Source organism: Balaenoptera physalus, assembly GCF_965194825.1.
Source record: "Balaenoptera physalus genome assembly, chromosome: X".
Classification (NCBI taxonomy): Eukaryota; Metazoa; Chordata; class Mammalia; order Artiodactyla; family Balaenopteridae; genus Balaenoptera; species Balaenoptera physalus.
This window is the reverse complement of record NC_138903.1, coordinates 9,943,689-10,232,046: the sequence shown is the minus strand read 5'-3', so window position 1 is coordinate 10,232,046 and position 288,358 is coordinate 9,943,689. Positions and strand designations below refer to the sequence as shown.

Here is a 288,358-nt window from a genome sequence, read left to right as displayed (position 1 = left end):
TAATTTCTATATAAATGAGTTAATGATCCAAAAGGCACATTAAGGTATACTACATCTTTGATTTTACTCTGTATTTAACTCTGGAATGTAAAGAGATATTCATGATTCCAGCCAATTTATATTGTAGCAATGGATTATTAACAGGCCTTCTCTATTTTAAGAAGTTGGTTGTGAAGTATATTTCAATGAACACTGCCAATAGCAGAATGACCTGAAGAGGTGGGTTCAAGACTGCAGATATTTACGAAATAAATGAAATCATCAGGTAGATGATTCTAGAACTGGCAGGACTTAGTACTACCTCAGCTTGAATGAAAAATATTACATAATAAAACAAAATAAATGGAAATAATCTTTCATGAGTGTCAATAATTTAGATTTATGGGGTCATCTATACAAATTGTAATTTCTAATGGATTGCCAAACATGCGTCTGAGGACTTTTATTTCCAGTTGTGTACATTTTATTATCATTTGAAGGGCTAGAAAACTGGAGTCTTAAAGTGCAAAAATGGGGACATAAACGTTTGGAAAATGGATCGTGTGCAGAGATTCAATAAGCAAACTATCTTTCACAAGAGTTTTTATTACTGTTTAATTATGTAAGTTGTGAAATTTCATTCTTTCTTCAGTCAAAAGAAACATCCCGAGACTGTAAATGGTGAATACGGATATTTTAACTGCCAGGCGCATTGTTGAGGAGGAAGTGTTCAATGGATGCAGCAGCACTTTTCAAATCAAAGTACCATTTCTACGATTACAATACCCATATTTTACAGAGGTGTGAAAATACAGCTTATTTTACAGATAAAGTGACCTGGGCATAGAGAAGTTAGTTCAAACTAGGACTGGAACCCTTTAGAACCTATTAGGCTGCCTGAAGCAGAACTCTGAATTTCCCACTGCCTTATGTCATTAGTTGTAATGCAGCTGGATAGACTCACAGCTGTATTCATACCAATTTCATCCTAATTACATTTCCATGAAATTACACTGCATGGATTTTATTGCAATCAGGAGATGCCCACTGACTCCTTAATGGAAACCTGGGGAAAGACCCAGTTTAGTGGATCTCAACTGGGGTTGGTTATGCTACCTCCCAACAAGGGACACTGGGCAATATATGAAGACATTTTCAGTTCATACAACCTGGGGCTGGGGGTGGGGGTAGGCGGGTGCCACTGGCATCTAGTGATAAGAGGCCAAGGACGCTGCCAAACACCCAACAATGCACAGAACAGTCTCCGACAACAGAGAATTATCTAGCCTCAAATGTCAATAGTGTTACAGTTGAGAAGTCCTGCCCTAGACATTAGCAATGTATTTTGAAGTGATTTCCTAGGATGGAACCCACCATTTGATAACTCATCCAACCCAATTTATGTTGATGCCTATGGGCTGTAAAATCAGATACCTTTACAATTAGTTTCCTGATTGTGGGAATGTACTGCATCTGGAGCTTGGTGCTCTCTATTCAAAGGGTTGCAGGACCTTTAGAACGTGTTTCTGGAACAGGAAGGGAGGGAGGAAATTCTGAGGGGTCCAGCTAAGAAGAAATGGCAAGCCTCTCATTCTTCATAGCCTAAGGTGAATTCCAGTGAGTCACATCCTTGTAGAATCCCATCCTCCTGAGTGTGACTGGGACCTGTGTGACTTGCTCCTGCAGTGTTTTTTGGTTTTTTATAAATAAATTTATTTATTTTATTTATTTTATTTTTGGCTGCTTTGGGTCTTTGTTGCTGCGCGCCGGCTTTCTCTAGTTGTGGTGAGCAGGGGCTACTCTTCGTTGCGGTACGCGGGCTTCTCATTGCGGTGGCTTCTCTTGTTGCGGAGCACGGGCTCTAGGTGCAGAAGCTCAGTAGTTGTGGCGCATGGGCTTAGTTGCTCTGCGGCATGTGGGATCTTCCCGGACCAGGGCTCAAACCTGCGTCCCCTGCATTGGCAGGCGGATTCTTAACCACTGCGCCACCAGGGAAGCCCCCCTGTGACTTGCTTCTAATTAATAGAATATGGAAAAGTTAATGGGATGTTATTCTCATGATTATGCTACATTATATAAGACTGTCTTAGAAGATTGGAGTAAGACATTATCTTGCTGGCCTTGGAGAATTAAGCTGCCATGTTGTGAACTGTCTGTGAAGTGGGTCATGCATCTAGGAACTGTGGGAGGCTTCTAGGATGTGAGGATAGCCTCCAGTGGACAGCCAGTAAGCAGCCAGGAACCTCAGTCCTACAACCTCAAGGAGATAATCTGCCAAAAACCTGAGGGAGCTTGGGAGAGGATCTTGCCCCAGTTGAGCTTCAGATGACACTGCAGCTCTGGCTGAGCCCAGAACTGCAGGCTTGTGAGCCCTGAGCAGAGGACCTAGTTAAGCTGTGCCTGAACATGACCCACAGAAACAGTGAGATGATAATGTGTGTTGTTTTAAGGTGCTCGAATTGTGGTAATATGTTACGCAGCACCAGGATGAACTCACCATGGAAGAGCAATATCTGTGGTGCTGAAGAAAAAGTATGGCGCCTTATGTTACTCTTCTTTATTGATCTGACTTCCTAACAAAGAGAGAGAGAGAGTCTGGAGGTGATGCTTGGGATTAGGATCACTATAAAATGGCATCTAAAGGCCAATTGGTAGCAGTGGATCAAAGGGAGCTACATAGAGAAAATTCCACACTGTTTCACCAAACAAAATTATGGAAAGCCTCCAGATTTCACCTTCACTCATTTTCTCTCCAAAGTGACCAGATCACCCACCCTTAAGTGGGTAGAAACATAAGATGCTTTTCTGTGAGAAACAACCACACAGTGGCCTGGCAGAGGAACCCTTGATGGAGTTTTACCAGGTGGGGAGGGAGATTTCAAGGAGATGAAATTCTCCATTTCTAGATGCAAAACCCCACACCCCATCCTCCCACCCTTAGAGGGACCGAACATAGATTAACAAGCAGCAGCCCCCAGTCCTCCATCGAGGGTTCCAAGAGGAAGATTCAAACAGAGTTCAGGTAAAAGTCGAAGTGAATCAAGGAAGCTCTGTCAGCGACACTTACCAGGGAAACAAGGGGATGGATGCAAGCAGAACTGTCCCAATTCAAAGCGCGCATGCACACACACACACACACACACACACACACAAAACAAAGCAAATGTGGGATCTAAACAAAAGTGCTTGTAATGGAAAGAATAAATTTGGATGGAGAAAGCAAATGATGTGAATAATCAGGGGAAGATTTATTCAGGTAAACAAAAGAACATTTGAAGTGACTCAAACTGATGAAAATGAAAGAAAACATGACTCTGTAAAATCTTAAGAAAAAAATCAATAAAAAACAAAACAGAATGAGAAGAAAAGGGTGCTGGCAGAGCTAAGGAAATAAATTAAGAAGAAAAATGATACACTGTGTGACTAGAAGAGAGCTAGAGGAAGGAGTAGCGATTGGAATGTTTATTGAGATAACATAAATGAGGTGATATGAATCTATCTAAGGCTGGAGCAGTGCGGATGGAGAAGGATGAACACAGATTTAAGGGAGAGAGAAGGGATGCAGAAAAAAGGTCTATTCAGTAAGCAGGGAGCTTACTGAACACAGAGCCATTTTGAAGAATTCGAGCAAGGAGTTTCTATATGCAAGGGCAGTGAGAGTCAAGTGCTAAGTGCTAAGGAAAGGTCATCAATGAGTAGACCAAGTGGGGGAAAACTTTCTCTCCACAAAGGAAGAAAAACCAGAGGACCTTCCATTGTGGTACCTTGAGGGTCCTTGATCTCTATGGGCTGCCAAGGGTAAATCTGAACTTTGCAGATCAAAATGAGAATAGCAGGGGTCTATTTGATCATCTGTAGCTTTCAACTAGGACTCTTAAGCTGCTAAGAGGAGTTCTTTCCCAACCACCCTTCCTTCTGACAAATGGACTTTGATTTGAGGGTAAATTTTAGAGTCTTTTAGATAAGACTTCTGTCTCGAGACAGGAAGCTGTCTTAGGAATCCCGGCAACAGGTCAGGAGGCCTCTCTCTCTCTCAGGAAAGGATTTAAGCCGCAGCTGATGCTTTTCCCCAATATTATCCCATCTAAGGACTACTAACTCGCCAATGGGAAATGGTCCTTGGTGTTACTCTCTCCAGGGTAAAGGAGTCAGTGAGGAGGAACCAAAATGCTTTATTCATGCATTAGATATACTTTAGCCAACCTCCTACAGAACCGGGAAACCTTCTTAATTCTCTACCCCAAGTGTCTATTACTAATATAGTGTGGAGAAGAAAGCAATGAAAAACATTCCTTGTGGTATTTTTTTTAAAAAGGCAAACCACAGTTTCAAAAAGAACTCATAGAATAATTTTCTGAAATATTTATTATGAAGTAGAGGCCAGAATTGTGGGTTAAAGTACTACTAACAACAGGGTAGGGAAAGAAGAGGACTAGCTAAGTGGGAAATGTCTTATTTTGCAATTTCAGATTCAATCTCCCAGTGCTCTTTGCAATCAAGACCCATGGGAAGTTCAGTTCAGTCCAAGCAAATTAATTCAGCAACCACTGTGGTCATTGGTTATTTTGCTGCAAATTTGCTATTTTACATAAAGTCTGAAAAGTGACTTTCTCCTCTGCAATTGTCATTCAGTTCTGGCCAAGAAAGCTAACTTTCCCACAATGCTGGTTGGCTGGCAGCAGGGAAACCCAGGGCACCTGGTGGCATCACTGTCATGCTGTAGCATTTTAGTGCAATTAGATACAGATCTGGAACTCTGACCATCACTAGCTGTGTTTCCTTCGGAAAGTCTCTTAAACTGACTATGCCTCCTTTTCCTTGCCCTTTGAAAACAAAGAGAGTAAAATGAATAAAGGATAAAGTGAAGAGGTACCACTGCACCTGCTTTAAAACATGAAAGGATTAAACAGCATACTTTAAGTGCAGTTTCACACAGCATTGGGCAGATTATAAGTACTTTACTATATTAGTCAAAATTGTTGTTATTTCCTTATAGATTTAATTGCTTATGTTGATAACGTGATTGAGTTTTTTTAAGTACTTTTTTAAATTAATTAATTTATTTATTTTTGGCTGCATTGGGTCTTCGTTGCTGCATGCGGGCTTTCTCTAGTTGCGATGAGCAGAGGCCACTCTTCGTTGCGGTGCGTGGGCTTCTCATTGCGGTGGCTTCTCTTGTTGTGGAGCATGGGCTCTAGGCGCACGGGCTCAGTAGTTCTGGCACGTGGGCTCAGTAGTTGTGGCTCGCGGGCTCTAGAGCGCAGGCTCAGTAGTTGTGGCGCACGGGCTTAGTTGCTCCACGGCATGTGGGATCTTCCCAGACCAGGGCTTGAACCCGTGTCCCCCGCATTGGCAGGCAGATTCTCAACCACTGTGCCACCAGGGAAGTCCCGTGATTGAGTTTTTAAAAGGAAGTGCATCAGAGCTTTCAACAAATCCTCCTAACCTATTTTGGCCAATGGTAGGGTCTATGAGGAAAGAACCACTTTTCATGTGTGTGTATGGTGGGGGTGGGGGGCGGTTTAGAAGAGAGGGAAGGAGAAATTTTAGGAGTAAAGCCCAACAGCAGGCTCCTATCACAGCACCTGTCCCACTGGACTGTCATTATGTGTTGCTTTATCTATCTCCTCTTCTAGACTGTGAGTTCATGAAGGGTGGGTACTCTGTCTTCCTCTCCTAGCTTTCTTAACAATGGCGAGTTAGATGGACTGAATGGGAAGAAAGCATAATTTTGGTGAAGGAGCGTCAAGTCTCCATTTCAAAACCACATCTAATAATAACATTTGTGTTGAACATCTCTTTTATGAAATCCCCGGGTCACTAATATAGGTCTTATCTTTCCAGGCACAGCTACTCTTAATTCAACTCTCAGCACTGCTGGTACTATATTTTCTGTGTAGCTGTAAGGTCTTGCCTATCCTCCCTTGGAAGGCATCATTTACCATCACCAATAGCATCAACATTATCACCACCACGGAACTGATATAGACATTAAATCTAGAGAAGGCTAAAAGCTTCCATTTCCATTTCTCTGACTTGTAACATCCACTGCAAGGAGCAGTTTCCTTCTTCCCTGGGTCCTTATATAGTTTTTACCATGAACATTTGTATCTTGTTCAGATCTTTCAATTCAGGCTGCTGAGCTGACCATGCTTCTCTCCTTTACTTCTATGACTCAGGCTGGAGAGTCTTGGTACACTCATTCCCTGAGGTTGCCTGGTGGCATCCAGAACATCCTTGACCCAAGAGGAGAGAACTGTTTAGATCTGTTTTTGTTTTTTCCCAGACTTCCATTCTTTCTTCTCTCCACTCTGTGGTCCTGAGGTGTATTATTCTTCCTTCCTTGTTGGAAGGAAGAAAGTTACTTCTAGAGTTCTCTGAAAGGTGCCTTTGGTTCCTTCCCGTATTTCACCATCATCATTCCTGTTCTTTTGAGAAACTTCCAGTAGAAGCCTCAGAGTTGTTTCACAGCAGCCCGTGCCCTCTGAAACTTGCATAGCATTGACACCGCAGTTGGTCCAATGTTCCTCCTCTCCAGAATTCCCTATATTTTGATCTTCAGCCACCTCTCACATGCTCAAGGAACACAGGCATATAAAAATAATAATTTCTGGGACTTCCCTGGTGGTCCAGCGATTAAGAGTCTGTGCTTCCACTGCAGGGAGCACAAGTTCGATCCCTGATCGGCAAACTAAGATCCCGCATGCTGTGCGGTGCAGCCATAATAATAATAATAATAATAATAATAATAGTAATCTCTAACCTAAAAGATGAAAGAGCAAAGTGAAGCATCAGCTGGTGCACTGTATGCCCAGGCAAAGCCATGGACTGCCTCCAGGTCATAGCTATTCTCGGTCACTGGGCTCCAGGGGGGATTCGAATCGCAGCCTGCATAGGCATCAGATCCACTCACTCAGTTTCTGACAAGATCTGGCCAACTAAATTGCCTTCTGCCTCCTGCAAGCTTATTATTCTTCAGCTCCTTTATCATTGGTTACAACCCTCTTCCCACATAGGCTGCAAGCTCCTTCTTCCCTTTACAAACACTGCACTTCTCTTTTGAAAAACCATAATTTAAAGCATTTGGGGAAGAATATCTCTGAACACTGTTTCAAGAATTATAGGATAAAAAAGATTATCTTAATTATTTCACTCGACATGGTGTAAGACCCATGCAGAGCAAATATAGTTTCAATCTCTTGTCACTGGAGAAAAGCTAGCAAAACATGTAATACATTTTTGGAACACTTACACATTCTTATTATCTCAAATCTCATTAATAGAATATAAGAACCATATGTAGAATAAATAATATGCTGTATCGAAGGAATAATTTCATTTATCTTGCAATGGTAAGGCATGTCTATAGCAGTTGAACTCACTTGATTTCAGGGAGTTAAGAAAACTCTCTTTTTTTAGTGACAGATGCTTAGAATTTTACATTATTCAATTATCCCTTTAGATTAAGACATTGATCTCTTTGGAAAAATCTCTAAGCAGGTATCAGGGATTTGTATCTAAGTGGGGACCTGGGAGCAGGATTTAATAGGACACACAAGAGAAGGGGCACAGGAAAGTGAGAAGAAGGGGCCATTCTGGGAGACGAGGACTGGAGGGAAGACACAAGCAAAAAATCAGGAGGCTGGACGCACCTAAGATAAGCGTCACCACTCTCTCAATTTTGGAGTGGGAGCTGCGGTAGTTGTAGTGGTCTTTTAAATAGATGACAATGATTTTAGAACAAGTAAGTTAATCTAGACGTTTCTTTTACAAAAAGCACAACCTATCAATAAAATATTGCTGAATTCTATATGAACTATTCCAGTATGACAAAGACATGCCACAAACCTAAGACATCTGTAATGTAGTGTTTATATCTGTCAAAGGATTTGTATTCAGAATATATGAAGAACCCTACAAATGAGTAAGAAAAAATGGCAAACAACCCAATAGAAAACTTGAAAAGGAAACCAATAGGCAAATCAATACTAAAAGGAAAACAAGCAACTAATGAACATATGAAATATTATCTAGAATCCTGAATAAATGAAAAGATGAAAATGCTGGGGGGGAGGGTGGGAGGAATTGGGAGATTGGGATTGACATATATACACTACTGATACTATGTATAAAATAGATAACTAATGAGAACATACTGTATAGCACAGGGAACTCTACTTAATGCACTGTGGTGACCTAAATGGGAAGGAAATCCAGAAAAGAGGGGATATATGTATATGTATAGCTGATTCATTTTGCTGTACAGTAGAAACTAACACAACATTGTAAAGCAACTATACTCCAATAAAATTTAATTAAAAAAAAAAAGAAAATGCCAGTTTGTAGAAAAATGCCTATTGAAACAAAAATGAAACACCATTTACCACACATCAGATTGGCAATACATAAAAAGTCTGATAATACCAAGTGGAGGTGAGGCTACTGGAAAGCGTGGGTAAGAATACAAATTAATACACCCTTTTTGGAGAGTTATCTGGCCCTATCTAGTAAAGACGGGGTTGCACACGCCATCTGGTACAGTAAAGCCACTTCTAGGGACTTCCCTGGTGGCACAGTGGTTAAGAATCTGCCTGCCAATGCAGGGGACACGGGTTCGAGTCCTGGCCCGGGAAGATCCCAAATGCTGTGGAGCAACTAAGCCCCTGCGCCACAACTACTGAGCCTGCGCTCTAGAGGCCGCAAGGCACAACTACTGAAGCCCACGCGCCTAGAGCCCATGCTCCGAAACAAGAGAAGCCACTGCAATGAGAAGCCCGTGCACCGCAATGAAGAGTAGCCCCCGCTCGCCGCAACTAGAGAAAGCCCGCGCGCAGAAACAAAGAACAAAGACCCAACGCAGCCAAAAAATAAATTAAAAAAAAAAATAAAGCCACTTCTAGGTATAGTCCCTGGAGCAAGGGTCAGCAAATCATAATTTGGGCCAAATCAAGCCCAATGCCTGTTTTTGTATGGCCTACAAGCTCAAAATATTCTTCTTTTAACATCTGTAAATGGCGAAGGAGAAAAAATCAAAAGAATAATAATGACACAAGAAAATGATGTGAAATTCACATCAGTGTCCGTAAATACAGTTTCACTGGTACACAGTCATGCTTGCTGGTTTACATACTGTCTGTGGCTGCTTCCACACTACCACAGCAGAGTTCAGTAGCTGTGATAGAGGCCATCTGGCCTGCAAAGTTGAAAATACGCACTATCTGGCACTTTACAGGAAAAAACTTGCAGACACTGGCCCTGGAGAAACTCTTCTGGATGTATGCAAGGAGGATGTGCAAGAGTGTTCACTGGAGTGCTGTTTATAATGGAAAGAAACTGGGAGCAATGTGAATGTCCATTAAGAAGTGACTGCAGGGACTTCCCTGGCGGTCCAGTGGTTAAGACTTCGCCTTCCGATGCAGGGGGTGAGGGTTTGATCCCTGGTCGGGGAGCTGAGATCCCACATGCCTCGTGGCCAAAAAATCAAAACATAAAACAGAAGCAATATTATAACCAATTCAATAAAGACTTAAAAAAAAAGTGACTGCATAACTAAATCTTAGTATATTTACACAGTGAACTCTGTTTTTAAAAAATAGACCTATATGTACAACTTAAATATAAACCTCAAACACGTGATGTTAAATGGGGGAAAAAAAGCACACTGCAAAAGGATACAGTATAAAAACCACTTATGTACGTTGTTAAAAATACCCTAAATGATACAATATATGGTATATGGATATATACATAAAGAGAGATCGAGAATAAAATATAAAAAATGGGTAGGAGAAATACACACCCTCAGGATGCCAGTTATCAAAGGAGGAGAGGGGAACAGGGGAACAGGACAGAGGCCTTCATCTGCATCTATAATGTTCTATTGCTTTAAAAAAAAAAAAGTATTAGTAGCAAATAAAGAAACTCAATGTGTTTACTACATGTATATATGTTTATTGCAATGTGCTCTATATCTTTGAAACGTATGAAATATCTTCATAACTTAAAATATTATTTCAGAATTACAAAACTATTCCAATAGCTATTATTTTTAATTGTTCCCATTTTCAGCTGACCGCAGCCTTTTCTGTAAATGCCCTTTGAATTATACAACACTCAGGAAAGGAAGTCAGGCAGGAGGTTTGGTTAGTGTCAGCCCTGCCATTGTTGGATTCTAGGAAATGCACACCAGCAGGCATGATTAATTACATAGTCCATAAACCTTGTTCTTTGACTATCTACCTAATTACGGTGACACTCTAGGGTATGGGTGACAAAATAATTGCTGTAACCCCAGACAAATGCTTTATGAATATTGGAAGAGAGATGGAAATGGAAAAGAATTCAGGAGCAATATATTTCAAGAGGAGTGAGCCATCTCCCAATTACCCCTCTGTTAATAGAGTCTGCATTTCCCAGACATGTTGAATGAAAAACAGCTTCGTTTCCAACCGCAGTATCAGGAAAAGAAATAGAAATGTGCTGTTCCCATCTATAAGTCGAGAGGGATACTGCTATGAAGCATGATTAAATCTTAACAGATTTAAGATGTGATGTCAGATGTGGTGGGAAACTTACACCATCTATCTTAACATTGGGGAGCCTGAGGTTTGCTGGGGCCAGAGAGTGTTCATGGAAACTCCAGTGCTTGTATAATCACTCATTGCTGGGTCAAATGCCTGCCTGACAGGTCCTTCCTTTGGCTGGTAAGCGTGGAGGTTGAGTACTAAAAATGTTTTCACCATCCTGTAAGGAAAATTTTATGGAGAAAGGGAAAGCGGGGGACATGGGTGTTTTGTCAGGCTATCTCAGCCTCACGATTGTGTCTGTTTGCCTTCACTAATGAGGAGGCAAGGAGGAACAGAGATTATGCAGTATTAGCGCAAGAGTCTTGGAGCCACGCGACCTGGATTTCGTTATCAGCATTGCCACCTGCTGTCTGTGCAACCCTGGGTAAGCATCTTGTCCTCTCCAAGGCCAAATGAATGAAATCGTAAGCTAATAAGGGGAAGTACTTCTTTTCTCACAGAATTGTGGAACGTTTTAGAGGAAAATTTCTGCCAAATGCTTCATAAAGGGTTAAGTTCTATAGGGGTATTAGCTGTTCTACCAGATGCTTTGATTTGTGTAACGTGCAACTTAGTGAAACCGTTTCCACTGATCTGTGTGGTATATGCCATGGTTCATGGGATTTACAAAGGGGAGGGAGGTGGGAAGGGAGGGAAGAAGAGAGAGAGGGGATGGAGGAGGCAGGAAAGATGCAAGAGGGAGGTAGAGAAGCAAGATAAGAAGGAAAGAGGGAAGGGGGAGGGAGGGAAGAGAAGGGCAGGGAGGAAGGGAGACAGGAGGAAGGGAAAAGTGAAGCCTGTCCACCGTCCCCAAAGAAAAATCCTGACCAGGTCTCATCAGTACCAAGAGACCCATTCTATCAGCTCTGTTTGTGAACTCTGGACAGGTAATGCAACTATCTTATTATTGTCACCTGCCATGTGTAGAGAATTTAACCAGTCTCTCAAACATACTGCAAAGAATTTTCTAAGACAAGAAATTGACTCTCCAAAATAAATCCAGAGCACACACTCCCCTGAAAGGTCTTAATGACCAATACAGCCTAGTTCTGTGAAGAAACAGAGTGGTTTGCAATGCAAATGTCCAAGAAGCTCTACTGCTGGCACTTTAAATGATTTAGTTCAATTGTATCTCATCTTTGAAAAGGCTGTTTCATTACATTGACAATATCAGTTCCACAATATATATCTATTTTTCGGCCCAAAGGGCCATCTTTTATGTGAGCTAATGGTGCTGATGCACTGTCATTGGACCTGGTGTTTTTCCCCTCCGGTAGTGAGAAGGCTCCTGCAATGAATCAGCCCCGTGTGCTCATGCTCCCCCAACCTTTATTTACATGGCTCGATTTAGAGGTGTAATCCACAGCTACAGGACAATCGTTTATCTGTTTAAAGCCGGCAGAACTACACTGAGGTGGAGCCTTGAACCATGGCCTCAACTTAACATTCTAACAAAAGGAGTTAAACAAATCAGATATGATAACTACTGCTCAATTCGATAGTTGTCCGTATATATGGGTTTTCTGTGAAAAGCCCAGGTTTTTAAAAAAATGTTGTCCTGTTGTCCCTTCTAAACCATAAAACTTTCCAGAAATTTCTATTTTTCTCTTTTTTGCATCAAAATCACATACTTTGAAATGCCTCCCACACTAAAAAATGGCATAAAATTTCTTTGTTAAATTATATGTCCCCATCACCAACAAGGACCTACTGTATAGCACAGGGACCTACACTCAATATCCTGTAATAACCTATAATGGAAAAGAATCTAAAAAAGAATATATATATGTATATATATACATATATATATATAGGTATAACTGAATCACTTTGCTGTACACCTGAAACTAACACAACACTGTCAATCAAGTATGTTTCAATTAAATATATATATATATATATATATATATCAATTGTTCACAAAATATGTGCCTGTCCATTTACCACTTTTAAGGCCAAGTTTTCACAGGATCCTTGGGCCCCATCCCTGTTTTTGGTCACTCAAGCACATCACTTTATTAATTGTTGCCCATCTTTCTTGCATCTTTAATCCCCCCTCTCTATTCAATCACTGCTATCCGCATTCAAACATCCTATAATATTTCCAGTATCAAAAATAAAGCTTTCAGGACTTCCCTGGTGGCGCAGTGGTTAAGAATCCGCCTGCCAATGCAGGGGACACAGGTTCGATCCCTGGTCCGGGAAGATCCCACATGCCGCAGAGCAACTAAGCCTGTGCGCCACAACTACTGAGCCTGTGCTCTAGAGCCCACGAGCCGCAACTATTGAGCCCACACACCGCAACTACTGAAGCCTGTGTGCCTAGAGCCTGTGCTCCGCAACAAGAGAAGCCACCGCAATCAGAAGCCCGTGCACCACAACGAAGAGTAGCCCCCGCTCGCTGCAACTAGAGAAAGCCCACGCGCAGCAACAAAGACCCAACGTAGCCAAAAGTAAATTTAAAAAAATAAATAAATAAAGCTTTCCTGTGGTCTCACATCACTTCCAGCTCCTGCCTAAATTCTTTATTTGCTCTTGCAGCTGAATTCCTAGAAAGGTTTGCCTATACTTAGGGTCTCTATTTCCTGTCTACCCATTCTCTCTGGACCCACTGTGGTCAGGTCTTTGTCTCCATCATTCTATGTGAACTGCTCATTCAAGGACACCAATGACCAGTCTGAGGCCAATTCCCATAATCAACACTCCCCTCCCATCTTTGTCATCTTATCCACAGACTTGACATGCGGATCCCTCCCTGCTCTTCCAAATGCTTTCTTCACGGACTTTGGTGACACCACTCTTGGTTTTCTTCTCAGAACCAGATTCATATCTTATATCTCATACTCAATCCATGAGAAAATCCTACTGGCACTTTCTTAGAGATATATCCATAACATAGCAACTTCCCACCAGCTTGGCCACAGCAACTGGGATCTAAGCTACCCTTATATCTAGCCTGGATTCCTATTCTCTCTGCTTCTACCCTTGCCACCTACAGCCTAATTTCCATTTGGCAGCCAGAGTGATACTTCTAGACTGTCAGATCACGATGCCTCCTGAAGCTGCCCATCACACTCAGGGTGAAAGTCCAAGTTCTAGCCATGGCCCTTAGGATTGGCCCAATCTACCTCTCTGATCTCGCTGCCAGGAGTCCTCCATTTGTTCGCTGGGCTCTATCTACAGGCATCTCTTTGTATCTCACTGAACATGCCAAACATCCTCCTGGCTCAGGGCTGGCACTCCTAGCTGAGATAGTGACAGTGCTCACTTCCTCATTTTCTTCAGGTTCTACTCAAATGTCACCCGACTGGAGTGGCCTTCCCTGCTTCCCTATATAAATAGCACCAACCCAACATTCTCCATCTCACATGTCATCTATTTCTCCTCAAAGTACTGGCCACTGCTGGAAACACTGTATATTCATTTGTTTTGCTTCTTTCTTTGGTGTCTGTGTATCTCTTCTCAATGTAAACACCTCAGGGGCAGGGGCTTTTTTACAGAGTGCCTGGGATTGAGTCTGCCACACAATAGATATTCAATAAATATTTCATTAGATACTTAATGAATATTTATAGAGTACCACATTTTAATAGCATTCCATCAATTAATCAACTAATCAATGAGTTCAGCAATTATTGATTGCGGACTTACTGTGTGTTAAGAATTTCGCTAAAAGCCAAGAGCTCATAGTTAAAGGGAAAGTTAGAAAAATAAGCAATCTAGTTCCACAGTTTAACTAAAATGCATTATGGCATACATAATGTGTTCATTAGACTTTGACAGTAAGAAGTGGGGGGAGGTTGAGGGTCAGAAGGTCTCGACACAGATCAGTCTTCAGCAGGACTGCTGTGTTCTCCAAGTGATTGTTTCCTTCCTCCCTTTATACTTTTCTGAAGAGTAAATATTTTTTAAAACCTGAGCTTGTTATTATAAACGAAAAAAAATCAATCTCTTTCTCTCTTGCTCTCTCTCTCTCTTTCTCTCTCTGTACTGCTTCTGTCATCACAGTTCTTTCTCTGACTCTGACCCTCATGCCTCCCTCTTGTAAGGACCCTTGTGAGTACACTGGGCCTATCCAGATAATTCAAGATAATCTTCCCATCTCAAGATCCTTAATCACTCTGCAGAGTCCTTTAGGCATCTGAGGTAACATATTCAGGATTAGGACATGGACATCTTTTGGGGAAGGGAACTGGACATGGACATCTTTTGGGGAAGGGAACTGTACTGCCTAAAATAGTCATTCACTATGAAAACAATAGGAAAAGATGTACTATTTAGACTCATCAGATGAATAACATAGGCATGCCAAAACTACAGCAGAACTCAAGAATATAGAAATTATTAACTAAAACACGATTCACTCGTGCATTGCTTTGAGTGACCAAGGCCAGAAGGGGTGAACACTGGCAGCCCTGACTGGCCATAGGCATTTCCGGGACCTGGTCAATGTCTGCAAGCCAGTGGAGGAAGGGAGGCAAGGATGTGGGGTCATCTTCTCATCTTATGTGAAAAACGTTCACTGTGCAAGAAACTTGTCATGTAGTTAAGTGCTTCTTCAAAATCTTGGGGCTGCTGTTATGATTGTGTTTTATATTGTTTTGCTCTGTTTTTAAGGTTTCAGGAGTTATAAACTATACGAACTAGAGTTTGAGTTTTACGGTAGTGCTTCCCCCCAAACAATGCTTCCTTTATACAGTTTCTGTAAAAAACAAAATCCAGAATTTAAAAAATTATAATAAAATATTATTTTAGGACCTTAGGTGGTCTATAATCTATAATACATGAATCCCATATCTTTACTGTTCTTCAAGCATCCCAAATATTCAAAAACCTAAATGTTCCAAAATTAATTTTTCTTTCCCTGTGAACAAGCCCAAAGTAGTTATATTTGTTAAAGGTCAAACAGAACTCAAGTTGTTTAAAGGGCAAAAAGCAGAAAAGAAATGCTAAATATCTCATCAAATATATTTGCTTAATTGAGCCTTTCAATTGTTTCTGTGCACACCATGCTCACAAAAAAGACACATTCCTGGGAAGTTAAATTTCAAGGGTTCATCTCCAATCATGGACGATTATAGAAAACACAGTCTTAGAATTTGATTTGTTTCCTAGGTAACACCTCTTCAAATCTGGTATGCGTGCCTCATCATTTTGCTCCTACACATGGATAAATATCCTGAAACTATATAGTGTAAATTTCAGGGACAGAAGATGACTTGAGCAGACATCCTAAAAGAAGGATCTGGAGTGGATGCTATTCTTTGGAAGGAAATTTAATTTTTTTAAGTTAATATAAATAGCAGGAAAAAGAAACAAAATTGGAAACTTGCTGAAACTTAATTCACTGCAGGATACTGTTTTTCTAGCAGGTTAATCTTGGACCCCAACCAAATGATTTAAGTTGCTGAAGCACATGAAATATCTCCTAGTTTAACCCAATGGCTGTGACATAATATAGCTCCCAGGGGAGGGATATAGTTAGATTTAGTTAGATTTATGTGTTTGAACAATTGTGGCTGATTTATGAACCTTAACAATGGGTTTAAGACTAGAAATATAGCATAAATGAGATTTATGTAGACTGAAAAAACTGCATACTCTCTCACATAGTCCCAGGGTACAAATTTGGATTACTAAACACAAACATTAAAATTACTTTGATACAAAGAGAGCCATCCCTCAAGGTATAGGAACAAAGGGCAAACCATAAGTCGTGTCTATATCCTCAGCTTCTGTTGTAATATTAGTATTCAGGAAATATTTTGTTTAAAATAATCATCAAAAGTAGCCTTGAACCTCAAAGCCAAAAGCAGAAATGAGAGCAGCCACCGTAGGTAGACTGCTGCAGTTATATGTACACAAAGCGAGAAGGGATACTCACGTTCAGATGCCGCCACAAGGGTTGGTATGGAAGTGGAGAGGGAGGAAGGAGGAATATCAGGATCAGGCAGCCAGGGCCTGATCCGTCTAGACAGCTAGCCTGCCCGCCTGCTCCTTTTGAATGGAACTGTCCAAGGTCCTGAAACAGGCGTTTGAACAAGCCTTGATTCCCCTGATTACAATATGAAATTGTTACCAGTCAGTCACTGGCGTTGTCTGAAGACACACTCTCCTTTTTTTTGTCTTCTGCCACCATGAGTCACTGTGCGTTTCCAGCTACCTGCTTCTCACAGTAGCTCAGTACCTGAGCCTGGCCAGAGACAGCTCTGTTTGAAAGGGATAAACCGGGATACCTGGAGTTCACACAGAAATCTGTTTAAAGGTTTAATGATTTACTTCCTTCTAATATTCACTAGCTTCTTATAAGTCACAACACCCACTCAATTTGCCAATTGAAAATGATTTAAAATTCAATAGTATTTGCAAATAGAAATCGTGATGGCCTTTTACAAACTACAGAAGCCTAATTACTCTATTTTCATGTTAAGTGCCTAATCTTCATTTAGTAAATGGAGATTATTAATTATGCACACTGACATTTAAAAACCATATGAATTCTGTGTACTTGTTACTAACTTGGAGGGTTCAAATCATATAACTTCCTCCACAAATTAGCTCATTTTTGTTAAAGCAGACAGAAAAATCTTAGTAATCTTTATTAAAAACAGTTACACTAATCCACTGAAATGAACATTTTTTCAATTTTGTAAGGGCTCTACTAATTACCATATCAAGCCCTAGAATAAATTTTCTCCCAGGATATACTGTCTGGAATTCCTAAGATCTATTTTCACTTTTTTTTTTTTTTAAAGCAGTGGAGAAATCACCTAATAAAGTAGATGATGGATTTCTTATTCCTGCATAGATAAGCCTCATCGTTCCTGACTTTTCATTCTTCTGCACCTCACTTTGATGATCAACAATTCCAAACTTCCTCATTCAAGTATTTTCATTGATAGACTTAAAACGTGCTCTGATTCCACTCCAGAAAAAGATACCTGACCAGTAATTCACACATCAGACACATTTCTTGGCCAGGTGTTTGTCAGGCTTGATATGGGCCCAGGGAGGCATATTATGGGAATATACTGATTTATCTAGACCCCTAAAAAATTCCATCACAATTCAAATCTGTGCCAGAGACATGGTACTGAAAGGTACCAGATTATGCCACCTCAAAATATGCCTGTTTGACATATAGATTATTTTGAGCTAAAGGCCATTGAGAACCAGCCAAAGCTCTAAAAACAGGGCATAAATTTTCCCTTTGTAAAAGAAATATCCACTTATAAAAGCAATTTCTATTTGTAGAGATGTTTCCCTCTCCCTTAGCAGTTGTTAAGGACTCTTAACAACACCCATCTAGAGAGAAGGCTCCAAATTAAATCTGCATAACAAAACTTCTTAAACAACCCTTGTTTACCATACTTTTCCTGGTCAGCCTTCCTTAACTTGCCTCTCCCACATAGAAGCCCCAAACCTCTCTTTGTTGGTATTTAAATACAAGTTCGAACAACTCTTTTGGGTTACTCACAGCTGAGTGAGTTTATTAATATGTGCCTTGTGGTGTACACAAGGCACATATTAATAAACTTCTGTTTGTTTTTGTCTTGTTAATCTGTCTTTGGCCAGTCTCATTTACAGGGCCCCAACTGGAGAACCTAACTAAGATAGGCAGAGGAAGAGATCCTTGCTTACAGTATTGTCTCAAATTTTCTCCTGTTGCCACAGAACTCAGTTAGAACCCTAACTCTGCTACAAACTTGTTCTGGAATGTTGAACAAATGCAATTGTCTCAAGTCTAAATTTAATCATCTGCATGTCAGTGTGAATATCTACTTTATAGGGTTGTTTAGAGGACTAAATGAGATTGTATACATAAAGCATCTAGAACAAACAAAGTCTGGAAAAAGTGGATGGTCGAATAATAATATGGTCTGCCAGATAGGTATAAAATAGGGGGAAAGCTAAGTTAATCATTCATCCTGAATGAATATTTGAGACAATAGCGTGCTGCGCATACAAAAATAACACTATGATATCAATAGTCATCATCATCAACAATAATGAAAACATATGATATACGTAATAGTCTGGGTGGAATTCAGATGTCTTTATTAAAACAAAAGTAAATCCGTTTAGTTTTTCACTATACATAACACTGATAAATTTGAAAATCTAGACGAACTGAATAATTTTCTATGAATATACAAATTTTAAAAATTAAGTCCATGAGATACAGATATTGGGAACTGCCTAACAGCGACAAAAGAATTTGAAAAGGTAGTCAAAATCAACCCCCACAAGGGCATAGGGGGGTTGTTTGTTTGTTTTTTTGGCGAGATCTTAGTTCCCTGACCAGGGATCGAACCCAGGCCACCCCACTTCCCCAGCGGCAATAAAATCGCCAAGTCCTAGCCACTGGGCCGCCAAGGAATTCCCAGCATAGAGGGTTTTATAGAAAAATTCTAACTAATATGTAAAGATCATGTATTTCTATTATTTAAAGTAGTCCAGAATAGAGGCAAAATGAACATTTCTCTTTTTACTAGGCCAAACATCTCTGAAATTGGGCAGCACGAAATAAGGACTACTACATACAGATCCCTTTCACTTATTACTGCATATACAAATTTATGAAGTAAAATATTACCAAATTTCATTCTGTAGATTTGGTTGTCCCATAACCATGAGTATCAATAAATGTATGAATGAGTTTTAGTACACTACTAGGTTAAAACAGAAAAGCATATTATCATTTCAATAGATAACAAAAAGCATTTGATAAATGTCAATTCTTTTTAATCTAAATAATATAGGAATGGTGGGAAATTTTCTTAATTTATGTCTACCAGAAAACTATAGTAAACTTCATTCTCAGTGGTAAAATATTGGACACATTCCCAGAAAGTCATGAATAAAGCAATACTCTCAACTTCTTCATCTCGACTAATCAACATTGGACTGGAAGTCCTATCTAATGCAATAAATAAAGAATATAAGAAGCATAAATATTGGGAAATTACAGATAACGCTGTCAAATATTTTTGGCATAACCTGCTGATACAAGGAAAATTTTAGTGGCTCAACAGACAAACCAGTAAAAACAAAAATCAGTAACATGGTGAGATAGAAAACCTTACAAAACCAAAATGCTCCTATATACCACCAATAACCAATTGGAAAATGTAATTAGGGAAGACAGGTAGGGTTTTGCACAAACAACCTCTGTTACACACATCTATCCATCCACTCACTCCCCCACCTATATGAAGAAAAAGAAGAAACAAATACTAGAAAACAAGGAATAAACTCGACAAGAAATGTGGAAGACGTATATGAACAAAATTATAAAATATCATTGACATGTTTTTAAAAAGATTGTAAAGGAGAGACCTGGAAGAGAAGACTCAATACTGAAAAGAATAGTTATTTCTCACCAAAATAATGTATACTAACGATTAAATTTGTTACATACATATTTTGGAATACCATAAAGCTACAAAAAAGTGAAATAGGTTTATATGTACTGACAAGACAAATAACCATGGTACATTGTCAAGTGAAATAAAGTAAGTTTCCCAGAATGATTCCATTAATGCAAAAAAAAAAATAAAAAAATCATTGCATGCATGTTTGTACATAGACCCAGAGGTTGTATATAAACAGTAATATCACAGGGAGTAGAAGGGGTAGGATGAGGGCAGGGAAGTAGAATTGTATTTTATTCCTATGACTGCACTCTTTGGATTTTTACAACAAGCTTTATTTTTCTAATTAAAAACTTTAATGGGAATTCCCTGGCAGTCCAGGGGTTAGGACTCCACCCTTTCAAGGCTAAGGGCACAGGTTCAATGTCTGGTCGGGGAGCTAAGATCCTGCAAGGATATTAAGGACTTAATAGGACTTGTTTACTAGCTTCTAAATGTTTTCAGATTCAAATTGTGTGTTTCTCATCTTTCTGACTATACGAACATTAGTGTCCTCGAATTAGGCCAAAATAGATTTTTTTTTTTTTTTTTCAAAATAGATTTTAATGAAATCTCCCTAATCCCTCAGGTCAACAGACCTTGCTTTAAAAAAAATATGTCATGGGACTTCCCTGGTGGTCCAGTGGTTAAGACTCTGTGCTTCCACTGCAGAGGGCACGGGTTCGATCCCTGGTCGAGGAACTAAGATCCCGCATGCCGCGTGGCACGGCCAAAAAAAAAAAAAAAAAAAAAAAAAATATATATATATATATATATATATGTTAGACTAAGCTTTGAGGGGAACAAAAATGTTCCTCAATACAGTGGAACAGAGAAGTGCATGAAAATAAGTAAACTATTATTAAGATGGAATTTTTAAAGCAAACATCCCGATCACCACACTTATTGCTAATATAAAAATGTGAAATCTCCATTTTTAAGTTTCAAAAAAAATACCACCTGCTTTTGGCCATGTAGTGATCATAAATTAAGCACGATTCAATTTTTTTGTTTTTATTTGTTGGCTTCTTTTTGCTTTTCTCCTATTTGCAGGACCTCATTTGCCATTCCAGTTTCCATTACTTCCTAACTGGTGAACTTCATCCATTTCTTACTTTCCTTATCTCTAAAGTGGGTATAATAATATTCCCCACCATACAGGAAGATTAAGTGAGGCGCACAGCAAATATTATGCACTAAAACATGGGAACTGTTATTATTCCCAGGCAGCAAAGAGTCAGATAAAAATGTGCAGCAGCCAATTTGGATATAAAACGCATTAAATTACATATATAATCTTGACTCATTACATGTAAAGACAAAATACATATCATAACTACAGAGGAGAATCATGACTACAAAATATACTATCTTAAACCAGACTTGAGATGAACAGGGAGAGGGGAGGAGGGAGTCCACACAGCAGTTGAGGAGGGGTGAGGAAGGAAAGCCAGAGGCTTCGCATGGATTTACTCTCATTCCAGGCCAATGATCCACTCAGCACCAACTTTTATGTAAAATAATGTTCTTTGCTTAAACTTATAGATAAGGGGAAAACAATTTCATCCTTAAAAATATATCACAGAGATAGCACAGAAAATAGAACTTTTCTCACTGCATTGGAATCATATTTAACATAGGTTCGTAGACTACTTTCACTTAGAGCAAAGTTTCTTAGTCCCGGCACTGCTGACCAGCACTATTAACTATTGGGCTGGATAAGCCTTTGTTGTGGTGGGAGGGCTGTCCTGTGTATTACAGGATGTTCAGCAGTGTCCCTGGCCTCTATCCACTAGGGCCAGCAGCACCCCGTTCCCTAGCTATGACAACCAAAAATGTCTCCAGGCATTGCTAACTACCTCCTGGTGTTGGGAAGCATGTGCAAAACTACCCCAGGTTGAAAAATCGGTGACTTATTGAAACGATGAACATTCCCCTTTGTCATAAAATATTCTCTAAATGAATCTTTTAATGATTTTAAATGTTATGACATACAATAATTAATTCAAGTATTATATATAATTAGACATTTTACTTTCATCACCTTTTATTTGTTTCATGATAAATAAGAAACACTTGTACAAAATTCTTTGTTTGGATAACTAATGATTTCCTTAAAATGAACTCCCAGGTTGAATTATTCAATCAGAAGGCATTAACATTTTAAAAATGCATCTGTGGTCCATTCTCCAGCAATATTGAACCAAAAGACACTCTCATTTGGAGGGAAAATATGTTTTTACACCACCAATACTATGCTACCCTGTGTATCATACCTTATAAAAATTATTTATTAAACAAGTACATTAAAAATGATATACCACATCACAGTATACCATTTTTATTTATTAGCATTTATTTTCCTATTTACCCTTCAATGGACTTAGTCATTTTATTTGATGACTGAATCTTATATAAAATATTATACTTGTGTTTTGCAACAGTATTTCTTGAAGTAATTTCTACTTGTGAATGACAGATGTCACCCTCTGTGTTCCCTGCATAATTTCATTTTACTGGCCCTGGCCCCACTGCTAGGAAAGATTTGAAATGTGAGAGAAAGACAACATAAAGGATTTATAGAAATACTGTGAGAGGAAGTGGACATTCTTTCCTACCAGCCCCAAAACAAGAATTTCTTACTTATCTACTGATAAACAGTCTAGTAAATTCAGGCCTCCGGAAACAAACCTTAAGGCAAAGATAACAAGGCAGAGGCAGAAGAACTGATTGTCAACATAACTCAAAAACTCATATCCAATTGTTCTCTAGCACAATTCTAATATCTGTGTAATAACAAAGAATAGGAATGGATATTCATAATATTATTTGTGCATTTTCAGGAATATTAAATGAAGTATAATACAGTCTGTTTGAGAAGGTAGAACTCTAAGGTGACCTCCATGTTCCCACCCTCTTGATGGCAGCCAGAGAGGCCCTGAGCAGAGGACCCAGCAAACCCACGCCTGGACTCCTGACCCATCGTTTTAAGCCATGATTTATAGTCACTCAGAATAGAAAACTCATACTGTAGGAGGTGACTAATATTGTTTTAGGGTAACTTCCACTAAAATGGTTAGACTATTTGAGCCTGTAAAAAAGTAAACTTCAATTATGATATCTGGAAATTGATTCTCTTTGAATATCTCAGGCCCCAACAGAGGCTTGATGAGAAGAGGGCAGTTTTGTATATTTTACCACCCGTTAAAATATATCATTAATGCATAACCCAGGATAGTATACCCAAATCTAAATTAATGATCTAAATATTTAAATATATTCCATTTACGACAAAGATAAGAAATGACACCAGAGTAATAACTAAAAATAGTAATTCTGATTTTGACTCTCGATGCTGATGAGACTAAATTATGCTCTGTTCAAAAACACCATCATCGGTAATGTAACTAATTGACAAATGAAAGCAGAAGGGACATCTGCCAAAATTTGGGTAATTAAAATAAATGCCTGTCTTCATTATATACACATTAAATTTATCGTACAATTACTGTATGGTGTTTGTATTCTTTGCTTCAAAGAATTTTATAGTATCAAAATATTTTTTTCTAAAAAAAAGCACTAGAGATTAAACTTACACAGTAGCAAAAAAAAAAGAGGAAGAAAACAATTTTACACATTAAATTTATCATACAACTACAGTATGGTGTTTGTATTCTTTGCCTCAAAGAATTTTATAGTATCAAAATATTTTTTTCTAAAAATAAGCACTAGAGATTAAACTTACACAGTGGCAAAAAAAAAAGAGGAAGAAAACAATTTACTCCCAAATAAGTTTTTTACTATTTAAACCATACTTCATAGGAGTCATTTGAATAGACCTAAGTACATAATTGATAAAATATATAAGGATGATCATTACATTATTTGTTATAATAAAACGTAGAATCACCCCACATACTCATCAGTATGGGGATTGTTAAATATTTTTTTCATATATTCATATCATGGAACGTTATGTAGCCATTAAAAAGAGTAAGTTTGTCAGAAGGTACTGACATGGATATACCCATAATGTTTTGTTGAATGAAAAAAGTTGTAACACAATATGTACAGTTTGATGACATTTTGGCATATATACACTACTGATACTATGTATAAAATAGATAACTAATGAGAACTCACTGTATAGCACGGGGAACTCTACTCAGTGCTCTGTGGTAACCTAAATGAGAAGGAAATCCAAAAAAGAGAGGATATACGTATACATATAGCTGTTTCACTTTGCTGTACAGTATAAACTAACACAATATTGTAAAGCAACTATATTCCAATAAAAAAAATATTTATTTTTTCCTATAGTTTAGAATATATCAATACAGTGATACATGTATATATGTTATAATAAAAACCCCTATATTAAAAGTATATGCTAAAATACTTTCCTGATAGTGGTGAAAATAAAGAAAATTGGAGGAGGCCACTGGTAAAAAAAATATTATGTACATATTTATATTTTGTGCATAGAAAGGTTTAAAATATAAGGTTTGTGAAAATAAAACGACAAGGATTTAAAAAAACCCAACTACTAAGAGATTACACCAGGAAGAAGGAATGAGAAGTAGGCACTTCTTTTATTCACCATAACCCCTATGAATCCCGAATCCACAAGGTCCACACAAACAGAATAATAATTGTTTAAAATGTCTCATTTCTAATCTGTCTCATTTCTTTTTTTTTTAAACATCTTTATTGGAGTATAATTGCTTTACAATGGTGTGTTAGTTTCTGCTTCATAACAAAGTCAATCAGCTATACATATACATATATCCCCATATCTCCTCCCTCTTGTGTCTCCCTCCCACCCTCCTTATCTAGGTGGTCACAAAGCACTGAGCTGATCTCCCTGTGCTATGTGACTGCTTCCCACTAGCTATCTATTTTACATTTGGTAGTGTAGATATGTCCATGCCACTCTCTCACTTCGTCCCAGCTTACCCTTCCCCCTCCCCGTGTCCTCAAGTCCATTCTCTACGTCTGCGTCTTTATTCCTGTCCTGCCCCTAGGTTCTTCATAACCATTTGTTTTTTTTTTTTTAGATTCCATATATATGTGTTAGCATATGGTATTTGTTTTTCTCTTTCTGACTTACTTCACTCTGTATGACAGACCTGTCTAATTTCTAAAATGTCAATTACACATCTGGCAAATACCAATCCAGATTCAAGTCCGAACCCCCAGAAACAGGAATCATATTCCCCTTCTATCCTCTCTTAGTCCACTACCTTCTTCTGCCCTATGGTGTTTTATGGGCTAAAGGCAACCAGGTTGAGATAGATGTAGCTTGTTTTACCACATCTCTCCCTGCCTCCATATCTCAAGCCCTCAGGCCTCATCTTCTCCTACCTATTCTCTGGTTTAATCCAAAAACCACTAAGAAACTCTTCGTCGATTGAGGCAAACTCCTTTCTACTTTGAATAAGCTCGGTCAGAGAGAATGGAAACATCTACACATTAACAAATTATGACTTGTCACATCATACTTTTATAATTTATTTTTCAATAACAAACACGTTTTAGTTAGGTTAACTTTTTTTTTTTTGATATGTACTTTTCTTTTTTCCATTTGCTTCTTGGGAGTAAGATCTGTTCCAGTTCAAACCTTTCCACTTTCATCTGATCAGAGTTAATTAAGCTTAATTCAACAAATTTTTCTTGACCAGTTGGTGACCAAAACGAAGACGGCAACCAGATGAAGATGGATGTTCTCGTGGAGATTACATTCTAGGGAGAGGAGGCAAAGGCTTAAACAACAGACATAATAAATCAGTAAATTGTTGGAGTGGGAATAGGAAGAGAAGAACAGGGTTAATGAGAAGTGGGGGTGGGGAGTGCACAAGTCAATTAGACTTTTGAGAAACTAAAGGAAGTTGTGAGGAGCCAGGACAAATCAAGGGCTCACCATCACACTGAGGATAGGTCCGAGTTGCAGAGGGAGGGCACCGGCCTGTGGGAGGGGAGATGTCTGTCGTCCATTTCCACTTGCTTGTCCTTTAAACCACTGTCTGTGGCTCTGCAAGTGCAGACAGTCAGGCTCCTCACTGCAAGCCCATAATCGGAATTGAGTGGCAGTTCGTCTCTGTTTCCCAAATGTCCCCGTCAAGAGAGTTTCGAGAGGGCTTCCCTGGTGGCGCAGTGGTTGAGCATCTGCCTGCCAATGCAGGGGACACGGGTTCGAGCCCTGGTCTGGGAGGATCCCACATGCCGCGGAGCAACTAGGCCCGTGAGCCACAATTACTGAGCCTGCGCGTCTGGAGCCTGTGCTCCGCAACAAGTAGAGGCCGCGATAATGAGAGGCCCGCGCACCGCGATGAAGAGTGGCCCCCGCTTGCCGCAACTAGAGAAAGCCCTCGCACAGAAATGAAGACCCAACCCAGCCATAAATAAATAAATAAATAAACCCAAAGTTTAAAAAAAAAAAAAAAGAGAGTTTGGAGAGGCTTACAATTAAGAACTGGCCACAGTTAGGCTGTTCACCTAAACATTTCCTTCTGGCCTTTTTCGTTCGTAATGTGTAGGCCTTGATTGACCTTGTTCCCATATGAAACTGTTTCCCACCTGAATCATAGCTTAAGTTCAATTCTTAACAGAGTGTTTTACGAGAATCTTGAATCTTGCAATATATCATAGATTTAGCCAGAGAAAATACAGTCCAAGTTTAGAACACCCTTATGTCGACTACCCTCTTAGACTAACCTTTTCATTTCCCTTAAACGCTCCTCTCCCTTCCTTGATACCTTGGTCTTGGCCCTAAATACTGCCATATTAGGGAGTTATTGTTAATTTATCATAGGTGACTTTTTGTCACTGTTGGTTGTTTAAAGTAATTGAGAGAATGCCTAAGTGAGAGACCTGGAAAGGACTCCAAATAGTAGGGGAAATCCTGCCTACGTGGTAATTGAGTGGCTGTGGGATGAAGCAGATGAAGAGACTGAGATAGTCAGTGATTGCTTTGGAATGGCTGATACTTGGCCAATGTCACAGAGTGACGGAACTAACAAGACAAGAGAACTGTGTTCCTTGATTTTCAGTTCAGGGCTTTCTACTCCCTCCATTTTGTTATGCGAGTCAAGTATATATCCCTTTGCCTACCCAAACACCAAACATTTTAATTGTGGAAATATGTAGAGACATTATTTCTGTACTCAAGATGCTCTCTCCTCCCCACTCCCTTCTGATTCTCTGGCTGAGTGAGATCAAAGCTACAACCCCATAAATTTCTTTGATGTGTTGCTTAGACCATCAATATAGCAAGCTAGGCAGAAGACAAAAAGGGCATTTAATGACCACAAGAAACACTTTTACAAGCTTCCCTTCTCTATAAATCTGACACAGTGATTTATACAGGACTCATTTGAATCTACCTCCAACTAGCAGAAATAACCTCAGGAGTATGGACCCTGGTAAAATCTTGATATCCTGATTTAGCACAACACATCAAAATGGCAAAATGCCATTGGACCTTACTGCCGTGTTTATTTAACAAATCTTAAATGGTTCAAAAAATTAAAAATATCCTTAAGGTACACCATAAGATACGTCTAAATGATTAATGAACAAAATCACTGCCTCCATTTAATGAAAAGAACTGTTTCATATTCTCTATGAAAACTGCCTCCACTGACCAAGTTATCACTTCCCTCTTTTGTGCTTCTGGAGCATTCGGAATATATCTCCACTCACATGGGGAGGTAACCATTTACTTTCCTATATTCCTTTCTGCTAGACTTGGAGGAAAGGGAATATCAGCCTAACCATCCTAGTGATTGGTACAACACTGGGCATTTATTGGGTTCATGGATAGATGCAAGGATGGATACATGGATGAATGGCTGTATTGTTGTGACGTCTATAACATTTAACCACCACCAACACCACCACCATATAAGAGTTTATCCAACAGTTTTCCTTTTAAATTAGCATACACCTTCTATAACAAGGTTTCTTTGTTACCCAGTCTACCCCCAAAAGTATGACATTTATTATAAAAAATACCTGTGTAACCATCACACGTCTCAATAAAGTATTATGAATATGTTTAAAGTTCTATGTGTACATTTCTCCCTACACCCACTAAAGTTTGTATTATTCTGAATTTGTTGTTCATCATTTCCATGCCCACCTTTATACTTTTTACTACACAGGCATATATCCTGAAATCATAGATAGTACTATTTTGCATGATTTTAAACTTCATTCACATAGATGGTATTATACTATATGTATGTTTGTGTAATGTGCTTTTTGTCTCTCAACATAAAATTTTTCCATGTTGATACATATAGCTCTACCTGGGTCATATTTCCTGCTGTGCAATATTCCACTATAGTAATATACTGCAATTTATTTATCCATTCTCCTCTTGATGGATATTTATGTTGTTTCCAACATTTGGCTCTGGCAATGTTAATATGAACATCGTGTACAAGTATTATACTTGTGCACAAGTGTGAATCATTTTTAGGTAGGATTGGAACTACCAGGTCACAGGAAATGAATGTCTTTGACTTTACTAGATATTGCTCTCCAGTGAGTGTACAAATTTATATGCCCACCAGCAATATGTGAAAGTTCTGATCATTCGACATCCTCACCAAGACTTAGTATTATCAACTTTTAATTTTTGCTAATCTCAATGGTACGTACTGGTATCTTATTTTAATTTGTGATCATCCGATTACTAATAAGGACAAGCAGGTCTGTTGCTTATTTAGGCTTTCTTTTTGTGAATTGCCTGTTTATACTCTTTGGTCATATTGAATTGGGTTATTTGTGTGTTTTTTCCTATTGATATTAATATATTCTAAATAATTTATTGTCAGTTTTATGTATAATAACATCTTCTCCAAGTTTGTGGCTTTCCTCTTTTTTACAAAGTAGTATTTTGATGTTTAGAAGCTTTTAACATTTAATGCAGTTAATGAATCTATCTATTCTTTTATGGTTTGTGCTTTTTTTTATCTTATTTAAGAAACTTTCCCTACACTAAAGCCTCAAATTATGCCTCCTGTATTTTCTTTAAAATATAGAAGTTTTAAATTTTAAAGTTTTGCTTTTCATATTGTAAAAATTGTTTAATTCTAAATGTTTGTTTGCACTTGACCAATATTACATGACTATATATATATAATGTATATATACATACACACATATATGTGTATATATATCTGTGTGTGTGTAGTTTTTTTCAAAGAACAAAATTTTGGTTTTGTTCATTTTTTCTATTGTATCTATTTTCTCTTTCATTTCTACTCTTTAATAGTTCTTTCTAATTTCTTTGAGTTTATTCTAACATCTTAACTGAAATGGTTAGCTCTTTAATTTTTAGGTTCTTCTTTTTATTAGTATAAGAATTTAAGATTATTAATTTTCTAAGAACCACTTTTGCTACATCCCCCAAGTTCTGAAATACAGTATTGTTTTATCATTCTTTAATTACAAATGTTTTCTAATTCCATTATAATTTCTTCTTTGATCCATGGGTTAATTTAAAATGTGTTTTTAAATTTCCAAGTGTACAGATACTCATAAATTAATGATTATGTTTGTGCTCCAATAAAACCTTATTAACGGACAGAGAAATATGAATTTTGTATAATTTCCAAATGTCAATAAATATTATTATTTTTTTCCCAACATTTAAAAATGTAAAAAACATCCTTGGCTGTCAGGTTGTCTGAAAACAGGCAGCAAGCCAGATTTGACCCACAGGCAAAGTTTGCCAACTCCTGGTTCAGAACATTTTCTAATACAAAGAAAACAATGTCTGTGTTTGCTATTATAATTAAACCAAACAGCATTAATAATCACTTATTTAAAAAAGATACTTTTGTTCCCATAGCAATTTTCCCAGGAGACAAATTGGCCAAGAGAAGCCTCTTACTGTACCACTTAGGGCAAAGTCAGACAGCTCATAGCACATGAGATCACAGCCCCCTATTTATTGAGTGAATAAGATGGTTGGGTCTGCACTCATCTGGGAAAGCAGAACTTTAGAAGAAGGACTTAGATAACTGAGACCTGAAATGTTTAAGTGACTTGATCAGTTTCTTACACTATGAGAGTAGCATAAAAAACCCTACTCATCTTTCAAAATCCAGCTCAACGTGGTCACCTCCTAACAGACCCCTCCCCTTAAGTGCCCAACGTTAATGCTTCTGTCATCTGAACTCACTCTGCCCTTTGCACATACTCCCTGTAGCAATTCTCAGTGCACTGCTTTTCTCTCTCGTTTGAGCGTTCCTTATTCACCCTCCTAACTCTCATAACGACACCAATGCAGCCAACACCTGGAAATGGCTCATTTAAAGATTATTAAATGAATGGATGTGGTCTCCACAGAGCAAAGCTCATGTATTTCCAGTAGACAGGACCAACTGACAGAGCAAGAATGAGCTAGTCACTTCTCAGACAACACAAGAAGAATGATATGATATACGAATCCCTTGCATACCCATATAAACCTCAAGATCTTGAGAATATAAGCATTGTGATGAGAGTATAACAAAATTATATGAGTATGACTCTAGACTGCTGATTATAAAGTCATCTAATCATTGCTAAATCGATTTTAAAAATAAAGATTTAAGAACTATGGGTAAATTTCTCCCCCAAGTCCAAATAAGATTTTATCATTTGGAAAATTGGTAAAACTTAACTCAAACAGCTAAATTATACAGAAGGGAAAGCAGTAATTCATTTTTCCTGTCAGTTACATAAAAAGCCTGGGTTATGAAGAACAAACTATATTCTAATATCATAAGATAGTATTTTCTCCTTTTAAAAAAAACTGTCTGAGTGAAATTGAGAAAAGCATTTAACTTCTTAGGACTTGCAGTAAATTTTCAAAATGCTAGAGAATAACATGGCAGTGGAAAAATTTTAATTTTGCTAAATAATAACATGATATGTCTATTCCTCTATTACCATCTTCTTTTTTTTTTTTAATTTTTGGCCGTGCCGTGTGGCTTGTGGAATCTTAGTTCCCCGACCAGGGATCGAACCTGGGCCACAGCAATGAGAGCGCAGCCTAACCACTGGACCACAAGGGAATTCCCCAAAATGTAGTCCTTTAAATTAAATAGACTTAGCTTTTTGAAAAGCATGTTAAATTGTTATTATTTCTTATATTGTGCTACGGATTAGAGAAAAAAATTTCAGAGGTCCCCAAAGCCCTAATAATGCAAAGCCAGTGTTTGGGGACTACTGGATTAGAGAGTATCTGAGGTCTCTTTTAACTCTGACTTTTTAACATAATTATTGTAAGTTCTTTTTCTGCATCATTATATATTAAGTGCCTCTCTCCCTTATAGCAAGCCTCACAATATGTCACCAAAGACAGTTTTCTCAGAAGCTTTTACATTTTCTTTTTCTTAAACTTGATATTGAATTTACTTTCTAATTTACATCTTTATCAATTTCAATTATCTTCCTGTTTGATTTACAGGCTTTCATCATTAGCTCACTAAATTAGCCATATATCCTTTCTTTCGCCACAAAAAAAAAGTCATACACTTTTCTTTTAAAACCCTTATAAGTAGCAGAACTTCCATCTATGACAGGGTGAAGATTTTGGCAAATCCTCTCCCCAACAAACACTTATAAAGCTGGACAAAATGGTCACAAACAACCATTTCAGAGCTCCAAAAAGTGACCAAAGGCAAACAACAAATGGAGAAGCACGTATTGATGACGAGCTCCCAGAGCTTCAGGAAAGAACCGCGGGGGTCTACGGCAGGCTTGCCTGGAGCTGCTCCGGCCTTCGTTGCCGGGTGCAGGAGAGACAGGAACGGCAGCTGTACAGCTAGGGCTAGACTGAAAACCAGCAGCTTCACTGCTAGAGGGGGTTGACTTGATTGGGAGCAGAGCCGAAAACCCATTCCCAGCACTGCTGTCAGTAAAAGCAGCAAACTCAGCAGGAAATAAAAGGGGAAAAGCCACAGCCCTGCTAGCCTCAGGTTCCAGGGCAGAGGGGAAGCCAGGCAGGAATTTAACGAGGAGGTAGTCCTGGAAGTGAGATCGCCTTAGAAGTGCAAGAGAAGCTCTCCACACATCTCTGACTGACTCTGGAAGATTACACGTATGGGCAGGGAGAGCTGAAAGGGCCCAGTGGAAACTACAAGTCGAGGCAGACTGTAAAACTGCCTGAGCTCTGAATGTGCTCCCAGCCCACACACAAACACTCATTGCCGGAGTGTGGCAGCCAACAACTTAAAGCATCTGAGCACGACCTCTGCCCCACCACTGCCTCAGTGTCACGTTACACAGACAGAGCAGTAGCATCTGTATGTCCAGGATAACAATTTAAATCAGGGAAAAAAATGAGCAGAGAGCGCCGCAACCTCACACACCTAATTAACATTTAAAGAACACTGCACTCAAAAGCACCATAAATACACACGTTTCTTCAAGTATACACGAAACTCTCCTCAGAATACACCATATCCTAGTCCACCAAAAAATCTCAGTAAATTGAAAAGTACTGAATAATTTAAAGTATGTTCTACACAATGGAATTAAATTAGAAAACAACAGAAAGGAATTTAGGAAGTCATCAAATACTTGGAAATTAAGCAATACTTTTCTAAATACTATATAGGTAAAGAAGAAATCACAATGGAAATTATAAAGAGTTTGAACTGGATTAAGACAAAATTACATATACTAAAATTTATTAGATATAGCTAAAGTAGTACTTAGAGGATAATTTACACCTCTGAAGACTTATATAAGAAAAAAAGAAAGGTCTCAAAGCAATAATCTGTTTCCAACATAATAAATTAGAAAAAAGCAGAAATTAGATCCAAAACCAGCAGGAAAGAAATCACAAAGATTTCTTTGTGATTTCAATTGAATGGAGGAAATCAATTGAATGGAAAGTAAAAAAAACAATAAAGAAAATCAATCACAAAAACTGATAAATTTCTAGGCAGCCTGACCAAACAAAGAAGAAACAAATTACCAAACTCAGGAATGAAAGTTTGAACACTCCTACCAACTCTAGGGAACTTAAATGGATAAGAAAAGTTATGAACAAATTTATACCAACATATTACACAAATTACTTGAGATAGACAAATTCTTAAGAAGATATTCCAATGATAGACCTAAATGTAAGAGCTGAAACTAAATCTAGGAGAAGACATAGGGGAATTCTTTTGTGAAGTTAAATTAGGCAACGATTTATTAGACGTAGACATAAAAAGCACACAGTATAACAAAAAGTGGTAAATTGGACTCCATCAAATTTATACTCTACAAAAGACAATGTTAAAAAATGAACAAGCACTCCACACATCTGGAAGAAAATATTTCCAAAACACATCTATTAAAAGGTTTGAATCTACAGTACATAAAGAACTATTACAACTCAAATGAGCCAACAATAAGACATTTGCATGGAAAATTAATGTCACAATGTTGTACAAATACACAACTCCTTGAATGGCTAAAGTGAAAAAGACTGAGACTGTCAAGTGCTAGCATGGATATGGAATAATTGGAACTCTCATTCATTGTTAATGGGAATGCAAGGTGGTGCAGCCACCTTGGAAAACAATTTAACATGTATTAAAAACTTAAACATATATTTAACATATATCCCAGAAATCCCACTCTTAGATAATTACCCAAGAGAGACGAAAGCATATGTCAGAAAAGACGGGTATATGCATATTTATAATACATTTATTCATAATCAGTCAAAAACTAGAAATGCAAATACCCCATCCATTGGTGAATAAATTGTAGTACATTCATACAATGAGATACTATTCAGTAATAAAAAGGAACAAATTACTGATACATACAAAGACATGGATGAATCTCAAAAGCTTTATGCTAAATTAAACCCAAAAGGTCACATACTGGATGCTTCCAATATATCGCACACTGGAAAATGCAAGACAATAAGGACAGAAATCAGATCAGGGGCCAGGGGTGATGCGGAGAGGAGACAGGCATAAAGGAACATGAGAGAACTTTTTGGCATGACAGAAATGTTCTATATCTTGATTGTGATAGTGGTTACATGATTGTAAATATCTGCCGAAATGCATCTTAAATAGATACAAAAGGGGAAAAAAAAGATTATCGACAAATATCATCCTCATGAGAAAAGAGGTTTAGCAGTAGGTCCCCTCATCCTCTCACACTAAAAACTAATAATCCAACTGAGAACATTGGAGAACTACCTAGAAGTTCCATAAGTCAGTGCATTGGCTGTGCGAGGAGAAAGACATGGTGTAATTTATCTGTATAGTCCCAGTACCCAGCAAACGGCCATAATCTCATAGCTTCTTAATAAACATTTGTATAACAAATGGACAGATAAATGGTTTCTAACAAAGATATTTAGCCAAACTCAGATACTCTGCCAGGTGTGGAGGTGGAATATTAAACGGTGAAATATAAAAACAGAGGAGTCTATAAATTAATCTAATTTCCCACAGTACCGTGTCAGTGTTGCCTGGATGGCTGTTTGAGAATCTCTGTGCATAATCGTACTGCCAAATCAGTAAACAGATAAACACTTTTAAAAAGGGATCATGTATTAAGAACATGTCTTTCAAATGACTCACTTAAAGATTAAAACAGATAGACAAATCGAAATAGAGAACTCTACCCAAATCTCAAAATTCTATGCAAGTAAAATTGATCTGTGTGAGTTAGATAATGCCTGAGCCAAAATAAGGTTCTGTAATAAATTTGTTTCACTTGAAGTAGGCAGAATTTCTTATTTTTGTTGCATTTTGCAATAATGAAGCAAACTTAAAGGCTTCTCTGCAAACTGTTCATTTCTTAGCTCTAGATTGTTTTCCCAAAAAATTCAAATCAATTCATATGATTTCTAAAGGAATGTCAAAATGTTCTTAATTGTTTGCAATGATATCACTATTTTTTTCTTGTTCAACTTTTTATTTTGCAAAATTTCCTAATAATATCCTTTATAGCAATTTTGGTTTTCTAATCCGGATATAACTCACTGCATCTAGTTGTCATGTCTCTTCAGACTCCTTCAATCTGGAGCAGTTCCTCTGCCTTTCTTTCATGACATTTCCATTTTGAAGAGGAGGGGTCAGTTTTGTTGCAAAATATCCCTCAGTCTGGGTTTCTCATGAATAGGTCGTGGTTAAGCATTTTGGGCAGGTCCGGCACAGACCTGAAATGCCATTCTTAGGGCTATATCACATCAGAAGGAAGGGGGCGTTCATTTGTGCTAGTACGGGGGTTGTTCATTTGGATCATTTAGCTTAGGTGGTGTTTGTCAGATCTCTCTATGCTAAAGGGATCTTTTACCCTTTGTAATTAATAAATAACCCATGTAGAAGTACTTTGATAGTTCATAATTTAGTTCCATTACATATATTTTAATATTAAAATATTATGACATTGTAAAGTATAATATCTTTAAAAATAAACACATTTAGCCACTAATAAGCTCACTAGATATAGTTTTGGAAGAGAAAGATGTGTTTACTTACTACACAGATTTTCAGAGGTTATCAATATATTCCCATTATATAGATTTAAGTAGATGTTGATAGAAGGGCTCTACAGAAATTGCCTATTTTCTTCCGGTACCGACATGAGGCTTATTGTTTATGCTTTGTGCCCATGAGCCCTGTTGGACAGTCATTTCTTCTGTTTAAAATTCAAGAGCAGTGCTCTTCATTCTGGAGGAAACAAAATGCTTTTCTAAAGTACTAACAAATGTACCATCTCACCAAATATCAAGAAGCCCAAGAGGCCCGACTGGATCAGTAAATAAACTTCCAGCCCCTGGCCTAAGCTCCAATGATTTAGTTTGATTTATAAAGTGTTAACCTTGAAATATAGTTTGAGATCAAGTTGGCCACACTTTGTTACAACACAAACTGGTAACTCACTAGAAACCCCACTTGCTTAAAGTTAACATGTTATAACAGAAAGATCCCTGCAGTTTAAGACAATCAGTGTTTTTATCTTAATTCCATCACTTAAACCTAGCCTTTGTTAATTCACTTTCCTTTCTGAAAATTAATTTACTCATCTTTAAATTGGGGCTCACAGTACCAGCTCTGTGGGGTTGTATAAGCAATAAAACATATCATGCATTAAAGAGCTCTGGAAACCATAAAGCACTTACAAATGTTTGCCAAAGAGGGGTAAATGCCCTTCAAAATACAATTCTTATTATTTCCCACATGAAAAATCATTCAACTTAGATTCGATGCCAAATAAAATAAAATCTATTCATTAAAGAATTTCCAAAGCTTTGAATGTCTGAAAATGGAGCATCCTGATTGTAAAAATGAAGCAACACTGAAAAGAACAGAATTTTAATGATGCCAAGAATCAGGCATAAACTGCTCAAGAGACTGCTTTCCATGCTGACTTCATGGAGTAAAGTACAGTTTTAGGAGGAACAGCTGCCAAGTTGGGTTGTCAGCCTACCGCATACCTTTTACAGTGATGCTAGAGGTGCCTACACACAAGGCTAAGGGAAACACTCAAGCACTGGCTGCTTTTATCAGTCACGTGTACACATGCGCACATATGCTCATGTGTGCATACACACAATGGTCTGGCAAAGAAACGTATCAGTTAACCAAAGTGTAACTCCCTTCAAGTAATGCCTACATGCTGTTTTATGAGTTCGTCTAATCCAATTCTTGAATAAACTACTAGAATGGTGGCTGAGTGTACCTTCCCAGTGAAAGAACCAGAAAGGGTGGAGGCAAATGGTCCAGCTGAAATGTAATTGGTGTTCTATTCACAAGCGCTAAAATAAGCGTTGGTAAAGCCAGTGACTGCACTTGACGCTTCATGTAAAACAGGATTATGTACCAGATGAAAATGTGTTCAGCTAAATCAACGCCCAACCTAAGGAAGCAGCAGGAGGCAAGAGCTGGCTGGATTGGGGCTCAGCAGGAAGGATAAGCAAGAGGAGTACTGATCTCCTTATCCAGCCCCTGCCCCCCCAATCCTGTTGTCACTTCATTCTCCATTTAATATGGTTTTACAGACATTTATTCCACAGTACCCTTCTTTCACTCTCCTCTCAGATCCACTTGGCCAAACCTTAGCCCTAATAAACCCAACTCTCTACACTGACATCACTTTCACCAAGATGCTGACAACTGCTGGAGAGAATTCAAAAGAGAATGGACTCGTGGTACCACACTGAAGGTAGCCAGCCTTAAATGGGTCCCAGAATTCCTTTGACTAGTAATCGTTTGTGTTTCTCTGGTCATACCTCTTTCAATTCCCATAGCAGCAACTGCCGAATGTAATTGCTATGTCTGACATTCCAATAGTGTAATTAATGCATAAAACTACATGAATGTACACTGCTTAGAAGGGACTCACAATAAAAACTTACATATTAACAATCCAGGTAGTTCATATTAAGAATGATCAAAAACTCTATAAAGCAAGGGAAGCTCTTTCTGCATGATTATGAGAAAATCATATATATGAATAAATGTATTCATATATGTGAATGGTAATTCAGTGGAAATGTAAGAAGAAAATCATAACCAAAGAAAAGAAAGATACAAACTATTCTAGCTATCATGTTCAAATGCTCAAAAATCACAATTGAGCTTCAAGCTTTGCCCCAAATTTCCTGGCTACTAAGGCAAAAAGAGAAAGAAGATCTATTTTATGGATCTTATTGAACTGGAAATATGTGGAAATTCCTCAGCAAAGAGTATTCTTTTTTACCAGCAATGAAAGTAACATCAAATGACTCATGTAGGTCATGAACAATACCTTTTATTAAAATCACAAACGCCATGTTAAATTTTGTATGTCTATTTGTAGTGGTGGCTTCTGACAAAGGTAAAAAGCAAAACACTGGATTACAACTCTATGATTCCATGGGAGGCTAAACTAACAGAGGCCATGGATGTAGCATCTGCTGGTTCAACTTGGTCCAATAATAGAATTAAAATACCTAGATCAGGGTTTCACACCTTGGCACTGTTTACCTTTAGGGCCGGATAATTCTTTTGTGTGGGGGCCGTCCTGTGCCTTTTAGGATGTTTAGCAGCGTCCCTGACCTCTACCCCCTAGATGCCCGTAGCACCGCCTTTCCTCTCCCCAGGTTATAAGAACCAAAAATGTCTCCAAACATTGCTAAATGCCACATGAGGGGCAAATTCACCCCTGGTTGAGAACCGGTGACTTAGACTAATTGAAAACAATTGACTCCTCAGCTTTCACCTTCCCAGTTCATCGTCTACACTGATCATTTCCACCTTGCTACTGGCCTTGTGGGAAATTCACCATCAGGGACATTGCCACCTTCAACATTTTGAGCTTTTGTTTTTGACATTCCTCTATCCCTCCATATTTCTTCTTAACCTGCCAAATAACCCTTGCAGATTTAATTTCAAAAGATTTTTATAAATAATTCTTTGCTCTGAATAGCATTCATCATACAGACACAGATGATATAGACTTCTATTCACTATAGTTTCTACCAGAAAACTGACCTCCTGGGGGAAAGCACAACCACTTCTGTGACTGCAAACTGAGCAGGCATGTCGAAACATGCTTTTCCATATTCACTCCTCCTCTTCCCAATCCTCTCATAAATTACCGTGAACACGGGTGTTGGTACTTTAGAGTTTTCCCTCTAGGGAGGGTGCACTGTACACCACTTATACTATTTCTTCTACAACCACTACAGGTTAGCATTTGGTATGTGCATTCATGATTTGCCAGGTATTATGGTAGGAACCTTACAAACACTATCAATATTCCTCACCCAAACTTATCTACAGAAGCATTATTGGCATCCGTTAGGGTATCTTAGAAAAGGAGATGCTCAGGATTTCGAGAGAGAAATACTAGGCGCTCAGCTTAAGAGGAAAATGTCGCTGTCAAAACATAGCCTTCATTTCTCACCCTTTTGCTTTGTTTCAACTAACATTCTGTCCTTGTCTTGAGTCAGTCAATGGCTAGCTCCAACTTGATTTTTTGTTTCCTTTTCTTTCTTCTCCTTCCTAGTGCTAAAGGATACTGCCCTCTCTAACAACTTTCATGCCCATTTGTCTTAGAATGGTCCAGATTCCTTTTGTAACTCAGGAATAGTTAGATGCCTGTGGTTTGTTGTCATTTTCAGATTTGCCATAGAAAATATATGCTGTTTTTGTTGTCTGTCTAATCAGTTGGTGCTGGATTTGCAGAGATTCCAATTACCATGAAATAAAGCCTCACTGAGTAGCTTAAGTTGAGGTTTTCCATGTTGATGGCCATAAACAAGAGACCCAAAACAATTAGAAAGGACCCCAAGCACCAACAGGTCTACCTGGGGAAGAAGGCCTCATTTGGAGGTTTACTCCATCATCCTGTATTTGGATGTTCTTTCTATTTATTGTGGGGTATTGTGCTAATGGTAGTGGCACTGAACAGGCTTTCTTAGAGGACTGTGCAAGATGATACAGTGTAGATACTAACTTTTCTGGAAAGCCTGTTCCTTTGAGATGATCTAGAAGACTAACATTCTCATTCCAGGAAGCTAGTGTGCCTCATGAGGTCCGGGAAGTTTCCTATGTTTGTATAAGTCAGTCTGGCTTCTATCTTTACCACAATAGCATAAAGAGAAAGACAGAGTTCCTGCTAGGAGTGGGGTCCTAATATCTGTAACAATTCTCATTTGATCTGTAACAGTTCTCATTTGACAGATGAACAAATGAGGCTCAGAAATATTAGGACCAGAAAGGAGCAAATGGAATGTATTAGGCTGAGTTCTAAGATGATCCTCAGGATTCTCACTGTGTTGGTGTACATGCCCTATGTAATTCCCTTCCCTTAGATGTGGACATGACCTGTGAATATGATGGGAGAGTCATTCCCACGATTAGATTACATTATATGAAAAGGGTTTTCAGATGTAATTAAAGTCCCTAATCAGGTGATGCTAAATTAATCAAAAGGGAGATTATCCTGGGTGGTCCTGACCAAAAAGGTAAGCCCTTTAAATGGGATGTAGAGCTCAGAGAGATTCTCCTGCTGGCTTTGAAAAAGTAAGAAATATGAGAAAGTCAAGTGGGAAGGAACTTCAGGGTTCTCTAGGTGCTGAGAGCAGCACTAGGCTGACAGCCAAGAAGAAAGTGGGGTCATCAGTCATACAACTGCACAAAAGTGAATGATGTCAACAACCACACGAGTGTGGAAGTGGACCCTGAGCTCCAGAAAGGAACACAGCCCAGCCAACACCTTGCTTTCAACCTTGTGAGACACTGAGCGCAGAACCCAGCTAAGCCATGCGTGGACTCCTGACTCATATAAACTGTATGTTTTTTAAGCTATTAGCTAAGTTTGTGACAATTTGTTATGCAGCAATTGAAAACTAATGCATCCTTAATGTTGAGAAATAAAATTCAATGTATGGCAACAGAAGGAGACCAGTGACCTACTTAATAAACTTGCTTTTTCCATCTTATGGGAACTTCAAAGATGTGGCCAATATTTAAACACCAACAACAGAAAAAGACTATAGAGTTTATAAGCAAATGATTCCTATGCATTTAAGACTACACTGACCATTACTTAGGAATAATTTTATCTGTACAGGTAACATATCCTAGATATTAGATTTACTAATATTTCTTTTAACTAGAAAAAGAAGGCACAATTTAGTTCAAAATAACGCATTAGATATCTATAAATGCATCAAAAAGTCCAACTGACAAGAAGCAAAGGCTGAGATGTTTCTGTCTGACTTTTTCTGCACTGGGACTATCTTTCGTACTTATTTACTGCTTATCTTATTTATACCCTAGCAAAGTTGTTTTCGGAAAGCAAGGACTGAGGAATGAGTGTTGACTTCCACAAACAGTTTTTGCTGATCACTCTGTCACATTCCATGTAACAGGAAGGAATTGTTTCAGGCCGATTCTAGTTTTCCTCACATAGATTGCTCGCTCACATCAGATGATTACATCAAACGTCTATGTGATTGAGGAAATTATAGTTTCTCACAATTCAAGATCTGAAGATTGTCTCTTGCTGTAAAGAATCCATTGGACTGATGTGAGAACAAATTGAGTTAATTTTGAGGACCTACAAGTTATAAGCCATTGAAAAAAAACCTTAGTCATGAGGAGTTTAATATGATATGAATTTACAGAGTAGTAATGAACCCTAAGTTAGAATTATTCAGTTTTACTAGAAGTAAACAGGCCCAAAAGACATAAATCAAAAGGAAGTAGAATTCAAATCAGTATAAGAGGTTACAACAATCTCATCTTTGTAACAATTAAAAGAGCTGCCTTGTGTGATAATCAGTTGCCAATTCCTAGAAATGATTATACAGAGCTTGGAATATCACTGGTTATGAAGGGTATAGGGCAAATTCCCACACTACATGGGAGAGTGAACCCAATGAACAAAAGAAGTCCCCGTTTTAATTCTAAGAGTTTTTATGATTCTAAAGAAAAAAGATGTAATCATTTAAAGAGATATCTTACACCATTATATGCCTGTATTAGGACACGATTTATGATATGATATATACATCACTTATATATTACAGGAACAAATTTATGCCTTTTTTCCTTAGGTAAAATGCAATCTTGATAATTTACTCAAACTCTTTAATGGTGAAGGGAGGAAGAACACCCAGCCATAGTTTCTGGTATTTAAGGCCCCATCCCTAGAGATTCACATATGGGGGGGGGGTAATTAAGGAAGGAAACAGAATAATTAGTCAGATAATTGAATACAATAACACCTGCATAACTTTATCAACCATCATGTTCTACACCACCCTGGAAAATTCTACCTCAAACAAGTTGGAAAGCACCTCTGATCAAGAATAATCCTCAATATCAATTTCTTGAGAAATCCTAAGTACAATGGGCAGCACTATTATCTTATTCTCATAGAATCAGTTATCCCTTCTTCAGAGACTGTTCACATTTCTCAGTTAATTTGATGATTATTTGTCTCCTTTATTTTATTGCAAACTCCAGGACTCAGGGATGATTTTAAATTTTTATCACCATCACCAGTACATAAAAAAGGACCTCAGTGATCAAAATCTATTAAATAGGCAAATAAATAATAAGACAAAAAAGGCAGGAAGATAAAATGACCTTAACATCCCCTAAGGGGCACATTCAAAGACCTCTTCTTTCTCCCTCAAGGCAAGAGATGAAGGTGGCTTGGCCTAGTATATGTCGACGGAGATAGAAGTAAAGATATTTATGTTATATTTTGAAGATAGAAGCTACAGGACTAACGAATGGGTTGTTATAGAGGATGACGAAGAAGAATGAGTCTAGGTAGACTAGTTTATAACCTGAGTTACCAAGGGGATGGTTTATTGATATAGGGACCACTGGGACGTGAACAGGATTTGTATTAGTTGTCTACCACTGTATAACAAAGTACTGCAAAACTTAGCAGCTTAAGACAACAAGCACTTATTATCTCATTGTTTCTGTGGGCCAGGCATCCCAGTGCAGCTTACTGTATAACAAAGTGCCGCAAAGCTTAGCAGCTTAAGACAACAAGCACTTATTACCTCATTGTTTCTGTGGGCCAGGCATCCCAGTGCAGCTTACTGTATAACAAAGTACCGCAAAGCTTAGCAGCTTAAGACAACAAGCACTTATTACCTCATTGTTTCTGTGGGCCAGGCATCCCAGTGCAGCTTACTGTATAACAAAGTACCGCAAAGCTTAGCAGCTTAAGACAACAAGCACTTATTACCTCATTGTTTCTGTGGGCCAGGCATCCCAGTGCAGCTTACTGTATAACAAAGTACCGCAAAGCTTAGCAGCTTAAGACAACAAGCACTTATTACCTCATTGTTTCTGTGGGCCAGGCATCCCAGTGCAGCTTACTGTATAACAAAGTACCGCAAAGCTTAGCAGCTTAAGACAACAAGCACTTATTACCTCATTGTTTCTGTGGGCCAGGCATCCCAGTGCAGCTTACTGTATAACAAAGTACCGCAAAGCTTAGCAGCTTAAGACAACAAGCACTTATTACCTCATTGTTTCTGTGGGCCAGGCATCCCAGTGCAGCTTACTGTATAACAAAGTACCGCAAAGCTTAGCAGCTTAAGACAACAAGCACTTATTACCTCATTGTTTCTGTGGGCCAGGCATCCCAGTGCAGCTTACTGTATAACAAAGTACCGCAAAGCGTAGCAGCTTAAGACAACAAGCACTTATTACCTCATTGTTTCTGTGGGCCAGGCATCCCAGTGCAGCTTACTGTATAACAAAGTACCGCAAAGCGTAGCAGCTTAAGACAACAAGCACTTATTACCTCATTGTTTCTGTGGGCCAGGCATCCCAGTGCAGCTTACTGTATAACAAAGTACCGCAAAGCGTAGCAGCTTAAGACAACAAGCACTTATTACCTCATTGTTTCTGTGGGCCAGGCATCCCAGTGCAGCTTACTGTATAACAAAGTACCGCAAAGCTTAGCAGCTTAAGACAACAAGCACTTATTACCTCATTGTTTCTGTGGGCCAGGCATCCCAGTGCAGCTTACTGTATAACAAAGTACCGCAAAGCTTAGCAGCTTAAGACAACAAGCACTTATTACCTCATTGTTTCTGTGGGCCAGGCATCCCAGTGCAGCTTACTGTATAACAAAGTACCGCAAAGCTTAGCAGCTTAAGACAACAAGCACTTATTACCTCATTGTTTCTGTGGGCCAGGCATCCCAGTGCAGCTTACTGTATAACAAAGTACCGCAAAGCTTAGCAGCTTAAGACAACAAGCACTTATTACCTCATTGTTTCTGTGGGCCAGGCATCCCAGTGCAGCTTACTGTATAACAAAGTACCGCAAAGCTTAGCAGCTTAAGACAACAAGCACTTATTACCTCATTGTTTCTGTGGGCCAGGCATCCCAGTGCAGCTTACTGTATAACAAAGTACCGCAAAGCTTAGCAGCTTAAGACAACAAGCACTTATTACCTCATTGTTTCTGTGGGCCAGGCATCCCAGTGCAGCTTACTGTATAACAAAGTACCGCAAAGCTTAGCAGCTTAAGACAACAAGCACTTATTACCTCATTGTTTCTGTGGGCCAGGCATCCCAGTGCAGCTTACTGTATAACAAAGTACCGCAAAGCTTAGCAGCTTAAGACAACAAGCACTTATTACCTCATTGTTTCTGTGGGCCAGGCATCCCAGTGCAGCTTACTGTATAACAAAGTACCGCAAAGCTTAGCAGCTTAAGACAACAAGCACTTATTACCTCATTGTTTCTGTGGGCCAGGCATCCCAGTGCAGCTTACTGTATAACAAAGTACCGCAAAGCTTAGCAGCTTAAGACAACAAGCACTTATTACCTCATTGTTTCTGTGGGCCAGGCATCCCAGTGCAGCTTACTGTATAACAAAGTACCGCAAAGCTTAGCAGCTTAAGACAACAAGCACTTATTACCTCATTGTTTCTGTGGACCAGGCATCCCAGTGAAGCTTAGCTGGGTCCACCCTCTCGGGGGTCTCTCACAAGAATACAATCAAGCAATCAAAATGTTGGCAGTGGCTGCAGCCATCACAAGGCTCAGCTGTGGCAGGAATAACCTCCAAGTTCACACTCATGTAACTGTTGGTAGAATGCAGTTCTTCAGTGGTTATTGGCCAGAGACCACTCTCAGTTCCATGATCACTCTCAGTCACGTGGGCCACTCCAGCCAACACAACACAGCAACACAGAGTGAGGAAGCCAGGAGAGCCAGAGAAAATGCAAGCCAGATGGAAGTCAGTCTTCTGTAACCTAATGTTAGAAGTGACTGACATACCATCACTTTTGCTCTACTTATTAGAAGCAAGTCATTAGTTGTAGCCCACACTCAAGGGGAGGAGATTACACAAAGATGTGCGTATCAGCAGGCAGAATCATTGGGATCCATATTAGAAACTCTCTACCACAGGTACAGACAGAAAAACAAAGAGTTCCTTTTTTTTCCTAAGATGTCTTAAGTTTGAACTCGAATGGCCTTTGAGACATCCAAGAAGAGGTGTCAAGTAGGTAATTGTCATGATTCATGAGTCTGGAGCTCAGAGATGTGGGCAAGAGATGGCACTTTCCGTATTGTCAGTCTATATTTAAAGTCATAGGGATAGATGAGACCATCTAGGAAGAAAGTGGGAGGGAGAGACAAGGCGAAATGGCTTGATACCAAGTTCTGGCGAACCCCCAAAATTTTAGGTTAAATAGAAGAAGGCAGGAAGGGAAAGAAAACTCAGAAGGAGTTACCAGACGACAATTAAAACCAAAGACTCTGGGTGTTGCAGAACCAAGAGAGAAAAGTGTAGAAGAATAAAGAATGGTTAACTATAGAAAATGTTGCTGAGACATGGCATAAGATGAAGACAGAAGAGCGACATTATAGTTTTAAAAACCAAAATATAGAAATGACCTAACTATATATATCAACAGGAGATGAGGTAAATAAATTGTGGTATATTCATACAATGGAATACTCTGAGCAATTAAAATGAATGAAAAAGAGAGACGCTCCAATCAACATGGAACAATCCCCAAAGCCTAATGTTGAGCGGAAAAAAAAAAAGCAATTGTTACAAAGACAGTTCTTATTTAAAAGTTTTTTTAAAAATCTAAAACTAAGTATATATATTTCTGTAGATCCATTTGTATTTAGGAATAATGTAAAAGCAAGCATAGGAATTATTTTTTTAAATTCCTGAAAGCAGTGACATCTGGGGAGAGAGCAGGGGGAATGTGATCAGGGAAAAGTATAAAATAGACATCACCTTAGCTGTAATGCATTATTTCTTTTAAAAGTTTGAAGCAGGGGCTTCCCTGGTGGCGCAGTGGTTGAGAATCTGCCTGGAATGCAGGGGACATGGGTTCGAGCCCTGGTCTGGGAAGATCCCACATGCCGTGGAGCAACTAGGCCCGTGAGACACAAGTACTGAGCCTGCGCGTCTGGAGCCTGTGCTCCGCAACAAGAGAGGCCGCGATAGTGAGAGGCCCGCGCACCGCGATGAAGAGTGGCCCCCGCTCACCGCAACTAGAGAAAGCCCTCGCACAGAAACGAAGACCCAACACAGCCAAAAATAAATAAATAATTAATTAATTTAAAAAAAAAGTTTGAAGCAAATGTAGGATAATATACGAGCACTACTGGTATAATTTTCTCTTTTTGTCTATATATTTGAAATATTTCATAGAGAAAATTTTAAATTAACAAAAATCGACAAGATTTGGTAACCTTTTAAGAGTAGTTTTAAACGGAGTAGGTTAAAATGGACTAAAGAGAAAATGAGAGGCAAAGAAGGGTAAACTCTACTGTTGAGAAGTTGGACTTCACCATCTGAGTGATCTTGGAGAAGCTATTTTACCTCTCTGAATCTCAGTTTTCTCATCTGTAAAATGATGTATATATGTGCACGTGTATGTGTGTGTGTACGTATATATGTACATATACACACATTCGCACATGCAAACACACATATATGCATATATTGATGAATGTAATAGGCAATACATAAATCATAGCTATAATTCAACCTTCACAGTGAGAGCTGAAAAAAGATAATCTTTCAGAGCTTGGCTAGAATGTAGATTACAGATAAAAGAAATGAAAATGGAAGGGGAAAGAAAATGGCAGGGAATACTGCCAAATGGTATTCAGATCTATCTGTCTTAGTACAAAGAAACTAGAAAAAGGATCTTCAGAAGCCAGCCAAACTTCGTGGCTTGACTGTAGTTACATGATTTTCAAAAGAAAGCAGTGTTCCAGCCCTACCCTTTCCACCACTGCTCTCCCAAAAAAAGCATAAAGGAAAAAAAAAGAGAGGGCATCTCTTCAGCAACTGCTTAACTAAAAAAAGACAGGCTGACACAGGAGCCTAAAGAAGATGATCATGGTAGTTATGACTAGGATGGGGAAGGCAAACTAAGCTCAGAGACTCTGAACAGAAATTTAAAGGGAGTTGATGCTGAGAAGGAGGAATGGAGTAGAATTCCTGAAGGTGGATTCAGGAACAAAAAGTCCTAAGAATCTTTTCCCAAGTACCATGTGCCCATTACTGGTAGAGAGCCATTTAACAATTGTCTTTCATGTTCTTGCCATGTGCCAGGCACTATTCTTGGCACTAGGAAAACATGGCGAACAAGACAAAGTCTATGCCTTCATGAAGGTTATATTCGAGTGGGAAGAGACAGATAATAAACAATGAAAGAAATTATAAGCAGTGGTAATTTAGAAAAATAAAGCAGATGAGCACTGGAGGGGGGAGGGGTCGGAAATTAAAAATCCTGTGAGCAGGGACACGCTAACTAATAAGGTGACTTGTGACATGTGGTGAGTATGGGGATGAGAGGCCAGGAAATGAAGGATGACTTGGGGAGTCTGAACTTCTCTTTGTGAATCCCAGTTCAAATGGGATAAAGGGCAAGATGAGATTTGATCTGATGGTTTCAAGGCACAGAGATAGTGGCATCAAGGCCGTGAGTGTGGGTGGGGAAGGAATAAGATGGGGGAAGCACAGCGGTCCAGCCAGCTGCACACAGAGCCCAAGGGCTCCTTCTTGACTCTGATTTGCTCTTAAAGGGAGTTTGAGCTGAATAACCTACTGAAAGCCAAAACTGAACTGATAGAAGAAGAAATACATTGTTGGTGCCTGACTCTTGCTTGACCTGGGAAAATCTATGAAGAATGCTGTAATTAAAGGCATCGGCACAGGAGAGAGCCTGTGTCCTAAGGGACATGACCAAGGAGACAAATAGATCTGGGCTTTCAGAGACATAACGATGCTAATGATGTCTTGAGCATGGGTGAGAAGGCCTGGTCGGCTGTGTCCCAGTCCAGCTCCACGGTGATTTAACAACACACAGTGACCCAGGAGTGAGCTGCTCCTGGTTAAGGGTGAAGAGAAGGTGTTGAGTGAATCCACAAGTATTTCATCTTCAGGTCCATTTCTGAGAGAAATCTCAGTGTTGAAAATCTTCAATGTGTGTTTTTTACCAAGGAATGAGTGGGGGGCCTACCTACCAACAAAAGTTCAACTCAGCAAGTTCCCTGTGCTACCAAATGGGCTCGTGACATACATGCTGCCAGCAGTTTTCATGAATGCAGATGGATTTTTAGTTAAAGTAACAGCAAACAACCACACAGTGCTTATATTGCACCACATACTTTCCGAAGTACTTTATATGTATTGATTCATTGTTTTGTTTTGTTTTTTTCATTTAAACATTTGAGAGAGGATTAGGACCTGCGGATTTGAATTTGAACTAGTAATAGAGAACCACATAATCCTTAGTTTCTATTCCCAAGTAACAATAAAAGCATTGTCAATAGGAAATAAATTGCAAAACAAAGCAAAACAAAAGCATATAGAACACTACATACCCATTAGAATGGCCAAAATCTTCAACAGTGACCACACAAAATCCTGGCAAGGATGTGGAGTAATAGGAACTCTCCTTCATTGCTGGTGAGAATGTAAACAGTATAGACACTTTGGAAGACACTTTGGCAATTCCTTATGAAACTAAACACACTCTTGCCATATGATCTAATAAACACGCTCCTTGGTATTTATCCAAAAGATTTGAAAACTTATTCCACACAAAACCTGCACATGGATGTTTATATCAGCTTTATTCATCATTGACAAAACTTGGAATCCACCAAGATGTCCTTTAGTAGGTGAATGGATAAATAAACTGTGGGACATCCAGACAATGGAATATTATTCAGTGCTAAAAAGGAATGAACTAGGAAGCCATGAAAAGACATGGAGGAACCTTAATGTGTATCACTAAGTGAAAGAAGGCAGTCTGAACAGGCTACATACTGTATGATTCCAACCATGTGACATTCCGGAAAAGGCAAAACTATGGAGAGAGTAAAAAGATCAGTGGTTGCCAGGGGTTAGGAGGGGAGGAAGGAATGAACAGGCAGAGGAGAGGGGATTTTAGGGTAGTATAAAATATAATGCATGATATAATGAGGGATACATGTCATTATACATTTGTCCAAATCTACAGAATGTACAGTATCAAGAGTGAACTATAACGTAAACTACGGACTTTGGGTGATGATGATATATGGATGCAGGTTCATCAACTGTAACAAATGTAGCCCTCTGGTGGGGATGTTGATAGTGGGGGAGGCCATGCATGTGTGGCGGCAGGGGGTATATGGGAGATTTCTGTATTTTCCTTTCAGTTTTGCTGTGAACCTAAAATTGCTCTAAAAAAATAAAGTCTTAATAAAAAAAAATTTTTTTTAATGGAACTTGTTTTTTTGTTTTGTTTTAATTTTATTTATTTATTTATTTATTTATTTATTTATGGCTGTGTTGGGTCTTCGTTTCTGTGTGAGGGCTTTCTCTAGTTGTGGCAAGCGGGGGCCACTCTTCATCGCGGTGCGCGGGCCTCTCACTATCGCGGCCTCTCTTGTTGCGGAGCACAGGCTCCAGACGCGCAGGCTCAGTAATTGTGGCTCACGGGCCCAGCTGCTCCGCGGCATGTGGGATCTTCCCAGACCAGGGCTCGAACCCGTGTCCCCTGCATTGGCAGGCAGACTCTCAACCACTGCGCCACCAGGGAAGCCCCCCCAAAAATTTTAAAAACATAAAAGAGAAAGTAATAGTTTTGTACCATAAACCTTTCCCTTTTTTTTTGGACAATAGACCCTTGATCCTTCCTTGACCATTTATTCGGCCTGCGTGAGCTCTTCTATGAGGGCTGAGTTTGATGTTCTTTTGAGATAAGTGTTAAAAGAAAAAAAAAGAAAAGGCATTGATTGCTAAGGGCTTGAAATGTGGACATCCGAAATGAAGACTGCCCATAAAATCAGATTCCAGGGATGAACCAGTTCCTGACTGACTGAGAAAGGGATGCTATGAACACAGTCACTGGCAGGAAGTCTAGCTTCTTCCATATGGCTGAGACAGGGGAAGGTTATGTGTTCATATGAACTTCCTGCCTAACAGTCCATCTCTTTCTGCTTCTTGGCATTTAACCCTGAAAAAGAACTCAACAACTTGCAAGGGGCCGGCCTAGGAACCAGAGAAGCAGAGACAGGGTATCCGTTATTGATTGAGTGAGTACCAGAAGTCAGAGCGGGAAATGGACCAGAAGCCGCAAGGCAAGCCAGTGAGGAAGTGTACAGAATTATCCAAGATCAGGGCAAGTAAGGATTCAAAAGCTAGGTCAATCAGCGAGAAGCAGGAGGATATAAATAGTACTGGTATATGGGGCAAGCACTATTCTAAGGCGAACAATAGCCTAGTGAATGGAGAAAATAGAGGAACTGTGTAAAACTCAGGAGGTCAGATGCAAGTTCTGGAGAAGTGAGACCGGAGTTTGCCTCCAATGAGAGGCTTTGGCCTGCTTCATGAGAAGGTAGGGCCTTTCCCTAGTGTGGACAAATCTGAGGCCCACTCTGGAATCATTTAGGAAGATCCTTCTGGAGGAAGGAATGCAGGGCGGGGAGGAGTAGAGAGAGAGCCACATTGTGAGCTGCTTAACGTGGACTGTGCTTTGGCCTGTAGATACCTCCTCACCTTCCAAAAGTAGAGTTTTCCATTGTTCTGGTACTGTGCTCGATACATTTAGAAGTAGAAAAAAATTGACCTAAGTAGCTGATTTTGTAAGGATAGTGCTCAATATAATTGTTCTTTTTAGGTGAGCATTCCTTTGACTAATGGCCAAAAGTATAGTTCTCAAGTTCAAATAAGTATACTAAGTAATCTATAACATAGATGAAAGGGATTCAGTAAAACAAATCTCCCTTCCCTAAAACTTTTTCCAGAGAAACACATTTGCGGGGTTGCATTAGTCATTATTTTGCTAAAAAGATGGCAAAGGATAGTTAGGTGAAATCAATTCACTCCGCATTTAATGCACTCTGGTCTGCTCAATGCACCACAATAAGTATACTAACCACAGTGAGCCTCTCCTCCAACTCAACCACACTTAATAACTGGCACATTACACATCTCACAGACCCTCACAATTTCCCTTCCATTTCCTTTGACTTAACTCATTCAATGAACACTTTTCTCTTTTCACTCCACTGGGGTCTTGGCCTCACCCTCAACTGTCTTCTACTGACTTCTTCAATCACAAGTTCCCAGGAAGGGGTATAACTTTCCCTCACATCACACCCCAGTCTAATGGAACTCATCTCTCTTCTCTAGGTAGTCAATATCATTCCTTCTTTGCTTATGTTCTATACTACTGCAAGAGAAACTGCAAAAAAACAAAAACAAAGGCAATGAACATCAGCAAAGTGGTTATTTTTCTTGTGCTAAAGTCCCAAGGAGTACGGTCGCTGTGTGATGTCACTGGGGAATCTATGCTGCATCTGTCTTTTTGCTCAGACTCAGCATAGCATGTGGCTTTCATTTAATGCTTGTATGGTTGCAAAGTGGCTGCTTCTCTTCCAATATTGTAACTGTGCCCTAAGCAGGAAAAAGAGGGAATATGACAGGCAAAAGCCACCCAAGTCAGCTGTGTCTGTTGCCATTTTAAAGAACATCCCTGAAGCCTCATTGTATGACTTTACCTATATCTTAATCATCTGTTCACGTGACCAGCTATAATCACATGACCAGTTATAAATGCATAGGAGTCTAGGAAATGTATATGTTCAATAGGAAACTTTCTACCCCAAACAGAATAGAGTTATTTTACATAGAATAAAGGAGCAATAACACAAGCAAAAAATCAACAAATGAGAATACATCAAACTAAAAAGCTGCTGCACAGCAAAAGAAGCAATCAACAAATTGAAAAGGCAACATACAGAATGGGAGAAAATATATGCAAAACATATATCTGATAAGGGTTTAATATCCAAAATATAAAGAACTCATACAACTCAATAGGAAAGCCACAAACAAACCAATTTAAAAATGGGCAGAGGAACTGAATAGATATTTTTCCAAAGAAGACATACAAATGGCCAACGGATACATGAAAAGGTGCTCAATATGACTAATCATCAGGGAAATACAAATCAAAACCACAATGAGATATGACCTCACATCTGTTAGAATGGCTATCATCAGAAAGACAAAAGATGACAAGTGCTGGAGAGGGTGTGGAGAAAAGCGAACCCTCTTGCACTGTTGGTGGGAGTGTAAATTGGTGCAGCCACTATGGAGAACAGTATGGAGGTTCCTCAAAAATTAAAAATAGAACCACCATATGACCCAGCAGTTCCACTTCTGGGTATATATCCAAAGGAAACAAAAACAGGACATCTAAGAGATATCTGCACTCCGATGTTCATTGCAGCATTTTTCACAATAGCCAAGATATGGAAACAACCTAAGCATCCGTTAATGCATGAATAGATAAAGAAATTGCGGTATATATAAACAATGGAATAATACTCAGCCATGAGAAAGAAGGAAATCCTGCCATTTGCAACAACATGGATGGACCTTGAGGGCATTATGCTAAGTGAGATAAATCAGACAGAGAAAGAAAATGCTTTATGATCTCACTTATATGTGGAATCTAAAAAAGCTGATCTCATAGAAACAGACATAAGAATGGTGGTTACCAGGGGCTGGGGAGTGGGGGAAATGGGGAGATGTTGGTCAAAGAGCACAAACATGCAGTTAGGAGATGAGTAAGTTCTGCGGGGTCTAATGTACAGCAGGGTGATTATAGACAACACTGTACTATACATTTCAAAGTTGCTATGAGACTAGATCTTAAATGTTCTCACCACAAAAAAGAAATGATAATTATGTGACACGATGGAAAAGTTACCTAAGGCTATGGTGGTAACCACATTGCAATATATAAACGTATCAAATCAACACACTGTACACCTTAAAATTATACAATGTTATATGCCAGTTATATCTCAGTTTTAAAAAGGGGAGAGCAATAAATATCAGCTTTCTGGTGATAGACAAAAGAAATAATTACAAAAATATACAATCACAAGCTTTAGATAAATGGCAAAATGAAAAAGGTCAAGTTGCTATGAGAGCATACAAAGAGGCAGTGTGATCTAGTGTGCAGAACATGAGATCATCGTGAAAAACCTATTAAGTGAAACCTGAGAAATAAATAGGAATTAACTAGGTGACGGGGTACTGTGTTCTCTCCTTGCTACCTTCAAACTGGGGAAATGGCCAAACAGTCAAAACTGGAAACTTAAGCTTTTAAAATTTACTATGAAGTGGGGACTTCCCTGGCACTCCAGAGGTTAAGACTTTGTGCTTCCAGTGCAGGGGGCACTTGCAGGGGGCACAGGTTCGATCCCTGGTTGAGATCCCACATGCCGCGCCGTGCCGTGTGGCCAAAAAAAGAGAAAAGAAAAAAGTTTACTCTGAAATGAACTATAACATGGGTGGGGGAGGGGCGTATTTTTTAAATCCCTGAACTTGGAGATGACGATCTTTCCAAAGCTAGTCTACATAAAGATCAATCCCTTTGTCTGAACTCACTCTTGGAATTAAAAAAAGAAGCCAAGATTTTTTTCTTCTTTTTTCAAAATCCAGCATAATGCTGCTGCCAGTTACAGAAATGCAGCAAAGAAAACTCACGTACTCTTGCCCTTCCTTACATATCTTGGGGTCCAACCACAGAACCCTCATTAGGCTAACGTTGTTTGTCCTTTACCGTCTAGAATGTTATTTTGTACTGTTACCTATTGGAAAATACAGGGAGATTTGCAATTTAATCATCACAACTGCACCTTCACATCCTTTATCCCATTTCTCTGTCGCAGCCTGCCGCACTTGTAGGGTTATTGCTTCCACAGAAACTTACACTCGATAAACTCACAGAGCACTTAATGCTGTATATTTTCAGCAGCCATTCTGGCACAGCTATCTCTAGAATTCCTTAAACATGCGCACACACCCACACCCACACTACACACACACACACAATCAAGTATGTATATATTTCTTTTTTTTTTTTGTATACACAGACTTTCAAAATTCTGTTATTTCCTCTTCCAAGTACTGAAAACTCTGATGGAAGAATACTGTCTTTTGCTTTCTTTCCTTCTTTCTTTCCACAATATCTGGCTTAATTCTCTGGAAAATAGGCACCGAGCAGACAGGGATGCCTATATTGTATCATGCAAGTCAGACCTTGCCAAAGGTTTGAGTTTGCAGAAGTGAGCTTCCAGGCTCACAAAACAACTGGAATGCAGCATTAAAAATAGCTTGTAACTATAAGTCAGGTAGCATCCACTTGGCATTGTAAAATCTCAGTGGTATAAAGACAGGCCATTTACTACTCATAGAATAGAAGGACGAACACCACAGGTGAGAGGGAGCAGCGTGGTCCTTCATGGGCAGCAGTTGTCCCCTCTCCTGTTTAAGCAGAGAGAGAATGACAGACCATAAGAAGCTCCCTCGCCCTGCCCACCCCCAACCGTTTCCTGTCGCTGCTTACTGTCTGCACAGCTGCATTGCTGACGGCCAGGACTCACGCTGCCAAATCTGAGTCTGGCATCCTCTGGATGAAGGTGTGGGGGAAACCTGAGCAGACACCTTTCCATGCTTGGCTTGGGGGAACATGTAGGAGAAAAATGAGATCTGGGTCTAGTAAGACTTTTGATAAGCACATTCCATGCTTCTCAAAAAAACTAGGAAAATATAGTTTAAATAATATATCTGATTTGAGAATCATTTTCAAAGAAGTACTAACACGTGATCTGTATTAAGTCAGTTCCAAAAGGATTCGTTCTCCTACACCAGGATGCTTTCTTTGTGATTTAGGTAATGGGCTTAAAGAGTATACTCACACAATATTTTCCTAATAGTGCCAAGCTAGGGGATGCTGCTGACAGCTAGAGAGAAGCAGTTGAAATAATTCTGACAAGTTGCAGAACTGCATAAGTACAAACCTGGTGCAGATCAATGACAACTTATCTGGGTCAAATCAAAAAGGAGAAAAAACCTAATAACCTCAGAAATTGGCCTATGTCAGGTAATTGTAAATTGAGCAAAACAAATCCTGAAGAGTTGATTTTATGGATTGTAAGGTTCTTAGCTGCTACCAGTAAAGATGACCTTATGTTTAAGAGTAGGCAATTGTCTCCATGGAGCTGAGCCAGGGACAGCCTCTGCTCCAAAATATTGCCCTTCTTGTTTCTGCACATCTGGATGTTCACCATTTGGAAGTCATTACTTTGGAGTATGTATTGTCCACTTGTATTAATTATCTATTGCTACATAACCCTTACTTTGCTGCAAACACTGGCTGTCAGAGTTTGCCTTTCTGTGACATGGGCACACAAGCCCTTAATTGGAAACAGAAGCAAGTCACTAAGTTAGACTCACACTCAAGGGGAGGGAATCACACAGTGAGTGAAGACCAGGAGACAGAGTTCACTGGGGGCCATGTCAGAAGCTGCCCACCACACCCCACTTTGCTGTCCCATTTTTAAATGTTTGCACTCTGGGGAAAGATAACATATGAAGCTCCTCATACCTTACTGTAAGTACATTTGTCAGGTTTCTTTGGAATCAAGAGGAAGCTAGGTGAAGGCTGATACCCAGAAGGTAGAGGAAACTGTAAAAATGGTCAATGTCTCGGAAAGGGGAGATGGGCAATGAAGAAGCTGATCCTAGCCTTCCACGGATGCAGAAGTTAAGAGGATGGGACTGACATCACTGGAGCTTGAGAAAATACTCTGGTCAAGTAAATTAAATGAGTCAGCAAATTGGCACTGCAACTAAAACAAAGGAAGTTTGATACTGAGCTGGATAAAAAGGAATATAATACATAAGGGCCGTGGAGATGATGCTTACCATGTACCCCACAGTGGTGAGATCTTTGGGAGACTATAAAATCTCTCCCTGACCATGGATATAAAGGGCTTGAATGCTCCTCAGACTAATATGCAGAAAATAAGGGAAGGTTGGGGATAAAATGGAAGAAGGCCACAATAAGACATGTTCACCTTTCCTGAAGAAAAGGGCTTTGAAACACTGAGATACACTGCTAAATCTGTGATTATAATGCGCTAGCGGGGAATTCCCTGGCAGTCCAGTGGTTAGGGCTCCACGCTTCCATTGCAGGGGGCACGGGTTCAATCCCTGGTCAGGGAACTAGGATCCTGCATGCCGTGTGGCATGGCCAAAAATAAATAAATAAATATATATATAAATAAATAAATTTTTAAAATTCCTTGAGCATAGGGAACTATACTCAGTATCTTGTGATGGCATGTAATGGGAAAGAATCTGAAAAAGAATATATATATATATATATATATATATATATATATATATACATATATATATGTATATATAAAACTGAATCACTGCTGTACACTTGAAACTAACACAACATTGAGTTAACTATACTTCAATAAAAAAATTAAAAAAAAAAAACTGGCAAGTTATTTTTTTGTTCTATTAAGAGATAATTTCCTTAGAATCCTACAGACTGTTTAATGACTCCCTCTCAACCAGGAAACCATTGTTTCCATAGGATTCCAGATCTGAAATTAGATCTGTCCACAAATTGAAGTTTTATGGAGGACCTCTAGGACTCACATGCTACCTACTTATGTTACAAAAACACCTGCTCTCATATACATCAGCTCAGTCTCATCACTCACTACCTCTTGAACATTCCACGATCATTTCCACATCCTTGTCTTTGCTCATATAGTTTCCCCAGCTTCCTTTCCGATGCTTCGTCATATCTTTATTTTTTTTCTCTCACTCTCCTGTCCTCTTCTCCCCCATAGCAGAATACCACATCAATAAATAAACTCCACTATTTCCCATGTCAAAAAAATAAATTGTGGGACTTCCCTGGTAGTCCAGTGGTTAAGGCTCCACGCTTCCACTGCAGGGGGCACAGGTTCGATCCCTGGTTGGGGAACTAAGATCCCGCATGCTGCATGGCATGGCAAAATAAATAAATAGTAAACATTAATGGTATACAGTTCTTCTGCCAAGAAATAACATTTCCCACTGTGGTAGAACATGAATTCGGCATTGATTCTTTAGCAGTAGCCTTAACGTAGGTGCCAGGGGTTTGTCTAATGCATCCATGTACTCCTGTCTGACCTTCCTGGAAAGGAAATTCTTTGGGGGATGCTAGGTACAGCCTCACATAATTGGTTTCCATACCTATAAAGAGCTAAGCGAGAAAAAAATAATAAGTGAAGGAGCAAAGAAAAGGTGATAAGCACATTGAACAAGACGAAGGGAGGAGGGACCAACACATTTTCATGGTAAAAAACAAAACAAACTCAAGAGACTTAGAAAAGAAGGGAACTTCCCAAAAAAAAGGGTACAAATGAACTTATTTACAAAACAGAAGTAAAGTCACGGATATAGAAAACAAACTTATGGCTACCAGGGGATAAGGGTGGGGAGGAATAAATTGGGAGATTGGGACTGACATATACACACTACGATATATAAAATAGATAACTAATAAGGACCTGCTGTATAGCACAGGGAACTTTACTCAATACTCTGAATGGCCTATATGGGAAAAGAATTTAAAAAAAAAGAGTGGATATATGTATATGTATAACTGATTCACTTTGCTGTATACCTGAAAGAAACACAACATTGTAAATCAACTATACTCCAATAAAAATTAAAAAAAAAGAAGGGAACTTCCTTAACCTGATAAAGGGCACCAACAAATAACCTACAGATAACATCATACTTAATGGTGAAAGACTGAAAACTTTCCCCTTAAGATCAGAAACTAGACATGAATGTCTGCTCTAACCATTTTCTTTACTTTTATTTTTATTTTTTTAATATCTTTATTGGAGTATAATTGCTTTACAATGTTGTGTTAGTCTCTGTTGTACAACAAAGTGAATCAGCTATAAGTATACATATATCCCCGTATTCCCTCCCCTCTCGAGCCTCCCTCCCATTCTCCCTATCCCACCCCTCTAGGTCGTCACAAAGCATGGAGCTGATCTCCCTGTGCTATGCTGCAGTTTCCCACTAGCCATCCATTTTACATTTGGTAGTGTATATACGTCAATGCTACTCTCCCACTTCGTCCCAGCTTCCCCTTCCCCACTGTGTCCTCAAGTCCGTTCTCTACGTCTGTGTCTTTATTCCTGCTCTGCCACTAGATTTATCAGTACCATTTTTTTAGATTCCATATATGTGCATTAGCATACAGGATTTGTTTTTCTCTTTCTGACTTACTTCACTCTGTATGACAGACTCTAGGTCCATCCACCTCACTACAAATAACTCAATTTCGTTCCTTTTTATGGCTGAGTAATATTCCACTGTATATATGTGCCACATCTTCTTTATCCATTCATCTGTGGATGGACATTTAGGTTGCTTCCATGTCCTGGCAATTGTAAATAGTGCTGCAATGAACATTGTGGTACATGTATCTTTTTGAATTATGGTTTTCTCAGGGTATATACCCAGTAGTGCGATTGCTGGGTCATATGGTAGTTCTATTTTTAGTTTTTTAAGGAACCTGCATACTGTTCTCCATAGTGGCTGTATCAATTTACATTCCCACCAACAGTGCAGGAGGGTTCCCTTTCCTCCACACCCTCTCCAGCATTTATTGTTTGTAGATTTTTGGATGATGGCTATTCTGACCTTATGAGGTGATACCTCACTGTGGTTTTGATTTGCATTTCTCTAATGATTAGTGATTGCTCTAACCATTTTCTATTTAACACTGTATTGGAGATTCACGTCAGAGCAATTAGGCAAGAAAATGAAATAAAAGGCATCCAGAATGGAAAGGAAAAAGCAAAACTCTCTCTATTCGCAAATGACATGATTTTGTACATGGAAGCAAAAAAGGAAAATAATGGAAATTGCCTGAAGGCACAGAGATGGTATCACTGAAATAACAGCAATGTCCTATGTTTATGTAGCATTTTACAGCTTCCAAAGAGCTGTGCATCATTTTATCTTCATAACCACCTGTAAGTACTATTATTACCCCATATCACAAGTGACAAAACTAATACTTAGAAAGGGATGTATTTGTTAATGGAGCCAGTTGCTAAATATCATAACTGTCACCCAAATCTCCAGCCCCAGGACTCTAAATCAATGTATAATGGTTGCTGGTTTCTTATCTCTTAAGAGCAGCATGGTCCAACAGGACTTTCTGCAATGGTGAAAATGTTCTACATCTGCATTGTTCAGTACAGTGGCCACTAGACACAGGTGGGTACTGCACACTTGAAATGTGGCTAGTATGACTGAATAACTGAATTTTTAATTTTATTGAGATTTAAATAACCACATGAGGCTACCATGTTGGACAGTGTAGCTCTAGACAGCTAGTCCCTGTTCTGAATCAGACACTCCTCCTCATGGTTCTATCCTCATAGTGGCCAACCTATGTGCAATGCTTTGTTGACTGATGAGGAACGTGTATAGAACCACGAAGATAGACAAACCACCCTTGGGAATAATTACAAGTTGCAGTATATCCTTAGAAATACCTAAAATGACTCTGCAACATAGAAACATGTAGGAGTATTCTAACCAAAAATAGAAGAAATGCTTTCCTAACAACTACAGCTTAGTATTCATCAAGGGGGTGGGGTGAGGTCAGAAATAATATAGCTTATGTTTAAATGATTATATATGTTTTTCCGTTCTTACATCCACTCTAGTCAATTCTTGCTTCTAACTCTACCACTACAAATTTGCCAAACAAATTGCTCATTCTTCTTTAAATACTTCCTTCATGTTTCCACTTTATACCTTTTCTTAGGCTATCTTTTCTGCTGGGAATGTCTTCCTCCAGCTTACAAATCCAAACATGACCACATCCTTCAAGGCCTCACTCAAATTTATAATCTCCTGGAAGACTTTCTTATCTCACCTAGATGATGCCCTTCACTCTTCATCTATTTCGTTTGTAACACTTAGTACTCTGCCCACATATTATAGTGTTATGTGCACATCTTCTCTCTGATTAGACCCACTGTCAGTAAACCACAGCTCGTGGACAAAATCTGGTCCATTGCATGTTTTTGTAAATAAAGTTTTATTGTAACAGAGCCATGTTTACTATTTTACATATTGTCTATGGCTGCTTTTGCCCTATAATGGCAGGGTTGAGTAGTTGCAACAGAGACAATCTGGCCCTCAAACCCTTATGTATTTCCCACTTGGCTCCTCACAGCAAGTTTGTTGATCCTGTATTACTATAAGCTTTTGGAATGAACTATAGAAACCATACCTGATTTATTTTTTTTTAATCTTCACAAGACCTAGAGTATTGCCCTACATATAGCAGTAACATCATAAATATTTTAAATGAATTTTCTGTTTATAAGAAATTAATAGTGTCTGCTTATGTATATCAATTTTCTACTTGCAAACATTATCCCACCAATTTCTCATTTACTCATCAAGATAACTTCCTGACACAGAGAAATAGGTCTCATTATCTACATTTTATACCATGAGAAACTGAGGCATAAACAGACTTTGACTATGGTCACAGCTAGTAAAGAGAGCTGCAAAACTGGGTCATAAACCCAGATCTTCTGATTTCTGGCTCTGATCTACCTTATTCTGCCTCTCTGTGCTTACCCGCTTTCCCCTAAATTGAACTAAGATGCTGAGGGAACCCAAAATAAAAGCATATGTATATGTCTACTTAGCAAATTAATAATCATGGCCCAGGTAACCCATGTTTATTTTTAACAGAATTGAAACTATTTTTATGAGAGCTAGTCATTTAAAAATATTTTTATGCTTCTAAATTTTAAAATTTATTTAAAATTAAATTTAGGGAATTTCCTGGTGGTCCAGTGGTTAGGACTCCGTGCTCTCACTTCTAAGGTCCCAGGTTCAATCCCTGGTCGGGGAACTAAGATCCCACAGGCCACAGGGCATGGCACCCCCCCCAAAAATCAATAAATAATAATAATAATAAAATTAAATTTAAATTTAAAAACTTAATTAAGATGTAAAAAGCTTTACAGAAAATAATTTACCCCAATAAATGGAGGGAAATTTTTCTTTCAACACTTCAAAAGATAGAGAAAATGTACATATCCCACGCTGGTCACACTGCTTTTCCCTGCTCTGTCTGTCCTCCTCAGAAAGGCGGTTTCTCTTTTTCCTTCAATATCTTAAAGCTATTGACTTCAAATTAGTAGTTATCAGATTAAGAATCATATGTCCCACCGGTATGTTCAGTCTGCCCAGGCCAAGTTTATCTAATTCAAACCCATTATCTGTTCAGCAACACCTCTTTACTATTCAATATTGATTGTTTACACAGCCAATATGAAACATTGGAAAAAAGCGGAGTGGCGAGAATACAGGACATTTGTTTTATGTCTTCCTGTAAAAACCCTCTGACTTTATTCTGAGTATATTAAACACTAGACTCATGAATTTTTAAACAGTACTTGTAATGTCTTTGCACTTATATTAGATAACCGCATTGTTTTTGATACACAAATAGGATTCTTTAAAGAAATACCCTTTTCTCTGAAATGGGTCATATTCTTTTTTTTTTTAACATCTTTATTGGAGTATAATTGCTTTACAATGATGTGTTAGTTTCTGCTGTATAACAAAGTGAATCAGCTATACACATACGTACAAAAATATGGAACGCTTCACGAATTTATGCGTCATCCTTGCAGAGGGGGCATGCTAATCTTCTCTGTATTGTTCCAATTTTAGTATATGTGCTGCTGAAGCAAGCACGGGTCATATTCTTTACAGTTAGAGAGAGCCTACTTATTTCTGCCCAGTGAGAAAAGATGGATTCCTTTTTGAGCCTCTTTGAGGTGTTAGAGTCAGCTTAAATTATGCATGCAATTTAATGCAAATGAAAGGTTTCAATATAAGCAGGTGGTTCTCTGGAGGCTATCCTATTGGCAAAATATTTATCATCAAGTATGTATTCAACTCTCTGTGGGCAACCAATAAATGTCTGTAGACTAAAAAAAAGAAAATAAATCTATACCTACTTTTTTTAAAAAAAGCAAAAATTAATATTTTTTAAAGCCACTGTTAATAAGGGTTATTAGAATGTCTATAAACTCAGGAATACATGTCTAATGCAGATGTGACCTAGTTTCCCAGTTCATCACCATAAAGGCCACTGGGCTGGCTAGGTGATGGGCTGGACCTCAAAATCTTAATTCTTATTACACAGAGCTACTCCATTATCTTTTTTTCATTTGCTTTTGTAACCTATCTTTGTGTATTCGTTTATTTTTATTCTGCCTTCTGAGAATGACTTCAAGCAGCCTACAAAGGCACATATGATATATCTGAGATTAAAATGTGTTTAAAATAAAAAAGATGAAGCATCTCTCAGCCTGTGTGACATGATGCACGACATGAGCCAAAGACTAAAAGCGTATTGTGAAGTCAAACTGGGCTCACCAAAGCTTCTGTGCCTAGAGTTCTGATGTCAGCGGTGACAGATAATGGAGCCAGACCCCCTGCGATTGAATCCTGGTTCCGAACTTGGTTACTCACTGCCATGCCATGTGACCTTCGCCAAGTGTCCTCTCCCCTCGATGCCTCAGTTTCCTCAGGCCTAAGTAAGGGATACTAATAATACCCACCTTAATTCAAACAGCGTGTTGGAACAGTACCTGGCACAAAGAAAGCCCCACCATGCCATCAAAGAGTATTAGTACTAATCATAGTAATGTTTCAGCATCAGCCTGGCAAGTAGTGACTCAGAAGTAGTCTCCCTTAGTCAAGGTAAACCACCTAAGTGGGGTTTTTTTGATGCCCTCTCCATTTTCTGTTTCCTTCTCAGTATATTTCTCCTTCCTCTTATCAATGGTGAGTATCCTCACCGTCCTACCACTGTTCAGGGGGAGGGTCCCATCCTGTGGCCACTGACAGGCCAAGCTTTACTCTTAGCTGACTGTCACCAATACCTACTCAGAATTTAAGAGTATCATAGATTTTAGGTACACCCTTAAGGGCATATTTATGTCACCTAAGTGAGGATATAGAAGACTGAGCAGCTTTTAACCTTGATAAAAGCTTTCTGTTGGCATGATGACTAACAGCGGGTTGGAAGTCTCCAGCTCCTTCTGGCTCTTAACCCAAACATATTACTTGGTTAATCAGTGGGCTCTGAAGGAGAGAAGGCAACGTTGCGTGGATGAAGGAGCTGAGGGAAGGTACAGAGAGCATTTTGGACTACAGCACTGACAGGGAAAAGAACTGGGAAGACACATCCATAGGCATTCTGGGTTTTGGAAATTCTGGTAGGACCCTGTCTGAAAGGCTCTGGCACGAGAGCAATTGCCTCTTGGGGAAGCAATGGGAAGGAGCAGAAAAAGGAGATGCTAATTGTCCTGGATATCTATTGCTGCATAAAGAATGACTTCAAAACTCAGCAGTTTAAAATAATGAGAATCATTTATCTTGCTCCTGAATCTGCAAGGTGGGAAGGACTTAGCAGGAAGGGTTGTCTCTGTACCACATAGTGGCAGCTGGGCAGTCTACTGAAGCTGGGGGATCCAGCTCCCACACAGCTTATTCATATGGCTGAAGTTGGTGCCAGCAGTAATCTGGCCTCAGTCCTCTCCATGTGAGCTTTTCCACAGAGATGCTTAGGCTTCCTCAGAGCAGAGGAAGGAACCCAGAGGCTGGGTTCCAAGAATGGGTGTTCCAAGAGACAGGAAGTAGAAGCTTCATGTCTTTTAAGGTTCAGGCCCAGAAACTGGCACAGCAACATCTCACTGTATGCTACTGCTCGAGCCATCACCAAGCCCACTCAGGTGCAAGTGGAGAGGACACAGAGCCATCCTCCAGTGAGAGGTGTGTCAAAGAATTTGTGGCTATCTTAACTTGCCACACTCAATTGTCTGAAGTAGAAGAGAAGACTGAGACTCATATAACCTCTCACTGCTCCTTCTCCATCACTTCAGCAAAGCAGAGGAGCTGCAATTGGCTACCTCATGTGATGTGGCCCTTTCTCTAGCCTCAAGACCACAGAAACCCTTTGGACTTTGAGTTGCTGTATATTAGAATCCCTCCCTTCCTTTTGGGTTACTGATACCCCTTTGCAAAAACCTACTTCCTGCTGTCCTAAAATTGATAGTCTCTGTCTCACTGAGTCAGATTAAATTGTAAAAATAAAATGTTATAGCTGTGGGGAGGGAGGGAGGGATGCAATTAAATGTACAGTGACCCCCTCAGGGGATCCTGGGCCTTATTGGCCACCACGTGATTATGAATTTTTGATATGCTTCAAAATGATGACATTCTCAACTATATATTTACAGATAGAACTTAAAGACAAAAATTGGCTATTTTGATGGCTTTTCTGGTAGTAAAACTATCCACATGACATTTATTTAGTCCAAGGCAATGGAAACATGTTAAAAGTTCTTGTAAGAAAACCCTGAATTTAAAGATATCAGAGAAATCTTGTTTTCAGTTATTTCTGCTTCAATATAGATTATATCTATTAAATCCTTCTGTTCTTAAGTGAAAACGTGTACATACCTAAGCCAGAGGACTATTTTGCTAAGAGCCAACTTCCATTATGAGATTTTATAATGGGCTTAAAGAGCAAATGTTCAATATATGGTAAAATTAGTTTTTGAAATCCTAGGTGAAGGGGCCAGGAAATCAAAGGAGCCAGGGGATTCTCAAATAAAGATAAAAGATAAAGTTGACTTAGATGTAGGGACTGAGAGTGATGACTCCTGTGAGAAGTCTGCCTTTGTCTGGAAGAGAAGCAAATGGGTTCATTGTACCAAGGCTATAATCATTTTACCATTTCTCCTAACAGCCTGAAAATTTTCTTATAAAGCTCAGGTTCTTAAATTTTATCCAAAGGGAAAAAAGAAGCATGAGAGAGTCTAATGACTAACGATTTCTTCTCTAAAAATAAATCCCACTTTTGAATGTGGCAGCCTGGGAGGAGACAGACCTGCTCCCACAAGCACGGAGGTAGGAGGCTTGAGTAATAGGGTCACAAGCCACCCCTTCCCTACTCAGCACCAGACACAGGGTTTTCTGTCACACTTCCGGGAACCCTCCCAAGTCAGAGTTGCTGCAGGATGGGCACAGTGAAGCCATCATTTTACATCAGACCTAAAGGCATATCAATTCTTCTCTCTGCAAAGCTCAGAAGGATGACATAATGTATTTGGTGAAGGTTCACATGTCTGTTAAAAGATGATTCATCGGGGTAAAAACTAGGACAATAAAATTCTACAGAATGGCTCTGCATCGCCAGGTACTTAGGGATTAAAGGAAACATCAGAAATAAAATGGACCCTGTCTAGACTGGAAAATATATATAATGGTAAAATAACGAGAACCAAGCAAATGATTAGCTTGTCACAAGTTCTTCATACTGGGGAGTCTCAATAATGGTCAAGCTGAAGTTCAAATATAAACTGTCAACCCAAGATGGTATGCCCGTGATTTACGCCAGTGCTACTCAAAGTGTGGTCCATGAGACCAGCAGCATTAGCATCACCTGACATGTTAGAAATGCAAATTCTTGGGTCCCATCCCAGACCTACAGACCCAGAATCTCTGGGGATGGGGGCCAGCAATCTGTGTTTTACTAGCACTCCAGATGATTCATAAGCACACTATTGTGTGACAAGCCCCAATTCAGATTGTGGATAGAGGAAAAATGACAAAATAGACATTTGGTTGACTCAGGCTTAACTCTCAAGAATGCATAACAAAATGAGGCATAATTCATGTGTTATTTAGGTATTTAGGAAACTGCCTAAAGTTTGATAGGGTCTGAATAAATGCTAACAGATGAAACTTGACAAGTTCACAAGTCAGTTCCTAAAATCATTCCTCCCCAAATTACTAAGGGTGTACTCCACACTTCAGGAAATGGTGAGGTAAGTTATATATGAGGTTTAAAGATCTAAACAATATGAGGAAGAAGTCAGGCAGAGTGCTGGGTCAGCAGAACATGGTTCTTGCCCCTTGGACAGAGAAACACCTGGGCCCAGTACAGAGGTCAAGAGGCCAGGCTGGGCTGGACAGAACATGTCCCCCTGGCAGTGAGAGGCGGCAGAGCCAGGGAGTCCACATGGATATAAGGGGACGACTGTAGATCACGGACAGCAAGCAGAAACACACAATCAGAAGCTTAAAATCTAACCTCTTCCAATTTGGTCCCATTTTTAAGTGGCTCAACACCAAGGTGATAAACAATATAAAGGTTTGGGGGCCTACCTTTATTAGGTGCTGGCTCACAGTGTGGTGTGGGCCAGGCTGATGGTGAACATAACCAGACAAGTGCCATGGGTGCTGCGGGAAAATTAAATATGGTGATGCAAATTGGAGGCCACATTCAAAATTGTTAAATAGGGACTTCCCTGGTGGTCCAGTGATTAAGACTCTGGGCTTCCACTGCAGGGGCACAGGTTCGATCCCCGGCCGGGGAACTAAGATCCCACATGCTGCGCAGTGTGGCCATAAAAAAAAATTGTTAAATATACTGTTGGTATATTCAAAGCAAGGAAACTGCCGATCACGCATTCCACAACAGTGACTGAGCAAGCGCCAAGCACCAGCTGAATCACAATTCTCCTGCTTTGGGTTGGAAGTAGTGTTCACCGGAATTGTATTAGCAGACCTTGGCTCCTGGAAGACGTCCTCCATCCACCAAGACCTAAATGGAGCTCTCTTTAGAGCAGTGGCTCTCAATCTCTGGAGTTTTAATACATGATGTCTAGGCTCAGATCAAGTCATTCTATCACAGCCAGCGCTGAGAACCGAGGGGAGGGGAAGAGAGGAGGAAAAAGCCAGTCCTCGCCCAGCCTGCCTTGGGCAGGTAGGGGGAAGGAGGGATAGGACAGATTCATGACTGGAACCTCAAGTGAGCTAATTATGTTGGGAACCCATGTGCCTGAAACACCCACACTCAGACATTTGTCTGCAACCTGACATAAAATGTAATTCTTAAAAAACTGCGTTTCATGTTAATGATGTATGTTTGGGTGATGATGGGTAGATAAAACAGGCACAGTGAGAGGAACCAGGTGACAAATGGGGAAGGGGACTAACAGCTCCTCAGCAGAATCTCAATATTCATTTGTCGAACTGAATGAAACTGACAGGTATATATGTACCAGGCTCTAAGTATTGTGCAATAGGTCACTTCCCTCAGTCCCGTGACTGTCTCTGTTAATCCTATTATATCCCTATCTTACAGATTAAGAAATCAAGGCTTACCCAAGGTAAAGCAATTCAGTCCTTTCAGATCTCAGACCCTCTTCCACTATGCTGGGTTACAGCAGGTGGGAACGCCAGGGGGTAACCCAGCTCAATGCTGCTGCTGCTCCTGGGCCACTGCAGTTTGAGTTCCTGGAATAGGTAGGGGTGGGGGGTCTTGATAAGAGTAGCTTAATGTCAAAGTGGCTTCTAGAATAGTTGGTAGACACCTACTCAGTCTCTGCTCATTTTACTAAAACTCTACCCAGTAGTGTCTCAGATCCTGGGTCTTTGGGAAAGAAGCTCCCATCCCCACCCCCTCTGTTAGTGGGACTACTGAAATATACATCTACCATAGCAACTTTGTAGACAGATATTATGTCAATGCGTCTACATGTTCCAAATCCCACCTTTCTAGGCTTGAGAAACTCAAGAATGAAGGACTGTCTTGCATCCCCAATACCTAATACTATAGATACATAGTAACTTCTTAACAATGGTCTGTTGAATGAATGAATGAATGAATACAGAGCTGACCCCACAGGGGATTCCGTCTCCAGTTTCCAAGGGATTCTTTTCATTCATTCAAGAAACATTTATTGAGCATCTACTATGTATGATGCACAATTCCAGGAAGTGGGGATACAGCAATGAACACCAATAAAGGCTCTCAATTATCAACTCTACTGCATCCAGATTAAGGGCTAAAAAATGGGCATAAGGTAGAAAGGAATAAGAATGTACTATGGGGTTTCTCTGGTGGCACAGTGGTTAAGAATCCGCCTGCCAATGCAAGGGACTCGGGTTTGAGCCCTGGTCCGAAAGATCCCACATGCCGCGGAGCAACTAAGCCCATGCGCCGCAACTACTGAGCCTGCACTCCAGAGCCCGCGAGCCACAACTCCTGAAGCCTGGGCGCCTAGAGCCCGTGCTCTGCAACAAGAGAAGCCTCCGCAATGAGAAGCCCGCGCACCGCAAACAAGAGTAGCCCCCGCTCACCGCAACTAGAGAAAGCCCGCGCACAGCAACAAAGACACAACGCAGCCAAAAATAAATAAATTAAAATAAATAAATGAAAAAAAAAGAATGTACCATGACTGCTTTTGACTTGTAACATTACTTAATTTTACTTGGCTTTTCTGTTACATACTTGCTTTAAATGAGTCCATCGCATTGTCCTGTGATTAGACAGACAATTCTAGGAGAAAGGCTATTGCGTTGCTTGGAATTGCTGACTTGATACACAACCAAAGCCGCCTGCCTATGAACAAACCTAGGAAGATAACAGATTTCCATACCCACATGAGCAGAAGCAGGCAGGCTATTGCTTCTGTGTATCATTCAAGCCACATAAAGGGGAGCGAGGGGCCCAAGAACTCAATGGAGATACAGCAAGTTAATTAAAACACATTCTTCATTGTCCAAAATTTGGGTAATAAATGCTCTACAAAATGCACTGAGAAGGAAGTCCAATGCTCTGTGGCCGCATTTTGCACCTTTCATTCTGCCATTATGAGAACAGGCCTCCGAGGAGCTGCCTAAACCTGTGTTTAACATGGAGCTTTGTATGTCAGTGGATGCTCTGCTGGCCCCTGGGAAGAGTGAGAGCTACAAATATTATTTACTCCCTAGATTCTGGTTATACACAGACATGAAAGCCCGGGCATTGGTTCTAGTCTGCTAAGGATGGAAAGTCTATCTTTATTCAAAACCAATAATCTTTGGAAAAAGATGATGGGGAGATAATTAATTCAATGGCCATTCTGAAAAATTTATTTACAGGGAAGAATTCCAAAAGTCTCGTTTAATTACAAAGATAAAAATGCATTAATTTTACAGGTCAAGTCATTCCAGCAAGCCTCTAACTCAGGGGAAAGATTCAGAATTGAAAATTGGTGCTCTGAGTGTACCAGATAACTTTCCCCCTCCTCTCTAATAGTTTGATTGTTTTGTTTGTTTTTTAACAATGTCTCTGTGTTTGCAGGCACTCTGGCTTCCAGGAGATGATAGGGCATCACTGCTCTACTAGATCAATATTTGTCCACACTCATAAAATATCTGAGAAATAGATGGTCATTTATATAGTCTCTTCTTTCTCCAGGTTGCCTTCTTTCTTAATGTAAACTATCTATCACCTATCACCTTCCTATATTTTCAATTACGCTTCTGTGCGACTATCAAGTAAATCATCAGAAAAGACAACTAACTGAAACTCCTGCATTTCCAACTCAGTTCAATTTCACGCGGTCCACCTTAGAGAAATATTAGGAATAATATACTGGATATGGTTGTCTCTCAGTCTGTATTAAAGCAGCTGTCATGACCAACCTTAACTAACGCAAATACCCGCTGAGTATAGTTGCTGTGCCACGGAGCCCTGAAACTCTTAGGGTGGGATGCATGCCTGAAGTCATTCTTCTTCTTTTGTTTAGAAAGGCGAGCAGTGCATATACCATTTATTACATAACCCATCAGTAGAGTCCAGAATAGCAATTGATCATCGAGCATACCTGTATTTCTGCAGCTAAGTGCATGAATAGTCATAAGGGGCAAGAGAAACAAAGACTACAAATAGGTTCCTGTCAGTTTTTAAATGCATCTGGTAAGTTACAAATTGTATCAAGTAGAAAAGTAAGATTTACAGAACCATTCATTCGACAAACTTTCATGAAGCTAGGGGTTTGAGAAACGAAAGACACCCTTTCCTAGGGAAGGAGCTCACAAAGGCAGAAAGAATAACTCGGCGTGACAACGGAGCTAGCCAGAGGGTGCTAAGGTCGCAGAAAGAAAAGATACCTAATCCAGTTTAGGAAGATTTTCCAGGAGAGGGTGATGCCCAGTCTGAGTCTTGAAAAGTGGGAACATAACCTGAAGAAGGGAAGAGACGGAAGAATGTTCTGGGCCAGGAAAATGTACTCCAAGGCAGCTACTATGGTCAGGAAGGACCGAGCAGAGGACGCTGAGAACAAGCTGAACTCAGCATCATGTTTGACAATTTCTCTACAAGTAAACATCTATTTTCGGTCTATTATGATACTGAACTTTTCTTCTGTTAAACGCTACTGTATATTTATGTCAAAGCTGCCTTTTATTGGACTCTTACTGGACCTTATCTTTGTTTCTCCTGCATAATTCTAATCAATGTCTGGGGATATTTTTAAAAAAGAATTGAAATCCAAATATGCTTCTTTGGCTTATGTGTCACCTTACCTCCATGTAAGTCAAAATCTTCACAGATATTTTCACAGCTCTGCTCTATGCCAAATTAACTGCAGAAAAAATGATGCAAACTTGTATCAAAACCTACAGAAAAGGTTTCATGTGGTAGGAGCAGAGAGAGGGCAGGGCAGAGATGGTATAAGAACTCAAGTAGGTAAGATAAAAAGTAAAGTGGGTTTTTAAAACTATCATTGGAACATGTGATTTGGTGTAATTCAAAAGTAATAAATCTGAGGAGGCATATCATTTTATCACTTCAAGCTTAACTCTCAAACATGGACCTTTTAAATGTCAGTAAAAGTTGAGTTCTTTTTCTCAAAGAGTAGATGAGCATTCAAAGCATAGAACATCTTTTCAGGATGTGCTCTGAGTGTTGACAAGGAAAGGCTCATCTTTACCACTTTCTGAATATCACTGATGGGCTCCAAAGACAGACATAGCCATCAACGGCGTGCACAGATGCTCATAATCATTTGAAGAAGAGGTTTTTAGTTGGGGGAGCTGGTGTGCCGCATTTGCTAATTGCTTCCTCTGTAATCTCCCATTCAGGCTTGCTTTCTGCCTTTTGAGTCTCTGATGTGATCAGCAGCAGGTGATGCAGACCCAGTCCCCATGAGACTGTTACAGGTGCACGCGGCACTTTGCCTGTGCTAACTCATCTTGCCGTGGTGAATTTGTCAATGACTTCTATAACTTGCTCCATCAGGTTTCAAACATGCTTTAACGACCTCGAGGCTGCAATACACCCAATGTTATTTGTCTTCATGTACGTTCTTTTGTCTCTTGCTAAAAAAAAACATTTATTCAACTTGAAAGGTTTCTGATCTAATTGTTAATGTTAGTGTTTCATTATTCAAACTCTATGTTCATTTATGGAGTTGGGCCATTTCTGGATTTCTTTCTTCCTTGAGTTTCTTTAGAACACTTATTATAGAGAAGTTACAAGCCAAACTATTCAGTTTTGGTCTGGCTCAGCTAGCAATGTCTTTATTGCTTTGGATTGAGTGGCAGGTCATTGACAAATACGGCACCTCGCAAGGGAACCTTGAGGACAAGGGTAGAGATAGGATATGGGCACCTGGGATAAAGTGAAGTGCTTAGGTGGGGTAGTTCCACAGGTGACCATCTGCCAAGGCCTCTCCAAGAAGCAGCAGGAGGAAGGGCTTTCTAGATGAGATTCTTATATACCAGCAGTCAAATAATCAACTGTTATTTACTGTGTGTCTCACAGACATTTGAAATTATACAAAGACTAACAGCCTATTTAGATAGGGATCCTGAGCTATCCCTGCTTTAAAAAACCAAAGCAGATTTCTCTTTTTTATTTAAAAAAAAAAGGAAAAACATCTTCCCAGACAAACTGAAAAGCACTAGTCAACTAGTTCTTTAAGTGACTATGCAGCTGTTCCTGATGCAAGCTGTTTGGAAAGGCAAGTTGTTTTCTAAAGAAGCATTCAAAGTTTGCATAACTTTTCATCAATGCTAAGAAATAAAAGTTTTGGAGGTAGGATATGTCATGTTGATGAAACAATCATTTCTCCTCTGAGTATGAGCAATCACACATTTCCTATGACTTAGATATGATGTATGCATTACCACAAAAGGGCTTTTTTAAAGATCCCCTTTTATGGCAGGACTTTCAAAAACAGGATTTTAGATGACAATTAGGCAGAAAAGACCATATTACCATAGTCAAGATTTCAGTACAAGGTTAACACAGATGGTTGCCAAATTGGATTTTCTATCCCAGACCTCTCACCTTCGCTACAGCCCCAGACTCTGAGCTATGGAGAGCCACCTGGACATCCTGCCCTCACCTCAAATCTGAAAAGGCACAAAGGGAAAACTCGTCACTTTCTTATCCCTCATTTACCCATACAAAAACAGCAACAAAAACAAAGCAAAGAAAACCTGTGGTTCTGCTTCCCAAGTTTCCAATTCCTTCTAAAGATACCACTATTATCGTAGCCTCATTCAATCAACACATGTGAGGGAGATATAGATGGATAAGCCACATGGCCAACCTCTAGTGCACAGCATTAAAATGTGATTGGTGTTGTGACAGAGTTATGCGTAAAGTATCAGGGAATGAAGATTAGCAGTATCAATCACAGCCTTTCATAGAGGTCAGAAAATCCTTTGAGAAAAGACAACACTTAGATCGAGACTTGAAGGACTGAAAGGAGAGGAGGAACATTGCAGGCAGAAAGGAACAATGTGTGAAGAGGAGGCATGAAATTTCATGGTGAATTGCGAATAGGTCAGTGGAATCAGAAGGCAAGATAGATGTGGGAACCTGGCAGAACAAGGATGGGAATGTGAGCAGATCATGAAGAACTCTACTTACTAAGAAGTTTGACCTTTACACCAGTAGGGAACCACTTGAATGACTTGTCCAGATGCATTTCAAAAAAAATTATACCAGATTTGAAAGTTTGGATTATTGCTCGGAAAATATTCACTTAACCTCCCTTCTACTTGGAGTATATACCTCCCTGCCCCATTGACTTGGGCTTTGTAGTGTGACTTAGTTTGACCAAAGGAATGTAACTCTAATGGAAGCTTGAAGTATACTTCGCCCTATGATGGTCACGTGAAGAGCATGTTCTAGTTAGCCTCTGTCCCTTCAGCCTGGGACCCATGAGACCCACGCTGTAGCTGTGAAGCCTGGAGTTCAAAGCCTGGTCCATGGACCCCAAAACATGGAACCAAGCCCCACCAAGTTGCAGCCTGGAAAAGAGCCACTTTAGCCAACCCAAACACTTATGAGCAAGAAAAGTAAATGGTTTTTGTTACAGACCACTAAATTTGGGAATGATCTGTTACACAGCACTACTGCAGCAATAGCTGACTAACACATGCATGTTAGGAAATATGACAACAATTTTTGCCTTCCATTTAACCTTGTACTCCTTCCAAATCCAAAATACCAAGGAGATATTCTTTCAGTCCTTCTTTAGAATTGTATTACTGGAACAGCCTCCTAATCAATATTTCTGACTCTGGTTTTGCTCAGTTCCCATCCATCCTGAAGTCTTACGTCTAGACTACTCTTCTTAAACACCATCTTCATGTCATATCTCATCTCACAATCTGCAAGACATCCCATTACATAGCATTTCAGATTCAAATGCAGGTGTTTCCAAACACCACCAAGTAGTTTAACCCCTTCACTGTTTGCACCCCAAACTAATTCTTTATGCCATATCTTTGTTCAGGCAGAAGAACTCACTATTTCTTTTCACCTCATCTACAAAGCTTCATTTTAAGCCACCTTTCTTCCATGTAGTAATCACCCTTCCCAAACTTCTTAGAGCTGCAAGGACTACACAGTTCTATGACATTTTTAGTCTATATCCCAGGAGCATCTAGTTAAGCAGTGACTTTGTATACGTGTATATCTTACTTTCCCAACTACCTTGAAATCTCCTTGAAAGCCAGAACTACATCAAATTTTACTACATTCTCTTGTCCCTTCCCCCACCCCATTCCCCATTCTTTGCAGAATGGCTGGACACAATAGACAATGGAAATTTGTTTGATACCCTAAAATAAGTTTTCATTTCTTCAATACATATTGATTAAGCCCCTACTATGTACCAGGCATTGTGATATGTGACGGCTGAAAAAAGATGAACAAACTGTCACCTATGGCCTCAAAAGCTTTGCAATTTACAGCAACAATAAATATACAAAAGGAAGCATTACTGATTTCCCCTGAAGGAATCTCATTTCGTTTGCTGCATATATTTTAAATGTTTATATCTATTGCCTGATTAAAAGGCTGAAAGGGGAGCATGATAGATGCACTTGCTGAAGTCACACTCATGTCTTACCCAGAGAATTTTCTTAACCTAATTGCCACCACTCTGGGAACATGATTGTCAATCCTTACTTATTTTCTTCACAAAGGCAGTGAGGAGGAGCCAAAAGGGCATCTGGGGAGGGAATCTTCTGCTAAAGCACGCTATTTATAGTTTTCCAGTTTACCAGAAACAAATATTTAAATGCGTTTTCTTAATTTTCCCCCGTCATCTGACAGAGATGCAGCAACTTCCCTAATTTATCAAAGAGCCAGTGTATCACATTACAGAATCAATGCACTAACTAATGGAATTTCATTCTCTAGGTACACTGTCTGGCTTTTTTTTTCTTTTTATAAATGGAGAGTATATCTAAATAACTGAATCTTACACCTGGCACATCTGGGGGAAAATTTAAAGTCCTATTATTGATTATGAAATAGAACTCAACAACAGAATTTTAAAGTAACATTGCCAAAAGATTCTGAAAAATAGCCTTGATGCATTTACCAAAGGTGAAATTTAATTGAGGACCACTTCCAGCCTCCAGTATGTCAGCCACATTTTAAAAAAAAATTTTATTGGGGTATAGTTGATTTACAATGTTGTGCTAGTTTCAGGTGTACAGCAAAGTAAATCAGTTATACATATACATATATCCACACTTTTTTTAGGTTCTTTTCCCATATAGGCCATTACAGAGTATTGAGTAGAGTTTCCTGTGCTATACAGTAGGTTCTTATTAGTTATCTATTTTATATATAGTACTGTGTATATGTCAATCCCAATCTCCCAATTTAACTCTCCCCCCCTTATCGCCTGGTAACCATAAGTTTGTTTTCTACATCTGTGATTCTACTTCTGTTTTGTAACTAAGTTCACTTATACCCTTTTTTAGATTCCACATATAAGCGATATCATATGTTTGTCTTTCTGAGTCTGACTTACTTCACTCAGTATGACAATCTCTAGATCCATCCATGCTGATGCAAATGGCATTATTTTGTTCCTTTTTATGGTTGAGTAATATTCCATTGTATACATGTACCACATCTTCTTTATCCATTCCTCTGTTATGGACACTTAGGCTGCTTCCATGTCCTGGCTATTGTAAACAGTTGTCAGCCACACTTTAATGAACATAAGAGTTGGAGTGTTGGACATTTCAAATGCAATTTGATACTAATTACGAGAGTGGATGTTTAACCACATAAGTGAATAACTTTGCCCGCATGTTTAGTCCAAGTTCACGATGGTCCCTGGCTATGACAGATGCCAAATCAGAAGAGGAGTTGATATCACCATTGGGTAAAAGCCTTCAAATGACCAAGAAGAATAATTACGTTAATTTACATTGACAGACACAGTGAGATTTTGACAAATTAAAGTATTAAGTTTCTCTTAATACTTCAAATAACTGCATGTTTAGATATCTAACTGGTGAAAGAGCATCCAAGAATTCATTGTCTTCAATTCTCAATCTTTCAATTTGAAGGAGTATTTTCCAAGAAAAGTAGACTCTTTGGTGGGGGAAAGAAGTCTGAAATGTTGAAGACTGAACTCTATTTACAGCTCCCTGGCAACTAAAATGGGAAACCTAAGCAAATAAAGATAGCAGGACCCCGGCAAGGGTGGGAAAGATTGGGATGACAAAATTAAATTTCTCTGGGACCTCTTCCAGGCTGATCTGTGACTGAAAAAAAAATAAAGTGTTACAGTATGCCACTGCAAAGAAACAGATGTCAGGAAACCCAAATTTGAGGGGAAGTGGTGCTTCAAAGTACCACACTATAGTGTGACATTCTTGTTGATCATCTTTGATCTTCAGATACTTTTGAAAGACTCTGCTAAACTCTTAATTAAACCTAACTTTCATTGTAAAGAACTACAATTTAGCTGCGAGAAACATTTTAGTACAAAGACAAAATACATAATCCTGGGGGAAAAGAAAAGGTCCAAAGACCACATATTCAAGCTGTTCTGAGACAAAAAGGAGAGCTGTTGCAAGTATTTTGGAGTCTTAAGTGGAAAAGGGACTGGGGAAAACGGATTTTTTTTAAGCGAAACCAGTATTTCAAATTATTCTGGGCCTACTTTAGAGCAGACATATGGCATTAAATATGCAATAATGAAAAGAAAGAACACAGTCGCAAAACTGGAATGAAGGACTAAGCATAGAGCTTCCTACAGAATTGATGTCTTCTAGAAGTCTATGACCTTAATGTAAACTTTGGGGTGCCTGAGTTATTGGGATGAATATGCCCCATTATCACTCATTATCTGGAGAACTAGCAAGCATAGAAATCGTATTTTATAAGAATCATCTTTTAGATTTAATCTAAAACACAGCTCCTACACACACACACACACACACACACACACACATACACACACACCCCCCCCCCCCCCCCCCACTGAACACAGTTTGCTATTTGTGTGTTCGTGAATTTAGGAATACTCCTGAAGACAACCAACCATAAGGAAATGAAGCAACAAACAGAGTTCAACCTTACAGACTCCATAGCCCCTTTCGGCAGCTTCTCCCTCATTTCAAAGACCTCTCCCACTCCCGAATGTGCTACCCAAACAAAATTATACTAGCTCCATCCTGCTATCTTCTCATCATAAGAGCAAACAACTTGTGGGTTCTCACTGTATTTAGTAACTCAACATCTTACCTCTCCTAAGACTATCAGCCTTTAAAAGAAGAGAACAACAAGTCTATGCTAGATTCAAAGGAATGAGCTCCACGAACTAGTAGGGGAGGAATTTGGGGGGCAAATAACTCTCCTCCAACCCTCAGGCCACCTTATGTGATGAAGCCCTCCCTTCCCAAATGCGTACGCCGGGCTCTGTCACCCTTGGCGCTACTGCTCTTTGGTGCTGGAGGGCTCCCTGTCATGGAAGACTGCTGTGCACTGTAGGATGTTGAGCAGCATCCCTGGCCAATAGCATCCCTTCACTCAGTTTTGAAAATCAAAAATCCCCAGATATTGCCAAATGTCTCCTGGGGGGCGAAATCACCCAGCTGAGAAGCGCTGGTCTACGTGAAGACAGGCCTTACTTGCAAACACCAGTCATCTTAAATTCAGTGCCTCAGATTGTGGTTTTTGTTCCTGTGCAGTTGCTGTTAGTACATACATCACTCTTCAGAAAAAAACAAAACAAACAACAACAAAAAAAAACAGGAAACCTGCTCATCACAAAATAATTAGCAGAATTGGACTCCAGTCAAGAGCTTTTGTTCTTGTTTCATCGAAGAAAAATTTACACATGAAAATATTCTCAAGCAAGGACTCAATACATCATCACATTCTTTGCCCTCAGACTTATTTACAAATACCTATTTGAAAATATATTAAAGGGCAAATGACTATATTCCTTTAGACTCACTGTGGCTTTTGAAATTACTGCATCACAAAAACAGATGGAATGAAAAAATAACTTAAGAACATATGAAGAGGCAGAGCTTTGTTTTTGCAAAAATGCTAATATTAGATCCCTGACTTGTACAATACATGTCTCTGGCTCAAGTTAGACGTACTGGTCTATAGAACATGTTGATTTTTAAATGAATGTTTACTTTTGCTTAACTTTTTTTGGTACTCCCCATCTCCATTCCTGATGGTTTCCTGAGATCAGTGGAACTCAACTAGGAGCAATTTTGCCCCCCTCCCCCCAGGGTGAGGGATTGGTCAATGTTTGGAGACATTTTTGGTTATCACAACTCAGAGGCGGTGGGAAGGGGAACATGGCTGACATGTAGTGGGTAGAGGCCAGGGACGCTGTTAAACATCCTACAATGCACAGGACGGCCCCCACCACGGAGAATTATCTGGCCCCAAAAGTCAATAGTACCGAGGCTGAGAAATCCCAGTCTAGACACATAATTAGAGCTCCCATACACAGCCCCTGATTTGGTTACAACCTATGGGAAAGAGGTGGTACCCACATCTTCTCCATTTGTTTAATGACCATGATGCCTAGGCTATTACCTGAAAAATCCAATTTTTTGGAAAGAGAAGACAAAGAAATAACTTCATTCTTCTTGGTTAAAACATTCTTGGTAAACTAAAAAATTAAAGTATTGTTGGAATAAAATCATATCTTTTAAGTGGATGAATTGTAACATTTGCAAAAAACAAGGACCATTTTGGAACCCGGTATCTGTGGGTTATGCATCTGAACCTCCACGGGGAGCTTAAGGCTCTTTTCCTCACCCTCTACCCCCTCACCCTCCCCCAAGAGGAGGCAGCTCCCCGAGGGGCAATAATGCTGAAGGGCTTCCCCAGGGCAAAAGGAGGCCACCATGATAGAGGGTGGGGACAAAGAGTGAGCAATAAGAAGAACTCAAGTGGGGGCAGGGTAAACAAAAAAAGAGAGAGAGAGAACTCAAGTGAGGCTCCAATCCTCCTCCCCCTTTAAGGAAATCTCTTCACCATGAATTTATTTTCTCTTTACATCTCTTTTCAGGAATCCCAGCTAAAATTTTTGAATGAGAGCTCTGATCTCACTTAATTTTTTTTTGAAGACTTACGTAATCGTATCACATCGTTCCAAGTTCTCTAAAGGCAGTGGAACTCAATAGAGGACAATCAAAATATTCAGGTACAAAACACAGGTGGTGAAAGATCCCACCAAATGCAGGCATCTCCTTGGGACTCTGGGAAAGCCACACTAGATTCCTATCCTGAGAGACTAAACACGTGGCAACAGCAATAACATGTTGGTTTTTGTAATAATCCTTGAAAGTATATAAATAAACCAAATCTCTGCAAATAGAAATCCTGCGAGCTCTTCTTGTGATTAAGAATTTAAAGCACCAATCTTCTCCTGGGCTTGGAGACTTTTAGAACAAAAAGTTTTAAGTGGAACTGGAAAACAGTTATATATTACGGATGCACCCATATTGCTCATGTAATATTTATAAGCCTCAGAATGATCATTCTGATTATTCCCAGCTGATTTTAACAACAGATTTTTTTTCTCTCTTAATTAGGTGCCTGCATGCAAACAAAAGCCTATTATAGCACTCAGAAAGAACACACTGAATAAAATTAGAGCACATCTATCTTCTAAATCATTGGATAGTAGTCTAGATATAAAAATAAAATGGTTCCCTGTGATCTGGATGTGAGCGCACTTGCAATAAAACTTTTATACGATTTCAATTGCCACTGTTTGTAATCACGGCAAGCAAACCCAAAATCAACTCGAAGTTCATATAATGCATCTCAACTGAGATGCACGCTTTATCAGTGTCAAAGGTAGGGTTGTCTCCTTTTCTGTTTAGAGGAGCAAATTTCTAAATGTTCTCAGGTGACTAAGGTAGATAACTAAAATGTAAAGGAAATCATTTTTCCTATTGCTCAAAGCACAGAAGAAATATTCCAGTTTCAAGAGGATGTAAGAAGGGTGGAACTTTCAGAAGCAATCACTATCCGTAAGCTTGACTTTGATAGTCTATTCAACTGCAATTAGTGTCTAAATTTAAATCCCTGTCTGTGGTTAGAATAGAGGTACAAAGTTACGTGTACATTTGTACACGTACATTTGAAATACATTTGTATTTCAAGAAAAAGATAAAATAGATTCAAAGGCATGGGATGTGCACAGGTAACAATAAAAGTCTGTCTCCTTGTTTTACATGATAATTAGTTTACGAAATCATACCTTGTAAGTGTTTATGCTTGAAACATTGGACCTTATTTTGAAATGCTGTTAAGGATTAGATTCTGTGACACAGACCCTAAGGTGACCCCCCAGTGATTCCCATCCTCCTGGTATTGGCATATTTCACCATAATTCATTTTCAAAGTTAGTAAGAATTACCCAAGTGCTTAGTGATACAAAAAATAAGGTACTATGGGAATAAAGAGGGACCTATTCTAGGGTGAGATGTTGGCGGGGTGTGGTATGGACAGGAGAGAAGACAGGGTACACAGCAGTTCTATATACACTGAGTTTCAAGAAAAAGCACTGACCCTAATGCGAATTAAGATCTTGAAGATACCAAGATATGGAAACAACCTAAGTGCAGATGAATGGATAAAGAAAATGTGATACACACACACACACACACACACACACACACACACTTGTCCCTTGAACAACACGAGTTTGAGTTGCATGACTCTACTTATATGCTGATTTTTTTTCAATAAATATACAAAAATATACATGTAAAACATCGTGTGCAAGACTTGTATTGAAGGGGATAGTCTATCATTACACAGGTATACGGTGATATTTAATATAAAGTTAAGTGTTAGTTTTCTTACTGTTTTATAACTTTGTTTTCAAAGAATTACATTACTGTATAGTATGTCTGTCTTTCCCTCTCATGTATCAGCTTATCATCACAAGTGTTTTTTTAAATGTAACAGTGTTTTCAATACTGTGTTATAAATATGATTTATACTGTATGGCACAAATATGTTATAAGGATTCATTCAAGAGTGTACAGTGCTACTGTATTGAAGCAATCATATCGCTTGCACAAGGCAACCATAAAGCAATCACATTGCTTCTTCTTCATTACCAATGCATGAATCGTTACATCTGTAAATAAATATGAATTTTCACATATCTTTTCATTTTGATGTCTAGTGTAATACACATAACATCTACAGTATTTTGTAGCATGTAAGACAATTCTGATGTAGGTATTGACAGACAATTCATCTTATAAACAGAGATGTAAACTCACTGTATAGATAAATATGGTATGATAGTGAAAATATATTTTCTCTTCCTTATGATTTTCTTTTCTTTCTTTCTTTCTTTCTTTTTTTTTTTTTTGCCGTGTGGCATGCAGGATCTTAGTTCCCTGACCAGGGATCGAACCCATGCCCCCTGCAGTGGAAGCATGGAGTCTTAACCACTGGACCACTAGGGAAGTCCCGCTTATGATTTCCTTAATAACGTTTTCTTTTCTCTAGTTTACTTTATTCTAAGAATACAGTATATAACACATATAACATACAAAATATGTGTTAATCGACTGTTTATGTTATTGGTAAGGCTCAATGGTAGGACATTAGTAGTTAAGTTTGGGGGGCAGTCAAAAGTTATATATGGATTTTCAACTGCACAGGGGTCAGCACTGCTAATCCCTAAGTTGTTCAAGGGTGAACTGTATATACAATGGAATATTATTCTGCCTTAAAAAAGAATGAAATCCTGCCACATGTGACAACACAGATGAACAGAGAGGACATTATGCTAAGTGAACTAAGCCAGACACAGAAAGACAAATACTGCATGATCTCATTTCTATGTAGAATCTAAAAAACTTGAATTTATAAAAGCAGAGAGTAGAATGATATTAACAGGGGCCGGGAGGTTGGGGAAATGGGCAAATGTTGGTCAAAGGGTATAAAGTTTCAGCTAGGCAGGATGAATACGTTCTGGAAATAAAAGTAAATCTTAAGTGTTCTCACCACACCCACAAAAAAATAACTATGTGAGGTGATGGGTGCATTAAGTAGCTTGACTGTGGTAATAATTTCACAATGTATATCAAAATATCACATTGTATACTTTATATATACAGTTTTTATTTGTCAGCTACACCTCAGTAAAGCTGGAAAAATTTTTTTTCAATCTTAAAGATGTTCTCTTTTTGTCTCCTAATTTTCTAAATGCTTCAAAACAAATTTTTGTATTTGTGGTGTGTGATTTATTCTCTACAAACACACTCTACTCATTAAGATTCTACTTTTCCTAGCAGCCCTGACTTATGTTGCTCATAATAACCATTTCATTACTTCAGTGATTCAGTTTAGATGTCTCCTGCAGTAATTACCAGAAGGATTTCTTTTTCTTCCTCTCTAAGATGGATGGCATATATTCTTTGAATCGGTTTTCAATTCCAAATGTACTTTGTTTTGTTTTTATTTTTTTAAATAGGCACAATGCCCTAGATAGCTCAATCTTGCTAAAGTAGCTATGCTGCAGTAGTCATGGGTATAGTTCTCTTCTTACTTCTCCACTTATCATTTAACACATTCTACTCTTGAATCACAGGGAAGGACATCAGCCTTGGAGAGGTTTTCCAGGAGGAAAAACCAATGAGAAGCCCCAAAGACATCAGATTGTTCTGACTACCCATCAGAGCCCCAGAGAACAAAAACACGTGGGCTGACAGATGTCCTTGAGTCCGCTCTATCCACAGATTCCACTTCTGAGACCCAGGACCATGCCAGAATACTCTGAAAAGCAAATTTACACAAACACAGCCATTTGCTCAGAGTTTGTTTTCTACAGTTGCAGCTACTTTTTAATAAGAAGCAGCAGCAAAATTTATACCTAAATGCCTTCTTGACATTTTTTACTCATTATACATGAGAAAAAAAACACTATTTGCTTAATAGTCAAGTACAGTTTGCTACTGTTTCCATGAACCAGGATTTATCCTGTTTTGTTTTGTTGGTTGTTTTATTTGACAAGAAAAAGCCCTCTGTGATAAATATGATCCTGTGCAATGGAAAGTTAAAATAAAAATCTGATGCAATCCAAAAGAAAGGACAAAATAAAGTGAAAATGATCACAGAACTGGTCCCATCAAAGCTGATGAGTCATGGCAAATAAGGAGGAAATAACTGGGTCTAATGAAGATGCTGAATCACAGCCATTCAGGGTGTTTTTGAGCCAGGTTAATCTCTTAAACTGGCTGGTCATTGGTAATTCTCGCTAGGCAACAACTTGAATAATGATGGGCTTGTTTGATACACAACAGAAGTGTGTGATCTAAGGAGTCACATTATACTTGGTCAATTGATCTAATATTTAAAACTATGTCTTCCAATTCCTTTGACAATTGCAATTAACACATTCAAAGGGACAACCAGATTGATGCCCTTGCCAGAAAGTAGGTTTTCCTTTCCATTTAAATAAAAATCGGTTTACTGATCAAGGCTGCAGCTTACCTGAAAAAGGATGTGTAGTCAAGAGTGTTGTGTTTTAAAGATTTCTTTTTTTAAAAAAAGGGAAGACAGCACCAGATCAAGGCTGCATGATTTTTTTAAAGAAAGAAAAAAATAGCTTTTAGAGGAAATACTTTTATCTTCTATGGTATTCACTATCAAAAGGCCAGTAGGCCCTCCTCTATCGTTCCTTACTTTTTCATGAAGAATTTGTCTTTCAATTTTTTGTGTGATAAGCTACAGATTATTCAGACACCTCTGTTGCAGAACCTAAAATCGCAGGCCAGAAAACAGCTTGAGAAGAATCTACTCCCCACCTCACCCTCAGCGAAGTTTAGGATTAATTTGGCAGAAGAGACGTTCACCCAAAGAGGGAACATTCAGGAGCGCCAAGGAGAGGAATATCATAAAACCTCCCTGTCCCCAAACTGCTCTCCCATGGCTCTGCCACAGCCTCAACAATTCCCAGTGTGAGAGTCACTGCTTTTAATGGTGGTATTTTTCTCTGGAGACCCCTGATAAAATGCAAATGTCATGTCTGGAAAGGGCAGGGTACTCACCTATACCCACCCACTAACTTCACATAATTCACCAAATAAATAGCAGCTCTTTGATTTAAGCTGAGAAGTTGGCCAGCACTTTATAGACATGGATTTTCAGGGCTAGCACCAAAGACTTGTTTTCCTCCAGGCTCTCTGCCCACCAGCAGGAAAGCGCGCAGAGTAAGGCTGTACTGTACACAGCTTCCAGGTAGAGTTCAACTTTCCCTCTATCAATTATATTAACTAGGAATTACATTTGTCCTCATCCCTTACCCACCAGAAATAGAATTATCATCTTCTTTGTGCAGTAAATGCCCCCAAAATTTAGTGTCCCCAAATGCAAAAAGAATAAGGAAAGGTCAGGGGTTTTTCCACTGGGCTTCCTAGATTTCTAGGAAAACCATAATGAGGCAACAGTAGGTAGAAGGCTCAGGCAGCAGTATGAATGCTTTCTCGCCCCCATGGTTATTTACTTGGATCTTATCAAGCCCCCACTATGTGCCCGGTGCTACTGAGTTAGATGTTCTACATGTTTTAAACCTTCCCAACAAGTCTGCAAAGGAGGTAGCATTTTTCTCAATTTTATGGAAACGGAAACTAAAGCTCAAAGATAATTTTCCAAAGCCTCAATGTGTCTGACTGCAATGCCTGCAAATTTTCTTGATAGAATGCTTTGTCCTATATTCAAAATGGTATCGCCTTCTTTGGAAGAACACTTAAATAACTGGAAGCACTAAACGGAGGCACAGGCCTCACAGATTTGAGGTACCTGCTCTTGTTCTATGCAAGCCTCTGCCCTCCTTTGTGATGTGATTTATGCTCAGGGTCACCCGTGCCCATCAGACTCTGTGACAGAGCAGAGAACCAAGAGTCAAATCTCAGCGTCCCAGGCCAACGGCCTCATTTGCCTGACTCCTCTCACCTTCTCCACCTGAGCTGACGAGCTTGTGTGGTTTTCCTGCCTCCCAGCAACCCTTCAGGAACTCTGCTCCTGGGCCTGGCACAGTGGGGAAAGCAAGGCTCCTCCATTAAGCGCGCGCACACACACACACACACACACACACACACACACACACACACACACACACACACACACACACACACACACACACACACACACACACACACACACACACACACACACACACACACACACACACACACACACACACACACGCGGTCGGCCTGGGGCAACGGCTCCCGGTCAGCAGCCACCTCTGTGACCCTCTCTCCTCACTCCAGCCAGGCGCTCCCATTTAATTTAATGACAGCCTAGATTCCCGGCGAACCACACACTGGGCTCAATGTCCTGCACTTGCCGACAGCTCATTGCCGGCTCAGAAAGAGATTCTCATTAGCAAAGCTGCTCAGAGGGCTGCCACCCCAGATCTCCCGCGTGGCTTTTCCCACCTCTTCGACTCCCACGGATCTCCTGCTTTCTGACAATTGCTTTGGACTTTTAACCTTTGCCTTTGCTCTTTCCTAGGCCGCGTTCAACTCTCTGTCTCTTGACTTTGACTTTTCTCTCAGCAAATCCTTCACCTCCAGGCTGACCTGTGTTCCACTGTAAACCACCCACTCCAGATCTCTAGTTCAAGCCTTACTCCCAGCTTCCAGCCCCTCCTGGGACCTGACCCTATGCCCACCCCTTTGAGCTGTGCCCAGGGTCTGTCAAGCCCGACTCCCTTTCATGTCAGGAACCTTTGATCACTGTCAATCGCTGCTGGATCCAATCCTGATTCTCCTTAAGAGTTGGGTAGAATTCATTAACCACCATCCTTAGAGCCTGTGAGCTTTCTTTGGCAGAGGACAAGTTTTACTGCCTATTCCCTAGTGTTCTATAGCATTCCTTATCACCAGCGGGTCTCTATCGGTCCAGTTTCTTTCTTAGGAAGTGGTTAGCTTTCTCTCTTAATGACAAAGGAGAATAACACAGAAGAGAGAGAAAACAAAGAATGAAAACTTATCAGCAAAAAAATCACACAGAAGCTTTCTTCCAGTTAGAAGATGAGCTTTACAGTCGGTTCCCCATCTTCGTCCAGATATGCTCTGGAGAGCAGTGCTTCTCCCACTTCCAGAATCATTGGAGGTACTTGTTAAAATGCAGATTCTTGTTCAGTAGGTGAGGGGATAAGGGTATGTTTCTAGCAGGTCTCAGGTGATGCCCTGGCTACATCAAGGCCTACAATTTGAGCAGCAAAGCCCTAGATCCATCAACAGCTGGAGATGGATGTATACCTGGCCTCCTCCTTAAGCAGGACATGCAAGATTAGATAGCCCTGGTCTCTGACTCAAACCACAGCCCTCATCTTAGAAACACCACATTTTACAAAATACATTTAAGCAAAACCAAATGTTTTCAAACATAACAATGATTTCTTTACTCCTAGCTATGGATGGGAACCTGAATTAATAGACATAGAGGTTGTTTCTTTCAACAAGGGGAGGAGAAAGGACATAGAAAGTGTGAATTAGAGGCATTGAAGTGGAGGTTACTGGCTAACCTGGCAAAAATAAAGTTACTGAATTCTAGTGCTTAACAAATAAAAGACCCCCAAAGACATGACCCCATGAGAGAGGGAGGCAAAATCAAGCCTTCATTTCAGAAAGTTGCGCTGGGCTAACTCCAGAGGACTTGACTGAATCTAGACAGGTAAGAATCTTGTCTATTATCTATCTTGAGGTCTGGCAGCTTTTACTGGCTGAAAAGTTTTCCCTCTTTGTAATCAACCTAAATCCTTGAGCTTTAATATAAACTAATTTATTCTTACATACTCATAAGGCTAAGGCCACCTGATTTCTATCTCTTCGAGATGTGGCATATAATTGAAGATGATTTCTAAATTTTTTCAATATTAATGACTAGCGTGTGTAAGGCATTCAATATGTGCTTTATGTGAATCAATCTCAATTAATTCTCTTAACAACACAAAGGGTAGGTACTCTTTTAGTTCTCTTTGGCAGATGAAGAAAGAAGAGAGGGAGAAGCAAGCAATGTACCTGAGGTCTCAGGAGTGAGCAACAGAACCAGGATTTGAACTCGGGCATCCGACTCTAGCCCGAAGTTCTCCACTACGCTATCCTGCCTCTTCATTACTACTTTTGTTTTCTTCAAACTGGACAATTACAATTTACTTTCTCATAAACTTTCCCTGGAAGACTCCTCTGGAATTCTAATGAAAATTCCTCCAAGTGGACTCCAGAGCAGGAACTAATTACGATCTGAGAATCTAGCTCGAGAGAGAACACAGAAGGGACGTTCTCCTCCACTTACATGTGTTCTTTCATCCACATTCTATACTGCATCACAGTTTGGATTTCTTCCCCTACAATTCTAATTGCTGCTCAGTGTATGATCTGTCCTCTCTGAGCCCAGAATCCTTTATTAAAAGTCATACGCAGGATGCTTTAGGTTCCAAATTTTAAAAATAAAACTGGAACTGGCTTAAATGATAAAGGGAATGTATTGATCCACATAACTGAAGAACCCCCAAGACAGGACAGTCAAGAAGCCAGTTTCTTTTCAGCATTTCACGTTGGCATTGAAACTGTTGGCCTCATCTGGGGCCAGCCCGCCTCAGAGTCCTAGGATATCGATGACCAGGGATTCTCAGAGCTACATGATTTCTCATTTGCACTTGAGAGGAGGGCCATCTCTTCCCCAAACCATCAAATAAAAGTCCTGAGCTTCACTCTGATAGAACCAACTCATCATATTGGATCCATTATAAGATGCATATTTTTCATACTGTAACATCTCTGAAGTAAAAATACATCTTACAATTGATGTATAGTTATGTCAGGGTTTTTCCTCATTTTTTCCTCATGATACCTAAAATAGTGTGTCATTTTTGGTACCTAACACTGGGACAATAGGCCTAGACCAATCAGGAATTATCTCTAGAGCTGGGGCAGCCCCAATCTCTGTACCAAATGCAGTACTGCTATTTCCCATGGGGGAGGGTGGAACAAACGTTGGGAAGACAGTCGAAATGTTCTTTAAGTTACTAGGCACGTACTAATAGGGAAAAATCTAGTGCAAAGTCATTTGTTCTTTTATCCCATCACTTATTTATTCATTAAAATGAAAGCATTTATTGAATTCCAACTATGAGCTGGTACTCTTCGAGGTGCTAGAATATAAATGATTGAGATACAGACCCTGCCATTGACCAGCTTATACTCTATACTGCTATTACATTGTTAAATTTTATATATACATATGTTTCTACATAAGCAGTACAATTTTAATAGTGTAATAACTCTGGAGTCATGTTCTACGAATAATAACCAGATAATAATCAGCTAAAGGAAATGGCTAGGCCATAGATAATGTGTTATATGGAATCTTATACTCAAAGAGCTTTGCTGCAAGTGAAGGAAGCACGTTTCCCAGGCCCTAACAAATCTGGGGCATGTAACGCAGCAACTCAGATTCCGATTTTGGAGTAAGAATGGCAGGCCGGTCCATGGCTAAGATGCAGTCAGTGACTCATAGATTCCGGAAAGGGAGGAAATGAAGAAATGCTGAGGATCAGATCATGACCTGCAGAAATCTAAGAAGCCCAGTGGAAAAACCCCTGACAAATTCAGCCATTACAAACCATGTGAGACACAAATGATCTGGAAGAGGGGAAAAACAATTGCGAATTACACATACTGACCACCAGATCAATACTATATTTATTTGCAGGGGAAGCTTAAACCAGGGGACAATCAAACAGAATTAGATTGAGCCAAAGGATGATTATGAGATTCTTAGCTGGGAACAAATTCTCTGTCTCAGCTACGTATAGTATGAGATAAATAACAGACATTTGTGATGAGCGCCTCAGTGAGGTCAAACCACATTAGCAAAACTAGCAAGTGCTTTAGGCAATCACCAAAACCTGCCGGGAAAAATCATTTTGCCCAGCCAAAGTGGCAGAGATTTGCAGTCAGCAGAAATTTGACTCCTGATACCTACTCTTTCTGCTGCTCTGGTAGTTCCTATATAGTTCTTATCTATGAAGAACAGTGACATCCTGCAGATCATCTGCATAGAGCATTATTAGTTAATTTTTGCGATTGAGATGTAGTCGGTTAGTGCTGAGACCAAGCCCTTCTCCCCTGTTTTCTAGGCAGCCAGTGTGATTAGGCATTTACCCTGATCATGGTATGTGGACTCTTGGCAATGGAGAGGCAAAAGTGATCAAAAAGCTTGCACACAATGTGGCAGCATCAGACACTATCTGGGAAGGCAAGTCCAATGTATGTATTACACCTATGTATTACAAAGTGCAAAGGGCCTGCAAGAAGATCAGATCACCAGATGGGCCCCAGGAAGAGAAAAAAAAGACATCAGGAAAAGCTTTCCTCCTTTGACTTTTCTGATAATCACTGCTTAATATGGGATGAAGATTGTTATGGTGACAGGAGGGGTAAAGGTTACTGAGTTGAAAGGGAAATGGAGAAGAGACTTGATATACACTTTTGGAAAAGTGTATCTCTTTGATCTAGGCTGGAGACCCAAATTGCCTACTCTCTTGGTGCCACTAGGCATCATAAAATTAGTAAGGTTTCCCTAAATATAGCAAGTTATATCTGTCTCTGGTTTTGCTACAGTATCCTAGAAACCCCCAAACACCACAGCTGTTGGATCTGAGAGTAGAGGAGGAATGTACTATTAACAGTTTATTACTGTAACTCAGTAAGACTAACTGTACTTTGGATATTCCAGTGAGGGTTGTTGGGAGCGGAGAGAGGCAGAAATGGGGGTGGGGAGTGGTTAAAGCAACCCTTTAAGTCTATTAAGCTAATTACCTTGACAGATGTTAGTAAGAAGGAACTGACATGTTACATATTTTTAAATAACAAAGACAACGATGTTTTATTAAATCATACAGATTCTAGGCTTTCGGCATCTCCCTAATCCCAAACTTAGCCAGCCTTTCACAGACCACAACATTTCACACAAATTCATCAGTGGGTTTATATCAAGATGGCCTTGGGCTCTTAAGTATTTCATCCTGATGATTACTGCCACTTATCAAGGAAACTTTAAACTTGAACCCAATTTCCAAGCTGCATGACAACCCCCTACAAATGGTTTAAGGCCATGTGGAATCTTAATACCCGTGATTTCTATATTCTATTATCCAAGTCATTGATGAAAGGCTCCCTCTTTTGAGATCTAAGGCCTAACGCCATGGAAATCCACTAGTGCTTTCACACTTGGGATGGCACTGCCCCAACAGTAACGTTCTTGGGGCACGCTCCTCCACAGCTGACTTTATCAACATTGACAAGGAAGTTCAGTAATTCAGCCTACTTTCGGTAAATGGAATGGGGCTGTACTAGAGGCGTCACCCAGGAAGACTTTGCAGGCACTTTGCCATCCTGAGAGCCGAGAAGGGGTCCCTCTTAGTAGTCCTGCTGCAAAGAGGAAATGCCGATGAGAAATAGCCTCTGTTTTTGGTCAAGTCGCCAATGACCCAATAAAGCTGGAGATAAGATCCAATTATCCAGATTGTTCAGGCCAAGTTTACTGCCTTCACACCCAATCATAGCCTGCCTGGCTGTAAACTTTACTTTGATAATAGACTTGCCTAAAATTGTCTCATATACTGTCTTCCCATCCCAGCATCCTTTTATAAGTTTCTTTATGACCGCAAGGCAAGGCCACTAACTGCCGCAAAATGTGATCCAACATCTATGAGACTCTTGGTTGCGGTTATATTTCTCTGCTTCAATTATTTTAGTATGAGATAAATGATAGGCATTTTTGACCAAAGCACAGTGAGTTCAAAACTAGCAAGTGACTTAGGTAGTCATCAAAACCTTCAGGGAAAAATCATTTCAACAACCCTAAATTTATTCGTGGAACGGATGAGCTTCCTATCCCTCAATAGGCATTCTTTTGCTTCCTGCCAACAAACTCATGGTTATCTTGTCTTCCTCAGGACTACCTACGACCTTTTAAAAATACTTCCCTATAATGACTGAAAAATAGCTAATACCACCTCCAGGAAACTCCCATTTATAGTAATACATATGAAGGGAGATTTCGTCAGTTGAAAGAATATCTGAATTGGAATGAATACAATAGAGAGACTAAAACTTTACTTAGCCTAAATAATATTTGAAAGTAAGCCCCCCACTGATTCCTTATTTTTCTCCGATCAGAGAATAAGAAAGAGGTTGAAATAAAAGCAATGGGTTTTGGTAGGTCTACTTGTTAGGCTTCATGCGGTTGCAAATGGCAAAAATAAATAGCTTTATTGCTTCCCATAACTGGGAAAGATGGGGCAGAGATGGAATGTAGCTTAAGTGAGTGACACAAGGGTTTGTTGGTTGAAAACACGGTTGCTGGAGCCAGTTTGCCTGGATTTGAGTCCTCTCTGCCACCCATTACCCATGTTTATACCTTTGGGCAAGTTACTTAACTTCTCTGTGCCTCAGCTGCCTTATCGTGGAAAAACTAGGGAAGAGGAAAAGATGCTAGCATCTCATTTGGCTGTTGCAAATATGAGTACAGTGCCTGGCATAAAACAATAGCTTTCATCGTGAACTAGACCCAAGGCTCAAACGATGGGGGAGTGGCGGTGAAGGGGTCCCCAGCTGGTCACAGGAAAGGGAATGCAAGAGCAGAGAACATGGAGTGGAAAGAGTTGGTGGACCTACATGGTCAAACAGAGAAAAATGAGGACACAGAATTCAAGATGTGGGGCACCTCCTTCAGTGAAGATTCCTGTGAACCTTCCACTTCTCAGAGAAAACCAAGAGGTCAGTGACTGTCGCATCTGCAATGAGCAAACCCACTCCAGCTGCCACTAGTCAGCTTCCTTAAAGAAACCACATTGCCCAGGAGTCGGCCACTTGTCAGTGTATCCCAGGCTCCCGTCAGTCTGGGTCTAAGCTGAAGGAAGCTGGTAAGCTTCCCCTCTATTCTTGAGTCTGTAAGACTGGTGTCTGGTCCTGAGGCACTGCAAGACCAGGTGTTCATTGTAAAAATGCAAATGATCAGGGCCCACGGTAAGAGCTCAAGGCACTGGAAATTTACAAATTCAAATGCTTATTGCTATGAATGCATTGTGCAAATAAAAGTCATTCAGGGACTCTTGGGAGGCACAGTTCTAATTGAGACAGTAAATTGTGACTCTAAAGGTAAACCAAAAAAAATGCTTCCATCAGTTTCACAACACACCACCAATATAGCAGCGCTGTCCGTGCAGAGCCAGCTCATGACTATCCGTTTTCAGTAGCACTGGAGGTAGGGGGAGGCAGTGTCTCCAATTTCTGAAGGCAGTGAAAGCAGCCCCAACATGGATAAGATATATTTACATCTTAAGTCTCTGCTCAGTTCAAACTTCATGATAGCAATAGCACTTTAGTTTTTTAATTGCTGTTACCTTTTGCCATGAAAAGTATAAAGGAAACCCAGATAAATGATTAAAACTCACACCCAAGCTACTTACTTTCTGATGACTGGGGAAGTGGGGACTGAAACGAGCACAATTAGAAGAGAATCCTAGAGTGCAATCCAAATAAGTGTGGCCGTGCAGAATGTTTAATCTATCCTACTTGGAAAAAAAAATCAGCTACATTCATACAAGTTAGTCTCTTAAAAATAAATGAAAGTGGAGATTTAAAGAATGAAGCATTCAGGAGGATTTTGGATCAAAGCAAGAGTCTGTGTGAATCAAAGGAATTGTCACTTGGCATTACTGGAAAGAAAGAAAGGAATTGTCACTTGGCATTAATGGAAAGAAGAAAGCAAGCAAAATTCAACTTAGTTGGTGATACTTATTGATTATGCTTTAGAAAATATTAGATTCATGAAAAATTAAGTCTTGGTTAAAACGTTTTGAAATCATAGATTATTTTTACATATCCATGCTATCTTTTTGTTACCGAGTCCGAGCTCACTCTGCTTACTGCACGACAGGCCAATGAATCAGAGACGAGGTGTTGAGGCAAGGAAGACGACTTTATCCGGAAAGCCGGCAGACCGAGAAGATGGCAGACTAGAGTCTCCGAAAAACCATCTTATCAGGGTTTGGATGCCAGTTTCTTTATAGCACACAGAACGGGAGGAGATGAGGAAGTAGAGTAAAAGGGCCATCAGTTTTGCAAAACATCTCCTGGAATGACCAGCCTCAGTGAGGGAATGTGTTAGTTTTTTTTTTTCTTGCAGCCATCCACAGGTGGGCGGGGTTCCCTGAGGCAGGCCATTATGTATGATTATAATAACAAAAGCAACGAAAAGCAAATGTTAAAGTCAAAGAAACAGATCCAAAGTGGAGTCCGATTTAGCTCTTCCCTGTTACAATTTCAACCCATTGCCATGGTAAATTGAGGCAAGTTAAAGTTAAAATAACATTATTATGATTAGATGCAAATGTGTCCTTGGCATAGAAAAGGTTTAATTAATTCTACTCTTTGTATAAAAGCTTCTTCCGGGACTTCCCGGGTGGCACAGTGGTTAAGAATCCGCCTGCCAATGCAGAGGACACGGGTTCGATCCCTGGACCGGGAAGATCCCACATGCCGCGAAGCAACTAACCCGTGTGCCACAACTACTGAGCCTGCGCTCTAGAGCCCGTGAGCCACAACTACTGAGCCCGTGAGCCACAACTACTGAGCCCGCGCACCTGGAGCCCGTGCTCCAGAAGAGAAGCCACCGCAATGAGAAGCCCACGCACCGCAAAGAAGAGTAGCCCCCGCTCACTGCAACTAGAGAAAGCCCGTGTGCAGCAATGAAGACCCAATGAAGCCAAAAATAAATAAATAAATAAAAGGCTTCTTCCAACTTTGTGTATGTTTTTACTAGATTTTAAGTCTTTTAGGCGGGATTTGTGTCTTAGATGTCTTTTATCAAGCACAGGGCTTAAAAAGTACTCCCTGATTGAGTCACTAAATATAAACTATGGAGTTGAGGCAGTATGACAATATTGTGAGAGATTGTGAAATAAATTTCATATTTTATGGCGAGACAAGAAAAATTTGCGAATGAAAAATGTTGCCTGCCATAGTAAACAAAGGATGTTGCCGCTGGCCACTACAGCCGCCCCACAGTGAGCCCTGAGGGGACTCAGGATGGAGACAAACGGGCTGCCCGCTGCCAAGCCCTCAGCCACTGCAGCCAGTGGTGCACCCTGAGGGGACTCAGGATGGGAAAGCACAGGACACTGGCCCTAGATAGCTAAGGTACATATGAAAGGAATGACTTCAGTGAGCCCAGACTCTTGCATCTTCCCATACTTAGAAAAGCACTAAATTAACTTGAGATGTCTGGTTTTCTTTCATTAACAGTCATCTTTTGATGTTCTGACTACCTGGTCTTTGTTGCAAAACTCCTATATATCCTGGCTCCCCCCCTAACCTCTTCGGAGCAGTTCCTTGGAGCTACCTGAGATGCTGTGTCCCGGGCTTGAAGTTCTCAGAAAGTCCGCCAAACAAAACATAATTCTCAACTTTTAGGTTGTGCATTTTTTTTTCAGTCGACAAATTTAAACATAAAAACTTTTCTCTGCCCTTTGGCCTCCTCTCTCCCCTCTACTGGGCATTGTGTATCTGCATTATGCATCTGACAAAACTCTCCATCAGCAGAAACACCTACTCAGACATAAAGAGCATCATTCTCCTGGCACCAACAAGACAACTCCTTAAAAGATAACCTTTTTTCTTGATCATGTAAGGGGCCACGATGACCCATGACCCACTACTCGCTAGACTGTGTAAACTGTCAATAATACATCATTTAATGCACAGCCTTGTCTCAAAAACTTAGGTATCTGTGCTTTGACTCCTAACAGGTGGAACAGTTCTCAGAGCTTTCTGAAATGCTGTTTCCGGGTTATAATCCTCAATTTGGCTTGAACAAAATTTTCCATTTCTTTTCTTAGAGCAACTGATTAATTCTCTCGCCGACAAGATATAAGAAAACTTTCCCCCTTGTTAGAGAGGAAAGAACTTGCCTTGCAAGACTATGGAACATGAGACGGTTGCTTCTAAATAACAATCAAGGTACTATTCAAGTTCCATACTGGGATGAAAACAGCTAATACCATTTTCTTTTGTATTCATGTACTGTTTGATTTTTTTATTTTGAATTTAAGATGCTGAGAGAGCGGAGAGCAACGGACAAGAACCATGTACAACTGACACAAGAATGCTGATTTCTAGTCCCAACAACAACGATTAAACAAGAGGATGCTTTTGCTGGACTCATCCTGCCAGACAGCCCAGGGACTCTTGAAGGAGTGAAACAGTTACAGGATCAAACAATGAGAAGAGCGTGTGGTCCTGGAGAAATGACAAGAGCTTTGGTAGCATGCGAATTGATGTAAATAAGCAGATATGATATCTTTTTGGACACTGAGATGAGCTATAGTGAATTGATGAGTCTTATTCCTGATTAAAATACACATAATAAAATTATTCTGGAGTATGAAGTAAGTAACACGAAGGAAAGGAATCCTTTTCAGAGGAATAATACTAAAAAATGAAGGCACTTTCATTCAGCATTTACCTCAAATTCATTCAACTATTCAACAATTATGGAATTAATTACTTTGGCAAAACACCCTTCTGGTTGAAAAGAATAACATGTAGTCCTGTCCTCTTGGGAATCTAATTTGGAAAACAGGACATGAGGTAGGCAGAATAGTGTCTCCCTCAAAGATGTCCATGCCCTAATCTCCAGAACCTGTGAATATGTTACATGAAGTAGCAAAGGAAATTAAGGTTGCAGATGAATTAAATTTGCTAATTAGTTTACCTTACAATAGGGAGATTAGCTGGGGTTATCCAGGTGGGCCCAAATGTAATCACAAGAGTCACACCAAGCAATTCTGTGACACCAGCTGGGTATCCTACAATTTAACTCAATTCTGACATCGTCTACCTGGCCTTAGCATCAGATCCGACAGGTTAAGGGCCTCAGTCCCACAGGACTTCCACTGCCATACCTGGTACCCCACCCCTACACTTCAGACACCAATAGCAAGTCCAGGTTGCTACCTGTGCTCCGGACTGACTGGAGGTCTCCACGACTCCCTCGTCAGATTCGATTAATTTTATAGAGCAGCTCACAGAACAGGAAACCAGCTTTACTAGATTACTGGCTTATTACAAAGGATATTCAAGGACGTGAATAACAGCCAGATGGAGAGCTACATAGGGTGGGGTCTGGAAGGGTCCCGAGTCCTCCTGGAGTAGAGTGTGGGATGTGTCAGCCTGAAAAGGCACTTGAATACTTCTTCACCAGCCTAGAAGCTCTCTGAAGCCTGCCCTTTGGGGGTTTTGTGGAGGCTTCATTACACAGGCAAGGCTGATTGAATCACTAGCCCATGGCGATTGAACTCTACTCCAGCCCCTCACCTCTCCCCGGAGGTGGCAGGGAGGGGGCATTGAAAGTTCTAACCCTCTAATTGAGATTGGTTCCCCTGGCAACCAGCCCCCATCCTTAGGTTACCTGGGGCTTTCCAAAAGTCGCCTCATTAACATAACTCAGGTGTGCTTGAAAGGCGCTTGTTATTAATAATAAGCTTTATCGCTCTAATCACTTAGGTGTTACTGAGATTTTAGCTCTGCGCCAGGAACTGGGACCAAATGTATACAGTCCATATCTGTAGGTTCCGCATCTGTGGATTCAACCAATCGGGATTGAAAATATTGGGGGTGGGGTGGGGATGCCAGAAAGTTCCAAAAAGCAAAACTTGAATTTGCCTCAAGTTGGCTACTAATTACATAATATTTACATTGTACTTACAATCATTTACATAGCATTTCCATTGTATTAGGTCTTATAAGTAATCTAGAGATGATTTAATGTATACAGGAGGATGTGTCTGGGTGATATGCAAATACTATCCATTTATATAAGGGACTTGAGCATCCTCAGATTGTGGTATCTGCCATGGTCCTGGAATAGGATATTGAGGGAGGACTGTATTTCTTATTATAAATCACTATTATAAATGAGGATCACACGCTACCCCAAAATATGGCATCTTGGTGTACTGAGGGTGAAGGAGTTTGGGAAAACAGAAGCAAGAAGGTCACGCTGATGGCCTCCCCCACCAACTGTCGCCTGAAACAGTTCATAAAATCCTCAAATGAGAGGGGCCCTCGCTATATGGGGGCGGGGGAGGAATATCCTTATCTCTGAACACAAAGGGAGACTAAAGTGAACATTTTTTCCTGTTAACCTCTTTGTCAGTTTAATTTTTAAGACCTATCCAGGGACTCTGAAGAACCTTAGTTGGCCAGTGAAGAAGGGAGGGAAGAAAGGTATCTAAACAAAACAGGAAGGAAGGGGGCAGGGCACAACAGTTAAAAGAATGACATAGCCTTTGAGAAAAACAGGATACAGCAAAAACTGGTTAGAACCAACTAGGCCCAAGATGGCGGAAGATGTGAATTCCTGTAGACTTTGCACCTCATTATACGCTCACTGTAATGCATTAGCATGCTAAGTGACATACCCACAGGTGCCATGACAGTTCTGAGGCTGACCATAAAAGGCCAAAAAGCAGGCGGTGGCCCAATTCCTGGAAATCCCTGCCCCTTCGCCAAAATAGTTAGAATATTCCTCCCACTTGTTACCTATGAAATTACCCAGCCCATATATAAGGGGCTTGATATTTCCTTCTACTGCATCATTAAGGCCGGAGAATTCAGTTCTACAACTGATCTTCAGATAATGACTGTCCATCAAAAGAAGATGTCAGACAAGTTTATAAGAAAATCTGGAATAAGCAAGAAAGATTACTGGGTATCTTCAATGGGAAAGCTATGTACTGTGTAGAGCACAACATTCTGGGTTATCTGATTCTAGCCTTTCATTTTCTTTGAGCTATTTTACAAGAGTAAATTGTAGATAACAGCAATGCAAAATAATTCCTGCCTGTAGACATGCAAATAAGTCGTCTGGTGGCAGTTGATTCTCTCAACCACATCCCTTGAAAATAAGCCAGTTTTGTGTCCATTTGTAAATTCACTTCAACATTTCTTGACTCTATACAAATCAGTAGTTCATTAATCCTACTTGGAACTGGTTGGAACATTTTTCTGGGACCCTCATTTAATTAATGAGTTACAATAAAATATTTTACATGTTCATTTTATATTTGTATGAGTCATGATTTTACCTTTTGTTAAAAATTATCCTTGGGCTTCCCTGGTGGCGCAGTGGTTGAGAATCTGCCTGCTAATGCAGGGGACACGGGTTCGAGCCCTGGTCTGGGAAGATCCCACATGCCGCGGAGCAACTAAGCCCGTGCGCCACAACTACTGAGCCTGCGCGTCTGGAGCCTCTGCTCTGCAACAAGAGAGGCCGCGATAGTGAGAGGCCCGCGCACCGCGATGAAGAGTGGCCCCCGTTTGCCACAACTAGAGGAAGCCCTCGCACAGAAACGAAGACCCAACACAGCCAAAAAATAAATAAATAATTAATTAATTAAAAAAAAAAAATTATCCTTTAACAGGTTCTATCCAGGAAGTTGTTAATATTCAAGGGATCTAGAGGGAGATGACGCCAGCCAGTGAGTTCATCTACCTTTTTATTGTTCTATTTCTCTGGCTTGCCAACAACCACAGCTTTTCTGTAAGGGAGAAAGTGCAATACCAGATATAACAGGCAGTCTAGTGTTCTTGCAAACTGGATTTCTCAGTGTGAATAAATAAATTATGACTGATGATAAACCAGCCTCTTGTGAGCGTTGTTAGGCTACATTTGAGGCTGATTGGCTCTGAGTACCACACAATTCCCATTTCTGAAACTGCAGACCTGAGGGCCAGGTCCCAGAACATATGTTAGTAGCCAACCTGCCTCCTCTGGCAACAATTCAACCTCAATTCTCTAACTTTAACATGGAAAAAATTTTCTAATGCTCTTGAAATATTCTAAGTATATTTTCTGAAAGGCCAAAGATGAAAAAGAGAACAAAGATGCTATTTAAAACTGGTACAGAAGAATGTTTCAAAGAGTTTTCTACACAAAAGAAAGCATAGTGATAAAAGAGGGGCTGTCCACAAGCAGGGAAGAGCTAGGTCACATTAGAGACTAATTTTAAATGTGCATACATGTGTCATAGGCCCACAGCAGCCATGAATCCCGCTAAGGGTTAATCTAACTGTACTAACAGTGAAGTGAGCTCTCGTTACTATATTCAGCATCTTCTAATGTAATGGCTTTACGTTTATATTCAGCATCTTCTAATGTAATGGCTTTACGTTATTTTTGAGTAGCTAATGTTCTCTAAAGCAGTCCTCCTCTCTTCAAACCTCGCGTACATCTTTAATTGAATTTATTACAATACCACCTCCTGGAAAGCAAGAAATAGAATACAGAGTTGGGGTAGCCTCCAGTCCAAGTGGAGAAAACGGCATGCTAATAAGGACACGGAGCAGAACTGGGCAGTGAGTTCTATGCATGTGGAGAACTGGGGAGGGTGAGGGCTTCGTGGACACGCCAGCGGTCAAGCACATGGTGGGTAGTAAAAACTCTAGAGCACATCTTTCAGAGGATGTGAGCCATTGTATGGGAAGAAAAGTATCTTTCCCTTCTACCCTTCTAGGTTTTCAGCTGAGGCCACCATAACAAAAGACAGATTAACATGAGAAAAGCACCCACATTTATGTTTTATGTGACCTGGGAGCCTTCATAAGGAAATGAAGATGTGAAGAAATGTTGAACCCAAGTTTGCGTGCCCAATGCACAGAGAGGCCAAACAAACCAAAACAGAGTGTGGAGCACAGAAAGGTTTATTGCAAGGGCCACCTAAGGAGAACAGGTGGCTCGTGCTCAGAAGACCTGAACTCCCGCCAGTGGGTTTCAGGGAAGAAGGTTTTATAGGCAAAATCTGGGGGGAGAGCTGCAGGGTGTGTAACCCTCCTCTGGTTTGTGGGAAGGTAACAGGGTGGTGCTCCAGGAATCTCAATCATCAGCCTTCTGGCTCCAACCAGTTTGGGGTTCACTTGCTTGCGCTCAGCCTGAAGTTACCATCCTCCACCTGGGTGGGGGCCTGAGTTCCTGTAGAAGAGCTCAGAGATACGCATCAAATTGTTATGCACTCCCCCAGAAGGAACCCGGACCAGCTACCATCGGCTGCACTACTGTTTCTTTCTGCATCCCCTCACTCCTCTAATTAGTAGCTATTTGAATCTGCCCTTTGGAACTCAGGGTAGGTCTAGGAGGCTGAAACCTCTGTCCGATAAACAAGAAATGGGGGACACGGAAAGGCCTGTGTACTTAGGAGGGCCCCACAGGGTGCTGCTCAGTTTCGGAAATAGTTACCTGGGTGTTTCTATACTAGGTTTGATGAAGAGTGGAAAGTTGTGGGAAAATGTGGAGCTAAGGGTAGTCAACTGGGGGAAACCCAGCAAGACCTGTTCACTGCGATTCCCTCCAGCATCCCTCCATCTGCAGAGATAAGGATGCTCCTTTCCTCGGTCTGGGGAGGGCACCTCTCACTTGAGGGTCTTATGATCTGCCTCAGGGGAAGGTCAGAGAGGCCTTCCTGCACCTATAGTTTCTCAAATTGCTTCAGCTTAAAATGTTCAATATGCTGAGGTATCATAGTTTGGGGTAGAGTATCCTGAACCCCATAACCATTGCCATACTGCCTACCTGTGTCAGAATTGATTCTGCAACTTGGCAAAGATGAACCTGAAATATGAAGTCACTGTGGCCCATAGCTGAGAGAAGCTGGGAACATCAGCCCTACCTTCACCCCCTCCGTGACCCCTTATTCGTCCTTCAGAAATCTGGGCTCAAAAGGGGACCCCTTTCTTTGCCATGTGTTTTAGAAGTTTCCTGTGGTGTAGTGACAAGACTGAGACTAACCTTTTGCAAATTCAATTTTGCCATCTGTGGAGTGAAACAATATCCACTAAACAGGTTGTGAGGTTTAAATGAAATACATTTATAAACTGCTATTTTCTAGGGTAAGGTAAGCTAGCTAAGGCTGAGTTGGAGGACTGTGATTGGTATTAGATTTCCTTGACCGCGAGGCATTTCCTGTAAGTGCAGGCTGACTTAGCTTTAGAGCTTTAGATTTGTGACGGGGATTGGGCCACGTGGCAGTCTCAATTTTGTGGAGCCCAATATAAGAATTAACTTTAACGCTGCCTGAGACAGTGTCTGGCTGACTCTTTTTTTTTAATCTTTTGGCCACACCATACAGCATGTGGGATTTAGTTCCCCGACCAGGGATTGAACCCACACCCCCTGTATTGGAATCGTGGAGTCTTAACCACTGGACGGTGAGGGAAGTCCCCCTGGCTGATTCGTAATAAATGGTTTTCTTGTTACTGCTGTCTTTGCGGTTGTTTGGGAGGACTTGTAGTGATCATCCCTGGTGATAAGACTTTCCTACTCTGCTAAAAAACCCCAAGGACACCAACAAGGTTAAGAACAAATCCTCAGTGAAAATTAGCAGTTCCTACAACTAATTTATGATCTTATAATGAAAGAATGATAGCAAACAATAGTGCAAACTGTAGAACACTATGGCAAGACTCCAGGATGATAATAAAAAGGATTGGCATTGTTTTATAGAAGTTATAATCAGCTGATGGTCATAGTGGACCACAGCACTGAAAAATGTGGTGTTAAAAAAATTAACATTTTTTCCTCCCTCACCTCCACTTAAAGATTCCCCTGCTCTTAGTTGTTTTTTTTTTTTAATTTAAATTATTAAGCTTTCCACATAAAAAAAGCACTTCAGCCATGATGATTATTTTTAGTAGGTACTAATGGGACAACTTGTGAACACCCTTTTAGCCACACTGTTCTCTCATTACTGTGATTAATGACTTCCCAGCATTTCTTTGTTCACCAAAGTCACATATTGGTGTACTCCAGATTTACTGACATGGGAAAAATTATGTAATATCTTTCTCAGTTGCAACTGTCCCATCCAGCTTTAAATAGTTCACTCAATTCTATCTACCCTCGAAGTACTTTTTAAAAATCTATGCTATGGGGAACCCTCTTGCACTGTTGGTGGGAATGTAAATTGATACAGCCACTATGGAGAACAGTATGGAGGTTCCTTAAAAAACTAAAAATAGAACCACCATATGACCCAGCAATTCCACTACTGGGCATATACCCTGAGAAAACCATAATTCAAAAAGTCATGTACCACAATGTTCATTGCAGCTCTACTTACAATAGCCAGGACACGGAACCAACCCAAGTGTCCATCAACAGATTAATGGATAAAGAAGATGTGGCACATATATACAATGGAATATTAGTCAGCCATAAAAAGAAACGAAACTGAACTATTTGTAGTGAGGTGGGTGGACCTAGAGTCTGTCATACAGAGTGAAGTAAGTCAGAAAGAGAAAAACAAATACCGTATGCTAACACATATATATGGAATCTTAAAAAAAAAAAAAAAAAAAAGGTATGATGAACCAAGGGGCAGGACAGGAATAAAGATGCAGACGTAGAGAATGGACTTGAGGATACGGGGAGGGGGAAGGGTAAGCTAGGACGAAGTGAGAGAGTAGCATTAACATATATACACTACCAAACGTAATAAAATATCTAGTGGGAAGCAGCTGCATAGCACAGGGAGATCAGCTCGGGGCTTTGTGACCACCTAGAGGCGTGGGATAGGGAGGGTGGGAGGGAAACGCAAGAGGGAGGGGATACGGGGATACACATATACGTATAGCTGATTCACTTTGTTATACAGCAGACACTAACACAACATTGTAAGGCAATTATACTCCAATAAAGATGTTAAAAAATAAATAAAATTAAATAAATAAATAATTAATTAATAAAAATAAAAATCTATGCTATGTATTTGCATGTGTTTAATGCTAAGTTTGGTTACTGGTTTCTCTCCTAAAAGAGAAATTCAGCATTTATCCTAAAAAGCAAAATCTCTTTAATTATAAAACACATCAGTTAATCAAACAAAAGTCAACAAATGTGTTTTGTATTAAAGAGCATTGCTTTATTAAATAAATGTTAAGAGGTTTGTGTTTTAAAATGTTCCAGTGACATACAGTGACAATGTTAGACTTTATCTGAGCTCTCGGGGTCTGGAAAACAGCAAAGGTTAAGAAATACCTCCGTCCTTTTGTTTTCTGGGGAATGGCTTACTTACTTCAAAGGATCACCTTCCCCATATTACTTCCATAAGACTTGTGGGTTTACCCAGGACAATGTCAGATATGACCCTCCACATTCCCCTTCACTGCCATAAATGATTAGCTTATGGTTGTATCCACTGACCAGTCTGGACAAAATGCCCGCCGACAGCATCAGAATGCCAGCCCCTCTTCACTGACCCCTCCAGAAAATCAGCTGACCCCAAGGAAAGACATGTCCTGCTCAGCTGTTGGATCATACCACCTGCTCATCCCTCTCTCCCATATCTGGTTCTTTCTAGCCTTATTTACCTGTCCTTATATAAGAAAATTCCTTTCTCCCCAGCCTTTGAGATCTTATAGTCAGACTGTTCTAAGTTCTCTCTGCCTAATGCAATGGTCCCCTCCACTTATTGCAATAATCCTTCTGAATTAAGGTCTTTCCTTACCTAAATCCCATTTAGTTTTTATTTGACAATGGAAATCTGGGTAAAAGTTTTAAACAGTACCATGGTTAAGAATCTTTGACTCCTAAATCCCAGGATCTAAAAAAAAGTTTCCTTTCTTTTTATACCCTCCCCACTATTTTTTTCTTCTTAATTTAATCTATTTGCAACGAAGTTAACAATAAAGTGCTTCTTGAAGGAAGAAGGATATTAACAAATGATAAAACAACAGGCAGGCAGGCAGGAGAGAGGAAGTCTCCTTCACTTTTAGCCTATATGAAAATGGTACAATGGGTGGGTATTTGTGTCCACGTATATACAAGCTTCAGAGGTTTGGATTCATGTCACCTGATTTCTTTTTGTTGGTTTTGCACCAGCTCTCAGAGCCATCTCATTATATCTTGCACTCCGAGCGCCACCTGATCATGGTCTTCTCACTGCATTTCAAATTTTAATGTGCAAAAGAGTCTCCCGGAGGGTTTGTTAAAACACAACTTGCTGGACATCACTCTCAGTTTCTGATTTTGGTGGAGCCTGAAATTTTGCATTTCTAACAAATTTCAGGGCAATGCTGATGGTGCTGATGGCCCCCACCTTGAGTCTATTCATTATTCGGCCATCCTCAGCCAGGGAGTCCCAACCCCCTGGCCAGGGCAGCCATCCCCAAGGGAGGTGTTGGTGTCAGGGGAGATGCTGTATGATGTGGGTAGGGTGATGGCTGCAAATACATCCTCAGGGTTAGTTTTTCACCTCCTAGAGTCTCTAGGACAGGAAGAAATGCAAAAATCTAGGCCCTTTCAAATATACTTTTTTGAGCTTTGAGTAGCTAACAGCTTCAATCTCAAGCACCTCCTGCAATGGGAGGAGAAAGGAGGCGTTGGCTGGACAGCTGCCAGTTCCCACTGCCTTTCAAAGATTACAACTGGGCTCTGGGGAAGGCAGATTAGGTTTTGCTCCCCTGGGATGCAAACTGCAGCATCTGCGATAAATTTGAGGAGGCGGTTACCCTGATAAACACCACTTCCCTTGTACAGCTCCAGCTGCGATTTAATGCTCCCATCCTGATGTACCAAGAAGGGTCCATTTTGTAGCTTCAAGAAATAAAAGCACCAAGCTTAGCCTGACAGGGAAGGAGCCTGCATCCTGTTATTCTCTTAAAGCCCCCCTTAAGGGGATAAGGCTCCCACGGGCCCTGGGTCCACCCAAAACATTGACCAGTGGCTAGACTATTCATGAAAGCAGGGCTGACTCACCCACTAGGCAAAGGAGGCTTAGTGCCAAGGGCTCGATCTTGTGAACACATTAAGCGCCACTGAATTGGACACTTTAAAAGGGTGAATTTCATGGTATGTGAATTATATCTCAATTTTTTAAAAAACAAATAAAATTGCCTTTAATAGCTACACAGCCTGAAAAAAACAAAACCAACCAAGCACGTTCTGGGAGTCTAAAAGTTGAATGTGACTTTGTCTCAGCCAGCAGGCAATTCATAGGAAAGCTGGAGAATCCTCAAATTCTGCCAAGCCACAGCCCACCTGCCAAACTCAAACCTATGGGTCAGTATGAGTGTGACTGCCCTTTCAAGCAACCGGGTCTCCAGACATTTAGAAACAGCCTAACTGGAAGCTATACCTATGTCTTAAAAGTTAACTTCATATCCCTTCTCCAGTGAGTACCAGATAGAAGCCTCTTAAAAACCCACTTCTCTTAGCAGTTAATCCTGAAGTGGGATAGTGAACAAAACTCACACTAGAAATACTAGCCAAAAGTGGTGTGACAAAACCAATGAAGCCTATGAAAAGTCTGCTTGATTGTATTAGACCTGCACACTGAGGATTCAGCACCCACAGAATTAATACAATAAAACAGGCCATATTTTCAGGTGTGTTCTAGACTAGGAATGATTTTCCTATGGGTGAGAAAAAAATGGCAGAACTTGGCATCAGACATTTTGAGTTTAAACTCAAGTTTTGTCATTTAGATTCTGAAAGTCAGTTTCATCAACTATTAAATGGCAATATTAATAATTACCACCAAAGAGACTTATAGTAAAGAAGAGATGTGAAAAATCCTGTCACTGATTCCTTCCTGCATGGAACTGAGTGCTTGTTCTGAGTCCATTTTAAGCCAGTTTGAGGCCAGGTTGCAGTTTTCCACATCTTATGATAGTGTTGTACAGGGTGATCATGGTCCAAGGCCAGCCAACCGCAGCCCTTGCCGAGTCTATCCTTGACGTCAAGTAAACTTTTAATAATATTGTTCTCACTTAAGAATCCTGGAAATCAGACACATTCTGGATACGAGAAAAGAGGAAAAGGAAAAAATTCCATTCTCCCCCAAGCTACCCTTCACCAACATATATGTACACACTTTTACAGGGTTCACTCTAGAAATTTCAAAATAATCTGACTTGTCTTTGGAAACTTGCCATCTCCTGCAAGTCTCTAACTTGGATTAGGTGTTCAAGCAGCCCTCCTAACTCTTCCCCTTCTGAACAAATACTCTGAAAGTTTCAAGTCTCTCTTTTGTTTTCCACACAAGGGCTCCCAGGAACAGGAATCTTTGAAGTACCAACGATGAGGAAGGATGAGAAGTAAAAGCATCTTCTTATGGGACCTCACAGATCAGTCAGTGCATGAGGGGACCGCCATCTTGTACACACACACACCTCACAGCCCACACAATTCAAAACCCAGACTGAGCTTTTGTTACTCAATGACATCACATTTATCACATCGATGGGACCTCAAAAATAGAATCCCCACAAATAGCCTTTTCTCGAAGTCTCTAAGTATACCTTAAACTGGAACACTAAGAGCCCTTCAGAGTGACTAATTCACAAGCCAAGGAGGAGATTCTAGGAGCTTTAAATAATATTTCATTAAATTCTAGCTTAGCAGAGCTCTCATGCGATTAACCTTACACATTTCCAAGTCTATTATTTGGTTTTTGAGGAGGCAGGGAAAATGTTGTAAGGATTCACATGCTCATGATCGATAGAGCATTAAATATTTTTTAAAATGTTATGTCAGGGACTTTCCTGGTGGAGCAGCGGTTAAGAATCTGCCTGCCAATTCAGGGGACACGGGTTCGATTCCTGGTCCGGGAAGATCCCACATGCCACGGAGCAACGAAGCCTGTGCACCACAACTATTGAGCCTGCATGCCACAACTACTGAAGTCCACGTGCCTAGAGCCTGTGCTCTGCAACAAGAGAAGCCACCGCAATGAGAAGCCTGCGCACCGCAACGAAGAGGAGCCCCTGCTCGCAGCAACTAGAGAAAGCCCGCGCGCAGCTACGAAGACCCAATGCAGCCAAGAAAAAAAAAATGTTATGTCAAAGTGCTACATTAAAACCTTAATTAGCCAGAATGCCAGGACACCGTGAATAACTTGTTAATTCATTTATTTTAAAATGAAAATTACCAAAAATCCTTGGTTTTCAACAATAGCTGCAGAAGGTCTCTCTGAAATACAATTTTCCTTTTTTATTTTATTTTATTTTTATTGAAGTATAGTTGATTTACAATGTTGTGTTAGTTTCTGGTGTACGGCAAAGTGATTCAGTTAGACACATATATATTAAAATACCTTATTCTAATGACTTTCAAGGTTGTTTTTATCTTCACGACCCTTTCTTCAAACGAAGTGCTATGTGGAAGCTAATCCATGATGGCTGCAAAGCAGAGCTGCTGAGGTTGGAGTGGGCATTGGTGGTTCAGGCCCTGCCCACTCAGCTGCCTCTTCCCCTCTCCAGGGCTCTGAGATTTTCCACCCTAGAGGTACTAAAGAGGTGTTTCAGAATTCATGGAACACAGTAAAGCACAGTTTGAAAACCATAATTGTTAGCCAATTTCCCCTCTCCGATACAGTTTCAGGAGGATTGCTATTTTTTTTTTTAATGAATTGGATTTATTTATTTATTTATTTATTTATTGCTATACAGTAGGTCCTTGTTGGTTATCTATTTTAAATATAGCAGTGTGTACATGTCAATCCCAAAATCCCAATCTATTTTTTAATTAATATTAATAATAGCTACATTTACTACAGGTTAACTATAAACCAATTCTGCGCCAAGAGCCTTACTTGTTCAAATTACCTCAATTAATCTTGACATCCAGCCATGAGCATTTACTCACAGCCACTGTATTATCCTTTCAAACAAGATTCGCTCTGCCTCCAGTTCCTTACTTGAACAGGGCAAAATTGTGAACTAGATGAAATAGATAACTTTTGCCTTTACCTCTTATATCTTCTTCTTTTGCTCTCTCTCTTGGAGCCTCAAGCTCCAGGTATTATCTGTATTTGTGCCATCATTTTTTTTGTGTGCCTATTTACCAAGTGTTCACTTCATATCAGACATTGAGGCTACCAAGATATGAGAAAATCCTTGACTTCCAAGAGCTCAGTCCAGAGGACGTTGCCCAGATGCTAGTTTGCTCATTTCAGAAAACAGCTGTGCTCAAAGCATTGACACAGTTCAAATTTTCTCGGGGGAAAAAACCCAATTTCAAATATTTAAATAAAGATCCACAATATTTTATCTGAAACCCCTGGTGCCAGATGTGTTTCAGAATTTAGAATTTTTCAGATTTTAGAAAGGTAAGGTGGTACTTATACCACTGTATCTGTCAGGATAGACTAGATTATGCTCCAATAACAAATATCTCCAAAATCTAAGTTGATGGGGGCTCTGCTCTCCATCTCTTCCAGGTCCAGGCTGTCAGAGCAAAGACTGTCCGGAGCATTGCTGGTCAGCGTTCCAGAGGGAAAGAATGAAAGCTAATTGCAAACTGCCTCCTAAAACTTTGGCTCGGAAGTGACATATATCACATCTGCTCACATTTCATTGGCCAAATCAAGTCACATGGTCAAACCTAAATTCAGAGGGGAAGGGAAGTGCCAACCCTACAATGTGCCCAGAGAGTGGAGAGCAGGAAATACTTGATACACAGCCCTTTGGATTTCCATACCATGTATTATGTAACAGAGTCTGCCACAGCAGAAGGAATAGGAAAACCCAATACCTGTGCCACAAAAACTGTGACTATTTATACTGGGGTGGGTGGTTGTAAAAAGAGATTATGTGTGACCTCACATTGGTTCAGTTCTGGTCTTGTACACAAATGAGTTTGGGGGCCAAACTTACAAAATTCTGTTTTTCAAGCTTTGGGCATTTCAGGCTTAAGATAGAGGATGGCAGACATGTGCTGTGGTCAGAGATTTCTATTTTTGCTCAGTTTTATATTTATTTTATTCTATTATAATTTGATTCTTTTCCATAAAGACACCACCCGCTTGCAAAATTAAATGTAGAGGCAGTGTAGCCATGACCTTGAACCCTGAAGATGGACTTCCAGCTCTGCCACTTATTTCTTGAGTGTAAATAATCTTGGTTGGTGCCTGGGCATCAAGATTTTGCAAAGCTCCCCGGGTGATACCAACGTACAGTCCCATTAGAAAGCCACTGCTCCTATGGCATTTCCTGAAACATGGAACCAGCATTCTCTAGTTGGAAAAAACAGTGTATACATTTTTCAGCTCTCTTTCCTCAGCAATAGCACACAAAACTTTCGTGTTTTGCTCTAAGAGAGGAAGGGAGGGAATTTTGGAGCATAATCATGGTTTGGGGACATAGACGCTGCTACCCTCAGCTTATTGGGAGGTGTTGGCTCAGAGAGCGGCTTCCTGTCCTATTTGCCACCATGGCTCAAGGTTCAGGGTGCAAGGACTAGCAACGGCTCTTGGTGGCCTTAGTCCTACCTCTGGTGGGTGGTCATGGAAGCAGCAGCCTACAGATTATCTGAGCATATTCTGCTGGTACTGGCCTCTCCTTGGGAGAGCTGTTTTGCTCACCTGCCATTTTCAAGTTAGCCTCATACATTGACTGCACTGCGTAAAATCTATGTTCTATTAATTTTACACAAAATTACAAATGCTAAGATCCCACCAACTCCTGGAAATAGATGTATTGATAAAGTCTGAAATGAGAGTAAAATTTGTATGACAAGAAAGGAAAACAATGATTATAAGACCCAAGTTAGTGGGCCCTGAGAAAGGGTGAAGCAAGTAAGATCATTTAAATGGCCTACAATGTCTGGGTCAAATTACAGAAATAAGTAATGGAAACCCCTCACACTACCATTTTTATTTTTTAAAACTTATTTATTTATTTACTTTATTTGGTTGCACCAGGTCTTAGTTGTGGCAGGAGGGCTCCTTAGTTGCAGCTTCAGGGCTCCTTTAGTTGTGGCTCACCGGTTCCTTAGTGGCAGCATGTGGGCTCCTTAGTTGTGGCAGGTCGGCTCCTTAGTTGCAGTTCCTGGGCTCCTTAGTTGTGGCATGCGAACTCTTAGTTGTGGCATGCATGTGGGATGTAGTTCCCTGACCAGGGATCGAACCCAGGCCCCCTACATTGGGAGAGCGGAGTCTTATCCACTACGCCACCAGGGAAATCCCACACTACCCTTTATTAATGCTTAACTGCAGTGTTCAGGTAAAGGTGATGGAAGAAACAAGATATTTATTTACTTTCACTACTGAAACGCCAATAAAACTACTGTAAGAGTATTAAAAACATCTAATCTCAAAATAACAAGAATTGGACAGGGAATAAACAACAGCAACAAAAATTTGGAAGCTGGAAAGCAGATGGGTAAGAAGTTGGAAAGTTAGCAGACCAAAGGAAGCTGCGTCCTAAACTGACAGTGGGAAAAGCCACAATGCAGCTCAATTTATATCACAGACCAGGGGTCAGAAAATAAAGTTTGACTGAAACACAGAAACACCCATTTATTTCAGTATTGTTTATGGCTGCTTTCATGATACAGCAGCAGAGTTGAGCAGTTGTGAGCAGTTGTGATTTTATAGTTCAGCGGTTGTATGGTCCACAAAGCCTAAGATATTTACTATCTGGCCCTTTAGAGAAGCTTGCAGATCCCCACCATAGATTACTCCAAAGGTGCAGGAACTGGCAGTATCAAGTACCTCAGGGAGCTGGTGAGAAGGTGAAGTTATAAAAAAGATGGTTAGTTAAAAGTATGTATAAGAAGCAATTAAATTTCCAGTTTCCCAGATCTTGTACAAAAGGAACATCCAGAGATTAAATACAAAAGGGGAGAGGGGTTCATAGAAATTAAAAATAAAGAGCTCAATGAATGGGTTAGAACATAAGATTAAATGTTCCAAAACCAGGGGGAACAATATAAAGAACCAGTCTAATAGTTCAGTATCTGAATATAGTAAGATATCTAGAAAGTAAAAAGAAAATGGGAGACAGGAAAGCATTGATGAAATTATTTTTTAAATGTCAGGTACTGAAGAGCATGGATGTTGAGACTGAATCTGCCCAGTGAATGCCCAGCAAAATGGATGACCAGAGACCCAAACGAAGCCCTGTCATCATGAAAGAGCAGAACAGAGAAGATCCCTCCAGCTTCCAGAGAAAAAAACCAGGTCAAAGCAAGGGATCAAGAATCAGAACAGCTTTGGTCTTCTCAACAGCAGTACAGGTTCCTGAAAGATATACATGGAAGCAATGCCTTCAAAGTTCTGAAGGAAAATGGTGCCACCTGCTTGGCACAGAGAGATATTCAATAAATGTTTATTAAACTGCAACAAATTACCAACCTCATTCCTGATTTGTATTTTCTTTTTTTCCAAGTCCCCTAGAGGAATATTACATGGACAAAATATCTCAGGACTATAAACACCCATGTTCATTCCATCTTGCCTGGCACAGCTGTAGGATTCCAGAGGTGACCACTGTATGAATAGATATACCTCCATCTTGTCCGACCACTACTATCTTTCACCTGGACCTTTTCATTACCCTCCTAACTGGTCTCCCTGACTCTACTCTTGCTCCCTTAATCTTATCTCCTCACAGCAGCAAGTGAAAAAAAGCTGCATCAAGTCAATCTCCTACTTGATATTGTCCAATGACCAACCATTGCTTTTACAATAAATTCTGTACCATGGGCTATGAAGTCCTGCATGACTGGACCCTTGGCTACTTCTCCAGCCTCATCTCACTCGCTAAGTTTCTGGTCTTTTCTTCGTAGAATGTGCTATGCTCCTTCTTGCCACGGGGCTACTGCACAGGGCGTTTCTTCTACCTGGAACTCTCGTACATCACTTTCACACAGCTGCCTCCTTTGTATATTTCAGCTCCTAGCTTGAATATGACATCCTCAGAGAGGCCATTCCGGAACACTTGGTCTAAAAGAGCTTCCTATTTCATTTATTCTCACACATACTATGGTTTTCTCTTCCTTCACAACACACTGCACAGTGTAGCTACTTATTTTATTGCGTGTCTCCACATGAGTGTAGACTCTGTGAGGGCAGAGATAATGCCTGCTTTGTACATCATTGTTTCCACAGTGTTGACCATGCTATGTGCTCAATAACGCTTGTTTAAAAAAGAAGGAAGGAAGGGTAGGAGAGATGGATAAAGTTTAATTCTCAGCTCAGCATGGGTAATTTCATGTACTAGACTTAGGTCATTGTAATGATTTGAGATTCCAGTATGGAATTCTGCCCAGATTTCTGCTTTTGAGACATAGGAATTCATCTGAAATTCTAGACTATCATCTACAGTACCTAAGTATCCTAGCATCACTTTCTGCTCAATCAAGATTCTCCAGCTTGTCCTTCACTTTTGGCAGAAGGAAAGGTCCCAGATTTCAAAATCCAACCATTTGTTTTTCCCACTTATCAGATGATGACGATTGCTGGCTTAGATTTTCCCCTGTTAAAAAGTTGATCCCATTTATATGAAATATTCAGAATCAGTAAATCCAAAGAGACAGAAAGCATATTTTACTGGTTGCCTAAGTCTGATACTTGGCTGCAGGGGCTGGGAGGAGGGGGAAAGAGGAAGTGACTGTTCAGTGGATAAGGGGATTCCTTTGGGGAGATGAAAACATTCTGGAACTAGCTCGATCTGATGGTTGCACAGCATTATGAATATACTAAGTGCCCCTGAATCGTGCACTTTAAAATGGTTAAATTGGTGAATTTTAAAAAATTCATTATTTATGAATTTTGCCACAATAAAAAAACTGATCCCATGTGCTTTCCTTTTACTTATTCTAAAAATAAGAGACCAGTATTACTGAAGACAATCTAATCCTTAACACCACTTTGTTAGACACAAAAATCTGGTCCTAAATGGATAATAAACCTCATTATGTTTAGGGAAAACTTTCATTTTCTCATTTCCAGTTGATTTCATGAGGTAGGAGGTTACTACTTTTGCCTTAACTCTACTATAGCCAGAATACTACTTGTGTTTCCTCTGTGCCTTAATTTGTAGTTAATGCTTTTTAAATTAAATACTATTATTTATTTTATTATTTAAGTAATGATACATTTACAAATGTATCTTGCAACTACACATCAACATAATCATCCAGAAAATTTCCATAGGGTAAGAGTTTGAAGCAAAGTTACTGTTAAAATGCAAAATCTAGCACAGATTTCCACTACAGTACCACTCTGTCAAAGATAGGTTTACACTGGGAAGAGGCCTTTCTCTTGCTATTTTACATGCATTAAAACCAGAAGCCAAGCAGAGCCTCCTATCAAGCCTCTTAGATAGCCTCAAACACCAGAGGGCAGACAACAGAAGCAAGAAAAACTACAATCCTGCAGCCTGTGGACCAAAAACCACAGTTACAGAAAGATAGAGAAGATGAAAAGGCAGAGGGCTATGTACCAGATGAAGGAACAAGAAAAAACCCCAGAAAAACAACTAAATGAAGTGGAGATAGGCAACCTTCCAGAGAAAGAATTCAGAATAATGATAGTGAAGATGATCCAGGACCTCGGAATAAGAATGGAGGCAAAGATTGAGAAGATGCAAGAAATGATTAACAAAGACCTAGAAGAATTAAAGAACAAACAAACAGAGATGACCAATACAATAACTGAAATGAAAACTACACTAGAAGGAATCAATAGCAGAATAACTGAGGCAGAAGAACGGATAAGTGACCTGGAAGACAGAATGGTGGAATTCACTGCTGCGGAACAGACTAAAGAAATAAGAATGAAAAGAAATGAAGACAGCCTAAGAGACCTCTGGGACAACATTAAACGCAACAACATTCGCATTATAGGGGTCCCAGAAGGAGAAGAGAGAGAGAAAGTACCCGAGAAAATATTTGAAGAGATTATAGTCGAAAACTTCCCTAACATGGGAAAGGAAATAGCCACCCAAGTCCAGGAAGCGCAGAGAGTCCCATACAGGATAAACCCAAGGAGAAACACGCCGAGACACATAGTAATCAAAGTGGCAAAAATTAAAGACAAAGAAAAATTATTGAAAGCAGCAAGGGAAAAACGACAAATAACATACAAGGGAACTCCCATAAGGTTAACAGCTGATTTCTCAGCAGAAACTCTGCAAGCCAGAAGGGAGTGGCATGATATACTTAAAGTGATGAAAGGGAAGAACCTACAACCAAGATTACTCTACCCGGCAAGGATCTCATTTAGATTTGATGGAGAAATCAAAAGCTTTACAGACAAGCAAAAGCTAAGAGAATTCAGCACCACCAAACCAGCTCTACAACAAATGCTAAAGGAACTTCTCTAAGTGGGAAACACAACAGAAGAAAAGGACCTACAAAAACAAACCCAAAACAATTAAGAAAATGGTCATAGGAACATACATATCGATAATTACCTTAAACGTGAATGGATTAAATGCCCCAACCAAAAGACATAGACTGGCTGAATGGATACAAAAACAAGACCCATATATATGCTGTCTACAAGAGACCCACTTTAGACCTAGGGACACATACAGACTGAAAGTGAGGGGATGGAAAAAGATATTCCATGCAAATGGAAATCAAAAGAAAGCTGGAGTAGCTATACTCATATCAGATAAAATAGACTTTAAAATAAAGAATGTTACAAGAGACAAGGAAGGACACTACATAATGATCCAGGGATCAATCCAAGAAGAAGATATAACAATTATAAATATATATGCACCCAACATAGGAGCACCTCAATACATAAGGCAACTGCTAACAGCTATAAAAGAGGAAATCGACAGTAACACAATAATAGTGGGGGACTTTAACACTTCACTTACACCAATGGACAGATCATCCAAAATGAAAATAAATAAGGAAACACAAGCTTTAAATGACACAATAGACCAGATAGATTTAATTGATATATATAGGACATTCCATCCAAAAACAGCAGATTACACGTTCTTCTCAAGTGCGCACGGAACATTCTCCAGGATAGATCACATCTTGGGTCACAAATCAAGCCTCAGTAAATTTAAGAAAATTGAAATCATACCAAGCATCTTTTCTGACCACAACGCTATGAGATTAGAAATGAATTACAGGGAAAAAAACGTAAAAAAGACAAACACATGGGGGCTAAACAATACGTTACTAAATAACCAAGAGATCACTGAAGAAATCAAAGAGGAAATCAAAAAATACCTAGAGACAAATGACAATGAAAACACGACGACCCAAAACCTATGGGAGGCAGCAAAAGCGGTTCTAAGAGGGAAGTTTATAGCTATACAAGCCTACCTAAAGAAACAAGAAAAATCTCAAGTAAACAATCTAACCTTACACCTAAAGAAACTAGAGAAAGAAGAACAAACAAAACCCAAAGTTAGCAGAAGGAAAGAAATCATAGAGATCAGAGCAGAAATAAATGAAATAGAAACAAAGAAAGCAATAGCAAAGATCAATAAAACTAAAGTTGGTTCTTTGAGAAGATAAACAAAATTGATAAGCCATTAGCCAGACTCATCAAGAAAAAGAGGGAGAGGACTCAAATCAATAAAATCAGAAATGAAAAAGGAGAAGTTACAACAGACACCGCAGAAATACAAAACATCCTAAGAGACTACTATAAGCAACTTTATGCCAATAAAATGGACAACCTGGAAGAAATGGACAAATTCTTAGAAAGGTATAACCTTCCAAGACTGAATCAGGAAGAAACAGAAAATATGAACAGACCAATCACAAGTAATGAAATTGAAACTGTGATTAAAAATCTTCCAACAAACAAAAGTCCAGGACCAGATGGCTTCACAGGTGAATTCTACCAAACATTTAGAGAAGAGCTAACACCCATCCTTCTCAAACTCTTCCAAAAAATTGCAGAGGAAGGAACACTCCCAAACTCATTCTATGAGGCCACCATCACCCTGATACCAAAACCAGACAAAGACACTACAAAAAAAGAAAATTACAGACCAATATCACTGATGAATATAGATGCAAAAATCCTCAACAAAATACTAGCAAACAGAATCCAACAACACATTAAAAGGATCATACACCACGATCAAGTGGGATTTATCCCAGGGATGCAAGGATTCTTCAATATACGCAAATCAATCAATGTGATACACCATATTAACAAACTGAAGAATAAAAACCATATGATCATCTCAATAGATGCAGAAAAAGCTTTTGACAAAATTCAACACCCATTCCTGATAAAAACTCTCCAGAAAGTGGGCATAGAGGGAACCTACCTCAACATAATAAAGGCCATATATGACAAACCCACAGCAAACATCATTCTCAATGGTGAAAAACTGAAAGCATTTCCTCTAAGATCAGGAACGAGACAAGGATGTCCACTCTCACCACTATTATTCAACATAGTTCTGGAAGTCCTAGCCACGGCAATCAGAGAAGAAAAAGAAATAAAAGGAATACAAATTGGAAAAGAGGAAGTAAAACTGTCACTGTTTGCGGATGACATGATACTATACATAGAGAATCCTAAAACTGCCACCAGAAAACTGCTAGAGCTAATTAATGAATATGGTAAAGTTGCAGGATACAAAATTAATGCACAGAAATCTCTTGCATTCCTATACACTAATGATGAAAAATCTGAAAGAGAAATTATGGAAACACTCCCATTTACCATTGCAACAAAAAGAATAAAATACCTAGGAATAAACCTACCTAGGGAGACAAAAGACCTGTATGCAGAAAACTATAAGACACTGATGAAAGAAATTAAAGATGATACCAACAGATGGAGAGATATACCATGTTCTTGGATTGGAAGAATCAACATTGTGAAAATGAGTATACTACCCAAAGCAATCTACAGATTCAATGCAATCCCTATCAAATTACCAATGGCATTTTTTACGGAGCTAGAACAAATCATCTTAAAATTTGTATGGAGACACAAAAGACCCCGAATAGCCAAAGCAGTCTTGAGGCAAAAAAATGGAGCTGGAGGAATCAGACTCCCTGACTTCAGACTATACTACAAAGCTACAGTAATCAAGACAATATGGTACTGGCACAAAAACAGAAACATAGATCAATGGAACAAGATAGAAAGCCCAGAGATTAACCCACGCACCTATGGTCAACTAATCTATGACAAAGGAGGCAAAGATATACAATGGAGAAAAGACAGTCTCTTCAATAAGTGGTGCTGGGAAAACTGGACATCTACATGTAAAAGAATGAAATTAGAATACTCCCTAACACCATACACAAAAATAAACTCAAAATGGATTAGAGACCTAAATATAAGACTGGACACTATAAAACTCTTAGAGGAAAACATAGGAAGAACACTCTTTGACATAAATCACAGCAAGATCTTTTTTGATCCACCTCCTAGAGTAATGGAAATAAAAACAAAAATAAACAAGTGGGACCTAATGAAACTTCAAAGCTTTTGCACAGCAAAGGAAACCATAAACAAGGCGAAAAGACAACACTCAGAATGGGAGAAAATATTTGCAAACGAATCAACGGACAAAGGATTAATCTCCAAAATATATAAACAGCTCATTCAGCTCAATATCAAAGAAACAAACACCCCAATCCAAAAATGGGCAGAAGACCTAAATAGACATTTCTCCAAAGAAGACATACAGACGGCCACGAAGCACATGAAAAGATGCTCAACATCACTAATTATTAGAGAAATGCAAATCAAAACTACAATGAGGTATCACCTCACTCCTGTTAGAATGGGCATCATCAGAAAATCTACAAACAACAAATGCTGGAGAGGGTGTGGAGAAAAGGGAACCCTCTTGCACTGTTGGTGGGAATGTAAATTGATACAGCCACTATGGAGAACAATATGGAGGTTCCTTAAAAAACTAAAAATAGAATTACCATATGACCCAGCAATCCCACTACTGGGCATATACCCAGAGAAAACCGTAATTCAAAAAGACACATGCACCCGAATGTTCATTGCAGCACTATTTACAATAGCCAGGTCATGGAAGCAACCTAAATGCCCATCAACAGACGAATGGATAAAGAAGATGTGGTACATATATACAATGGAATATTACTCAGCCATAAAAAGGAACGAAATGGAGTCATTTGTTGAGACGTGGATGGATCTAGAGACTGTCATACAGAGTGAAGTAAGTCAGAAAGAGAAAAACAAATATCATATATTAATGCATGTATGTGGAACCTAGAAAAATGGTACAGACGAGCCAGTTTGCAGGGCAGAAGTTGAGACACAGATGTAGAGAACGGACATATGGACACCAAGGGGGGAAAACTGCAGTGAGGTGGGGATGGTGGTGTGCTGAATTGGGCGATTGGGATTGACATGTATACACTGATGTGTATAAAATTGATGCCTAAAAAGAACCTGCAGTATAAAAAAACAAACAAAACAACTAATACTAAACTTTCATTGGGTTATTTGTATGGAAATATGTTAATATAAATGTTTCAGACATTACATGAAATTTCTAAAAATCTTATATTTGTATTTGTATGGAAATATGTATGGAAATATGTTAATATAAATGTTTCAGACATTACATGAAATTTCAAAAAAAAAAAAAAAAAAAAAAAACCAGAAGCCAATTTGCAATAATGTTTAGCCTTTGCCCATCTCCAAAGCTTTAGCATTCATATGCATCTAGGTGGTGTGTTTTCCTCACTTCTCCACTGCACATTTCCTCCTGGAAGCCTCTGGTCACAACTGATGACTGGCGATTGATGTTTAACAGGGCTCCTATTGGCCTCACACGCACACTGCCTTAGGAAGGAGGAAGAAGACCTGATGTTCTCAGCACAAGAGAAAAGCCTTCTCAACTTGCAGAGTGATAAAGATGTCCCTCCATAATAAGTGCTAAAAATAACTGCCACGCCTTCAATCTCCCTTGCCTAAGTCCTCTAAACTAGGGGATAAATCTAGAAGCTTGCTTGAAGCCGACTGGATTTCTTCAGACTTTGAACACCGGATTTATTCCAACAAAGGTACTGCTCTCTTTAAGCTTTTAAATACTTGAAGCTGAAGTGTTTCGTAAGCAAATGAAACATCATCCATGCTTCTCATTTTGCAACGAGCCTTCATATATGTGAGCTGTTTTTCCTTCTCAGGAAGGAGTGATGTGTAAGAATTACCTATGGATATGAAGTGGCATATGGCTAACTGTGGGGGAGGAAGGGCAGAATGCTTCTATATTTCATCACGTGCTGGGGGCCGTGGGGAACGCAGTTACTAGCAAATACCAGAATGGCCTACAGGTAAACATATGGCATTTCTCACAATAATCATCTCCTAAAACCTTCTGAAAGTACTGTAAAAAATTCAGCAATAGTTTATTGTACTGCTAGAAATTCAGTGTCACAAAGGGCCAAAGTTTACTGACAAACTAGTATATATGGATGAACTTGACCTTCAGCATTCACAAGAAAAGACCAGTTGCATTGCATGTAATTTGTCTTGCCTGTGTTTTGTTGTTCGCATAATATAGAGATTCCTCTTCCTCTACAAACAAATTAAACAATGGCGACAAAAACTATCTTGGGTAATAAATTGCTACTAACTACAAGGATATCATTCATCCCTTCATCATTTACTCTATAGATATTTATTGACGCTCTGCCATATATCAGACTTTGTCCTAGGTTGGGGCTACAGCAGTGGGAGAGATAATCATTGTTCATAACTTCAAAGAGTTTATAATCTTGCAGGAACACAGATACGTAAGTAATTACAAACAAACAATTGTTTTAGAAAAGACGAAGGCTTCCTTCATCAAGTTATTGTCTCAAAATACTAAATACTACCCAATTATGTTTGGCAAGAACACATTACTTCCTCATATAGGAACAGAAAACATTTCCCCAAACGCACTCTTCACATTCATAATGAAGGTCCATCTCCCTCATGAGTTAAGTAAACCACCCTTACCATGAAGACTTTCCTGGGAGGGGCTATAGTGGTTTATAAACCACTGTCCCAAGCAGCCAGAGAGATGCTCTCCATTTCTCAATAACTTTTGTACTGGTGTTGTGCTTGGAGATATTGAATGTCAAGATGTTCCTTCCAGCCCTAAACTTCCTGTTTCTATTTTAGATCAACCGCCATGCAGTTTGGTAGAACCACGCTTACGTGTGAACTCAAGCACACTTTCCTATTTTAAAAGTTAGGGAGACTCACGTAAGGCAAGCAAACAGACAAAATCCCAGCAACTTCAAGTCTTGGTACCCGATGCCGTGACCCAGTAAGCATGCAGTGGTCCTTTCATCTAGCCAGCACAGTAGACTAAATCCACACCTCTTGCTTGAAATTCTTTGAAACTGAGATTATCAGGTAGCAGACTGGTTGCCTGGCATTATCAAACCATCTTGATAAGCTCATCCCCCTTTAAGTATGACTGGCAATGGTCCAGGAGAGCTGGGTACATGCCATGAATAAGCCAGAACTACTTAACTGAAATAAAAATTCCACACCTTAAGCTCTCTTCTGAAGAGTTTAATTTAAAAAGAAAATTAGCACAGAGGCAAACATAAACAAAAGGGCAAGGTTATTGCATGCTTAGCACCAGATTTATCAACTGAATCATAATTAGAAGACCTGCCACTGAAATAACGCAATTTGATGCTACATTTATTCTAGCATTATACTGATCGTCCCTAAAGAAACAAAGCTAACCTCAATAATGTCAACAAATATTTTGGAAACTCAGTTTCAATCCTACAAATGCATATGATTAGTCCCCCCAATCGAGAGTGGGTGGGTACAACTGGTTTCTGAAATAGAATTGATGGTGGAGGCACTGAGAAACAATGAGGGTTTTGATCCTCTGGAATTTCTTGGCACTGATTTGTTGTGGGAAGAATTGAAAATCATTTTGCAGCAATAAAATATAATGTTTGATTTTCTGCTGACTTTTTCCTGGTTTACTGCAACTCCATGCATCTGGAAAACTTTCAATGATCAAAATGAAAGATATTTCCAACGAATCATTTGAGGTTGCTGAGATAGCTCATAGCTTAAACACAATAGAGGAGAACAGCCAATGGGAAGAGAGGGGACTGCCATGAAAGGCAGGAAGCCCATCTTCATGAGCAGCATCGCAAGGGTATGGTTAGTACAAAACAATAAATACTGCTGATGAGCCATCTTTCAAGAGGAAGAAACAATTCTTTTTTATGATCCATGAATAATGAGGCCAATCTGAAACTGGCAGCCTTTTACACAATTGGTGCAGATGTCTCCATGTTAGAATCTAGGGTTGGGACTTATACTGGCAGTGTTTATCTTTCTCTTTTGTGGAAACGTGTACCTGACTTTGGAGCGTCCGAGCCCTCAACTCCTGTGTATTACATCAAGCTGACATTTTGGGATTTGGTCTTATGAATAATACATAGGCATTCACTGAGCAACTGCTATGTGCCAGGCACTATAGGGTGGCAGTGAGAAAGCAATGCCCCCGCTTTCAGTGGAGAGAGACAAATTATAAACAGGAAACCAACCATTCAATGTACACATCAAGAAGAAACTTAGAATAATGGGAATGCTATTTTAGCAAGGGTGACTCTGGGGAGAGAGGCAGAATTTGAGCAGGCCTGTGGATGGAATCAGCGGCAAGTCCTGCCAAAGATGTGAGTTCCAGGCAGAGGAAGATATGGGGAAAGAGTGGGCTGGGCAAAGGTACCTAGGAACATGCTTGTCAAGTTCAAGGCATTTTTAAATGTTTCTTGTTTTATTCTTTGGTCCTCTTGAGACCTCCATTTGTTCAAACAGGAGAACGGTACTTGCTTTGGGTATTTAGTATCTGGAACCTGGTTTGAGACACTCAACTCAAAGTAGTGAATGTTGAAGAATTTCATTGCACATTATACAGCTGGAGATTTCTGCTTTAAAATGACATTGGGACAGTTGACCAACCTCTTAATTTGAATAACATTTTCCCAAAAAGTTATCAATATTCCCCCAGCATGTAAAAAAAAAAAAAATTTATTTATTTGGCTGTGCCGGGTCTTAGTTGAGGCACGCGGGATCTTTTAGTTGCGGCATGCGGGATCTGGTTCCCTGACCAGGGATCGAACCCGGGCCCCCTGCATTGGGAGTGAGGAGTCTTAATCACTGGACCATCAGGGAAGTTCCTCCCCCCCGCATTTGATATACTTTTTTAAAAAATATTTTTTCCCTATTAAAAAAAATGTATTGAAGTATAGTTGATTTACAATGTTGCTGATATACTTTTTGTATGCTGCCTGAATCATTACTATAACTGGTAGTATTTAATTTATAATATTAAAGCAATTATGGTATCTTAAATAAGAAAATTTATGACTTTTAGGATTCCTAGCATAGGAAAGAGAGAAAGGCAAAGGTTAGAAAAAGTTAAGCAATGGAAATAATGTGATTTATGAATGTATAATTATTTAGTAAAGATGAAATGTATATACTGATTTAAAAGCTTTTTAATCTTAAGTTTTTCAGTGAATACCTCATCTTTCTTTTTTTTTAAATTTAATTAATTAATTTGGCTGCATTGGGTCTTCGTTGCTGCGCGCGGGCTTTCTCTAGTTGCGGCGAGCGGGGGCTACCCTTCGTTGCGGTGCGCGGGCTTCTCATTGCAGTGGCTTCTCTTGTTGCGGAGCACGGGGTCTAGGAGTGCGAGCTTCACTAGCTGCAGCACGTAGGCTCAGTAGTTGTGGCTTGTGGGCTCTAAAGCGCAGGCTCAGTAGTTGTGGCGCACAGGCTTAGTTGCCCCGCAGCATGTGGGATCTTCCCGGACCAGGGCTCGAACCACTTTGAGATCCTTAACCACTGCGGATTCTTAACCACTGCGCCACCAGGGAAGTCCCAACCTCATCTTTCTTAATTCATGCCTACAGGAGTTTTATCTGCTAGATTAGAATTCAATTTTAAAAAAGGAACTAAACGTCATTAATATTTCTTTATAACAAGTCTCCCACCTAAATGGCAAGGGGCAAATACAGTGTCTTCCCTGGGCTCAGGATTATGGTACATATACCCACCCTGCAATTAACAACACGATTTAATTAATAACACTACTCCATGCTGATATTATACTCTTAACAAGACAAGAAACTTTTCTCTTTTTTCTAATCTGATCCTTAAACAGTATTTCTGGTCAATTTCATTACTATGTCCTTGCTATTATCAAATCTTCTTTTTAAAGTGACTTAGGAATTCTGAAACACAGCTGACTGTGTGCACTCATGCAGTCATAAATCCATTAATCAAATATTCACTGAATACCTACACTGTGCCTCTTCTGCTCCCATTTGTTCTGCTTAAGGAAAATGACCAAAGTGCAAATTTTCAAAAATAGCCTTGAGACAGATTCAAGATGGCTGCCAATTCTTTGTCTTCTCCCATCAAGAAATGGAGGTTATTTCTCCTTCCTTGAATCTGCTTTATTGTAACTGCTTTAACTAAGAGAATGCAGCAGAAGTCAGGCCGTCCTAATTTCAGACCTGCCTTTTAAGAGTACTAACAGTTTCTATTTCCTCCCTCTTGGAACTTTCACATTCAGGACCCCAAAATCACCATGTAAGAAGTCTCATTCCCCTTCTGGAGAGACCACATGGAGAAGCCATGTGGAGGGGAGAGGTACTGAAACAACGTGGAGAGGGAGAGAGGCCCAGCCATCTCAGTGTCCCACGTGAGCCTCCAAATGACTCTAGACCCTGTGTTATCTGACCACCACTGTGAGAAACCCCAAGGAAGGCCAGCAGAAGGGCTGCACAGCTGAGCCCAGTCAACCCATAGAACTATGAGAGAGAATAAAAGGATTGTCATTTTAAGCCCCTATGTTTTGGGATGGTTTGTTATACGGTAACAAATAATGAAATAACCCTCAGTGGAATTTGGGGGCTCACCAATGAGACGCTCCCACACATACGCTGCACTCAGAGTATTTCTGAGGTCAGCATAACACAAGAGGCAATGTATGGTTGTGTAACCTGATGGTTACAAAATGTCTGCCTTTTACAGAAGGGACTCACTGAAAAGGATTCATTCCCCTCCCTCTAGTAATGAGCTGGTTATTCTGGGAGCCAGATAAAGGCAGCCCATTAGGCATCCCCTGCGAGGGTGCTGGGGTAGCTCACTGGTTGGGAAGAGACTATGGGACCCCATGGCCAAGGCACAGCTATGTCTCTAGAGGCGTGCTGCAGCTTCAGCTCCGCTGCACCTCGGGCCCACCCACAGCTCATCGTCACCCCACTCCCCAGGCACAAGCAGACTGACAGTAATTGTCTCATACCCTTCAGAGCCACTAGAGTTGCCTTTCTTTTTTTTAATTGAAGTACAGTTGATTTACAATATTGTGTTAGTAGAGTTGCCTTTCTGATGTACAAAGCAGGCCATGTCGGTTCCATCTTAAGGATTATCAATAATGCCTCCTCTGCCCATCCCCTGCTCCCAGGATGATGTCCAAACTCCTCAGTAAGACACAGAACGGACTCTTCACATCGTCATGTATTACTCTCCTGTGGCTGTCATAACAAATTACCTATATATAACCTTCGTGGCTTAAAAACAACAGAAATGTACTCTCCCACAGTTCTGGGGGCCAGAAGTCCGAAATCAGGTGTCTGCAGGGCTGTGCTCCCTCCAAAGACTCTAGGGAAGAATCCTTGCTTCTTCTAGTTTCTGGTGGCTCCAGGCATCCCTTAACTTGTGCTTGCTTCACTCCAGTCTCTGTCTCTATCCTCACGTGGCCTTCTCTGTGTACATGTGTTCTTGTCTTCTTACGAGGACGCTCGTCACTGGAGTATAGGTGCTCAAGCAGAGGGTGACAAAATGCACACCGACATTTCCTTTTCCTGGGCATTCTGGAAAACTATGGTTCTAAGCCTCCCTTGCATTTAAGTTTGGACCACGAGATCAATTCTCATCAAAGAAATAAAGACAGAATGATATATTCCATATCTAGGCTTCTCCACTACAATTGCCCAAGAAATCATTGGCTTTCTCTTATTTCCATCTCTGTGTCTGTAGTCTTGGGCAAATTTCATTAACTCTTTGAGTTTTACTTTGTCTGTTTGTCAAATAACACTGATAATTGTGTCCCAGGGTTGCTGTGAGAAGTAAAGGAGAGAAACTCCTAGCACATAGTAGGTTTTCATTAAATGTTACTTTGCTTTCTTCCTACATTCTTCTTAGAAACTGAAGGAATTCACCCTTAGGGGAAGTGAAAGCTTAGCATGTATCAGTCTTATCAAAAGAGACATTTTCCTTTGTTGCATAAATCATTATTTCAAATCAGAGCTCATCTTACAGGACTAATTACTGTACAGAAAATATTGTGATTGGTTGTGTGGGGACTGTAGAGAGTGGAGATGGGGAAGGAAGAATGGAAGCTGCTGGAGCCAACCTGCAGGCAAGAAGAAAGGTTCACTGCATTTAGTTAATAGGGCCACTGTGCAGCCGGCTGGAGTTTCCTTGTCCTAACAACGCTGGCATTTAAATAAAGCTCTTAGTGTTAATCATCAATTTTGATTAAAGCCTGCAGTTGCTACAAAAGCTGAAAGCATACCTGGCTTTTTTTCCCTCCCTTATTTTCCCCCTGGTCTTAGCAACGCAGAATCTCAATGGTCTGGAAGAAAATTTTTCTATTTTTATTAGAAACAAAATGGGGGGGAGGGTGGAAATTATATCAGGAATTTAGACGGTGGAAGGGAGGAGAGTTTGGTGTGTTTGTGTAATGTTTCATAAAAGGGTGCCAGCTGTGTTGTTTTTAATTCAGGAATTATAGGGCTAAAAAGAGATTTACTCACTAGTAAATATCCATTTCCTTATTCTTCATGGCCATATTGTCCTTCAGTAATTCAGTACTAATTCCAGAACTGTTTAATAGCTACCCAGCAGATAACACACAGTGCTGTCACAGATGCTGAGCTCTGTACCATGCATAAACTGACAGTCTTTGAAGCGGAGCAAGGAGGAGGAGCCGAGGCCTTTCTCTAAAGATGTTCTACTCTATTCAGGCTTTAAAATCTAGACAATGGAATATAATGAGGCAGCTTCAATTAATAGTCTTGAAGTGGAAACATAAACTAGTTTTCATGGTGGAACTCTTGACTTGGGCAGCGTTTCCCCCAAGCACTCATCCCCAAATTCAACTCCTGAAGTAGGCAAGAATTGTCATTGGACCCCTCCAATGATAACTGCCAAGCATGATTTCTTGGTGCCCGCTGTTGACCCTGAGTCCCTAAGAGTTTTCTGAAACATTCCAGCCAGACCAATCACCCCTCCACAGCACCCATGATGTCACCTGGCTCCCAGACCCCTGTGCACTGCCTCCCACGCCCATGGGCCCTGTCCTCCCTACCATCCAATCCTGTTTGATGGATTCTCATGTATTCACACCAGTGATTCATAACAGACATTTGTGTAGTTCCTATTATTTGCCCTTTAGATTTTGACATATAACCGTAGCATGCCTAGAACAGTGGTTCTCAACTGCGGGACAAGTTTGCATTTCAGGGGACATGAGTAAGAGAACACCTACCTAAGGTGACGTAAAGAGTCAGGGGAAGTCTGAGGAGAAAGGCAGTCCATGTTTGGTCCAGGGCCTCCACAATATCAGGATTCGGTGTCAGCTTCTACGATCTATTCACATTTGCCTCACTGTGACAATATGGCAGCCACAGCTGTAACTGTTACATTTCCATGGAACAATGTCTCAAAGCAGGAAGGGGAGAGAAGCTTCCCATTTCCATACGCTCCTCTGTCAAGGAAGAAAGTTTCTGCCCAGCCCAGGCCCAATAGTTCCCTGAGTTCACACTGGCCAGGACTGAATCACACGCCCATGTCTATGCCATAGTGGCAAGGGAGGCTAGGAAAATAGGTTCTGGCAGTTTAGTGGGAGGGGGTGTCTGCTGGCAAGGAAAAGAATGTGAGAGGTTCCACAAGAAGGCATGTAACAGTATAGACACTGCCTGGCCCTGTCCTCACAGAACTCACAGCCTACAGCAGGGAGAATCAGCTTAGCACAAGGCCACTGCTGCCATCTAGAGCGAGAATGTAAAACCCCAAACAGGAGCTGTCAGCACTGTCTGGGGAGGTCAAGGAAGGCTTCGCAGCAGATGCATGCCTGACCTTTCTCCTGAAATCCCTGTTTTAGTAAGAGCATCTCCACCCAAGTCAGAAGCCCAGGGAGCTGTCTTCAAATCTCCTCTTTCCACTTCCCCACATGTGACTCACCCCCAAGATTTGTCAACACTCCTCTCCCTCCCACCTCCATACTTTCTTAGCCTTAATTAAAGAACACAGACTGAGTTCAAGATCTTATTGTCACTTTCCTTCTTGATTGCTGGACCCCTCCACTTTAATCCATCTTCCACACTATCTCCACAGCTATCATTCCAAACCTTAAATATGGTCATGTCAAAATTCCTTGCTGGCTCCTTACTTTTTATTTCTTTTTAATTAATTAATTAATTAATTTATTTATTTATTTATTTTGGCTGCGCTGGGTCTTTGTTGCTGTGTGTGGGCTTTCTCTAGATGTGGAGAGTGGGGGCCTACTCTTTGTTGAGGTGCGCGGGCTTCTCAGTGTGGTGGTTTCTCTTGTTGCTGAGCATGGGCTCTAGGCGCACGGGCTTCAGTAGTTGCAGCAAGCAGGCTCAGTAATTGTGGCACGCTGACCCTAGAGCATGCAGACTTCAGTAATTGCGGCGCATGGGCTCAGTAGTTGTGGCACGCAGGTTCTAGGGAGTGCGGGCTTCAGTAGTTGTGGCCCACAGGCTTAGTTGCTCTGCAGCATGTGGAATCTTCCCGGACCCAGGATCGAACCCATGTCCCTTACATTGGCAGGCGGATTCTTAACCACTAAGCCACCAGGGAAGTCCCAGCTCCTTACTTTTTAAATAAAATGCAATCTGGCCTCCTTAGTGTGCCACGCAAGGCACTGCAGTCTTTCTTCACCTGCCTTCCTAGCCTCACCTTCTCCTTTCCCCTTTTCCATAGAAAAACTGGGCAATTTTGCCATTACCCAGATGTGCCTGTACATAACTTCATGCCTCCATGCCTTTGCACATGTGACATGCCCTTCCTCCCCATCCACTTCCCTTATTTGTTAAAATTCATCATTTTAGGTCCAACTTAAATGTTACCATTTCCATGAAGCGTCCTCAATCTCTCTGTGACAGAATTAATTTGCTGCCTCTTCTGAGTGTTCAGAATGTTCAGAATGTTCTGTTGAACCTCTATTCCTCTATTGAGGAATTCCCCCACTGTATCTATTATACAGTTCCTATGGGCCAGGTACTTATAAAAGTATTTTATATGAGAAACTCATTTAATCCTCACAACAGCCCTCTTTATAATTATCATCCCCATTTCACAGATGGGGGAAGCTGAGGCACAGCAATCTCAAGGAACTCTTCTTGGTTTCAAATGTAGTCAGTCTGACTCCAGAGGTGAGTTCATCATTTCTGCACCAGCACTGTGCAATGGAACTTTCTATGGTCATGGACATGCTGCATATCTCTGCTGTCCAATATGGTAACCACTAACCACATAGGGCTATTGAGCACTTGTTATGTGGCCAGGGTGACTAAGGAACTGGATTTTAATTTAATTAATTTAATTTAAACAGCCACATGTGACTAGTGGCTACCTTATTGGATAACATGGCTCTGTACCATATTCCTCTCCGTATAAGGGCAGGGACTACAGCTTGTTCATATGCCCCCAGGACCCAGCTTCAATGTTTGTTAGATTGAAATAGGCGTATTTCCTTTTCTGCCATAAAAATGTAGGGCAGCCTTTCTACCCCTACAAATGAGGGACAAGACTATTTTGCTGAGTTCAATTTTGTAACATATGATAAACAATTCCTAACATTAGAAAATATGGTTAATCACTCTAACTGAAAATGCTTCTCAAAAAGTTGTTTTATTACTTTTTGATACCACAAGCTCACAAAGCAGCCTCATGCGGCTTAGAGGAGAATCTGACCTCTGCGTTCAGAAATACAATTCCACTTATTGACAATTCTTATTTATATTTACAGGTCAACATCTAATAACATTTATAAGGTCAGCACACTGCACCAAGGAATAGGAAATAAAAGTCAACTGCAGTAAAGACAAGCACATCCTGAAAGCTATTTGTTTTGCGTTGCTAGAAAGCTATTTTTTTGTGCGTGTGTATATATATCTCCATACCCTATGAAGATTTATGCTTAACATTGACAGATATCTGTATCAAGAAATTACATTAATTTAAATTTCTGAACACTGTTCATAACTCAATATGAAATTATCTAAGTGACAAAGGCAGCATATGTTTTGTCTTCACCATGTTATTTAATGTATACATGAGAAAAGGTTAATTTTTCTCCCCCATTCAGCACAGTGCACAGAGAATAATAATATCCGAAGAAATAATTTTCCCATATGTTTAGCTACAGTTTAAAGAACACACAGGGCTGTTTGTATGTTTTGAGTTTTGTTTTCTTTCTCAGGGAGAGAAGAGAGCTGGCAAGAAAGCGACTGTTAAAAGTTGTAATGAATTTTCCAATAATTCAAAGGATTATGGCTTTAAAGCTATATAACATAAGCCTGTAACAAGATACTAATTGGTTTTGTTGGATCGGGGTTACAAAGTGGTGGCCCTTGGATGTATTTTATTCTGCCCACACAATGTTTTTTTAGAAATGTATATCTGAATGCTTTCAGATAGGACTTGTATGCTCAAATGTTCCATTCCTTTCTGTTTTATATCTGCTCAGTACTCCCATCTAGTTTGCCTGTCTGGCCCCCGGAGGCATTTAACTTTGCAACACCTGATTAGGCGGTAGTCCACTAATTCAGAGCACTTAGACGCTTTCCCCCAAAGTCCTATTCTTACCTAGTTATTATTCAAATGACATCATAATTGAAGGACACTGTGCAATGCGCTGTTCAGATGCAATACAGCATCAGTTCACCAAGTTAGATTTACTGATCCTTTAAACAAAAAGGGCAAATTCACTTCCTGCATTTATGAATCTTCTCTAATTCTGGAGGAATTAATTCATCCAGGAAATATTTACGGAATACAGATTTGTAGACCCATGTTCTTTTTTTTTTTTTTTTTTTTTTTAACATCTTTATTGAAGTATAATTGCCTTACAATGGTGTGTTAGCTTCTGCTTTATAACAAAGTGAATCAGTTATACATATACAATATGTTCCCATTTCTCTTCCCTCTTGCATCTCCCTCCCTCCCACCCTCCCCATCCCATCCCTCTAGGTGGTCACAAAGCACCGAGCTGATCTCCCTGTGCTATGCGGCTGCTTCCCACTAGTTATCTATTTTACATTTGGTAGTGTATATATGTCCATGACACTCTCTTACCCTGTCACATCTCACCCCACCCCCTCCCCATATCCTCAAGTCCATTCTCTAGTAGGTCTGTGTCTTTATTCCCGTCTTGCCACTAGGTTCTTCATGGCCTTTTTTTTTTTTTTTTTTTTTTTCCCCCTTAGATTCCGTATATATGTGTTAGCATACTGTATTTGTTTTTCTCTTTCTGACTTACTTCACTCTGTATGACAGACTCTAACTCCATCCACCTCATTACAAATACCTCCATTTCATTTCTTTTTATGGCTGAGTAATATTCCATTGTATATATGTGCCACATCTTCTTTATCCATTCATCTGTCGATGGACATTTAGATTGCTTCCATGTCCTGGCTATTGTAAATAGAGCTGCAATGAACATTTTGGTACATGACTCTTTTTGACCTATGGTTTTCTCAGGGTATATGCCCAGTAGTGCGATTGCTGGGTCGTATGGTAGTTCTATTTGTAGTTTTTTAAGGAACCTCCATACTGTTCTCCATAGTGGCTGTATCAATTTACATTCCCACCAACAGTGCAAGAGTGTTCCCTTTCCTCCACACCCTCTCCAGCATTTATTGTTTCTAGATTTTTTGATGATGGCCATTCTGACCGGTGTGAGATGATATCTCATTGTAGTTTTGATTTGCATTTCTCTAATGATTAATGATGTTGAGCATTCTTTCATGTGTCTGTAGGCCATCTGTATATCTTCTTTGGAGAAATGTCTATTTAGGTCTTCGGCCCATTTTTGGATTGGGTTGTTCGTTTTTTTGTTATTGAGCTGCATGAGCTGCTTGTAAATCTTGGAGATTAATCCTTTGTCAGTTGCTTCATTTGCAAATATTTTCTCCCATTCTGATGGTTGTCTTTTGGTCTTGTTTATGGTTTCCTTTGCTGTGCAAAAGCTTTTAAGTTTCATTAGGTCCCATTTGTTTATTTGTGTTCTTATTTCCATTTCTCTGGGAGCTGGGTCAAAAAGAATCTTGCTGTGATGTATGTCATAGAGTGTTCTGCCTATGTTTTCCTCTAAGAGTTTGATAGTGTCTGCCCTTACACTTAGGTCTTTAATCCATTTTGAGTTTATTTTTGTGCATGGTGTCAGGGAGTGTTCTATTTTCATACTTTTACATGTACCTGTCCAATTTTCCCAGCACCACTTATTGAAGAGGCTGTCTTTTCTCCACTGTATATGCTTGCCTCCTTTATCAAAAATAAGGTGCCCATATGTGTGTGGGTTTATCTCTGGGCTTTCTATCCTGTTCCATTGATCTATATTTCTGTTTTTGTGCCAGTACCAAACTGTCTTGATTACTGAAGCTTTGTAATATAGTCTGAAGTCAGGGAGCCTGATTCCCCCAGCTCCATTTTTCGTTCTCAAGATTGCTTTGGCTATTCGGGGTCTTTTGTGTTTCCATACAAATTGTGAAATTTTTTGTTCTAGTTCTGTGAAAAATGCCAGTGGTAGTTTGATAGGGATTGCATTGAATCTGTAGATTGCTTTGGGTAGTAGAGTCATTTTCACAATGTTGATTCTTCCAATCCAGGAACATGGTATATCTCTCCATCTATTTGTATCATCTTTAATTTCTTTCATCAGTGTCTTATAATTTTCTGCATACAGGTCTTTTGTCTCCTTAGGTAGGTTTATTCCTAGATATTTTATTCTTTTTGTTGCAATGGTAAATGGGAGTGTTTTCTTAATTTCACTTTCAGATTTTTCGTCATTAGTGTATAGAAATGCAAGAGATTTCTGTGCATTAATTTTGTATCCTGCTACTTTACCAAATTCATTGATTAGCTCTAGGAGTTTTCTGGTAGCATCTTTAGGATTCTCTATGTATAGTATCATGTCATCTGCAAATAGTGACAGCTTTACTTCTTCTTTTCCGATTTGGATTCCTTTTATTTCTTTGTCTTCTCTGATTGCTGTGGCTAACACTTCCAAAACTATGTTGAATAATAGTGGTGAGAGTGGGCAACCTTGTCTTGTTCCTGATCTTAGTGGAAATGGTTTCAGTTTTTCACCATTGAGGACAATGTTGGCTGTGGGTTTGTCATATATGGCCTTTATTATGTTGAGGAAAGTTCCCTCTATGCCTACTTTCTGCAGGGCTTTTATCATAAATGGGTGTTGAATTTTGTCGAAAGCTTTCTCTGCATCTATTGAGATGATCATATGGTTTTTCTCCTTCAGTTTGTTAATATGATGTATCACATTGATTGATTTGCGTATATTGAAGAATCCTTGCATTCCTGGGATAAACCCCACTTGATCATGGTGTATGATCCTTTTAATGTGCTGTTGGATTCTGTTTGCTAGTATTTTGTTGAGGATTTTTGCATCTATGTTCATCAGTGATATTGGCCTGTAGTTTTCTTTCTTTGTGACATCTTTGTCTGGTTTTGGTATCAGGGTGATGGTGGCCTCGTAGAATGAGTTTGGGAGTGTTCCTCCCTCTGCAATATTTTGGAAGAGTTTGAGAAGGATAGGTGTTAGCTCTTCTCTAAATGTTTGATAGAATTCACCTGTGAAGCCATCTGGTCCTGGGCTTTTGTTTGTTGGAAGGTTTTTAATCACAGTTTCAATTTCAGTGCTTGTGATTGGTCTGTTCATATTTTCTATTTCTTCCTGGTTCATTCTCGGCAGTTTGTGCATTTCTAAGAATCTGTCCATTTCTTCCAGGTTGTCCATTTTATTGGCATAGAGTTGCTTGTAGTAATCTCTCATGATCTTTTGTATTTCTGCAGTGTCAGTGGTTACTTCTCCTTTTTCATTTCTAATTCTATTGATCTGAGTCTTCTCCCTTTTTCTCTTGATGAGTCTGGCTAATGGTTTATCAATTTTGTTTATCTTCTCAAAGAACCAGCTTTTAGTTTCATTGATTTTTGCTATTGTTTCCTTCATTTCTTTTTCATTTATTTCTGACCTGATCTTTATAATTTCTTTCCTTCTGCTGGCTTTGGGGTTTTTTTGTTCTTCTTTCTCTAATTGCTTTAGGTGCAAGGTTAGGTTGTTTATTCGAGATGTTTCCTGTTTCTTGAGGTAGGCTTGTATTGCTATAAACTTCCCTCTTAGCACTGCTTTTGCTGCGTCCCATAGGTTTTGGGTCGTCGTATCTCCATTGTCATTTGTTTCTAGGTATTTTTTGATTTCCCCTTTGATTTCTTCAGTGATCACTTCGTTATTAAGTAATGTATTGTGTAGCCTCCATGTGTTTGTATTTTTTACAGATCTTTTCCTGTAATTGATATCTAGTCTCATAGCGTTGTGGTCGGAAAAGGTACTTGATACGATTTCAATTTTCTTAAATTTACCAAGGCTTGATTTGTGACCCAAGATATGATCTATCCTGGAGAATGTTCCATGAGCACTTGAGAAAAATGTGTATTCTGTTGTTTTTGGATGGAATGTCCTATAAATATCAATTAAGTCCATCTTGTTTAATGTATCATTTAAAGCTTGTGTTTCCTTATTTATTTTCATTTTGGATGATCTGTCCATTGGTGAGAGTGGGATGTTAAAGTCCCCTACTATGATTGTGTTGCTGTCGATTTCCCCTTTTATGGCTGTTAGTATTTGCCTTATATATTGAGGTGCTCCTATGTTGGGTGCATAAATATTTACAATTGTTATACCCTCCTCTTGTATCGATCCCTTGATCATTATATAGTGTCCTTCTTTGTCTCTTGTAATAGTCTTTATTTTAAAGTCTATTTTGTCTGATATGAGAATTGCTACTCCAGCTTTCTTTTGATTTCCATTTGCATGGAATATCTTTTTCCATCCCCTCACTTTCAGTCTATATGTGTCTCTAGGTCTGAAGTGGGTCTCTTGTAGACAGCATATATATGGGTCTTGTTTTTGTATCCATTCAGCCAGCCTGTGTCTTTTGGTGGGAGCATTTAATCCATTTACATTCAAGGTAATTATCGATATGTATGTTCCTATTCCCATTTTCTTAAATGTTTTGGGTTTGTTATTGTAGGTGTTTTCCTTCTCTTGTGTTTCTTGCCTAGAGAAGTTCCTTTAGCATTTGTTGTAAAGCTGGTTTGGTGGTGCTGAACTCTCTCAGGTTTTGCTTGTCTGTAAAGGTTTTAATTTCTCCATCGAATCTGAATGAGATCCTTGCTGGGTAGTGTAATCTTGGTTGCAGGTTTTTCTCCTTCATCACTTTAAGTATATCCTGCCACTCCCTTCTGGCTTGCAGAGTTTCTGCTGAAAGATCAGATGTTAACCTTATGGGGATTCCCTTGTGTGTTATTTGTTTTTTTTCCCTTGCTGCCTTTAATATGTTTTCCTTATATTTAATTTTTGACAGTTTGATTAATATGTGTCTTGGTGTGTTTCTCCTTGGGTTTATCCTGTATGGGACTCTCTGTGCTTCCAGGACTTGATTAACTATTTCCTTTCCCATATTAGGGAAGTTTTCAACTATAATCTCTTCAAATATCTTCTCAGTCCCTTTCTTTTTCTCTTCTTCTTCTGGGACCCCTATAATTCGAATGTTGGCGCGTTTAATGTTGTCCCAGAGGTCTCTGAGACTGTCCTCAGTTCTTTTCATTCTTTTTTCTTTATCCTGCTCTGCAGTAGTTATTTCCACCATTTTATCTTCCAGGTCACTTATCCTTTCTTCTGCCTCAGTTATTCTGCTATTGATCCCATCTAGAGTATTTTTAATTTCATTTATTGTGGTTTTCATCATTGCTTGGTTCCTCTTTAGTTCTTCTACGTCCTTGTTAAATGTTTCTTGCATTTTGTCTATTCTATTTCCAAGATTTTGGATCATCCTTACTATCATTATTCTGAATTCTTTTTCAGGTAGACTACCTATTTCCTCTTCATTTGTTAAGTCTGGTATGTTCTGACCCTGCTCCTTCATCTGCTGTGTGTTTTTCTGTCGTCTCATTTTGCTTATCTTACTGTGTTTGGGGTCTCCTTTTCACAGGCTGCAGGTTCGTAGTTCCTGTTGTTTTTGGTATCTGTCCCCAGTGGCTAAGGTTGGTTCAGTGGGTTGTGTAGGCTTCCTGGTGGAGGGAACTAGTGCCTGAGCTCTGGTGGATGAGGTTGGATCTTGTCTTTCTGGTGGGCACATCCACGTCTGGTGGTGTATTTTGGGGTGTCTGTGGCCTTATTATGATTTTAGGCAGCCTCTCTGCTAATGGATGGGGCTGTGTTCCTGTTTTGCTAGTTGTTTGGCATAGGGTGTCCAGCACTGTAGCTTGCTGGTCGTTGAGTGAAGCTGGGTCTTGATGTTGAGATGGAGATCTCTGAGAGATTTTTGCCGTTTGGTATTACGTGAAGCTGGGAGGTCTCTTGTGGACCAGTGTCCTGAAGTTAGCTCTCCCACCTCAGAGGCACGGCCCTGATGCCTGGCTGGAGCACCAAGAGCCTTTCGTCCACACGGCTCAGAGTAAAAGGGAGAAAAAATAGAAAGAAAGAAAGAAAGAAAGAAAGAGGCTATAATATAGTGAAGTAAAATAAAACTATTGTAAAGCAAAGCTATACAGACAAAATCGCACCCAGAAGCATATACATATACACTCACAAATAAAGGAAAAGGGGAAAAATTAATATATCCTGCTCCCAAAGTCCACCTCCTGAATTTGGGATGATTCGTTGTCTATTCAGGTATTCACCAGATGCAGGCACATCAAGTTGTTTGTGGAGTTTTAATCCGCTGCTTCTAAGGCTGCTGGGAGAGATTTCCCCTTATCTTCCCTGTTCGCACAGTTCCTGGGGTTCAGCTTTGGATTTGGACCCGCCTCTGCGTGTAGGTCGCCTGAGGGCGTCTATTCCCCGCACAGACAGGACGGGGTTAAAGGAGCAGCTGCTTCGGGGGCTCTGGCTCACTCAGGCCGCGGGGAGGGAGGTGTACAGAGGAGGCGGGGTGAGCCTGCGGCGGCCGAGGCCGGCGTGACGTTGCACCAGCCTGAGGTGGGCAGTGCGTTCTCCCGGGGAACTTGTCCCCGGATCACGGGACCCTGGCATTGGCGGGCTGCACAGGCTCCCGGGAGGGGCGATGTGGGGAGTGACCTGTGCTCACACACAGGCTTTTTGGAGGCGGCAGCAGCAGCCCCAGCGTCTCACGCCCGTCTCTGGGGTCCGTGCTGATCGCCGCGGCTCGCGCCTTTCTCTGGAGTTCGTTTAGGCGGCACTCTGAATCCCCTCTCCTTGCGCGCCGCGAAACAAAGAGGCAAGAAAAAGTCTCTTGCCTCTTCGGCAGCTGCAGACTTTTTCCCGGACTCCCTACCAGCCAGCTGTGGTGCGCTAACCCCTTCAGGCTGTGTTCACGCCGCCAGCCCCAGTCCTCTCCCTGCGATCCAACCGAAACCGAAACCCGAGCCTCAGCTCCCAGCCCCGCCCGCCGAGCAGCCAAGCCTCTCGGGCTGGTGAGTGCTGCTCGGCGCCGAGCCTCTGTGCGGGAGTCTCTCCGTTTTTTTCCTCTGTGCCCCTGTTGCTGTGGGATCCGCGCTGGTAGCTGCGGCTCGCGCCCGTCTCTGGAGCTCGTTTAGGCGGCGCTCTGAATCCCCTCTCCTCGCGCACCAGGAAACAAAGAGGGAAGAAAAAGTCTCTTGCCTCTTCGGCAGCTGCAGCCTTTCCCGGACTCCCTCCCGGCTAGCTGTGGCGCACTAACCCCTTCAGGCTGTGTTCACGCCGCCAACCCCAGTCCTCTCCCTGCGATCCGACCGAAGCCCGAGCCTCAGCTCCCAGCCCCGCCCGCCCCGGCGGGGGAGCAGACAAGCCTCTCGGGCTGGAGAGTGCTGCTCGGCGCCGAGCCTCCGTGCGGGAACCTCTCCGCTTTGCCCTCCGCACCCCTGTGGCTGTGCTCTCCTCCGTGGCTCCGAAGCTTCCCCCCTCTGCCACCCGCAGTCTCCGCCCGCGAAGGGGCTTCCTAGTGCGTGGAAATCTTTCCTCCTTCACGGCTCCCTCCCACTAGTGCAGGTGCCGTCCCTATTCTTTTGTCTCTGTTATTTCTTTTTTCTTTTGCCCTACCCAAGTACGGGGGGAGTTTCTTGCCTTTTTGGAGGTCGGACGTTTTCTGCCAGCGTTCAGTGGGTGTTCTGTAGGAGCAGTTCCACGTGTAGATGTATTTCTACTGTATCTGTGGGAAGGAAGGTGATCTCCGCGTCTTACTCTTCCGCCATCTTCCCGAGCTCCTCTCGACCCATGTTCTTTAAGTCACAGTGTTCTTCAAGTCACAGAATCCTAGCAGAACTAGAATTCTGGGATGTATTGGCAGGTTTTACTGTCTATCATAGTTAAAATGACTATAATTACCAAATCTACAAATACCCCCATTCTCTTTCCTCCATACCTGTTTTCTCCAGTGTTTGCTGGGAGTCCCACTGAAATAGGAAACTTGACCTGAGGTCTCACCACCCCTTTGCTCACTCACTATCTACCATCTTCAGCCGCTGTCCTTCTTCTCCTATTCTATTTCATAACTTTGGGGAAATTCTTCATCTTTATTCTATAGGAGGTGCTGAAACAAAATCAGTTTTGAAACCTGCAAATATTACATTTTTCCTTATTTGCCCAAGGGAAAATGACATTAAAATTTTTAATTCCAGACAGCAACCATATATCTAGAATTTTTATTGAACCATGAATAATGCATCCAATATCAGCTATGTAGCTTTCCTCTAAGACCCAGGTATCCTGAAGAGATCTTGAAGGTAAAGTCCAGTGTTGGTCACGGTTCTCCAGAGAAACAGAACCAATATACAGAGATAATATAATATTTATTATAGGAATAGGCTCATGTGGTTATGGAGGCCAAGAGTTCACCCTTCTTCTGCCTTTTTGTTCTATCCGGGCGCTCGATGGATTGGGTGGTGCCCACCCACACTGACGAGGGCACGCCTTCTTTACTCGCTCTACTGACTCAAATGCTAACCTCTTCCAGAAACACCCCCTCAAACACAATCTGAAATAATGTTCCATCAGCTATATGGGCATCCCTTAGCCCAGGCAAGTTGCCACACAAAATTCACCAACACAGTCCAATGCCTTATGAAGGAGCAAGGACTGTTAGTGATCACGCAGGTACTCCCTGATGAAACCGAGACCAGAAACAGCTAGACCAGAGATTCACAACCCTCACCGTCCATCAGAATGATCATGACCCAGAGGGGGAAGGACTTTACTTTTACATGCTGATGCCTGGGCTCCACTCCAGAGAATCTGAGGTGAGGCACCAGGCATTGGAACTTTGTGACGCTAGGTGATTCAATGTGCAGCCAGCACGGAGAACCTCAGGTCCAGACCAGCACTCCTCCTAGTACTGTCTTCAGACAGTCAGCATCACAATCATAGGGGATGCCTGGGAAGATGGGAACTTCTGCCTACACTCCCAAAAAAGCAAAAGAATTGGGATCACTGGGGCCAGGGTTCAGGAATCTGCATATTCCTAGCTCTCTCTTAAATACGTAGGCCCAGTAAAGACTGTGAAGCATAGGCTAGACAAAAGTAGAGAACTACAAGGACCACTGGTATTAGAGGCAGATATGGGTATTAATCTCAACTTGGCCATCTAAAAGCTACGGACCCCCTTTAAGGGTGAGTTTCTTAACCTCCTTTAGCATTAGTTTCTTTATCTCTAAAATGGGGTAACGGTAATGACCTCAGAATTAAATAAAATAATACGAAGTAATAAAACCACAGCATTGCAGAGTTGGTGAGCCATAAATTCCCTTCCCCATTTTGCCATTGTCTAGAAGAAGGCTCTTTTTTTCTAATCTCATTTATTCTGCTATAAATATCAGAAAACAAGCAATTTGTAGTCATGTCCTACAATTGCGACTGAGCAACAAAGTGCTTCCACATATAAAAATATTGCAAGAATTGACAGAGTATTTTTAAATTGTCTGTTTGACCAGAAGGAAATCTGCAGGCAGAGTCCCAAATCTTGTTTTGTCATCATGTATACATAGGATTTTTTTTTCTCCATAGGTCAAAATAAGTTCACTAGCTTGTCAGGCCAGTGGACTCAACTGTCAGGTGGGGTTTTTGTCCTTGGAGGAATCTGAGCCTTTGTATTTCTTTTATGTGTTATTATCCCAGCAAGTCATTTGCTATCTAACCTACCAGAGCAGCAGTAAACTAAAACTGTCTGTTCATTGTGTCAATCATTTAAACGTAAGACAGGAGGAAAACAGCTTTCTGGTAAATGATCTCCTTTTTGATCTCGGGAAGAGAATACAATTTCTCCTGTGTTAACCATGAGTTTCCATTTCCAAGGGTAACATTCTAAGGCTGAGCTACATATAAACATGTGAGGCCACTCTGGTTACACTAAAACTTTCAGACTAAGAGGCAAAAAATTAGAAAAGAGGCTGGGAGTAGTTTAGAGAAACTCACTTTCCCCCAACTGCCAGCTTCTACTGAGAAGACCAAGGAGCACAGTTTTCCTTTTCTTTAGTGGCTTCTGAGAAGGAGCCAGCCTCTGCAGCTGACGTAGCCCGGGAAAGCTTCCCCCTCTCTGTGCACTGCTCATCTTCTTCATGCTCAACAGCACTCATTTGTGAAGCAACTGCAGTGAAGCCCCCAAGTCTCCCTCCTGCCGTTATCATCACAGAAGTGGCTGTGAGCTACAGTCCATGCTGGATGTCGACCCTGTCCTCCTCGCTCTTGCTAACCTGGTCTCTGTCCCCTTGCCCACTGAGTCTCCGGGAGAAGCCTCCCTGCCGCCAGTACCTATCAGGCCCCACCAAAATTGTGCCAAACAGTCTCTCTGTGGCTGCTCTCTAAAGTGCCAGCATGGAGTTGGGGTCCATTCAGAAGGACGGAGAGGCCCTTTGCCCCAAAATGGTGTCACAGTTTGGCAGTCAGCACCACAAAGCTTCTGTAATTGTGGTCAGGGGCTCCTAGAGTGCTTGAATGATCCTGTTAACCTTGGCCTTTATATTGCTTTCACTGTAGGGAGTTCAAAACCAGCTCAAAGTGGAGTATATGGATGATTTGCCTGAAGAATATGACAGAAGCTGAATCAATAAGGAATGTTTCTTGCTGAGGAATAGAATTATTAACCATGTGAAAATAAATGTATTTTATTATCTCAATAAAAGAAGGTAGGGCATTCCTAGCTCGTTGCCTTAGATCAACAAAATCACCAAGGTCCCCCAGGATCATTTTTATCTTTCCACTGTGCCACCCTCAGCATTTTGCCTTAGTTTGTAACCTCATGATTACAAGATGGATGCTACAAATCCAGGCATTACATCTTATAACCACATTCAAAGCAGGAAGAAGGGGGAAAGTGCAGTGTAGAGGAGGTGTCTTTCCAAGCTCCCTCTTTTCTCAGGCAGTAAAAATCTCTCCTGGATATCCCTCAGTAGTCTTACCCTTACGTCTCATTGGTCAAAAGTCACATGGCCACCTAGTTTGCAAGAGGGGCTTAGAAAGGGAGTATTTGTCCAAAGGAAACAGAATTACCATGCACTTATTTAGACCACCAGTTTAGATGACTTGTTGAGACTCATCTCCTGGTGCAGTACACACTGCCACCTAAGTAAACTGAGTTCTTGGTGGCAAGGAAAAAGGGGGAATACTATTATGGATACAACTAACTTGTGCCACAGAAAGGAAGAAAAAAAACACAGTCTTGCTACTTGAGGAGCTACTTCCATTATCACCAAAAAGAGATTTACTCTCTACATGTCAATAATACTGTTGTATCTTTAAACATAATGATAATATAAAACTTCAGAAGCTGTGGACAAGGTCAGGGTCTTGACAAGGTCAAGACTTCAGAGTCCTAACATTAAAGTGAGAACATCAAAGGATCAATAACAACTCTGTCCTAGTATGGTCACTGTTGATATTCCTAAAAGGTGCTGATGAGTATTGACCTCCCATGAATGCTGGAGGTCAAGGCTGATGCAGAGTCGATTCCAACTTGCTTCCCGAGAAGGGTGAAAGTAAGGACCAAGACAGGAAACTCGATATTGGTTTCAGCTAATTGTGTAAAACCACTTGATTTCATGTTGGTAGGGCAAAATTGAATGCTAAATTTAAAACCCAAATTAAGCTCTTGCCTTCCTTGAAGCCAACATTTTAAGAGTGTCTCTTGCCCTTCAACTGAAAAGGTCAAGGATCAACAGGATTTGATGAAAGAGACAAACACCCTCCTTAGCCTCGAGCTTAGTGGCAAAGTCTCTCCGTAATGATGTGAGTTTAGTGAGTAAGGCAACACTTCATGAAGTCTACCTTTCATGATGGAGAGCTCTGTCTGGTTTTCACTGAAATAGATACTGTAGAAAGTAAAAATGACAATGTTTTAAACCAGATGATAACTATTTATACCTACCCATTTGAAAGAGAAAGACAGAGGGGATAAGTGTGACCATTTCAAAATAAATTGACAATGCTTCTTCAGTAGCCTAATGTTCACTTGATGGATGTTCTGGGTCAAGGAATTTAGGCCATATATAAATGTGGTTTTAATTTGCTCTTCAACCGAAGTTTGATTCAATTTTTCTCCAATAAAACTGTTATACTAGCATAAATATTAAAACTGAAAATATTACAGTTTAGAAAACTAGGGCAATATATTCCATTTTGGGGCTGATGTCTATGCTCAGTGCTGACATACAAACACATACCACTTACCTGTGACAGCCTTTTTCATTTACTAGAAAGATTTGGAAGATGTCCAGTGGTACATTAGACTAGTAATCACACTCAAAGACTATAAACAAAATGAAAAATGGCAGCTGTCTCCTGCACAACGCCTCATTCTTCCAAATCCTGCCTTCCTCAGTTTCCTTTCCATAGGCCTCCAAGAATGCCCTGCCTATCAACTACATTCTTCCAGTTATTCAGGCCAAAAACCTCAGAGTTATCCTTGACCCACACATATATATTTATCCCATCAGCAAATCCTGTTAGCCCTGTATTTAAATCATATCCAGAATCTACCCATCTTCTACAAGCTCCACAGCCAGGCCAGTGGTTCCAGCCTCCCTATTCACTCCCCTGGATTCCTGCAATAACCTCCATCCAGTCTCCTGACCCTTACCTTTGCTCTTTTCTCAGGTACTCATTTTCCTTCAGGGAATTCTGCCTCGTAGTGGGTGTGAGAGAGAGGTGAGAGGCCATCGCCATTTCTATTTCAATTCCATTTAAAGAGATGATCTCCCATGCCAAGTATGAGTGGCCACAAAGTAGATTCCTACTAATTCTATTTTTCTGGAGTGCGAGTTAAATAACAAATCTCACTGAAAGGTAATTTAATGACCTGTCAAATTATTATATCTTTCATATCGGATTGCTTACGATTGGATAAAAAAACAAAAGAGAAACAGGAACTCAGCTCTTGCCAGACCTGAAAGAAACTAAAGAATAATGACCTAAAGAATATTGTTCAGAGGCTTAGACCCCTGAGTCACTAACAGAGTATTTTTCCAAAGACCAGGCATTTGGATAATTCTTTAATATCCAATACTTTTGTACTATTGTGAAGTTGTAACAGCAGAAAATGATTCAGGGAAGGATGATGCTATACTGAGAGCAAATAACAAATTAATGGAAAGGAAGGAATACTGTCCATTTGGAATTGTGTTCTCTATTGTTTGTGCAAAATGACTCATAAAAATTCTTTCACGTAATAGTCCATTTAAGTGCATGTGTACTCATGTTCAAAATTCCTCCGAAAACGAAAGTATTATTGGGTAACTCAGGGACTACAGCAAAATAATCATTAACGTATTATCTATCATTTAAGCCTTAAACCATAGCTCTCATGAGAAAGAGAAAGATGTCAACGGGGTGACAATAAAAAGCAAAAACAAAGGAATAAAGGTGAAGGTTGACAACACAAAGTGTCAGCTGCAAAGAAAGTCAACGTCACTTCTGACCAACTTAGCACCATCTGAAAAATCTTGGTCTATTCTTTTATATATATATATATATATATATATATATACACACACACACACACACACACACACACATACACACACAATCACACATACATACACACACATGTAAGTGCTCAACCCTCTACGTAAGCCATTGAGTCCTCTGATCAAGCACAAAAATAACTCTTACAGTATTATAGGATTTGGTCATTAATTCATTCATCAAATAATGAGTGCCTACTATGTGCCAGGAACTGTTCTGGGAGCCGGGGATACGACAGCGGAAGAGTCAAAGTTTCTACCCTCACAAAAACTTTAGCATTACTAAATAACATTTATCAAAAACATAGTAAATGCCAGTTATTGGCCCATGTAATCCCTTTACACGCATTTTCCCATTTATTCCTCACAGCAACCATATGAAGAGATAAAATTATTACTCCTAGTTTCCAGATGAGAACCCTGACGCTTATGAAGATCTAGTAAATTACCCAAAGAAAGTGATAGCATATAAATTTGAATCCAGAGAGGGTAATCATAGCACTGGGGCTAATACTGCACAACCAGTGTTAGATGTCAACTGATAACCTATCCAGTGGTGGCATAACGTGCTGACAGGACCAAAGCAAACATGAATCTTGCTCTCTTTACTCCAATGTGGAAGGATTCTGGAGCTTTCTTTCTTGGCTCTCTCTTCCCACAGCTTCTGGGTCTAGGAAGAGGAGTGCCCTTGCTTGCCCTTGGTTCTCATTCTTCATTCCTTCCTCTCTCGTTCCTGGAAAGGGAACAGCAGGGAGGAAATTGCCTTTCCAGCCCACGCGCAGCTGTTGGAAGGAAGCTCTGGCGGGCACCGAGCTCTCCCAGAAGCGGGATTCCAGGAGGAGCCGTTCCCTGCTCCTCGCCTTGGCTCGCCCACTTTTGGATGAGCTTCATCCACATGCCACCTGTTTTGTGCAGCTCAAGGTCTGGTACTGGCTCCTTGTCAGAGCCCAAACAGGGCTCTCTGCTCCAGGTGGAGACCCGAGTAGCGGAAGGAAAGCGTGTCTAAAAGGGAAAGGGGAGAAAATGCTGGACTGCACCCTCTGAGCAACAGCCCTTGGAGACACCTCTAGAGGCAGCTGCCCAACTGGCAAGGCCTGTGTCAGGCAGCTGTGTGCCCAGGAATGGGGAGCAGCACACATAAGGCAGAGTGGGGCCGTGCCATCTGTCACACACCCGTGCCAGCCTCTTAGCTTTAGGCAAGGTGGGAGTGGGAGGCGTCAGGAGAAAAGCAACAGCTCACCAAGCCAGCCACACGCCATGGCTCCCCTCTAACAGGCTCTTCCTCTAAACATTTAGACTCCTTCACTGCTGCCATATGGCAGCTGCCAGTGTATATGGTCCCATAATTAAGAGCATGGAGTTTGGAGTCAGAAAACCCTAGGTTTGAATTCTGCTCCACTAGGTACAGGTACAGATCTTTGAGCATCAGTTTCCTCTTTTGTAAAATGGAAATTATATTACCCCTCAAGGTTGTTGTGAAGATTAAATTCAAGAGTAATTGTAAAGATCTAAGGGCAGTGCTTTTAAAAAAAAACATAATAGGTACTAAGTAAACAAAGCTTTTTCCATGCTGAGTCAAGTCTCTGGCTGTAAAATATTCTTCTTTCGTAGGTGGTAGGTCTTCTGTCTCAGTTTTTGGAAGTAAAAAGAGCAATGGCGCTTCTCAGTAAACTTTAATGTGCATTCAGAGCCCCTGGGGATCGTGGGAAAAGACAGATGCTGGTTCAGTAGGTCTGGCGGAGCCTGAGAGTCTGCATTTCTGATGAGCTCCCAGTGATATTGATGCTACTGGTCCAGGGACCACACTTTATGTAGCAAGGGTCTAGGAAACCAGCTGTGGTACCCTGGGTAAGCCATCTCACTTCTCTAGGCTTCAGCTTTCTCAGATGTAAAATTTTTGAAGTTTACCTAGATGATTTCACATTCCTTTCATGCTATCATGCTGTGATAGATTATCTGAAAAACGGCTGCCTACAGTTCCTCCCACACTACCTTCTCTTCTGCAGTGTGACTTTGCTGCTCCCCCTAATTGAGAGGTGGAGCCCCTCCCCTTGAATCTGGCTGGTCCTGGGACTTGTCTGGACCGGGAGAATGTGGCAGAAATAAAGCTGTGTGACTTCCAGGTTCTGGCCTGAGGAAGCTTAGCAGCTTTCCTTTTTGCCTTCTTAGGACCCAGCTGCCACGTAAAGAAGCTCAGGCTAGACTGCTGAATGAGAAGAGGGAGAGGGCCACCTGCCCCAGCTCTAAGCACTGTAGCTGAGGGGCCAAACATGTGAGCATAGCTGTCTTGAACATTCCAGTCCCAGTTCCACCTAACCTTATGCAGCTATACAGGTGACTCCAGCTGAGATCTCATGCAGCAGATGAACCACCCTGCTGAGCCCAATCCACAGAATTATGAGAAATAACAAATCTATTTTTAAAGCCATTATGTTTTGGGGGTGGTCTGTTACATAGCAATTGATAGCTGATATACATGTTTTACTCACATAGGAGATAGTACAAACTTCAGAAGCCAGAACTGTTGGAAGAACTACAAAGAAACATGCTTACCAACTGGAGGGCAGAATATATGCCAAGAGCTGACTTTTACATTTACGGATCTCTCTTCTGTATTCAGTTCAATTTAATAAGTACTTATTCAGGGCTACTGTGAGAAAATTTGGAGACATAATTCCAAGAAACTTGCAATATATTTGGGAATGGTAGTATGTTACAAAGAAAACATGCATCAATTAATAATAGTGCACTAAGCCTGTATTTGAGAATCAAAATATTTTAATATCAACAATAAAATTCTATGGACACCTAAAAGGAGTTCAGTCAGTGTATTCTGGAGTTATTAGAGAACAATTCACCAGAGGAAGTACAACTTAGACCTGGATAAATGAAGGAATAAAAAGAAGTATGTAAAGATTGAGTAATGGTGTTCAAATTTGCTGTATAAAAAGGAAAAACTCAGCCCTATTGACAAATACATTCTAGAAAGTTCTCAGAGTCCTTTATACAGAGAATGACAATTTTAAACAGACCTTTGAAATCACTATTTGCTATGACACATGGCACACGTAATTTCACTAAATTAGTAAATTGTGGAGATTTAAGAATATTATAGAATATATGTGATAGAAATACAAATAGTAGAATTTCAGAGATTTAACACAGGTAAAAATTGTGAAGGAATAGCGTGAAAGCCAAAAGATGATGACATAGAACTTTGAAAGTGAAAAGTGTATACAAAATAGAATTGGGAAATAAATATAAAGGATTCAATGTATGTAGTGATCATCTTTAGCCCTTTCATCCACATCCTGGTTATAATGTACTTCATTTTGGAAAGTATTTTCTTTTAGGTGGTTGCTATTGGCAATGTGAAACCTCAGAATTAAAAATTTCCAATAATATTCCAATAAAATGAGTTCAATGTTTAAGAATAAGATGTAAGAAAAATAAAATTATGCCTATTTTTATAATACTCTTTTAAAGCATTTTCTATAAGAAGATTATGCATTTACACATCATGTTTTAACCGTACTGGATAATAAATCAACCAATACATTTTTTTAGAACAAGAAGTTAATCTTGTAGGCACCCTCTCAAAACTCCATTTATCTACGTTATCATTTTGCTACCTCTTTCCCCATGAAAACCCAAGGGGAAAGAACACAATCCTGACATACTGGTAATGTGAGACCTCAGAATAGTACTTGTTTTAGACGAAAGTTCCAACCCAAAATCATAGTTGAGTGTTCAAGTATTCACAAAGACCAAAGACCAGCTTAGTAAGAGTATAATGTTACCTTCCCACTAGCATATAGATCAGTGCCAGGTACACAGTCAGCAATCGACAGTCACTACCTGAACACACGTCAATGCATGCAAGCTTTCTCAAGGACAGCCTTGGAGACAGGAAGTAAGAAAATATAGGACTTCTTTTTTTTTTCAGTCTCATAGTTAAATCCTTTGAACATTCCTTCACTTATCCATTTAACAATGAAGTTAAAAGGCCAATATTGAAAAAGCTACAGTAATTTAAAACCTAAGTAAAGGGGCTTCCCTGGTGGCACAGTGGTTAAGAATCTGCCTGCCAATGCAGGGGACACGGGTTCGAGCCCTGGTTCAGGAAGATCCACATGCTGCGGAGCAACTAAGTCCGTGAGCCGCAACTACTGAGCCTGTGCTCTAGAGCCCATGCACCTAGAGCCCGTGCTCTGCAACAAGAGAAGCCACCACAATGAGAAGCCAGTGCACCGCAGCAAAGGGTAGCCCCCGCTGGCCTCAACTAGAGAAAAGCCCGAGTGCAGCAACAAAGACCCAGTGCAGCCAAAAAAACACCTAAGTAAAGGGATATTTATCCAGGGTGGGGAAAAACAGACAATAAGCAAACTGATAAATGTATAGAATGCTAGATGAGTGCAAGTACTCTGAAGAAAATTAAAGCTGCATCTAGAGGAGGAGAGCACTGAGCATGAACAAGTTTTAGGTAAGGTGTTCAGGAAAATTTTGTGTCTGAGAAGGAGACATTTGAGCAGAGATGTGAGTGGTAAAATATTCCAGAAAAAGGGAGCCATTAGCACAAAAATCCTGAGTCAGAAAGGAGAGTTGCTATTAAGATATGACTAACAGGTTACAAAATTAATACTAAAAAACAGAGAAACAGAATAAGCCAAAAAAATTAAATAACAAAAAATCAAAGATGGCTTTGTGTGTGAGTGTGTATATTCTCTGCTTTGGGGTTTTGAGATCTGTACTGGGGAGGAGAGATGGCATTCCTCGGGCAAATAGATGAAAGACACAGAACTTCCAACCCATTAGCTTCAGTCCCCTGGGAGGATTCTGTTCAATCCTGTCAGCCATTATCTATAATACAGGATAACCATCTTTACCTGAGAGTGGGCTTTGAAAGGACAAAGCATAGTCCTTGTCACAGAAGGGTCCTTCAAGTGCATGCTGAATTGCCTGGGGAAGGACCTTGTGACATCTCTGTTTGCTTTTCAAAACACTGAGTTTGTCTGTGCTTTGTAACCAGGAAAAAACAACAACAACAAACGGTTTGTCTAAATCGATCTCCTCTCTGTAATTCCAACATCTTTCCTAGCTGTTTCCTTCTAGAAATCCACTTTATTGAGACAGTAGGAGACTCCCTAATTGTCATCTTAAAAATCTTCAGAAAATACGAGTGCTTTTTGGAGAAAATTATGAACGGGGAGTACACATTGGCGAGGTTTGAATTATTGATTACTATCGGATACACATTCTTGATTTGTGTCAAAAGAGCTGAGAAACTACCAAATATGATTCCTCAGGGCAGGTACCTCTTTGCAGAATAAAGCACTCTCTAAGCTGGGCATCTCACAGGGGCACCTTGGTTTCATAAGTATTCAGCCATAAATTCATCCCAGCTACTGAAAGCGTAGATGGAATAATCAATCACACAAATGAGCCTTAATAAGATTTTGCTTTATTTGAGTATATATTAAACTCAAAGCTTTGACATAATAGCTTTTGTGCACAGTTAATTTAATAAAGTCTATTGAATAAAGACAATCTGTTGGGCAGCACTTCTAAGCCTTTACTGGCAGGGAGGGAGCCATACGCCTCTTTGAGAAACTGAAGAAAGTGATGGGCCCTTTTCCCCAGAAAAAAATGCTTAAACAAATAAGAACCTGCATTAAGTATGGCGGAGTTCACGGACCCCCCTGGGTCTGTTGTCGAAGCCCCCTGCCTCGCAGACACTGGAAGACAAAGAACGTGACACCAGTAACACCTCATGGCTGCATGGCACTAGAAGAGTTTTCATTTTATAGGTGATGTGTATACTCAAGCAGGCCGTGTTGACACACAGCTTTTTTTAACATTAAAAAAAATTTGTTTAATTGTGGTAAAATATACATAACATAAAATTTACCATCGTAACCATTTTTTAGTGTACAGTTCAGTAGTGTTAAGTATATTCACATTGTTGTACAACAGATCTCCAGAAGTTTTTCATCTTGCGAAACTGAAACTCCAACAACTCGCCATCCCCTCCCTCCCCCCCGCAACTACCATTCTACTTTCTGTTTCTATGAATTTGACTTCTCTAGGGACCTCATACAAGAGTATTTGTCTTTTTGTGTCTGTCATTTCACTTGGCGTAATGTCCTAAAGGTTCACCCTTGCTGTAGCATGTGTCAGAATTTCCTTCATTTTAAAGGCTGAATAACATTCCATTCCATGTATAGACCACATTTTGCTTATTCATTCATCTGTGATGGACACTTGGTTTGCTTCTACCTTTTGGTTGCTGTGAAAACTTTTGCCATAAACATGAGTGTACAGATATCTCTTCGAGAACCTGCTTTCAATCCTTTTGGATGCACACCCAGAAGTGGAATGACACAATGAGTCTGATGGAGCCATTTTTATGGGCCCTCTTGATGCAAGGAACACTAGGACTCAGCAATTCTGAGTCAGGTCCCTTGCCAAAAGGGACCCTCCAAAATGTGAGACTGGCATGTCGTTACCAAGTCATGCATAGGACAGACTTCTGTGATCCTTATTCTATACTTAACCCCTCCTCAATTCTAAGAATTTCACTTTCTACTTTATTCATTTCAGTTATTTTTTTGAATTTTTATAAGTATCCATTAACTTTATAATAAAAAGGCAATAAAGATAGTTCAAAGTCTGTTAGAACTAAGTATCTAAGGGTATCTCAACTATCTCTTAAAACCATCAATTCAAAGGAAATTTATAATATGAATATTGGTAAATGGATTCTATAGAGAGAGAATATATATTGGGTTGGCCAAAAAGTTCGTTTGGGGAAACGAACTTTATTTGAAGACTTTCTGTGCAGTATGGAGCTGAGAATAGGAACACAAATTCCTCCTCTTTCCCCCTAGTATCCAACATAACACTGACCAATAAAACTGAGTATGCTCAAGAAGCCTTCAAATATCAGGGGTGTCTATCCTTGAGTTATCAAATGGAAAAGGAAATAAGTTGAATTTTTAGTTAAGTATAATTCTCTGTTGAATGTAAACAAGTAGAGTCATTGTAATTTTATAGGTGAAATTAATTAACACGAGGTATAGACCATTCAAGATGTCTATGTTAGCTCCAAGAATGAGTGGTCACTCAGTTGAGAATGGTCTTTATGAGCTGAGGACAATGGTTAGCATGTGACTCCTCGTTATGGGTGGTTTGCCTGCCAGAGGGTGCCTGAACCTACTCTTTACCTCCTCACTTCTAACCCCCACCTTCTCCCAAGTCCACCACAGGGGAGATGAGGCCCTAGGATGGAGAAAGGACATCCATTGGTTTATTTCCTGGTTATCAGAGCAGCTGGAATTTTAATGATTTGGTCTTGGGCCATGTCAATGCAGTGGCATCAATAACTACCTGAGTCACAAGAGCTCTAACAACACAGCTGGGTCAAAACTGTTTCATTAAAAAATCTCTTCGGACTTCCCTGGTGGCGCAAGTGGTTAAGAATCCACCTGCCAATGCAGGAGACACGGGTTCAATCCTTAGTCCGGGAAGATCCCACATGACGCAGAGCAACTAAGCCCGCGAGCCACAACTACTGAGCCCGCGCACCGCAAATACTGAAGCCCGCGCACCTAGAGCCCGTGCTCCTCAACTAAGAGTAGCCCCCGCTCGCCACAACTAGCGAAAGCCCATGCGCAGCACCGAAGACCCAACGCAGCCAAAAAAAAAAACCTCTTCAAAACACCATGTGTCCATTTACATTATCCAAAGTCAAACCCAAGAACTTGGCTATGGTATTCCAAGCTGTTGTGGATTCAGGTCATCAATAATTGAGTTCAGAACATACTGCGTTTGGAAGTATCCTCGATTACTTTACAACTCTTCCTGTGCATATATACTGGAAGATTCAGTCCCCTTAGCAACCGAGAATTTCTACTTGTCTGCTTATGGCTGTTTTCAAGTACCACAAATATTTACAAAGGGTCCAGAGGCTCTCTCTCCTTGTAGACTCTAAGTGTTTTCCGAACTGATACTAGGTCTACTCCTTTTTTTACCTCCTCTCTACCCTGCCCAGATCTTAGTATAATGCTCTGCACATCCAAGATATTTGTTAATTTTAAGACTTAATTATCTTCTAGAAAGATTAGAGAACCCTTTACCAGGATGTCATAAAAAAGGAATATGGATGGATGAGTACCCTTGGGTTATAGCATCAGCTATATGCATCTCTCCTTTCTCTCACATAAGGACAGGTCCTGATGGCAAATCATTGAGAATTTTGGTGAAAAAATTAGATTTTTTTCCAGCTTTATTAAGGTATAAAAACTGATTATTTAATCAATTTCTCAGGCTCTAATTTCTATCTTTGTGCCAGTGAGTCCCAATTTGTATTTTCAGCCCAGACTGCTCTTTACAGCTCCTGCCTACTAGGTATTATTACCTGAGAGGCCCTTTACACTCAAAATTGTCCAAAGCTGAGCTCATTTAGCCTCTAAAATATCAACTGCATAAAAGCTGGGACTTTGTTTTGTTCACTATTGGAATCCCAGGACCTAAAATAGTGCCTAGCATGCAGGTGAATGCTCAGTAAAGATTTGTGGAATGAACTGATGATGAATGAATGCATGAAAATGAATGAATGAAAAGATCCTCCCAGAAGGCAGAGTCTTTCAGTAATGCTCCACATGTTACAAGAGGGTTCTCCAACACTTGACAGTTAAGATGGAACCCTATACCTCTTCCCATTATCTCATCCCTCCAGCTTCTTTCCTCTTTTATCAAATCGCCCTCTCTGCTGCCTCATCCCCATCCGCCTCTAAATATGCTCAAAATCTACTATCATAAAACAAAATGTTCCTTTATTATACAAGTCTATCTATAAATCTGTTCACTCTGTATTCCTATAATTTTGAATACCCTAGAGTTCCCAACTCACACCCCACTCTTTCTCTCCTCTGTGCCTTTTTCACGCAAGGAATGGCTCGCTTGGAATGCCCTCCCACTCCCCTGGAGAAGCTCTCTTTTGCCTAGCTATCTCCCTCTTATCCTTCAATTCCCACTGCAGGTATTATCTCCCCTATGAAGCCTCTCCGGTACCCATCTCCTCCCAAGCAACCAGACAAAGTGTTCTTCCCCTGTGCCCTCGTAATATCCTAAGCCAGGCCTTCCCAAACTTTTTCACATCTTGGTACACACAGAAAATGGCTGAGGGTAAATGCATAAGGCTGCGCATGGCCTGGGTCTCAGGCATCACAGTCCTTGTGCAGTGCCATCTAGGTACACTTGTGACCCAGTACGGCACGTCGAGATTGTTGGTAACTGCTCTCAGCATGTTACAGTCACTACATTCACCCCACTGTACTATAATTATTTGTGTTTGTGTTTGTCCCTCATTGTACCTGTGAACTCCTCAAGGGCAAGAACTTTGTTTTCTCATTTTTTATGTTTTAAATTATCACATACTAAAATTGACCTTTTTTGGACATATAGTTCTATAAATGTTATCACATGTATAGATTCCTGCAACCATGACCACAATTAAGATACAGAATAGTTCTGTCACACAAGGCACTATCACACACTCCTTCCACCTCTAACCCCTGGAACCCACTGATCTGTTCTCTGTCACTGTACTTTTGTCTTTTTGAGACTGTCATACAAATAGAACCATACAGTATGTAACCTTTTGAAACTGGCTTCTTTCACTCAGCGTAATGTGTCTGACATTCATCCAAATTGTTACGTATATCAATAGTTTGTTCCTTTTTATTGCTGAGTAGTATTTCATTGTGAGGATTTAAGGCAGTTTGTTTATCCATTCATCCACTGAAGGATATATGGGGTGCTTCCAGTTTGGGGCAATTTCAAATACAGCTGCTATAAACATTTGTGAAAGGTTTTTCTGTGAACACGAGTTTTCATTTCTCTAGGGTAAATACCCAGGAGTGGGATCATATGGGTTTTACAGCAACTGTATATTCAGCTTTATGAGAAACCAACAAATGGTCTCCTAAAGTGATACTGTTCTGCTGCTATATCTTACTGGCAATGTATGAGACTTTCAGTTGTTCCACATCCTTCCTAGCACTTGGCATTGCCAGCATTTTTCATTTTTGCCATTCTGTTGGGTGTGTTGTGGTTTCTCATTATAGCCTTGACTTTTATCTTTGTACCCCAGCACTTAGCACATTGGTAGATCCTCAATAAGTATTTGTTGAACTGAAATAAACTTATCCCATTTTTTCACTCCTGTTTCAAATTCACTAATGTTTTCATTATACTTTCTACCAAGCTTTGTGCTTAAAAACCAAAGAAATTGCATAGAAGTACTAAACTCCCTCCTACCCTCCTGTACTCACTCCTTTTCCCAAGTCCTAAATGAATCACTCTTCCTATTAAAAGATTGATATAGCAACATAATCTATAACTTTCACTCAAACTTAAAGACTTGCAAACAAGGTTGCTTTTGAAAGGCTCCACTATCACTGCTACTAGTACTAACAATAAGAATCACCATTGGTAATTAGACAATTGGATGAGCCAGGCACTGTGCTAGGGGCTGTCCCTATAGTAACTCACTTACCCCTCCAACCACACGAGGTAGATATTATCCTCTCTTTACAGATGTGGGGACTGAGGTTTAATGAAACTGACAAACTTGCCCAAAGTCATACAGCCAATAAGAGAAGGCACCAGGGTACACACGCAGGTCAGGCTGGTTCCAGAAACCCCAGTCCTAAGCATCCTCTGTGGCTGCTCTCCTAGGCAAAGGAACCAGTTGCTCTCTAATCAACAATAAAAACAATCTCAAGTCACTTTAATTTTGAAGGGATATAAAACTTCAGGAAAGTGAACCATTCTCCGCCTCACATCAGTCTTATGATAACTCCTTCAGATCAGCAATGAGGCACATGGATGAGGGGTGCAGGGACCCCCTAGTCTGGGAACACTGCACTGCTTGAATGGAGGACAGACTCAGGATTTTAGATCTTATTCCTGTGAAGCCAGCAGCAGACGTGGGACTCAACTGAGCATCACTTGTTGCACTACGAAAATTATCCCCATTCACTGAATCTTGAACCACATTTACATACATCTATACTTGAGGGCATCCTCCACGGGAGACATGAGCTGAAGTTATAATAATGGCTGCTTTTTATGTTGAGTCATCAAAATAAAATAGAATTATATATATATAATAAAATTAATAATGTACTAGCCTGAATCATCTAATGACTAAGCACATCCAGGGATAACATAGAACTTCAGTCTTTAGAGATATACCTAGCATTAATTCTAATAAAACAAGACATACTAGACTTTTCACTGGATGCATGGAGTTAAAACTATGGCCAACAAACATCAAATTGGAATTCAGTAGTTTGGCTTTAGTATTTTGATTTAAAATATTCTTCTCTCTTTTATTACCTACTTTCTCCCAAGCTCATAAACAATACGCTTGGAAGATGAATCTATTTCTTTTTATGTTATTGACCAGGCAAGAAAGAGACACAAGTCTCAGGCTCCTACGTCTTAAGGAGTCCCTTTCCTTAGCCCAAATATTCAATCATTTCATCCTTCAAGTATGAAATCAGCAGGAAAATGTGTGCACTAGAAGGAAAGTTATCCAATGAAATTATGTCACAAGCAAACCGTAGTTTTGAGGGATCAGCACTGCTAGTCCCAAAATGTCGACCGTTTTGTGTGTTTTAGTTCCACATAAGGACAACATCAATTTCTAAATTTTCCTTACAGTGAACTACATAACAGAAAGAGGTTTCATTGGCACTCATGCAAATGAGTTAAACAAAGAGTTTTAAAACACTGGCACTGTTTTAAAACAAAGAGTGCCACCAAGTGATTACTGTCGTGGAAAATTATGGCACCTCTAAAAATTATTTGGCTCAAAGTCCCAAGCAGTAAGTCAAGGGTAATGAATTTTATCCATTTGGAGAGCTTCTTTAACCTGTGGCAGTTCCTTTATACTTGGGCCTCCACACAATGTTCCTATTGCAATGCTTAAACACTCAATAATCATAGAGTCTACTGAAAGAATATCATTTAAACAAATTCGTAAGTGGCTTAAAATACACAGTGCCAGTGATTAATGAGGAAGCATTAAATAGCAGAATGACTGGAAACTTTCCAATCAGCACTCCAAAATGTATTCATTACTGACAAGTTTCTCAGACTTGAAACTTTGACAACCTCGAGAAAGAATTCCATATTTACATAAACCATAAGCCACTCAGCAATGATCTGAACTTGCTGTAAAACTGTGGTTTTTCTCAAAAGAGAAAAACTTATTTATCAAGACCACTGAACACAAAGAAGCGATTAAACACACACCAATTTGCATAGCCAACATAGCATTTTCTGTTTAAAAATCAAAACTTTTCATCCAGACAGATACATTTGTCTCTGAGAAGATACCTTTTTAAAAGAAAATAAACACAGCACAATCCAATTTCCCTTGCAAAAAGTGCAATCAAAAGTTTACTGAATTATAGCCTATTATAATACCATATATAAGGACGAGCAGCTGATACCAGTTTCTCTTTTCCCCAAAATGCCTCTGGACATTCAGTCTTAAGGAAACAACCAGAGTAGTATATAGTTTTGTACTTTTCTTTTACAGGATATTCCCACCTCACCTGCAATATTCTTTTGAAATATTAGAATTACCAGGACAAAAACTCAGAAGCATCTCATCACTTTTCTATCAAAGGCATCATTCTTGTATAGTTCTGACACATGGCTTTCAACTCTTGTGCAAAATATTCACCCTACCGAAAAACATGAGCTACTCTCCAAAAGCAGTGATAAGCCCCTTGATATTTGCACTTGAGGACTATTACTCACTGCCATATGGCTGCTCCTTCATCCTCTACTGCCTTGCCGAAGCCCCAGGGAATGCAGAAGTTCGGCCAAGTTTCTCCTTCAAGATCCTCATCCATGGTAGCAAGCCAAACCAGCCCACCTCTGCCTAAAGATGGAAAGAAAGAACTCGGTTTTTGAGTCCTTTATAAGAAGAATGTTTGTATCATAACAAACAACTGCTAGACAAGAAGAGTGAGGGGGAAGGAGAGGAGGAATCGATGCTGCGAGGCCAATCGTATCTCATCACTCAGCTACTTGGAAACCAGATATGCTGAGACAATCACGTGCTTTGAGAGATTTGAGGATGCAAAAGAGGACTAGCTCTGTCTTTTGTAAATTATTAACAGGGACTTTTTTCCTGACCATGACCAAAGATTCACAGGTTACTCCCTTCAGAAAAAAAGCAATCAGGTTTGGCAGGGAGCACATAAATCGACGATGCAAGAAACAAGATTTACGATCAGAGCTCTGCCACTGACCCCTATGAATCAGGACAACCCTGTGCAGTTAGAATCGAAGCAATGTTACATTGGAATAAAGCGGCACCTTCTAAAGAGGCCCATAACTGCAATTTCAGCATTTGCCTCTGATGAAAATGAATATTTGCTCCTCCCCATCTGAGAACTCACTATGGGCTATTTGGCACTATGAGCTGGAATGAAGCCACACCTGCATGCAATTCTCACAGCTCTCCTAGGTTTCAAAGTGCTGTGAACTTCTCTCATGGCTTGCTGCGTTTCGTCCAAATTTGAGATTTAACATGCCTGCCTTAAAGCCATTCGAAGTTGCCAGTGTTAATGCTAGATCCTACCTAGTAATTTAAACTCAGTGGGAAGATGCTGATTCAGAAAGCTTTCAGAAAGCACTGGCTTCCCATGACACAGACGGGGACATCTGGGGCACACTGTGTTGAGTGCTATGGAATGTCTCCTTTTCTCTAGACCAGGATTTCTCAACCTCAACATTATTGACATTTTCGGCTGGATACTTCTTTGTTGCGGGGCTGCCCTGTACACTGGGGGATGTTTAGCAGGATTTCTGGCCTCTACCCACTAGATGCCAGTAGCACCTCCAGTTGTGACAACCAAAAATGTCTCCAGACATTGCCAAATATCCACTGGGAGGTAGAATCACCCGGGTTGAAACCACTGCTCTACACCCAATTCTTTAGTGAAGTTTTTCAAAACAGGAGGAATGTTATTTACATTTGAGATAGGCTCATGCCAAAGACAGGTGGTAGGTAAATAGTCAAGGCTGTGGGTGAACCCTAGGACTCATATGCAGGTGGCCAATTCGATTTGTCTTAATGGAGACACATTCAAAGTGGGGAATATAGGTCCAATGGTTAGGACTCAGAGCTTTCACTGCTGGGGCCCGGGTTCAACCCCTGTCGGGGAACTAAGATCCCACAAGCCATGCATGGCCAAAATAAATAAATAAAGTGGGGAATACAAACTCCACATTTACATTTGCAAACTGCTCACTACTTGTGATGGTTAAGTGTATGTGTCAACTTGACTGGGCCAAGGGATGCCCAGATATTTGGTTAAACATTATTTTGGGTGTATGTGTGAGGGTGCTTCTAGATGAGATTAACATCTCAACCCGTAGACTGAATAAAGCAGATCGCCTTCCCCAGTGTGGGTGGGCCTCATTCAAGGAAGAATTCACTCTCCACCTGACTGTTTCCGAACTGGGACGTGGGTCTTCTCCTGCCCTTGGACTGGAACTGCACCACTGGCTCTCCTGGGTCCCCAGCTTGCAGATGGCAGGTCATGGGACTTCTCAGCCTCCATAATCATGTGAGCCGATTCCTTATAATCAATCAATCAATCTGTATGTACACACACACACACAAACACACACACACACACACACACACAGGTAGACCTCGGAGATATTGTGGGTTTGGTTCCAGACCACGGAAATAAAGCAAATATCACAATAAAGCAAGTCATGAATTTTTTGGTTTCCTAGTACATATAAGAGTGATGCTTACACTATACTGTAGTCTATTAAGTGTGCAATAGCATTATGTCTAAAAAAAACAACGTGCATGCCTTAATTAAAAATAGCTCATTGATTAAAAAAATGCTAACCATCATCTGACAACACAGGGTTGCTCTAAATCTTCGGTTTGTAAAAAATGCAATACCTGCGAAGTGCAATAAAATGAGGCATGCCTGTAAATACAATAATAGCAATCTATTTAAATTCAACACTGAGAAAATTAGGCGCATGGTTTCAAAACAAAAAATACAGATCAGCCAGTCCACAGGTGGTGGTGGACATCTTCTCATTAAGAAGACTGGCAAAAATAAATAAATAATAATAATAAAAAAGAAGACTGGCAAAGGACTTCCCTGGTGGTGCAGTAGTTAAGAATCTGCCTGCCAGTGCAGGGGACATGGGTTCGAGCCCTGGTCCGGGAAGATCCCACATGCTGCAGAGCAACTAAGCCCATGCGCCACAACTACTGAGCCAGTGCTCTGGAGCCCGTGAGCCACAACTACTGAGCCCACGTGCCACAACTACTGAAGCCCACACGCCTAGAGCCCATGCTCCACAACAAGAGAAGCCACAGCAATGAGAAGCCCGCACACCGCAACGAAGAGTAGTCCCCGCTCACCGCAACTAGAGAAAGCCCGCGCGCAGCAACAAAGACCCAACGCAGCCAGAAATAAATAAATGAATAAATAAATTTATAAAAAAAAAGAAGACTGGCATGCCTAGAAGAAACCCTGCAAAAGGGAAGTTGTCTTGGGAGAAGGAACAGCCTTCAGAGCCTCAGAATTTCCTTTCTGAGTAGGAACGGGTGTGATCAAGAGGAAAGTGAGTTCCTCACGTGGTACAGTGTGTCAGTATGGCTGTCTGTCCACTCCAGGGCTTATTGTGGAAGTTACTATGGAGGGGTCAGTCTCTGAAGGGTTGAGGTTTGTGCTTCAAGGTTCCTATGGGAAAGGGTATTGAGTGGGCAGGGAAAGAAAGGTGCTGCATCCCATTTCCTTTGGGATAAGAAAGAGTTTTTAATAAAGCGCAGGATGGTGTTCTGAGATGTGTAAACCACGTCCCCCTCTATGGACTGGATTGTAGGAGGAGGAAGCTGTGTGCCTTGGGAACTGTCCAGGGTGCTCAACGTGGCCTGGAGAGGGGAAAGACCCTCCACTTGAGCGCTGGGTCCCAGAAGCAGGGGCTTCAAGAAATAAAATCTCTTTATGTCTAGCCTATTTCCCACATTTATTCCTTGGCTGGGTGCTGTGGATTCTTCTTTCCTTTTTTTTAACTTGGAAACACTCACTGAATTGCTGCACTTTTACATTACAGCTGGATACCAAGGATTTATTAAACGCCTACCGAGTGGCCTGTGCAATGGCAAATATGAAAGACTTACATCACATGTTGCTACCCTCAAAGACCTTATATTCGAGGATGAGAGAGAGAGATGATAAATATCCAAGAGCAGCAGATTTGAAAGATTTCATTTCATATTTTCATTTTATGTTTTTACATAAAATTGGACTATTTTGCTTAGTTTAAAAAACTAAAGGTACACTTTGAGTGACTTTAAAATTACTTATGAACATAATCATCTTTTTTGACTAGCCAATAGAAAAAGAAGACTACTATTTTATTTTTTTAAATTATTTATTTATTTATTTATTCAATTTATTTATTTTTTGTTGCACTGGGTCCTTGTTGCTGTGCGTGGGTTTTCTCTAGTTGCGGCGAGCGGGGGCTACTCTTCGTTGTGGTGTGTGGGCTTCTCATCGTGGTGGCTTCTCTTGTTGCAGAGCTCGGGCTCTAGGCGCACGGGCTTCAGTAGTTGTGGCACGTGGGCTCTAAAGCACAGGCTCAGTAGTTGTGGCACGTGGGCTTGGTAGCTGTGGCTTGCGGGCTCTAGAGTGCACGCTCAGTAGTTGTGGCTCATGGGCTCTACAGCGCAGGCTCAGTAGTTGTGGCACACGGGCTTAGTTGCTCCGTGGCATGTGGGATCTTCCCGGACCAGGGCTCGAAGCCGTGTCCCCTGCGTTGGCAGGTGGATTCTTAACGAATGCGCCACCAGGGAAGCCCAAGAATACTATTTTAGAGCTGAGAAAATAATTTTATACTCGTCTAAAGGAAGGTGTTGAGAATTATTTAGAGTTGCTCAGATAAAGTCCTTAATTCTGGGTCTGACATTCAAGGCCTCTGCCATCTCTTTCCAACCTTGCTTTCTGGCCCTGCCTCCCTTCTGCTCTTTCTCATACTTTCCATGTCAATTATATTAAAGAATGCAATGAGCTCCCTGTGATTTTCCACCTCCAGACATTTGGTTTTTTTCTCTTCCCTCCCATTAGACCACCAATTCCCTTCTTCCTGACCAAAATCAATCCTTCCCCAAACACCGGATTCATAGCCCATCTCCTATGATGCCTTCCACTTTCTCCAGGAGAATTAATCTCCCCACCTGGGTACTTCTAAAGGACATGGTGCCTCTGTAAAAGCAGCTATCACACTCTGCCTTCCGTTGCAGGGACTTGTGTTCAATTTGCTAAACTCACTGATCATTCTAGTATGCTTTTTGTAGACACTTTAGGATTTTCTACATAGCTGATCATGTGACCTGCAAATGAAATCAGTTTTACTTCTTCCCTTTCGAATCCTTCTCCCCACACTGCCCACCCCCGCCTTGCTTTAATGTACTGGTTAGAACCTCCAGTATAATGTTGAATAGAAGTGGTGAGAGTGGAAATCCTTGCCTGTTCCTGACCTTATGGGAAAAGCATTCTTAAGTAGTATTATACAAAGAATTGATAAACTGAACTTTATCAAAATTTTTTAAATGTGGTCTTCAACAGTGTATGATGTAGAGAAAATATTTTTGTGTTTCTGAATAAATTTTGCTGAAAACTTGGGATCCTGAGCTAAGAGCAACCCTTGGGAAGGTAATTTAGAACTAGGTACATACTGAGAGAACTCCAGACAGATGGACTTAACTCTGGGGGTATGTGTTTACATTTCAAGGGAAAATGAGGCTCAGGGCCTTGGAGAGCCAGAGACATTAAGGCTTATGTGGTCCCTGAAAAGATTTCACTACATTCCAAAAGGTTAGGGTAAGAACCTAGGATCCGGGCTTCCCTGGTGGCACGGTGGTTGAGAATCTGCCTGCCAATGCAGGGGACACGGGTTCGAGCCCTGGTCTGGGAAGATCCCACATGCCACGGAGCAACTAAGCCCGTGAGCCACAGCTACTGAGCCTGCGCGTCTGGAGCTTGTGCGCCGCAACAAGAGAGGCCGCGATAGTGAGAGGCCCGCGCACCGCGATGAAGAGTGGCCCCCGCTCTCCGCAACTGGAGGTGGCCCCCGCTCTCCGCAATTGGAGAAAGCCCTCGCACAGAAACGAAGACCCAACACAGCCAAAAATAAATAAATAAATTTATAAAAAAAAAAAAAAAAAAAAAGAACCTAGGATCCTTTCATCCTGTCTCCAAGGAGCCAAAGTTTTATTCCCTCTTTTTGAGAGAAGAGGGGGAGGGAGCTGCCTCTTTCTCTTGTTTACAAGCAAAGAAAATCCATTTTTCCTCATTCCTCACCTATGGATTATCTGGCCCCTCACATAAGAGACTTTTCCATCTGGCTTTCATGTGATGCCCCAGGGGTAAGGTCTGGGGCAAGGGGACCAATGCAGTGATTATTAGGTAAATAACACTAATGACAGTCTGTCTCTGATTCAGAAAGCGTCATGAACACATTCAGGATAAAATTAATGAAGATGGATATTAAAAACTCAACAAAATGACACTGGGCTTTGATTTCTGTCTCTCTTGCAGTTGGAGGCTGTAAAGAAAAGGTCCTAATTTTCTGAGAAATGGCACATGCCCTCCGGTCAAAAGCAGCTTCTGTGCTCATTTACCTGCCAGTTTTCTCATTTTTTCCTTCATTTTTTTTTCTTTTATTGTGGTAAAATATACATAACATAAAACTTACCATTTAAACCATTTTTAAGTTTACAATTCAGTGACATTAGTACATTCACAATGTGCAACCAGCACTACTATCCATTTCTAGAACTTTTTCATCATCCCCCAAAGAAACTCTGTACCCATTCAACAATAACTCTCCATCACCCCCTCCCCCAGCCCCTAGTAACCACCATTCTACTTTCTGTCTCTATGAATTTGCCTATTCTAGGTACCTCATATAAGTGAAACCATACAGTATTCGTTCTTTTGTCTTTGGCTTATTTCACTTAACATAATGTTTTCAAAGTTCATCCATGTTGTAACATGCATAAGAATTTCATTCCTTTTTATGGATGAATATATCCCACTGTATGGATAGACCACATTTTGTTTACCCATTCATCTGCTGATGGACCCCTGGGTTGTTTCCATCTTTTGGGTATTGTGACTAATGCTGTTATGAATACTGGTGTGTAAGAATCTGTTTGAGTCTCTGCTTTCAATTCTTTTGAATATATACCTAGGAATAGAATTGCTGGATCACATGGTATTTCTATGTTTAACTTTTTGAGGAACTACCAAACTATCTCATACAGCAGCTACACCATTTTTCTTTCCCCCCAACAGTGCACAAGGGTTCCAATTCTCCACATCCTCACCAACACTTGTTATTTTACCTCTTCCTTCACTTTTGTACTTTTGTCAGCTCTTCAGTAATTTTAAGCTTTTAAAAAAGTATTTTATCTAGAGAATTGGTCTGAATAACCCTGCTACTCTTAGAAGCAGGAGACCTCCTTTTACTTTTTTTTTTTTAAACAAATTTCCATGACAATATCACACAGAGTTGGTACAATAAATCTCAAAGTAATATCATTGGCTCTACAGCATCTGGGGAAACTTTTATTTTTGATAGAATGCTAAGAACAAGTACATCTTTAAATTTACATTAAAATATATATTATTTTGAATTCCTAGGTTCATTTTTAGTACTCCTCTTTATACAAATTTCTGCCCTTCTCATGTGGCTGACATGGTGTTAACATGAAATGAACATGTTAACTCTAAAAATACATCATGGGGCTTCCCTGGTGGCACAGTGGTTAAGAATCCGCCTGCCAGTACAGGGGACATGGGTTCGAGCCCTGGTCTGGGAAGATCCCACATGCTGCGGAGCAACTAAGCACGTGCTCCACAACTACTGAGCCTGTGCTCTAGAGCCCATGAGCCACAACTACTGAGCCCGCGTGCCACAACTACTGAAGCCCGCGCCTCTAGAGCCCGTGCTCCGCAACAAGAGAAGCCACCGCAATGAGAAGCCCACGCACCACAACGAAGAGTAGCCCCCGCTCACTGCAACTAGAGAAAGCCTGCGCACAGCAACGAAGACCCAACGCAGAAAGAAAGAAAGAGAGAGAGAGAGAAAGAAAGAAAGAAAGAAAGAAAGAAAGGAAGGAAGGACGGAAGGAGGGAAGAAAGGAAGGAAGAAAGAAAAGAAAAGGAAACAAAGGTGGATCTGTTTTTAAAAAAATAAAATAAAATAAAAATACATCATCCACAGAATAAGTTATTTTAAGTTAAAATCACCCTTTGGAGAGCAGCCTACTTGGTGTTTTGTAAAAATGTTTTTCTCTAGTAACAATAAAAGCTGACTTTAATGAAAATTGAGGAAATGTCGGCACTACTTCTCTGTTATCTATACACTGTCATTTATTTTTCTATTTTCCTTTGTTTTCTCTGTAAAAGAATAAGGAAAATATCACACAGCTTGCTGAGAATAAGACCAGTCTTTTTCAACCTTGAACTTATAGTTAGAAATAACTGACACAGAATGAGATTTTATCCTTCCTGCAGAAAGAAAAGGAAATGTCATTAAAAACATAAATTGATTACAGCCTTTTGAAATTGAAGGGGAAATTTTCCTCCCAAACTCTTTCTCTCAATCTAAATGCTCCCAGTAATATTGTTCAAGGTTCAGATAAGTCGGCTATTAAGTAAATTAGCTTTGAACATACAAGTGGCATTCAAAAACCTGTCTAGCCATGAAAGATTTAAGTTGAATTGTACCTGCAATGAAAAATGAGGAAAGGATTACAAAAGCTCATTACTTAGAATTCACATAGCAATTCATGTTTTCTATGCATCTATAATCAGATGCAAGTCATTGCTCAAAAAGGCTCTGTGCATTTTTCAGTGGGCACCATTCTCTATAAAACTCACAATGGCAGAATTTGCTATTTCCATCCATCTTCCTTCCCTATCATTCATTCAATGTCTACTGAGTACCAAGAGTGACCCAGGCATTGTGTTAGGCAGTAGGGCTAGAGAAATGAATAATGTCTGGGCAAATGCAGTGACTTCAGCATCCCCTCCCCGCAACGTTTGAGACTGCTGGCTGCAGTTTTGTCTCCCTGCCTGAGCCCTTCGAGTCGATAATCCCTTATCCACCACCCCACACCCATCTGCTATTTGGCTCCTGATCTGGCTTTATCCCTGGGCATTGCTATGTAGGTCTGCCTCACTCCTTCCACATTTTGCATCTTGCAAGCCAGTCTCAGTCACCTTCCACCTTCTCCTCAGCTCTGGAATTCTGTCTAGTTGTAATGCCCAATTCTCCCAATGAAAGTTGGGATTAAGGATGACAGATAAAATAGAGGACTCCCAATATATTTGAATTTCCAATAAACAATGAATTTTTTAGTATAAATATATCCCAGGCAATATTTGGGATGGGACATACTCAGACTAAACAATTATTTGATATTATCTGAAATTCAGATGTAACTGGAGTCCTGTATTTTTATTTGCTTGATCTGGCAACCCTAGTCATGGCAAATAAAATACATTCCTCAAGAAACTGACCACTGTGAATTAACATGATGAATCACAGTAGAACTTGTTTGGGACTGGTACTAGGTTGGGTTCCCCTGGAAGCAGACCTTAAGATAAGAATCTGAGTGTAAGTGGTTTATTTGGGAGGTGACATAAAAGAGGGAGGGAAGGAATCCAAAACAGTGTGCATTAACCGACAAGTTACTGCTGTGGATAACTGAGAACCCTCTTCAGAGATGTCTCCCCCAAGAGACAACAATGCTGCAATATCTTTCCTCAGCTCACATCTGGCATTAGTCGAGGATCGCTCCTGGGGATTTTAACTCCCCTGCATTTCCAGCCAAGTGTGTCTCGGCAGCCAGATGAAAGCCTCTGGCAGAGAGTGACAGGTGCTTGCAGCAAAGCCAGCAGAGACGGTGAGTGCCAAGGAGATAGGAATAGGCACTGCCGTGACAGCATCTGCTACAGTGATATCTCTGGATTGTGAGCCCTGTATAAACTGAGTTAATTTGGGAATCAAACCTAAGTCCAAAAATTGTGGCAAGTAAGAATTGGGAAACACCTCAAAGATAATCTAGTCCAACTCCCTATTTCACAGATCAGGATGTTAGAGAGACAATTTCTTATCCAAAGGAAAGAGTTACCTTTTGGCAGGTCCAAGATGCTATTTCTATTACTGTCAGGTCACCATCAAACAGTGAAGGATGATTTGCAAAGTAGTTTCATATTTCATAGACCCCAATCCTACCACTTCACACCCAAAGGAGAAGAAGCTCTTTGAGTTTGGTCAGGAGCGGGGTGTTAGGCAAGGACCAAAGTGATCTGGGTATTATGTAGACTCAGAGGGTCCCTCTCACTGTGAGCTGAGAACCCAGCCTCCTGCTTGGATCTGGGAAACAGAGTAGGGTGTGAATTAGGAATCAGTCCTCTTTTATGCAGAGGGCACCCTGCCCCAGAGAAAGGTCGCTACCCTTTTTCTGTTCCCCATCCTCAGGTCAACAAGGTGCTTGGCCTTCCCCAGATCACACCAAGATCCCATATAAAGAAAGTTGCCTGAGGGAAGATGGAACTTCTCCAGGAGTACCAGCTTAGGCTCACCTCTTTACTCCATCATTTCGGTATTCCTTCAGAGCGGTCCCACAGAAACCTTAGCAGTGGACAGAATTCTTGTTCTGATTCCCTCCCAAATTTGGGATGAAAATCAAGTGGGATCATGGTGTGAAATCTCTAAATAGCTATAGATTTGCAATCTATAAAAGATAATATAAAATAGATATTCCAGCTCCTGGCACAGAACTGCCACATAGTAGACGCTCAATAAATGTTTAATGAATGAGGGACAGAGTCCCTGAATTGCAACTTATTGCTTACCCTCACTTCAAAATCAATGTATTCTACTTTTTGCTCAGTTTGTTAGGAACCCTTGACTATATGATTTGACACTGATGTTCATATTCTGTGGCCTGGGATATAGGGTGCAGCCATTAGTATTAGGAGTAGTTAAGGAAAAGGAAGGCAAGTATGGAAAAAAAATACCCAATGCAAACTTTATGACCTGAACAAAATTTTGACAGATCTAATAGTCTTTGAAAGGTATCCATGAGGCTTTTATTTATTTAAGCATTTATAATGTAAACCAAAACAAGAAAACCAATCAAGATAATGTAATTGATTCTAACTTAGAATTTTTCTCCTGCCATATGTAGCAATGAATAATTTCCTTATCTGGCCCATAAATGACCTCACAGTAAGTCAAGGAAATTCAACTGGGATCTTAATGTCACATTTAACATTATTTTTCACCTCTTAACTCAATATGCCAGACCTACACTTAGCGCACTACAGACTGTAAGCGAACCCACTTATCAGAGTCACTTTACAAAGTAAAGTGACACTTTACTTTAGTAAAGCTGTTGGGGAAAGCAGTGAGATGGTAGTAAGCAGCATAATAAGTCTCTTCTCCAAGCACTAAACACCAAACCATAGAAATGAACTCAACCTGCAATGCTCTGCATGTCTTCAAGAGATGTGTGGTAAAATCTTTATGTCTATTTAATGAGAACTTTACTTCTTGAAATCACATGTTTTCTAAGAAGACAATGAGTGTAACCTTAAGTCTGTATCACTCTGAGCTTTCTTTATGGACATAGTGTCTTAAATTCCAAGGAATTCAGACATGAGTTCTGAAAAGGCTCTTGGACACCACTGAGTCCATTCGACTCATTTTACAAATGACACGATCAATGCCCAGAGAAGTTAAGTGAGGTTCTCTAGCCCAGGGGTCAGCAAACTTTTCCTGTAAAGGGCCAGATAGTAAATAGTTTAGGCTTTGTGGGCCCTATGGTCTCTGCCACACCTACTCAGCTCTGTCACTGTAGTGTGAAAGGCAATACGGTTGGCCATTGATATCTGTGGTTTTTGCATCCACAGATTCAACCAATCACAGATGTAAAATATCCACACACACAAAAAATTCCAGAAAGTTCCAAAAAGCAAAACTTGAATTTGCTGCACACCGGCAACTATTTACATAGCCTTTACACTGCATTTACAACTATTTACATACCATTTACATTGTGTCAGGTATTATAAGTAATCTAGAGATGATTTAAAGTATATGGAAGGATGTGTGTATGTGATATGCAAGTACAATGCAATTTTATATAAGGGACTTGAGCATCCTCAGATCTTGGCATCCACGGGGGTCTTGGACCTAATCCCCCAAGGATACCGAGAGATGACTGTACTTTGACAAATGAGCATGGCTGTGTTCCAATAAAGCTTTATTTACAAAAACTAGTGGTGGTTTGGACTTGGCCTCTGGGCCATAGTTTGCCAAACCCTGATCTAGATTGCACAGCTGAATAATGTCATAGCCAGGCCAGACTCAGCTTCTGTGAGTGGCTATGTTTATTTATTCATCTAACTAATACCTACTAAGAGTATACTGAGTGCCAGACATGAGGCGGGATAGTAAGACATTCTGGTACAGTTGAATAACCCCAAGTTAAGACTGTAATATTTTGTCTACAGGGATAAAATTTAGCAGTCTCTACTAATTGTGTCTCAAGAAAACATCTTTAATTGGAGATCAAATTTCTGATCATGGAAACTGTCTATGAGACACGAAAATTTGATCTCCTCTAGAGTTAACAGCATAATACATCTGCAGTTGTAGGTCTCTGTTCTCAATGCACAGGTGGCCTGATCGTTCTGTTCCCAGACATGAGCCATTAGGATTTCCAGGATCAGCACCCCTACCCACCCCCGCTGGATCATGGACATTCCTTCCAGGGAGTTCTCACAGAATCTGGCTCACCCTACAGCCAACTCCTCCTTCGTAATACAGTGTCTCTGCCAAAGGGTATCATAGAGAGGACCCGGTTTCATAGACAAATGAGAAGATCCAAAGGGACTGGCTCAAGTGAAGCAGGGGGACAGGAGAAATGTTGAGCCATCTGTTGACATTCTGGGCAGACTGCGCTGAACTGCAGACAAAGTCCCTTTCTAGAGGGGCTTAAAGGAGAATTGGGAGGGCATTAAACAGATAGTGATAAGTTCTGTGAAAACAAAGAAATGAGAGAGTAATTGAATAAAGAGTGGATGGGGGCTGTGGAGAGAGAGAAGGGGGCTATGTAAACTACAGTGATCAAGGAAAGCCTTTTAAAGAGGGTGTAATTTGGGATAAGTCCTACATGATGACAAGGAGACAGCCTCATAAGGATCACGGTAATAAGAACCATGATTCTTAATGCCCTGAGTTCAAATGCCTTGAGGCAGAAACTTGTTTGGTGTGTTCAGTGTGGTTAGACTAGAGAAGGTAGGTAAGCACAAGAATGCTGTGAGATGAGGTCAAAATGGAAGGAAGGGGGTGCAACCCCTGGCCACCATGCCTATGAGTCAGTGTCTACAAAGTAGGGTACATGCTCCATGGGGCATGACCCTAGATGATCCACTGGGGTGAGTGAGAAAAATATCAGCACTTTTATTTAGGTATATTTTTGTCTAGGGACTTCCCTGGTGGTCCAGTGGCTAAGACTCCACGCTGCCAATGCAGGGGGCCCGGGTTCGATCCCTGGTCAGGGAACTAGATCTCACATGCCGCAATGAAGATCCCACGTGCCGCAACGAAGACCCGGCCCAGCCAAATAAATAAATAGATATTTTTAAAAAAAAAGAAAAAAAAATATATATGTATTTGTCTAAAATAATAGGAAAGAAATTAAGCTTTGCTAATAGGTCATATAAAGATTCTCACTAGTGCTTTCTCTTAGTCAGGATGCCTGAAGGTCATGAACCAGTTATGCTACTGGAAACTTCCCGAGGGAAAAGAGTGTTCAAAGGGTCTGTAGGGCACCTGCAATATTTTTGTTCTGTTGCAATTGATATGTGCCTTAAGTGAATTTACAGATTATATTCTCTAGTTGTAACTAAATGAACTCTCACAGAACACATGAATGGCTTAAAAAGCTCTGTGCAATGGAATCAAGGACCGAAAATAATGCAAGCAATACAAGTACAAGAGAAAGGCAAGAAAATGGTAGAGTTTACGTTTCTCCTTCCCCTAGTATAACCTCTTTAATAGCAACAAGTCCTGGGTAAAAACAATAATGATCTAATTCAATATTTTCAAAAGTGTTTGTTTGCCACATTTCACATCATGGTTCAGTATTTAGATATGTATATAGAGTCATGTAAATATACACAGATATATGGATATAGGTATATAACCGAAATAAGAGTTTCTCAAAACAATACTTATGGGGCTTCCCTGGTGGCGCAGTGGTTGAGAGTCTGCCTGCTAATGCAGGGGACACGGGTTCAAGCCCTGGTCTGGGAAGATCCCACATGCCGCGGAGCAAGTAGGCCCGTGAGCCACAACTACTGAGCCTGCGCGTCTGGAGCCTGTGCTCCACAACAAGAGAGGCCGCGATAGTGAGAGGCCCGCGCACCGCGATGAAGAGTGGCCCCCACTCGCCGCAACTGGAGAAAGCCCTTGCACAGAAAGGAAGACACAACACAGCCAAAAATAAATAAATAAATTAATTAATTAAAATGAATAATGCTTTAAAAAAAGAAATTGTATAATAAAACATGAGAGGTCTGAATGAAGAAACAAAGGTCACAATGATCCACATTCAATGAGACAACCATCTAAAAAAAAAATACTTATTAGTAATATAGTCTGATATTTTCTCTTATATTTTATTTAAAATAATATTAGTTATTATTAATATTATAATCCACCAATAGGTTACAATATGCAGTTTGAAAAATACTGATACAATCAGATCAGAGGAGAAATCAGCCACACAAAGTCAAATTAAGACTACCTAAATATGGATTAACACCCATTACGGTTAACCATCAATCTTACCACAAAACTATATTTTGCCCCTTAGAAGTTGGCTAATGGTAGCATGAAGTCATCAGAATTTGCAAAATACTTAAAAAACTAAATATCCAGACCGCAAAAACAAACCACTACCATATTTTTCAGTAACATTAAAACCATGAGACAACACTCATCCATTACTTCACAAAATTTTACTAAACTTAAAAGTCTCTTTAAAGATCTCTTAGTATATGTACATAATCTGTAAACGTGTATAGACATACAAAGACACAGGCATATATGGATAGTCTTACCATTTTTTTGCTGAGGTGATATGTAAACAAATAAGTTTGGAGACCACCATTATATTATAGCTCACAAAATTTGTCTGCCCTGGACCTTCGTTATCCATCTGAGGATTTCCAGGACCCTAGAACTGAGAACCGTACTTTTTCACCTTGTTTCTCCTGTTATTGTCTAAACTCAATGTTTGCAGTCCTTTATTACCTGAACTACTAGCCTGGAAAATGTACCACTTTGTGAAGTCCTTTTCCCCAAAGCAAGTAATTGATGGACACAAGACATCATAAGACCAGGCCACATAGTAGTTATTCCCATGCCAAAGCCTTGTATGACTTGGCTCATTTTGATTCAACTTACTCTACCATCTGGATATCCTTTTAGAAAAATCAAATGTGTGAAAGGATCTGGTATATCCCAATCACCACTCAGTTTATCAGTTACATAATCTGCTCTAGTTAAGAGAACTATATTTGGAGAGAGATAAACAAACCTAGACTAGTCATATTAGATATATGAACCTCAGCCAACGTCTTAGCCTTTCTAGGCCTCAGTGTCCATATTTCCAGCATTTCCATGGTGAAAATACGTACCTCTAATTAATCCTATTACAGGGGTCCCCCGCTTTTCGAAAGTTTGCTTTATGCCACTTTACTCTAAAAAAAAAAAACCTACAAGAGTACCCGTTTTCACTAACTTAAAGAAATATGAAGAGAATGTTTGCTTTTATGAAAAAAAAAAAAAAAGCCAAAATGTGAAAATAGCATTTAGCATTTGTTTTGCAGCAAGCCCTTATAGAGGGAGCATGCACTCCGAGCAGTGAGAGTGGTACCACCAAGCTCCTTCCTCAGGAACTACACACAGCACCTCAGCATCAAGCCACCACAGCCTTGAAGTATGTCTGTGACCATCTGTGCTTTATCTCGATTTATTTTTGCAGGCATTAGCAAGATGTGTCCTGAGGTAACTGCTTCTTCACTTTACATCATTTCAGCTTACGAAAAGTTTCATAGGAACACGACTTTTGGATAGCAGGGGAAACCTGTATAAGGATTAATTAGAAAATCTATAGAATGTACTTTAGCACATTGCTCAGCATAGAATGAGTACTCTATAAACTGTGGCTATCACTTTCTTGTGGAGATTCAGTTCTGTGCAACACATCTTCATACAGTTTATACAACTCACATAGATGTGCTTTAAAAAAAATCATACTTGGGCTTCCCTGGTGGCGCAGTGGTTGAGAATCTGCCTGCCAATGCAGGGGACACGGGTTCGAGCCCTGGTCTGGGAAGATCCCACATGCCACGGAGCAACTGGGCCCGTGAGCCACAACTACTGAGCCTGCGCGTCTGGAGCCTGTGCTCCGCAACAAGAGAGGCCGCGATAGTGAGAGGCCCACACACCGCGATGAAGAGTGGCCCCCGCTTGCCACACTAGAAGAAAGCCCTCACACAGAAACGAAGACCGAACACAGCCATAAATAAATAAAATAAAATAAATTAATAAAAAAAATCATACTCAACAGTGAAAAGCTGAAAGCTTTTCCTCTAAGATCATGAACAAAACAAGGATGCCCACTCTTGCCACTTTTATTCAACATAGTATGGGAAGTCCTAGCCAGAGCAATTAGGCAAGAAAAAGAAATAAAGGGCACCCAAATTGGAAAGGAAGAAGTAAAATTATCACTATTTGTAGATGACATGATATTATACATAGAAAACCTAAAGACTCCATCAAAAAAACTGTTAGAACTAATAAATGAATTCAGTAAAGTTTCAGGATACAAAATCAATACACAAAAAATCTGTTGTGTTTCTATACACTTTTAACAAAATATCAGAGAAATTAAGAAAACAATCCCATTTACAATTGCATCAAAAAGAATAAAATACCTAGAAATAAATTTAACCAAGGAGGTAAAAATCCTGTATATTGAAAACTACAAAACATTAATGAAAGAAATTGAGGAAGACACAAATAAATAGAAAGATATTCCGTGCTCATAGATTAGAAGAATTAATATTGTTAAAATGTCCATACTACCCAAAGCAATAGGCAGATTCAATGCAATCCCTATCAAAAGTCCAATGGCATTTTTCACAGAAATAAACAATCCTTAAATTTGTATGGAAGCACAAAAGACCCTAAATAGCCAAAGCAATCCTGAGAAAGAAAAACAAAGCTGGAGGTATCATACTCTCTGATTTCAAACTATATTACAAAATTATAATAATCAAAAAACTATGGTATTAGCATAAAAACAGACACATAGATAAATGGAACAGAATAGAGACCTCAGAAATAAATCTACACATATATGGTCAATTAATTTATGACAAAGGAGCCAAGAATATACAATGGGGAGAGGAAAGTCTCTTCAATAAATGGTATTGGGAAAACTGGACAGCCACAGGCAAAAGAATGAAACTTGACCACTATCTTACACCGTAAGCAAAAATTAACTCAAAATGAATTAAGATTTGAACATAAGACTTGAAATCATAAAAATCCTAGAAGAAAACATAGGCAGTAAGCTCCCTAACAGAGGTCTTGGAGATGATTTTTTGACACAAGAAAGCAAAAGTGACAAAAGCAAAAATAAACAAGCGGGACTACCTCAAACAAAAAAGCTCTGCACAGCAAAGGAAACCATCAACAAAATGAAAAGGCAACCTACCGAATGGAAAATAATATATGTAGGTCATATATCTGATAAGGAGCTAATATTCACAATACATAAAGAAGTCATACAACTCAATAGCAAAACAAAACAATAAACAAGCAATCCAATTTAAAAATGGGCAGAAGATCTGAATAGACATTTTTCCAAAGAAGACATACAGATGGCCAACAGCTACATGAAAAGATGCTCAGCATCATTTATCATCAGAGAAATGCAAACCTAAACCACAATGAGGTACCACCTCACAGCTGTTAGAATGGCTATTATCAAAAAGACAAGAAACAAGTGTTGGCGAAGATGAGGAGAAAAGGGAACCCTTGTATACTGTTGGTGGTAATGTAAACTGTTGGTGATGCAGCCACTATGGGTTTCCTAAAAAATTAAGAATAGAACTATCTTATGATCCAGCAATTCCATTTCTGACATTTAACCAAAGAAAACGAAAACACTAACTCAAAAAGATATCTGCACTCCCATGTTTACTCCAGCATTATTTACAACAGCCAAGGTACAGAAACAACATAAGCGTCCATCGATGAGTGAATGGATAAAGAAATTGGAGTATATATACACCATGGAATACTATTCAGCTATAAAAAAGAACGAAATCTTGCCAATTGTAACACAGATGGACCTTGAGGGCAATAAGTAGGAAGAAAAAATAAATAAATATGTGTATCTATGTGTACATACGTGCATGAATTTAAATAAATACATATGTATATATGTTTATACATATATGGCTTTGAATACTATATGAGTATGTTATATAATACATATAATATATAATACACACACACACACACACACACATAAAATGCTAAAGTCTTGACTCCTGGTAGTGAGTGCGATCCCCAGCCACCTGGGAGAGTTCAGCCTCTGGCACTCTGATAGAGGGAAAGGCAGAGGGAGAGAAGGAGCAGCAAGGACAGGGGTGGGGTAGGAGGAAGGCCAGATGAGTGTGGCATCCTGGAAGCCCAGAGGAAGCAGGGAAGGTGTGGCAGATGAGAGGACACCATTGCCGGTACACATGGCTCCCCTCTGCTCTCTGCCAGAGGCTCACAGAGTGGTCAGCCCAGGAGACCTGGGCGGAGAGAGCCAGATGGGCTTACTAGTCACCTGTGATGGGGGGTGTAGCCCTATATCTCCCCAGCACATGGATCTGTACACTCTCAGTGTTCCATCCTGCAAAATAATGCAGCAAACAGCTCTCCCCAACGTCACTTACCACGGGAGTGGGAGTGTCATATCTTGCCAAGCTGGTTTAACACAGTGTTCAGGCCAGGTGGCCTTCAGATGGCCAGACATTCACTGTGGGTGGCTGGGAAGAGGCAAGGACTGGGAAGAAACTCCCAGAAGAGTTCAAATACAGGAAGCATTGGTCATTTATTGCTGGCAAAAACCGGACTAGCTAGCCAGCCCAGCCCACCTCCCCACACCCTCGCCATTCTTCTTTGTTGTCGAGAGAAAAAAAAAATCAAGTCACATTTTCACGTTCATGAATAAGAAAACAATACCATCCTAATGAAGTTTGCAAGAAGAAGAAAACAATCTTGCGTCAGATCAGCACTGCTGTCTTGGCCACTTTCTGTTTCCATAGCCACTAGGTCAACTTTGAAAATGATTAATAAACACTCACCTGTATTTTTCAAAGATGAAGATGAAATGGAAGGGCAGGGTTTGAAATCTTGCATTTTATTTTCCACTCTCTGGGTAAAGTTAGGTTACTAAGTCACTTATTTTCTTCTCTTGGTTTCGTTTCCATCCACCTATGAGACAAATGATATCTCGTTTTGACTATCTTCCTTGCACAAAACGCGTTATGCATTTTTAAAGAACAGTGTGATTCACTCAGTTTTACTCATTGGCAAGAATACTTCTGGGAACGTCACAGATGGATGTTCTTTAGACTTTTCTACCTCTACCACTGTCAATTTAAATAATGACTAACTTTATGAAACTACTGAGAACAATGAATTATAAGGTTTCTTTCACATTTTTCTGCACAAGAACAAACATTTACTAGAGAAAAATCCATTTTACTATAAGCAGAAGTCAATATTGCCAACAAAATCAAAGAGCAGTAAGGTCAATGCAAAGTATCCATTAAACCCCTTCCAATTTTGGAATGCATCTTTGTGCTCAGGGGCTTAGCAGATGAATGGAAGTCTTCATGGATAAATGAGGCACCAATTTTCTAGAATATTCCCAGAGCAATAAAACAATGACAGGACAGTTTTACATGTAAAGACAAGAGGCCTGAATGGTTTTGCATTTGCTAAATAACCCCTCAGTCACTCAGACGGAAGCTCGTGCTTTCCACAAAGGATGCTAAACGCTTCTATTCTCCAAATGTGCAGGCAAATCAAAACCACTGGCCATTTCCTCCTTCCCTTCTACTTACTCTGTTCAAAGTCTTGGCTTACTCTCACGAGCGCTAGATCCTCTAGGTGGCTTCCTCTGTCCTTGCCCCCCAGTGTGCCTGGCCGTCCCTTTAGTGCTGCCAATGCAATGCCCTTCAAGTGCCCTCAGTCAGCACCCAGCCTCCTCTTGCTGCCTCATCCCTTCACTCTTGTTAACTTTCTGAGCAGTCTTACTTTATTTGTTGCATGTAGTCCCGGTATAAGTTATTTTCACAGATGCATATAACGTGTGCGAGTGGCCAAGGCCGCAGCATGTGTGGGAATCCAGTTTTCCCTCCTCTGCTTCTGCCTGGCAGACTATTGTCTCCTCCCGTTAATAGCACCTGCAGCAAAGTCACAGCCTAAAGTTGTGACAGTACCGTGATATCCAAGGCCACCAACGGCAAGTTCCTAAACACAGAATTATTTCAACGCAAGACAAAGCATAACACAAAGCTGAGGAACAGGTGCATGCTTTAACATATGTCTTTATTAATATTGGTATTATTAATATTAAACGTAGTTAAAGTAATTTCTGGGTGTCATAAGAGTTCTTTCACAAATTATACAAAGAAGGAGCACTATAAATTAAGAAATTGTATGGCCATGTCATAAATCCTGATAAAATGTATTAAAAGGATACTGAGGGAAAAAAATTAGTGGAGAAAAGAATTTTTAAGCTGTCTTTGTCAGAGACTTAAGACAGCAGTTCTGAGTCAGAAGCACGGAACTAGAGGCCCAAATTATTATTATTCATTATTTTGAGTTTACATTGAATTAACTAGAGTTCAAATAATGTTTTTAGTCATATATAATATATACAATTTTAGTCATAGTATATGACTGAAATATGAAATAATCTGTATCATCATTCTTGTAACAAGTCAAAAACTTCGTGACTCCCCACTACCAACACCCAGGGTAGCCTAGGGGGTGCTAAAGACCTCCATAATCTTCACCAGTTCCACCGAAGTCTCCTCAGATACCCATGAAATCGAAACAAAAGCAATGTGCTTGCCATACAAACACCTCTTCAAGACAATCTCCCAAGCCATACACCTCCAACCAGGTTGCTACCCTTAAACACTTTGAGTTAGTCCTGGTCCTAAGTCAAGATGAGATTAAATGTACAAAGATTTTATTAGTGAAAATGCTTGTGCAAAGAGAAATACGGATGGAGCCAGGCAAGGCTAAGAGAGCTGACACACCCACCTTCTCATGGGTGGAAGCATCCCAGACTCCCTTAATGTCTAAGGAAGGTTCAGCAAAGCTGTCTGGGAGTTCCTGAGCCAAGGTCAACTGACAAAGGAGTTTGTGTCTCCTGGAACAGCATGCCTTAGTATCCCCAGGCTGCTCAGTCACTGTTGGGGAGCAGCCCCTGAGAAGCAAGATCCACAGTGGATTCTGCACCGTAGGAGCTGGGGCCCTGGGACAGCTGTTGCACAGCATAGGAAGGTCTATGAGGCACATTCTGAGGGCTAATGCACCACTCCTACACAGAAATTAAAAAGTTTGTACTTATACAATAAATCTTGAGCCTCACATCCAACTTTTCCTTGCTCTCTACCTAACCCATGTGCAAACAATTTCTAGCACTTCATTTCTGACACCTTTACAGTAATCTAAGTACCACCTTCATCTGCATATGAGCCCCACAGCTGACCAAAATGCTTTCCCTCATGCTTTTTCCTCCCTCTAATACTTTCTCCATCTCAAACCCTCTTTTCAAGACCCTACCCACTCTATAAGGTTCATATGAAAGGCCAACCAAGTGCTAAGACTATCCTCAACATTCTTGCTCCCACCTCACCTGCTCAAGCCAACCCCAGTAGACAGGTTCTCTCTCCCATCTAGGAACATTCATGGGACTTCCCCTACTTAGACATCAGCATTTAGGGTATTAAGCACTACCAATGGCTTTAGTTGTTAGAAGTTTTATCGCCATAGCAAACCTCTGGAAGGACTGCACATATTTCAAATTTGTATTCCTGTAATATTATGCAAATAGTAAATTGAATGAATGAATGAATGAATGACCAATTCCGGCCTGGTGCGTACCTATCAACCCAGGCCTAAAAGACCTTCTTTATTCCTTGCCTTCTTATTTTCACGTTTGTGCTGATTTTTAAAAAATTTTATAAGATAGAAACTATTAAACCTAAAGTAATATTGATTCTAACATTTGAGGCAAAAAACCCCAAAGACCTGGGAAAGGACAGCTACAGTTATAGAGAAATCCACTCAGTAAAATTAGCTGACATAGGAAGTTGACCCAGTAAATGACTATTTTGTGAGAGGTTTAAATATAGGATCCTGTTAAATTAATTAAACAAGGCCATTAGACGGAGGTGGCCATAATGCCGTAGAAGCCCACGTAAGCAAACTGAAATCTAAGCTTGTAAGTGCCTCAAGGTTATGAAATCAAAATGCTAAGAATGACCAATCACAAACAGCCAAGTAGGCTTGAAGCCACAGCCAATTAATAATTTACTGACTTTGCTTTTGGATGTTCTCTGTCTTTCCCCGGCTCCTGTCAGTGGAGCACTCCTAACCACTTCCGGTTTGGCGCTGCCCGCTTCAAACTGACTTTTGCTCAGAAGAACTTCAATTTTTAAAAGTAGAAAAAAAAATCATACCCTTGAGAGATTCACCTATGTTGTTTGTTCTCTGTGATATACTGTATTCTATTGTATTAATATATTACAATTTATGTATCCAGTCTACAGTTGAATATTTGTATAGCTGATAGTCTAGGTGCTACTACAAAGAGTGCTACTATGAACATTCTCATACATGTCTTTTGGTAAACTTATGTATGCGTTTCTGCAGAGCATATAACCAGGAATACAATAGCTGGGCCATAGGCTATTACATGCTAAACTTTACCAAAGCCTTCCAAACAATTTGCAAAAGTAGTTGTTTCAATTTATTCTCCCACCAGTTGCTCCACAGCCTTGCCAAAACTTGGTATTATCTGTCTTTTCCATTTAAGGCACTCCAGGACATATAATGAAATCTTGGTAATTTGCATCTCCCTGAATTTACATCTTTGCTGAAGTCAATCACTTTACACATATCCTCTCCCACACGGTGACTTGGTTTTTCACTATTTTTACGCTGCCCTTTGATGAACAGGAGTTCTTAATTTCAACGTAGTACACTTTTATTTTTCTTTTTAATTAGTGCTTTTTGTGTTAAAAAGTATTTTGCTAACCCCAAGGTCATGAAGAGATTTTCCTAAGATTTCTTCCAAATAGTTTATTGTTTTTACCTTTCACATATATGTCTACAATCCACCTCAGATTGGTTTTGCATATGGTTGAGTTAGGGGGTCAAGATACCTATTTCATATGGACATGCAGTTGACTCAACATCATTTATTAGAAGGACTATCCTCGCCCCACCACACTGTAGCAGCCCATTTCACATAATTCAAGTGACATGTGTGGGTCTCTTACTGGACTCTCTATTCCGTTCTATTTGTCTACTTGTCTATTCTTACATTAATACCACAGCATTTTAAATACTGTAGCTTTATAATAAGGCATGATATCCGATATCTTCTAATTAAAAGATGCAAAATAAGATTTATTCTAAGTATCTGACTTTTTAAATAAATTTATTTATTTATTTATTTATTTATTTATTTATTTATTTAGGTTGCGTTGGGTCTTCGTTGCTGCGCGCGAGCTTTCTCTAGTTGCGGCGAGCGGGGGCTACTCTTCGTTGCGGTGCGCAGGCTTCTCATTGCAGTGGCTTCTCGTTGTGGAGCACGGGCTCTAGGCACAGGGGCTTCAGTAGCTGTGGCACGTGGGCTCAGTAGCTGTGGCTCGCGGGCTCTAGAGCACAGGCTCAGTAGTTGTGGCACACGGGCTTAGTTGCTCTGCGGCATGTGGGATCTTCCCGGACCAGGGCTCGAACCCGTGTCCCCTGCATTGGCAGGCAGATTCTTAACCACTGCACCACCAGGGAAGTCCCAATTTGACATTTTTGGTGCTACTGTAAATGGTATTTTAAATTTCATTTTCACTTGCTTATTGATGGCATATAGAAATAGAACTGACTTTGTATGCAGCAACCTTACTAAATGTACTTATTAATTCTTATAGCTTGACTACAGATAGAGCTTTAGATTTTGTTTTTATATAGACAATGGTGTCATTCGAAAATAATGATAGTTTTATTTCTTCCTTTTCAAACTTCTGCTTTATTTTCACTTCTTTACTTGCCTTATTGCTCTAGCTAGGACCTCAGTATTGAACAGGATGGAGGAATAGTGAACATCCTTGTCTCATTCCCCATCTCAGGGGAAAAGCTTTCCATAATTCACTGCTAAGTGCAATGTTCTACAATTGTTGTTTTTTTTTCTGCAATGATTGTTTTTATCCTTATATCTTTAATATTCATTACCTGGGTAGTTTGCTTCATTTAAGACTCAATCTCTCTTTTTTTTATAAAAGGTAAGCTTTGATTTTTTTTCCTAAAGAACAGTCACTACTTGATAAATTTCTGGCATGTGACTTCCATTTTGAGTATCAATGTAACTTTTACTAAAATCTGTCTATCTCTGTTTTCTTGCTTGGGCCTTGCCTTTTTATTGCATTTTGAGAAATAAAAGGAAAATAAAAACACATAGATTTGGGTTTATATCAAAGCTAGTCAGGTCACTTATCCACATTTTAAAAACATTTGTTAAAGTATAGTTGATTTACAACATTGTATTAGTCTCAGGTATACAGCACAGTAATTCAATATTTTTACAGATTATACTCTATTTGAAGTTATTATAAAACATCAGTTATATTCCCTGTGCTGTACTATATATCCTTGTATCTTACGTATCTTACACGTAGTAGCTTATACCTCTTAATCCCCTACCCTTATCTTGTCCCTTTCCCCACTGGTAACCACTAGTTTGTTCTCTATATCTATGAGTCTATTTCTGTTTTGTTATATTCATTTGTTTGTTGTATTTTTTTAGATTCCACATATAAGTGATAACTTGTACTTGTCTTTCTCTAACTTACTTCACTAAGCATAATACCCTTTAAGTCCATCCATGTTGTTGCAAATGGCAAATTTTCATCCTTTTTATGGCTGAGTAGTATTCCATTACACATTTTCAATTTAAACTAAACTGAGATCAAGATGACTTTTGAAGGCTAAAGATTCTTTTTTTCTTTCATTTAACAAGCAATTCTGGAGCAATTGTGCTGTACCAAGAACGATGCTAGGCTCTGAGAACTTTGAAGGCTGAATATTCACTAATTAATTAATTGACTGATTAGTTCACTTAACAAGCGTTTTTGGAGAAATTATGGTGTACCTGGAACTGTGCAAGGCCCTGGAGATACAGAGGAGTTCTCAAGGAGGTCCCACTGCACAGGAAGAGATGACAGTGGCTCAGACAAGGTGGCAGCAGCTCAGATGGAATAAAAGATAAATGCACTGGGCAGCTATTTAGGTGCTAGGACTTGGTGCAGGATTACTGAGAGGGCTGAGAGAAAGGGGGGTGTCAAGAATGACTCCAAATTTGAAGTTACTTAGGAAGTAGAATTGGTTGAATGATTGGGTGAGAAAGAAAAGTTAATAGGTGGTATTAAGATATCTGATTTGAGTAAGAGGGTGGATGATGACTTAGCCACTGGGATTCACTGAGACACAGCAGAAGTTTAGGAAGAAAGGTGACGAGTTCCACTTGAACTTGTTGCATTTGAGATACTTTGGGTACTCCACAGATACGGGGCAAGCAGGCAGTTTAGAGACAGGAGTCTGACACTTGGGAGTAGAGTGTCTGGAGTTATGATTTTGCAGGTCACAGTCGGCCCCATCAGTGGGGCTGAGGTGGCCCTCTGGGGATATACCACCATTAAGAACTAGGGTTGCAGGTCTGACCATCTACTGCATTAATTAGAGTCCAACCTCTTTTCAGTCACATGTTTATATAGCCACAAAATAATTCATATCTTGTCTGTGCAACTTCCCCAGGTGTGGTTACAGCCCTTCCTGGGTGGGTGCATAGTGACTGAGAATCAGATTCACTAGTTACTGTTTTTCTGCAATGGAAACCAAGTACTGAGTAAAGAAAAGCAGAAGAATTATTTTCACATTTTAGCCCCTTTTGCATCTTTCTGTTCCTACACGAGAACCTGTCTTTCACCATCCTTTCTAGCCTCCTACTGCAACATACCAACAATTACGTAACAGTATGCAAGTCACGATTGTGTTACCACACTCAGAAAACCATTTGCAAACCAAGGATGGAATTAGAATACTCATTACAGCTAATATTTATTTTTCATTATTAAAACCTTAATTGGATGCCAATAAAATGAAAAATTAAATTTGGTGCAAGGCTTGTGGAATAAACCCTTTATATTATTTCAAACCCGGTTAAAAATGTGTCTTAAATAACTTGGCTCACTTTCCCGCCTTTGCCACATACAAAATAGTGGTCACATCAGCAAGTACTCAGTATGTTGACAGTTATATTCATTAGGACCCTTGGTTGCAAGTAACAGAAACCCATCTGAAAACAACTCAAAGAAAAGAGAATTTCTTGCCTTAGATTCAGTGAGCTACCCAGCTATCATAGAAAAAAACTGCAGAATCTGAGAATTCAGGAAACATCACCATAAGGACATTATTATTATTGCATGTATTTAAAATAATATAGATCTTGCTTAAAAAACTAAAAATAGAACTACCATACGACCCAGCAATCCCACTACTGGGCATATACCCTGAGAAAACCATAATTCAAAAAGAGTCATGTACCAAAATGTTCACTGCAGCTCTATTTACAATAGCCAGGACATGGAAGCAACCTAAGTGTCCATCGACAGATGAATGGATAAAGAAGATGTGGCACATATACACAATGGAATATTACTCAGCCATAAAAAGAAACAAAATTGAGTTATTTGTAGTGAGGTGGATGGACCTAGAGTCTGTCATACAGAGTGAAGTAAGTCAGAAAGAGAAAAACAAATACTGTATGCTAACACATATATATGGAATCTAAGAAAAATAAAAATTAAAAAAAAAGGTCATGAAGAACCTAGGGGTAAGACGGGAATAAAGACACAGACCTACTAGAGCATGGACTTGAGGATATAGGGAGGGGGAAGGGTAAGCTGTGACAAAGTGAAAGAGTGGCATGGACATATATACACTACCACACGTAAAATAGATAGCTAGTGGGAAGCAACCGCATAGCACAGGGAGATCAGCTCGGTGCTTTGTGTCCATCTAGAGGGGTGGGATAGGGAGGGTGGGAGGGAGGGAGACGCAAGAGGGAAGAGATGTGGGAACATATGTATATGTATAACTGATTCACTTTGTTATAAAGCAGAAACTAACACACCATTGTAAAGCAATTATACTCCAATAAAGATGGTAAAATAATAATAATAATAATAATAACAATATAGATCTTGGACTACCCTGGTGGCGCAGTGGTTAAGAATCCGCCTGCCAGGGCTTCCCTGGTGGCGCAGTGGTTGAGAATCTGCCTGCCAATGCAGGGGACACGGGTTCGAGCCCTGGTCTGGGAAGATCCCACATGCCACGGAGCAACTAGGCCCGTGAGCCACAACTGCTGAACCTGCGGGTCTGGAGCTTGTGCTCCGCAACAAGAGAGGCCGCCACAGTGAGAGGCCCGCACACGACGATGAAGAGTGGTCCCCGCTTGCCGCAACTAGAGAAAGCCCTCGCACAGAAACGAAGACCCAACACAGCCAAAAATAACATAAATAAATAAAAAATTAAAAAATTAAAAAAAATAGTAAATATATATTAAAAAAAAAAAAAAAAAGAATCCGCCTGCCAATGCAGGGGACATGGGTTCGAGCCCTGGTCCGGGAAGATCCCACATGCCACAGAGCAACTAAGCCCGTGCGCCACAACTACTGAGCCTGTGCTCTAGAGCCCGCAAGCCACAACTACTGAGCTCACGCACCACAACTATTGAAGCCCGCGCGCCTAGAGCCCGTGCTCCACAACAAGAGAAGCCACCGTAATGAGAAGCCCGCACACCGCAGTGAAGAGTGGCCCCCGCGAGGGGGGAAGGGTAAACTGGGAGGAAGTGAGAGAGTGGCATGGACATATATACACTACCAAATGTAAAACCGATAGCTAGTGGGAAGCAGCCGCATAGCTCAGGGAGATCAGCTCGGTGCTTTGTGACCGGCTAGAGAGGTGGGATAGGGAGGGTGGGAGGGAGGGAGATGCAAGAGGGAAGAGATATGGGGATATATGTATATGTATAGCTGATTCACTTTGTTATAAAGCAGAAACTAACACACCATTGTAAAGCAATTATACTCCAATAAAGATGTTTAAAAAAAAAAAAAGCATTGCAACTTTCGTAAAAGAGTAACTACACCTTTGTATCAGAATATTCCTTAACCACAAAACACATTCTTAGAATGTAGGTCTGCATATCACCCAAGAGAAAAATAACAAAAAAGTTATCTAGTTGCAAGGTCAAAATTGTAAGGCCATAGGCTGTTACAATTCATAAATGGGCTGTTCCAGAAATTCATTTAAAGTTTTTTTCTAACATAAAAGAGCGATTCCAATTGAAATTGTATCATATATGGTCATTAGGTTTACCCTTCATTCACAAAGCCTGTTTAACCCTGAATACATGTGAAGCACTTCTGCAAATTCACCAGCACTTAACGTCTTTATGTCCAGGTTAAAAAAGAAAATGCAGGGCTTCCCTTGTGGCGCAGTGGTTGGAAATCTGCCTGCCAATGCAAGGGACACGGGTTCGAGCCCTGGTCTGGGAAGATCCCACATGCTCCGGAGCGGCTAAGCCCGTGAGCCACAAATACCGAGCCTGCGCGTCTGGAGCCTGCGCGTCTGGAGCCTGTGCTCCGCAACGGGAGAGGCCGCGACCATGAGAGGCCCGCGCACCGCGATGAAGAGTGGCCCCCGCTCACCGCAACTGCAGAAAGCCCTCGCACAGAAACGAAGACCCAACACAGCCAAAAATAAAAAATATGTATAAATAAATAAATTTTTTTTAAAAACTTTAAAAAAAAAAAGAAAATGCATTCTCAGTGAAAAATTAAAATGCATTCTCAGTGGGAGGGCCATTTCACCAATAACACCAAAATGAGCAGTAAAGATCACGCTAGGTGCCAGTAACAACTCTCTACAACTGCAGAAGAGGTGTGATCAGGGCAGTTTGGGCTGCACCAGGATTTATTATACCGCATAACAGAAAGCCTGGAGTTAGGCAGCACGGTTGGTTAATTTCAGTGAGCCACGGACGCAACAACGTCTCAAAGACCCAGGCAAGCGATCCCGCCCTAGCATTTTACACTCATCCTCAGAGCACCGAGGATGGCTGGCTGCAGCACTTAACTGACATTCCCACGCAGACAATAAACACCGGTAAGAAAGAGGAGCGCTTACATCACATCCACCCCTTTCTGGGGGGAGAGAGGGGAATCTTTCCTTCCAGATGTGCTCGCCTCGCCCCCGCTCTTTCCCCTCACCATGAAAACTTCTCTCAGTGGCCGGGACTATATCACATGTCCATGCCCGAAACCAATCACAGCAAGAGGAATGGTTCTCAGGCCTATCTGCACATTGGAATCCCCTGGGAGCTTTGGAAACAATGTTAACGCTAGGCAACAGTAAGTTGTAAAAGTTCCCCAGCTATTCCAAATGTATACTCAGAAGCCAGGCCTACGATCTCTGGTGGGAGGTCTAACTCCGAGGACTTGGGAAGGCAAACACCTGTACAAAACTGGGGTTATGCTAGCAGCCACGGACCTGGAACAGCCAAAGGCCACGTGTGAACAAGTAATAAATTTGCCACATGGACATACCTTGCTATAGCCAAGAGAAGGGATCTCTGCAGGTCAGTCACCCACTAGAAGACCTATTACGAGAAATAAAAAAAGATTTCTGTTATAAGAGATTTGATAGCTATCTTAATCCGCTAATCCGCTCCAAAAAAAAAAAAAAAAGTGGAGGAGGAAAATACCTTATAAACTTCAGCTCGAGTGTTGAATTAATTAAACAAGGAGGTCATTAGATGGAGGTGGCTCTAATGCCTTGGAGGCCTATATAAGCAAACCGAAATCAAAATCTAATCCTGTAAATGCCTCAAGGTTACCAAATTGAAACCTAAGGACAACCAATCCCAAGCAGCCAACTAAGCTTGAAGCTACATCCCATCAATAATTTCCTTACCTTGGTTATGCCTTTTCTCTCTAAAAGTTCCCCCCCTACCCAGTTCCGGTCAGCAGCCCACTCCTAACCACTTCCGGTTTGGCGCTGCCCGCTTCAAACTGACTTTTGCTCAGAAGAACTCTAAGAATTTTTAATATGCCTCAGTTTATGTTTTAACAGTTCTGGTGCCGGAACAGGGAACCAGAGGAGCCCTCTGAGAGCCCCCAGGAGCACTGAGCAAACAAGCAGAGGTACCTGGGAAGCCCCTTGACCGGCTGCCTGCTCGCTGCCTCTCGAGGTGGGCGAGTCCCTCTCGGAGTCTGGGTCCCAGCTCCGGCTTTTGCGTTATGAGCTTTCAGACTTCGAGCCTTTCTTTTTCCGGACTGGGTCCAGAAACTGGCCAGAATTGGACTTTTTCCGACTTGGAAACCGAACCGGTTCCGGGCACGAACTGTGTCCAACTCACAAACGGGACGAGGACCAGGACGACTTAGAAAATGGACGAGGTCCGTTGACAAACTGGGTCCGACTTTGAAACTGGACCCGGTGCAGAACAAAGTGGTTCCGACTTAGAAACCGAAATGGGTCTGGGGACGGACTGGGTCCAACTTAGAAACCAGACCCGGTCCAGAACAGACTGGGTTTGACCTAGAAAGCGGACTGGGTCCAGTATGAGGCCTCAGGTGAATAAAATTTTGTTTTAAGGTTAACCTCACCAAAGATAGTCTTGAATTACAGTGGAGAACTTTTAACCACCTGAGATAACCTTATCTCCTTACGAGGTGCCCTAGAGAAAAGGGGTCTCAGCCAGGCACGCACTATGAAGGGCAGAGGGAAAGTTATTTTTCCTCCTCTACAGTTTCTAGTGACCAGGATGGGACCCACTGGAACACCCCACTCACTCCGAATCCTGCAGACGGCATCCTGGGAAAACTGGCAGAAGCCTGGCAAAAGGGTAAGAATTCTTACCAAGGTCAGCTCTCCAAAACCTGTGGAGCCTGGTGGAGAGAGGAAGGGAAAATTTCACGTTGTCCCTTCCTTTCCAAATTCACATTGGCTGGAAAACACATTGGTTATCGATCCTTTCCCTCCCAGGGAGAGCTACTGCCTTCTTGTTTGTCTCATTTTGTGCCCTGAGAACTTGCCTGGGCAACTGTCAGGTTGGGGACCTCAAACATATAGCCAGACAGAAATACCCACTGTTGCCAGCTGCCAGAGGAAGTAAGTCTTTCCTTTGGTTATTTTTGGGAGTGGCTCTGCATCTCGAGAGGGTAGGATTTTTTGCACCCTCTCTGAGAACCCCTCTTGTAGCCATGGGATTGTTCAATATGCTGGGAATATTTACTGTTTGACCAGCTGAAACCTGACAAGATACTCAAAAAGGTGTTTGTTTGTTTGTTTTTCTAAAGTAGCTCTATGGTCAGAAGTTGGCCAAATTGGAAGCTAATATTCAGAGCCTGATAGGAACGATTTTAAGGCCTTCTGCCCAAGCAGTATGCACCTAAAGGGAAAGAAAAACATTCTGAAGCCATGGTGGAAGGGTTTACTAAAACATCCCAAAGACACAGAGCTAGAAATCTACAATGTAAACATCTTTTGATTCCCATCTTAGTCGAAGATCTTCTCCCTGATGTAAAGAAGCAAATTGAGGCTAGTGTAGTTGTATGGCTGGGTCAACGTCTAGATGTCATTCAGATTGCAACCCAATTCTTTGAGGAACTGAAACCAACTGTGCTTGTCTTACAAACTATGACTTTACAATAACAGAAATGCAGCTCTAGGAACAATTCAAAGCCCACCCATCCTTTTTACCAATCCCCAAACCTCCCCTATTCATACCAAAAGGCTTGCAGATACTCTAAAAAATCTGATTTAAATAGTAAAAGCCCTTCTTGGAGAAACTTACATCCTTTCTATGTGCCTTTGAGATATAAATATTCTACCTGGTCTTCTCTAGGAACCCAGAGCCATCTCATAAAATGCAAACTTCAGGGCTTCCCTGGTGGCGCAGTGGTTGAGAATCTGCCTGCCAATGCAGGGGACGCGGGTTCGAGCCTCGGTCTGGGAAGATCCCACATGCTGCAGAGCAACTGGGCCCGTGAGCCACAATTACTGAGCCTGCGCGTCTGGAGCCTGTGCTCCGCAACAAGAGAGGCCGCGATAGTGAGAGGCCCGCGCACCGCGATGAAGAGTGGCCCCCGCTTGCCGCAACTAGAGAAAGCCCTCGCACAGAAATGAAGACCCAACACAGCCATAAATTAATTAATTAATTAATTTTTTTAAAAAAAGCAAACTTCAGGGAGATAATTTTTATCAGAAAGAAGAAGAAGAAGAAGAAGAAGAGGAAGAAGCAGCAGCAGCAGCAGCAGCAGCAGCTATGTGGAACTTAGGTGAATGAAAAATCTTACAAGTTTTTTCCACAAATATTAATAAAAGCTTTAGCCATCTGAGCAGGTAACCTTAACTTACTCTGTCTGCCAGAAAGAAAATTTTGATCCAGTCATTCTCTCATGAACTATTAAGTTTTGGGTTATTGTATCTATCTCATGGCTAAATTTTTTAAACAAAAGCTATCAGAGCTCTGGGTCTGTCTGTATGTTTATGTATGTATGTGATAGATGTGTGATATTTTTCTACCTTCAGATGGTATAGCCAAAATTAATTTTTAAAGAGCTATATTTAATAGGCTTAAAAACAAACTTTTATATAAATCAAGTATATGCTCACAAATATAGAAACCAACTCAAATGTTTTTCAGTTTCACATGATCTAGGATAATCTTTGGTAAATGAAAGCTAGTTTAAGTTTGCTGGTTAAATTAAAACAGGCATGTCTTTAGATTTATTAGCATTAAGTAGAATACTTTTATCTTATCTAGGTTAACCAAAGTCAAATAAGCTCATGTAATCTCTGTTACATAATTTGTCAGCAAGAAGGGTAACTTAAGATGATGGCTGGCTGTTCAATGTCTCATGAAATTTTCACGAGTAATCTAAACATGAATTGTTAAGAACAATGAAATTAAAGAGACGTAAGTAACAAAAGTTTATAAATGCACTTTTCAACAATAATCATGCTTTATGGTATGTCTACTTAAAAATAGTTTCCACAGCCACTATGGAGAACAGTATGGAGGTTCTGTGAAAAACTAAAAATAGAGTTACCATATGATCCAGCAATCCCACTCCTGGGCATATATCTAAAGAAAACTCTACCTTGAAAAGATACACGGACCCCAATGTTCGTAACAGCACTATTTACAGTAGCCAAGACATGGAAACAACCTAAGTGCCCACTGACAGATGAATGGATAAAGAAGATGTGGTACATCTTCTTTACAATGTAATATCACTCAGCCATAAAAAGGAATGAAATAATCCCATTTGCAGCAACATGGATGGACCTAGAGATTATCATACTAAGTGAAGTAACTCAGAAAGAGAAGGACAAATATCATATGATATTGCTTATATGTGCAATCTAAAATATGATACAAATGATACAAAACAGAAACAGACTCACAGAGATAGAAAACAAACTTATGGTTACCAAAGGGGAAAGGGAGGGGAGGGATAAATTAGGAGTTTGGGATTAACAGATACACACTACTATATATAAAATAGATAAACAACAAGGTCCTACTGTATAGCACAGGGAACTATACTCAATATCTTGTAATAACCTATAATGGAAAAGAATCTGAAAAAGTATTTATATATATATATATATATATATATATATATACACACAGATATATATAGATATAGATATATCTGAATCACTTTGCTATACACTAGAAATTAACACAACATTGTAAACCAACTATACGTCAATAAAATAAATAGTTTCCAAAATATTTTTGGTAACTTAAAACCTTAAAGTTGGATGAGATAAGTTAAATGATGGCTATGCATTGAACATCTAGATCGTTTCCAAGTAAGATAAAATACTGCAACATTAATTACTGAACATAGGTTTATCTACTTTTGGTTTTCTTTTGCAGAGGAACTGAAGATATTTGGTTCTATCAGTAAACATGTTTTGTGCCACACTGAAAAACTACTAAGAGGATGAATATACTTCTAGAAACTGTGAAAGGTGTTTATAAATTTGCCAATCCACAGAATGCTAGTGTAACAGACAGTCCACACTGATTACTTCTTTGTTTTCACTAGGAATAAAGGATTCTAAGGGTTAAGAATTCTAATAAATATATGTAATTAAAACTACTTCGAAATAATAAAGGTTAGAGGAAAGAACTGTGTATCTGTAAACTGAACTGGATCCTGAGTTCTTCTAGTTTCCTCAAATATCTGGCTACAACTCTCCAAACTAATGTTTCCAATTTTCTCCCACTCTTCTGATTGCGAATCACTAAGAATATGACTGCCCTTGAACCTCCTTGGAAGGGACGATACCAGGTCCTTCTCACTACCCAGATCACAGACAAATTTCAGGGAATTGAACCTGGGTACACATCCCCCAATTAAAAAGGGCTTTTCCAGACTCCTGGAACTGCACACCAGCTGGAGATGTAAAATTAAAATTGACTAGAGAGGTTCCTCCCCAGAGGCAGATGGTATCTTGAGGTAGACAGCTCTCCCAAGATCACGGATCAAGATCTTCATCCCCAATATGAAATCTTTATTCCTTTTGCCTTCTTGCTACTTGTGTTTTCTCTCTGTTAACGCATGGAAAGACAATGCTCCTTAACTCTGACCACTATCGCTGCATCTGCTGCTAAGGCCATAACTATACAACACAAGTCCTGAGACTTTCTTACTAAGGTGGTTTAGATAAAAGAAGTGCTTCAGATTACTTGCTGGCTGAACAAGGAAGAGTCTGTACCACAGCAAATACTTCTGCTGTACCCGGTTCAACACCTCTGGTATTGTAGCAAATACAGGAAATTAACAAACAAGCCACTTGGCTAAAATGGGGTTGATGCCCCTTCATGTACATTCTTTGATTTATTTGATACCAATTGGTTTGATTCATGGGGGCCCTGGTTAAGGAGTATACTTCAGTCTCTTTGTATTATCTTCCTAATAGTCATCATTGTAGAGCCCCTGGTGTACTGTGTTCTCTCAATGGTCTTAAATGCATGTTCATAGCCATCAGCAGTACTTCAGATGGTCTTATTGAAAATGGTCTCATGAAAAATGAGATTAACATCAAAAATAATTCTTCCACGGTTCAGACATCATAACCTATGAGTTTCACAATGAGACAAGAACAACTTAAGTCTGTTGGTGACTGAGAGTGGTGCTAATACCAGATTGTTGGTCAATATCTCCCGCATGAGAGGATGACCATAAGGGGGAAATAGTTTAATTAATTAAACAAAGAGGCCATTAGACTGAGGTGGCTCTAATGCCTTGGCAGCGTAGGTAAGCAAACCAAAATCTAAGCCTGTAAGTTTCTCAAGGTTATGAAATCAAAATGCTATGGACAGGGGCTTCCCTGGTGGCGCAGTGGTTGAGAGTCTGCCTGCCAATGCAGGGGACACGGGTTCGAGCCCTGGTCTGGGAAGATCCCACATGCCGTGGAGCAACTGGGCCCGTGAGCCACAACTACTGAGCCTGTGCGTCTGGAGCCTGTGCTTCTCAACAAGAGAGGCCGCGATAGTGAGAGGCCTGCGCACCGTGATGAAGAGTGGCCCCCACTTGCCGCAACTAGAGAAAGCCCTCGCACAGAAACGAAGACCCAACACAGCCAAAAATAAATAAATAAATTAATTTAAAAAAAAAAAATGCTATGGACAACCAATCACAAACAGCCAACTAGGCTTTAACCAGTAGCCAATCAATACTTTCTTTGCTTTGCTTTCCCCATTTTCTCTATAAAAGTCTCTTCCCAAGCTCCTGTTGGTGGAGTACACTTCCAGTTTGGTGCTGCCCCATTCCAATTGATTTTTGCTCAAATAAACTCTTAAAAATTTTAATATGCCTCAGTTTATCTTTCAACAATCCTAATAATACCTCTTCACCTATCTAGCTCCTTTTTCTCAGGTATCACTTATCTCAGATATCAGTGTCAACCTTCTATTGGAACTTATGGCTCTTGTTTGCCTTTGTACCAAATACAGCTGACCCTTGAACAATGAGGGGGTTAGGGGTGCTGCACAGTCAAAAATCCATGTATAACTTGACAGTCGGCCCTCTGTTTCCACAGTTCCTTATCTGCAGAATCAACCAACTGCAGATCGTGTAGCACTGTAGTACGTATTTATCGAAAAAAAATCTGGTAGAAGTGGACACACACAGTTCAAACTCATGTTCAAGGGTCAACTGTATATCCACAATTAATACAAAGAAATAAAATCATTAAATGCCTTTAAGTTGCTTAAGAGTCCCATAGCAGAAATTTAATTGTGAATAGAGAACGTTGTAAATTTTTAAATAAAAAAAAACCCAGCAGTAAAAGATTAATCAATCTTCATATTCAAGAATAACCAAGAATCTGAGCTTTACAGAAGCCCTTAAAACTCATCCCACCTTGGACTTCCCTGGTGGCGCAGTGGTTAAGAATCCGCCTGCTAATGCAGGGGACACGGGTTCGAGCCCTGCTCTGGGAAGATCCCACATGCCGCGGAGCAACTAAGCCCGTGCGCCACAACTACTGAGCCTGCGCTCTAGAGCCTGTGAGCCACAACTACTGAGCCCACGTGCCACAACTACTGAAGCCCACGCGCCTAGAGCCCGTGCTCCACAACAAGAGAAACCACCGCAATGAGAAGCCCGCGCAACACAACGAAGAGTAGCCCCCGCTCACCGCAACTAGAGAAAGCCAGCGCGCAGCAACAAAAGACCCAACTCAGCCAAAAATAAATAAATAAATAGATAAGTAAATAAAATTAAAAAAAAAAAAAAACTCATCCCACCTCACCTGCAGCAATGAAGGAATCATCTATTCCCAACGTGGTGTAGGAAAAATCCAACTGACTTATAAAACTTTTATCTCTTTCATGAGTTCATTTATAATTAGGTTTCAAGAACCTCATAAGATGCTTCCAAGGCAGAAACATTTCTCCAAGACAATTCGTCTCTTTCAAATATCATTAAAGTGTGATTGGCACAGAGCCCTTAGGGAGCTGACATCCAGAGGGAGAAGAACATATTACTAATAGCTAGTCAGGTGCCAACTGGCTCTAAGTGGCCAACTCTCTTTCCTGGGAAAACCAAGTATATCTAAGCAAAAGGAACTTTGATGATAATCAAGAGACATTGTCTGGCATCAATAAGCTACTTGGCAAGAGATGAATCAGGATTGCAAATGCCACCTGAGTCATGGTATGGTTTCAACCACACAGTCCAGATACATCCTGGAAGAAGCTGAACTTCAGGCCAAGATACCATAGACAATACTCCAGCAAGAAGTTCTTCTCCTTAGACCCAGTCTCCAAAACATGATTAACCCAAGAGATAGTAACCATGTGTAATAAGTTTGCTTAGACTCGACAGTCAAGAACCACAGCAATCCTTCTTCAAAAGAAACAATAAAAAAAAAAAAAAAGAAACAATAAACTGAGAAACTATTCCTTCCAAAATATATGCCTCTTGTTGTAGATTGCAAGTGTTCTGGCAGATGTGTTCTTAATTTTATATTGTCCTGCGAAGTGTCCCTGTTGTATTTAATTGTTAATTTGACTCATATAAGTCAACAATAATAATTGGTAGTTTGCAAGGTAAAAGTTAACCAAAGTTAATAGAAGTGACAGTTCAAATTCTCAAGCATAAAGACCGGAACAAGCAGCCAACAATAGGATATTATAACCCCAAAGTAGGAGAAGGACACAGGCAGAGTAACAACATCAGGAATCAGAAATGAGCATTTCATTTGAAGTGGCAGCAGCAAGTAGTCTAAACCATGGGAAACCACTTAATGTAACAAGGAACAGAGGCAGGGTGGTAGAAAAGATAACCCCAAAAGCAAAACTCTTAAAATATATGGAAAAAACAATTTCAGTAATTCCTCCCTGACCGTGAACCTCAACATTATTTTTAAAATAGTCATCAACTGAATAACAAAGCAATCTTCACTGTTTAGCCTCTAAAACATGAAAAAGCAGAAACTCACAGTCTTGGAAAGAAGCCTTTGTTACTTTATGCAAAATGGAGGAATTCTATTGTTCTAACATGGTTTTTATTTTTTTTAAAATTATCCTAGAAAATGTCTGCCTCATCTCAAGACTCTGTCTCAAATGTGCAAAATGGAGGAATTCTATTGTTCTAACATGGTTTTTATTTTCTTTTTAATTATCTTAGGGACTTCCCTAGTGGTGCAGTGGTTAAGAATCTGCCTGTCAATGCAGGGGACACGGGTTCGAGCCTCGGTCCGGGAAGATCCCACATGCTGCGGAGCAACTAAGCCCGTGCACCACAACTACTAAGCCTGTGCTCTAGAGCCCACGAGACACAACTACTGAGCCCACGCACCACAACTATTGAAGCCCGCACACCTAGAGCCCGTGCTCCGCAACAAGAGAAGCCACCGTAATGAGAAACCCGCTCACCGCAGTGATGAGTGGCTCCCGCGAGGGGAAAGGGTAAGCTGGGACGAAGTGAGAGAGTGGCATGGACATATATACACTACCAAATGTAAAATAGATAGCTAGTGGGAAGCAGCCGCATAGCACAGGGAGATCAGCTCGGTGCTTTGTGACCACCTAGAGGGGTGGGATGGGGGGGGTGGGAGGGAGGGAGTCGCAAGAGGGAAGAGATATGGGGATATATGTATACGTATAGCTGATTCACTTTGTTACAAAGCAGAAACTAACACACCATTGTAAAGCAATTATACTCCAATAAAGATGTTACAAAATTTAAAAAAAAAAGAGTGGCCGCCGCTCGACGCAACCAGAGAAAGCCCGCGAGCAGCAACGAAGACCCAATGCAGACGAAAGTAAATACATAAAATAAATTTATTTTTAAAAAATTATCCTAGAAAATGTTCACCTCATCTCAAAATTCTGCCTCAAATGATCATTCCAAGTTCAAAGGAGCGGAAGTAAATATATTTTGCAAAACTTGATCATGTGAAAACCTGAAATTCCTTTTTAAAACTGCATGACAAACCTCAAAACATTGCATAATGCTGTACTTTGCCGCTTTGTGCTTCCTGCTTTTTAGCTATTATCAACTTCATATTGCAGAGAATAAAAATTGATGTCCTGGATAATTGTGTATTTCTTCCCATGTGCAGTAAATGAATGATTTTTTTAATTAAATGTCAAATAGTTCAGTTCAAGCATAGGAATGGCCTTAATAAGGCTCTATTATGTACACAAATGTTGAAGAACATGATGAAGAAACAAATAATATTTCCACACCTTCAACTGTTTATTAGAACCAGGGATAGGAAAAAATATTGTGACAGCTACATTTTAAGGATTTCTGCAAGTATATTTGCTTTCTTAATAATCTGCATTATAAATATGCCTCATCCTGTTAAATATACCTTAGGAGAATAGGAAGAAGCCTCATTTACACAAGGGTATTATAAACTGATTCAGAATACATTTCACAGAATATTTCTTTTCAGAATCAACTTCTTTAATTCTATAAGAGTTTTCATAGTAAGTATTCTTTTAAAGTACACATGGAATATTCTATAGGATAGACTACAGACTGGGCCAAAATACAAGTCTCCCCAGATTTGAAAAGGCTGAAATCATACAAAATGTGTACTCGCCATAGTACTTTATTGATAAAGCCTGGTGCCTCCTCCTACTGATACATAAGTACTTCCCAAATAGAAGATGTGATTGTGTGGCCCAGATGGCACGAAATGGCTAAATGGGAATATCCCAAGCCCCAACTCACCCATCATCCATTTTTCCGCCCAGTGGGCTGGACTCTTATTTTCAGCTAATATCCAATGAAGAAACAAGTTTTGCCACCAAGACAAGGACTTTCTCCTTAGTCATACCAGACGAAGGGATTTCATTAACTTCCTTGTGATAAAGAATTAGAAGTTGGTAACAGAATCTCATTGTATATCTATTAGAGGGGGTTTCTGGTATATATTTACACCTAAGTTACTGTAGGTAAACTGCATATAATTCTCATTCCAAGTTGTCAGTTTAGCCATTCTCAAAAATTTCTATTGTTATCATACCAAACTAAAGTCAAGTACTTCCCCAAATCCTTTGTTAGCAAAATCCATAAGAAGAGTTCAAAAATTAACAATTCATTTCTTAGTTCTTTGCAACCAGAATACATAAAGAACTCTTGTAACTCAATAATAAAAAGACAAGCCATCTTTTTAAATGAGTAAAAGACTTAAATAGACATTTCACCAAAAATGATACACAAATAAATAATAAGTATATAAAAGAATGTACATCATTAGTCATTTGGAGAAAGGAGAACCCTTAAATACTGCTGGTGGGGATGTAAAATGGTACAGCCACTTTGTAAAATAGTTTGGCAGTTTCTTTAAAAATTCAACTTACCATATAAACCAGCACTTCTATTTCCAGGAGTCTACCCAAAAGAAATGAAAACATATGTCTACACAAAGCCTTGTATGTGAATGTTCATAACAGCGTTATTCACAATAGTCAAAAAGTGAAAATAACCTAAATGTCCATCAACTGGTGACTCCATAAACACAATATGCTCTATCCATACAATGGAATGTTGCTCAGCAATAAAAAGAAACAAACTACTGATACATGCTACAACATGAATGAACCTCAAAAAAAATGTGCTAAATAAAAGAAGCCAGACATGAGACTTCCCTGGTGGCGCAGTGGTTAAGAATCCGCCTGCCAATGCAGGGGACATGGGCTCAAGCCCTGGTCTGGGAAGATCCCACATGCCGCGGGGCAACTAAGCGTGTGTGCCACAACTACTGAGCCTGCGCTCTAGAGCCCGCGAGCCACAATTACTGAGCCCACGTGCCACAACTACTGAAGCCCATGCGCCTAGAGCCCGTGCTCCGCAACAAGAGAAGCCACCGCAATGAGAAGCCCACGCACCGCAACGAAGAGCAGCCCCTGCTCGCCGCAACTAGAGAAAGCCCGCGTGCAGCAACGAAAACCCAATGCAGCCAAAACTAAATAAATAAATTTATACTAAAAAAAAAAAGCCAGATATGGAAGACTGCATATTGTATGATTCCATGCATAAGAGATCTCAGAAGGGCAAATCTATAGCTATGGAAAGCAGATCAGTGTTTGCCTGGGCCTGGTGGAGGTGGGGGTGAGCGTGGGGGGCAAAGGGCTGGGAACTGACTAGAAATGGGCTTAAGGGAAACTCTGAGGGTAATGGGAAAATTCTAAAACAAGTCACGATGATGGTTACACAGTTCTATGAATTTACTAAAAATTTAAAAAGAAAACCACTGGGTCAATCTAGTCCAAAATCTTTATTTTACAAATGAGAAAACTGCCTTCTTCAGCCCGTAAAAAGGTATGAATACCTTCTAGCACCTTTTGTCTGTGTCTCATATTTGAACTCTGATATTGCTTTCTAATTTTTCAGGTTGAGGATCCTATTTCCTATTGGATGAAGAATATGCCTTAGAATATAGGGCAAGAATTTGTGCTAGATTCTTGATGAGTTACTTTGAACTGAACTGACTTGATTTAAATTCATCAGAATAAGCGTGGTGAGACTGAGCCATTCTCCTGAATCAGATCTAACATAGTGGCTATTCTACTCATTAAGTACTCAGCTTGTACTACTGCAAATTCCTCAAACATACACAAGAATACTCATGTCCAGGGGCAAACCAAAAATAGCCTCTAGGTTGAAAACAAAAAACAAACCACAAACTCCTCTCACTGTGAATTAATATTCATTTCTAGTTTTCATCATTAGCAGTATGGAGAGTCCTATATATAAAATGAAGGGACATGCTGGGTGAGCACTAAGATTCCCTCCAGTTCTAACATAAATCACAACCCCCTGTTACTCCTGACTGTTATTTATCATTTGTACTCACTATCACCTACTTCTGTAGTAGTTGAGCATGAGTCTTTTTTTTGTCACACTCTTCTTCTAACACATCCTTAGGAAAGTAAGATTTTTTTCAGATCCAGGATAGAAGAAACAAAATCTCAGCTTAAAAAAAAAACTGAATCCAGGAACATTTCAAAATAATTTCCTCAAAATCCAACATCAACATAAATATTTGAGATTACTAACTTCAAGAATTGACCAGTAGGATTTTTTTTAACAAAAAAGAAATGTGTTAAAATACAACTCTTTTTTTCAGTTTAAAAACAAAGTGAAATATAAATTAAAATATAATTCACAGCCAGTAACATAATTTATATTCAGAAGTATAATTCATAGTCAGAAACACAAGTTCAGTCCAACATGGCAATGGGCAGTCAGGATGCTTAAACTCTGTCCAGAAAAGCTGTGAAGAAAGTGATTTATTATTTTAAGGATTAAATTTAGGTATTCTTGGGCTCATATCTTTTTATTTTATATTTCCCAGTATTAGGGAATGAGTGGGACAATGGGAAAATGGAAAAGTGATTCTCTCTGGGGAATACTATGGGAAAGTTGTTGGAAAATGGATATGGATTTTAACTTTTCACTTTACTTTTTTGAACTGTCAGATTTTTTTCATGAAAATATACTTCTTTTACATTTCAAAAGCTAATAAAATTATTCAAGAACAAAATAGGGCTTTTTCATTTTCCTCATATGTATTTCCCTTGAAAGAAAGGGAGGGGGGTTATATCAATAATGAATTTTAAAAAGAAACAGCCCAAATTTTGCCATCGAAAATATTTAGATTCAAATTTCATATCACCCCAGTCATATATTTGTCTTAAGCTTTCACCAGAGCATAACAATTAGGTTTATCTGTCTGTTTCCTCCTTAAATAGTGAGCAACTCTATAGTTGGGTCTTGGCATCCTTTATCATTTTCTCTCTTGTGCCTAGCACACTGCTTGATATATATTAGTTGTTCAATAAATGTTCACTAAGCTGAACTAAACCACTAATGTCTTGCCTCCTCCAACTCCCATCTTTGTAATCTTCACTGAGTCAGCTTCCTACATCCAAAGTAGGAGTGGTAATAACAACCTCACAGAGTTGTTGATTAAATGGCACAATGTATATAAAGCACTTAGCACAGTGCCCGGTGTGTAATAGTCTCCATTCACCCTCACCTCTTCTTTTAAAATAAGTCTCTTCCCAATGGGAAGTAGTAATAATTTTCACAAGGTAAAAAAATCAGCAATCTTTATCTGACATTTGAATGCCACTTTGAAGGAGGCAAAGATGGGCCAGGAAAAACATTAGCCTTGGTACGTGTTTCAGGGGTCCCAAGACCACCCATACATTCTGCGATTTGTTAGAGGTGCTCACAGGATAAAGAAGCAGTTGGACTCATGGTTATAGTGCATTACAGTAATCACTAAGGGGAAAAGACCCAGCAGGAGGAGTCTGAAGGAATCCATGTCCAGATTTCCTCCATTCTCTCGCTGGCACCAGAAAGGAATGTGTTTCTTTCTCTAGCAATGAGATGCAGCAACAGATATGCAGCGTTCTGCCCAGTGAGGCCTGCTTGAGACTCAGAGTCCAGAGTTTATATTCAGGGTTTGTCACTTAGGCATACTGACCTTCTACAACTGCCGAACTTCCGGATTCCCAGAAGGAAGCAGGTGTTTAGTGGCCCAGATCGGCAAAACAACCTATTGCTTAGAGACTGTTTCAAAGGCAAAGTTCCCAGGTACCAGCCAAGGGCCAACCTTGTAAAGAAGGCCATTTAAAGATAGCAGCCTCAGGCCTGCTATGTTAACTCTTCCCTGCACACATGGCAAGTGATAAACTGGGAAAAGAGGGCAGAAGTTACAGGAAAGGAGTGTAATCAGAATTGGCGAAAGCAGAGAAAGGAGAAAGTGGTTGAAAGGGAGAGAGAAACTGCAGTAAAGGGAGGGCAAGGAAAGAAGACAGGAAAAGGAAGAAGGAAGGCAGACAGAAGAGAAAGACATCACCTGGCTGACCCAAGCTGACCTTTCCTCTGGCCACCTGACCCTCTAGTACCCTTGCTCAGTGCTGCTCCTCCCGACGCCCCACCTCACACTCCACTTCCTGTGATGCCAATTCGGACACGCCTGGTTTTCACCGGCTCTGTTTATATACATATCTGTTCCCCTGGTCATGCTGCCTTGGAGTAATCTGGCTGTTTTGATAAGGAGAGAGGAGAAGGGAGGGAGAGGGAAAGCCCAACAGTGATGAAATTAAATAGGAAAAAGCATTTGAGCTAAATAGAACAAGACGGCAAGAACAGGCTCCCAGAGCCCCTCTGAACTTTGAAAGAAAGAAATACACAGTCCTTCCAGCTTTAGAAGACAGGAAACACTGGAAAAATATCATGGCAAAATAGGCTCTTCTGAGTGTATTTTAAATTACAGTGGCCTCCTTGACTTCTGAGAAGTCCTTGGTTACTTCTCTCATTTAAACATCTAGAGCAAGTTTTTTTTTTAAGTTGAAAGGTTCTAGGGTTTTATTCTTCCAACCTTCCCTTTTTTGACTTTCTTTTCTTTAAAAAAAAATTATTTATTTATTTATTTATTTGGTTGTGTCGGGTCTTAGTTGTGGCATGTGGATCTTCGTTGCCGTGTGCGGGATCTTTAGTTGCGGCATGCGAACTCTTAGTTGCGGCATGTGGGATCTAGTTCTCTGACCAGGGATCAAATCCAGACCCCCTGCATTGGGAGCGTGGAGTCTTAGCCACTGGACCACCAGGGAAGTCCTCCCTTTTTTGACTTCCTGAGTTTATGAAAAGGAAAAGAAGATAAAGGAACTATTCTTGCTTTAGTGCTTTTGTAATTGAAAAATATGCCAGATCCTTGTCTCCTTTTCTCACATTCCATAGTTTAAAAATTGCTGTCAGACTAAGGCTTTGCCAAGTTTCAACCCCAAGTGAAATCTTACCAAGAAAACTGAAAGATGTATGAAAAGCAGATGGGTTATAGGTATAATCACACAGCCTACGCAGGTGTTATGGTTTTTCAAGCAAGCTCATCTCTCTTGTGTTAAACATATTAGTTTTAATTATGTTTATGTACTGAAATATATATCCTTTCATTGTTCCATTTTCTTATAATCAGGAAGGTTTCACTTTTGAAAAAAGACGTATATATTCACCTGGATAAAATCAGACACCCTAGATAAGAGAAGAAATTAGGAGGAACATGACAGCTTCCCATCTTCAGTTGCCTAGAAGTCTATCACATAGAAGGGGAAGATATTTTCACAACTGCAGATAATGGCAGTTGAACAAATACAAGATAATTTGCATCAGGCATAGTAAACTCACTTAAGGAAAACCTTGATATCAGTTAGAGCCTTCTAAAAATAGAATGGGCTGCCTCATTCAGTAAGTGTCAAGCGAGGGGCATTGCCACTGAAGGAGCTCATGACTGGAGCCCTCGTGCTGGTGAGACTCTGAGAAATCAGCAGAGAGCCCATGGAAGGACTGGATGGAAGAGTGAACGTTCCCACAAAGTCCAAAGACATAGATTGAAGTGGGAGCCTGGGCGACTTTATTGACATGGTGTAGATTCCAAAAGCCTTGTTGAGGTGGGTCAGGGGCCAAATAAAACTAAAGAGGTCTGAAGGTAAAGTTTAGCACAGACACAGAAGGGAATTCTAACTGGGTGGAGAGAACTTAAAGGTGAGCCAAGAGAGGTGCACTAGTTAGGTTAGGCTAGACTATGTGGAGGTAACAAATTAACCCGGAATCTCACTGGCTTAACACAACAAAGTTTATCTCTTGCTCAAACTATATGTCCCAATGCAGGCGGGTAGGGAGTTCTGTTCCACACGGTCATTCTGGGGTCCAGGCTCACAGAAATCTGGTGCCTTATAGCTGCTTCATCTGGATCATAGAGGCTACAAGTTTTCTGAATATAAGGAACAGGAAAAGGCAGGGGCACACAGACTCTTAAATGACTCAAACCTATAGTGAGGCTTCACCTCTTCTCTTATTCCCATTGGCCAGGGCTCAGTCACAGGCCCCAGCTTAACTACGAGAGAGGCTAGGAAATACAGGCGAGGAAACGGCTAGTCAGGGTTGTAGGAGGGTGCACTGCCCAAAGCCGAGAGAGAACTCTGTGTCCGGGCAGAGGTGCCACAAACATTCTTTATTCCAGCTTACGACCCTATTAAGGCCTTCCTTGTCCAGCTATTAAATATGTTCTGAACTTCTGACATGGTGAATTACCGTTGTTTGAGCATTCAAACAGAAGCCAGGGCATGGTCAAAATCCAAAACACTAACAACACCACATGTGAGCAAGGATGTGGAACGACAAGAACTCTCATTCATTGCTGGTGGGAATGCAAAATGGTACAGGCACTTTGGAAGATATCTTGGCAGTTTCTTACTAAACCAAACATGCTCTCACTATATGATCCAGCAATTGCACTCCTTGGTATTTACCCAAATACCAAACTTATGTCAACACAAAAACCTGCACATAGATGTTTATAGCAATTTTACTCATAATTGCCAAAACCTGGAATCCACCAAGATGTCCTCCAGTAGGTGAATGGATAAATAAACTGTGGTACATCCAGACAATGAATTATTATTTAGCACTAAACATAAACGAGCTTTCAAGCCATGAAAAGACATGGAGCAAACTCAAATTTGTATTACTAAGTGAAAAAAAGCCAATCAGAAAAGGCTACATACTGTATGATTCCAACTAGATGACACTCTGGAAAAGGCAAAACTATAGAGACAGTAAAACGATCAGTGGTTGTCAAGGGTTATGGGGAGAAAGAGATAAACAGGCAGAGCACAGAGGATTTTTAGGGCAGTGAAACTTGTATATAATACTACAATAGCGGGGATGCACGTCATATATTTGTCAAAACCCATGGAGTGTGCAACACCAAGAATGAACCCTGATGTAAACTATGGACTTTGGGTGATAACGATGCATCAATGTAGATTCATCAATTGTAACAAATGTACCACTGTAGTGCAGGATGTTGATAATGGGGGAGGCTGTTCAAATGGCAGGGGGCCTATGGGAATTCTCTGCGCTTTCTGCTCAATTTCGCTGTGAATCTACAAGGGCTCGAAAAAATAAAGTTTATTAATTAAAAAAAAAAAAAGGTAGGGACGCTCCTCTTCAATAAGGCAGTAGAAGGATGTATTTATTTGGTAGGAAGTGAATCAGATGACCTATTAAAGTCCCTTCTAACCCTGAGGTTCCCTGATTTCTATGCTGTGATGTTGGGAGACCACTGACTCTTAGGACAGAAAAGGACTTTAAAAGTCATCAGATGGATGAATTCTTTTCTCTTCAGCATAACCGCTGAAAGGTCATCTAGTCTAGGCTGGAAGATCGTCAGAGAATGGAAACTGGGTGCCTCTTTGATTAACTCTTTCAATATCTCATTGAATCACTTTGTCTGAGAGTCATCTTTGCATTGAGATAATCTGTCTCTCCATAGTTCCCACCCTTTAGATATAAGCAGGGAAATCAGAAAGGCAGCGGTGGGTGCCTGGAGGTACCAGTAAATGCGAAGCCCTTGCCATAGAGGTGGGCATTGGGAGAGAACGAGGCAGGGATCAGGGACAAGCAGACAGAAGCAGAATGGACAGCAAGCCAGGCTCACAGTAAGGAGGACAAAGGCAGGGGCTCAGCTTAGGTGCTCACGAGGTTATCACTGCGCAGAGCCAGAGGCAAACTTGGGCAAAGAGCCCATTCATTTGTTTTTGCCAGAGTTATCATTCTCTTGGTAAATATTGAGTTTATTTCAACTAAACATTCCTAAATCGTGTCTTCCCCAAAAGGTTCTTCTAAACTGCTTGCAGATAGAAAGATCTATCTTCTAAAGAGTTCACAGCCTTCTTTAGGAAATACAAAAGAATTTTGCTAAATTAAGTGGATACTTCTCATTCCTTATTTTGCTTCATACTCCTTAGAAATCTAATACTATTAAATACTCTTTCCTTGACACTTGCCCCTTCCTTGTCTTGACCTTCTTTACCTCTAGCCCATTTTCTCTCAGCCTCCTCCATTGGATTCTCTCCTTTCCTTTCCAATAGTGATGGTTTTCCCAAAGCCCAACCCCAGCCTTGTTATATTACATAAAACACATTTGCTGGGCAATCTATCTACTCCCATGACTATATCTACACTCTTAGGTTGATAAATTCCAAATGTATATCTCTCCAAGAGCCTCTCTCCTATGCTCTCACCTCTACCTGAAGAGGCCGCAGATATATTAAGAGTATGTGTGCTCCCAATGGATTCCACTGTCGTTCACTCCCCTGTTCATGCATTGCCAACTTAGCACAATATTTACCCAGTCTCCAAAGCTGGGAAACTAGGGGTCACCCTGTACTCTTCCCTCTCCATGAACTTCCATAATCTGGGCATGAAATCCTATCAATTTTACCCCCAGGCAGCTCTAAAATCTGCCTCTTCCTTTACCAGTGGCACGGTTCTTCATCTCTCCTTTGGACTACTGTAAGATTCTGCTTTAACTTTTACATTTTTTCATTATAATATATTATTGTTTCGGTACTTTTACAATGAATGACACATTTCTTGGCTCAGTCTTACCCTGTCCCAGCCTAGCTCCCCACAGGCTACTAACTCAAACTATTAACAGGTATTTGACCATCTAGTAGTTGCCTCAATATCTCCAGATAGTATGCTTTATGTCACAATTTCTTGGTTTATCAAAATCAAATTTCTATTAATTTTCTGCTACTGTAGATGAAGATTTAACCTACTTCCCTCACCCAAATTACCAGTAGCCCTGCTTCCCAAAATTCTGCACATACCCACATATAAGGCAAGATTTTTCCTGAAAATTATCCCATGAAAAATGAAGTCCTTATTAAGCCTTTCATATGACAGGCAGTCTCTCAATTACTTAATTCTGAACCACAAAGTACTAGGGGGGGAAGACACACTAACCTGAAATGACCTCAGTCAAACTCAGTTTGAATGCTGACAGAGGTCACTTGACATGATGGGGGAAGGCAAATCGATTTAACACAGACTGAGTCATCATTTCTGGAGAAACGACTTCAAACTGCAGCTCTAGGTGCCACCGCATACAAGCCTTTTTTAAAAAGCAGCTTATTACAATAGATTAAATGCTTATGTTGTGGAGCTTATTACACATTAATGGGTACATGTGAATTATGATAAAATATCTATTGGCAGCATCAAGCGCAGATTCAAAAAGTGCTGCAAACAATTGGAAGCAAGTGGGGCACTGTTTTCAAGCAGCTCTAGCTAAAGTAGAAGTGAAGGTCCGTGTGCATGTATGGGAGTTTGAACAAAAAATGGATAATGAAATGTGAGCATGAAAAAGAGTCATTTGGGGGGAATTCCCTAGCGGTCCAGTGGTTAAGACTTGGCGCTTTCACTGCCAGGGCCCAGGTTGGATCCCTGGTCGGAGAACTAAGATCCCGCAAGCTGCGCAGCGTGGCCAAAAAAAAAAAGAAAGAAAAAGAGCCATTTTGTAAAACAATATATCTGATATAACATGAGGTTTAAAATATGTATTTATATAATTAAAGTTTAACTGAAATATGATAGGTAGACATTTGGCCATTTTGACTCTCTCCCTAAATATCGCATCTTCAACTTGAAAAAACAGAAGTTGTTTTCAACTTTCTCATTTAGGAAAATGATGGTTTCACTTATATTCAGGGTCCACTTATATTTGGGGATATATTCTACTATATTATATTCTATTGTATCATACTTACACCGTCAGATTGAGATCTCCATTGATCTGTGCGTCTAGTTCATATTCCCTCCACCAAAGGCAATGTCTCCTGGCTCTTCACTCTGTCAGGGGAAGCAGTAATGTTCTCTCTTTTCCTTCCACTACTCTTTTCCCGCCCCCACCAACCTGATTCCGTAACAAAACTCGTCTGTGATTTGTCCAGCCAGTCACAAACTGTTGGCCCCTGAGTGAAAAATGACATAGCTGTGTTTTGTTTGATTTAAATAGAAATTTATCAATTAAGCTCATGTCCCTGTATTTTAAACTGAGAGGTTTCCCCTATAATGGAAGTACTGTTTTCTTAATATTGCTTTGGGGCTTTACTCTTATGCCTTCTCAATTACATGACCTTCATCCTAGAATGCTCAGTCATCCAGCTGCCTGGAGAGAAATCAGAATCCATTTCAGAGGAAATTCGAAGAGAAAATCCAAGGGAATATTCATCTTCTGATCTTCAAGAATAGGCTTATGAAGGAGGACAGTAATCCTTTAAAACTAGCTCTTTTCTTAAGAGAGGATTTTCTAGATTACTTAAGTCCCTCTTAAGTTCGCCAAGGGACAAGCTTCGAGGACCCAGCCTCATAGATTTCTACAGTAGCCTGACAAGAGGTGGTCCTCCCATCTCTGCCAGGTGGGCACAAACTATGAGAGCCTGTTACATACCATACAGCCTAGTTTGACTTGGACAGTCCCAGTTGACACTTGTCCAAGCATCCCATCCAGCTAGTGCCTCCTTTCATTCTCAAATGTGTCCCAGATCAAATGATACATTTTATGGTCATCCTAATTATATTGGAAGTTAAGGGAAAGTCCTCTGTGATGGTTAATTTTATGTGTCAACTTGACTGGGCCATGGGGTGCCCAGATATTTGGTCAAACGTTATTCTCAGTGTTTCTGTGGGAGTGTATTTAGATGAGACTAACATTGAAACTGGTAGACTAAGTAAAGCAGATTGTCCTCCCTAATGTGGTTGGGCCTCATCCAATCAGTTGAAGGCCTGCATAGAACAAAAAGGCTGACTCTCCCCCGAGTAGGAGAGAAATCATTTCCCCCGAAGGTTTTCAAACTAGGACACTGGCTTTTTCCTGCCTTTGGATTCAAACTGAAACATCAGCTCTTCCTGGGTCTTGAGCCTGCTGGCCTTCAGATTGGCACTCCACCATCGGCTCTCAGGCCTTCAGACTCAGACAGGAACTACATCACTGGTTGTCCTGGGTCTCCAGCCTGCCAACTCACACTACAGATCTTGGGGCTTGCCAGCCTGCATAACTGGGTGAGCCAATTCTTCCTTATAGTAACTATCTTGGTACACACACACACACACACACACACACACACACACACGCACACATCCTATGGGGGTTCTGTTTCTCTGGAGAACCCTAACCAGTATGCCCTCCTCTCTTCTGATCTGAGGAACTGTGAGAAGGAGAGAGAGAAAAAAAAGCAGGGGAGCAAAGTGGGCAGTTGGGTCTCCTGATTTGTTCTCTTTAGTCTATGCCTGGCAAAGGAGAGACATGATGGACAAATTGCGGGGAATAAAGAGGACCTGGGACTCTGAGATGAAGCTTCCTCATAGTACTCTGCAGTGCAATCATATCACGTTGCCTGACAACCAAGTCGTGCAAAAGGAGACCCTAAAGTCTAGCTTGCTCAAGTTACCCTGGGTTCCACTATGGAAAGTAGTCGAGTTTCTAGACGTAGAGTTTGTAACGGTCATAGTAGGGGTAAGGTGGCATCCACTGAAGATTCTGTAGTAGACCACTTGAGTCAGCGTTGCTATGGTCTGAATGTTTGTGTTCCCCTAAAATTCATATGCTGAAATCCTAACCCCCCACCATAGATGATGGTATTTGTAGGTAGGGCCTTTGGGAGATGATTAGATCAGAAGAGTGGCGCCCTCATGAACGGGATTAGTGCTCTTACAAAAGAGATCCCACAGGTCTCCCTAGCCCCTTCCATCAGGTGAGGACACAAGAATTCTTGACCCAGAAGAGGGCGCTCATCTGACCACGCAGGCACCCTGATCTTGGACTTCCAGCCTCTAGAACTGTGAGAAATAAACTTCTGTTGTTATAAGCTACCAAGTCTGTAGTACAGTCATCCCTTGGTATCCACAGGTTCTGCATCTGGATCCCATGGACACAGAGGGCCAACTGTATTTTGATATAGCAGCCCAAATGCAGTAAGACAGGGTCAAGTGGAAGTCAGGGTCAGATCTCAGAGGGGTCTGAAGTGACAAGAGAGGTAGGGCTGAGGTCAAAGCAACCAGAGCAACACAGGACCCTCACAAAGCCAAGAGTGGCCAGATCACAAGTTTGTCCATTAAAGACGTGAGTCACAAATGCCAGCCAAGCTAGCAGCACCCAAGTGGACAAATGACATAGCTTTAGGAGCTCAGAAGAAGATCCAAAGAACCTAACTCTTCCCTTCTACAAGGAGGTCACAAAAGCAACACCCTACCCCACATACCTCAATGGTCTTCTAGGGAGAAAAACAGGAGACTGGGTATTTTGGTATTAGTTTGAACCATATTATTTGGCAATTTTCAACCATTTGTAACCTGCAAAATATGAAAATAGCATATATTTCAAACTGTATAAAAAGCATACAACTCAATAATAAAAAGACAGATAATCCAATTTTTTTAAATAGGTAAAGGATTTAAATAGACATTTCTCCAAAGTAGATATACAAATGGCCAATAAGCACACAAAAAGAAGTTCAACACCATTAGTCATTAAGGAAATAAAAATCAAAACCACCATAAGATACCACTTCACACCCACTAGGATGGCTAGAATCAAAAAGGCAGACAATAACAAGAGTTGGCAAGAAGGTGGAGAAACTGTAACCCTCATACACTGCTGATGAGAATGTAAATTGGTGCAGCCACTTTGGAGAACAGTTTGGCCGTTGTTCAAAAAGTTAAAAACAAAGTTCCCATGTGACCCAGCAATTTTACTCCTAGGTAAGTACCTAAGAGAAGTGAAAACATATGTTCACATATAGGCTTGTACACAGATGTCCATAGCAGCATTATCCATAATAGCCCCAAAGTGGAAACAACCCAAATGTCCATCAACTGGTGGATAAACAAAATGTGGTCTATCTATACAATGGAATATTATGCAGACATAAAAAGGAATGAAGTATTAATACATGTAACACGTGGATAAACCCTAAAAACATTATACCAAGTGAAAGAAGCCAGTCACAAAGAGCCACATGTTGTATGATTCCACTTATATGAAATGTCTGGAGTAGGCAAATCCACAGGGACCAAAAGTAGATCAGTGGTTGCCAGAGGCTGGGGGGAGGGGAGTGACCCCTAATGGATATGAATTTTGTTTTTCAGGTGATAAAATGTTCTGGAACTAGATAGTGGCAATTGTTGCACAACTTTGTGAATATACTAAAAACTGCTGAATCGTAAACTTTCAAAGGGTGAATATTATGGTATTTGAATTATACCTTAATGATTTAAAAAAGAAGAAAACAACATTTTCCAAATTTTCAGAGTGGACTAACACTTATACAAGATTGACTTTTAGATGTTGGTGGTGTTTTCTTGTGTTTTCCTCTAACCAGCAGAAGGGAGATTGGAAGAGGCCGTAATTACACACTGAACTAAGAAATGAGATTCTTTTCTTCCTATCTATATTGTGGTATGAAAAAATTTTTCTGACCCCACGATATGCATAAAGATCTAGCTTTCTGATTCTCTTGAAATTTTTTTTTTTTAATCTAGTAACAGTGGGCTGGCAATCCTGTCGGAAAACAGGCCTCTCAGTTCAATAGCAGTAGGAGTGGCCCACTTTACTATTTTATTTTATTTTTTTCATTGAAGTATACTTGATTTACAATGTTGTGTTAATTTCTGCTGTACAGCAGTGACTCAGTTTTATACATATATACATTCTTTTTTAATATTCTTTTCCATTATGGTTTATCCCAAGAGATTGGATATAGTTCCCTGTGCTACACAGTAGGACCTTATTTTTTATCCATTCTAAATGTAATAGTTTGCATCTACCAACCCCCAATTCCCAGTCCATCCCTCTCCCTCCCCCTCTCCCCTGTGGCAACCTCAAGTGTGATCTCTATGTCTGTGAGTCTGTTTCTATTTTGTAGATAGGTTCAATTGTGCCATATTTTAGATTCCACATACAAGTGATATGGTATTTGTCTTTCTCGTTCTGACTTCCCTCACTTAGTATGATAATCTCTAGTTGCATCCATGTTGCTACAACTGGCGTTATTTTGTTCTTTTTATGGCTGAGTAGTATTCCCTTGTATATATACACCACATCTTCTTTATCCATTCATCTGTCAATGGACATTTAGGTTGTTTCCACGTCTTGGCTATTGTGAATAGTGCTGCTATGAACATAGGGGTGCATGTATCTTTTTGAATTATAGTTTTGTCCAGATATATGCCCAGGAGTGGGATTGCTGGATCATATGGTAGCTCTATTTTTAGTTTTCTGAGGAACCTCCATACTGTTCTCCATAGTAGCAGTGGCCCACTTTAGATGGGGCACTCACTCTCCAGTTTGCCATGCCCCCTCCCCAACCGCTATCACTCACTCACATCACCTATCTAGTTCTGAATGTATTTGAATTTGTGATTCCTGGTCAATGAGTCCATTCTAAAAGTTAAACATCAAGAAGCAGTGTTTATATTTGCTTCAGTTAGGAATGTGTATAGCTGCAAATAACAAACACCTAAATAACAGTACCTTTAACAATTAGGGGTTTCTTTCTCTTATATTTCAAGACGACTGGAAGTGGGTAGTTGCTGAAGTTGGATCAAGAGCTCAGTGATAATAAGATCTCAATGTTGTAGACGCTACTAGCTGTCTCCCAAATATCTATTTTATCTTTTCTGAGTTACATGAACCTTGAGATTATTTGAAAGGATAATGTGACAAGCTAAAAATGAAATTTTCTGTCTCCTTTACAACTAGGAGTATTTGAGAAAGGTCCTGGTCAGTGAGATGTAAGTAAAAGTTACTGAAGGGAACTTCCAGAAAGGCAATTTTAAGGGGTTAACACAGTTGGCATATGCCTTCATTTCTCTTTGCTGTTTCCCTTCTTTATGCCCAAAATGAAACTATGATGGCTGGAGCACTGACAGCCATTTTGAGAACAGGACGATCAGGATGACAAAGCACAAAGTCAAAAGAGCATGGGTCCCTGGTTAAATCACATAACCACCCAACAGACTTGGATTACCTACTCTAGACTTAATAAAACCATAATTTAAGCCATCCTTTTATGGGTTTTTATTACTAGCAGCTGAGCGCAATTTCTGATTGATACACTGCCAGTGCATCTATAGCTCTTTTGGCCTTTTCATTAAAGTATTTAAATTGCTGCTGCCTTGCTCATGACAAGAATATGGAGAAGGGGGAAAGGGTCTGTCACAGGCACAGCTTTTGTGTTCACTGAAAGGCAGGGTAAGCACTGGGGCATTATTCAGACACAAAATGGGTATCTTATCCAGCTGTGGTTGAAATTACGAGCACACAAATTTTTCATTGAATATGTACTACTACACTTCCTATTAGGGAAGTTTTGCTAGTTAGGACAAAGATGGCATCTATGCAAAACATCCATTGGAACTCAGAATATACCACTAATGCTCTAGTCCAGGTTCTTTGAATTCCACGTTCCCAACTACTCTGTGCTCTGGAATGACTCAATTTTCTTATCTATTTTCAAACTAAAGCAAAACATTCATTGCAACAGTACATAGATGCAAATGCACTAAAACCATGTGGCCATGAGTATTCAGTAAGATACAGACTCATCCAATTCACAACAACTAACATGTGGAAACAACCTAAATGTCCACAGACAATGGATAAAGAAAATGTGGCACACATATACAATGGAATATTAGCCATAAAAAAATAAGGAAATCCTGTAATATGGGACCACATGAATGAACGTGGAGGACATTATGCTAAGGGAAATAAGCCAGTCACAAAAGGACAAATATTATATGATTCCACTTATACGAAGAACTGAGAGCGGTCAAACTCATAGAAGCAGAGAGTAGAATGGTGATTGCCAGGGGCTGACGGGAGGGGGAAACAAGGAGACGCTACTCAACGGATATAAAGTTTCAAATACACAAGACGAATAGGTTCTAGAGCTCTGCTGTACAACACTGGCCCAGAGTTAACAATACTGTATTGTGCACTTAAAAACTTAAGAAGGTAGATCTCATGTTAAATGTTCTTACTATAATAAAAAAAAGTTTTTAAGTTAGACTTACCCAGATAACTGGAAAAATATGTATGTGTGTATATATATAAACATATAATTTCCATCTAAATGAAGACACAAAGTTTTAAATTCTTGTAGTAAACTCAACACACCCCAAGAACACATCTTTTTTCAGGTCCAGTTTAAGCCACACTGTCCTGAATAGTTAATGACCTCTCCCTTATATCTTTCTCTGAACCTTGTATGTGCCTCTCTCACTGTGCTTGTCATTTTGTAATGTACTTCTTTGTTTTCTCATCTTTTCCTACTTGTCTGGGAGCCTTTCGAGGTCAGCAATGGCTCTTCTCTATTTCCTTACAGATAAATCTAATTACTTAACACTGGATAAATATTCTAAAAATAGTAGTTGCTTTGAATGAAGCTCTAGATAAACTCATCACACTTTGAAGGAGGCCCATCAGTAAGACAAGTCTGAAATTATCTGTACTTGCAATTTGTACAATACACAAAAAAAGAAAACCCATTAAAAAGTACTCAGATCTTAAGAACTTGACTTTGATGACCTGCAAAGAAGACCAAAGAGAGCATCTTCTTCTCCTTGACAGGTATTTGTTATTTATCCTTCCTATCAGAACTCATAGATTTTGTTCATCCTTCCTGTTCAATCAGCACCAAGAGGCATAATGATTGTGAAAGGTCCCTAATGTCTTTGGCGCCCCCCTCCCAGCCTCCTATTTTAGGGCAGAGTCGATGAGCTCATTTACAGAGAGGCTTGCCAGGCTCCGCATATGGTTTGTAATATAAATAGATCACATCTTATGCATATCAGCAAGACAGAGGAGGCTTGCCCTCCGCAAAGTCTGCTGAAATAGAAATTCTCACCAGAAAAGTAGGCAAGCCATCTCTACTTTATACTTCTCAGGGAATTTAAGGGTGTGTTGTGTGAAGATTTCAATCTTTGGCAAATTTAGATGAATTCTGGACTATCCAAAGATAAAATATGCCAAAACTAAAGATAAATGGTAATCCTGTTTCATTTCAGACTTTTCCCTATCATTGGGCTTTGTGACTGCATAGTTAAGATCCATTTATGTTCATGGCCTGGATTATAACCTATTGCATTAGCCTCAACATACATTGATTAGATTCTGTTTTGTCATTTATAAGTAAGACCTGATAATTGGGCTTACTCACGAGACAAGTCTCCGTTAAAATAAAAATAAATCTACAAGGTAAAAGTGACCAAAAACCCCAATGATTCTGAACAACGCAACCGTCAGAAACAGGGCATGTTTTCGATCTATTTCAACATCTAATTATTTATTTTTAATACTTTTTATTTGAAATAGTTTAAGACTCATAAGAAGCTACAAAAATAATATAGAGGTCTGTGTACCCTCCACCCAGCTTCTCCAAGTGAGAACATCTTACATACCTATAGTCCATAGCCAAGACCAGGTGATTGACATTGATACAATACATTGACATTAACTCAGCTAATAATCTTATTTGGATTTCACTATGCACAAGGCACTGTTAGGCACTTTTGTATAATAACTTCATGAGGTAAATTTATTATCTCCATTTTGGAGAAAGAAGACTTAAATAAAAAGGGAAAAGCAGACATTTCCCCTTCTTTTGGTCTTTAGTATCAGGCGTGTGGCTGAGGCACTCCTGTCTAATGACATTCATTTCAATATGAGGGATTTATGTTTTTAACCTTTATATCGGGCCTTTATTAAGTCATAGCTCTTCGATTCTCAAATGTATAAAGTTCACACGATCTAGATAAGTAATGAGAACCTGCCGTATAGCACAGGGAACTCTACTTCCCTTTGCTGTACAGTAGAACCTAACACAACATTGTAAAACAACTCTACCTCAATTAAAAAAAAAGTTCACACGATCTATTCACTTTTTTTTTTATATTACCGTTAGGCATGAAGTGAGTGAAGAGATCACAAAACAAAGAGAGTCCATCCTACAGCTCAGGATGGCAAAAGTCCGAGGTCTTAAGTCACTTTTGCTTTTCCTCAAAACCACAGCAACTCTATTTCTGTTCTTATTTTTCTCCTGCACCCAGACAATAGTGTTTTTATCCTCTGAGGATTATTCTAAAAATAAAATGAGAAAGAAGAAGAAACACGTAAAGGTCTCTATCTTTGGTTTCTAAATGTTACTTTTAACCTCTTATTTATTTTAACCACCATTCCCTACCAGAAAACGCTCTGTCCGCTGCACCGTCTTCAGGCTTCATGCAGTTAGAAAATGCATGGCCTTAGTGCTTCCTGTGCCCCTGGTCCTTCTACCACCACGGGGTGGGGGGGGGCATAAAGGAAATACGGTGGAGCTTGCTGGGGCTCAGCGCTGAGCCATGGGCCATTACTTCTTGTCTGATTTCCACCTCTGCCTTTCAGCAACCATTAGGCCAAGTCCAGCCTAAACAGTTGGGACCTCACGTAGGAGTTTTTCTCCTACTTCCCTGGCCACTCCTTCTCGGTCTCTTTTCCCATTTCCTTCTCCACTTTCTGACCTCCAAAGCCAGAGTCCTTAGGGACCATCCTCAGCCTTTTCCCTAAAACACTGATTCTCTACCAAGGGCGATTTTCAGCCCAGGGGCCATCTGGCATTGTGTGTAGACAATTTTGGTTGCCACACCTGGGGGTGGGGTGGGAGGTGTGCTGATGGTATCTAGTGGGTAGAGGCCAGGGAGGCTGCTAAACATCCTACAGTGTATATTATAGGACAGGACAGCCTCTACAACAAAGAATTATCCCACCCCAAGTGTCAATAGTGCCCAGGTTATAAAGTCTTGCCCTAAAGACCTTACTCAATGCCACGCTATACCCAGATTCAGCCTATACGCCGATGACTCCCAAATTTCAATCTCCAGTCCTGCCTTCTCCCCCACCTCCAGGTTCTTATATGCAACTGCCTCCACTTATGTCTACTAGGTGCCTCAAACTTAACTTGTTCACAACCAAACTTGCTGGCATCCACAAACCTACTTCTCCCCTAGTCCACCCCGTACTGATGATGGGACCATGCAAGTAGTCATCTTAGATCCAAATTCTGACTCTGCAGGCACACTCTGATTAGAATCAAAGAACAGTGGAGCTGTGAGGGATCTCATTCGGGAGATGATGAGAGCAAGACCCAGAATTTTTGAGATGTCTCTAAATCTACACATTTAACTTGATGGTACAGCCAGAATGAGAACGACCGTTTCCTACAGCTTTGGGTCCAATAAACTTTCCCGGAGCTGACTTGGCTCCCTCGGGTAAAATACATAGCTCGGTTACATTCTCTTCAATATTCTCATAAGTCAATGTTAGAAAGCTTTATATAGTGCAGGGTTCAGCAAACCACAGCCCATGGGCCAAACCCGGGCTGCCCCCTGTTTTCGTATGGCCCATGAAAAGAATGATTTTACCATTTTTAAATACTTGGGGGAAAAAATCCAAATAATAATAATGTATGACATATGAAAATGATATTAAAAACAAATTTTAGTGTCTGTGAATCAAGTGTGATTGAGACACAGAGACGCCCATTCATTAATGTATTATCTATGGCTGCCTTCGTGCTATGAGAGCTGAATCGAGAAGTTGCAACAGTCACTGTATGATGAGCAAAGCTGAAAATGCCCCGCCCGTTACAGAACAAGTTTAGTGACCCCAGTACATTGACAAGAGCCCAAATTTGAGACTTAAAAAACAAACAAGCAAACATGGATTTCAGTTTTGTCTCAGCTGGCAGTGTGATCTTTGAGTGTGATCCAATGTCCGTGAGCCTCATATTGAACAGGGATAGTAATACTTTCCTTGAAGGACTGTTTAGGAGTATTAGAAGAATATGCCTGTAATAGTCTGGAGTATAGTAGGAGGAACTCAACAAATATTAGCAAAAATAATAATACTTATTCATATTATTATTATCACAAACTTTACCCCTCAAAATGTCCCCTTTGGTATGCTTTCAGAGATTTTGTGTCAAATGCCTTTCTCTGAAATCCAGGCAAATACACAACCTAAAATAAATATCCTAGTCCTTTTCATCCATTAGTTGGGTGATAACAGAACAAGTTCCCATCACATTATGTTTTTTGGAAGCAAACTGGAGGGAGGTTAATATCTTTATAATTCATATGTCATTGCTCCCAATCATGAATTCCCTGAGTAGTTAGTTTCCTGGAAAAATTGTCTCCTGAGTGATAAACGTGACACTATCTGAAATAGGAAATCATCGTGACCTGCCCAATCCTCTTTCCAACTTTCTTATTCCAAGACTGTCAGAAAATAAGTTTAGTTAACAGAAAATGGGGAAACCAACATTAAGTTAGTGAAGAACATGTAGAAACAGTCCCCAAACTCCCAGGACCCCACTCTTTCAGATTTCCTGGAGGGCACTGAGTGTGGCCACAGAGGCAGAGATGGGCTGTGGTTTTTGATTGGCATCCCCACAGGCTTTCAGAGACAAGAGACAGGAGCATGCCTGACACTCACCTTGCCTGCGGCCGCCATCAGGACCACAACCCCAGCCCTGGCCACCTCCAGTCCTGCAGGAGATTCTGCCATCCCTGGGGGCTTCTCGGCCTCAGGCTTGCCTCCTGGCTTATATCTCATTCCTGGAGTGGAAAAGACGTCAAGTCTAGCTCTTTTTCTTTGTGTGACCCCATCCTTTCCCCCTCTTGCATCCTGCCATTTTCTCCTGCTCTCCAGGTACTTTGCGCTGAGCAGAGAGTCACTTCCAGCCTCCTTAGACTTCCTCTTCCTGCCGAGCTGCCCTTTCTATGGTACTTTCTGGGATGATCCACATTTCTCATGAGTGACAAGACGTCATCTTGCTAATTAACATACGGCCTAATTATGACAGTGTTACACTTTAGGAGACAGAATTAAAGTCTGAAGTGACCTAAGTAATTAAGAGAGGCAGACAGAGACAAATGAAAGCAGCAGCAATAACATGGGGGTCGGCCATGACTTGGCCACGTCCTGTGAGGCTGAGAACCACTGGCCAAGACTTAGGTGCACGGACACCTCGGGATCGGCTCCAAGCAGGTTGCTGTTGTAAAAAGAGAGCATCCCAATGTAGGGCAAGATGGGATTTTCTTTCCTCCTCCCCCTCTTTATCCTTTCCTCCACCATCCCTGGCATCGAGGTGCCGCTTGATAAGACAGAGTAAATGAATCAGAAAAATGCACGCCCACAAAGCTGAATTTTCACACGGTGCTGTAGAAGAGACGGGACTGATAGCTTAACTGCTGTGCTGAGGTTGACGCTGCTAGTAAGTGGTCCCTACTCTGCTAGGAAATCTGGCCGAGAATTAGGACAAATGAGGACATGATGTGTGCATTCTGGCTTCCCCCAGAAGTTGACCTGCGGTCAAGAATGTAAGTACAAGTTGTTTATTTGGGAGGAGCTCCAGGAAGCAGTGGCAGGGAGTGATAAAATGAGACAGGGGAGGGAAAGAAGGCAACAGAAGGGGTGTTAACAAGCAAGTCAGCCCTGCAGCTCAATCCAGCTGGGCAACTGGGGGAGACAGAGGAGAACAGAGGTCAGCCAACCTTTCCTGTAAAGGGCAGAGAGTAAATATTTTAGGCTCTGGGAGCCATGGAGCATCTGTCACAATGACTAAATTCTGCCATTGTAGAAAAAATGCAGCCAGAGACAATACATAAACGAGTGGGTATGGCTGTGTTCCAATACAACATTATTTACAAAACCGGGCAGCCAACCCTAGAAGCAGCTGTAGTTTGTCAACCCCTTGCTACAGGATAGTGTTTCTCAAACTCCTGTGGTGAAGGACTAATTTTTTAAAAATGTCCAGTCCATTGCAAAACAAGACTTTTGTAAATGCAACAAAAATGAATCACTGAAAAAATGAAATTTAAAAAACAGGCATACAAAGTACAGTCTTTTTTAATTATTAGAATCAAAAGACACAGAATATCTTGGTCCAGTTGCTTTAAACGTTTCTAAATGCTCACTCTGAAGTTCTGCACCTAACTTTTCACAGACAGGTCAGGCCCTTGATCTCAGCCAAGGCCATCACCACAGTTCACAGCACCACTTGTCTCTCACCAGGTAAGGAGGCTGGGACTGTTATCCACTGATACTGCCCATCATTATCAAGGGCTGATACCCGACACACTGACTCCTGGTCCTTCTGGCCTGTCTGGCAAATGAACCAAGCACATTTCTGCAGTCTAAGAAGGAGGGGAGGCACACGGGCTCCTGGTAAGAACCTGAAGGCATGTATTGGAATGGTGAGAACCAAGAGGTCATGGGCAGACCACTGTCAGCGTCGCTTCAGTGTGATAGAATAGAAAGATCATGGGCTTGGAAGGCAAAGGAATTGAGATAAAAGTCCTGATTCTGCCACTTAACTTCTCTGTTTCTACATTTACTTGTCTGAAAAATGAGTATAATATGGTGAGGGTTGGGTTGAGCTTTGGGGTTTTTTTAAAAGACTTTATTTTTTTAGAGTAGTTTCAGGTTCACAGCAAAACTGAGAGCAAGGTACAAAGAATTCCCATATACTTCCTACCCCACACATGCATAGCCTTCCCGGTTATCAACATCCCTACAAGAGTGATACGTTTGTTGCAATGAATGAACCGACATGGACACATCATAATTACCCAGAGTTCAGAGAGTTCACTCTTAGTGTTGTACATTCTGTGGGTTTTGACAAATGTATAATGATATGTATCTATCATTGGAGCATCATACAAAGTAATTTCACTGCCCGAAAAATCCTCTGTGCCCTGCCTGCTCATCCCTCCCTCCCCTCAACCCCTGGCAACCACTGCTTTTTTCACTGTCTCCATAGTTTTGCCTTTTCCAGAAGGTCGTATAGTTGTAATCATACATTATATAGCCTTTTCAGATTGGTTACTATCACTTAGTAATATGCATTTAAGGTGTCTCCATGGCTTTTCATGGCTTGATAGCTCACTTTTTTTTTAGCACTGAATATTCTACCATCTGGATGCACCACTGTTTATTTACCCATTCACCTTCTGAAGGACATCTTGGTTGCTTCCAAGTTTTGGCAATTATGAATAAAGCCGCTATAAACATCTGTGTGCAGGTTTTTGTGTAGACATAAGTTTTCAACTTCTTTGGATAAACACCAAGGAACGCAATTGCTGAACCGTATGGTAAGAGCGCATTTAGTTTTGTAAGAAACCACCAAACTGTCTTCCAAAGTGGCTGTACCGTTACATTCCCACCAACAGTGAATGAGAGTTCCTGTTGCTCCACATCCTTGTCAGCATTTGGTATTTTGGCCATTCTAAAAGGTATGTAGTGATATCTCATTTTTGTTTTAGTTTGTATGTCCCTGATGATATATGATATGGAGTACCTTTTCATATGCTTACTTGCCATCTGTACGTGTTCTTTGGTGAAGTGTCCGTTAAAGTCTTTGGCCCATTTTTTATTTTTATTTTTTAATTAAATAATTTATTTTATTTATTTTTGGCTGCGTTAGGTCTTCGTTGCTGCGCGCGGGCTTTCTCTGTTTGCGGTGCGCGGGCTTCTCACTGCGGTGGCTTCTCTCTTTGCAGAGCACAGGCTCTAGGGCACAAGGGCTTCAGTAGTTGTGGCACACGGGCTCAGTAGCTCTGGCTCGTGGGCTCTAGAGCTCAGGCTCAGTAGTTATGGCGCACGGGCTTAGTTGCTCCACGGCATGTGGGATCTTCCCGGACCAGGGCTCGAACCCGTGTCTCCCGCATTGGCAGGTGGATTCTTAACCACTGTGCCACCAGGGAAGCCGTGGCCCATTTTTTAAAGGGTTGTTTATTTTCTGATTGTTGAGTTTTAAGAGTTCTTTGTATATTTTAGATAACAGTCCTTTATCAGATGTGTCTTTTGCAAATATTTTCTCATTTTGAGTTGAGTTTTAAATGGCCTGATAAGAAGCCCTAGCATATACATTTGGGGCACATTAACAAGAACTCAGTAATAACTACCTCCCCATAAAATCTCAAAATTATATAAAAAGTTAGAGCTAGAAGAAATCTGACAGACTGTCTCCCATGAACCCTTATTTTTCTCCCTTGTCCTCCATTTTACATCATTCAATTGCACTCACCCACCTAGTTTAGGTGTAGTGAAGGTGGTGAATATGAGTCAGAAAGGAGATGGGGCTGCAGCAGGAGCCTTGGAGAATGAAAGGGATGTTAATAAGACAGGGAGAGGGAGGAGGAAATTGAAATAGTAAATGTTTATTAAGCACCTATTATATTCTAGGTTCCATGGGGTATACATGTAAGAATAGTAAACTGCCCTTAAAGAATTTATGGTTTAATGAGGGTGGATAATAAAATCATGAGATGAATGTGATATTCATTGATTGTCTACTACGTGCCAGGGATCTCGCTAGATTCTTTGTATACATTAGCTATAATCCAGTTAACAACCCGCAAAGAAGATGCTGTTAACCTCATTTTAAAGAGGAAACGGACGCACAAGGAGGGTGTGTGACTCATTCCAAGCCACACAGCTAGTAAGTAACAGAGCTGAGATTCAAGCCCAGGGCTGTCTGATTCCAACGCTCACACTCTTCATACATCAAGCTGTTGAGAAGAGCTCCTAAGACAAATCACAGATAATTTCACTGTGAGAAGTGCAACCTGGACTGAGAAAAGAATACACAAAGACTCATAAAATGGAAAACGATCCATATGGAAGATACAAAAGAAATGGCTTCACTATAATTGAAGTTTGTGAAAAATGGAAATAGGAAAAGCAGGGTCACATGATTGAGGGCTTTGACTGTAAGTCTAAGTAAGCGTTTTGAAGGTGTTTGCCAAGGCAGTGGACACCAGATACTCAATGAGATTTTTCTAGGAGCTGGAAACAATAAATTAAGATTCATCTAAAGTGGATATATGTATACGTATAACTGATTCACTTTGCTGTACACCTGAAGCTAACACAACATTGTAAATCAACTATGTTCCAATAAAAAAAACTTTTTAACATAAAAATAAAAAGATTCATCTGAAAAAAATCAATTAAAAAATTAAACAAAAGTGCAATAAGGCCTGACACTAATATAATGTTATATGTCAATTATACCTCAATAAACAATTAAAATTTAAAAATAATTTTTTAAAAGTATGTACTCTTTAAAAGAAGTGCAATAAGGGAGAAGAGTAGTCCTCACAGGAACTTATATGTATTAAAAAGCAACAAGAATTCAAACAGTGTGAAACTGGCTCAAGAACAGACAAAAATCAATCAGTAGAAGACAATCAGAAAATGAGCGTTTTTATATAAAATTGAATATTTAACAAAGAAAGCATTATAAAACAACAGAAAAGAAAAAATCATTTAGCATTTGCTGTTGAAAAAACAAATTAGGAAAAAAAGGCACTCTTACCTTATGCCATATATCAAGTTAAATTTCAAGTGGATTTAAGAGTTTTTTTAAAAGTTAAATATAGAAAAGATTTAATTTCTGGTAGAATATGCTCCAAAAATAATAAAACTTAAAAAAGGAAAATGCAGAAAGCTCTTCTCGCATCTAAAGTTCAAAAGAGGGTATGGTTAAGGAATGACAGTACTTCAGCTCCACGGAATGACAGATGGCCATTCAAATAATTATAAAACTAAGGCAACACTAAAAAAATATTTAGGCCTGATGTAACTGTGAAGAATATGGTGCATTACTTTTATATTTTTGCTGTAACAAATCACCACAAATTTAGCTGGTTAAAATAACACATATTTATTATCTTACAATTTGGGAGGTTAGAAGTTCGACATCGGTCTTACTGAGCTAAAATCAAGGAGTCCTCAAAGCGGCATTCTTTTCTAAAAACTGTACTGGAGAATCCATTTCCTTGCCTTTTGCAACCTCTAGAGGGCACCCACATTCCTTGGGCGGTGGCCCTTTCCTCCATCTTCAAAGTCAGCAAAGGCCAATTGAGTCCTCACGCCACCACACTCTGACTTGCTTCCAGAGTCACATTTCCCTCTGAGTCGTCTTCTGCCTCTCTCTTCCATTTTTAAGGACCCTTGTGATTACATTGGGCCCACCCAGATAATCCAGGATATTCTCCCAATTTAAGATCAGCAATAAGCAACATTTGTTCCACCTGCAATGTTAATTTCCAAGGTTTCATGTAACCTAACAAAGTACCAGGTTCAGGGGATTAGGACATGGACATCTTTGAGGGGCCATTATTCTGTCTATAACATATGGTTTTCAACAGATGGAGAAAATATATAAAAATATAACTATGTATTAGGCCGTCGGGATAGTAAGTGAATATTTTCTATGCTATTTTCCAAACGTTTTACATTGCTATATTACTTCTACAATCTTTTGCAGACAAAACCCTACACAGCACATGCACATCACCACCATCATTTTTCTGGGTATTAAAATACAATTCTGGAGCCTTCCTGTAACAGTGCCACGCAGAGAGGTCAGAGCTAGCCCAGGAAGGGAGTTGAGGGGAGTGAGTGGGTCACCACCGCCTTGAGAGAACTGGGAATGTGGGCAGATATTTAAGCATTCGCCCTCTTTACGTTTTTGAAAACCAATATTCCAGAGCAGAGTCAAGTAGTATTTCCCTTCAGGGGCATAGAGGGGACTATTCAAAGGAAGACAGCTCACATTGGGGCACGGGAGTGCAGGTCAGGGATGACAGGCATGATGCTGAATCAACCAGACAGTCAAACGGGGCAGAGACAGATCTAAAGGCTGCCGTCACCTCCAACAAGTCTGGACCAGGAAAAACAACTTCTCGTGGCCATCTGACCCTCGCTACTCACAGTTCATGGTCTGCAGACCCACTGTGCGCTTATCACCTGGCATCATATTAAAATGCAGACTCTGAGATAGGAGGTCTGCAATGGGCCTGAGAATCTACAAGAGTCTGCATTTTTAGCAAACTCCCAGGTGATGCTGATACTGCTGGCCCGTAGAGTCATCCGGGAACTTGCAAGGAAAGCAAATATTCATGTCCCATCTCCGACCTACAGAATCAGGAACTCCGGGGGTGAGACCACCAATCTGCTCTTTTACAAGCCCTCCAGGTGATTCAAGTTGGAGAATCACTGGTATCCAGGACCTTAAGGCTTCTCTAAAAATCCCACCCCAATCCCCATTCCCACAGCATCTAGAAAGGGGTCCTAGGACAGACCACTACTAGGTCACACGACCAAAGTGTGACCACAGAGCAAGAGGGGACAAATGAACCTCTTCCTCTCCTCCTGAGAGTCACTTGCGGGTCGGAGCAGCAGTTTCAGGCAGCAGCTGCCCTCTAAAGCACGCACACACACTGCTGTGTCACTGCAGTGTCGGTTAAAGCAGTTGCAAGAGAGCTCAAGTGGGAGAGGGTTGTGCCGTTGCCTACGCACTTCTGCAGAGCATGGCGCGTGTTCATGACACTGTGTCACTTGCGTGAAGCAATCAATCTTGGGTGTTTTAGCTGAAAAGGGCTTGGAGCCATTGACTGATAAGCAGTGGTCCTCCAGCAGGGCCTAATGCCCCAGGGCAGCTGCTCACACTTTAATGTGCATGAATCCTGGGGGAGCTTGTAGAATTGCAGATTCTGCTTCAGCAGGTCTGGAGTGGCGCCTGAGAGTCTGCGTTGCAAATATGTTCCCAGGTGATATTGATCCTGCTGGACCCTGGATCACATTTGAGTAGCAAGGCACTACGAAACCTCTAATTTCCAGTCTACCTGGCGTCCAGAAAGATACCTTGGTATAAGGTGACCAACAGTTCTGTTTTGCTTGGGATTGAGTGGGTTGCCAGGATGCAGGACTTTCAGGGCTAAAACCAGGAAAGTTCTGCACAAACCAGGATGAACTGGTCATCCTATTTAGAAGCCTATGTCAGGACTGACATTTATTAGAAAAAAACAATGGAGGGACTTCCATGGTGGTCCAGTGGTTAAGACTCCGCGCTTCCACTGCAGGGGGCAGGGGTTTGATCCCTGGTCAGGGAACTAAGATCCCCGCAGGCCGCACGGTGCGGCCAAAAAGAAAAAAGAAAAAACAATGGAAATCCTTGTCTACTCTACTCCCAACTAATCTCTAATTGATCACAACTTTTCTAACTGAGCCTAAACTCGGCCCCAGGAGTCTTCTTTACACTGAATTCCAGCAATCACTACCAATCCATTGGCACTAGCAAAGGAAATGAAACCTATTTCCAACTGAAGTTGGAACTAAGAATCAAAAAAAACCCCCCAAAAAATGCTGCATTGCTTCTTGCTCTCTCCACGGAAATGACAGGCACGATGGTGACAATGAGGATGATGATTCCAACTCAGCAAAGATTGGTGTGTGTTAGGGAGGCCATTTTTCATGTTTGTGTAGCAGTAATTATAAGTGAGAATAACCCATTCAGATCCCAATGATTAATTATAAACACAGCTTGGTGTAATGGAAAAAACCGTTATCTAGGAAAGTTTAGGTTGGGGTCCAAACGAATGACATAACTGCCATGAGCCTGTGTCGCCCTGGGTGAAATGGGAGAACCACACTGACCTTACACTTATGACTAATGTTTGGGTCAAGTGCTGAGCACATGCTTACATTCAGCAAGCCTGTATTCCATTTCCTTCTTTCCCTTCTTCCTTTACCAGCAGATTCATTCCCCTAGTTACAGACGTATCAAAATGAGCATTCGTGCCAGGAGGAATGAAGCCTGACTGCTGGAGGACAAACACTGCAGACACCCTATGGAAGATCAGAGCACAGAGATCCTTGAAGGCAGCCTCTGCAGGGCTGAATCCTGCTTGAACTCAGCTGTTACCATTGCTTTCACTGAGCTCCAAGTCTCAAAAAAGAGCATGGCCTGAAACTTTCTCCAGCCATGTTCACCATCAGCACTGTATTAGTTATCTATTGCTCTCTAACAAGTTACCCTAAAACTTAGTGTCTTGAAACACCACGCATTCATTAGCCCATGGTTTCTGTTGGTGAGGGATCTGGGCACAGCTTAACTGAGTCCTCTGCTTCAGGGTCTCTCACAGGGCTGCGATCAAGGTGTAAGTCTCATCTGAAGGACTGATGAGGAAGAATCCACTTCCAAGCTCACTCAGGTGGTTGTTGGCAAGATTCACTTCCTCAAGCGTTGTTAGACTAAGAGCCTCAGGTCCTCACGGGCAGTTGACTAGAGGCTATCCTCAGTTCCTTACCATGCTGGCCTCTCCAGTTTGCTTCATCAAAGCCAGCCCATGAGTGTGGAAAAAAGGGAACCCTCTTACACTGTTGGGAATGTAAATTGGTGCAGCTACTATGGAAAACAGTATGGAGGTTCCTTAAAAAATTAAAAATAGAGTCAGCTCTACCCACCACCAGAGCCTCCCATCAAGCCTCTTAGACAGCCTCAACCACCAGAGGGCAGACAACAGAAGCAAGAAAAACTACAATCCTGCAGCCTGTGGACCAAAAACCACAGTTACAGAAAGATAGAGAAGATGAAAAGGCAGAGGGCTATATACCAGATGAAGGAACAAGAAAAAACACCAGAAAAACAACTAAATGAAGTGGAGATAGGCAACCTTCCAGAAAAAGAATTCAGAATAATGATAGTGAAGATGATCCAGGACCTCGGAATAAGAATGGAGGCAAAGATTGAGAAGATGCAAGAAATGATTAACAAAGACCTAGAAGAATTAAAGAACAAACAAACAGAGATGACCAATACAATAACTGAAATGAAAACTACACTAGAAGGAATCAATAGCAGAATAACTGAGGCAGAAGAACGGATAAGTGACCTGGAAGACAGAATGGTGGAATTCACTGCTGCGGAACAGACTAAAGAAAAAAGAATGAAAAGAAATGAAGACAGCCTAAGAGACCTCTGGGACAACATTAAACGCAACAACATTCGCATTATAGGGGTCCCAGAAGGAGAAGAGAGAGAGAAAGGACCAGAGAAAATATTTGAAGAGATTATAGTCGAAAACTTCCCTAACATGAGAAAGGAAATAGCCACCCAAGTCCAGGAAGCGCAGAGAGTCCCATACAGAATAAACCCAAGGAGAAACACGCCGAGACACATAGTAATCAAAGTGGCAAAAATTAAAGACAAAGAAAAATTATTGAAAGCAGCAAGGGAAAAACGACAAATAACATACAAGGGAACTCCCATAAGGTTAACAGCTGATTTCTCAGCAGAAACTCTGCAAGCCAGAAGGGAGTGGCATGATATACTTAATGTGATGAAAGGGAAGAACCTACAACCAAGATTACTCTACCCGGCAAGGATCACATTTAGATTTGATGGAGAAATCAAAAGCTTTACAGACAAGCAAAAGCTAAGAGAATTCAGCACCACCAAACCAGCTCTACAACAAATGCTAAAGGAACTTCTCTAAGTGGGAAACACAAGAGAAGAAAAGGACCTACAAAAACAAACCCAAAACAATTAAGAAAATGGTCATAGGAACATACATATCGATAATTACCTTAAACGTGAATGGATTAAACGCCCCAACCAAAAGACATAGACTGGCTGAATGGATACAAAAACAAGACCCATATATATGCTGTCTACAAGAGACCCACTTTAGACCTAGGGACACATACAGACTGAAAGTGAGGGGATGGAAAAAGATATTCCATGCAAATGGAAATCAAAAGAAAGCTGGAGTAGCTATACTCATATCAGATAAAATAGACTTTAAAATAAAGAATGTTACAAGAGACAAGGAAGGACACTACATAATGATCCAGGGATCAATCCAAGAAGAAGATATAACAATTATAAATATATATGCACCCAACATAGGAGCACCTCAATACATAAGGCAACTGCTAACAGCTATAAAAGAGGAAATCGACAGTAACACAGTAATAGTGGGGGACTTTAACACTTCACTTACACCAATGGACAGATCATCCAAAATGAAAATAAATAAGGAAACAGAAGCTTTAAATGACACAATAGACCAGATAGATTTAATTGATATATATAGGACATTCCATCCAAAAACAGCAGATTACACGTTCTTCTCAAGTGCGCACGGAACATTCTCCAGGATAGATCACATCTTGGGTCACAAATCAAGCCTCAGTAAATTTAAGAAAATTGAAATCATACCAAGCATCTTTTCTGACCACAACGCTATGAGATTAGAAATGAATTACAGGGAAAAAAACATAAAAAAGACAAACACATGGAGGCTAAACAATACGTTACTAAATAACCAAGAGATCACTGAAGAAATCAAAGAGGAAATAAAAAAATACCTAGAGACAAATGACAATGAAAACACGACGACCCAAAACCTATGGGATGCAGCAAAAGCGGTTCTAAGAGGGAAGTTTATAGCTATACAAGCCTACCTAAAGAAACAAGAAAAATCTCAAGTAAACAATCTAACCTTACACCTAAAGAAACTAGAGAAAGAAGAACAAACAAAACCCAAAGTTAGCAGAAGGAAAGAAATCATAAAGATCAGAGCAGAAATAAATGAAATAGAAACAAAGAAAACAATAGCAAAGATCAATAAAACTAAAAGTTGGTTCTTTGAGAAGATAAACAAAATTGATAAGCCATTAGCCAGACTCATCAAGAAAAAGAGGGAGAGGACTCAAATCAATAAAATCAGAAATGAAAAAGGAGAAGTTACAACAGACACCGCAGAAATACAAAACATCCTAAGAGACTACTATAAGCAACTTTATGCCAATAAAATGGACAACCTGGAAGAAATGGACAAATTCTTAGAAAGGTATAACCTTCCAAGACTGAATCAGGAAGAAACAGAAAATATGAACAGACCAATCACAAGTAATGAAATTGAAACTGTGATTAAAAATCTTCCAACAAACAAAAGTCCAGGACCAGATGGCTTCACAGGTGAATTCTATCAAACATTTAGAGAAGAGCTAACACCCATCCTTCTCAAACTCTTCCAAAAAATTGCAGAGGAAGGAACACTCCCAAACTCATTCTATGAGGCCACCATCACCCTGATACCAAAACCAGACAAAGACACTACAAAAAAAGAAAATTACAGACCAATATCACTGATGAATATAGATGCAAAAATCCTCAACAAAATACTAGCAAACAGAATCCAACAACACATTAAAAGGATCATACACCACGATCAAGTGGGATTTATCCCAGGGATGCAAGGATTCTTCAATATACGCAAATCAATCAATGTGATACACCATATTAACAAATTGAAGAATAAAAATCATATGATCATCTCAATAGATGCAGAAAAAGCTTTTGACAAAATTCAACACCCATTCCTGATAAAAACTCTCCAGAAAGTGGGCATAGAGGGAACCTACCTCAACATAATAAAGGCCATATATGACAAACCCACAGCAAACATCATTCTCAATGGTGAAAAACTGAAAGCATTTCCTCTAAGATCAGGAACGAGACAAGGATGTCCACTCTCACCACTATTATTCAACATAGTTCTGGAAGTCCTAGCCACGGCAATCAGAGAAGAAAAAGAAATAAAAGGAATACAAATTGGAAAAGAGGAAGTAAAACTGTCACTGTTTGCAGATGACATGATACTATACATAGAGAATCCTAAAACTGCCACCAGAAAACTGCTAGGGCTAATTAATGAATATGGTAAAGTTGCAGGATACAAAATTAATGCACAGAAATCTCTTGCATTCCTATACACTAATGATGAAAAATCTGAAAGAGAAATTATGGAAGCACTCCCATTTACCATTGCAACAAAAAGAATAAAATACCTAGGAATAAACCTACCTAGGGAGACAAAAGACCTGTATGCAGAAAACTATAAGACACTGATGAAAGAAATTAAAGATGATACCAACAGATGGAGAGATATACCATGTTCTTGGATTGGAAGAATCAACATTGTGAAAATGAGTATACTACCCAAAGCAATCTACAGATTCAATGCAATCCCTATCAAATTACCAATGGCATTTTTTACGGAGCTAGAACAAATCATCTTAAAATTTGTATGGAGACACAAAAGACCCCGAATAGCCAAAGCAGTCTTGAGGCAAAAAAATGGAGCTGGAGGAATCAGACTCCCTGACTTCAGACTATACTACAAAGCTACAGTAATCAAGACAATATGGTACTGGCACAAAAACAGAAACATAGATCAATGGAACAAGATAGAAAGCCCAGAGATTAACCCACGCACCTATGGTCAACTAATCTATGACAAAGGAGGCAAAGATATACAATGGAGAAAAGACAGTCTCTTCAATAAGTGGTGCTGGGAAAACTGGACAGCTACATGTAAAAGAATGAAATTAGAATACTCCCTAACACCATACACAAAAATAAACTCAAAATGGATTAGAGACCTAAATATAAGACTGGACACTATAAAACTCTTAGAGGAAAACATAGGAAGAACACTCTTTGACATAAATCACAGCAAGATCTTTTTTGATCCACCTCCTAGAGTAATGGAAATAAAAACAAAAATAAACAAGTGGGACCTAATGAAACTTCAAAGCTTTTGCACAGCAAAGGAAACCATAAACAAGACGAAAAGACAACCCTCAGAATGGGAGAAAATATTTGCAAACGAATCAACAGACAAAGGATTAATCTCCAAAATATATAAACAGCTCATTCAGCTCAATATCAAAGAAACAAACACCCCAATCCAAAAATGGGCAGAAGACCTAAATAGACATTTCTCCAAAGAAGACATACAGATGGCCACGAAGCACATGAAAAGATGCTCAACATCACTAATTATTAGAGAAATGCAAATCAAAACTACAATGAGGTATCACCTCACTCCTGTTAGAATGGGCATCATCAGAAAATCTACAAACAACAAATGCTGGAGAGGGTGTGGAGAAAAGGGAACCCTCTTGCACTGTTGGTGGGAATGTAAATTGATACAGCCACTCTGGAGAACAATATGGAGGTTCCTTAAAAAACTAAAAATAGAATTACCATATGACCCAGCAATCCCACTACTGGGCATATACCCAGAGAAAACCGTAATTCAAAAAGACACATGCACCCGAATGTTCATTGCAGCACTATTTACAATAGCCAGGTCATGGAAGCAACCTAAATGCCCATCAACAGACGAATGGATAAAGAAGATGTGGTACATATATACAATGGAATATTACTCAGCCATAAAAAGGAACGAAATTGAGTCATTTGTTGAGACGTGGATGGATCTAGAGACTGTCATACAGAGTGAAGTAAGTCAGAAAGAGAAAAACAAATATCGTATATTAATGCATGTATGTGGAACCTAGAAAAATGGTACAGATGAGCCAGTTTGCAGGGCAGAAGTTGAGACACAGATGTAGAGAATGGACATATGGACACCAAGGGGGGAAAACTGCAGTGAGGTGGGGATGGTGGTGTGCTGAATTGGGCGATTGGGATTGACATGTATACACTGATGTGTATAAAATTGATGCCTAATAAGAACCTGCAGTATAAAAAAACAAACAAAACAACTAATACTAAACTTTCATTGGGTTATTTGTATGGAAATATGTTAATATAAATGTTTCAGACATTACATGAAATTTCTAAAAATCTTATATTTGTATTTGTATGGAAATATGTATGGAAATATGTTCATATAAATGTTTCAGACGTTACATGAAATTTCTAAAAATCTTATATTTGTATTTGTATGGAAATATGTATGGAAATATGTTAATATAAATGTTTCAGACATTACATGAAATTTCTAAAAATCTTATATGTTCTGGTATAATGTTATAAGTCATAATCCTAGTTATTACTTTAAAATGTATATCTCAGAAATAACTAATTTTCTTGTCAACTGCATTATTATGAACTTTCATCAAATCTTTTACCATGGTCATTTTTAAGTCTTTTGTCATTTACAGACAGTTCTGGGTGTACTCTGATGATTTTGCAAATATGTTCCTATAAAAGGGTTTCATCTTCAAGAAATTCATGGAAAAGACTCTGACAAGTACAGGTTTCTGGTAACTGACTGTACTGCTGAACTGAATGAATAAGCATTTTCAGAACTCTGATGAAAAACTGATGAACTCATAAAAGTGCTAACAAAAGATCAAGATGAAAAAAAAAAAAAACCAACAATTAATTACATGGGACTGAGTGAACTGATGAGGATGAGTATAATTTTTGTGACTTTCTGTCTGAATTAAAAAAAAAAAAAAATCCCACAAGGACTCAGAGGCAGGGAATATACAAATCAATTTTCACTGCAAAGTAAAGGAGCTGTTACAGTGGAGGGAAAAAAAAAAAAAAAAAAAAAAAAAATTAAAAATAGAACTACCATATGATCCAGCAATCCCACTCCTGGGCATATATCCAGACAAAACTATAATTCAAAAAAATACCTGCAACCCTATGTTCATAGCAGCACTATTCACAATAGCCAAGACATGGAAACAACCTAAATGTCCATCGACAGATGAATGAATAAAGAAGATGTGGTATATATACACAATGGAATACTACTCAGCCATAAAAAAGAATGAAATAATGCCATCTGCAGCAACATGGATGGACCTAGAGATTATCATGCCGAGTGAAGTAAGTCAGACAGAGAAAGACAAATACCATATGATATCACTTACATGTGGAATCTAAAATATGACACAAATGAACCTATCTATGAAACAGGCTCACAGACATAGAGAACAGACTTGTGGTTGCCAAGGGGGAGGGGAATGGGAGGGGGATGGATTGGGAGTTTGGGGTTAGCAGATGCAAACTTATATATAGGATGGATAAACAACAACGTCCTACTGTAGAGCACAGGGAACTATATTCAATATCCTGTGATAAACCATAATGGAAAAGAATATGAAAAAGAACGTATATACATATGTATAACTGAATCACTTTGTTGTACAGCAGAAATTAACAAAACATTGTAAATCAACTATACTTCAATACAATAAAATTTTTAAAAAGCCAGCCCATGAGATGAGTCAGAGAGAGTGTGTGAATATTTTGTCTTTTATAACCAGAAGAGACATCCAATTACTTTTGCTGTATCCTATTGATTAGAAGCATATGACTAGGTCCAGCCTGCACTCAAGATGACATTCCACAAGGGCATGAATACTGGAATCATTGGGGCTATCTTAGAGATCACCTCCCACAAGCAGCCCTTACTGAAATCACTGATTTCAAACCAGCACGAGGAATTTTGTGAAGCAACCACAGAATTGTTTCCATTCCTGCTTCTAGAAATGAAAGCACAACAACATTTCCTCCATCGCACTATTTAAGGAATAAAAATAAAAGATGATGTGTACTTTATTTGTTGCCATGGTGCAGTATCAAGACAATAAGGTTGTTAGGGGCACAACCATAAAAAAGTCACAGTCAATGTCTAGTTTTGGAAAAATTGAGTAAGTTGGCATTTTGTTCATGGACCATCCATGAAAATTGGTGTCAGAAGAGCTACTCCTCTTAGTTGTTCCATAGTCCTCCCTGACTTCCCAAACTTTACTAAGAACTCAACTCCTCTGAAAGTGTTCAAAGGTTAACCCTTTCCAGCTCCAAACCTTTTATTTATCGAATAACTTCAAATAACTCATGAATAATGCTCCATATATGTCAAGAGTCAACTATGTAGCTTGAGAATTCTTTCTCCCCATGAGTGTAAAATATTTTAATATTATGGATCATGTCAACCCAAATCACAGGCACTGAAAATAAAAATAGAGCTGGAAAGGATCTTAGCAGTGATCTGTTTAGTAGTTCTCAATCTTGACTGCATATTTGGAATCACCATGGTGGGGACTTCTTAAAATCCTTATGCCCAGAGCACACCCCAAAACAGTTGTATGAGAATCTCTGGGGATGAGACTCAGGAATCAGGAAGCTCCCCAGCGCCAGAGCCAAGGGTTAGAACCACAGCTCTATCCTATAATGGAAAATGGATGTCCAGAGAGGTAAAGTGACTTTCCTAAGATTACATGGCTAAGTAGTAGCAGAACCACCAGCAGTGTGTTTTCTTTAGAGCTGGGAATGATAGACTGAATTCTATGCTGGGTATAATCCGAAGGAGTGGTCCTCAAACTTGGCTGCCTAATAGAGACATTGAAGTCTTTTAAAATATATAGACTCCTGTCCTCACCCCAACAGAGATACTGATTTAAACCTTTATGAAGTGCTCCAGGTGATTCTACCATGTAGTCAAGGTTGAGCACTTCTGATCTAAAATTTGAGCATATAGCATACAACATATCTGCTCATCTTTCTTAACCACAGACCACAAAGTAGGAGGATGAGACTCCTGCATGTCTAAGGTGCTTTATCAGAATGAAGTCATGACTATAAGCTCTTAATGCCTAGAAGGAGAATGTAGAATAGACATAATATATTTAAACTATCCAAAAATTACAGGAATTTTTCTGTGAAGAATGATAAAGATTTCCAACAGCATGCTTCATTGTTTAAAGCTTCAATACCTGAAGAAAATGTAACACTGATCATATAAAAATCAATCCAAGGCATGACATAAGGGAGTTTGTGATACAAATATTACTTCAAGTATGAGGTATTCAAAGGTGATGGAAAAAACCAGGTATGTTCTTAGGAGCCTTGAGTGAGTCAGTGTGAGAAGGAGTTATTTAGGAGTAAGTGAAGATGTGAAGATGCCCAGATAGGGGTTCAACCAAGGAAAATGTATTAGGTATCTACTGCTACATAACAAATTACCCGAAAAATCAGCAGTTTAAGACAACAAACATTTATTACCTTGCAGTTTCTGTGGGTAAAAACCTTGGGAACAACTTAGGGGACTGGTTCTGGTTCAGAGTCTCTCATGAGACTGCAGTCATGGTATTGGCTGGGCTACAATCATCTGAAAGCTTGACTGGGGCTGAAGGATCTGCTTCCAAAATGGCTCATATGGTGGGCAGGTTGATGCTGGCCATTGGCAGGAGGCCTCAGTTCCTTGCTACGTGGACCTGTTCATAGGTTGCTTGGATGCCCTTATGACATGACAGCTGGCTTTCTCCACAGTGAGTGATCCAAGTGTGAGCAAGGGGAAAGCCACAATGCCTTTTATGATGTAGTCTCAGAAGTCATGTATTATCACTTCCACCTTACATGATTTATTAGAAGCAAGACATTTAGTCAATGCCACACTTGAGGGGAGAGGAATTAGGCTCTACTTTCTGAAGAACGAGTCAAAGAATTTGTGGACATATTTTAAAACATCACATAAGGCAAGAGAGAATAGACAAAGACCAGAGCAGGCTTGCTGGTAGACCTAAGACAAACTTCATTTTCTGTATAAAGCTGATGACAAGCAATACAAACTATTCCCCTTTTGACAACTGCCAAGAGGTCCAGCTATAACCCTTTAGAACGGGCTAGAGCAGCCTCTGGCAGGAAACGAGGGATTATCTGAGATTTTTAGGAACACTTTCACTCTACAAATATCTATCCACCTGTTTCCTGAAGGCTGGAATTGTTTTAATATTGAGGCAAAAGCCACATTTGGAGAGAAGAGACAACAAAGAAAATGACAATTGAAATAAACACCAATACAGCTGAAGATGGAAATGTTTACTAACCAATTGGTGGGGAGTCTCAGATCACAGACTTAACCTTGCCATGTAGGGGGAGGATGACAGATTCCAAGAGAATTAGGAGAAAGGACTGTAAAATGTGAAATAAAATGGAGTCACCTATGTCAAGGGGTTTTAAAATGGAGCTGGGAGGCCATTAAGGAGGTGACCCTTATGCACGTCCTCACCAGCGGGAACCATGAACTTCTGAACTGGGCCAAACCACGAATACTCCAAGGACTCTGCATGAACACCTGCAACTTGTCACATTAACGAACTTTTACCTCCCTCTAGTAACAGCTTTAGTATTCAACCATGTTTAGCCAAGACTAGCTTCTGCCTCCAACTTGAAAATTACAAAATTCTTTGTAATGCAAACCTCTCTTCTTTGCCTTTAAAAGCCCCTGACTTTTACTCCCTAGCAGGACACTGTTTGGGAAGCTACCCAAATCTGTGTGCCCCAAATCGCATTCTTTGATCCAAACAAACATTTTTTGCTTGATTAAACTATAATTCAAAAAAATACCTGCGACCCTATGTTCATAGCAGCACTATTCACAATAGCCAAGACACGGAAACAACCTAAATGTCCATCGACAGATGAATGAATAAAGAAGATGTGGTATATATACACAATGGAATACTACTCAGCCATAAAAAAAGAATGAAATAATGCCATTTGCAGCAACATGGATGGACCTAGAGATTACCATACTAAGTGAAGTAAGTCAGACAGAGAAAGACAAATACCATATGATATCGCTTATATGTGGAATCTAAAATATGACACAAATGAACCTGTCTATGAAACAGACTCACATAGAGAACAGACTCATGTACTGAGTCCCCCTTGTACTTCTACTCTCTGACTTCCTCTTCTGCTGCTCTACTGTTTCTTGACTGTTCCTCCTTTGTTTCTTGACTGTTCCTCCTTTGTTTCTTCATTCCCTCCCTTCCCTGATTAGCAACTGTTCCAGTCTGCCCTTTGGAACTCAGGGAAGGTCAAGGAGGCTGAAGCCTCTTTCCTGCAAGTAAGAAATGGGGGTGGGGAGGAGGACATGGAAAGAATCTGTAACAGGGAGGGCCCCACAGGGTCCTGCTCCATTTCAATATTGCTCATAAACTTCCTAAGATTTCAAGCTAAAATCACAAGTTTAAATCAATAATTCAAATACATATTTTGAATTGGTATCACAAAGCTGATTGGTTATTTTAATAGGATAAATTCTCTCAAATGTTAAAAACACCTTAAATAGCAAATAGGTATAGGTTATTCTTAACCACAAAAATAGTAATGCTATAGTTTTGATTCTCTTAAAATTTTTTTCTAAATTCTAACTTTTCCTTGGATTAAAGGATGTCTATCCACTAAGGAAACATAACTGTTTCCTTAAGCATTAAGCATCTTAATGTTTTCATTCAAGCAATTATGGCATCCTCCAAGAATGTCGGGTTACCTCTCTGGGTGATGTTTAGGCTTGTCTTCTAGTTCCCTGAAAAGAGGCCCATGCCTCAGACCCTATGAATAGATGCTCATACACAACCCTCAAGGGACACACTGAAGGCTCTTTATAGCTGACACATTAATGCTTTCCACATGGGGTGGTCTCACAGCTCAATTCCACGTAATCTGAATCTTCAGTTCACCAATGAAAGCCTGGAACCTCTTCCCCAAATCTAAATGATGAGGTTTTGAATATATTTGGCTCATGAAGATACTGAATACTTTCTCCTCCAGCTCCAGAGGCCTAAGTGAGCTCTACAGTCTTTTCATATCCCGACTATCTAGTAAAGTCACAGTACTATAGTTATTAAAATAACCTGTAAATGGAAAATGGATTGTGAGGGCAAATTGAGAAGCAGGAGGAAGGGTTAGGAAAGTATCTCAGTGGCCCACAGGAGACATGATAGTGGCCAGGACCAGAGTGACGTAACCGAGCAGGAGGCTATGGGGCCTTCCCAGGACAGACCCTCCCCACATGTCCTCTGCCTGCCTCTTCTCTGTCGAAAAGCTGTAGTCTCCCAGGCCTCCCCTGACTCATAAAAGCCTGGCTCAAAAATTAATGATTGTATTGCTTTTGGAAAATTGGGCTTTATTATAAAATATTTTTGTTCCAAATGACTTACTAGTCAAGAATCTGCTAAATATTATCGTGATGGTTAAATTTGATGTGTCAACTTATCTAGGCTATGGTTGGTTGGTTGATCAAATACTAGTCTAGTTAAGGTATTTTGTAGATGTGATTAACATCTATGATCAGTTGTCTTTAAGTAAAGGGAATTACTCTCCATAATGTGGGTGGGCCTTATCCAATCAGTTGAAGGCCTTAAAAGCAATAACCGAGGTTTCCCCGAGGAGGAGGAATTCTGCCTTAAGACTGCAACAGAGAAGTTTTGCCCGAGTTTCTAGCTTGCTGGCCTACCCTACACACCCAACTACCGTCTGAGTTGCCAGCCTGCCAGCCTGCCCCTACAGATTTCAGAGTTGGCAGCCCCACAATCTCATGGGCCAATTCCTTAAAATAAATCTCTTCAATGTATGTTATATAGGTATATATGTTATATAGGTATGTATGTATAATGTACATACACACACATACATATACATACACATATATCCTATTGGTTCTGTTTCTCTAGAGTTAGAGACTGATACAGTTAATTATTCATATATTTCATGTAGATAAAAATTAATAAGAAAACTACATTTAATGATCAAGAAATGATCCTTGGGGCTCCTCTAATTATGTATACTACCTCAGGTAAATCAGAGGTGTTTCAAACTTTTGATGCATGGAAGAAGGAGGAAGGGAGGGAGGAATTTCCATTTGCAAACTGAACTGCTCTGGAGTTTCTGCTTGGAAATAGAGATGAAGGTTGTACCAGCTGGCCTTGCTGCTGATAAAGACCATCCTCAGTACCTCTTGGAGGGCTCACCATGTGCCACTTGTAAAAGAAAGGGGATGATGGGTTGCTCTGCACAGAAGCTGAGGAAAGAGATTTCTAGAGACAATATGGCATTGATAAGAAATTATTTCAAATTGCGAAATGCATCTGTGTAAAAGAAAAGTACGGAAAAACCTGCACATTCTTTTGTTAGCAAAACTGAATTCAGCTAGATAATCTTTCCCATATTATTACAAAGCGAGTTTACATTAATTAGCAAGCTCTCCCAATAGAATGAAAGGCAGCTGATTTTCTAAATCACTTGCTTACTAATACATGATTGCAATTTAATAGGCCGCTATGAATAACTTATTTTTAGGACATATGTTTTGCATGCCATTATTTTCACAGAGATGTTTTGCCATATAAGTTGTTTTTCATATCCCTGACAGATTTGTATATAAGTAGAAAATGATATAAATACCTTCATAGGATCATAGGCCTAAATGTGAAGGCAAAAACCATAATATTTCTTGAGGTAATCACAGGAAAATATCTTCTTGACCTTGAAGTAAGCAAAGATGTCTCTAAACAGGACCCAAAAGGCACTAACCACAAAATAAAAAGTGATAAACCACACTTCATCAAAATTAAAAATTTCTGCTCACCAAAATACACCATCAAGAAAACTCACAGACTATGATCAGATTTGCAATAATCCATGACAAAGTACACAAATCCAGATGCTAAAGAGAACTGCTACAAATCAATAATAAAAAGACAACTAAAATTTTTAAACGGGACTTGAAAATACACTTTGCAAAAGAAGATTATAGATGACCAATAAGCACCTGAAAAGATACTCAGCATCACCAGTCATCAGGAAATGCAAATTACAACCACAATGAGATACTACGATACATACTATAAACCTAGTAAGATAGTTTAAATGAAAAGATTAGCATGAACAAGTGGTAGCTAGGGTATGCAGCAAGAGGAATTCTCAGACATTGTTGGCGGGGGTATAAAATGGTATGATATAGTTTGAAAAGAGTTTGACACTTTCTTATATAGTTTCCGTACTCTTAATTCTGGTATTACACTCCTAGGTAGTCACCCAGGGGAAATGAAAACATATGTCTACAGAAAGACTTGTATGTAAATGTTCATAGGAACTTGATTCATAGTAGACAAGAACTGGAAACACCCAAATTTCCATCAACAAGTGAGTGGATAATCAAATTGTGATGTTATATTACTCAGCAATAAAAAGGAAGAAGTACTGATACATGCAACATGAATGACTCTCAAAATCAGTATGTTGCGTGAATGAAGTCAGATGGAGAAAGAGTACATATTGCATGGTTCTTTTTATATCCATTTCTAGAACAATCAAAACATCTATAGTGAAAAATTCAAATAGTAGTGGCTTGGGGTTGGGAGTGGAAGAGGTAGAGGGAGTTTTGACTGGAAAGGGACATGAGGGAACTTTCTGGGGAGATAGAAATGTTCCATATCTTGACTGAGGCGATGGGTACATGGATGTATTCCTCTGTTAAAACTCCCTGAACTGCGCACTTAAGATCTTTGCATTTTACTGCCTATACGTTATGCCTCAACAGAAGTTTCTTCTTCGTGGGTAATATACATTGCTGTTTCCCTGCTTTCCCCATTCATAAGAAATTTTCCAGATCTCTACAGGACAGTCAAGATTTTAGAAAGTAAGTTAGATTGTTTTCAAAAGCTCCAAAGAGAGCAATAGCCTAAGAAATTACAGCAATTATTCTAACATGGTTTTTACTAATGTTTAGCCTCTATAACAGAGGCAGAATGAAATGATAATAACTGAGTCCTTTGCTCTATGCTTCTGTGGGCCATAACGTCATGGACAGTACGCAGGCACGAGGCCACATAAGGAAGAGCAAATAGCATCCCTCCTTTGCAGCTCACCTGTCCTCATCAATGTGCCACTGGCTCCGTACGTCATGGCATCTTATGTCTGTGTTCTATTGTGCCAGCTGTGTGGCTCTCAGGAGTCTGCTGTGGGGCTCTGTGGCCAGGTGGCCGTGGTCCCCTCTGAAGATGCTGTTGGCTCAGTGGCCCCCTCGCACATGGGTGCTCTCCGTCACTTAAAAAAGACTCATATTTTCAGTCCCCTCTCCTTGCCACTATGGCGCATGTCTATGAAATGGGACTGGAGGACAATTCGAGAGCATGCAAGGGGCTATTTTCACAATGGTTTCTCCATTCTGCCTTGCCCCAAACCTCTGATTTTATCCCTACTGGGCTCTGAACTGTGAGGTCTTGACCTCTGCCTAGTTCACCTCTAAGCCTTTGGCCCTGCTGTTTGAGGGGAACTTCAAGGAGTCTGGCTCTTAGCTGCTTCCCTATTGGCTTGGACCTTAATAGACCAGCTGGCTCTCAGCATCCCATGTTCCTGCAGATTCCAAATCCTGGTCCAGGTACAGGGCCAACCACAGATCCAGGTACGGGGCCATCACTTCACTATCATTGGTCACTGCGACGGTCCAGCCACCGCAGGGGGTCTTCCAGGTTCCGAAGGAGAGGGGTAAGGGACTGAATAGCACCGTGAGTATGGGGTCAGAAGGACCAAGACAACTGATGGTTGCAAGGCACTTTATTTAGAATCTACTGAATCTTATATAGACAGAAGAGGAGCTCATTATTAGACAATGAACCCATAGAATTGCTTATCGTCTCAGTTCAGTCACTATCATGGACGTCAACAAGTTTACAACAACTATCCTTGAACATTATCTTCCCTTAACCAGGCTCACACACAGCCCCCAGCCATAAGGAACAACCAGGACTCTCAGTTCCCTGAGGTCTCCTGGCTTGAGATAGCTTTGCTGATCTCTTTTACATTCCTCAGGCCTGGAACAAAGAGTGCATTCCAAGGTAAGGGCTTTGCTTTTTGTGAGAGACAAACTGTCTCCTCCAGGAGTTAACCTCCGGCTAAGACTGCATGCTTCCCACAGGTCACTCTGAATGGAGGTTGAGAAATGGTTGCAAGTGGTAATCTGTTGATGAGGAAGCTTCTATTCGAGAACAGTTTAAAGAACTCAAAGGTTAGCAGGTTTACATTATCCCAAATTTACCAATCAGTTTTCCCTATTTTGTAAATGTAGTTGAAAAAATTCCTACCTTATGTAAAACTTTGGGCAAGCAGTTCAAATTGGAATTTTGATATATTGAAATCTTTTTCTCAGTTTGGTGTTTTGAGGTATACATCTGAATGGGAATTTTCTTTAAAATGCTGTAATGATGCATACACATATCCAAATTTATGGGATACTAATACATTTTCATACATAAAGGACTGGATTGAGAAAATGACGACTTTTTCTGTTATCTGAGAAAAGTATTTTCTTTCAGATCCATGTATTGACCCTGAGTGAACTTACTGTCTAAAAGAGGCTTTGTTTTGGTCTTCCTCCCAGCTATCTGAGTGTAGGAATTAACTTTAGTTTATAGCAAAACCCAAGTAGCACATCTTTATAGACTGAAATGAAGAGTTTCTGCAAAATTAAGTATGCATCACACTTGAAAACACTGAGGTCAAAGAGAAACTTAGACCCTCTAAGGAAACTCTTTTGTCCTAGGCTGAAATGCAACAGAGTGAAGTTCAATTTAGAAGGCTGGAACTATCATCTATTATTTTTTACCCTGGCCACCGCACTGTTAAAATGGAAGATGCGGCTAATCAATTACAGCAGCTGAGGTGGAATATTGCATAGCTTGTAATCTTTGAAGCTTAAAAGAAAATCCGTTTACAAAAATTCGGAGATACATCAAAATGACAAGGGGAATAAAAGTGCCTTCATTTTCAATTAACACCAGCCAGAGTTTTAGAAAGCTATAACATCCTCATTCCCCTTTTTCTTTACCTCTTCTAACATCTTCCAATTTGATCACCACCACGTCGTGGAAACAGAATTGATGGGATGCTTACAAAACAGATGTTTTCAAGGGATGCTAATAATATACTTAAACTGAAGATCTACTTTTCCAAGAGGACATAAATTACAAGTGACAGAATACAGGGTACACAAGGATGCATTAAAATGTATACCACAGAGCAGACAAAATCACAGCAGATATTGTCTAGTCGGTATTTATTGAACACTCACTATATGATAGAATGTTCCCAAATTTCTCCTGAAGAATTAATAATCTTTCACTCTGTCAAAGTATGGACTATCTGTTTAGAAGATGACTCAAAATGAAAAGTATAATAATTCACCGTACTCAGAACCAACAGGGGAAGAAGCAATAATATTCAGGATACTATCGTCTTATGACTAAATGAAGGAAGAATCATACATGTGAGTGTGTATATATGTATATACATACTCGCACACAAACATCATAATGATGAAGTGCTTTTCCTTAACTTCATTACAACTGAACTACGCTTGTGCCTTCTGATGGCGAGTGTTTTCAAAAGGGAACTCTACTAGTGGTACGGAGGTCCGATTGTTGTTGATACTTTGTTCTTCCCGTTTCTTTCTTTCTTTGCTTCTCTGCCTGAATGTAACTTTCTCATACCAAATACAGATTTTTTTACCTCTAACTTCACCCAGCACAGAGCAGTGAGACTATTCTGGTAGTGCATCCTCAGTTTCTCTATCACCACTCTCTAAGTCAGTGGTTCTCCACCAGGGGTGACTCTGCACCCCTAGGGTCTTGGGCAACGTCTGGACATATTTTGGATTGACACAACTGGGGAAGGGATGCTACAATGCATAAGCCAGCACCCCCATGACAAAGAACGATCCAATCCAAAATGTCACTCGTGCTGAGACTGAGAAATCCTGCTCCACAGTTAGGTATAACCAGGCCTACTATGTGACTGGCTCACTGCTAAGCAATTTTATGGTAGGGTTTCAGATGCAGAAGGTTAAATTAATCAAACTCCCTGGTTTGTGGCACATTTTCATCATTGGACTCTACAAGGCCTGATTTTCTTTTATTTATTCTCTATCCCCATTCCCCCACTCTACCACTCTAGTGTATTTGATGTGTATCTTTTATTTGTATATGACCTTGTATATTGCATGTAGGGGTGTGTTTGTGTACATGTGTTTGACGTTACATGCATGGCATTGGGCTCTAAACCCACAGCATTCTCTTTCTGACTTTTTTTTCACACAGCGCTGTTTTCAAGATCTACCCACGTTGCTGTGTGCAAATCCAGTACGTATGCTCCTTCTCATTGCTAAGAGCTATTCCAGAGTATGCTTTCCCCACAGTTGACTAATAACCTCCCACACTCCCACCACTATAAATGTCATGATGAACACCTTCATAAATGTTCCTTCTGTATCTGTGTGAGAATTTCCCTGAGATATATATCCAGGAGAGAGGCTACTCAGTGCTATTTCAGATATTATCACAAATGGTCTTCAAAGCAATGCTGTGAGATAATAGGCATCGTTGTTTTCTACTGTAGAGAAGGAACAACAGAAATGTCCAGGGATTACATAAATTGCCCAAGGTTACTCAGCAGAGCTAGGATTTGAACCTCTATTTTCTGAAGCTCACACCTTACTTTCTCCTTAGAAGCCTCCAGATGTAGAAGAGAATGAAGTCCAGAGCAGAAGCGGCACTGACAGAAGGGTGACATGGAGGGACAAGCATGGGTCTGTACTCACAAAATACTCTAGAATCTTCTACCCTTTCCCAGATGAGGTATCTTCCTCTCCAGCCTCTTATTATTCCCAGGATCTTCAGGAGCAAACCTCACAGGGACAGCTGAACCCATCACAGGGAGGATGAGGAGGACCTGATGGCCTGAGTTTCAAGCCAAAGGACGCCTCGCAAAAAAACCCCCAAACCTCTCCTGGTGTTGCAATGTCTTCCCCATTCATTCTTTCATTCATTTTCAATATTAATCAATCATCATTTCCACTTACCTTCCAGTTGAATCATGTTTCGAGAAGTCAAAACTGGATTTGGCTGTGACTCTTTGGACCAGGTAAGCATAACGAAAGGAGGAGGAGGCTAGTGAAACAGGCCAGGCTCGGGATCCAGATTCCCAGGCCTGGGTCCAAGTGTTATTGAACCACTGAGCAACTGTGAGCAGCTCAGCTTCTCTGAGTCTCACTAAACTGCCCTGGGAAAGAGGTGAGGTTTAAGATTTTGTTCCAATGCACCTTCAGGGTCAGTGAGGGTCCCTCAAGAGCCCTTCGGAATGGCAGAGTGTTTGGGAATCAGAGCTCCAGCACTCACCCACTTCGACCAATTTTACATACAGTCGTCCCTCGGTATCCACAGGGGATTGGTTCCAAGACCCTCCTTGGATACCAAAATCCGAGGATGCTCAAGTCCCTTATATAAAATGGTATGGTATCTGCCTATAACCTACACACATACTCCTGTATACCTACTTAAAATCAGCTCTAGATTACTTATAATACCTAACGCAATGTAAATGCTATGTAAATAGGTATAAATACAATGTAATGTAATAGCTGTCAGTGCGTGGCAAATTCAAGTTTTCCTTTTGGGAACTTTTTGGACATTATTTTTCCGAATATTTTCAACCCATGGTTGGTTGAATTCGCTGACGCAGAACCAAGGATGTGGAGGGCCAGCTGTACTGACGTTGCATATAATAACGCATCTTTTTACCACAAAGGGTTCCAGCACTAATAAAAGATTTTGAAAAACGACTGATCACAGTGACTTTCAAACTCTGCTCAGTGCCAGATACTCTCTGCTTCTATAACAAATCCCCCTTCTCTTGACCCCAAAGCTCTGGCTTCCCTTAACTTCCCCTTCTCCTAGAAAACGAAGAAACTAAAGGAAGAATCGTGTTAGAAGGGCCAGGCAACATTCTCCATTCGACACAATACGCCTGGGATCCAGGGCCCACAGTATGTCTAGAGGCCCACACAAATTATTTGCATTTTCATTTCTTTTAAAATCGCAAGGGGGGACTTCCCTGTTGGCACAGTGGATAAGACTCTACACTCCCAAGGCAGGGGGCCCAGATTCGATCCCTGGTCAGGGAACTAGATCCTACATGCATGCTGCAACTAAGAGTTCATATGCCACAACTAAGGAGCCTGCGTGCCACAACTAAGGAGCCCACACGTCACAACTAAGGAGCCCCCATGCTGCAATTAAGACCCAGTGTAACCAATAAATAAATAAATATTTTTTTAAAAACTCAGAATAAAAAAAGAGTATAATAATAACGTATATATAAAAATGACTCCAGCCTGGATTAGATTTGTCTTTACGCCAAAACAGTAGTAAATAGTAGTAGTAATAAATAGTAGTAAAAGATAATTTTTAATGCTTTTTGGTGGAAGATGGGGCCCACGAAGGCATCATGGGCCCTGGCAGTGGGAGATACATGACCTCTGGGAGGCAGATCTGGGTTCAGATCCCTGCCTTTCCCTTCTTGGCTGCCTGTTATTTATCTGTGTGTCTCAGGCTTTTGTCAGCTCAACGGGGACCCAGATCCCCCCGAGCTGTTGTTGGGAGGCGTGAGTGAGGACGTGCGCAGGAGTTACATCCGCGCCCGTCCTCCTCCTCACGCATCCTCTTGGCACAAGCCTCTAGCCAGATCACACAGGCACACGTTTCAGGAAGCACTTAGCCAAGATTCGCTCCTTGACCTCGCCTCTAAATTTCTAAAATCTCCTGCCAGATAATTCAGCCCTGCTTTGTTCTCTCTGTGAGGGATTAAACAGAAATCATAGAATGGTCTTAGAATTACCCACTGCTTCTCCGTGGAAAAAAATCCCAGTTTTGACAGAAATAAGCTGATGTAAACGCAGGAGCCACGGCCTGGACCTCACCCTTTCTCATTTTTATCCCCCAGAGCTGAGAAGTAGCCAGACCTGACAATAGAAATAGAAATGAACAGAATGCATGGCTTGATTGACATGAAAGATCTGTCCCTGGAAAGGTGCGCCTTTCAGAAACACACGAAAACTTTTAAACTTCGAGGTGAGTATTTGCTGTTTTAATTTAAAAATAAAATAACGTTAGCAAAACCACTCCAAATTAAGAGCACACTAAAAATCAAGTGGAACTGATGGGATGCTTTAAAGCCATGGAGGTAGAATGAAGAACTCTGTGCCTGAAAGTGAACTAGAATTCATTTTGGAAACTGTGCACAATATATGTGTGTGTGTGTGTGTGTGTGTGTGTGTAGAGAGAGACAATAGTCATGCACATACACACACACACACACACACACACACACACACAACTAGTTTAAAGGAAATTAGGGGACAAGAGTGACCCAGGAGCCCACCTCCAAACCCCAGCTGGATCACCTGGACTGAAACCGGGCTGGGGTCACGCGTCATGTGAGAAAGATGCTTCCAGCCCTTCCCCAGTGAAAGGGGCCTCACCTGAACACACCTTGCCCTAGGCCCATTGCTCCCTTCCTGAGACAGAAGGGGCCATAAGTTCCCATGGACTCCAAAGGCCTTGGGTCTTGGGTAGCTGGCATTTATGGACAAGTCTGGCAAACATCTGGCACCCAAATCTAGACTTCTGAGTGCCAACCTTTGGATTATCCCACCTCTGACATGGTTGCTCTCATGCGCTCTTATAAGAATGAAAACTCACGAGGGGCAAGGTGATTTTACTAGGACGTAGACCTCTGATGCATATACAGCAGAAAGTCTGACTCCTTTCTGTTGGGAGGATGGGGTGCCAGTGCCTCTTGTCTCTTGCCAACCCTGGCTTGATAAATCTGCCCTTTCCCTATAGGACGTACTCCATATCCCATACTATGTGACATCCAGTTAATCCCAAATCCTGATGAATGACCCGTTGGCAGCCAAAGGAACCACCCACATGACAGATGTAGGCTGAAATATTGGTGCTGATCTTGTCTGAGTGGTGGGGCCATAGGCAATGGACATTTTCTTCTTTCTACTTTTCTGACTTGTCAATTTTCTACCTTACCCTTAGAACGGAGGAGGGGAGAGCTACTATCTAAAATGAACATTAAATCAGGCACATGGCAGCCCCTCAAAAGAAACAAAGTTACTTGGTGATGTGGTCTGGAATTAACCACTGGTTCCTTTAATGGTGTAATCTATGAGATACTGATATTCAAGGAAATCTAAACTTTCCTCTCATTTTCTCACCCTAAATGTTGCTGAAAGAGAAACTAGTCTGTGTCTCTTTAGCTTAGAGGATAACAGTCTGTTACAAAAGATTCTTTCTTAGAAAATGTCCTGTTGCATCTTTACAAGGTTGCTTTCCCTCCAGGACACTCAGGAAAAGCTATTCTTGCAAGAAATAATAAATCAAGCTAAATAAAATATGGCCTAAAAAAGGATTTACACTTCCATTCATGAGAATGGAACATGGCAGTAGATGAATCAGTTACCTCATTTAATTCATTGTCCTAACAAGGGTGGTTATCTGGCTTCACAGCCTACAGGAAAGAAAGTAGCGAAATAGGAAAGGGATGGAGAGAGAAGGGTCAGAGATGTAAGTTGGTAAGGCTGACGGTGGTGAGCAGACACAAATAAATGCCTGCCTGACTCAAAGGGTAAAAAAGAAGAGGTGTCAAAAGATATTTTCAAAGCAGATATAAAAAATTTCACACAAAATTTGTGAGGTGCTATTGAATCAAAATTAAGAAATTGAGGTTTTTTTTGTTTTATGAACAGTGCCTGGCACATGGCAGGCATTTGTTTTATGGATACTGAATGGGTAAATAACACAGATCCCTGACAGGAATGCAGTGAAATGGCCTCACAGATTTTGCTGGTGCCAGTAGAAATTCTATTTTCTTTTTGGCGAGTCATTTAGAAAAATGTACCAGGTCTTAAAAATGCTATAACTTGGGATTCGGCAATTATATTTTTAGGAATCTGACCTAACAAAATAATCTTAAAGTCGTAAAGAGCCTTATTCAAGAGTATTTCTAATTGATAGGCTATTGGCAGTAACACTGGAAACAAGTCAAATTTCCAACAAAGTGGAATGGCTAAATAAACTCAGTGGAATATTACAGAACCAGTATCGTAGGATGTTCAGGACAACCTGTAAAAATATAAGAAAATGTTCTAAATTCTTTAAATTTATCTATCAATCAATCAATTTATCTATCTACGAATATATGTATACATATGTGTGCCTTTATATATATGTGTGTGTGTACAAAGTCATATATATGGTATGATTATACTTCTGAGTTAAAAGAATAACTATTATTTCCTATACCAACAGTATCACAGAGTAACAAATAGTTGTTGAAGGAAAGTTTCACTTTATGGAAGTATTCCAGCTAATAAATGAAGACTGAATGAAAGGATTAGAATAACACTGAATTAGTTACCTTTGCTGAGTAATGAATTACCCCAGGACATAGAGGCCGAAAACAACACGGTTTCTATGGGTCAAGAATTCAGGCTGAGCTAGGGGTTCTGGCTCAGGATCTTTCAGGAGCTGCCATCAAGATGCCATCTGAAGACTTGACTTCCAAGCTCACTCATGGGGCTATTGTCAGGAGGCATCAGTTCATTTCCACATGGTCCTCCTGACATGACTGCTGGGGCAGAAGCTACACTGCCTTTTACGACCTCAACTTGCAAGTAACATACCATCACTTCTCTCATATTCTATGGGTCATGTCCACCAACTGTGATACAGTCCAGAGGGACATCACACAAGGGCGTGCATACAAGGAGGCAGGGAGCACTGGGGGCCGTCTTAGAGGCTGCCTACCATGAACACCATTTTTCAACCCCAATGAATTAATGGATCTATGCTATAATCATCAATGGCTGCTGACATCACAAGAGAGACAAGACCGGATATGAAAGACTACTTAAGTAACAACAGCAGCTATGAAGTAGTCTGCTCAAAAAATTTGAACTTGAATCTGATTAAGCCTCTGGTCCCATCTACTAATGTACAGAAACTAGAGGGGCCAAAGGAACATGTTAAACAATACCATGTAAATGCAATTAGCAAAATCCAGACTGTGAGAAATTTTACAAGACAAAGAACTAATATCTTCAAAAAATAAATGTTTTGAGGATTAAAAAAAAAGGATAGGGAGGGAGGGAGAAAACCTACAGAAAGAGACTAAAGGACATATCAACAATCACAATGTTTGAACATTATCTCAATCCTGATCTGAACAAATAAATTATGAAAAAGAAGACTAAGCATATAAATATAAGTAAAGGAGAAACTTTTAAGTAGACAAATACAAAATACAACATCCTGAAATCATTCATTTTAAAGGGAAAGATCATTCTACACACCCAATATGTGTTTTCTTAAAAAAAAACATTATAAACTTATGGTTACCAAAGGGGAAAGATGGGGGGAGGGATAAATTAGGAATTTGGGATTAACATATACACACTACTGTATATAAAATAGATAATCAACAAGGACCTACTGTATAGCACAGGGAACTCTACTCAGTATTCTGTAATAACTTATATGGGAAAAGAATCTGAAAAAGAATGAATATATGTATACATATAACTGAACCACTTTGCTGTACACCTGAAACTAACTCAACATTGTAAATCAACTATACCCCAATATAAAATAAAAATTAAATTAAAAAAAAGAAAACATTATAGTAAGAACATTTATTTATCCAATCAGGTAACAAATGCTTATGAAGTACCTAATATGACCAAGGCAGTAATTATCCTGGACCAAAATAGAAAAGGTCATTATTATGCTTGATACCTGGTGGAGAAGGCAGCAAAATGCAAGCAGCATTTCTGAAAATTGTTGTGAAAAGGATTGAGCCGAATACTCTGAAATTTGACTTGGGTAGAAGACATCAAATAAATTCTCTTATCTTCTTTGCTTTGTTTAATTTTATAACAGATGTTGTTAAAACACATCACCATTTTACCTTAATGATTAATATGCCTGCCCTAACTCAAGCTTTTAGTGTCAAAGTAGATCTATTCACTTTCTTTTGGTGTGATTAGATATTCTTATTTCCATAGCATTATTTAGATTGAGATATGATTCACATATCATAAAATTCACCTGTTTAAACTGTACAATTCTGCAGTTTTTAGTATATTCACAAAGTTATACAACTATGACCACTATCTAATTCTAGAACAATTCCATCACCCCATAAAGAAATCCCATACCCATTAGCATTCCCTTGCCAGAGCCCAACCCTCTTACCTGTGGCCCCCTCCTCACCCTAGGCAACTATTAATCTATTTTCTGTCTCTATGGGTTTACCTATTCTGTATATTTCATATAAATGAAATCACATCATCTATGTGTTCTTTTGTGACTGGCTTCTTTCACATAGTATAATGCTTTCAAGGTTCATCATGTTGTAGCATGTATCAGCACTTTGTTCCTTTTTATGGCCAAATAATACTCCATTGTCTGGATAGACCACATCTGTTCATCTCTTTTTGATGGACATTTGCATTGTTTCGACTTTGGGGCTATTATGAATAATGCTGCTATGAACATTTGTGCACAAGTTTTTTGTGTGGACATATATTTTTAATTCTCTTGGGTAGATTCTTAGAAGTAGATTTGCTGGGTCATGTGGTAACTCTACATTTAACTTTTTGAGTAATTGCCCACACTTATATCTTCCCCGTGTCTAATACACTCAAGGTCTTATTGGACTGGCTTGCCTTGTTCACATGTTCCTCCTCAACCAATCACCACGGTGGCCAAGGGTCTGTGAGGAGCTGACTGGCCAGTCTATGTCTTGCGCCCAACTTTGGAGCTGGAAAGGAAGCCACCCACCTCATATACAAGCCACGGGGACTGGGAGTGAGGAAGGGGGGTGGCCCCCACAGGAAATGTGAGGAAGGGGGAACAAAGAAGGGAGCAAGAAGCAAAAATGCATGCCATGCTGGCTTTCTGTGTGTACAGATTTAGCCGACCCAAACTAATCATGAAGTGAGAACAAGACATAATCTACTATGATCTTTCTGCCTCTATCTGGCACTTTGTACAATAGCTCGCATGTAGTCAAAATCATTTTTAATACTTTCAAAATCATTCCTGAAGCAATAAATCTCATTCTGAGAAATCTGTAAAACAAGAAATACAGAAATACAAAAAGGAAATAAAAGTCTCACTACTCTGAGCAACCAGGGTTAAAATTTCAGCGATTTAAAAATTTTTTCTATACATATGCAAATATACAAATATGTGTACAGACAAAATATTTATTGACCAACTAGAGCATTTCAATTTGACTGGCTCTCAAGTTATACCTAATTTATTATTTTGGAAAAGTCTGGTTTTCTGCCATAAGGTTGACATTTAAATGCCAGACCTCACTCCATTTCTTGAATTATGTTGACATAATAGCTGTTATTACTTATTACCTGTTTATACTTTATTTTGTCCAACATTTTAAAATGCTTCCATTTGTCAAGGTATTTTTACATGATGTGATATCTGGAATTTACTTCAAAAAAGTTTGAGAGCATTACAAGAAGTGGGTAAAAGTATGGATAAAACAGACTGGCTATGAATCGATAATGGTTGAAGCTGATGATCATACCTGGGGGCTCAATATTCTACTGGGTCAACTTTTGTATATGTTCAACATTTCTCAAATAAAACATTTAAAAATGAACATATTTTATACATTACTTTCATAGATCTAAGCCAAATTCTTTAAAAGTACTGAATTTTTAATTTTCATTTGAGCTGAAAAATCGTTACACTATCCTTTTCTGTTATAAAACATAAAATATATATTATTGGACAAATTTTCTCTTCTTTCTTTGTTCAAGAAGTACCGTGAATGAAAATAAAAACAAAAATAAACAAATGGGACCTAATTGAACTTAAAAGCTTTTACACAGCAAAGGAAACCATACACAAGACGAAAAGACAACCCTCAGAATGGGAGAAAATATTTGCAAACGAAGCAACTGACAAAGGATTAATCTCCAAAAATATATAAACAGCTCCTGCAGCTCAATATCAAAAAAAAAACAAACAACCCAATCAAAAAATGGGCAGAAATAGGCATTTCTCCAAAGAAGACATATAGATGGCCAAAAAGTACATGAAAAGATGCTCAACATCACTAGTTATTAGAGAAATGCAAATCAAAACTACAATGAGGTATCACATCACACCAGTCAGAATGGCCATCATCAGAAAATCTACAAACAACAAATGCTGGAGAGGGTGTGGAGAAAAGGGAACCCTCCTGCACTCTTGGTGGGAATGTAAATTGATACAGCCACTATGGAGAACAGTATGAAGGTTCCTTAAAAAACTAAAAATAGAACTACCATATGACCTAGCAATCCCACTCCTGGGCATGTACACCTGGAGAAAACCATAATTCAAAAAGATACGTGCACCCCAATGTTCACTGCAGCACTATTTACAATAGCCAGGACATGGAAGCAACCTAAATAGCTACCAACAGAGGAATGGATAAAGAAGATGTGGTACATATATATAATGGAATATTACTCAGACATAAAAAGGAACGAAATTGGGTCATTTGTAGAGACGTGGACGGACCTAGAGACTGACATACATAGAGACTGTCATACAGAGTGAAGTAAGTCAGAAAGAGGAAAACAAATATCATATATTAACGCATATATGTGGACTCTAGAAAAATGGTACAGATGAACTTATTTGCAAAGCAGAAAAAGAGACACAGATGTAGAAAACAAACGTATGGACACCAAGGCGGGGGTGGTGGTAGGACGGATTGGGAGATTGGGATTGACATATATACAGTACTATGTATAAAATAGATAACTAATGAGAACCTGCTGTATAGCACAGGGAACTCTACTCAGTGCTCTGTGATGACCTAATGGGAAGGAAATCCAAAAAAGAGGGGATATATGTATACGTATAGCTGATTCACTTTGCTGTACAGCAGAAACTAACACAACATTGTAAAGCAACTATACTCCAAAAAAAAAAGAGGTACCATGAAAACATACACATATATACATATATACATATATATATATATGTGTGTATATATATATATATATATATATATGTTGGAGTCCATGTGGAAAGAATGTCCTTGTTATACCAATGCAAAATGAGTATTACAGAATCATGTAGCAATGAATGCCCTAGTTAAACCACTTAATTTAATGCAATGTAGTGCAGACTCCATGTTGACAAATTAAGCTACATAACAGTCAATTATGAAAAATGGTGCCACAGTCAGAGGGGCCCAGGCATGGGTTCTTTGTCAACCTGGCCATCGTGAAGCCCAGTAGGAGCCATGGGCCCCGAAAGCATGTGACATTACTCAAGCTGACTGGAGGCCAAGCCACGATTCTAGCAAGTCTCCAGCAGAAAGCATGTGACTGCCACTAATTACTAGGTATTATTTGTGTAATGCTGCCTTAAATAACGCCATTTTTTTTTTACTGTTGCATGTTTTGTTTTGTTTTTTTAAAATAACTCCATATTTTAAGGTGACTAAAATATGCTCAGATGCTCTTTGGCTGACTTGATCGAAATACACAACTCAGTCATCAACACTGAAAACAATTTGCATTATATCACTCTTTTTACACATCCTGATAGCAAGCTAATTTTGTGGTGTGTTCCTGCAAAAGATTAGATTTGGTTCATTTAGATATAGGAAATGTGGGAAATAGGATACTATCCTTGGGAAAAGAATATCCTTCTTAAGATTACTGTTTACAATGAGATGTTAAAGATAAAATAATCAGTTTGGTAGTACTGAACAGTCTATTGGAAGAATAATTTCTCAACAATACATGCTGTGAGGTATCCACGGAATGCATCCAGATGTTTCTATGCAGGCAATTAGGCTGAAAAGTAAAGTGTTCATTTTCCACCTGCCAAGGCCCACATCCTTATGTGGTGGCAATTTCCACAGTAATCGAGGAAATCGAAATGAAATAACTGTCATTTCTAAGTCTTCAAAAAAGTCATTACTGGCACTTTCAAACTATTCTGTGCCTTTTAGAAAATATAGGAAAAGGGCTTTTCTGTTTCATAGTGGATCCTTGACTCCCCTCTCAAGCCCTCAATCACCAACATCAGCCATCAGCCTCACAAGCATATTTCATGTCTCCATTTCAGTATCTCTAAAGAAGATACATCAACAGATGGTTTAAAAGGAAATAGGACAAGAATCAAAGGAGATGGTTTCGAAAGGAAGCTTAGAGAAGCTAACCCAATGCACGGTAACTTCATATGTCTAAAAAAAGTGCCAGTCAGCTGGCTGGTGGATGAAATAGAATAAGGTCTGTGCATCGCCATGCACTGATTTTCCTCAAGGAAGCAGAAAAGAGAAACAGCCCCTCCCAGAGACTCAGGCTCTGTGCCGGGTTCTAGAAGCCTGATCTCATCCAGTCGGAAGGGTGGAGCCAGCCTTCAGGCTGAGTGCTCTGGAGTTGAAGGAAAAAAAATCATGAAATGAAAAGGTAGTACAAAGGAAGCATCAATCTGAAAGGGCCAGAGAAGAAGGCAAAATCCACTTCCAAACAAAGGTGTGAGGAATGGATTCTATTTATTTTATTTATTTATTTTTGGCTGCGTTGGGTCTTCGTTGCTGCGCGCGGGCTTTCTCTAGTTGCAGTGAGCGGGGGTGGGGGGTGGGGGGCTACCCTTTGTTGCGGTGCGCGGGCTTCTCATTGCAGTGGCTCCTCTTGTTGTGGAGCACGGGCTCTAGAGCGCAGGCTCAGTAGTTGTGGCACGCAGGCTCAGTAGTTGTGGTTCACGGGCTCTAGAGCGCAGGTTCAGTAGTTGTGGCGCACGGGCTTAGTTACTCCGCGGCATGTGGGATCTTCCCGGACCAGGGCTCGAACCCGTATCCCCTGCCTTGGCAGGCGGATTCTTAACCACTGCGCCACCAGGGAAGCCCGGATTCTATTTATTTTTATTTCATTTCTGAGACAGTTCCTGGAGAGATTCATGGTGGGTGCAGGAGCTGAGAAGGAACTTTCTGTGGCAGGAGGAGGAGGAGCTCAGGCAACAACTGCTATTCTAGTGATGCTGAAATTTTCAACCTAAAATGTGTTGTCTGCATGAAGCCACCGAATGCCCAATGCTATTTTAATCAAACACGAGCAATACAGACAAGGGATCCACGGGAGAAGCTAAAGGAATCTCTTCACACTTACAAAACAGACACTTAGTCAAAGCCACTCTTCAGGGAGGTGAGGGTTTTCTCAAGCCCCTCCGTGCATACAATAGGCACACACCTCTGGGGCTGGGGGTGTGACAGCCTGACCCAGGTGGCGAGCTGGAAAACATGAGGACAGCACAACAAAAAGCAGCACGAGCTTTTCTGTCCTGGCGTCTCACTTGCAGGTAGAAAATAAACTATGTAACTAGGAATGAAACAGCAGAGTAATATCTGAGAGTTGTAAAGGTCAATACTACGACTATAAGTTTGAAAAACCTTTAAAATATTTACTTTTTCATAGATTACATATTGTTTAGTGTCCCTATTTTAATTTCAAAAGGAAATACTCTCTTTGGATTTAATGTAAGTCATATTGTAGCAGTGAGAGGAATGGCATATCTGAATTATATAATGCTCACACACAAAAATATTTAGACGAAAAGAAGTATCTTTGGTGCTGAGGATGGAAATTAATTTCCCTGGGATATCTTGTACTTTTAAATGGTGTGCAAAACAAACAAAACAAGCAAACAAAAAAATGGTGTGCATACTAATGAAAAACTCTCCACAATTTCCACCCACATATGGGCATGTGTGGATGTGAAAAAAAACCCAACTACGTCCTCATAAAGCACTGCTGACTTTAAAAAAGTGCACAACGTGAGAGTTGTGAGTTAAGTTTTATTTGGGGCAAAATGAGGACTGCATCCCAGGAGACAGTGTTTCAGATAGCTCTGAGAAACTGCTCCGAGGAGGTGAGGGGGGAGCCAGGTTATATAGAAGTTTTGTAACAAAGGGCAGGTAGTTCTGAACATCAGAAGATTATTGTTAATTAAAGAAAACCAGATATCTCAAGTTAAGGAATTTAGCGCTTTTCTATGTATGGGAAGATGCAAGAGTCTGGGCTCACTGAAATCCTTCCTTTGATATGTACCTCAGCTATCTGGGGCCAGTATCCTGTGTTTTCACATCCTGAGTTTCCTCAGGGCTCACCGCGGGGAGTGGCTGCAGCCTAATGGCTGCTAGATGGCAGGTATTCTTCCCTTCCTGAGTTCCCTCAGGGCTCACCCGCTCACCTGGCTGCAATCACTGATGACTGTGACATCCTTTGTTTGCTGATATGGCAGGCAATATTCCATTTATCAGTACTAATGTACCATGAATGAAATATGAGATGTTGAGAGTTTACAGAAAAGTGCAGAGGTCAAAAAAAAATCATTTACTACAAAAAAGTGGTCAAGAGGGTTTTGAAATCATGACTTTCCTTTAGCTTCATTATTAAGAGCCCAAGAACTCAAATATTTGGAGTCACGGCAACATAAAGCTAGTAAATGTATTTTGAAAATAGCAACTATCCCACTGTTTGCCTTCTGCTTACCAAATAGGATTTCACATTATCAAATATCCTTTCTCTGAGGACATTAAGTGATTTTATAGAATCTAAAAGGCAATGGTAATCAAGTAAGGAAAAAGGATTACCACCATGCATCACTCTCAAGTCATAAACAGATTCTACAAATGGTGCTTGATGCTATTAGCATGGGGTGATGCTAATGGAACAAAAATAACAAGTACAAGCTCACTACTTGTTCATTATTATATTAACTTTAGTTAGTTTCAGACAGTTTATGTGGGTATTATTAGAATCTGAAACCTCCTTCCTGGGTAATTAAAAATCCCTTTAGAAAGCAGGAAAAGCACTACAGGATTTCTCTAGACCAGGGGCGGCAAAACACAGCCTGCAGGACAAATCCTGACCACCACCTGCTTTTAGTAAAAACAGTTGTTCTGGAACCCAGCCCTACCTATTCATGTCTATATTTTCTGTGGTGCTTTCGCACTCTAATGGCAGAGGTTGAGTGGTTGCAGTGGAAACTGTATGGCCCAGAAAGTCTAAATTATTTACTACCTGGCCCTTTACTGACCGATGCGCTAGACATTTAATTATTTATCCACACTGTCCCATGGCACAATGAATACCAGATATGTAAAATTTCAGCATCTAGGGGATTATTTTCCTGAATGTAATTCATGGGATTTACATTAAGGTTTTTTTTTTTTCCTTATTTATTTATTTATTTTTGGCTGCATTGAGTCTTCGTTGCTGTGCGCGGGCTTTTCTCTAGTTGCGGCGAGCGGGGGCTACTCTTCGTTGCGGTGCGCAGGCTTCTCATTGCGGTGGCTTCTCTTGTTGCGGAGCACGGGCTCTAGGCGCATGGGCTTCAGTAGTTGTGGCTCACGGGCTCTAGAGCGCAGGCTCAGTAGTTGTGGCTCACGGGCTTAGTTGCTCCGCGGCATGTGGGAACTTCCTGGACCAGGGATCAAACCCGTGTCCCCTGCATTGGCAGGCAGATTCTTAACCACTGCGCCACCAGGGAAGGCCCTACATTAAGTTTTGATAGATTGTCTGCAAATATGGCTGCCAAGGAGTCCTCCCCTGGCTGTGGTGCATTCTGCTCTCTCCGTCAAGGCATGGAGTTTATTTTCTCTCCCTCTGAATTTGGAGCGGCCCTGTGACTTGCTTTGACAGCAGAATATGGTGGAAGATGCCTGGTGGCTTCTGCTTTGCTTTTGGCACCGTGAGTCACCATGTGAAAGTCTGTCTCCCCTGCTGGACAGTCCCCACCAGTCCCCAGACATAGCAGGCACCCCAGGTGCGGGGCCAGTCTTGAGTGAAGCCGTCCGGGATGTTTCAGCCCCAGCTGAGCTCTCAGCTCAATACAGTCGCAGGAGTGGCCACAGCCAACACTGCGGGGAACTACGTGACAGTCTAGGTAACCGACAGGGCAGTGAGAAGAAATACTGTCGTTTTAAACCACCAAGCTTTGTCATTACGCAGCAATAAATGCACTCAACTTAAGGTTCTGATGTCCCATTTAGTATTTCAAAACTTTAAGATACTTTAAAAGACTTTTAAAACAAGCCAACTCCATCATCTTTTTTTATAGCTTCAAAGCAAAAAACATCATTCTGTTCAGATGGCAGTGTGAGCAGGTTGGATGAAAAATGCCTCTCCTAAACTACAAGTAAGACATGGAGAATCATCTAAGAAAGAGTGAAATCATCTGGCAACAGCAACAAGACACAAAATATAATCATACTCTAACCTCTGGAAAGATTTTTTTTTTTTTTAAATCCACCGTCTCAGTGTCAGGGGTTTCAGAATCCCATCTTTGAAGAAAGCATTTTTTTCCCATTCTATCAATACTTGTCTTATTAAACAGAAAACAGGTCAGGAGAAACAAAGACTTCATGGAAACCAAAAACCATAGTTGTTGAATTTAAGTCTGCTGATGAGAAGCAACTTGTAATTGACTAGCGATAAAAGGATCAAAGTTGATAACTCCTCCCAGAAAAAAAAAAAAAAAAAGAGAGGGACTTCCCTTGTGGTACAGTGGTTAAGAATCCACCTGCCAATGCGGGGGACACGGGTTCCAGCCCTGGTCTGGGAAGATCCCACATGTCGCGGAGCAACTAAGCCTGTGTGCCACAACTACTGAGCCTGCACTCTAGAGCCCGTGAGCCACAATTACTGAGCCCCCATGCCACAACTACTGAAGCCCGTGTGCCTAGAGCCCGTGCTCCGCAACAAGAGAAGCCACCGCAATGAGAAGCCTGCGCACCGCAACAGAGTAGTCCCCGCTTGCCACAACTAGAGAAAGCTGGGGCGCAGCAACGAAGACTCAATGCAGCCAAAACTAAATTAATTTAAAAAAAAAGAGAGAGAGAAAATGGTTGAGGAGAGGAAGGCTATGGAGAAGAAACTGATACAGACGTGGGAAAAGTCCCGTTGGAGTCACAGAAACGTGGACCAGGGGATGAGATTTCCCAGAGAGTGTGGAAAAGGGCACTTAGGCAAATTTAATTTAAATATCAGAGAACAGAAGGACTTCAGCTAACCTTTGAAACACACGTGCCTCAAAGAGGAGACAAGAAAAAACTCCAAAATGATTAAGGCACCTGCTATGGTGGTGGGAGGATGGATGATTTTTCCCCCTTCTTTTTAACTGTGCTTCGATGTGTCTGTGCCTTTTAGTTTTAACTTGGAAAGCTTTGGGGAGGCTGAAAATGTTCGTATGGTGATTTTTTAAAAGAAATGGGGGTTGGTTGGTTTAATAATAATAAAAATAATACCTTAACATTTTCAGAAAATGATTTTTTAAGTCTAAGCAGAATGAAGAAAATAATTAAAGCATAAAAAGAAATATATTAGAAAACAAAAACATAGCCTTATTGAGAAATCCAACTGCAAATTTCTTGGGGAAAGAAACCATAAAAGTGGTCACTTTGACAAATAAAATCAATTAAACAGGAGGAAAATGCCTCAGTAATGAGGTTTAAAATGGGCCTAACAACAGCTACTGAAAAATAACCCTGAAAATATAAAAAATAGGCAGGCACAATTGTAATATATTTGAAAACCTGGATCAGGTTTGGCAAACTTTATCTATAAAGCACCAGATAATACATATTTTAGGCTTTGCGGGTAAAAGACAATGATGAGTTAATTAAGAACAACCAATGCATGGGAGTGGGCCTTCTAGAAGCATTTTCACACATAACCAGTGAGAGTGTAAATCACAATAATTCGTCTGGAAAGCGATTTGGCAAATGTATCAAGAACTTTCCAAATGTGTAAAACGTGTTGATACCTGTGGAGGAGAGAGCGCTGCTACCCGGCTGCCGCTGGGACCAGGGGTTTAGAGAAGGGGCTCCTGAGGAAGGGGGCACCTTCCAGTAGGCTGCTTCTGGAAGTGCTGAAAGAAGGTGCAAGCTGCAACCAGCTGCGACCGCCAGGGCGAGGTGCCCTCCTCGCTTCCGGGACAGGAAAAGCGAGCCCGTCAGGATGAAACCCCGCCTCCCTTCCTCCGTCTTCCCTCTCCAGTGCCCTCTACCGGCAGAAACGGGAAGCAAGCCAGCACAGGAAAAAAGGTGGTTTGCAGAGCCCCATTTTCCCGCAAAACACAGCAGAGCAGAGACCGGTGGATTTGGAACTGCCAGATAATCACTGAAAAACTGGCAACACCTGAAACCTCTTTATAACATTTCCCTTAAGGGTACAAAATATGCTGGATATTTCCAAAACCAAAGCCTTGATTCCAAACAGCGAGGACGGAACAAAAAACCCAGCATCAGGTGTTCCCTTTAGAGTGACTTCTGGGAGCAAGCAGGAGTTTACTTCATTGATATTATTTTAATCATGATTTTGTGATCGGTCTGGCTTGGAAGTTTTGAAGACAAAGATGTAGTTTTCCAATAGTTTTATTTCTCCTTGTTTTTCTGTACGAAAAGCATGATAGAGTATTACTTCTACAAATCAGCAATTTTATACTAAGAGCAGCTGCATTACGGAGCATCTATAATGTAACCTGACATAACTCAAAGAACCTCAGGTGGCTCTCAGATATGGTTACACATTGAAAGCAATACAGTTATGTTGACATCATCCTATCATGATCTACCAGTCTGGACTAAACCCAAAGGACAAAGGGTACATGCAATTTGTTGAGAAGAACATTTATGGGGAGGATAGGCTCATTCACTTGTGACATAGGATGTGTAAAATCTAAGAACATTTAGCTACTTACTCCTTAAGCAACAAGAGTGATTTTCTCCTGTTTACAGAGAGAATGTTGTTTGACCTAACCTTGATTGTACCATAGTATGTTTACCATATCATGTCTTGGCATGGTAAAATGCAGGTTTTTACATTTGAGCTCTCAGTTGAGAAAACCAAAGGAACTGGTTTGCCTTATGGACTAATGAACCCGTGACCCCTCAGAAATTATCTAATGGGGTGCATTTGCCCCATTCAACACAATATTTGAAATATTCCTTGGGTGACCATTCAACTCCTTTCCATAATGTCATTTATAGTTGCCCTGGAAACCAATTAGTCAGCAAAGTAGCAGACCATCACCTCCTACCCTGCTTTTCTACCACTGTGAAGTTAAGTTTTTATTTCTAATTTCTATGAGCCCATCAAAGAACAATCCCCAATACGCCTAAAAACACTCTTGTTGGGGAAGGGTCGATGTGAGTTGAGGTAATGTGGAGAACGTTACAAAGAGATTTCAAGTTTTCATCCAGTTTTTCTTTTCTTTTAGCTCCCTGTATTATAAATGTCTTGCAAGACAACTGCCCTGAAACTTAACACCCGGGAACTCTTGTAAAGCCATTTCTAATGGGTAACTTTAGACTCTAGAAAATGTGGGAGAAAAACCCCCACATGTCTGACCATCCAACAATTCTGGGTGTATGACCTAGAGAAAGACTGGCATTTGAATACAAGGAACTATGTACAAGTACTAGTTCTTTGCAGCACTGTTAGTAAAAGGGGGACTTGGAAACAATCTGTATGTCCAACAATGGTAAAGGAATTAATACAGGGTAGTATATCCATGTGATAGACTTTTATACAGCAGTTAGAACTAAATGTGTGCCTATGTGAAAACACAAACTGATGTAGTTTTGTATATGTACACATGTATATTTATACATGTATGTACATATGTATATTTATACATGTATGTATATATGTATATGTAAGTATATGTAAATATGCATCTATATATGTTAAAATATGATGAAGAGTATAAGAGCAAGAAGTTTCATGTGCACAATATTTGTCCACACTACACCAAACTCAGGATAGTACTGCCTCTGGGAGAAGGGCAAAGGATTGAGATCCACGTAATGGTAAAAAGAATTTTAGCCAAATCCAAGATGTTTTATTTCTTTTTCAAACAGTGTCTGGAAACAAATCTTACAAAATAAAAACAGTTATTAATTTTATGGCAAAAACATATTTTATATTCTCCTTTCTGGTTTTCTGCAAACTTTTATTTCTTACAAAATAAAACCCAGGTCATGCTAGCTACAAGATCCCAAAGATGTGCTGCTGCCTCTATCCGTTCTCTCCCTTGGTACCTGAGTAGGAGCAAGAGCTGGTACACGTTCCCTTGGTTAGCTGATGGCTTCTGAACATGCCAGAGTTTCAGCAATTTCACTCAAGGCAATGAAGTTTGAGCTGTTCCATAGACAGTGTGCAAAACATATACACCACAAAGGCACATTGTGACGTTAGCTGTTGCTGCATAACAAACCACCCCAAAACAGTGGCTTAAAACAATTAGCATTTATTTTCAATAAATAATATATGGATCAACTGGATGATTCTGCTAACCTAGGATAGGCTTGGCGGATTTTGGCTGGCTTGTTTATGCATCTGTGGTGGGCTGGTAGGTAGGCTGGGGGTTCATCAGTCTAAAATGGTTTCACTGACATGTTGGGCAGTTGGCTGGCTGTTGGCTGGGTGATGAGAATAACTAGGCAACATGTCTCTTATCATCTAGCAGGTTAGCCCAGGCTTGTCCACATCTCAGCAAGGTTCTAAGGAAGAGAAGGGAAGTGAATCAATCCTGGCACATTTTCTTGGCCAAAGCAAGTCCTAAAGCCAAACTAGTTGGGGTTTTGTATGTAGCAAAGCAGCTCTCTTGCTGAGATCTACTGAAAGTCAGTCTTATACACACACACACACCGCAGACCAAGTTCAAGGGGAAAGGAAAATCTTTTTTAAAATTGAAGTAGAGTTGAGTTACAATATTATATAAGTTAGATCCTACCTCTTGATAAGAGAAACTGCAAATTTACATTTCAGGGGTTAGGGACAGGGAGATGGTGTGTGTGTAAAGATTTAGAAACATTTTTCAATCTGTCTACCACACCATGGCTTCTTATGGACCACCAAATTAAAAAAGGGTTTTAATGCTATGACTGGTTAAGTTTTACGTGCTGAAGAATATAGAAGATAAGATGGATTATCATATATCAAAAGAAAATCTTACTAGGTTTTCCCTCTAATAGGGCGTTTTGGTTTTCAGACTTCGTTTTATGTACTACCCAAACACATTTAAACAGCCTTCATCCTCTGACTCTAATAGGCGTGTTTCTATACAGCTCACAAATCATCTCACCCAGAATTATTTTCTGGATAATAATGGGCAACTAATAGAGGCTGATGACCTGAAGTTGTCTCAAAAGTCACCTTTACAATAGTGAAGATTGAACAGTAAATAGAACCTGCAGGCTGGTGTAATTTACCTTGTGCCAAAGCAGATCTCCAAAATGACTTATTAGATCATTCCACTGAAAGTTGTAAATCTGAATGAGAAAAGTACAAATCAATAGAAAAACACAGTTGAGCACTTTACCTCCTATGATTTTTTTATGACCTTCTGGAAGGATGAAGATTGATGTTGCAAAGAAACTCCAAAACAGGAAGACTTGTAAAGATGAACTGGCTATGGTTTGCATTATTCTTAATTCACATTACTTTTGCTGTCACTAACCTCTCTGTTTGTTAACCTTTTTTGGCTTATATCAGAATATCAGGATGTAGTTATTCCTCATGCCCTGGCATGCAGAAGAATTTGGGAGTCAAAGAAGTTTGAAATCTGCCAACTCCCTATTTGCCTAAGAAGGACATTGTATGAAGGCACAGCCCTGGATCTTCTGACCTTCAGGTGAAGTGTGAAGTCAGTGGAGTGAGAAAAGGAGCCTTGCCTGCCTTGGACAATGAAGCATGAAAGAAGGCATGCCGGAGTATTAGATCAAACAGCCTTTCAGCTCTCAAAAATGGATTTCCGTGGTGTATTTTTCTTGAGTTTTAGGCATAGCCAATCCCTAGATCTCCCTGTTTTAACTGAGATATAATTCACATGCCATAACATTCACCTTTTAAGAGTATAAAATTCAGTGTTTTTTAGTAAATTCATAGAGTGGGAGAACGATCGTGACTAATTCCAGAAATTTCCATCACCCTGAAGAGACCTCAGACCTATTAGCAGTCAGTTCCAATTCCCTCCTCTCCCCATCCTCTGACACCACTGATCTACTCTCTGTTCCTATAGTTTGCCTCTTCTGGACACTTCACATAAATGGAATCATACAATATGTGGCCATTTGTGTCTGTCTCCTCCTGGACCCCTTTTGGTGAGTGAAAGAACACAGGAACCTGACGTTACCAACTCTTGGGGTATCCTTGCTCTCTCCCCACCTGACTGGAGGCAAGTCTCAGCCTGGCAATCCATCTCCACAGAAGGTCAAAAGCACAAATCCATCTCCTCAAGCATGAAGTGAATGGTTGATATTTTGGCCGCGGTCTCCTACGGAGATGAAGGGAAGGCTTACACCGCAAGTCACCCAGCAAACATGCCCTAATCCTCTTTTTCTGAAGCAGATCCTTCATTGCTTTTCCTTTTGTCCTCAGAAATCCCCACCAACCCCTTGAGTCCACAACCCGACTGTTCAATAACACATGAACTCTTGCTTATTCACTCATTTATAGTAACTGTATTCCTTGCTGTCTGAGGACAGATGTATTATGTATGCTTTCAATGCCAGAGGTACATTGGCAACATGTATAATCTCAGCAAGATGATCTGGGCCGGCCTCCTATTTGATGCACCAGTCAATGTACAGAGGGAGTGGAGCTGGGTAAGCACATCATCCCAGGCCTTGAAAACATTCACTGGGGACTTATATTCTGCTTACTGGTCCCGCTATTTACACCAATCAGAGGGAAAGTTGAAGCAAAGAAATGGCCATTTACAAATTCACTTTTGAGTTTATAAGATGTATTCCAAGAAAGAGACACAGAGAATAGCATCCTGTTTTTACTGAAACTCGGTAAAACCAACATAATTCAATCAGCTTAAAAATGCACTATCTAAGGGTTTGTCCCAAATGAACATCTGGAAGAATCTGGCTCAAGCATAAGACAAGCAGAAGCTAGAAAAAAAGTGTCTCTCCAATTCCTAAAAAAGAAAAAAAAAAAGATTTAACTGGTGTATTGGGGAGTCTTATCTCATTGGGGTATAAACACGATTTCCCCAAGTTACTGCTTTTAATTTTAATCTGTTGAAACTTCTTTTCCCAATGGATACCAAGTCCCTTAACACCATCTTGCCAGACTTTATAACTAGTGAAAACTTAGTAATCAAACCCACCTAAACTGATATCCACACACCAGTTAAAAGAGTAGAGTTACCCATTCTTTCTTGGACGAGCTTAATTTGGGGAAATGTTGCCATTTATGGTTACATTATACTTTTTAAAATTAAGAACTGGTTAAAGTAACACACTTCCTAACTTAACTTGATTAGTAAAAATAACAGTGGTATGGCTGTATAGATTCTCTTAACTATATCCCCCCACCAATGACTTACTCCATCCTCATCTTTCAATACCTAGCAGTTTTGGGTAAGACAGTTAGGTGGTTGTCAATAAACATTCAGATCAACTTACCTTTGGCTAAATGTTAAAGGGCAGGGGCCACTGAGTTATTAAGAAAATAATGGCAAAACAGGGTAATTGCACTTGCTCAAATATTTATAGAGTTGATAAAATAATCTAATGACAGACGTCAACTTTTGTAAAATGGTAAATTTTTCTTTTTTTGTATACACTGTACTATGAAATGCTTTACAATCTACTTCTGTTTGGAAATGTTTTTTTCCTTCTCACGTGTTTTTTTCAAAGTCCTAGTACACTGATACGACACACAAGTTATAGAAATATTTTTAATACATCTTTAAACAACTTAAAAGGAAGACATTAATCCAATGATGTGATACTTAACCGCAAGATTTGGCAGTTTAGGAAAGTAACAATATAAAAATTGACAAAAAAAGGATAATGTATAATTTTTATACGGATGGTCTAGACATTTAAATTCATTTACTTTAATTTTTTAAAATTTATTTTAATTTTTAAAAATTTATTCATTTTTGGCTGCGTCGGGTCTTTGTTGCTGCGCGCGGGCTTTCTCTAGTTGCGGCGAGCGGAGGGCTGCTCTTCGTTGCGGTGCGTGGGCTTCTCATTGCAGTGGCTTCTCTTGTTGCAGAGCACGGGCTCTAGGCAAGTGGGCTTCAGTAGTTGTGGCACGCGGGCTCAGTAGCTGTGGTGCGTGGGCCTAGTTGCTCCGCGGCATGTGGGATCTTCCCGGAACAGGGCTTGAACCCGTGTCCCCTGCATTGGCAGGCGGATTCTTAACCACTGCACCACCAGGGAAGTCCAGTGCAGCCATTTAAATCATTTTTTTAACTGATGAATTAATTGAAAAATTATTAGCAATATACAATAAAGGGATAATACTTTGAACAGTTACTTAAATCAACCTAAGGTACAAATCAGCTTAAGGGAAGTTGTGATTAAGAACCTGGCAGTCCAGTGGTTAGGACTCCACACTTCCACTGCAGGGGGCACACGTTTGATCCCTGGTCGGGGAACTAATATCCCGCATGCGCACGGCCACAAAAAAAAAAAAAAAAAAAAGCCTTTAGGGGAAGAAAATAATTGTTCGTTATTAGAAAATGCATTAATTGTAAACTCAAGGTATATAACTATATAAATGTTCCAAGAGACAGTCTGTGTTCATTTCATTGGGGACATTTAACAAGTAGATTCTTATAACAGAAAAATTTTTTCTTTTCCAGGCCATGAATAATTACTGATTTAACTTTTTCAACAATTCAGAGCATACTGCAGGTGCACCAGATTTAAACAAGCATTGCATAAACCAAATGGAGATGAAACCTAGCATGAACCCAAATGCTACTCCAGGTTAGAAGCCAAAACCTGACTTTTACTTAGCAACTATGTGCACTAAGATGACATTACTCGACTTCGAGGTTCTGATTCTCACGGGTCAGCGTATACAGAAGTCTCTTTGATGGAACCATTTAGAGAGCTTTTGAAACTCCCTGTGGCTCTTGTCGTTCATGTCCAGTGATCTTTGGAAATTAAGGTCAACTAAACTGAGCTACGAGAAAATGCAGATGCTATGTTCAAGGCTCGTATGGTACTGGCATCCCTCAAACAGAGCTGGAACTTTCTAAAATATCCTGGGGAAAAGGGCAGGCATGTGAGAGACTAAGATGAGGATTAGAAGGGTGACTTCAGAGACCATCAGCTGGTAATGATGGAAGAGGGTAAATATGTTGGCCCCAAACCAGCCCAGAGTGGGGCAATAAGACAGCGAGGTGCTGCCCCAACTTCCAGTAACCACCTTCTGGTCGGGCAAAATCAAAGAAGGAAAGGAAAACAAAAGTCCTTAATAAAAAAGTCACAAAGGGAAAACAAAATAAAACACAAAAAAGTTATGAATCAAAGTTACCTTACTGTTTTTCTACAATGAAGAAAGAGGACAAGACCAGAGTGAAAATTCTCTCTTGGTTCTTTCCAACAAGACGGGCAATGATTAATTTGAGATCACCCAAAATAACATCTTACAGAAAGGGAACTATAACATTACCCAACCAAGTGTAGCTATAAAATCTCAAACATTCAGGCAATGCTTTATTTAAATCACCAGAAATAAGGTTTTATAGGAAAGGAACCGCAACAAGCAAATGTATAGCTGCAAATTTTCTTTTGCCATCAATATCAACTCTCTCTAAAATATTCTGGGACTACTTTTCGGTTTCCAAGCAAAACTAATGTTTTGTTGCTCAGCCTCATCACAAGAATGAAAACGGTTTGCAAAACAATTTTGCTTAATGCTAACAAATAACTAAAAAATGTGGTTATTGCTAACAAGTAACTCCATCTACTGAAACAGCCCAACCTACGCACACTTTTGTGAACATTTCACTGTGAACACAGCTGCTCTTTTCCCGCCGTCACAGACGACATGTACCGTGGCAAGGGTCACATGTTGGAGGCCATTCAGGTACCTAGGAAGTAATCCTTCACAGAAATAACTACGGTAGGTAAGCAACTCAAACAAATGGGCCCGCCTCTGCCACACACCCCCAAGGCAGGTGTCACATTCGCTCTGCCTGTAAGGAAGGCCCACCAACTCCCTAGTTCCTTATTAGGAACCGAGAGTGCAAAGCTAGATAGAGAAGCTGTTCTTCCAGAACCATCAAAACCTTAATAAATCGCCCTGGGGTTCTTCGTGCTGTAGTGCGCCTCACAGGCAGCAACATAGGCAGACTCTGGGAAAAAGTCATCATGGTATTCTGCTAAAAACCTGGAAAAAGAAAACAAATAGCCCCTATGGTCACAACAAAGGCCAAATACCAAGAAGCAAAATTTTAACTTCCAACCATTCTAACATTTCACTCTTCTCTGTATGAGATAGAAAAAAAAATAATGAATATAATCTTGATGTCTATATACTGATTACTTTCATTGCACATATCCGGCTTCGACGTTAATGACCATTTCATTGGAATCCTTTCACTATCAAGTGTACAAATAGAAATAGAACCTAAACTCCACTAGGTGGCGGTCTTGATTATATAATCACTTCTGTGCAAAAAGGCCTCGTGACTATTTCTACATTTTCCTCATTTCTTTATTTACTTATTTATATTTGGCTGCGCCAGGTCTTAGTTGAGGCTCGCAGGATCTTTAGTTGTGGCATGCGGTTCCCTGACCAGGGATCGAACCCGGGCCCCCTGCATTGGGAGCATGGAGTCTTAGCCACCTGACCACAGAAGTCCCACATTTTCCTCTTTTAAAAACAAACTATAAAAAATAAATTATAAACTCAATAAATGTCACCTGAGAAATTCACAATACTTACATGGCCTAAGTTAAATCAAAACTGAATGGTTTAATTAGCGAAGAGCATTTTGTGTCCCAATTTGCCATGCCAAAAGGCGCCGCAGTTCCACCAAAATAGGTAAGCAAGACTGACTTATGCCTGACTATGGATGGATGTTAAACTGTAGCCACTCAAGAATCTGCAACACAGAGATACTACCTTGACTCTGAAGTATCAAATATTTCACCATGAATGGCTAAAACATTCTCACATGGGCCACATTAGCTAGTAAGCTAAGCAATTAGCTTCGTGTTTGTTTCCCCTGCCTCTTCCCACCTGTCCAAATTCCTAAAAAGATAAGGATAAACCTCTGCAATACCTTCTTCAGTAAAAACCAAATCAAAATTCATTTGAGAGATAACTCTTTCTTCTTTGATTGTACCCTTCCTACAGCAATTACTGATCCATTGATTCTCTAGTTGACATCTTTGGATACATTTTCAAAACCCATTACAGCTGACCCTTGAACAATGTGTGGGTTAGGGGCGCCGACCCTCTACGCAGTTGAAAATCCTTGTATAACTTACAGTTGGGCCCTCCATATCCACTGTTCTTCCTAATTCCTAGACTCAACCAACCACATGGATCATGTAGTACTATAGTATTTACTATTTTTAAAAATCCACATATAAGTCGATCTGTGCAGTTCAAACCCGTGTTGTTCAAGGGTCAACCGTACTATATTTATCTGTAAATCTTTCTAAGTTACCTCCTAAAACCCTAATTTCTATTTCGTATTGGGCATACCTCAAAATTAGCAGGCTCTCCTATACTAACTTGCAGGTGTCTCATTTTGGCATTATTTGATTTCAGCTTAACGAAATGTTGATGCCAAACAGTTGTGGGTTTTTTTTGAGGGGGAGGCTGGAGGGGAAGACAGCGTTTTTGAAACTTGTTTCTAATAAAATGTTATAAAGTCTAATTCCACTCATTGGATACTTTATTCAAAATACCCACACAAATATCTTTTAAAAACTCCAAGACCCATTTCTCTGGCTGGAGTGGTCTCCACTCTGGTAAATCCTACTCGATTAGCTCTTGCAGGTTGGGGACTAAATACAAGGAAAAGGTACCCCCTTAAAGAGAATCAAGAAACAGGTCAGGGAGATATGACAAGCTGGGTGAGGCAGAGTGACAACCAGCCTTGAACGCCAAGAGGAACTGGTCAATAGACATCTGGGTGGGAGAGTTGGGCCACAGGCATAACGGAGGCTGGGGTCCACAGCCCCAGATGCGGGGGAGGGGAGAGAGCCTCGGGGCAAATGATCTGACATTAATAAAATGACTGGCTCTGTCAGGTGAAGGAAACAATACCTTTCTCCGAACTCACAAACTATCAGCACATTTATCTTAACTCCAAAACAGACACCAAAATCAGACCTGTAAATTTAAGTTAGTTTATATACATGCAACAAAGAAAAGTCACATACTTAGGGTACTCCTGAATAAAATACATAGAATTAAATTATTATCAATCTCAATCACTTCTTTAGAAAATTAATTTTCTATTCACATGGCTATCCAACTGGATTCTTCTAGTGACACCAAAAAATTTTACCTCCGTACAACGAATACCCTTCACTTAGAAACCAGATAAACTATGAAAAAAATAGCCCAAAACCCCCATGTTACAATTACTGTTAGAACCAACCATACTTGGGTAATACTGCTACCATTTAAAATACCACAGAGCTAGCTTTCACATCTGCTGAAGACAAGTTCAGAAAAGTTCATATATAAGGTGGCAGAGTAAGTTTTGACAAGCTAATAACAATACCTCAGAAAGAGATCAAAGTGCTTCAGTAAAGCCTTCAGATTCTTCTCAGAAAAGGACATCTTTCCAAGGATTTCTGGAAGTTTCACTGCGTTAAAAATAAAAGCAAAACCATTTACAATCAATCGGCAGAATCTGGCGATGAGCAGGACACACTCAGGGATCCTCTGGGTCCCCATGTGTCTTTATTCGAATTGAAATTAACATCTATGTTGCCAAACAACACCAAAACTCTTACTGAACACAAAAACAGAGTAGTAGTACAAACATTACAAACACAATTTTTATGAAATTTAAGATTCATTCGGTGTTTTTTTTTGAGATCAACATTTAATGATTTTTCTTAGACCCCAAAATTACCACAAGATGTACATAAGCCTATAAGTGTTAAAATCAAAAAAGATAATAAAAAGGGAAAGAAGAAAGCAGGGACCAGGATTTCTTACCGAACAATCGCAGCAAGTGTTGCGCCCCATAAATGTAAGAGGGTGGAGGTGGCTGGTCACCTGGGGGGTAACTGTCGGGTACAAGTTTCCAGGAGAGGACCTGGGAAAAGCAGAGTGAATGCTTTGTTGTTATATCTTAACACTCCATTACCAACAGATCTGAACATTTGGAATCCCGGCAGAAATACATACACATTGACATTCTCAGGCCAGCAGAAAGACATCACCCATCAAGTGTCACATTTCTACACCCAAGCTTCCCATCCCTCTGGCACCTCTGGAGCTGCCTCACAGCTGGACCAGAAAATGGGAGGAAACCAAATGTGGAAAAAAACAATGACAAGAAACCAATGTGGAGGTTCTAAAGCCATCCCACCTTCCTTGGCAACATGGAGACACTTCTAATCACCTAAAAATTATGACAAATTGTATGACGATGAAAAAAATATGCCACTCGGGCTTCCCTGGTGGTGCAGTGGTTAAGAATCTGCCTGCCAATGCAGGGGACATGGGTTCGAGCCCTGGTCCAGGAAGATCCCACATGCCACAGAGCAACTAAGCCCGTGTGCCACAACTACTGAGCCTGCGCTCTAGAGCCCACGAGCCACAACTACTGAGCCCACGTGCCACAAATACTGAAGCCCACGTGCCTAGAGTCCATGCTCTGCAACAAGAGAAGCCACCACAATGAGAAGCCCACGCACCACAACGAAGAGTAGCCCGCGCTCGCTGCAACTAGAGAAAGCCCGCGTGCAGCAACGAAGACCCAACGCAGCCAAAAATAAATAAATAAAATAAATTAAAAAAAATATGCCAGGGGCTTCCCTGGTGGCGCAGTGGTTGAGAGTCTGCCTGCCAATGCAGGGGACACGGGTTCGAGCCCTGGTCCGGGAAGAGCCCACATTCCGCGGAGTGGCTAGGCCCGTGAGCCACAGCTGCTGAGCCTGCGCGTCTGGAGCCTGTGCTCCGCAACAGGAGAGGCCGCGATAGTGAGAGGCCCGCGCACCGCGATGAAGAGTGGCCCCCACTTGCCACAACTAGAGAAAGCCCTCGCACAGAAACAAAGACCCAACACAGCCATAAATTAATTAATTAATTAATTTTTAAAAATGCCACTATATCAAATAAACACAAACTTATAAAAATAAATAAAATGAGGAAGGAAGACTTAAAATTAGATTAGGGAAATATTTGATTTTCTAATTTTCAATAGCTACTACCTGTAAAATAGCTGTAACTGTTTTGGTCATTTTGCCCCTTTTGCTTTACTGAAAATCCTGCTGTATTAGACAGTGAAGCAATAAAAAGTGACCCAAAGATGTTTTGAGTAATGTTACCATTGTTTCAAGATTCTCTAATCTTCTGCTATGTTAGATTCACTTTGGAACCTAATTTCATCCATTGAATCAAGTGAAAACAGACTTCAACCCTGGTAACTGATTTTCCTTCACTTTGAATTTCAGAACTGTGGGTGGATTTGGGGCTTCTGTTAAAGTAAGAGTTGAATTTCAAAACTCTCTGATGAGCTTCCATAGAAATAGTTCAGCAAATTATAGAATGCTTCTCCTGAGTTGCTGTTTTGCTTTTTGAGATGTCAAGTTTAATCTGGAAATAGTAGCGTCAAAGGAAACCCTCTACAAGACAAAGCAGAAGGATGCCAAAACGACCCGAGAAAGGTTGATGTAGTCAATTTAATCAAATGAAATTGTGGAAGTTAACAAGTACCACCACGGTTCCATATGACTCCACGCAGAATGTCTGGGCTTCAGCCCTTGCCTCACCGACCCCACCCTTCTGTGCTGTACAAGGCTCAGGGTAGGAGTAAGTTTCAGCACCTTTATACTATCCCCAGCACCTAACCTCGTGGTGCACACAGCTGAAGCTCGGGAACTGTTTTCCATAATGATACTCAAAGTGAACATACGGGAGTCTGAGATCCCTGGAGGCATGAAGTGCATGTGTGCAAAAGCAGCTCATTTGGTTAGTTAGCAAGCCAGTCTACCTCACTCAATTTTGCATCTCAATGCAGTGAATCATCTCCTATTTATCAAAGACGCATTATGGGGGAAAATAACAGGTTTCTAGTGGAGGATTCTTAACTGGGGTGTGCACGGGAACCACCTGTGATCTCAAGCAAGAATGTGAGTCCAGACCCTCCCCATGTGGTGGGGCAGCGAACGTCACTGGGAGAGTGTCTCAGGTGGTCAGGATTCAGAGCCCTGGGGAAAACATACTGCAATATAGGCACTTATGGAGGGGGAATGCACTAAGGTCTCACGAATCATTGAGAGTCTTGCCCAACTCCAACCACTGACTAGAAATCCTACTTTTTCACTAAAGCTTGCAGCTCTACCTATAACCACTAGATGGTGGCCTTGCACCAGTGACCAGATTGGGAATGGCTGTGCATCAATATTCAGCTGTCTTCTAGAAGAAACATGATTCCCCTTAAATAATAACACTTGCAGGGCCCTCTTGTCTGAAAAATGGAAAATCAGGGACGGCTTGCACTAGGAATTTCCTAAATCTTCCCTCGACATCACTGTAACGCAAATTGGGTTTTCTAGCAGGGGTCAGCCAACTTACAGCCCTTGGGCCAAATCCAACCCCCTTGTGCTAAGAACGGTTATGTTTTTAATGGTTTTTTAAAAATCAAATGAATAATACTTCACGACATATGAAAGTCATATGAAATTCAATTACTAGCGTGCGTGAATGAATTTTGGAGGCACACAGCACACTCATTCATTTGTGAACTATCCACACCGCTTTCACGCTGGTGCACAACCCTGAAGATATTTACAGTCTGACCCTTTATAAGAAAAGTTTGCCGACCCCTGTCATCAAATATTCTTTCTAGTAAAGCCATCCTTCCCTATGCACAGAAACAAGAAAAATCCCACTTCCCAGGTGAGATTCACAGAATATCCCAGTGGACTAAGACATCTCCTGAACTCCTGAAACACTCACTACCTACCTCAGTTAACTGGCCTTAAAAATAGTTTTAAATTGAAGTTTTCCCATCCGTAAAATGGAACTCTGGTGGTGAGGCTATTTTCGAGAACGTGAGGTAATTTAGGCCAAGCGCCTGGCACAATGCTGGCATGTAGCATGCCTTCAAAGGGATGATGATAATACTACTGTTGAGGATGGTTTTAAACAAATATTTATTTATTTATTTATTTTTGGCTGCGTTGGGTCTTCGTTGCTGCGCACGGGTTTTCTCTAGTTGCGGCGAGCGGGGGCTGCTCTTCCGTTGTGGTGCGCGGGCTTCTCATTGTGGTGGCTTCTCTTGTTGCAGAGCATGGGCTCTAGGCACGCAGGCTTCAGTAGTTGCAGCACAGAGGCTCAGTAGTTGTGGCTCACGGTCTCTAGAGCGCAGGCTCAGTAGTTGTGGCGCACGGGCTTAGTTGCTCCGCGGCATGTGGGATCTTCCCGGACCAGGGCTCGAACCCGTGTCCCCTGCATTGGCAGGCGGATTCTTAACCACTGCACCACCAGGGAAGTCCCGAGGATGGGTTTCATATTTTTAAATGATTGAGAAAATGCCAAAAGTGGAATAATATTTCATAACGTACAAAAATTATCTGATATTCAAATTTCAGCATCCATAAATAAAGTTTCATTGGACCACAGCACACTCATTCATTTACAGAGTGCCTATGGTTGCTTTGGAGCTGGGTAGTCTCAACAGCAACTGTGTGGCCCGCAAGGTTTAAAATATTTACTCTGGCCTTTTGCAGAAAAAATGTGCTGATAACTGTTCCATAAAATGAAAATACTCACACTTCAATACTTGTACTTATTTGAAATAAAAGATGAATGTTAAGTGTAGGGCTGGAATCCTAACCATTGTCTCATTTAGGAAACCACAAATACAATGTTACAAGCATATGAACAATTCTGTTACTATTGCAGCAAGAGTAACAATGTTTCTTCTAAGAAAACCCAAGTTCCTCTTGCAGGATTTAAGAAACCACGAAAGGAAGGACTCACTGGGGATGAACAGCAGGCACTAACTCTTTACCTCATTTATTTCATTAGTTCTTCTGCCTTCAAAGCCAGCAAACACCGCACTCCCTTCCTTGCTAGGGGTCAGAGGAACAGGTGAAGATGATCTGCTATGAACGGGTGTCTCTTCAAAAGGAAAAGATGTTAATTATTCACTTGTAAATCACACAGCTACTGAATTAAAGATTGCTGGAAGACCTTTACAAGCAGCAGAGACGTTATTAATCTTTAACAATAAGACTTCCCTATTAAAGACAATAGCTGGAATATTATTTGGCAGAAAAACGCAAAGCAAAGGAATCAAGTACTGAGATATGCTGCGTGATGAACCTTGAAAACATTATGTTAAGCGAAAGAAGCCATAGACAGAAGGCCACATATAGTATGATTCTACTGATATGAATACACGCCCAGAAGAGGCAAATGCACAGGGACAGGACGTAACTAGTGAAGGCGTGGGGGGCTCCCTTCTCTTAGCTATAGCTGACGGTAGGTTAGGGAAAACGCCTCAGGCGGCCGAACTCCGGAGTCAAATTCCCAGAGGCGAGCAGGCGAACCTGGATGTGACCCTGTGCTCATCCTGTTCTCCCCCAGCCCCTCCTGCCGGCTGGACTCCTTTCAGGAGCACGAAGTGAACATCGGCTGCCCCCGGCGCAGCCTTCCTGCACGGGGAGTGGACCTACTCTTTTCCAGGTGCAGGAACAGCTTGGGCATGCTGGCAGACGTTTCCTGCTGCCGGCGCTTGGGCTGAGGCGAGGCGCTGCTCTCAGACAGCCGGTCGCAATTGGCGGAGTGGCGCGTGGACCGCCTCAGAGACTGCAAGGCTTCCGGCTCGGCTTTGCGCCTTTTGGGGGTGGCTGGCTCGCCTGTGGTTGGCTGACTCTCTGTGGACTGTGGTGTGGATGGATTCAACAAAGGTGGGCTTGGAGAGAGCTCCTCCTGGCTCCTACGGAAGAAAGGGGAGGACGTCACACACGCCTGGCCCACAGAATCCCTGTAAAACCTGGAGGGGCTCTTCAATGTCTTCTTTCAGACAGTAAACACACCCTCCACTCCACTCCAGGAGGCTCAGAAACTTTCACTTCCAGATGTGCCAAAACAAATATTTTCTTAAAAAGTAACTAAACATATTAAATCATTTTAACCCTTTAATTCCTCAAGGCACACTGGCATTAAAGACTGTGATGCCCTTTTCTACTTGTCTTAGATCAGTGGTTCTCAACTGGGAGTGATTCCACTCTGCCAGGGGACACTGACACCTTCTGGAGACAGTTTTGATTGTCACAACTGGGAAAGTGCCATTGGGGTCTAATGGGTAGAGCCCAGGGACGCTGCTCAGCACCCTACAATGCACAGGACGGCCCCCCACAAAAGGTGATACAGTTCGAAACATCAGGAGATGCAAGGTTGAGAAACCCTGGTGGAGAGAATAAGAATACTACATTATCTCATCACAGTGTAACTACTGGTAAGACTAGAACCACCACAAACAACGGCCAGATTTTGTGGAAACACAGAGGCCACCCCAGACACTGGGAGCCTCGAGGTTTGGAGGAGGGCATGGGGACATCAACACAGGTCCCCAGTGAGTCACAGTCACACAGGCCTCTCAAATGGGGTGGAACCAATGGGGAAGGAAGGCAGGCTGAGAAGAGACGGTCATGAGGCAGACAACCAGGAGACAGGACCTGGGAAGGAAAGGGACGGGGTGGGGGGAAAAGGTAGCCGACACATGGCACAGCAAGTGGGCAGCTATCAGTGCCCTTGTGGAGCAGAGGGAGGTGGGAGACAAAGGCAGATGGTAAACAGGCAAGAAGAGATGGATGAGTGGAAATCGTGAGAACAGACCACTGTCTCTCTCAGGAAGACAGGCCTCGGGGAGAGACGGAAGTAGCTTACACAGATGTAGGCACAGACTCAGGTTGGGGGACTTTCATCCCCCCCAAAGAATAGATATTTGGAAATGCTTGGTCACTGAGGGAAGAAAGCGGTGACACAGCGGAGCGGGAAGGAAACTAACCTTACCTGAAGGGCAAAGGTGGCCAGCTCTTCATGAACTTCCTCATTTAATAACTACCTACAGAAGCAAATGTTCTTTCTATTGTACAGAGGCAAAAGCAAGAGGCTCAAAAGACACCTCCCCAAGTCACACAACCTATACGTGAGGGAGCCAAATTCAAACCCACATCTACCTTTCTCAGGCCGTGCTCTCTTCACCCCACTGTCTTTGGAAAGCACGGGATGGCTACACGAGAGCCAACTTCTCTACACTGAAATCTTCACTTGGTAAAACCTTTTAGAGCCATCTGCAAGTGAATGATGACTTAGCTTACCCAGGAAAAAAGAAAACCACCAGTATGGGCGCTTTGCAATTTACTCCCTCCTCCAAATGTGTTGGCCCCATAGCATCCAATGGAAATCTTCAAAAACAGATTTAGCTCTTTGATTGCTGATATCTGATGGTTGAACTGCAAGTTAACTTACCTATTAGCGTTTGTGGTACTTTCCTTAATCGGAAGAAAAAATTTGGACGAAGTCACCTTTTTATACTGAACTTGTTCATATGGATAGAGCAAAACCAATGGGAGAGTGTAATCAAAGGTTATTCTTAATCCATCCACCATCTCCTTACAAAGGTCAACGCTGGAAGGATTAAAGAGATTAGAGATGCAATAAAATAATAGAACTTTCCAAAATGTCACAATGAAATTGCACATTTTAAGAAGGAAGAGTTTTAAATGCTATACACTACACCTATGTGTGTAAAAAATAAAGTCAGTCTGTAGATGCTAATAATAAAGAATTAAATGGGAACACAGATCTATAATATAAAGTGCAATAAGTAATTTTACCTTACCACACTAAACACAAATGAATATGCCCAGTGCCACACAAGGAGCCCAAGCAGTCTGTGATGCAGAAGGTGGACAGACCCCAATCACCGGGAGCTGAAGGGGGCGGTCCTGATGAACTAACACACCTGTTTAAACTTGAACAATCTACTTGTCTGATTCTACTCCTGCGGGGTCATGTGCGCAAGGCAAGCTATGAGGACAATTTCTCAGACTAGGATAAAGACCTGTTTGTAAACAAGCCTTGAGAAAATTCTCATCCCCCATTCTGGTACTTCTCAAGGAAAAAAAAGAGTTATCTCCCTAAGTTACATCACTGAAAAAAACTTCTCCAGGTGTTGAGGCAGTGCATATACTCAACGGATCCACACCACATACCTAAGGAGTTACTGAACATTCTGAAAAAGGGAGAATATTTTGAAATTAAACTGGTTATTACGTGAATCATCAAGTGCTATAGTAAATGAATTCATAATAACTGAAACAGAGACATGTTACTTGTTCTAAATGGAAGTCACTTCTCTAATACCCAAAGCGAACCATGAAACGCCAACTATCCCTCCCTTACTTACTTCTTTTCTGCTGGGATGTAATGCACATTCATGTTGGCATGTGGCATAGCGTGATGGTGACGAGGCCTCTCATTGGCTGAAAAGGCTGCATTGATAGCAAAATGCTTCACGTATGATTCCAAAATAGTTATGATGTTGGTCTGGCACGGAAGTTTCACTAACTGTTAACAAAAATATAGACATCTGATGTATACATCCCATTGTATAAACCATATATTCCAAGAAACAGTGGACTTGTCTACATCATTTTTGAAGCTCAAAAATAAAGCCAGTTGTGTTTGAAGATAATTTTTTAAGTAAATGTGCTTTGCAGCTCTTTGACTTTTTTCTTCTACTGATCATATCCCCATGTAGATTACAGTAATAATTTTAAAAATAAATGCAAGCAGTGATTCTCAGCTTAGTGATCCATTAGAACCACCTGCGGAGCCTCTAAGATATCCACAGCTGCCGCCCCCAACACCAAGAATCAATTTCACCTTGACCTCTTGGTTGAAGCCCAGGCATCAGGACTTTGCGAAGCTCCCTAGAAGATTCTAATGGGCAGCCAGAGCTGGAAAAGACTGCACACTTTCATCAGCAGAACAGTACTGTCAGAGAAGTTTAAAACCCGACTCAGTACAAAACTTAAAATATGAATTTCATTCCTCCAAGGTTCTCAACTTTTTAAGATTGCAAAGTACAGCTAAATGAAAGCTCTATTACAGATCCATGTTTTGTATGTTATTCCTGTATACCCGTTTCCTCCTGTTGATATAGTAACAATCGTCCTCAAGCTTCTTTTTCAGAACTTCAGGGATTTCTATAGTTATTGTTCTTTCTTCCATTTCCTTTTTTGCATGCAGCTCTGGTTCTTCCTTCTGCAATATCACAATTCCATTTTTAGCTACCTAAAGCAGACAGTCTATATCCAAAGAAGGACTAACGTTAAGGACAGCCTACAACGAAACAAACCCAGTTAATCTTCGACATTTACACCAGTAATGATGCCAAGTGTTCTAATGAAAAGTATATTAAAAGCCAAAAGTTAACTTGTTTTAGGCCACTAACCACATTGCAAATGATTATTTTGCTTTTTCCCAACTTAACTTTACCAGTGGGATTCATGTTAACTTTGTAGACAGGCAAACAGAAGATGCCAAACTCAGATACTTAATCGGCATTATAAAAAGTTAACACTTTCACTGGAAAGAAAGAGGTAACTATGATTTGTGAAAACACTTTATGGGTACGAAGAGCCATGGAGAGGTTCTTACAGTAACTATAACTAAGGGTTGAGGGTTATTTTCCCTTATATATGAAGTACAATTTTACAATATTTGGTTAAAAAAAAAATTTCACAACTAGAAATTTACCACTAAAATATATGCCAAAGACAAAGAGTTTTTACAATAAAAACTTTATACCACTTCAGTCTTTTCTTCAATATCACTTTCTTCACTTATTTCTTCATCCTTTTCTTCACTACTGTCATCAGAGGAACTGCTTATTGCTAGGTAAAACAAAAAATACCAGGCAAACCTGCATTATACACTTCCCTAACCCTTATGTTTACAATTCTTTAAGGTGGCATGCATGTCCTACTGCTGGTAATAATAAACTACTATCCTGCATAAATTTTAAATGCTGAACACTTACAGCATTAAGTTACTGTTACTTAAGCACTTAAAGTTACAGTTATTATTTACAGTTACTATTTACAGTTACACTTACTGTTACTATTAAGCACTTAAAGTTACAGTTAATTACTGTAACTTTCAGAATAGAAATTTATTTTGAAAAAATATAACACCAATTTCAAGGGATGCAAAAACCACACAGGTAAATGATGTGCAAGTGTTTAGTCACCTAGGAGCCTATGGTTCCCTGCCGCATTCATAAGTGGAGCAAGGTACCAAGAAGAAAACATGAGAATGCACCTCTGAGGGGTCCGTATAAAGACACTGGCTGAGAAGGCAGTGGTCATGTGCAAGCCTGATGAGGTCTAATTAGAAACTTATTGACTGCTACTTTTTTTTTTTTTTGACTGCTACTTTAATTGTCAAAAACAAAAGGGGCAAATGTTTTACGTGATGAGCTTAAAATGTTTCCCTGTCTATAATTCGAATGAATCTTCCCCCTCAATCCTGCGGTATAAAAGAACTAGGTAAAACTCCTTTTAATCAGAGAAAATGAGTCAAGCCACTCACAGTTTTCAACATTTTCATCTTTTTCTTCAGCAGGGAGGCTTTTTAAGACAGAGTCCACACCAGGCAACCTGCAGCGCTTCCTCTTTCTTCCTGTGCTTCTCCTGAAACAAACACAACTGAAATGCTGATGATGACTGATATTGGTCTTGAGGAAAAAAACAAAACACAATAACAGTAATTCTTAAGTACCTAAGATATAATTAAACTTTAAAACATAACTGGTAATCTCCACTTCAGAATACTACACAATAACCTCTCTGAAAGCACAGCAGTTATTTTGAATACAATAGAAACACTATTCGCTAACACACTTTAAGAATGTAAAATTACTTAAGAAACCATGTTTACCAGATTGTAAAACTTTTATACCATAACAATTCTAAACACTAAAAGAAAACACACTGAGTAACATTTATATGCTTTTTGTATTCTTACAGGCGAGCTACAGCTTTCCTTGCCAATTTACGCTGTAATCTCCGATTTTCATCGGTGTCACGAAGGACATGATCTTCAGCTGCCCATCTATCCCAGCTAATCAAACAAAAAAGGAAAAGAATGTAAAATTCATTATTTTAGTTTGATATGAAACAAATGTTAAAAGCACCTCACAGGAACAGATGTGTCTCAGAATTACTTACATTTTAGAAAACTATTTAAATATTTTAAAATCACAAAAAAGATGTAAATAAACTGAAAACGGAACTCATTCAGACACAGAAGCAACTGGGGTTTCCAAAATTACCCATAGAGAATCCAAATATAATCGACTTAGAAATAATCATTCTTCAGAGTAGGCAAGGTTTGATTAAAAAAAAAAAAAGCAAAAACAGGAAATGAAACTTTCCTGGGAGTGTTTCTAGAACTTAACAAAGAAGTTTGCAATGTTCCTGTGCAGAGGTGATCAATTTTCAGTCCGGTTTAACAAGTACACTCACCTTCTGTTCCAACCATTAAAATGGATCAGATATTCTGGGATCTTTCTGCCTTTTTCGTCTTTCCCAACAATAACATCGACAATCTGAAACCAGGAAATATCGTCCACAAACGATAAAGCATAGAGAATATTAGAAGCTGGATCAGGAAAACTAGATCATAGACCTTTTCGTAAAAGAAAAGAAAGCATTCTCTCCTTTTTTAGACAGAGAGCTGGACTGAAACATTTTTCCTTTCAATTCCATTTTTTTTCCTGAGTGGATGCCTCAAAATAGGAAGCATCCCTCCAACCACCCCGATTGGTCTCTGAGTGTGAGAACGGGTGCAGCTTCCGAAACCACTGGCCGGCCGAACTGTCACTAACTAAAAAGGGTCCAGGCTAGACAAGCGAGCTGCAGCCGAGAGACCTTTGGGAGTTGTAGTCTCCTGGGCTCCGCTGCGTCCAGGTCCAGTTCGGCTCGCAGCTTACGCCATCCCTCCCAGCGGTGTCCCCTGTTAAACGTCTGGGGCAAATGATGGGGCGTGTCACCCTTGGGGACACTCAAGGCGGGGAGGGAGGAAGCACAGCAAACAGAAAACTGAGACGGGGGCAGCGGGGGCAAAGTCCGAAAGTAAAATGTAGAGCCCGGAAGGCTTGGGCAATCCCCCAAAGCGCAGCACCTCCCAGACACACCTGGGGCCCGGGGCTAGCCCCCAACTCCCGGAGTGCGAGGCCAACTCCCTCTGGCCGTTCAGACCTTAGTTGCTGCAGATGTGGCTCAACGTCCCCCGAGCCCCGGAGACTTAGGTGGACAGGCACGGGGCGCGACACGGAGATTGAAAACCTAAACGTTGCAGGGCAATGAAGGACTATGACAGCCGGGCAACCTTGCCCTCGGGGTGGGGGTCGCGGCCTACGGGAGGGGGCGAGCCTAGACACGACTGGGGCCCCAGGGCAACGACGTCGCCAGTCCACGGCCAGCACTGCGGCGCTATGGATTAGGATCTGGCCCTGGTCGATCAGGGCGTTGCGAGGGAGCCCACGCGGCACTAGACCGCACAGGATGAGGGGCGGTTTAACCGGAAGGCAGAAGCTGTGTGCCAGCGACCTCCTGGACAGGCGGCCCCCGCTGCCAGCTCCCCGGCCTAACGACGTCTCACACCAGGTTCCAAGTGCGCCAGTGCACTCCAGGGACCGGGCGGAAGCGGAAGCGCCCGGGCCCCGACTCCCCATCGCGATGCCCCGCGTGCGCCCCCTGTCGCCCGTGTGGCGCCGCGCAGGCCGAGGAGCCGCGATCAGGGAGCACCCGGGCCCCGCCACTTCCCCCGATCCGCGGCGCCGTCCACACCCGCATCCGCATTCGCCTCCCGTCCCGGGGTCCCCGGCCCGCGCCTCCTCCCTGTCCCTCCGCGGCGGCACCTTGGCATCGTACAGCACTCGCGCCTTGGTGGGGTCAGGCTCGAAGCACAGCACTTTCTCCCCTGAGTGGAATTTAAATTTCATGCCCTCGCTCGCGCTCATTTGCTCATCGTGGCGGAGGGCGAGGCTCCGGGGCGGGCGGAGCGCGCGCGGTGGGGGAGGGGAGTGGGGGCGGGGAGGTGGCGCGCTTCTGCAGGGGTGGTGGGGAAGGAGCGGGGACTGGCGGAGGCTGCGACCGGCCCGCCCTCGGCTCCGCCTCTGCCCGCCTCGCGCCACTGCTGGACCTCGGAGCAGCCGGGCGCGCGCGCTCCCGACCGAGCGCGCCCCTGCGAGTCCCCGCCGGGCTGCGAGTGGGGACCCCGCGGCCGAGGTCTGCCCGCAGAGCGGCCCCCCGCGCCCTCCTGGGAAAGGCGGCCGAAGCGGGGCCCACGGGGTCTTCGCGCCGGACACCCGCTGTCCGGTCCGGGGATGGGAGACGCGAGGAGAGAGCCCATCTGGGGTGGGCACTGGCTGTGGGGAAGCCGGCCGGCGGCTGCCTTCCGGGAGCTGCCTGGCCGCGCCGCATCCTCCACCTCAGCGGAGCGCGGTGGCCACGCGGGGAGGACGTCGGGCTGGGGTCGGGTCTAGATGGGCAGTGGCCTTGGGCGGGGGGCGAAGGGTGGTGCAAGAGTGAATAAAGCACTGGGACATATCGGGGCCAGGACAAGCAGGTGGCAGGCCTGGAGGCTCCCAGTGACAGCGGGTGAGCCGTGGGCGGCGAGGCTGATGGGTCCTTACCAGGTCGTTCCATGGTTTTCCAACCCCCAGAACTCGCAGAGATGCTCCCTCAAGGTCTGTCTTCTCCAATACTGTACACCGAAAACTCCCTACAGGTGAGAGGTGTTGTACTAGCAGGTACCTGAGGGAATGCTCAGGACGAATGACAAATGCTGGGAGACGCTTCTTGAAGGGCAAACCTCTACAGACAGGAAAGATGGTGCTGGGTTTGTTTTCTTTTGAGGAATGGAAAGTCTTTAGGCAGTGTAGTTGCTGAATTAAGACCCAACTGGAGACCAGCTTTGAGGCTCTAGGGTGGTAGTGAATTGCCAGTCCTCCACACTCTGGGCTCTGTTCTTGACTCCAGAAATTTGCACTTGCCTCCGCCTTTACTGGGTTCCTGGTACACATACATCCTTCAGACTTCACTTTGGACACAGCCAAGAGAAAACCCCTCAGGCTTCCCTAGATGATGATACACCCCTCCGGGATTTCCCCCCACCCCCAGCCCTCTATTTATCCATTTCTTGCATTTACTACTCTGCAGTAGGAGGGCTGTTCATTTGCAAAATGCCCTCTTTAAGATGCTCAGCTCCTTGAAGCTTGGGAAGGCAGGGCTGGAGGGAATCTCATCCAGTTCATCATTGCACACTCTTAGCACACAATGAAGATTGATTGATTGATTGGATAGATTATGGATTTATGAAATAGAATCCACAAAACTCAGAGATCAATTGAATGTGAAGGTGTAAAGTGAAGGAGGAATCTTGGAAGACTTCCAGATTTTCTGGCATAACGAGTTGGGTGAGTGCTAGGTCCATTGGCCAGAATAAGGGCTATCAGAGGAGGGACAGGTTGGGGGAAGCCACGGAAGACCTGTGTCTGGTATAATACAGTGGAGAAGCCAGAACTGGAGTCATGATTCCTCTTCAGGTTGTGGTTTGTCAGGGACGAGATTTTGATGATGGTGTTCCCCGTAAATGGCAGGGGGAGCTCTGGGGCACAAGCAATTGCATGTCATGGTTAAGCCATAATTCAAGTATTAATGTTTTTATTTTTCTTGCTGGTGAATGGAGATTTCCTCTCCAGACTCCAGCCTTTCACAGCAAAACTTTGGCTGCTTTCTTTTGTTTCTCTCCATTTCTACCCCTTATGTCCTTGAGCAATGTCTTTTTCCCCATCCCCCTAAAAAGTCCAAGAATGCAAAAGCCTTCAGTATCCTAAAAGCTACGAATCCCACCAATGGGAACACCCCTTGCAGCCCTCATCCAGATTAGGACCCACCAGAGAGGTCTCCGTGTCTAATGTGGGTGGAGCATCTTTTCCTCTTGCGGGTAAAGGTAAAGAACATGGTGGGCTCTGGGATCCAGTCCCACACTTGTCACTTCCTAGTTCATGTGTAACCTTGGACAAGTGATTAGTCTCTCTGTGATGCAGTTTTTTTTGTTTTTGTTTTTTTTAAAATTTATTTATTTTTGGCTGTGTTGGGTCTTCGTTTCTGTGCGAGGTCTTTCTCTAGTTGCGGCGAGCGGGGGCCACTCTTCATCGCGGTGCGCGGGCCTCTCACTATCGCGGCCTCTCGTTGCGGAGCACAGGCTCCAGACGCGCAGGCTCAGTAATTGTGGCTCACGGGCGTAGTTGCTCCGCGGCATGTGGGATCTTCCCAGACCAGGGCTCGAACCCGTGTCCCCTGCATTGGCAGGCGGATTCTCAACCACTGCACCACCAGGGAAGCCCCTGTGATGCAGTTTTCTTACATTTAAAGTGAAGATAATAGTGGCTTCTACCTCAGTGTTGTTTTAGGAATAAATCAGTCTATTCAGTGTATATGCCTTTGTGTAGTACTTGGCATGAGTGCTGGGTAAGGGCTTGCTATTAACATTAGGCATTTCTTGACCATTTCTCCTTGTCCCCGATTCATTCAACAAATATTTATTGAGCCTCCTGTGTGCTGGATGCTAGACACATAAAGTAGGATACAGATATTACCCCTGGCCTCAAAGAGGACACATTTCAGGAGGGGCAGAGCATGCAAGCAAGTGCAAGCCTCATGAGTGCTCTGATAAAGCTGGCCCGGAAGAGAACAGACACAAGTGCTTACATCTCCCTAGGAGGACGGAGAGTGTCAGAAAAAGCTCCAGAGTGGAAGTGCTCTTGTTAAACAATAAACTGAAGATATTAAACATTTTAAGAGTTTATCTGAGCAAAAATCTATTGGAATCTGGCAGCACCAAACCAGATGTGGTTAGGAGTGCCACACTGTCAGGAGCTCAGGGAGAGGCTTTCACAGAGAAAAGGCAGATGTAAGGAAAGTGTTGATTGGCTATAGCATAAAGACCAGTTGGCTGTTTGTGATTGGTTGTCCTTAGCATTTTGATTTCATAACCTTGAGGAACTTACAGGCTTAGATTTTGGTTTGCTTACCTAGGCTGCCAAGGCATTAGAGCCACCTCAGTCTAATGGCCTCTTTGTTTAATTAATTAGACTCTTCTCCCCTTTTGGTCATCCTCTCATATGGGAGAGATTGAACAAAAATTTGGTATTAGCGCCACTCTCGGTCACCAACAGAGTTAAACTGTTCTTGTCTCATTGTGAAACTCACATAAGTTTTGATGTCAGATCCGTGGAAGAATTGTTTTTGCTGTTCATCTCGTTTTTCATCTCGCTTCTGTTTCTCTAAGTGCAGTGAGACCATCTGATATACTGCTGATGGCTGTGACCATGCATTTAAGACCTTTGAGAGAACATAGCACACCAGGGGCTCTACAATGATGACTATTAGGAGGATAATACAAAGAGACTGAAGTATACTCCTTAACCAGGGCCCCCATGAATCAAACCAATTGGTTTCAAATAAATCAAAGAATGTACCTGAAGGGACATCAACCTGTTTTAGCCAAGTGGCTTATTTGCTAATTTCCTGTATTTGCTCCAGTACCAGAGATATTGATCCGGGCACAGCAGGAGGTATTTGCTATGGCACAGACTCCTCCTTGTTCAGCCAACAAGTACTTTAAAGCGACTGTATTATCTAAACCACCTTAGCAAGAAAGTCTCGGGACTTCTGTTGCGTAGCTATGGCCTTAGCAGCAGATGCAGCGATAGTGGTCAGAGTTAAGGAGCATTGTCTTTCCATGCGTTAACAGAGAGAAAATGCAAGTAGCAAGAAGGCAAAAGGAATAAAGATTTCATAATGGAGATGAAGATCTTGATCTGTGATCTTGGCAGAGTTGTTTACTTCAAGATGCCAACTGCTTCTGGGGAGGAACCTCCCTAGTTACTTTTAATTTTACATCTCCAGCTGGCGTGCAGTTCCAAGATTCTGGAGAAGCCCTTTTTAATTGGGGGATGTGTACCCAGGTTCAATTCCCTGAAATTTGGCTGTGATCTGGGTAGTGAGAAGGACCTGGTATCGTCCCTTCCAAGGAGGTTCAAGGATAGTCGTTGTTCTTAGTGATTCCAAATCAGAAGAGTGGGAGAAAATTGGAAACATTACTTTGGAGAGTTGTAGCCAGATATCTGAGGAAACTAGAGTTCAGGAACCAGTTCAGTTTACAGATACACAGTTGTTTCCTCTCACCTTAATTATTTCTAAGTAGCTTTAATTACATATATTTATTAGAATTCTTGACCCTTTAGAATCCTTTGTTCCTAGTGAAAACTAAGAAGTAATCAGTGTGGACTGTCTGTTACACTAGCATTCTGTGGATTGGCAAATTTATAAATACTTTTCACAGTTTCTAGAAGTATATTCTTCCTCTTAGTAATTTTTCAATGTGGCACAAAATATGCTTACTGATAGAACCAAATATCTTTAGTTCCTCTGCCAAAGAAAGCCAAAAGTGGATAAATCTATGTTCAGTAATTAATGTTGCAGTATTTTATCTTACTTGGAAATGATCTAGATGTTCAATGACTAGCCTTCATTTAACTTATCTCATCCAACTTTAAGGTTTTAAGTTACCAAAAAGAGTTTGGAAACTATTCTTAAGCAAATATACCATAAGGCATGATTATTGTTGAAAAGTACATTTATAATTTTTTATCTTACATCTCCTTAATTTACTTGTTCTTAACAATTGTTTAGATTACTCATGAAAATTTCATGAGACATTGAACAGCCAGCCATCATCTTAAGTTACCATTCTTGCTGACAAATTATGTAACAGAGATTGCAAAAGCATATTTCACTTTAGTTAACCTTGGTAGAATAAAAATATTCTACTTAATACTGATCACTCTAAAGACATGCCTGTTTCAGTTAAACCAACAGACTTAAACTAGCTTTCATTCACCAAAGATTATGCTAGATCACGTGAACTTGAAAAACACTTGGGCTGGTTTCTACATTTCTTAGCATACACTTGATTTATATAAATGTTTGTTTTTTCAGCCTATTAAATAGAGCTCTTTACAAATTAATTTTGGCTATACCATCCGAAGGTAGAAGAATATCACATATTTATCACCTACATACATAAACATACAGACTGATGCAGAGGTCATATAGCTTTTGTTTAAAATTTTTAGCCATGAGATGCATACAATAATGCAAAATTCACTAGTTTATAAAAGAATGGTTGGGTCCAAATTGTGTTTCGGGCAGATAGAATAAGTTAAGTTTACCTGCTCAGATGGTTAAAGATTTTACTAATACTAGTGGAAAAAAGTTTTAAGATTTTTCATTCACTCAATTTCCAAATAGCTGCTGCTGCCACTTCTTTTTTCCTGATAAGAATGACTTCCCTGGAGTTTGTATTTCATGAGATGCCTCTGGGCATCCTAGAGAAGACCAGGTAAAACATTTGTATCTCACAGCTCTCCCTGGGAGGGAAAGGATCGATAACCAATGTGTTTTCCAGCCAATGTGAATTTGGAAAGGAAGGGACAACGTGAAATTTTCCCTTCCTCTCTCCACCAGGCTCCACAGATTTTGGAGAGCTGACCTTGGTAAGAATTCTTACCCTTTTGCCAGGCTTCTGCCAGTTTTCCCAGGATGCCGTCTGCAGGATTCGGAGTGAGTGGGGTGTTCCAGTGGGTCCCATCCTGGTCACTAGAAACTGTAGAGGAGGAAAAATAACTTTCCCTCTGCCCTTCATAGTGCGTGCCTGGCTGAGACCCCTTTTCTCTAGGGCACCTCGTAAGGAGATAAGGTTATCTCAGGTGGTTAAAAGTTCTCCACTGTAATTCAAGACTATCTTTGGTGAGGTTAACCTTAAAACAAAATTTTATTCACCTGAGGCCTCATACTGGACCCAGTCCGGTTTCTAGGTCAAACCCAGTCTGTTCTGGACCGGGTCTGGTTTCTAAGTTGGACCCAGTCCGTCCCCAGACCCATTTCGGTTTCTAAGTCGGAACCACTTTGTTCTGCACCGGGTCCAGTTTCAAAGTCGGACCTAGTTTGTCAACGGACCTCATTTGGACCCGTTCTGTCCTGGTAGTTTTTAAATTGGATACAGTTTGTCCCTGGACTCGGTTCGGTTTCTAAGTCGGAACAAGTCTGAGCCTGGCCAGTTTCTGGACCCAGTCCGGAAAAAGAAAGGCTCGAAGTCTGAAAGCTCATAACGCAAAAGCCGGAGCTGGGACCCAGACTCCGAGAGGGACTCGCCCACCTCGAGAGGCAGCGAGCAGGCAGCCGGTCAAGGGGCTTCCCAGGTACCTCTCTGCTTGTTTGCTCAGTGCTCCTGGGGGCTCTCAGAGGGCTCCTCTGGTTCCCTGTTCCGGCACCAGAACTGTTAAAACATAAACTGAGGCATATTAAAAATTCTTAGAGTTCTTCTGAGCAAAAGTCAGTTTGAAGCGGGCAGCGCCAAACCGGAAGTGGTTAGGAGTGGGCTGCTGACCGGAACTGGGTAGGGGGGGAACTTTTAGAGAGAAAAGGCATAACCAAGGTAAGGAAATTATTGATGGGATGTAGCTTCAAGCTTAGTTGGCTGCTTGGGATTGGTTGTCCTTAGGTTTCAATTTGGTAACCTTGAGGCATTTACAGGATTAGATTTTGATTTCGGTTTGCTTATATAGGCCTCCAAGGCATTAGAGCCACCTCCATCTAATGACCTCCTTGTTTAATTAATTCAACACTCGAGCTGAAGTTTATAAGG

The 288,358-nt window shown here is 40.6% G+C and overlaps 1 protein-coding gene across 9 annotated transcripts; it reads right to left on the bottom strand.

The window, feature by feature from the left end:
• Positions 1-53,850: 53,850 nt before the first annotated feature.
• Positions 53,851-281,657, bottom strand: MSL3 (MSL complex subunit 3). 9 transcript variants are annotated; one of them, XR_014258916.1, is made up of 16 exons: positions 280,776-280,794; positions 280,105-280,187; positions 279,605-279,700; positions 279,170-279,270; positions 278,387-278,472; positions 277,718-277,840; positions 276,981-277,141; positions 276,041-276,199; positions 274,240-274,502; positions 273,573-273,682; positions 269,546-269,645; positions 269,103-269,187; positions 258,363-266,746; positions 174,236-174,365; positions 155,487-155,610; positions 138,603-148,384 (listed from the first exon to the last, which is right to left on the bottom strand). XR_014258916.1 is itself a non-coding variant. In XM_082447121.1 (14 exons), the coding sequence occupies exons 1-14, from the start codon at positions 281,313-281,315 to the stop codon at positions 266,647-266,649; spliced, it is 1,716 nt and encodes a 571-aa protein (XP_082303247.1). In that variant the 5' UTR covers positions 281,316-281,389; the 3' UTR covers positions 264,280-266,646. The 9 variants fall into 9 exon arrangements, 6 of the variants coding, with proteins under 6 accessions (XP_082303247.1, XP_082303249.1, XP_082303248.1 ...); XR_014258915.1 differs by lacking the exons at positions 138,603-148,384; positions 155,487-155,610 and adding an exon at positions 53,851-67,233; XR_014258917.1 differs by lacking the exon at positions 155,487-155,610.
• Positions 281,658-288,358: the final 6,701 nt, after the last annotated feature.

Coding starts and splice junctions, on each gene's coding strand:
- MSL3 (XM_082447119.1), bottom strand. CDS start 281,315: ATGGGGAGTCGGGGCCCGGGCGCTTCCGCTTCCGCCCGGTCCCTGGAG. Junction 279,701..280,104: donor TTTAATGGTTGGAACAGAAG/GTGAGTGTACTT, acceptor TTGTTTGATTAG/CTGGGATAGATGGGCAGCTG. Junction 277,841..278,386: donor TTGAAGAAAAGACTGAAGTG/GTATAAAGTTTT, acceptor GTGATATTGCAG/AAGGAAGAACCAGAGCTGCA.